Here is a 288,358-nt window from a genome sequence, read left to right on the forward strand (position 1 = left end):
ATTTGAGCATGTATATTTATCCTACGTTCTTACGGTGAAGGAAAACATCGTGATGCATCGTGTGCAACCTGCACATATCTGAGAAGAAATTCAAAGATATGTGTGAAGTCAACCATCCAGCACCTAGTCACCCCTAACTTGGGGTAGGCTCCGAGCCCCTCAGTCCCCACTATGGGTATCATTATCAGCTCTCTGTACGTGGTGAAGTATACCAGACAACTATACTTGGAAATTAAAATAAATTCCTAGTAGTAGGAAGGAGAAGGAGGAATGGTTACACGAGAAAATGTAAGAGAAAAGTTGAACAACATCTCACAGCGTTGCTTATTAAATGAATCTGCGTGACTACACTCTTACCACTATATTAGTTCATTTCAGCCTGACCTTATTCAGTTTGTCTGTTATATGGGGATCATTAGGACAACAATCCTCGCCTTAAAATATCAAGCAATTGCTACGACGCCCGTCAATCAGCTTTTAATATTATGGATAGTGGCGACGCCAATCTACAATTTAGAAAAACTATGTTTAATAACATTGACTGTCTTTTTAAGTTTGAACTACCTTACCAGATAATTTGGTACCTAGTGTTAAGTGTATTACTAACTGTACTTAGTAATTGTAGCATTGTAATTTCTGGATCACAGATAACGAAAAACTAGGACAGAGATCTATCAAGGTTTTTAATTTGTCAAAAATATATTTATGCGTTAGTATCTTATTAAAGCTGTGTGCATACGCCTTTATCTGACATTGAACTTTGTCATACTGTACGCCTTGATAAATATTATGAGTCATGCTTGGTTTACATTAGGCCAGCTCAGAAAGCCAGTAGCGCTCGAAATCCACTGAAGCCAGTATGCCAGCCAGTCCGATAACTAGTTTGGCGTTCTACTTTTCAGGCCAGATTGGCAATTCCGCCACCACTGGCTGTATAGGAACCACGTGTTGGTTATTTTAGAGAAATTATATCTGACCTGCGAATCCAGTAGAAAAATGTGGTGCGACCACCGTTCTTTCATGTTTTTGTTGTTGTTGTTGTAACTCTTTATTGCTCAAAATATAATAAACTAGTTGTCGCCCGCGACTCCGTCCGCGCGGCATTAAAAAAACTTAATAAGTAAATAAATATTAGATGAAATAAAGTAATAGTAATAGAATAGAGTAATAGAAATAGAACACAGCGCCATCTATTGGGTGTATTTGCAGCCTAGATGTCAAACAATATTGAAGAATTTTACACCGCCATCTATGAGAACTTCATAATACTAAAAAGTAAATAAACACTTGCTTAAGAAACAATTAATTGATGATACATTTTATTTCTTTATATTTACGACATAAGCGAATAATTGAGATGATAACTATCCTATCCAGTAAGTTAGACCAAAATACGGGTACATGTGAAATTTGATTGAAATCGGTTCAGTAGTTTTGGAGTTTATTGGCTACATACATCGTGTCACAAATTTTTTATGTATATAAGACATATATAAATATTACATACAGTGATTTTTAACCAATAAAAGATTTTGCCATTTTTGCGATTTTTGAATTAAAATGTATTCTGAATAAAGTTGTGGCTAAGTTAAAAATAAAGCCCTGAAGTCGGAATGCGTCTACAGCTGGAAAAAAAGCTATATTGATAAAATGGTAACAAAAATGGCTTTAATGGAGGATATAAAATGGTTTTTATTTTTTATTTACTACGTTTTAATACTACTTGAAAGTCTACGATCTCAATTTTAATTTTAACCAAGATCCTGGACCTTCCTAAATATCAGTATTTACGGTATTTACTAACTTTGACTTTAAATATTCTTTTAAATTCTTTATATTAACTTCATCAATCTTGTACTAATTGTAGTGTATGTTTATAAAGTGTTTTTCACTGTTTCCTAGACGCCATTGTCCCAGTAGTCTTTACGATTCGACGCTATAGATTGGTCTGGCATAATGTAGACAACAACGCCAAAACAGTCCATGCCAGCCGGCGCTACTGGCTTACGGAGGTTACTGGCTGACTTAATGCAAACCAGCCATTACTCATTTGTCAATTGTGCGCTCGACACCGATAAGGACGGACTAGGACTTCTCTTGTCACGCCAATATAGTTCACATTTTATTTTAAAATGAGTTTCACTGTTATTCAACGGTTTGTTGTAGCAAATATTTTAACTGTTGTATATAGTAGCTTAGTTGCAATCGTTATTTTCCTGAATTCATTAATATATCAACTTAAAAATATTGGTAAACAAAAGCCGAAATTTGTTCCTCCCGCTAGTCTTACCGATCGAAAGTATGGTGTGCATAAATATATTAAAGCTAATGTGAGTATCATTTTCACAATATTTTTATTCACATATTCTAACATCTACCTGATTATCTTATTTTTGTTATTGATTGATGGCAACGATAAGCTTAAAATTACAACCAACTCTAATGTGTTCTTTTCAGAATGTGAAATTACATTACGTGGAGAGTGGTGATCCATCTAAACCACTTTTGCTGTTCCTGCACGGATTCCCAGAGTTTTGGTATACCTGGCGGCATCAAATTGTTGAATTTAATAAAGATTATTGGTAAGTCGGATATATAAAATAGCCGTTAATGTAAATTTGTAACATACCAAAATAAAATTCTAAAATCTGACTCTCCTTTGCATGCACTCGCATTCTTACATTTTGTCCCTGTTTAACCGTGGTTTTCACGTGCGGAACCACCTGTTCTCAATTTTTATTATATTCTAATAAAATAAGTGGGATGACATTATGGTTTTTAAATGACTATTTCCGAAGTCGAAACGAACTTTTAAGATTTTATCTACAATCTTCCAACCAAAGAGTATACCAAAAGTAAGCACTTTCTTAATTCCGTGTCCGTAACAGTTGCGTGGCACTAGATATGCGTGGCTACGGAGATTCAGAAAAACCAGAAGGAATATCTTCCTATAAACTAGATATACTCGTCGAAGACGTGCGGGATTTTATAAGAAAATTGGGTGAGTGGGATTTTTTTGGTCATATTTGTTTTTTTTTAAACAAAGTTCTTTTTTTTAAAAACTGTGTCTTGGTCCGTGGCCGGCTCTAGTTTTTTTTTAAATGAAACTTATTTTAAGGTCGGAGCAAGTGCATACTTGTAAGCCACGATTGGGGTGGCATAGTGGCCAGTAAGTTTCGTGACACACATCCTGAATATTTAGATGGTATAATAATGTTCGCAAGTATAACCAGAGAATCTTGGCATCGAGAGATTTGGAGTAACCTAGAACAGCATTTTAGATCATGGTATGAATTATTATTTTATTATTTAATATTTGAATTATTTATAGCAGTAAAATAATAAGGACTGGCATGTAACTTGATATTTTTATCGTTGGTTTGTCAATAACATTACTAAATCCTAGAAAGCCATTGTATTAAACTTATAATGCCTTACCATAAAAAACTTAGACAGTGTTTCAAATACATTTATGTAAAATTTGTCATAGATATATAACATAGTTTGGAAGAACTCATAGGCTATTAATTACGTTTGATTCCGCGCGAATAGAGGCGCGGGCGACAGCTAGTATTTAACACACAACTCACGCCTGTAACCCAGAGGGGTAGGCTTAGATCACGGACCTCCATTTGGTGTGGCCAAATGAACCTCCACAATCCACTTTTCGCCTTTTCGGGTGGCGAGCAGCGTCGCGTCACCGTCTTTTTCTCCCGGGAATTCACACATATGTGCGCGTTGCATCACAATGTTTTCCTTCACCGTACAAACGTGGATAAGTCGCAAGTACATGGCGGGATTCGTACCCAGGACCTGCTGATTGCAAGTCAAGTGCTTAACCCCTGAGCCACCGACGCTCTTACTTAATAAATTATACCATTGCAAATGTCTAAGTATCTAGTATTTAAATTATATTATAAAAAAATAAAACACTAAATAAAATATAACTTATGTTTATGTCTTTACAACATGTGATATTGTATCCAAATAATGTATTTCTGATCTCATAATATTTTCAAGTCACCATTACATTATGTTAGTATATCTATCGGCAAAGATAATTAATTTAAACTAATCATGTTGATATGTGATACCATGTTGATACGTGATACGTTAATACTGTAGATTAGGTGATAAACAGTCTGAGGAAAAGTAGACCTTAAATTCTATCCATAACTACGTAATTTTGAATATCTTTGGTTCTAAACTACTGAATGCATGATTTCTGATGTAATTGTGTTATTACTTTATTCATAACACTTTTATTTCGGTACTTTATCTATTGTGATATCAAATATATCGTCATAATATTGCTATGTAGTTTCATCATCAACTCACTATACGTCCCCACTGAGGGTCTCTGAGCCTACCCCAAGTTAGGGGTGACTAGACCATAGTCAACCACGCTGGCCCAGTGCGGGTTGGTTGACTTCACACATATCATTGAATTTCTTCTCAGATATGTGCAGGTTGCATCACGATGTTTTCCTTCACCGTAAGAACGTCGGATAAATGTACATATTATGTAAATCTAAAATCGAAAAACACATGGTACATGGCGGGATTCGAACCCTGAACTGCAGGTTCTGAATTGCAAGTCAAGTGTTTAACCCCTGAGCCACCGACGATCTTAGTGTAGTTTAATACATTAAAAAAATACCAAGTGTGTACGGATATTAATAAAACATTATTGTATATTTTGTTCCTTAATAATTAATATTTCGATACTATATATTTTAGGTATACTTTCTTTTTCCTTGTGCCAAAGTTACCTGAGTGGACTCTGCAGATGGGAGGCTTAAAGGTGTTTGAAGATATGTTTAAACATGACGGCAAAAATGTCGATGAGGATACTATTCTATGCTATAAATACACATTTAGTAAACCAGGTGAGTACATTAATAGTAGGTGTTCAAATCCATTCGCTGTTTGATGCCATTTTACGTGCTTTAAAGATTTACATTGACATTCTTACTACTTATTTCTTACTATATTGTAAATAATAAATTACAGTTCCATAGAAATATTCGTGTGTACGTTATGAAGAGAAGAAGGCGGGTGCATACTATAAAAGACGGATTTTATTTGCAAATATTGCAACTTTCATCGTGAGCTCTTCAAACATTACATCTTATACCACCTTCCGTCTTTTAAACCCAGAAACGCATCTGTAGCTCCTCTGGTATGCCTCGCATTCTTATTTTGTTTTACTTTAGTTTGAATTATTATTTCAGGTTCCTTCACGGCACCTGTAAACTACTACCGAGCTGTATTCTCTTTGACATGCCCTGAAAAATATATAGATAATAATGTCCCAATGCTTGTGGCTAACGCGGAGAAAGATGTAGCGTTAGTTCCAAACTTATTGAATCGTATAAAAGAGGAATACAAGTACGTAGAAACAATACTTGTAAAGGACACCCACCATTTCTTACAAGAACAGGAACCAGAAAAAGTTAACAATATTATAAGGGAATTCCTAAATAAGCATAAGTTATAGATTCAAATCATACTTAATTGGAATAATTAGAATATATATATATTTTTTCTTTTTGTACACTTTGCATTATAATCTTAATTTGTGTTTAGCCTTTTTGATTTATTATTGATTTTATTAAATAAAATATAATACGCACTTCCACTTCTGTGTTTTTGTGACATCACAAATGGCATTTTACGGTTCTGGATACCAGGTTTATTCAGTATTACAATCCTGCTAGGAGATCGAAATTGTTATAGTCATTTCTTCAGCGTGTTAGATTCAATAAACAGTGGCTAATTTTATGTTCAAATAAATTAATTTTACACATATAATAATCAACACGCAAATTTTATCAAAATTTTGAAATAGTGTTTATTGGTATTGTACTTTGAAATCTGTAGACGCACGATCAGAATGACTCGGCTGTATTTATATTTCTTCCGCCTTTAGCTTTTTGTTGGAAACCAAAGATGACAGTGTCATAATTACTACTCAAGACTTACTATAATTATATTCGATTGTCATGCTATTATAATCGAAATTTGTTTTCGCATATTTGTTTTATCTATGTGTATTGTTTTTGATATTGGATTTTCATTTCTTAAATCACTGTTAAAAGGTTCAGATTTACAATAAAGACGTCGCTTATCTAAGAACCATTACGTAATTCTCGTCAGTCTAAAACACTTATAATCTTTCTTTACCCTAATCGTAAGTAGTTGTTATTATTGCTATAAATATAGATATTACACAATGAGATATCAATTCAGCCAGTAACACCAAAAAACACGGACGTCTGTGTACCTTTCCTAATGTACTCAACGTATTATTTTTAAAAATGGTTTTTACCGTTATTCAACGTTTTATAATTGCTAATATTTTAACTGTATTTTATAGCATTACAGTTACAATAGTATCTTTATTGATTTTCTTAAAGAATTTAATTATCAATTCTGGTAAGCAGTCGGTATTATCACCTCCGGCAAGTCTTTCCGATCCAAAGTACGGTGTGCACAAATATGTAAAGGCTAATGTGAGTATTTAATTATTTTAGTATTATTTTTTGTAATTTTTTTTTTATATACAAGTTCATTTTCAAACTAATTTATAGATATATCTAATGTACAGACATACAAAGAATAACTACTAGACATAATTAGGGTAATATAGGGTTCAATTTAATATGTCTCCTTTTTTGGTGTATAGGTAGATAAGGTTTTTGGGAAGTAATTTCTGTGAGGTCAAGCTATCTTCTCGTCGCAGACTAATCGTATATTATGTGTGGTTTTTTCTATAGTAAAGACCTTGGATGTTATAATGATTTATTACATAACTGCACAATAAATGGCGTCATACGTAAGCTCATAAATTATGATATCTAATCTTGCAAGTCATGATTACGTCAGATAAATAATAAAGAATTCTATTTATATTGATTCTATCATATTTATATCTTTAATTCTATTTAAATTTTGTAATAAAATCTGATAAAAAAATCTGTTTATTATTAGACTAGCTGTGTCCGCGACTTCGTCCGTGTGAAATACTGTCTTCGGGTAGAATTTTAATTACTTAGGCGTAGATGTATGAATGTAGAAGTGAGAGAAATGTCTCAAGACCGCGCCAAATGGAGGTCCGTGATCTCTGCCTACGCTCTTGGTTATGGGCGTGTGTTATGTTGTTGTTGTTGTATTTTACTTAAACTTATAAAACACTAGCTTTCGCCCGCGACATTGAATTGAATGTCATATTTATTTACATCAAATTAACAGATTATAAAATAACATTCAAGCTTTAATCTGTAAAAATTTCGAGACTTCCATAGAAATTTCCACCCCCACATCTGTCTGGTTAAAACACATTTTTCGTGTTAAAAAGTAGCCTATGTCCTTTCTCAGCCTCTAGACTACCTATGTATCAAATTTTATTTAAAACGGTTCAGTAGTTTTGGTGTGAAAGCGAGACACACAGACAGAGTTACTTTCGCATTTATAATTTTATATATTTAAGTAAGTAAGTAAGGATTACAAGATTTTTCGACCAACACCCAAAATTTTAATTTCTTTTATTTTAGAATGTAAAATTACATTATGTGGAAAGTGGTGATCCATCTAAACCACTCATGTTATTCCTGCACGGATTCCCGGAGTTTTGGTATTGTTGGCGACATCAAATTGTTGAATTTAATAAAAAATATTGGTAAGTACCTCCATTGAGATAAATTAGAGTATATATTCGAAATATCTCGAATATTGCTTTTAGTATTTTATTGATAATACAAAGAAAATTGCCAGTCTTTTTCAGGCACTAGACGTAAAGTAAATCTACTAAGAAACTTTTTCGAATAGTTAACCTACACTCATCAACATAGTTATTCTGTTTAATAACTAGAGAAAAAACTAACTATTAAGTATGTTACAGGTGTGTAGCGGTTGATATGCGTGGTTACGGAGATTCTGATAAGCCAGAGGGATTGAACGCCTACAAAATAGATGTATTAGTGGAAGACGTGCGTGACTTTATGCGCAAATTGGGTAAAGCAATAAATTTTACTGTTTTTTTTTTCAATTATTCTACATAAATTTATTTTACTCTCGACTTTTTAATTTTTTGCCATAATTTACCTTATATCACGAATGTGGCCAGATACTTTAGCTGCAAAGTCTATCGAAACCAAATCATTGCAACATTTGTTAAAGTTTGGTTGGACGAATGTTTGTTATCAGGTAACTCCAACACGGCTGAACGGTTCTGGATTAAATTTGGAAGAGAAATATATTAAATAGTGGCACGGGCGATATCTAGTTAGGCGTATTCTATAAGAGTATGTTATGTTTTTAGGTCGCAATAAGTGTATATTGGTGGGCCACGACTGGGGTGGCATAGTGGCAACCAAGTTCCGCGACACACACCCAGAGACATTGGACGCATTGATACTGCTCGCCAGTATATCCAGAGAATCGTGGAGTGGAGAGATTTGGGATAATCTAGAACAGAACAAGAAATCATGGTATGAACTTAGTTTATTTGCTTTTTGCATGCATTTGCCGTATACATAGTGTGTCATTTATATCATTAATGTTATTTTCACCTTCATCATCTTATACATAAAGCCCATTTTTCTACGTAGAAATAGTATAGTCAGAAAAGGAACAAAAGAACTTAGGCATGTTTAATTATTAAATACTATCTGTCGCCCGCAACCTCGTGCGCGGAATTAAAAAAAAAACATAATAACTAGACTATGTGTTCTTCCAGACTATGGTCTACATCAATGCCAAATTTCATCAAGATCTGTTGAGCCGTTCTGGAGATACCTTCAAACAAACATCCATCCATCCATCCAAACATTCGCATTTATAATATTAGTAAGAAGTAAGATAAGTAAGACATTTTCAGGTATATATTTTTCTACCGCATGCCAAAATTAGCAGAGCTGACGGAGAAATTGACAAACATGAGAATTTTCGACATTGTTTTCAATCATGGTAATAAAAAACTTGACGAGGATACTATGAAATGCTACAGATATGTATTTCCGACACCAGGTAAGCGTTATAAAATAATTTTCTTAATACGTTCGATGTCTCTTTTTGAACCCTCTATCATTCATAAAATGACCTACTTATTTGAAAAAAATATCTTTACGAAACTTGAAAATCTACTTTCAGCTTCGTTGACACCACCGATAAGTTATTACCGAGCTAACTTCCAATTGACATTCCCGAAAAAGTATATAGAAAATAATGTTCCGATGCTTGTGGCCAACGCAGAACTCGATGTGGCTTTAGCTCCAACATTATTGGACCGTATGAAAGAAGAATACAAATACATTGAAACAATGGTAGTGAAAAACAGCCACCATTTTTACCAAGAAGAAGAACCAGAGAAAGCCAACAAGATTATAAGAGATTTCCTCGCTAAGAATAATTTATAGACGTAACTTAAACAGTAGTAAAAAGCAACATGAAATGTGTCTAACGGTCAATATTTTTATGCAAAGGTTTATCGTCTAGAGTCATTGAGCGTGAGGACTTTTATAAATAAACGAGTTTTAAAAAATTTCGTTTTTGTTTTTTTTTATATCGATTTGCATGTTTTAAATATGTACATAGTCAAAGTTTGATTGCACTGGTTTTATTAAGAAATGTATTCATTACCATAAATATTTAATTAAAGGTAATAATACAAAGCTTATACACAAAGTATAACAAAGGTAGAAGACATCCTAAAGAAAAAGATAGACAAATAATTAACAACCGGAAGAGGGCTGTGTCACAAGACACGCAGATACAAGAATAGAGACAGTAAATATTTTGTTATGACCAAACATACGAGCATATAACTAATGTAAATATTTAGCTTCGGTAATAAAGGCTGAATAATATTAATAATACAAGGCTAAAATAAGTTCAACTTAGCTTAGGGGTAGCCGATAGAGATTCTAAACTACGTATAACAGATATGGTGGCACTAAAGCTAATCCTAAAACTACGTCTTGCTGATGTGAAAGCACATTATTTTACAAACAAGTGGTCACTTGGCTTACCTGAACCTAAACCTGGCTTACCCCGGTGGTCAATTCTCGGCATAATTCTATGTCAACGCCTGCATGACAGGGTGTGCAGACTACTGTAGATTTAAACAACACAAACTGTTATTTTTAAACTCACCGAAAATAACATTTTGAATTCGTCAAACTAAAAATTAGAACTTTGATTCCTTTGACTCGTAGCTTCATTGGGTTTCGACTGCCGTGACACTTGTATTAATACATATTGTTATTCCTCTCCTTCTTTTTGAAAGAATAAAGATAAAAATATATGATAATACAAGTATCACGGTACTGGAGTTTCATGGTTTTGCGCCGTATTGCGAAGTCACAATTAATGAAAAACTCACTTTAGAACATTTATACAAAATTAATTAACATTTTCATAAATTTGTTTTAAGTTTTTTAGAATTAGCAGAAGTCTATGGAATCTATGAATCTATGAATGCCTTTCAACTTTAGCATAGACAATCAAGGTCATGTCACAAATATTAATCGTGACAAGTCGAATAGTTACAACAATTTTGGAAAAACTTGACTTTCTCTTTTTCTTTACGCATAGTTTATGCACACAGAGTGGTTTTGTTTTTGAGACATTGGACTCTTTATTTTAGAATCACTTTGTGTTTATCTCAAATTCTCAAATGAGAGCTAATGGCCGCCGAACACTAATCACGAAACAGCTGATGTGCGTCGTTTGATTTATCAATTAACATTCCTGTATTCAACATTGTTTAAATGATACTTTATTCGCAAAACAGTTCTCTGTGGAATTCAGGGTTCGTATTGGTAGTGTTAGTATTACTTCTTATAGGTGAAGTGAGCGTTTTTGTACGCTGATGGTTTTTTTCAGATGTCACTGACCATTCAACAAATTATTTTGGATGCTAAAAGATTAGCGGGCCGTCTTAAAGAAAGGGAAACCGAAGCGGATGCTTTATTGACTGAGACACAATCGGCATATAGACAAATTCATACCATGAAACAGGTACGAATATTCTATGGATCCTTTGTTGGTCTAGTTGGCATGTTTAACTTTCGTATACCGTATTAGATAATAGAAGACAGCACTCTAATTTAAACAGGAAACAATTGCTCAGAATTCTTCGATTTGAGAAAAAGCAATGTTCTTAAATACATAAATTAATTATTTAATTAATTTATTCATTATTTATTACTGTTTTATATATATTTTTATAGAGAATATTTATTTAATTTTTTAAATGCTCAATTATTGACGTAAATTATACAATAATTAATATGTAAGTATATACAGTTGCAATAATTGTTTACTATAGTACAAAGAAGAAGTGGACACACTCAATGAAGCTTCAAGAGAAAGACCTCGGGGAGAACTAATTGCCAGTATTGAAAGAGAATCTCGACTAATGCGTGATGTACAAAAAGAGAACGGAGAGCTCCGAGCTGCACTAGAAGATCACAGAAGGGCTTTGGAACTTATTATGTCCAAATATCGTCAGCACACTGAGAAGAGAATATGGGAATCACGGATAGATTTTACATCTGCAATTAATGATAAACAGCAAGAGGTAGTATAGTTAGTTGTTGAGAATATTTTGTTGTACACATAGCTTATTTAATATTATCTATATTTGATTATTTTACAGTTGATTCGTCAACAAGCAGAAAGAATAAATGAGATGACCAGCGTGATGTACAAAGCTGTTACCTTGGATGAAAATTCTGATACAAGAAAAGAAGAAGAATTGTACCAAAGGCTTATTACCGAGAACAAGGTAACAATAAGATGTTATTTCTTTTGTACATTTCAGGTTAAGATTTATAATAAGAAATAAATGAATAAATCATAAATTTTTGAGAAAAATATCAGAGATGTAAAACCAATTCGGTGTAAATAAAGATTAAGTTTTTTTCAAATTGCTTGCCATTGTTGTAATTTAAAAAATTGTGTGTTGAAATTTTGCAAATGGTTGTGTAAGTCAGATTTAATACCATATGTTTTAAATAACTTCCAGGGTCTTAGGGAGATGTTGAATCTGTCGAGGCGGTATGGATCTGAGCGATCATTAGCTCCTCCCATGGAAGATAAGCATGTACAAACTGACGGACCCCCAGTTACAAGCGCGTGACGCTCCGCGGCGGACACATGCCGCCTCTAATGCGCTCATTGCGCTTCTTCTAGCGCCAAATGCGCCTCTTTATTGCGCTGAAGGTGCCTCTTACATAGGTAGATAACACTAAACCTCCTGTCGGCACATTTGCCTTTTATTTCACACTAATTATTGCACACAGATTGTGATATACTGTTTGAAACCATTCAAAAAAGTGTAAGTCTTTAACAACATTTGCATTGCTTTGTTCCTATAAAACAGCATTGCTCAGTGTGTTCCATGAAGCTCTAAGGCTCTCAGGGATCAAACAAAATATTTACCGATCATAATAAAATACTAAAACTGTACTGTACGGTTCCAAAGGAAAAATCCGTCAAAAGTTTAATAATGCGTCCCTACAAAAAGTAAGAACGCAAACTGATCTAGCGACGCGAGAAAATAATTACAAAAAATAGATGTTTTACTATTCTAGTGTAGACAAAAATCAAACCTAGAATCTAGATTTCCGTCAAATACTCCTTTTGTCTATTGACAAATCCTATTGGATTCCATAGTCAAAAAAATTTAAGCTGCTATAGAGTATCTGTTTCAAATAATTTACCTTAACGTTTTTCAAAACTTTGAGGAGTAACTTAATTTCTTCATAAAGACTGGAAACAATCTGAAAATATATTGATGTTTGTGAAGTACTTCTACTTTCATAAAACTACTTATTGTTTTAATAAAGTTTTTAATATTATTAGCTACTACATATATTGCGATCTGTGTGTGAAGTCTATCTAAACACTGAACCACAACTTACAAATTTTTAAAGTTTATTGTTAATTGTATTTCATATTCATTGATCTCTATAAATGGACAGAACATTGCTTGGAAATTTCAGCTTTTGTTTTGTTCCGATTTAAAACGCGCATTTTGAAGTTCCTGACAGTTAATTCTAGATCAAAATCCTCACTACCGCTATCAACGGCTATAGTCAGTGCCAATATGGCGAAAATCGAATAGGCACAAAATAACACGGTTTATAGCCTGTCCATGTATGGAGGTCAGTGTTTATATTTAAACATGCGTTTGATATTCTACTTGTATTGATACTTAATCTTGTATATTATACAACATTGTTTTCACTTGTGTTTATTTTATGTGCAGACAGGAAGGATATTCTTTTATAAGTCACTAATTGAGTGCCATTTTCATTTTACTGTTACCTATATATTTCCATCGTAAGTACTTTAATACCTTTAAAGTAATGAATTGCTAATAATAAATACTCTTGAATAGGTTGTGTTGTATATTATTAGTTGGTATATTTAAATTATACTGTTGCATGATAATGCATGTTTAATTTACACAAATAAAAAGCTTTGATTTGTAATGTAAAAGGAAGAAATTATGTTACTTTTTAATGAGTTAATACGAAATCTTTTGATAACATCAATGGTGGCAAGAATGAAATATAAAACTGCCATTAACAGGTGCTTATTTGTTTATGAATTGTTTAGATATTAATACAAATTTATTTCATGGTCACTTATCATGAAGCTATGATATTTTTTTTTAGAATAAATCGCTTATGATCTACTAAAATTTTGAATAAACAATATCAATATAATAGTTGATATTCGAAAGTATTAAGTAAAAGTAAAATGAAAATGCACTCTGTGACCACTGCCTGTTGAATGCTATTATAAGATTCAAACTTTATACCGGCTTGTAGTTAGCTGCGAGCGCATGTTTCGTATCAACTCACTGGCTCTTTTTATGTTCCGCTTATACCATAATTCGGGATGAAAATATATCGGATTCCAATCAAAATCCTAAACCAAAGATAAATTACAATTTATGCTAAAACTCACAAATTAAAAAAAAAAACCATTTCTAAATAACATTAGCAATCCTTATTTTACAATATCTCTACACTTTATGCCACGATTTTTACAAAATAACTAAAAGTCAAATATCAATATGGCCGCCATGTATGAAATTTGACGTTTGAATTATATTCGTAGTGTTTCGTGCCAAATTCCGAGCCGCTATAAAGTTTGAATGACACTGTATTAAAGGTGTTTTTGTTGACTCAGGATCTTCTCGTATTTCGTCTAGACTTAAATTAGATTATTTTGTGTTTGTAAGCGCAGTACTTTGTGGGACCCATTATCTGTTAACAAGTTATATTACAGAGTGATTATTGATGTGAAACATTAGTTTATTTTGAACCAAGGAGTTATTTACGTAGTAAAATGAGCACTACAAGATTTTAAAAACTTAAATGTTTAAAACAAATGAATTTTTAACATATACTTAACAAGAAATGAATAAAATTAATGGAACAATTATAAAAATTAATATCATTAGGAACTTTATTTGGACGTAGAGGCAAAATTAATGAGAACATTATAAAAAAATTGGGACATTATTTTATGCAGGTTTTTAAGAAGTGAAAACCCACAGCAATATTAAGTGTGGATTACTTAATGCAAGTTTTTTTATTTGTTTCAACATTAAGATACTGGGTACTAGTCAACATGCACTGGTCATATTTAGTACTGTGTTTACTCCTTACTCAACTTTACCCTGGTCTTCATACTTTTCTACCTTGAAATTATTGATATACTATTCAACATCGTATAAATGCTTTTGCATTGATTTGATTGTGAGAGTGTTGATGCGATAAATATTTGCAAAACATCTCTAATGTTTGTAAGTAAATAATTAATATGCAATATTTTTTGACGCGTTCGTATCTGCTTTGGATGTTAGAAGTTCTAAGTAGAATATATTGTAGCGATTCTGGTATAGAATATTTCATATTGTCATCCCGTTCTATGGGCAACAAGCAATAAATTAAGGACTGGTTCTGATAAAACATAATTCTTATTAAAAAAAATAATATTTTAAGGGGATTACAACTCTAGTGAGTAATTATGACCGTCCTCTTACAAGCTTCGGTATACTACGCGTGCACAATAACATGACCATTGTTTTAACAATTAGCGTAACTGTATAAGGCTTTAAAGGTTAGTTTGATTATTTATGACATACACAGTACATGTCTGTGACGTCATCAAGCTCATGTGTCACCGTGCGCGGGTAGTTTAGTGCTAAAACTCATAGTTTATATACCTTCTAAACACCAGTCCGACTGTATCGGCATATTTTTTTTTTTTTTTTAGTATAAAATGCGCATTATTCTGAGGCTATTTGCGGCGCGCGTATGTAGTTATTACAAATTTCCTTACCTCAATACATAGAGTGTAACCAAATAGTTTTACAATATCCTAGAATTAAATTGTGAGTTATTTTTGCTCATTCTTATATCGGATTCAAGAAGTATGTGACTTGTTTTAAAACATGTATTAAAGTAAAACGAGCGCAATGGATCAACATACAATTTTAAAGATAAAATAGAATCAATTTAGAGTGTAATCGAAGTTAAAATTATTTTTAAACGAGATTTTATACCTTACGAAAGCACAAAAATTATTGAAAAATATGAAATAGGACATTACTGTTTTGAACTATGTACCCTGATAAGTATTTTACGTTGTAGATTGTTCTGTAGTTAATATTTTACTATATTTTAGGATTCAATAACTGTTTACAGAATAATTTGAATCTTTTTATTATATAGCAGGTAGGATGTCTCCTCTGTGTGCGATAGAAAGCATTGGGAGAGAACCCGTTGTTGGATATTTAGCGATCTACAAATTAGATACTGTTATAACTGTATTTTAGTTAAATATAATTATGTCTCTAATTAATATTAACATGTGAAACACATGTTAATGTAAAAAAATATTTACCTCATAAGAATATGCTTACATGTGAGGTCTTACACTAAACTTTAAATTGTAGTAATTGAAAACTGCTGTTTCGGCTTGTACGCGTTTATAAATGGTAAGGAATTTCCGAAAAATTATATTTCTACGTTCGTACGAAAGTCTATGTGAATCTAGGATTATATGGCCCTTACCTAAATTAAATTTGTTTATCAGTTGAAATGGTTAAATCATTAGTTTCCGAGACTAAAATCTCTGTATAAAACATATTGTCATCTCTCTCATTACCTTTGACAAAACAAAGATAACAATATTTTTTTAAACGGGGGGTTTTATATTGGTCTCAGAAATTAACGATAAATAGATGTTTTTAATAAGATACTGTTTTACAAGTAGATGTTCCTTGAAATCTACATAGTTTAGTAACATTGTACCTTAGTAGATACATTGAAAGCACTGATCTAGATAAATGGATAGGCTATTGTTAAGAAATGACAGCTTTTGCTTCGTTCCAATTAAAGCGCGCCTATTGATGTTACGTGACAGGTATTCTATCTATATTATTAGTTCGAATCCACACTGCCTCTAGCTGATGTTAGAGGCGGTGTGGCAACAATGTCGAAAATCAAATAGGCACAAAATACTACGTCATAGCCAGTCCATTTATATAGGTCAGTGCTTAAAAGTGATGATATAGTATGTTTTTCTGCTGTAGTGACATGTAGAGCTAAAATATAATGTATCCTTTAAATGTATTTGACAAATAAACAACTCTAAAATACTACATAGTATGGTTTTCTTCATTATTACCTTATATTGTTACAACAGTAGTGGGCTGGAATGTGTGAAAGTAAGGAAGTGTTAAAAAATGCCAATGAAACATGTTGTTCAACAAAAATGAGAACAGGGCTGGGTTAATGTAGTAGAATACCAGCAAGCAAGGCATTTCCTCATCCTTACGCAATGTGAACACTTTGCCAAGTTGTCACTTTATGTGGGTAATGAGATGACCTTTTATTTATTTTTAGGATATTTTTCTATAAGATTCAGTCAGAGGCAAAAAGGGTAAGATTTAAAAATCAAAGTCCATTTTACACAAAGTAATATATTAGAAGATCTTGTTAAATATCTCAAAAGTCCCCAACTACACAACAAAATTTCCTTTCTCACCGTGTAATAAGAAAGGGGTAGTTCATTCATGTACATACATGAATCATACTCTAGTTTGTGTATACTCTGTGGGGAACTTGAATGAATGTTGTCCAAGGGCTTCAATGTTTGGCAAAAGACCAGCATTTGGAATGATGTTCCATGACAGAGTTAGAGTTACATTCTGATGACCCCTGAAATATAAAATTTCATATGTGTAAAAAAGATCAGTGATCACTGGTTCTAGGTTGGCACTAGGCTTTATCTGCATTTGGTAATTGTAGATACTTACTTCAAACCATTACCATCATCCCAGAAGTAGTATTTTGTGTTCATATTCTTAAAATCTAATAGTGCATTTTCTCCTCTTAAAATAATTTTATCCCATAGTACAACTTGATTGAGTTCATTGTTGGGTGTCACATATTCCGCTGTAAGGTATAAGAACAGCTGCTTCACATTCCAGTTGAAAAGGTGAGACAGGTCTGTTTTGAGATCAAATGTAAGGAATCCGAGATCATTTCTTTCTCTGGAAGCACCATAATCTGGAACATTCTTACTGCAAGAAAAATTGGACATGTTAGTAAGTTAATGTATGAAAATTACATACACATTAACATATTCAATGACAATGAGTGTGGTGGCATCGAAAGAGATGTACAACATGTTTTGAGAAACTATCTATTGATAGTATATTTACTGAAAAAGAGAAAAGTTATCAAGTTTGTTGTAATAATAGTGTGTAGTTATTTTGAAGTAGTTTTGTAGCATATTCACACCAGATTTAAAACGTGCTTATTTCAAAGATAACAATCAGTTGAGAGTATAAGTAAGATTGTAAATATATAAAATGTTACGATCGAAATTTAACCGATGGGTAATTTTCTTCTATGACAACGAAATGAAAATCTTTGTAATTATCAATTTCGGATATCTATGATTTCGTATACTTACACGACTACTTTTACAGTGTTCATTTGAGCGGCAGTTCTATAATCCACTGTTAAAGTGGATAGAAAACACAAAAATGTTAAACATGCTAACACACTTAAAGTATAGGTTAATATCGCATTTCCTCTCGTTAAAACCGAATACATGTTGAATTATATTTATAGCAAAGGTTTGCTATGAATCTTTAACACAAATAAATTGTTTTTTGTTAAATTTTGATTACTTTGTGTTGGCGATTAGATGACATTAAAGACACGTCACATTCAACTTCACTCTTGCTGTGCCAGAGGCTACAAAGTGTTTTCCATAAATTTATACCATAAGTCGTTGGAAGAAAGTTTATTTTACAAAGTTACATTGTACGAAACCGAAAACTATACACGTTTCGTATTAATGCGTTTCGTTCTACGCTCCATTTTCCTAAATTTCAATGTGTTTTTTTTGTAAATATTTACTGCAAAAAACTTAACATAGCCACAAACTGTGTAATATTAATAAAAAATAATTTTAAATAATTTAAAAAAAAACATAAAAATAATTATTAAAAAGAATTTAAATTCTATAAAAGTCAACTTTTTGAAAAAGTTTACACATTTTCCGCTAGAGGGAACACTTTACAATTCTTGCAAGACAGAATAAGAAAACAGCTCTGATTTTGAATTTGTAAATGCGAAAAATTACTTAAGTGTGGGATTTTTCACGAAGTAGCACATTATTGACTTTTACGTGATTTGTGGCTTCATTAACTATTCAAATGAATTTCAAACATTTCAAATGAAGTCATAATTTCCAGACCGCTGATTAGATTATCCTAGGTACATATTTTGTGATCAATGTTGGTTTAATAATAATTTAAGTTTCTGTACTATAGGGAGTATAGGTATTATTGGCAATTAGGCAGGCCGAATGATTGGCAGAGACTGTAAGTGTGAATTATACCTATATTTATCATTTGAAATTAACATTCTAAGGTTTAGTTAAAAATGAAAGTACTTAAGCGAATAAAATTTTATTAAAAGGAACAAGTTTAAGCTACACTTTGGCTTATAATTAAAACTATGGCTAGAATGAAGACCTGCAAGGACAAAAGTGACGTAAGTGGTGCTTCGTTGCAAGGCACGCCGCCCGGCACAGATCGACAAAAACACACTCTAGTAGCGAAACTGCCGTTCCTCTGTTGGTAGCAACCACTGGTGACAGCCGCCCCAAAAGAGTCCACCGCCCGAGTGCATAAGTAAGTTGAGTTCTCAACTGAAAACCAAAAAAAATCCTGTTTTATTGCGCCCGTCCCAGTTTTGTCGACGCTGTTATTTTATTCCGAAGCCAGTGTTGGAAATTTCTTATTTTTTTTAAATAATAAATTTTATTTTAGTAATAATGTTCATAAAAATAAAACTATATAAAAACATAACGTATTGATATTCACAGAGTTAAAATTTTGCAAAAAGTGTATAATAAATAATATATTATGCTAGGATACCATGTCCATCAAAGTAGTAGGTGTATTTCGCGCAAACGTCATTCGGTCCCAGTATACAAGAGGCATCGCGGGAGTGGTGTGTCCAGATGTACTCAACATCTGGCCATGTCCCGTCATCTGAAATATAATAATATAGTTCATATTAATGAAGATGAAAGCGAAAACTTATCCTCACATTCTGTATATGACAAGACAATTTGATACCGGAATAATTTAATTTACAAATGTGTTGCTAATATTAATGTAGAATTTACGAACGGGTAACAAAATCAAGAAAATGAAGAAAAGAAAGGACCTTAAACACATGCAAAAGTTTGTTCCATTCTCAACCATTCTTCGAGATGCCATATACCGGGACTAGATATATTGTGAGACAACCCATCCGGCTGATTCATAGATTATAAACCATTATCATACTAAGATTCTCTCGTATCATTCTCGTGTCCTCTTTATTGATTAAACCCAAAAAATGAATACTCTGTACTTACAAGAGGCAACGAGTGGCTGGGCACAGGGCACGCCGCTGGCCAGTCGTGTCGCTTCCTGACAGGTGGCGTTCAGAAATATGCTCTCATTGTTGAATTTAGGCCCGAGCCACGTGAATCGGAAACATCGGGACACCGGTATCGACTGAGACATCACAGCTACACTGCCTATATACAAGTACAAACTTGAAATAAGACGCAACGAATATAAACAGCGCAGTATTTGTTGCAAAACGTACCGTTACTTGTAAAATGTAGTTCTACGTATATCAAACAACGCACTAAATATTGTCAAACCAATCGAAGATATGTTTTATTGCAAACTTGTTAAGACTTTGTGTAGGTATATATTACTTGACCAATCAATGACAATCAAAATAGATTTATAAATTTCCCTGGATCACCTGTCCTTGTGAGGTCTTGGTATTTCCCCGCTAAAGCTTGCACTTTGTGCCACTGCAATAACGCAAGAAAAGCTGTTTTCAATTAATTATATTGTATATGTTCAAATAGTTACTCTCCTTAATCAATTGCGTATCGTAAACATATAGCTGCTAACATTAACTTAAATAAAATAATAAATACTTACTACAAACAAGTAGGACAGCTATAATAATTATTCTATTTTTATCCATTCCAAGGATCAGGTTCTGAATGTTTTACAAGAAGTTACACAAAGCAAACACTAAATATTATTGTTTAGGGGCACACAACAAATGTACGCAGAGTTTGGTAAAAACATATCTGACGGCCAACATTTATCTTGACATAACAAATACTAATTTCGTATTATAATACTTATGATCGTATCTCTACATTCATTACCTGTGCCGTAGACCGATTGGAATGATTTCATTGTTATTGATAACATTATCATTGAATTATCAATTGCTTCTCGTCACGGTCACCGTTCTATAGCAAATATTTAAATAATTAGTAATAATTAAAACAAAGAAATTAATTGTATCACTACTTTGACTAAACGAACAGAAATACTTTGATTTAATTTTAAGAGACATGAGATAAACAGATGAACCAAAGATTTTATTTTTTAAGTATCGATAAGCTATATTTTATTTGTTTATGTAATCAAGATATTTAAAACTATGAAATTCTTAAAAAAGAAGACCTCTTAAAAAGATTATATTCATATTAAGGCTTCATTACAAAAGCAGACATGTCTATCATCATTTACAGTCTATAAAAATCAATTTTCAGAATGTGATAGCCATTAGAAAAAAAATTGCGCAAAAGTGTGAGGTACAATTTAAAAATTTAATAGGAACTATTTTGTAGCTGCTCTGTCGGGCCTGGTGCATACACCAATGAAATTATTCTCCATTCGCCATCGTCGGGCGATAAGCCGATTTCGTCTAACCTCGTTCAATCAGCGAGCTCGTAGCCCGCCCAGACTCCGCGTATAGATTTATAACTCGACAGACGCGATGCCATTTTAAAATAAATGCGCTTCAAATTTAATTCCCCTATACCTCGTTTCCATGCTCATGCTTCACTTGTTTGAGAAGATTTGCAATATTTGTTGCATTAGAAATATACTGTTGACTTTCATTTTGTTCTTATTATTTGTATATTAAACCTTGTATATATATTGGTTAAAAATCGTTTCCTAGAAATATTTGTTTTTTTTTGGAGTCACCAAGTTATAACATTTTGCTATATATGGACATGTTACGAGGAGGGAAGAATCGCATGTGGCAAGGAGAACATTAAGTATGAGTGTGGAGGGGACACCGGTACAGGCAGACCAGGTACAGGATGGATTGCGTGAAAGGTGACATGACCCAGAAGGGTGTGACAATGGAGATGACGGCAGACAGATTGATTTAGAAGACGGAAACCTGGTGTACCGACCCTTTGTAAATGGGACAAGGTCATGGAGATGATGGTGATTTTGCAATACCTATATGATATTGGAACGAAGTTCCTTATCGCGCGTTGTGAAAGGGGGCTAGACGGAAAAAAATCTTACGAAAAGTTGTCCCGACACTTTTTGATATATCACCATGGCAACGACGTGACAATATATAACGAAAATTCATAGAAATAAAATGTACTTCTTGTGAAGACTTAAGTTTTTTATGCATAGAATAAACATTGGTTCCTTCACTAATTAATTGAAAGGAACTTCGTTCCATCCGGGTGTCCCCTGACACCTCTCAAGTTTTTTTTCATTATTTTTAATTTTTTCCATATTTTTTTTATAATTCAACTAACAGAAACTTTACAGAAAAAACCACAACACCATTAAAATATTTATTATGTTAAAAGCAAATAGAGGTGTTAGAACAACTAAATTTAAAAATTTTCGAGGTTAGATTTATTTTATACTCTTATTCCTATTAAACTGTTTTCGCTTATCTTTTAGCTGTGAATTCCTATTGATTCGACGACAGACATAGGCGAAGAAATTCGTTAGAACAATATCTTTCACCTATATTAATATAAGAGAAAAGACTTATTATTTATTTATTTATTTGTTTACAATACAATAAAAAAAACCTAAAATAGAACTATGTCCCACAAAATTATATAAAATAATTTGACTGTGGGATCAAGAAATTTAATTTAAATTTAAATTGTGATTGATTGTGTGTTTCTTTCTTTGTTTGCATTGAATATGCCCCTTAACTACTGAACCAATTTGAAAAATTCTCTTACTGTTGGGAATGGGAATCCACGGGTGACATAGGCTATAATTATTATTAGGTTTTTTTTTAAATTTCGCGCGGACAAAGTCAAGGACAAACGCAAGTTACGAATTTAAGAACGTGTCCTTTTTAAAAGTATTCCATTGTTTTTTCAAGTTTCGTAAAATCTTGTAATTTTCCTGTACTGCAACTAGTTTTCTTAACATGTTAAAAAGTATAAAATGTTTGTAGTTGAGAGAACTTACCTTAAGCAGTTAGATAATACACGATACCACTCTCGACGATAAGTATGCACGTAGGGGCTGTAGTGTGAATAACGTGTGCATAAAACTGCAAGTAAAGCCGCAGGTACGCGATCTAACGGGAATCGTTTCCACGATTTTGAATATATTCACGTGCTGATATTTATGTTGATTTTTTTACTGCAGATGTTTATTTTATAACTTAATTTTTGAAATAGTGTGTTTGCTTATGTAATTAGTAGCTTTTGCCCGCGACTTCATCCGCGCGTTATTAAGAAAAAACTTAACAAGTAACATACGAGTATGTATTCTTTCAGGCTATGTTCTATATTTAACCCAAATTTAATAAAGATCCGTTGAGTCGTTCTGTAGATACCTAGTAACAAACATGGATCTATCCGTCCATTTTAACATTCGCATTTGCAATATTTAAGTAGTAAGATTAGTAAGTAAGTAAGCTATAGAAAAAGGGTCTTAAATTATAATCTTTCAGGTCAATTATAGTATGAATTAAAGGTCCTTAAATAAATAAAATTTACATTTTGTTTGGGAGTAATATAAAGTCGTTTTTAAAGTTAATAAATCTACGTATATACCATTATTCTCTATAAAATTTTGCCATCTTATAGGTAGTCCATTGACCCCTTTACTAAAAAAAACAAAGGGTAAGAAGAAGAGTGGATATAATTCAGATTAAAGTGACCGGTACATATTCCAAAATAACAATTTCATATGTAAGAACCCAATATTTTATGCTATTTTTGATTCTGCAAAGTTTTCTTTCTATTGATAACTTTTATAAACTTTTTTTCATTCTTATAAAAAGAATAACAAACTTATAAACATGATTAATATAACTTTTAAATGTTGTTCTGTGTCAAGTTACATTAACGGACTCAATTTCAAAACGAGAAAAAGGAAATTTCTAAGATTAAAATTACTTATTAAGTTTACAAAACAGCTTCCATTAATCTTAGTTTCATAACTTGGAGCCTCTTTGTTTCTTTCAGCACCCCTGTTTAGTATGAAACGGCTTTAATTAAGTTATCATGGGAAATAAACCTCTCGTCTCTGTGAAATATTACTATCTCAACCAAATATAATACTTTTTAGCCTTAAAACAATTTCTTAAATGTAGGTTTATGTATCGTAGTTGTCATATTAGTTATTTTCATAGTGAAATAAAATTAAAAATTACAATTTATGATACAAAGAGATTTCCTGACTAATTCATACCGCTTAATTCGTTCCTCCCACTAATTTTGTCTTTGTTGGTCTCAATCGTATCATTTGCTGTCTTTACTTAAAAATTTAATGATCGATTATGTTTTTCGCCGTGATGTTGAAATTATGTTGTGGCAGTCTCGTGATCACAACTTGAGCCTAGCACGAATATTTGCGACAAGCGCCTTCGTATTGTCATTGTCAATTATGTCTAAATTAGTATATATTTTTGGCGTCCTTTACGCCCGCTGTGCAAATTTTAATAGACGACGATATGATGGCTATTGTCACAAATATTCGTGCTAGGCTCTGATGATTCTACGAATCTAAAACACGGTCTCGCCACAGCGCCATCTAGTACCGCATATTTTATTCAATCGATATATTCATGTGTAACTATAATTTATTCTGCTCATGTACGCCGTATGATGTAGTTTATATTATAATATATTCCGTAGAAAATAAAACAAATGTTGTTGTAAGTTTAAATTTATTTTACAAAAACCCAATGAAATAAGTAAAATATACATACATCAAAGAGAAGCATGAAACAGTTTTTTGTATCTACAATTAGAGTATCTTAAAATTTAGGTGCGGTATTTTATTTATAATATCTAATTATGTACAAAAATACAAAAAAATATAAATAGAAATATTTACAAAATATTAACTAAAAGGGCCAGTAGATTGCTGTAGAGAAACATTATAAAGGAGTACATTCAATTTAAAGGCACTTGTAGACTTTTTGGAAAATGTAACTTGAAAGTTTACTATTACGTTTCATCAAAGCTCATTTGCCTATCTACACAGTCTATATATAGTTCACGCAAACACCGATCCTTTCTTTAGGTACACCATCACAAGTCACTACATAATATTTGTCTTTACTACAAATTTATCACAACCACTTTTCACATCGAAATATTGTCCGTTCCACTCGTGTGAAAATCTTTGAAATAATTTTAACCAACGTATGGGAACGGTGCGAACGGTGCCGGGTAATATCCAGGGAATCCGGCACTCGGTTGTACGGGTATCGAAGATGTTACGTAAGACGTCACCATTGTTGGTACAACTTTAGTTGTGAACAATGTCGTGTAAACTGTCTTAGCTCCGAAAGTTAATTTCAATATTTGACTATCAGTTGCTACAACTTCTGTGTTCACAACAACCGGTGTCGAAGTAAGTGAAAATTGTTGTTGCGGGTAAAGCGGATTAATAGGTTGAATAGGCTGAAGTGGCAGGGCAGGGAGACTGCTTGTACCGATTTCATATTCTGTTTTTGTAACAGTAGCTACTGGCCTCGAAATTGTACTTAAGATCGTACTCTTGCCGTTAAAAAGTGGAATTACGTGAGATTCGTACACTGTTTCGTATTTAAGAATAGGCTTTGATGTGGTAACTACATTAGGTATTTGAGCTGCAGCAGCCGGGTTAAGTAATCTTAAGAGGGCAAGTTGTTGAGCCTGTTCAGGCGTCAATGCTACGGCAGGATTTGGTGATTCCGTTACTTGATTACTTTTATTTTGCCCATGTGCTTTCTTTAGACGCAAATGATTATCTCTATATTTATCGACGTCTGTTATATCAAAATCTGACCCAATATTTGCAAGATCTAATTCAGCAGGCAACACTCGTCGGTTAACTCCCTCTTCATCTTCGTTACTATCACCAAAATCAAGCTCTAAATGTAATTCGGACCCAGCTTCGTCAAGACGGCTGTTAAATTCTTTTAACGTTTTACTTGGAATGAATTGGAAAAAGTCCATAGGTGGCAGTGTTTTTGTTGCAGTCACAAACCTAGTTACTTGATATGTTTGTACAAATGTCAAGCTGCTTGTTAAATTAGCATCATTAACGACAGGTAAAATATGAGTTTTCAACATATTTTGTGTGGTACTAAATGTTTCAGTAACTGTTTCTAGAGGCGGCGTTTCCATATCGGAAGACAACGTTATTGCTGGCAAGGTAGCTATACTTGAATCCAAAAGGTAATGATCTTTACCATAAGGTGATGCTGTTGCTAATATATTTTCTGTCAACGGCTCATTGGGAGAATTTTGGCCATTAAAAGATATAGTTGGGTCAATGCGTTTTTCTATTGTTGTTGTAACTGTGATGATACGAGTATTTTTAACACGGCCAACCTAAAAAAATAAAAATAAATTAATAAAAAACGATTCACAGGAGCGAGTTTTTTATAATATTGAATCATTTTACCTGAAATGTGTATGGTGATTTAAGGGTTGCTATTTCGTAGTAAACGTCTCGGAAATCAGCAGGTGTGGAGATTTCTACTTTAATTGTTTCAACGGGAAGAGGTTTTTCTAAGGAATTATCTTCAGTATCGTTTTCTAGGAGAGTTCCGGGGCCACTTTGAGAACTCGACAGATCTAGGTCATTATCTGATCTTGACTGAGGAGATATATCATTGGATTGGATGTCATCGAGAAGAGGGTTAGTATTAGGTGTAGTTGGTTGTTCATCATCGCCAGTTTTTCTTATGGTGACCTTAGGTTTTGGGCTTGTCTTATACTGCCAGCGACCAGTTCCTGGCGAACGATTCAATTTAAATTTGTATATACTAGTCGAGGCAGATGCTCCTTGATCGACTGCTGTTGGCTGAATTCGAGGTTTGAAGCCACGTTTGGAGCTATCGTTATTGCTTGCTGGTGTCACAGTAGTTTTATGACCAGAGTTTCGATTGCTTTTTCTTCTGTTTGAAAAAGACGGCGCTGGAGTTTCACTGTAAACAGAGACGGTTGCCAATTGAGGAGTATTCGCAGGTCGACCAAATCGTGTACTGAAACAGAAATGCTACTTAACGATCTTAGGTAAGCTAAGAACAAATATACGTACGTGACATAGGATATATGTTTTACACAAAGATATGTTAAATTTTGACATGGTATGTAAATAATTTAAATAATTATTATACAATAATTACTCTGAATTAAAGCAAATACTAAATTTAATATAGATCAAGGATCGACGTACCTTTGAGTTCGTTGAGATTGCGAGGTATTACGATTTTTAAATTTTTTATTTTGACTTGGAGCTTCGCGATTATCATTGTCATTATTTTGTGATCTTTGACGGTTTTTAAAAGAGCTACCGTTATTTGTTTGCCTACGTGGAGTTTTGCTAGTGGCGGTTTCTTCATTGCTTATAGACGGAGTTGGTTCCAAATGATGCCGCTGATTTTTTCCTATTCCTGGTGCCACAGTTTTGAGAATTCTGTGTGTTGGACTCGGCGCAATTTTAGCTCTATGTCCTGGTGATAATATTTTTGAATTACTATTCAATACCTGAGCATATTTGCCAGATATGTATGTACCGATGACACTGGTTTCATGGATAGTGGTTGCGCCGTCTTTAACAATAGTACCTCCTAGTGTTGTGACAAGTCCTATAGGATGCTCGTCATCATCAGGCGGAGGAGTAGGTGCATGCACTCTATTTTTTAGATTTTTAGGTTTATGACCGATTGATTTAGAAGGACGTAAATTTATAACTTTATATGTCTCTTCAACAAATTCGGATGGCTGGCGTGAAAGAAAATCGTATTCGGGTTCTCCTATATTGTTATTGGTAACCAAAATCGCTGGTTCTTCATCTGATTGGCTGGACTTAATTTCTACTATACTGTTAATTTTTACTGAAGGTTGGGGACTTTGTTTGACTTCAACTTTGCTGCTTACTATGTTTGTCACACTTTTAACAGGTTGGTTTTTTGGTTTTTTACTTGGTTGTGAAGCCTGTTTGTTTGATTTTGCAGGTTGTTTCGGAGAAATACTTTCTACAATTTTTGAAGGACCTGCAACAACTTCAACTTTTGTGATAATTTGTTTTTGCTCTTTAATGACTGATTTTGGAACATTAATCTCATTTTTTGGCGGAGAAGATATAACGGATATGGCACTGGATGCAATGACAGGTATCGAAGCTTTATTAGTTTTATCTTTATCCGATGTTTTGCTAGGTTTTATGGCTTCTGGTTTTACATCTGTAATAGATGGCGGCGGAGGTTTGGTTTCTATAATATTTTCTTGCACCGGTTTTTCCGTTTTTGGCGGCTCTGAAAAAAATATCCATTAGTTAGTTTGGGGATCACTCAATTGCCACTCACTAAACTATTTTTATTTAGAATGTAACTGTACGAAAACAGAAATATGTAAAAAGAACGACCTGGCGGTGGTGCAGAATGCGGTGAAAAGATCATTACGGTATTGCCTATTGTTGTAGTGAAGTCAAGAAAGCCGTACACCGTCTGCGTAATGAAGTTTCCACTGGGCGCCTGGCTGGGTGCGATTTTGTCTGCTCCATTATAAAATGGACCTTCTGCGTGTATATTATTGTCTGTAAAATAAATTTATATTAGTATTTAAGTAAAATGTTGCTACATTCCTTTCGCTGCAATGTTTGCATTATTTTCCCCTCTTTCTTATTGTGCTTGGAGTTATTTCTGTATCATTGATTAGAATATAGCGTGAAATGGTATCTGCACATGATATAAAAAGAGGGTAAAAATATATCATTACGAAAGTGCTCGTAACTGTTTGCATTGAATAACCAATGGCATGTGATACCATAACACGTATATATACATAGTACATATATATATAGTTATATCGCTGTTTTATACGAAAAAAGGGCAAACGAGTATTAAACCTTATTTTAAGTTATCACCAAAGGATAAACACATCACCCTAGGAACTCCACATGTGGTACCAATGTAAATATAAGCAGAATTCGATAAATAAATACTAGGCCATCTAAACTGAAAAATTCTGATGGATGAAAATGGATGGATGGATGTTTGTTTGAAGGTATCTCCAGAACGGCTGCATGAACCTCGATGAAATTTGACATAGAGGTAGAGCATAGTCTGGAAGAACACATAGGCTACTTATGATGTTTTTTATAACTACGCGCGGACGGTGTCGCGGACGACAGCTAATTCCAAATAAATATGAAATAATTGCGATGAAGATAAAATATAACACGTTCTATGCTGCTTGTTTATTAGAAATACCAGCTTTATCTGTGCAAAGCAACTTATAACACATATAATTGAATTTTCAATAGTAAGTTGTGCCAAGAAAATACACGGTACATGCATTTGAAAGTTGGTAAGAAAATTGAAGCGGGACGATTTGATTCCGCACCATTTGGAGTTAAGTGCGCTGGGATAGTCCACTTTCGATACATATCAAGGCGTCGCCTTTGCCATTTCAATCTAGACGTGTTTTCGATTGCTTTGTTCTAGAATAATTATATCTGTCTCGTTCAACCTATGTTTTACATTCTAGTAGGTAAAAGATGCATTGATGCCTTGAATTCTAAATGAATAAAAATATCTAAGATACAAAACTAAGTTATATAAATTATTAAAAAAATAATTTTTATATTTGTAAGTTGCAATTATTTTTTTTAAAGTTGCAAATGGTTTTGTAGATCTATATAAGTTGTTAAAACAATAAATAAAACTGCTATTATTCTTACACAAACAGGCGGAGAACGCCAGCAGCGCAAAGAACCTGAACTCCATTGTAATAATAAATTAATTTATTTTGCGGTAGTCAAAACGATGTGAAGAGCTCTTGATGTAGTCGCATCTTAAGAGAACTATTCACAGTTTGAATCTGGACCTGGAACAAATAAAACATAGTATTAGAAACGCTAAAATTAAATGTTTGATATAAATTAAGTAGTGCAGTGTATAATAAAGTATACTCTAATAGGAAGCTTATTTGGTGTTGTTAATCAAAACGAAAATTTGCTAAACGAACTATAATAAATTAATGAATAAACAAGCAAAGGTTAAATTTGTAAACGAATAGATCTAAAATCACATCAGCCGCGATTCCCGGCGTACGAACGGGACGAACAAAATAATCAGTGGCCAGGCCGCGCGGGAGGACGCGGCGCGCCTCTCATTTCAGCGGTCGACCAAATCATTGTGCAAAACCGATATAGCTTTTAAAATAAACATGTCTATTGGAATGCTCATTGCCTGCGTAATTACTGCGGTCACTACCGTATCTTTCTATATGTATAATTATTTAATTCTATTTTATTAACTGAAATACTATCCTAGCCAATGGGGATCCGGGATTGCAAGGGACTTGATAATATTTAAACATTGAAAATTTTAACATATTGAATAGACAGAATGAGTGATCAGCTTTAGGGCTATACCCCCTGAATACTTTATTGACAAGAACATTGTGTTCACAGGAAATATGAGAAAATTGAAAATTATGTTGATTTCTACCCCTCTCTGTCCCAATTGAACTTAAAGAGGCGAGTGTGCTCCGTATTCGTAGAATCAAATAAATACGCAATGTTCCACCTCTAATAAAAACCGTAATCTAGCTTATGGTGTAGGAAGGAATACGTTTATTAATATAAAACAACTGAACCAAATTTCAATATCCAGATTCAGAATACGTAAACATTGTACTATTCTATTGTTCCCAGTTTATATTATTCACAATCCTCAATAAGCCGGTATGAATACATATTAGGTTTTCGATACAAAGAAAAAACGGTGAACGGAAAATCAATAAAATGGTATACAGAATTCATAATTCACGATGTACTAAAAGATTGGGCTTGGTAATTCACGATTCCATTGCGGCGTTTTGACATTTACGGAGTCATCTTGTACTATATTTGAGGTCTTTTAGGTTAGAAGAAGTATTTAAAGTGCATTACATTGAAAACACTGGGAATTAAAAAGATTACTCGGCAAATTACATTGTATTCCGATGCTGAAACCGAATCCATTATCGATGATTGCGCTGACTTAATTGAACGCGTTAAGCTTATCCGGCACGATGCACTCGCAATAAATATGTAATTTCAGTAACACAGTACTTTCAAATACAATTACTAGTATTATTACTATCTAACTATATTTTATTGCTCAGATATTGATAGTATCATGAATACTAGTTTCATTGTGTGCAGTTCAATGGACTCAATATTTCTTTTATATTTTAAATCCAACGATATAGAAAGTTACACAACGTAATTTCCCTAACTGTAAAGACGAGAAGTAAATTATTTTATGCATGAGTATTTATTACTTTGTACCCTATTTAGCCTGCCTTTCAATTAAATCTACATCGTAACATGAATGGAGATCAATAGAAGCAGACATGTCTATTGCTGTGTAATGCGTGTATAAGTAATTTGGTCTCCCGTCTGTCAGTGCATGAGTTAACAGTACGCCAGGACTGGAGTGCTAAGCGTAGAGGCATCCAAGCCGAATTCCCATGTAAATTGGCATCTATTGTGGCCGACGCAGTCAGGCTAACATTGCGAAGGGTATTGAAAGCGTTTGAATGCTTAGTAAGTTCCGATTGGAGACGTCGAGCGAACAAACGCGTTGTGCAATAGACGCTTACGGATCTTCATTTAGTTGATTTCTTCGAGTAATTGCTTTAAAATATGATGAATCATAATGTTAAGCAAAAATATGCTTAAAATAGGGGGAAATATTAACATAGTAGTAATAAAACACCTTTGAAAATAAGTTCTTGTTTTAGTTTGTGCGCGGAAGAGATTTCAATGCAAGGGTGCATCAAAGCCTAAGGATACGGGAAGGATTTTTTCACTTCTGCAATGTATACAGGCTTCGCGTTAGGGTAACCATTTTTATAAAGTAACATTTTATAATCATGAAGTATTAAATTGGAGAATATAATAGACTATGTGACATAGATAATAAATAGGTTTATGTACTCTTTTACTACCTCAGTCTTAAAATTATCAAAGATTAACTGAAATATTTCCATTTGCAATTTCAAAGAAAGTTAAAGTTGCACGTGCAAGTTGCACACTACCATTGTTACTAGCTTACTGTAAAAGATTATTGTAACTTTGTACTAAATATATATTAAAATAATACTGAGTTCGCCTTTTATAACTAAAATATATAATAATGAAATGTTTATAGCATCCTAAAATGCAAAGTAAAATAGTGAACGTGAACAGAAATGGCATAGAGTGGTGAACGTAGTGTTTTTAACGTAGGCTAGAACCTGTGTGCGTTTGAATGAAACTACACTCGTGGGTGTTTGCTTGGGAAATGGACGCGGTGATGGAGCGGTGTTTGTGGCGGCCCACTGTTTATGGTCTATTCATCGCTGCGAGCCATGAAACACTACGCTATGAAAGCGTCGCGCGCAAGGGGCGCCCAAAAGATGTGGAGATTACTTTTAAAAAAGGTATCAAGCGGTTTTTATTTGTTTTGTGGTTAAGGGGTGTTTTATTTAAATGTTTCCAAAGTGTGTAATTTCTGTGCTGGTAATCTGGACTATTCGTTTAAACGTGTGATTTAAAAGTAACTGGAAATCAAATTATTATTCCTGCTTCTTAAATTATCTTATCTCTAACTCGGTATATTGATAAACTATACTAAGAGACGACTTACGTGCCCCTTTAAACCATTGTGACGTCGGCAGTTTATTTGTTAAAAATGTAGTCACACAGTCACAGCAAAGTTTTCAAATAGCTATGTTGTAAATTTCCGATAGGGAGGTATGATAGGCAGACATTGCAGATTCGCCCTCTATTCAAACCAATTTAATGAGGCGTGCGCTCATCCAGGCCCTCCAACGCACGCTACTATCACTCTTATGTGTTCATATAGGAAACTCTTTTAAGGTACAAGTATAATGTTGAATAGAGTAACATTTTTATGCTATGGTAAGTAAAGGACATGCAAAAATAGTAAGAAGATCATTACGGGCAAGTTCACAACTTTCCACAAATGTAACAATTTAATTTTATTAATACAACATCACTTCATTGAAAATATATAAATAAAAAAAATCGGATACGCATCTTCATGTGTAGGTTTTAGAAATCTCTAAATTATGTAATATATCGATCAATATATGTAATTTATATTTATTTATGGGTACGCTAAAGTCGAGTAAATAACTAGGGTAATATTTTACGTATTCTTATGATATTACAAGAACGTAAACCAGGATTTTCAAGAATGTTTTATGAGATTCTCTTCAATAGCGTCAACGTAAGCCTCTTTTCAGATTTTCAGACGTCTTATAAAAGCTTTAATCCCCGCTTTGGAATTGTGCGGATGTGCGACAATACATCATTTCTTTACTCTATTTATAGAGGAGTCTTCAATCTTATTATTAGGCATCTTTCAGGGATATGAAAGAAATTATGTTTAATGTATTACGGAATATATTATTCCGAATAAAGATCGATCATGTGTTGTGAAAGCTCATCTTTTATCTACGTATTTATGCCTCTTTATATATAAGTATATACATAGGTGAAATGTAAATGAACTTTTTATAAACGCTTGTCTGTAATTTATGTTGAAAAGTATTCCAATTGCAGGACATACTTGCCTCCGAATAGTTGAATTTATCTTCAAGTTTCGATTAACTTTTAAACTTTGGATTTACGACAACACATTCCTTTCAATATATATGATTATTCAACACAAGTAAGTAAAAGTAAATAAATCTTTGCTTTCAAAAAGTAGTCGAAAACGAGAAGACCATATGTTGTAGTATAGAGACATTTTTATAAGGTACAATTTTAAACAAGGTGTAATGTTGAAATTTAGTTTGAAATTTAGTTTAGCCCTTTTGAGACGTCATAGTAATAGACGTTAAATGTATAGTCAGTACTGAGATGAAAGGCTGTTATTATACTAAAATATTTTAAAGAGACATCTACTTTGGAGTGCAATAGAATCCATATGAATCGAATATGCAATAAGAGGGAAACGAATAGATTTGTTGACCGATCACAATATTTTGTTAAATAAACTTTGTGAGACGTGCACTGATGCGGCTTGCTCTAGATGAGATTGCTTTGAATAGCGTTTTCCTATTTTATATAGACATACACAATATAAACCTATACTTAATTCAATGAAATACGAGAATATTATACACATACTACGAATTACGATTACTTCGAAAATATTTCTTTGTAAATTACATGAAAGAATGCTTTTTAATATGGAAATGGAAACGCTTAGTAAGAATCAATGATGTGCAATAAAAATATTGAAAACTATATGACCATAAAAAATGTTTTCGGACAAAAAATAACACATTGGAACGAATTGTTGACTGGCCGAGGCATGCCAGCGGTTGGCTGCATCCCAGACACGTTTTGCATTTTATTCAAAACGTTGACGTAAAGGATAGAGTTTTATTATTTTACTACTTCGACGTGATCTGACTGCAATAAGATGCATAAAAGTTACGACCGATTCTATTGAAAATTTTCGAAATTTGTCAAACAGTTAAAATATTTACTTTCATAAACTTACGGAAGTCTAACGATAAAAATGGTATTAAGTAACCACTGGTTGGGAAATTTTACTGTCTAATGTCACACTCTTAATTGAATCCTCAAAAATATCAACAAAAAATATTCATATTGGCTAGTCTAACGTGCATGCATGTCAAGTTACATATGTTCCATTTATTTAACAACGTAAAAAAAAAATCTAAAATATGCATTGAATTTTATAATTAATAATATAACATCGGAAAAATATTTAATGTGAATATTTTTTAAAACGAAAGATTTATATCTGTGCCCGTTTCAGGATTAAATACGCGAGGCGAGGCGGGCATTAAATTAATAGGTGAAACGCGATGAGCATTACGTTAATTGGTGCTCAGTAATTACTGACTGCGAGAATTATCCGTTGGCGCGCGATGACGTGTCGTGTCGTATAGGGTCGGTTCACTGAAACATATTGCGTAACACCCAATTCGGATTCAGCACCCCGTACTAGCACAAGCCTTGTAGAATTTTAAACAGTCCCAATGGAAATCCGTATCACTTCAGTTTATTTAATACATATCGTTCCATCAAAATAAACAAGTTTTAGGAGTTAAAAGTGTAATTATATTTCACAACATATTTTTTTCTCAAAGGCCGGCAATGTCCATATGCGTCGTTGATCACCTCGGTGTTCAACAAAGAAGAACTTATTGTTGCAGTTATATGGCCACAAAGAGATTTATTAACGACTTTTCAAGTAACCAGTACATCATTGTGAGTGAGGCTGTTAAGTATTATTTTCCATGATGGTTATCAATACATAGTATAAAACAAAGTCGCTTTCGCTGTATGTCCGTATGTATGCTTAGATCTTTAAAACTACGCAACGGATTTTGACGCGGTTTTTTTTAATAGATAGAGTGATTCTTAAGGAAGGTTTGTATGTATAATAAATGCATAATATAGTAGAGAAACACTGATAAATTTAAAGTTTTCTAATGTGATGTCGTAAATAAGCACGTTTTTTGCGCTTATATTGCAAACGCTGGCTGAACCCTACGAGATAGACCAAAATAATGTACTACAGTATTGTTCACCTTAAAAAGTTCAACAAAAAAGTCCGCGATGGTATATGTCTATCTCTTAGGGATAACCCAGCATAACCATTTTTATTCTTTTACGAAGTGATTTTAAACAATACAGCATTAATCCTTATCCATTTAAGTACCTTAAATAAATTGTGCATTTATTCTGTAGTAGGTATATTTTGCATTGCACCCGTGCGAAGCCGGGGCGGGTCGCTAGTAAAATATAAACAACGAATCCCAAAGGACTTCAATAAGCAGGAAGTGATTTAATGCACCTCATATAATACAATAGTCTAAGCCGGTGTTAGATAGTTATCTTTCTAAAATGTATTAATTAAACATGATAATATTAATAGAACAGCTAAATGTTTGTATGAATTTAATCTAAACATTCTAAAGGTAATAAAGTTGCTTAATCGATCCGGTGTTCTAACTTCCTCGCGTTTAGATTTGAACTGCTCCCTGGTAATTTCGTAAGTCGAGCCCATAAGGCATTCCTATCGGCAATGAGTCATTGGCCTTAGGCACGAGAGGGCGCGCCGAGCGATAAGAACAATACACCCAAGAAATGTTTAATACGGTAACGCCCATTGCTAATGCGATTTGATGGGAACTATGCTATTAACAATAGTTGAAATAAATGTGAATAGATTTCACAATATAATTATTATACATACAGAATATTTTGTACTTTACATAACCTTACATATAAAATAAGTGGTCAAGATACCAGGATAACAGAAATGTGTAGTAGGTGCAGTTATATTGTTGTCTTTTGTCACTTTTGTAAAATTGTTAAGTTACGAGTATAAATTAAACGGTTTGAAAACTTTGTTATTTAGTATTCTTAGTAATTTTCAAAGTGTAATATAATATTTCTGAAATTCTCAGTAATGCTTAAATATCAAGTTTACCATAAAACATTTAAAGAGCCAAACGCAGTTGCTAATAACAATATTATTTCCCACGTTTAAATTTGAAAACCAATGTTTCGACCTTTAAATTATAAATGTGTTAATAATTTGCCAATTCAAGTAACCTTGTTATTTTCTATTATAATATTATGTTTTATAGCTATAACAGATTTTAATGTAAGAACTGACACTGTTCCGTCGATAAATAGGGGAAATTTTCTAAAGACTCTACCTTTTGTTCTATGTAATGTCAGAAATTAATTAAGTGTTGGTACAACATGGTGTCTCTAAGTCTATGAAATTTTAAAACATTTTATGTAATATTATAGGTAAGGTTGAATAAAACGTTTTAGTTAACAATAGATATTGAATGATCGTTAAAATGCATCTCGGCTACTGACATAGTTGGCAAGCGAGAAGTAGAAAATAGTACACTTTCTGTTCTCACTTAAGCACCAACCTGAATTTTTCTATTGACCTAAATTTAACATATCTATTTCGCCGTCCCTTAAGTGATTAATGCGACGAAATATTAACAATAGTAAGAGATCGTTAAGAAACATGACAAGAGGTCCATTCTTCCTATCTCATATTTTACTATCTACTTCCCCATCTGCTAAAACGATTGCAATATTTGTAGTAGCTTGAATGATTGTGTAGCTAACGCTATATAAAATTCTAAAAGAATTAGAATGTAACAAATTGAATGTTACAAATATTCAATTCATATCGGGACAACGCAGTGGAATGGGAAGGGAGACGTTATCGTTATTGTTACGGCAAAGCCTCGTATTTATTACGGGGCCGGGAAGATAATGCATGATGCTCGTCGGTATCTCGGATGGAATCGATTAGGTGACGTACCAATCGAATTTTTATTCGAATTAGAGCATGAAATTTATTCAAATATATTTTACGGTTGATTGTCCGTGAGATTCTTAATGCCTTGCAGGTGGCTCAGGTGAAATTTGAAAGACATTTCTACAAGACATGTATTTATGTTATATATTTATATATACTAAAATAAACTCGAAATTCAAATAAATTCACTATGAATTATTTAATAACTTAGTTAATCATAATGATCCACTACTTTAAAAACGTAGAGAATCGATTTTGTTGTCTTGTTTCTTGGCAATCAATCTTTCCGTAGTTAATTTATAACGTTTATTATATGAAGGACATTACGATTCAGAAGCGGTTTTATCCCTGTTTGTTTCCTGCGAAGAAAATAACAGTATTCGCAGAGATCTCTGTATAGTTAGGAGTCGATCGATGTCCGTACACACAAAGGACAGGGGAATGTTGTTTGTCACAAAATTTATTACGATGCCAGACAGAGTGGGATGAAATGGCCAGCGAACAAATGCTATATTATTATACATACGTATTGTATAACAGATTATTATAGAACAGAGCCCCTTGCTGTATTCGTGTTTCTGTAGGGAATAAATTCAAAAGTTGTTGTGAAGAAATTATATTATTCTGTCTATTACTTTAGTTATCTTTTTGTACACACTTATCTTGTCTGAAGCATTTTTTTCATTTTGATGATTGTTTACTACAACTGTGTAAAATAAATACATCAGCATAGGTAACATAAACCCTGTAAAGCAGCCGAGCGTAAACATATTTTGCAGCTGTAGTACGAGTAGTATTTCTCTCGGCTGTCTGCGGGGTGCAATCTTTTATCAAAATGTGTGTTTCAAAGAACATAGCGCAGCGCACGTCCGCGAACGTGCAATACGTATAACAAGCAATTCATCTGATGTCTCACACCGTCCACACTTATTTAGCTGGTGTATCGCAAAATATGAAAATATGCGAACACAGTTTCAAATAAATTCGAGTTATATTTTCTCGGCCGTTCGTTTTGTTCTGAACTACTACTACGAATTTTTGCGATATGCGTTTTCGTAACGTCATCGACAAAATATGTTAGAAGATTTGTTGTTGTACTCTACGCCCGATAGGGGCGCTGTACAAATATAATACAAATTTTGTTGATGACATTACGAAAACTTTCTCATAAATCTTCATCCTAGGTCCTCTAAATTGAACTGAATGAAACTGTTCATCTGTTGTCTTCAATAAAAGGTACGAAATTGTAAAGTAAGTAAGGTATTAAATGTGTAAAAATATACCTATAGTATATAAGAATTATATTTAATATTCAGGAAATGACAATTTATAAGAGTAGGTGACAATTAAATTAGTTAAAAAAATACCCACTACGACCTATGATATTTACGATATCCTTTTCGTGTTAGTCATAAATTTTCCTAGTTCCATTCTAGCTCGATAGAGCCATGACGATGAGGTCAAAGCCGCGTGTGCAAATATACTGAGCTTATGTTGTTAACAACACGACAGCGACGTAGTAAACCTGCCGCCTCTATTATCCCATACAAAGATATAGTTCCTCGTAAAAATGGCTTACATTTTTGTGGCCACGACTCAAACTATATAGAAATAAAGTTTATAGCCGTGTACACAAATTTTCCTATCCTGTGGAACGCTTGGCTTTTTTAAGTACCCACATTCACTACTACGGTTGATGCGATGTCTAGAATAATTGCGGTGTCGTGGGAAAGACTTAAAAATAAAGCGCAGCACACAAAAGCTTGAAGCATAAATGCTGTTAGTTGACTGCTTGTTTAGTCTCTAATTAACTCCAGCTCCGTTTTACGAACTTCGTTATTTATCATTAAATAAGCTGCCCATTTAAGTCTTTCTTTTGTTTGCGAAGTGCACATTAGTCTTTTATTCTTTCTTATTTAAGCTTTTATATGTTTTGGTTCGATATTATTTATGTATTCGTAAATTGTTAGAAAAAGATTCAAAAATCTTCTGTATATTTTGCAGCAGGTTGTATTTGTACTTGCGTGTTAAAAAATGAAAGTGGCTTGTTCCATAAATTTATATTTATAATATAAACTTTTTCAGTGACAATGTCCATATTACGTGTGCAAATTATGCAATAAAATCTAAATAGTTTGTGCGGAATTTCTGAGAACAAAAATATAATTAATTTTCGTCACTCGTAAAATCTTCGTGTCTCCAACGAAGAATAGCATTCTTTTCCACGTTAGCATTTTTCGTTGAATAATTCATATGCATTTAATTGAATTACATTTAAATTCATTAGTTCTCGCCGCGTTCCATCTTATCGTAGGTTTTAATGCCGTTTACATTTCTCATTGTGATATATGTTTATTGGCTGCTTTACAATGCGTAATGATTTTCTTTGTTAATGTATTTTATAACATTCAGTTTGAATTTATTAATGCTACTCAATTCGATTGTAAATTCGAGTGGACATCATTTGTTTTCGACTTTGATAGGATATTCTTTCCACTTATCTGTTTCAACAAAATTTTGAATTTCAGATTGGAGGACACGCGCTACGCGGCGTCTCCCATTAATGGAGGAATAATATCCACTGTAATGGAATCCCTAATGTACTTCTATGTTCACATTGTTATGACATCTTAAGTGCTTTGAGACGTTTATAACTAATTTATTTACGGATATTCTCCTACGGAAAAATGTTTTTTTTTTCAACGATTTTCTTCACAAATTGTAGGGAAAGAAATCAAATAAGATGCTTAGTATAAACAGATGGAGATAGTACAAAGAAACGGGTAACATATTAAAAACATTGAATACGTTTTTAAACGTAACTAGTACCAAGGGAGGCATTAGCTTTTTCTTTAGATTTCTATCCCGGGGCGATATAAATGTCTGAGAAATGCAAAATTTACACGAGTTTGTGAGCGCGACGGCTTTCTTTTACAATAGTTATAGGGTACAATTTCGAATCCGGGTCTTGGCAGTTACTTTGTCTTGTGTCTGAATGTTGAATGCCACCGCTTCGGTCGGTAGTTGGTGCGAGGCGACGGTAAAAATGTATTTGTTTGCGCTAAAACTAAAAATCATAAATCACACTGCACGCTCTTTTTATCAGTTTAATGTTTTTTAGTTGAGGAACTTTTGGATAAATTTGAAATTTCTGTTTTAGATAAGGACGTTGAAAATATGACAAAAACTTTGACTATTTATAAAAAGGGTCGTATGAAATATATGTTATTGGTGAGGCTTGACACATCACGTCCTGTTAGAGGATGTAACGCAAATTCTGATATAATTAGCATATAACGTATCGAAACTACAATTAGACGCGTTAATCTGAAGACTGATTTAGTTAGTAGCGATTACACCATTCAAGAGACATGTATGATAAGTGCTAGTAGGTTTTTTAGTTGACTCTCTCAATAACAAGACACACATTAAACTATGACTGTTATAATAAAATGAGAACATTAAATAACTACTGTTACTACCTATGTGTGAGTTTTGTAGTTATGTAGTCTTTCGTCTAAACATCTTGGTTGTACTATTTAAATTATATTTTCTATATAAATGTTTAATACTTTACAGATATATAGAAGTAAATTGAAAACAATCAAGGTAAGTGGTGCACTTTTGTCCGGTTATCGTGTCTGTATCGGAGTAACCGATTGCAGTGGCGGTCACGTCGGGCTTTCATTTGCGGATCGGCGTTCGAGTCTCGTGCGAGACCGCCCGTTAGCCCGTTACCCTCTGTTTGCGGTCTCAATGGCCCCCATTCAAATAACCCATCCCCGCTAAGTGGACCTCATTTGCTGCTATTGTATCTTTTGTAGCTTCATAAATGTGTTCTTTTATACTCGCTCGTATGAAGCAAGTGTTCTGTTTTCTACGTTTGGTTTAACTTTTGTTTAGTTTACGAATTCTAAATGATTTCTTTTATTAATATGTTTATCCAATAACTATCATAAATACAGAGAAGTACTTTTCATTGGCAATAAGTGTCACTAAACAATGTTTAAATTTTCAAAATTCTCCAAGTACTTAGTATTATAGAAACTAAGAAAATATAAAACTAAACAATAAACAAAGATAATGTTTAAATATGTAAGCATTAAAATGAGAAACATACTTGAAAATCAATTGAATGAAAACATAAATCGAATTTCAATTATACACAGCATAATAACGCAAGAATGCGAGACCTTATTGAATATGAAATAAACGAGCTATTACGTGCCCGTAATTGCCATCCTCGATTCATTTGCTTACAAGGTCTCAAGAATAATGGACCTATCACCACACACTTGACACATATTAAGTGATTGATGGATTTAAACAGAAAAAACGGTACATATCCATCCAACTCTTATATATTAGAAGGTATTTTAGAAGGTAAACGTAACGCCTAATATAACGCTTTAAGTATTAAGTGCAGTGATGTTTACTTAACTATTCATTTTCACTTTTTAATAACTTTACAATCTCGTAATTTGGAAGTGCAGCGTTGCATGAAATGCTAGAGAATGTAGCTACAGTTTAAAATACCGTTTATATGAGTTAAAACAAGGTTGAAATAAAACGTAAATATGCTATTATTCTTCGTTTTTCTTACAGTTTTATTAGAATCCCCAGAAAAGAAGATATACAAGTATAAAAACTAGCTTTTACAAGCATTTCACTTTTGCAAACGAAGCAAAGGACACGAACAAAATACGACCGTAAAAAAAGACTGTCTGTTTCTAAAGCTGTTATTCTAATCTTTACCAATTATCTTGTTAATTGTCTAACGATGTTATTTTCGCTAATGTGAGACTTTTATACTAACTCTAATATATCTTTGTGTTTTTCACGGATAAGATATAAATATTGTGGTTATAAATGTTTTACTACAGTGGCGATTCACAGTTACAAAAGAAATGTAAGCTCGTTAAGAAGATTTGGTCGGGATTATAATCAAATGGAAAAGTAAACAAAGTTTGTCGCCACGTGACGGGCGTACGGAAAACTCGGGACAATTCTAATTTCACGGCGTGACGAAGAGGCCTCCTCATTTTCCTGACGGTTGCGGATATTTTCAATTTTCCCTACGGCGCCTCCTTTTTATTAGTTGTTTGTTTTGTCTTGAATACTAATAGATGTGAATTAACATTCACGTAACAATCTTCAGAACTTCGGACGTCCGACAATGTTCAAATAATACCGTCTAATAACTTTCTTTGTTATACTTAAATATTTCAAGTTTCTCTCTCAGAGGGAAAGCTAGATATTACTACATTACAGTACTGTCTTACATTGTTTTCTATTATGAATCCTAACTATAAATAGAATGTGCAATAGAATGAAGATGACGAATATAAGTCATCTAATATCTCCACACGGTATCTATTAATTCCTGATTATTAAATTCCTTATCAAAACGTGACATAGCGGCCATTTCTAAGTACAAATTCGGTAATTAAAATGGGCAGAGCACACACAGAGGCGGTAGAGCAGCGGTTGAATACTCGCACGGGAATATAAAGCCGACTTGAATAGAACACTGTTGTTGGCATAATTAAAGCTGAGCTTAATCTGCTGTCACCAGTGTGCACGCCGAAGCCCGCTAGGACGAACTTAATTACGTTTTTAATTAATTGTAGAGTCCGGTAATTGCGATGCGCCTGTGTTTGATCGCGTGTTTGATGTTGTGCTTTAGTTTTAACATTTTAAATTAACGTTGCACGGACAGAGATATGCCTATGTGTTATTTACGCTTCGTGACAGCATGTAAAATGTCCCTCTATTTAGTGCTAGTAGCACTTTGAAGTACATAATTAATGTAAGTGTTATTTGCACGGGCATAGCTATGAGTGTGAACGATATGCTAATAGATGGCGTTAGGTGTCGTAAAAATGGTTTTCACTAGATCCATTTCCTTTTCCTTACATTTACAATTTAATTGGATCGGACTAATTATATAAATGGTTAAAATTATTTGAATGTTATAGAGTGTATTTATATATATCAAAGTAATAGACCTTTTTTGACTTAAGTCTTATAAAATTCAACAATAGTTAGATACATATATCATATATAGAATTGTTAATTTTGTTTACTTTTTCTGAATATAATTAAATATATTCCTATGTTGTATAATTAGCATATCGAACAAGGAATAGCGCGTCATTCGACCCTGACTTCAATAATCGAAACTTCTATTAAGCATAAAACTTTTGGGTTCGTCGAGTAGGTTTTGTACAATGGGTCTCAGCTCAGATCGGCCGTGGAACGTTTCTCAGTTAACCTTTAGCTCAATATTTTGATTGAATCGACGCGATATAACAAGGTCGGGTTATTGTGGAGCCATTGTTGTGATCGGGGCAAAGGATCATTTGACGAATGTATTCAGACAGGCAATTATACCAAAGAATTTATCGGTATTTTGAAATCGATCCTCAAAAACTTTTTTAACTGACAAGCTCAATTGAAGCGATCAGTTTCATTACGGTTTACGAATTCTGAATTATAATTTTAATAAATATTCTTTCGTATATTCAAGGCATTCATCGTTGGTTTCTGAGACCGAAATATCTATATAAAACATATCGTCATCCCTGTCATTCCCTTTGACAAAATAGAGATAACAATATGTTTTAAACGGGGATTTTAGTCTCAGAAACCCACAACATAGATTTAAAACAAACGTGCATTGATGGTTTTAAGTTGACGTAGCAATATTTACAAGAAAAAGTTGATTTTCTATATAAAATTTGGAGAATATTTTTGTTAGAATATATGGTATATATTGTTTTTAAATAGTCCAGTGAGATGTAGATGAACTCTAAAATATCTTAACCTCTTGAAAAAATATTTTTTTTGTTGTGTAATTTATAATAAAGTTATTAATAAAAATGTTTTAAATATACTGCTTCCTAAAGTTTATGCGATAGTAGAGTGGCGCTGCAATCGTTAATATTCCAGCTCTAAAGAATTCAGATAAGAGTTGTTATGTACCGGGGAGGTGAATGTAGTTCCCGTGGGGACTCTCTTAGGAGGCTTATCAGTGCCCGAATAACATTTTCAGGAATGCTAAATAAATTATTTATGAACCGTTTCGTTTTAAAGTGTTGGTAGGGTTCAGGAGAAATGCATTAATTATAAACTTTGGTACATTTTCATGTCTGAAGGTATTACAAACTTGAAATGATTTTTTACACACTGTGTTGCCTCTAACTGGACAGTATACGTAAATAAACAGTTGTCAATAATCACTCGAACATTGAAGACGTATTTCAACTCTCTCCTAATGCAAAATATTTTTTGGTTAACATAAAAAGCGCAATAAAAAGTAAAAGAAAATGAGAATGTGTTGCTTGATATAAATACGGCTCGATAAAAGGCATTCTAGACTTGCCCTTTGCTATGCTATTGTTTGTTGAGTAATATAGATGGGTGGGAGTCACGAATCCAGTCATGTTTGAGTTGCAAAGGCCACCCGCCTTCAATTACTGTAAACGAACGGCGATAATAGCCTCACGCCTTGAAATTACACTTGTCAAAATTCACCTCAACTGTTGACGTTTGATCTCCGCGACTTCACGACTTGAGTGACGACCTTTCCTTCGACTTTTAGTTAAGAAGTTATGATATAATAATAATAATTAGTTTTTACCAGCTTTTAGAGAACCCAGCTATTACTCCACGCCATAAAATTTGAATTTTTGCTTTTAATTGATAAATGGTCCGTTTTGTTGGTCGATATACAAATAATAAAATTTGAATGACACATTCTTCGAAAATGAGAACATATTATAAAGACAATTTGAGATAGCTGCGATAGACTTCAAGACAAACAGACGATTTTTTTCACACATCATAATGAAAAAAAAAACAGATTTTATGGTCAAATTTCCTAAACCCTTATTATGAGTAAATAAAATACAAAGTATAAAACTATAATTGTAAAATGAGCCTAAAAACATTTTTGTAGGCGAAACCCGCGTATGTAAATCAGCCACTTTAACGTATATACGATTTTATTCGGTTATTATACTATTATTATTCATTAGTTATGCTTAGATTTGTCTTCCTCGAGTTTATATAAAATTTCGCAGCTACGTTTTATGGTAATAACCTTGATGAGTTTATTAAATTAACCAAGGTCTTAGTTACTCTATTGTTTGTTAAACTTTATGGGGGCGTCAACGCTTTTCGATATTTATTTAAAGAGATTCATCATTCAAAGACTACTAATTGTTATTTTTAAATAAATTAGCATAACTTTGAATGTGGGTGTTGCTTTACGTACGGAAAAGAATTATAATATTTTATGACTAATTGCTTCTCTCTATGGGTTTAAGCGACTTATCATCGGTTTCTGAGACCAAACGGTTTTGTCAAAGATAATGAGAGGGATGACTTTTTTTACAGAGGGTTTTGTCTTGGAAACCAATGACATGCACTTTTAAATTATCTTTAACTAAACCTTAACAAAATTTGATTTAGATAAACAAAATACAGTAAAAAGAAGCCTAGATTTCTCGCCATTAGAAGAGTTTATTATTCGTTAAAGAATATTTAAATTTACTTTAGTATTTCTTGGTTTAACAATCAAACTGTCTTGTTATTAGTGCAATAGTAATAAGAGTGTGCTCTTATTACTATTGCTAATGAATATTAAATACATTTATAAACCACAGAAATAAATTTCATAACGTTTGATTAAATATTTACAATCTTACTGTAAAATTCAATCTCCAAAGCGCCAATAAAAATAAATTAAGCTATACATTTACATCGTTCGTCTTAAGGAAATTTACCAAGAATTTTATAACTAACGATTCCCCGAATGAAAGAATTTTCGAATTAATATTTACAGGAAGGCTATCAAAGAGACCAAGTTGCGACAGTTTGCATTTTTAATGTAACTTAATAAGTATATTTTTCACTTATTTTATGCGCGAAGTAATATTCCTGCAGGCGCATTGTAAATAGAACTTCAGTGCATTCCACTTGACCGTCCTTTCCTTATCTTATTTGCGTTGCGCCTCGAAAGCTTTGCATCGTTACTATTGTATTATAACAAGATAAAGCCCTAGAGTATTTTGTATTACTACGAATAACAGTTCTAAAACTTACTATTACTAAGTAGTAAACTTAAGTAAAACACGTTTAGAAAGGAAACTGTTAACTAAAGTTCATAAATGTCAGTAATGAAGATTGTTATATCAGTAAACTGAAAATTAATTATAGATGTTAGAATATATAATCGAGGATAAAGGTAACTGGTAATCAAGTTTCTAGCATATTCATACTTCATAATTATGTCTATTGTTTTGACAAGCTTTTTGAGTTATGATGATGAAACTGTTCCCAGTAATTTATAAACAAGACATATTGTTCTGTTGACATTCTTGTTACAAGTTACAAAGACGTATATTTCTATAATTAATTAATATATTGCTACTATCACTTATATGTTTTTACGAGTATGATAAAACTTTACAATTATCTCTGTGTATATTTCTTATTTCCATTTAATTCATTATGTTTTTTATCAGTTAAATCCAATTAAGATTTACTGTTTGAAGTACGTCAAACGATATTAGTTTTATTTCTCCAGACATAGCTATAAAAAGGACAGAAACCCGTTTGCGGGTTGACCTGTAATTACTTATTGGCGCTCAGTCAAAAATACACGTCAATATTATAAAAATAATACAATGTACATTCTACTTAATAAAGCAGTTTTCTTTACGAAGAAATCAATTTTTGCTCTTAATGTTATTGGCGCAGATTTTTTTTTAATTTATCTTTCAGATAATATGTCTATGGTTTTGACATATGCTTACAAAGGGCGCTAAAGAGGGCCCTCGATTAGAACTGTCACTCACAATCGGCGCTATTTCCTAGTTTTTATCCTTTACCATTACAAATGTAAATATTATTAGTACAAGTTTTATTATTTCATGTAAGCTAGTAATATAAAGTGACCGGAAAATTTTCTTTCCGAGAAAAATAGTTTTTACAGCCTTGTTTACCGCGCGGTCTATCGTAAAATATTACCTTTTATAACTTAATCAAAAGGGAAGTTTCGACGTAACATATATTCAGATTAATTAGTTCCTTCAGTTTGAGAAGGTAGGTATGTTCTGCTTAAGTGATCAGTAATCAAAGCCGATCCGAGGACGCCTCTGAATTACATACATACCTTTGCCTATTGATCAATTAATGATTACGATACGTACGAATGTTCTTGTCAATCCACCGTGTTCTACATGAACTTCCCAATCGAATTGATTAATTTGTGATCGAATACGATCTAATATTACAATTAAGATGTAGTTTTATTATCTGATATTTTAAGAGACCATTAAATTTTACATATATTTTATTGAACAACTTTTAATTACAGTATTATCTACTATAATACGTTTTACGATCTTCTGTCAACTATATCCGTGTTTATAGTAGCTATAAGTAGACTATTTTTATTGCACATTCCTTGGTTATCTTGCAGTTGTCTTGTAAGTTGTGAATATTTAATACTATTCATTAGAAACGATATAGGAAATGATAAAAATGAATGCAGCATCTATCCGTGCCTACGTAATCGAGTGTCATCGTAACCGCCGTAACGTTACGTGACCACGGTGAAGAATTTTCTCTGTGCGGTTGGCCACTGGACTTTCTCACACCTGAGAATGCTTCCGACCGCATTGCATTATTATGACTTATATTTCTTCCTAGTACGTAAAGCTTCGGTTAATATCTATGATTATTGACGAATGAATATTAAATATTATTATTATTATTATTATTATTCATATTTATTTAAGTGCATGAGTTAGTTTAGTGAGTGCTAATTTAAGAAAGTGGACTAGAGATAAAAATAGAAAAGAAAATAAAAAAAAGTTGGTAGAAGAAGGAATAAATTCAAATGTATAAATGTGCTTTAAGAGGTGAAGAATTTGTAAAACGGTGGAAAAATATCTGATGAATTTATGTGGTGAAACGTAACTTAATGAAAAATGTAAGCATTTAGTTGCTACATAAAGAATCCATAAAGGGACTAGACGAATAATATATTAGGAGACTTAGACAATTTTCCGCAGCAGGCGAACTTCTCTCTGATGCGTTGCAGCTGCTATTTTCCACTCAAAAACTTGCCACTTTTCGTGAGCGGTTTATTATATCTGTGCGCTTGGTAAGTTGGACTTAAGCATCTTTATTGCCTGCCAGTGTTTCGTTGTTTAGTTAGAAATTTAGAATAGTAAAACAAAATTTAATTTAATTAGAAACTTTACAATAATTAAAAAAAGAATATACTAAACAGATAAATTAAATTATTTGAAATATTTTCCTTAAACTTTTTAACAAAGTACAATTTTCAGCTTAAGTTAAAGAGGTGGTTTTGGGATAACTACGGTCGAACTAAAAGTGTGTTTAAATACATTTAAACTGTGTTCATTCGCTCTTAGATATTAAATACTAGCGGTCGACTTCGTGGGTGCAGAATAAAAAATAATAGCCTATAATGCCCCCACGCATCACCTACCTTCTGGTCCAAGTCCTATCACAATCAGTTCAGCTGTTCCGGAGATTACCCGGAACAAACGCGGCCTTGCGGACAGACACACAGACAGAAAAAAAATTTAAAATATGTTTTTTTTTATCAACAACTAAAATATATCATGTGTATGAAATATTTTTTTTTTCGATATTACATACAGACACTTCAAATTAATTAATATATATTGATTAATTGTCAATGTTAATAAACATATTCGCAGCTATAATGTATTTGCCTAACGTGATAATCCTTTCATGAATTATTAATTCGTATATAGCAGTTAACCGAATGCTCTTGTTATTATGTAGGAGACGTCGAAGAGGCATTATACGGAGACACACTAAGATCTGGCGCTGGTATTTGATATCGGTAGGGAAAATATGCTAATGAATGAATCCTGTATAATGCAAAGGCTCTTTTCGGATATGCCTAATTACGGACAACGTTTTTGCCTTATAAACAAGACATATTTCTTAATAATAGTTTAGGTGTTTATGGGTACAATGAGAGGAATCAATTTTATTTGTATGAAATAATCTTGCTTCTAACTTAATATTATAAATGCGAAAATTAAGCTAAATGGATCTCGCTGAAATTTGATATTGGTGTAGAACATAGTGTGGAAGAACACATAGGCTACAAATAAAGTTTTTTTTTAAATCATGCGCGGAAGGAATCGTGGGTAAAAGCTAGTTTTACTAATATTTGATAAAAAGTTTGGATTTACGATATTTGGGACTATATGACCCTAAAACGGCGGAACGGATTCGTACAAAACTTAGAACGGAGTAGGCAATCTGGAAGCATAGGCTAAGTTTTTGTTCTCCCACGCGGTCGATGTTAGCTGCAATATGTATTAATGAAAAATTAAATTTTGCCAATGAGCGATCACTGCGAAGCTATCAAATAATTGTATAACATTGTGTCTATCATAATTGCGATGTGGTGACAGTAATTTGAGCTTGTATTCAGCGGCACGCGTGTCGAGAGTATGCCGTGATTATTCGTAGACATGCATGTTTCAAGGGACGCTTTATATAACCGCTACTTAAATGTATAATGTGGATCGCGAGTGCAGGAGAGCACTTACGCCTCGCATTTCACGTTGCCTTAGCGGCTAGCGATGTTTTAATGAGACCTGTCTGCGCACTTTTGAGGGGTAATTCAGTGTTAGTGAGAGTGTAATTTGCAATCTGACGAATGGTATTATAGTTGATTTTTTTAATCCAGTTTTTTTTCGTACGCAGTGACAAATAAATCCTGGTCAATGGCAACAAGTAACTGTTTCTTTTGAATTTAATAAGAGATTCGTACACTTCTTGTTATCAATAAAAAGCCTTTACTAAAATATTAAGATAATTTGTAAAGTAAATATATTGAATATTGTGAACAAAACAAAACCGTTGGTATAAGAGCGGTGTTCAATGAAATCTGCCGATCCGAGCAATACGAGGTACTGTTTCTATTGTTGGCTCTTTGACTTCTTCTAATAATTCTACAATATTACGCTTCAAGTATTATATTAATTAATAGACTAGAAGAAGATTTTCGTTCCTAGAATTTCATTCAGGAAAAACGTATTTCGTTGAATCTTTTAAAAGGTTCGGAATTTGTTTCAGTTAAATAAAACGTTCAGATAAATTTGTATCATTACAAGTAACCGGTGTTAAAATAAACAGGTGCGTATTTGGGAGGACAAATAAAGACAAATTAATGTGAAAAAAGTCTCTTGGCTGATACAATATATCCTGTAGGGACACTGTCGTATGTTCCCTGGTGTGAAAGCGAAACGGATAATGAAAATTGATAGAATTGCCGTAAGGATAATAAACCGTCGTACCCCGGGGCCATCAATCTTTATTGATTGGGCCCCCGTCGTTGTTCGCGCGAGCTCCGATCGAATCAATAGCAACTCTAGTTAACCTCATTAAAACCTGAATGAGAGTTTTCGTCAAAACGTCACTCGACTTGACTCGATGATTTAGCGATTCAATTCATTGTGAAGTATAGACCTCTTTAAATAACTCTACGGCACTGATGTATTTCCCCAGTTCTGTTATGAATCTCTTTAATCAATTTGAATGGTGACTTTCGTAAGTCAATATGTATACATTTTGTATTTAGATGTTATAACGAAAGTGATGGCTTTTTGTTTCATGCAATTAAATATTGTAATTTAAAATTCAATATGCATTAACTACGTCTAGGGTTTGATTTAAACCATAATTGTATCCTGTAGCCCATAGGTTATATATGTAGTGAGCGTTGTACCTTCATTTGGATGTGACAGTTTAATGCGGGCTCAAGTCGGGCCTGTGACTGGTGCCATTCACAGGCGATCCGCAACGATTAGGCACGCCCCATGTAGACGGAAAGACATCGCATGCACTCAAACTCTTGTCAGATATGTACTGGAAATTGGCTTTAATTATTTTATGATCGTGTATTATTATTAGTCGTTCAGAATTCTATTTTACTGTTCTATTGGTCTTCGGATATTCGGGAATAAGACCATAGAACATACATATACAAATATTATCCTTTTACTTCTAAATGTATTCTAGTTTTTTTGTTATGTCCCAATATCTTTGTCACAAAGTATATACATAGAATCAAAGTAAGATAATCTTGATGTGTGAATGATGCATAAAACAATACACTAGAGAGTAGAATTAGGACAAGCTGACGTGTCGTGTCATAATGGGAACGTGGTCCAGTATAATGACCGCCAAATGAAGTACACTACCCAGTAGGAGGGGCGGAGGGAGCGTCCGATGCGAATTGCGGGGCCGATGCAATTGAATCGCGGAATTAGCGCACGCAGCGGCGGCCTGCACGCGCCTAGATTTACATTTACACATCCCGACTTGAATTTGAAATTTGTACTCAAATGCACCCGGCTTAATTAAACATGCAGATTTTAGATGTACGTAAATTTTGTAGTATTTTGATCTTTATTCAAGTTTTAGACCTAATAATTGAAAGACTTGACAGTTTATTATGGTTTGTTTATGAAAAATACAAACTCTGAAATTGATTTTGAAGGAAGTTAATTTTCTTTACTTTTAAATGATTGATTTGACATGTATATTTCAATGAAAATAATTATACAATAAGTAGGTCATAAAAGTTTTCAGTAGTTTACCTAAGATTAGGGTAGGCTACTGACAAAAGAAAGATGTTTCTAGCGAACTTCGACCGTGAGACATACGAGTATACGCATGACAAATAAATTCAAGCTTTGACAAATTTCATTGAAACCAATTCTAATGTCAATACGACATTATGAAGTAATAAATATTAACTAACTGAAATATTTAATAAACTATACCCGAATATTTCTATTGAACTTATTAACCAGGTTTTATATGGTTTACTGTCGAGAAAAAAATGCCTTGCATTTAGTACTTTTCAGTACGTGAATAAACATGGTATTTAAAAAATTCATTTAATGTGTTATTAGGGAACCAAAAATATTTATATAAATCAGTTATTGAGGACATTTTCAGCAAACAAAAGACATGCAAGAGTGTCAAACTTGACTTGCACCCTGTAAGTAACAAGTTGTGGATTACGGTTTGATTCGAATCGAATGTCTTTGGGTAGAATAGAAACATGCTTCCTACGTTAATTCATCACAAAGTTAAAGTCTTAATGCGAGTTCAAATTCTCTGTTATCGCACCGTCGAAGTTTTGTTGCGTGATTCGAGGATGAGTTCCAAGTGTTGGTAGATCGAGTTTTGATTGTGTTTTCAAACATATATGCGTATCGAAATTTAGGTCGTCGTTATTCATTCGACACACGCTACTAAAGGACGCTTATTTACGTAGTCACGTCACCGAATCATCCACTTACTCTTTGCAGTTCGATTCGATAAGGTAATATTGTGCACGATGAAATTCTAGCTCGGCTTATATTAGAATTCAATTGGATATATAACTTAAAGTCAAAATTAAACAAAGCGTTATATAAATGTTAAAATTATAATATCAAAATTATTTCTAACAGTCAATTTGCATAGAAATTTATTGAATTTTCAAAGGTTTAAGTTTTATTTGCAACTATTCATACTCTCCCGATAAAAAAGTCCATTGCAAAGTTTTTGGTTATAAAATATTGTTTATACATTATATAAAATTAAGTTTGCTTGTATTATAACAATAAAGCTATAACTTTAAGTAAAATAAGAATATAAACAATGGAGTTATAATTTTGCCAGCGAGCGTTGGCTCATGAAAATGGGTCGTTGTAATTGAGTTTGCGCTGGCGTCCGTCGTGTGGCGCTAGCGCCCGCAGGATTATCGCAGCCTCATCATCCCAACTGTTTGTCTAACGCTTCAATTGACATATTGTATATTCAAATTGTTTAATGTGCATATTTATTTAAAGGCTGTTAATATTACATTATCCTAAAAAGAATCAAGATAATTATCAAGAAGAATGGCTTATATTTTATAATTGAAGACTAGAAGGATTACTTAACTCCAAACAGTAGAAATTTCGTGGCAGGGACGGAAAGATCAATTCAAATCGACTATTATGTAAGTTAAAAGGATCTTGTGTGACATTCGATATCTATTTTTGGTGACTACGTTCATAAATAAGAAAGTGTAGTAAATAATTTTAAACCTTACCCTTGTTCAATTTGTTGGTGGAATAAACAAAATAGTCCAATAAAATTAGGGAGTGGGCAAAATTTATTTTTAAGTGCGTAACTTTTCTAAGGTAGGGCGATACCTTGAAGTATTCAGAACTACCTCGATTTTAGTGCGTCGTAAATCAGGGAACAAGTCGTAAAAACTTACTACAAAACCATAACGCTGTAGGTGGTGCCTAGGAAATTTGTAAATCTAAAAAAAAAACATTTGTATAATGGAAAGCTGACAAGTACGGACTACGTTATCTTAATAGGTTTCAGTCGCTTTCGAAATTATTTCCCTAAAAACTAATTTCCGTTCATTAAAAAAAATTATTATCAAAATTGGAGCACCAGAACCAAAGTTATATATTAACACACATAAACAAACAGACGAATTGGTAACCTCCTTTTTTTAAATCTTCTAAAAATAGTGTCAACCCTCTTATTCTCTGTAAAAAAATACAGGCTGATTCTTAAATGACGGATCGAAAGCTTTGTGGATGTAACGGACATCAATGTTTATCGTTTAAGCCCAAAGTATGTTAATCATTTTCGCCCATTGTATTTATTTTACATGTATTATTTCAATAAAAACGTTTGTAATTTTGCTTTTTTGACTTCCTTTATCAATTTCAATTACATTTTTTTAAGAAAATCAAAAGCAATGCAATTTTTTCCTGGAACAATAGATATTTAGGTCTCCTGTAAGTTTCAATACAAGTATTGCGGCAGTGGGATTTCACGTTAATATACTAAACCTTTGTATTGGCCAAACTACAGTAAACAAATTGTGGTACCCTGCGGAGCAATGCATTCGCCGTGCAGAGTGTTGTGGGAACTCAATTATCCATTATGAAATTACGTAGTTTTATTCAATTTTAATGCACTCCAGTGTTTTTGATGAACAAACCGAATTACCGTGTTCACGTTGCGTGCTTTTGTTACTGAACAAATTGTTATTTGCGATACATACTATTTACTCAATTACCGGCTGCTGTTAGGAATCGGTTACTCTTTAGGTATTGTTGTATTACTGTTATATGAAAAAAAAATGAGTTTATTATTTAAATATCGTATTTTAATTACTAGCATTTCATTGTTTGCGTTAAACGGGCATCTACAGCATGATTGTTTAGCAGAGACATTTTTTATAAGAGATACGAGCGGAACACTGAGGTGATCAACAACGTCCATGGACATCCGCAACACCACAGGATCTGCAGATGTGTTGCCGGCCTTTGACAAAGAGATAAGCTAGCTTCTTGATAGACCAGTTTCATACGTTTAAAATAAATGTATGAAACTATGTATTTATCTGATTTATTTGAATCTCTTTGTATTTGAGTAATAGAATAGATAAACCAAAAATGATAAACATCACTCTTTTTACGATTACAGGATAGCACTTTTTAGTATCCGAAAAGTTAACATTTAATATTTGCGTTTAGTATAAATATTAAGTACTTAAATTAAAAAGGTTATGAAACTGTTATACTCCGTTTACACTCATTAACAAAATAAATAATAGGTATCAAATAATGATCGGAAGAAGTTATTAATTCCGTTAGCGTGTTCGGGATAAATTAAATTGAGATTAAAAGTAAATTCTAATTAGTGTTAAATCAGCCAGACTTCGAATGGAAGGTTTTATTACGTGAACAGGATTATTTTAGATACCGAATTGCTTTTATTTTATATATAAGCACATTGTTCACTTTTTAATATTACGTGAAGTACGTACGTACAATATTTTAAAGGCATCTAGATTTTATAATGCCACAATTTATTGGTTTAGCTTTCACAACTATACGACTGGTAGAAACAAACGTCATAATTTTAATATGTGCATTAGAAATAATAATAACCTTGTACTTAATAGATAGAAATAGCCATTTCCTTTCTACTTTGAATCGATTAACAAATTATTATATGGTTGTTTTTCAGTTTTCTTGTATTTCATATTGATTCAGTACATTTCTTGCTATGGAAATACGTAATGAATCAGTCTAAATAGGGCAGGATGAAGCCAAAGAAATTACTTTGAACGTTAACACCGACTTGATTGCTTTCACAGAGTAGTTTCCAGGATTCGCTTTATCAAAAGGAGCTGTAGTGTTGCCAGACGAAACATTTTCTCTAGACGCAGACGACTAAACGTGACTTAACTCGTGTTGCAACACCTAAATTATTTGAATTCACAGCTATGAATGCAGCCAATCTATTTTACTTAACCCTTGTTCAGAGTATTTTAGTTTTTAGTTCGGAACATTTTAAAACACTTTAGATTAGAGGACGTTTTACATCACTTACTTATCTATAACTTTATAGTTATTTCAAATTATCTCTAAAACGTTTTTCGTCATTCGTCATTTTCTTTCTATCATAAAGTACATTTACATTTGTATTCTGAGGAAATATAGAAATATTCCTACTTCCCACGAGATGCCTACGAGCAATACACTAGATAGGTAACATCGAAGCAATAAATGTGGTTACCTATTCTAACAGATTCCATATGCATTATATTGCGAATATTCAAAACAAATTGTTTTATCGTTACTTCTAAAGTGGATCCTCACCGGCGGCGCGCACGTAATTCTTCTCAGTCCGCATACAAACAGCCCCTAAGGAGGCGACAATCCTCACCGCAAACAATAAAAATATACATAAAAATAAATTTGATACTTCAAGCCGTCGACCGTGAGGAATATACATTATTCTGTTATTACCATAGACAACTTGGCCAATGAAATGACGAGATCCAAGTTCGCGGTCTTTTGAAAATAGAACTTGATTACATTTTTTTTCAATACGTCACTGGACGTTTCCAGCTATAGCTTTGTATTTAATTTGACATTTAACTTATGTATACTCTGTATTTTATAAAGTATTATTGCTGTTTTAGGTTATGTGTATTTTATTTGAAAGAGACTCTAAGTTTCCACCTGACGTTGGCTAAATGCACAAACCGTGCCAAAGGCAAAAATAAAAAGAAGAAGAAGAAGAGACTCTAAGTATTTATTAACCTAATTTTTTTATTCAATACATTTTATATTCAAGGTATGTTTTTTATTTGATGTATTGCTTTATTATTTATTTAAACAGTAACCCATAGATAACATTCGTGATTATTTTATGGTAATTATTACAATGGCGGTGACTGTTTTATAAAGATAATACTGGCTAAAGACGTGGGTCAAGACCATCCTAGATAAAAATGATTAATTTAACATTTTATCAAAATAACAATTAAAAGTTTTTGTGACTTTATTTATTTTACTTTTTATTGTTTAAATAACTTCAAAGTAATAAGAAATTGTATTTTAAATATTTACTTTAATATCAATGCACGTTTCACTTTAAAAATAGTACGTTTCTATGAACCTCGAAATAGTGACAAGAGTGATTCAACGTACGGACGAAATGTTGAAATATACACTTATCGCGCATAATTATCTTCAAAGTGTACGTGCTTTTTGTGTATAATACGTGTTACGCAAAAATATTGTCGTATATTGAGAACATGAGAGTACTTTGAAAACATATAGTACATCCATTCTAATATCGATATAGTGTATATGTTTGATCGACAGATGGCGTCCAATCGAAGTGTCTATAGAGATGTGTTGAAATATAACATGTGTTTTGAAACAGCGAATTGCAAATTGCATTGTATCGTGAAACAGGTATCGTCGAGATGAAATTGGATTGCACTGTCTAATTTCATATGTGATTTTCCCTGATTATGTTCGTGACGAGTTATGATCATTGTCGTATTTTGATTATATATAGAGAAATCATGATCTATTTTGTCGACGGTCAATAATGTGGTTTTAAAAAATTCTAGACATAAAAATTTGTCTATATCATTTTACAATTTGTTATGTTGTCTGTACAAGTTTTAAACAACATAATTTACATACAATGAGACATACGAATGTTGTTTGAGTGAATTTATTCGATGTAATACTATATTACATAATGCTGTTAAAATTGCAATTACATGTTAAGTTTTGTCATTTCCTATTATAACATATGTAAGCTTAACAGTTTGAACTAGCCACATATTGAAATCAAACTGGTGAGATACGTGATAATTAGTGAGGTAGAACAAATAAATAAATAATAAAGTACTGAACGAAATCATAGAACGCTATGATAATAAAAAAATACTAAGCATATCAATATATATATATTGGTACTTCCAAACCATATATATGTATGTAAAGTGATTAATACCCAATTATTGACGGAATTCGTTTACAACAATTCATTGTATTCACACATACATATTGTTTGTCAACGTATGATTATAACAGATGTTCGAAATTAAAGGTTAATTAAATTGAAACTGTTTCTATTTGCAATGGTTTTGCATATTCATTAGGATTTGTTTAAAAGCATCCTTAATGTACCCCTGAGCTTCAAATAAGATTACAATGAACGAGTGCATTAACAATTAAATGTTACGTAATGTTTGTCACTGTGGGTTACGACAACAGTGACGCTTAAGACTTACTATTGTATCTGTTTTTTCCGAGTCTTTAAGGGGTGATAATATCTAATATATAAAATTCTCGTATCACAGTTTTCGTCACCGTACTCCTCCGAAACGGTTTGACCGATTCTCATGAAATTTTGTGAGCATATTCAGTAGGTCTGAGTATCGGCCAACATCTATTTTTCATAACCCCCCCCCCCATTTTTTAACTGCGCGCGGACGGAGTAGCGGGCGGCAGCTAGTATCTTAATATAAGTGTCGCTGGAAAGGAGTTCTAAGGTTATTTGATCTAGAATCAGTGACGTAACACCCTGTAACATTAATTAGCATAAGAGTATTTGCTATGATTTAGGTTTGCTTCCACTTTCCGCTTTGCTGCTGTCTGCTCGTGGTATTTCACCAGTTGAGTCGGCAAATTCGTGCAACAGACATTGTTGCTAGCTCTAACACTGTAACCGTTAAATAAAGAGACAATAGAAGTAATTAATAGAATGTAAATACATCATGAACATGTCAGCTATATGTCGCTCACTTTAGGGCGTAGGCCTTCACCACAGATCACTACGATAGGTCCGTTCTGAAGGTAGAATAGTAAAATCTAATCCTTTTTCCATTAACCTTTAATAAAAAACAACGACAAAAATTTCGTAATTCCTAGTATTAACTTGTCTATATAAAAAGATTTGGTAATAAAATGCACAATACAAAAAGTATATTATTTTAATAAATTGTAGATAATAGAGTAATTAACTAAGTAACTAGAGCATTGTAACAATATTCAAATTAAATAAACTAGTATGTATTACGTTAGTGTTGTAAAAACATGCTATGAAAGAAGGTCAATTTATAATTTGTTTAGGATTTAGGCACGATATGCGTTGGCCTTTGACGATCTTCCGTTTATTTTGTAATTTTTGAGCAAACAAAAAAACTAACCTTTCTTTTAACAATTCTGATCGGGGATTTTTAAAATAGAATGTAAATTAATACAGTTATCTATAGTGTAGTTTAGAAGAAAGACAAAAGCAAGAAAATGTTCTTGTACGAGTATAAAGATGCAGTTGCAAAATTGTCGGCGCAACACAGTCGCTGTCCTTACTTCTAAAAGGGACGTTAAAATATAACACACATCTAGTTGAAATCCAGCAATGTCTTAAGATGTTACGAACCTCTGAGTAAATCTCTAATTGCAAGGCGCAAGCGTTAACGAGTAATTATTACTTGGCGGCATTACGTGGGAAGCTCCCACGGCAGACATCGCGGCTGATCGAGTGCACTCCTCAGCGATAACGAACTCCTCTTGCGCATTACAAAATCAACGAGCTGTCGCATTGTTTCATTTAGTTTACCGCTTCACACCTACCTTCGTTCTATTTTACTCTAATCAACACACAATGTACTAAAAACAAATCTTAAGACTCGCTTCAGCAGCACGAACGCTTGCGACATCTATTAGGCAAATGCCCTGCAAAAATCACCTTTCTCAAGGCGAATTCTCTTTCGTGTAATGCCGTGAGGAGATTCGCTTTGTGATTATTTACAATTAAAAGTGTTTATCTGCCTAATTTCCTTCAGGTAATGCGGTTTTTAAGCAAATTTTCTGGTACTTGTCGGGATGTACGTAATCGCCATTAGTATGTAAACATCGTTCAAGGTAATAGATATTTAATGAAGTTTAGTAAAGTTTTTGCAATTAATGCTTCTTTGTAGCAAAAAAATAACTTTGGAATTAATTACTTACTCAGATGTTATCAAAACAATAGTACTTTTTAAGATACTGATGAAATCTTTTAATTCAAATATTTATGCAACATTTAAAAATGGTTTGAGAAATTATTTTCTATATTAATGTCATAGAATTGTAGTTTGCTGTCGTTGTCTTACTGAAAACCCGTGAAGTGGTATATGCAAATCTTGTTAGAACAATGTCTATTATTTTATTAAATTAAGCAAAATCTTTTAAATTATTGATATTTAAATAACTGTGAATCTTGTGCTTTTTTTTATATAATTTTAACCAAATTTACACAAAGGTCTGTTTTTCAATCTCGACTTGGGTACGACAAGAATTTAAAATAGTATACTTTTTAAGAATTCAAGTCATTCGCAATGACTGTGGTTTGGGAGACATAAAATGTATTATTTAAAATTAGAACACAAATAAACATTTAATACTCAAATGTGAAAAAGAGTCGTATTTTTTAAAAGATTTATTTACGTATGTATAAGTTCTGTTATCATCACTTATTTTAGAATTTTTAAATACCATTTTAGAACATGATCAAATTTTTGCTTTGTTTAATTTTGTCATGGCTATGTGTCTGCATATTATGTGTTTGTATTTGATATTTTTTGGAACGAAGTTCCTTATCGCGCGTTGTGAAAGGGGGCTAGACGGAAAAAATTCTTACGAAAAGTTGTCACGACACTTTTTTGCTATAGTAAGTATGTTAACGACGAATGAGCACTACTTCACCATGGCAACGACGTGACAATATATAACGAAAATTCATAGAAATAAAATGTACTTCTTGTGAAGACTTAAGTTTTTTATTCATAGAATAAACATTGGTTCCTTCACTAATTAATAGAAAGGAACTTCGTTCCATCCGGGTGTCCCTTGACACCTCTCAAGTTTTTTTTATATTAATGACGTCATGTTTGAAGTACGTAGCATTCTTGTTTTGTACATTCATACTTTTGAGAAGGTCTACGGTAAAGAACATATATATTTATAAAAATACTACAAAGCTTACAGCAATAATCACTTCTAGAAATAGCTTTGGGTGCTCACAAATCTGTACATACGTATAAATATTTGAATAACAATGTCACACTGTAATAAAATGAGTAGCAAGATCCTTAGTCACAGTATTTTGTAAGCCAAGGATACTTTGTTATTCGTCATGTACATCATTGTCATGTCTGTTTTCACAACCGTCCTCGCCTCTTTTAGCAAATGCCGAACGCACCCGAACATAATTCTGAACAATAAACAATAGATGATTGCAACACTGCATGGCTCAGGAGGAATTTGCGATAGGTTTTGTACTCGGGCTTAAGAAGGGATATGGATATGTCTAATTATTTCATTTTAGTAATAATCATATCTTTTTTTTGTGGAATTCGATAGATATGAAATGCAAAGGTAAGCGCACCTGGATAAGCGAGAGTCCGATTACTGGATAATTCAAGGGACCCCAATATCTTTCTCACTTCATATAGTTTTCTCTCTAATTAGAGTTTCTCGCTTATGGAGATTGTACCTTAAAGAAATTTCTTGCTTATCCAGTACTTGATTATCCAGTTTCGACTGTATTAAAAAAAAAATGGTATTGGATTAGGTATTTTATTATTTTTCAGTTCCAATTTTTATTACAATATGTATTATTATTTAATCCACCTTTTAATTATTTTACATATTTCTTTTACAAATCTTAATTCGAATAATTATAAATATAAAAAATCCTAACGTCCTAACTTTTAATATACATCAAATGCAGTTTTTAAAAAAACATTTTTACAAATAAGAAAATAATTTTACTCCAAGTTTGTTGAAGAAAGAAACAAATCTACGTTTCTTCAACAAGGTTGTTTGAATAAATTCTTTTATATTAAGTTTGAAAGCAGTTTTCAATCTTGTAAACTAGCATTAACTCCCATCTACTAGATGTAGTATAATGGAAACGTTAAAGTGCTGTGGAAATAAAGTGCACATTAAGAAGTTTAAGTAATTCCACAAGCATTTTCTTGATAAAAACAATATGTATGAATATTAAATTAATGAAGCGCCTGTGTAATTATGTTGACTTTGATTTAAGAAGAGAAATGTGTGGTATATTGTATTGTATGTGCGTGATTTAATATGGTATTTATAACGTAGTAAATCTCACTAATATTATAAATGTGAATTTTTGGATGGATGTATGTTTGTTTAAAGGTATCTGCAGAACGGCTTAACGGATCTTCATGAAATTTCTCATAGATGTAGATCATAGTCTTAAAAAAACACATAGGCTACTAATAAAGTTTTTTTTTATTCCACGCGGACAGAGTCGCGGGCGACAGTTAGTACAATATAAATGCCTGGAACACGAACGTTTGTACTGTTATTTTTAATATTTTAACTTGCAGCGATTCCTGGCAAAAACAAAAACGAATAGTTTCTACGAAGTAATTCAAATTACTTTGAGTAGAATTGTACAAACGAGGTGCAAGCTTCGATTTATTTCAAAAGGTGGTAAAATTGCAAAGATAAAAAAATCAATTCCTTTTAATTTTGCCCTATATTAAATCTTATATACGATAGAGAATAAAGAAGTACTGTTAAAATGTCAGGTTTTACATTTTAGGTAATTTTCAGTAATTAAATTGATGAAATGTTAAACACTTTCATAATTTATTACCTTATTCGTGTGATTCATTCTGTAAGAAGGTCTCATGTTAAGGATTGTCAGTAAGAATATTAATGGTACATAATAACGGAAAGTGAAACCTATGTAAATATAATTTATTTCTGTCATGAAGTGGATGTACGATGTGAATTTGAAAATATGATTTGATAATGAATACGTGATGAAAGACAAGCGAAATTTCTCTTGCCAGTACAATTTCATACATGTATTTTTGATATCATTCTTTAGGCATAATTAAATTAATTAATACAAAGATATATAATTTTTAAATGGATAGAGAAATATAATAAGTGTTTTGTTTACTAGAAAACAAACTAGCCGTCGTCCGCGACTTCGTCGGCGCAGAACTCAGCGTCAGAGATGATACAAAAGAATGCAGAGTTCATTAGTTAACATTCCGTCAATATTCCGCTAAAATCAGTCTAGACGTTCCGGAGATTACCCGGAACAAAATTGGGTTTATGTCATCAGCAAACGAAACGCGTTTTTTTCTCGATTTACATATAGACAGTCCAATTTTTTAATATATACAGATACTGATTATTGCTGTAGAAATTAATTGCTAGTTATTTGTACACTAATAAGTTTTGATATTACATATTATAAAGCGAATGATATTTAAAATAATAAAATGCGATATTATTCAATGAATAGTGCAGTTAATCCGTCCTCATTACGGAACTCATTATGAAAATTGGAGGTATCGTAATGGATGAACAATTTAAATCATGGACTCTATTAATTTGCAAAATGAGTTCTTTAAGTACATTGATATGGAAAATGGAAACTGAATTGACAGTTACAGTAAATTCTTTACTTAAATATAAACTAATAATTATTGTATTTTATTAAGTAAAGAAGATAGCAGACCTCACACTACCTATATAATTGATAATTAATTCTTAGTTTTTAAACAATGATGTTAAGAAATAGAATGGAATATCTTATTTTCTTTTAAAAATGTTTACTTCTATTTCAGATCTAACTTAGTGTTTTGCAAAAGCTCTTTGTGTAGACTAAAAAAAAGGTTTCTAAAAGTACAGTCGTTCTAATTAGAAATAGAAAATAAGTATGTTCATTATTCTGCAATTAGAAGGCTTTGGGTTTAAATGATTATCAATAGCTGTTCCTTTTTAATTAACAGTGTAACATTTTAACGAACGCGGTATTTCGTACGTTGTAAATCTCGAGGATTTTGTAAACATTGTAAAGACGTGAGCATTTAAACGAAGACCTTCTTGAAACAAAGTAAAGAGACAAAGATATAAAATTACATGAGCCTCATTAGAAATTCTCGTTACATACGATCCGAGCACGCCTAACCTCATTCCGTTTATTTGAAGGGTGAAACAAAGGCTATTTCACAAATAATTGTACTCACATAAGGTCCACGGTCCACCAAAGTAGAATTAATATTATAAATTTTATCTCTGTCAAAGAAGCGAAAGATACCAAAATATAAATTTAAAACGCCTTTAAAGTTTAAATTGGGAAAACGATTTAATATTCATAATGATTTTATTACCGCCTTTACAATTTACACTTCGTTACGATTTGTATCAATTCCTTTAATACTTCGTTCTCAATGGAATTTTCTTTGAACATGTAATTTGTCACGATAAGATTTTGATTGTTTAATTTCGTTTTAATTTATTGATAGATGAATTTTATAATACAAAAATATAATTTAGCCTACATATGCTAGATACAGTTAAGATTAAATATGTTCCCACATACCAAAAATATTAATTAAACGACGTATATGTTTAGTGGCAGCGACATGACACCAGTCGGTAGCGTTCGCGTCAAATGGAGTCTGAATAATGACGTCGGGTGACATTTAATTTCGGGTACAAAAGGCTCTTTATGCTGTTTACCCTAATCCATTTATCGTACATCCCTCCCGCACCGCCCCCGGATAATATTGACAGGAGACCATTCAACTTTGCGCCGCTTAATTACATTAACGGGATTTACCATCAGGGCCCTTTGGTTTGATTTACGAATTAGCATTTTTTCAAAAGACACAGTTTTTTTATTTTTAATATTTTATTCTTATTTTTTCTTTTTAATGTTTTTTGTTAACAAATAAATAAATTTTATTTCACTTTTAAAGTTTTTATGTTTATTTAAAACTAGCTATTGCCCGCGACTCCATCCGCGTGGAATGAAAAAAAAAACATAAAAAGTAGCCTACGTGTTCTTCCATAATTATTATGACAGTATAATTAGTAAGACGTAATATTTGAATACTAAAAAACTACTTTTTAAAAACAAAATAATGCAACTGTATTGTATTTAACGTAGCAAAAAACACACAGAACGAAACTGTTTTTGTTTCCTAATAATCTACTTATAATAAAATACACTATCGCTAACTAGAAAATAATTTGGCATATATTCAAGATTTTGTTTGTTTAAGAAAAGAAAAATTAGTATTGAGATTAAAATTAACGAAACGGCCACGTAACATTTTATCTGCACCCATTGTTCTGGCATTTGGAAGGGTTTACTTTTAAGCTTTGCGCTGATTTACAACACAATAGATAATCGATTAGGCAACAGCAATTTGTCGCATTATAAAATTCAAGTTTTTCTTATACCTATATTAAATTACTTAATTATTTGCTACGTTTTTCTACTATATTGATTTAATTTGTTTTTGTAAAACAACTCTAATGTTTAACTTTTTAATTGATCTGTTTGCAAAATGATGTTGAGTAAATGTTAACAAAGTCGTGAACTATAATAACATAATTTTCAAAATTGTACATAATAATATGATAATATACCTATACATATATTCGTAGCTCAGTTAAATGTCAAATTATGTAAACCTGTTTGTATGCAGTTTTGTATTTATGTATGCAATTGTCATAAATTGCATTTGAGTGCAATGGTGGATATTAAACATGCCCTATGTTTATTTTTCTTTCTGAAAACTACTCGTATTAATAGCCTTTTCGTTGGAATTATGCTTTTGACGTAAAATTAACTCACGTTTCTTGAAGAGTGCTCCAGTTCAACCGTGGACTGCTTTCACGAACGCTCAAGATCTGCAAAAGAATGTTATATTTTCTTTTAATATGTTATTCAATTTATTTCTTTCTCTTTTATATTTATGAAAAGAATATTTTATTTGCTAAATTATATCTTTGAGTGAAAATTCATATGCCTTTAACATTGTTGAGTGTGGCTCGTGCAAAATTATTTTGTTATTCTCGGGTACGCGTGTGGAGAGAGGGTCACGCTACAATATAAATACATGGGATGTTTATTCAAACCAATTTGCGTGCGAAGATTATTTATTTTTTAATCTAGAAAAAGCACCGATAATAAGCTTTATACGTAAGTGATGTTGATAGTCATAAAGTGAAATAACAAATTTATTATTTTAACAGTTATTTATTCGGAAAAAAGAGTTTTTTTTAACCTCCAGAAATCTATCCTAAGTTTTTGTCGACTGTAATAACAACACAAAACATTCAACTTAAAGAACCCGTGACAGAAGCGCCCTAATTTTCCGAGTCATTTTATTTAGACGTATTTTTTGTTATATTAGACACCGACACCGGACAAATGTACGTGAATGTTTTAGCTGTTTTCTATAGTAGTTAATATTGGATTTGATTTATCAGAATAGATCTATTAGAAGCCACAACTAGCAAATATATCAGCGAATTAAGGAGACCTGTCTCCTGAATCTCAAGTGTTCAATTAACAGAGAACGAAACAGTCCCATCCATGATCGTCTATCTATTTTCGGTACCAGTTTCAGACTATTTTCAGTGACATCAGTGAATGAGGATAGTGAAGCTTGGATTAAATATCGCTTCTTTGCATCGAACTGAGTATTGGTACTTCAAGAGTTTTTATTTCATTTCATAGAATAAAACCATAATATAAAGTCTATTGAGGGAAAGAAAAGAAAATATTCTTTTTCTCTCAGCTTTTTACTTCGCTTATATGTCAGTGACAATATGTAAACCTATTTTTCTTTAAGCAACAAAGCTTTATAAATATTAATGATTTCTCTTAGTGTTCAAACACTTGTGTTTACGATCAAAAGCTACAAATGGAGTAGTAACATAAAATATTACTTCTAGAATGTGTCTAGTCTCGTCTTATGTTACATATTTTGTTGTCAATTCCTTTTTCTTAGACATTCTCGCATGTTTTAAAAATGTGTGTTATTTCGTTGAACAGACATGTTCATTCCTTTGGTGACATATAAAGATACAAATTATATGGAAATTGTTTTCGTCAGGATTAGAATTCTGTGAAGAATACTTAACAGATACGTGTTTGAAATAAAAAAAGGTATGAATTTGTTTGGAGTAAACTTCAAAGAAAGATGAGATCATCAATAAATACTTGATTATAATTGGGAATGAAATTGAACTTAACATATGTAGGAGATGTATAAAATTAAAAATAAATGTATTGATTCCATTCTTTTTGAGTTAAAATATAACATTTTTCTGTCGAACTCATACTTAACAAAATTCATGAAATTCATTTAATTTTGTACTGATCGCGTTTGAAAACAAATTTTATACAAAATATAACAGGTCAATACAAAAGTACATTCATTCGTTGGTTCAATAAAATGTCTTTTAGAGATATAATCTAGGTTAAATTGAGTCGAGGCGTTAAATTATTGCATTCAGGTCTGTAGTTATTTGAGATAAATTTATACGTGTCGCTTTGATTCATTATTATATTATTCTTTGCGCGACTTATTACGTATTTTATTTTACTTTTTTATTATTATAAAATAAATAGAATTAAATTTAATAAATAAGTGAAATAGATACGTTAATTTTTCATTTTATAACTTAACAATGATGACGATAAGAATAATTGTTGAAAATGTATGTACTTTGGGGGCTTAGGGACTTGAATTGCAAACTGCAGGTTCTGGGTTCTGTAATGTGTTTTTCGATTTACATATGAACATTTATCCGACAACCTTACGGTGAAGGAAACAAATGCACATTTCTGAGAAAAAATTCAAAGATATGTGTGAAGTCAACCAACCCGCACTGGGCCAGCGTGGTTGGCGATAGCTTAGTCACCCCTAACTTAGGGTAGGTTCCGAGCCTCTCAGTGGGGACTTATACTAAGCTGATGATGATGAACTACGTTTAATCTTTAAAAACCCACCACAAAAGTTATTGATTTCTAAATATATAAATATCAATTAACACTATCACTAATATTAAATACTTTCCGCTAAGAATAGACAGTAAATTAACCATTTTTATTATATAATAAGTTTGATAACTCAAAATGTAAGCTTTAATAAAAAAAGTGAATTATGTCATGTACCGACATGATATGTGGGATCGTTGTAGATGACAAACTGTACAGTGAAGGGAATTCCCTCATGTATTACAAATATATGACGGCCATGAAATTCTGACCATCCATTTTTTTAAGAAAGTAATTGGAACATTATGCTTGGCTCACAATAAGTTAGATTTTCTACGTTAATATTTTATATTTGTTAAAATAAATTTATATATTGTATGCTAATAAAGTTGACATGAATTTATCAAATTGACTTGTAATATTTGGTTCTAAGTTAATGATCCATAACTCAATGGTAAATTTGTTGAAATTAGCTCACTTATACTTGATTTGGTGAACGTACTTATTGTAAGGACATTAATCGTAATAACCTAATAACAAATTGCATACCTTAAGTCATATTTTTAAACGTAATTCAAAAATCATCATTAAAATAATAAAAAATTTACTTAATTTTTTTTCAAAATGAGTTTCATTTGTTTTTAGGTAAGAGTTTACATATTTTAATAGTCTTAAAATCTTTGAGGTTTGTGTTACAATTACTTTGTACTTATCTTTCGCAACTTACATTAGGAAATATCTTATAAAAGTTAATTTTACATTAAATTTGGACGTTTAAAAGAGTTAGATCGTAGATATAATTAAATTACAAGTCCCAACGATTGGAAGCGAGAGTGATGGGTCCGGTGGAGCCTCAGGTCGCCTCTCGTACAGCTCTGTCACAACTCAAATCCAGAATTATTCATGAGAGAGGGCGGATTCAAGAGGTGTTACAAGAAGTTTTGAAAGACAACCTAGATTATCGATCTATTATGATGCAACTACGTTGCTGTTTGTCAGCAGAGCGAACATTGAACTTTGATTAAAGGTTATTTGTATATAGGTCGTTCTTTTCAAGGTCAGTTCACGGTTTTTTGTTTTATGTAATTTAAAATAAATTCTTCGCCGATTGCAACTATTCTTGTAAACTAAATAGATTATGATAAATGTGTACAAAGTAACCGAGTTATTAAAAATCATGGCGAAAATCGCAATGTTGATTATTTTTTCTCGAATGAAAATTTAATATTCATGTTGTAAATTTGGTTTGTATATAATCGCAATGAAAAGTAACAATTGAATAAAATCAATCTACCTGGGCGCCATTTTCCTTACTTTTATCGCTTCGCCGGTTTGGTAATTGAAAATGGGTGAAAATTTATCGACAGCCTTAATAAATGGACTATGAAAACGGAAATTAACGTTGGATCGGGCGCTGTTAAAATAGATGCTGTTATTATTTTTTAAATGGGTTAGCCAGAACTGATGTGGGCGAAGTGGAGTACATTTTTAATTTTTATTTCCAAGAAAAATAATTATAGTACATTTTGCAGTGCCAGTAGTTTTATGACGTACATAATTTTGTCACTTGTTCTGTTGTTTATTTTTGAACGTTTTAAAATGGTGAAAGGTATGTAAACCTCGAATTATTTATACTTCTTAAATATACCAGTAATTAGTCTGAAAGTAGTACCTGCAGTCATGGTCAATTCGAGCAGCCGACCGAAAGAAAATCGATGCTTTTGAAATGTGGTGTTGGCGGAGAATGTTGCGCATACCATGGACAGCAAAAAGAACCAACAAATCCATTCTCCGTCAACTAAAGATTAGCACTCGCCTATCCACTACCTGCTACCGGCGAGTCCTCAGTTACTTTGGTCATATTGCCCGGAGACAACCAGACAATCTGGACAAACTGGTTGTGGTAGGGAAAGTCGAGGGTAAAAGAGCAAGGGGACGATCGCCTATCCGTTGGTCTGACCAAGTCCAGACAATTTTGGGGCTCAACATTCCGACCGCCATGAGACAAGCCGCGGACAGAGCGGTGTGGAAGCAGCTCGTCGACACATCAGTGAAGGCACTTCAAGATGAGCACGACCTTCAGTAATGAAGAGTACGAATAAGAAGAAGAAAGAAGTACCTGCAGTAGAAAAATTGAGAAGTAAATGGTTAGCGTGGTATGGGCATGTTATGAGGAGGGAAGAATCGCATGTGGCAAAGAGAACGTTAAGTATGAGTGTGTAGGAAGAGCTAGATGGATTGCGTGAAAGGAGAAATGATCAAGAAGGGGGTGACAATGGAGATGACAGCAGACAGATTGATTTGGAGGACAGAAACCTGGTGCACCGACCCTACGTACGTGGGACAAGGTCAAGGAGATGATGAAATATTAATTACTTAGACTCTCAATGTAATAAAAATATTTCAAAGTATACAAAGGCTTTGTAAAACGACCATTAGCAAGTCAGTTAACAGTTTCGTGGCCTTAGTAATTCGCGCAAAATATGCTGTTTAAATATTTAAACGAATAGTCACTACGCGTAAAATTTTCTAGGTTTCATAAACATTTTTAATTGCCATTTAAATGGACAGTTACAGTTAAAGTGACCTAGATTTTTTGATAACTAAAGTTTGAAAACTAAAAGTAATTACAAATTTCTTCATCGAATCGTTTATAATTACTTTTTTCTCTAACCTTGTTAGACCAGTAAGTGTCCTGTATATTGCATTGTGCCTGAAATTTAATTATATTACCAAATACTTCTATTCCATCGTTTGTCGTTCACTCGTGAGCTCGTTCATTACACGTTAATATATCAAGTTAATCGGTCGGAACGTATTGCCAATTCTGGATGTTAATTATAAGACATTATGCTTTGACAAAAACCTTATTAACGTTAGTCTTTGGTATAACAGTTTTGATAAACAAGAATTTCCGTGTTTATAAATATGTTATATTATCCGTCTTGTTTACATCTTACTATTATTATAAACTAGCTTTTATTCCCGCGACTTCGTCCGCGCGGAATAAAAAAAATGCACACAAGATAAAAAAGTTTCTATGTCCGTCTCCTAGTTCTAAGCCCCATCAATTTTCAGGTAAATCAGTTCGACCGATCTTGAGTTATAAATAGTGTAACTAACACGACTTTCTTTTATATATATAGATGCGAATGTTTAGACGGATGGAAAAGTTAACGGATCTCGATGCAATTTGGCATATGTAGATGTAGAACATAGTCTGGAAGAACATATAGGCTACTAATTAGGTTTTTTTTCAATTAATTCCTCGCAAACGCTGTCGCGGGCACAGCTAGTTTAATATAAATAAAATTATGACATTAATTTTTGTTACGATATTATTACTTTTTATACCTTTAATGTTTTTATCCCGGACATTTTGAACTCTATTATAAATTTTTAAAGTTAGTAGTATTTTATGGAACTCTGGTTAATTTATATTAGAAAAAGTTACGATCCTATTATGTGGTTGGACATTTTATTGATAGTAGATATATGAAAATTAAGCTGTGTTTATATTTAAACGATGATTAAATCACATTGAGCTGTCAGTAAGGAGAGTGTGACTCACGCACTATGCTTGGGCGGTAATAATTTATTGTTCAATAGTACAATTATGGAATATGTACGCATTGAATTACTATTGATTATAATATGACCTTTGTTTTCGTGTTATGTGTTGTTCGTGTCTTATAATGATCCGCCCCATACAGTAACATAGTATATTTAATGACACTATATAATAATAACCATTTACAAGAATGTATTATAAAGACAACTAAGATATATGTATATTAGGTCCTTACATATGAAATTGGCGTTTTTCGTACTGGCCACTTTAATCACGAATTTCTCCTCTTTGGTAAGGAATTCCAAATTCAAATTTGTACAGCTATAGACTCATGTATTTGTGGTTCGATGACCGTCATTCATTTGTTTTTTTTCTTCTGTTTTTTTCTGTTTGCGTCACTCATTTTACAAAAAGGAAAACTTAAAATATCGCATTATTTACGAGTACGAGTTCCGCCGTGGCACTAGTGCTGCGGAAACGACTCGAAGGGTGAATGATGTGTATGGCGGTCGTGTTGCAAAAGAAAACACAGTTCGTATTTGGTTCCAACGTTTTCGTTCTGGAAATTTCGATCTGCAGAACAAGCCCCGTGGACGGCCTGAGACTCAAGTTGATAATGAAGAGTTGAAGGCTATTGTGGAAGCGGATCCATCGCAAACGACGTCCGAGTTAGCTGCAGGCTGCGATGTTAGTCATAAAACTGTTTTAATTCACTTGAAGCAAATTGGGAAGATTAAAAAGCTTGAAAGGTGGGTACCTCACGAATTGACTGAAGCAAACCGGCAAACGCGCGTCGACTGTTGCGTTACATTACTAAACCGGCACAATAATGAAGGTATTTTAAACCGAATCATTACCTGTGATGAAAAATGGGTTCTTTACGATAATCGGAAGCGCTCAGCGCAATGGTTGGATCCTGGCCAGCCAGCCAAATCCTGCCCCAAGCGAAAATTAACCCCAAAAAAGTTACTTGTAAGCGTTTGGTGGACTAGTGCCGGTATTGTTCATTACAGTTTTCTCAAATCTGGCCAGACTATTACGGCTGATGTCTATTGTCAGCAATTGCAAACCATGATGGAAAAGCTAGCGGCTAAACAACCTAGGCTGGTCAATCGCTCCACGCCACTGCTGCTTCACGACAACGCTAGACCACACACTGCGCAACAGACGGCTACTAAATTAGAAGAGCTTCAATTGAAAAGTCTAAGACATCCTCCGTACTCCCCGGACCTTGCTCCAACAGATTACCATTTTTTTCGAAATTTGGATAACTTCTTGCAAGGGAAAAAACTCAACTCCGATGGGGCAGTCCAAATCGCCTTCAAAGATTTTATTGATTCCCGTCCGACTGGTTTTTTTAGTAAAGGCATCAATGAACTACCTATGAGATGGCAAAAGTCCATAGAAAATAATGGTTCATACTTTGATTAATTAAATATATTATATTAAAAAATATTCGACTTTTTGTTCCTCCCATACAAAACGCCAATTTCATATGTAAGGACCTAATATTTACGTATATGGAACTGTTTGTGAAAAACTTCTGTAAAATACAGAAGCTTGAAGTCGATTTTAAATGTTTATTTTAAAGCTTTTTAGAACATCATTTAATTCTCATAAAATCTTCATTTAATATAATTTAGGTACAATAGTTTTACCAAAAAATAAATTATGAGTTGTAAAGTTTCCCCTTATCCTTGTGTGTAAAAGTTTGAAATCTTTTTTAAGTCACACGGTTAAGTAATGCTTTGTGTTAACTTCACTTACATTTGGACATATCCTGCGCTGATTGTCACTAATTGCATAAAGGTGTTCTATGGATGTGTATGTTCTTAAAAAAAAGTCATGTCTCGAGATATCTTGATACATCTAAAAATGTAAGAGTGAGTTTACATCCTGCTAAAATATATTCTTAGAAGTTCAATTCTCTCAATCGTAGTTTTGGATCCGTACCTGACTACATTTTTATATTTTAATACCAAGTCTGAAGTTGATGTTTACAAATGACAAACTACAATAATATAAACCCAATTAAAGGTTTAACCTTAAGATATTAATACAATCAAATTGAACCTTACAGGGAAACGAACCTCGTCGAATTCCCGCTTCAATCGAGTAAAACAAATGAATATTGACAATCCTTACACGACGCAGATGAAAATATCGCTCCCATTATATTTTCCCATTTCCTTCTTCAGAATTACATTCATTAAGATACCTTATTTAAATCCTAATCCGTTTCTGCTGCTAATATATTTTCTGCAAAATGATGTCGATATTTTTATTGGAAAATATACTGATTCAAATTCTTTGATTTTATTACAGGATGTATCAGATTCCATCTAGAGAAAAGAATAGACCATGATGGTACATTTGCAATTTTAATTTGTACTCTATAATTGGTGAACGGTGGTTAAAGTTTACTAAACTAAATTAATTTAGAAGGTAAGTGTTTGCCCGCCTCTTTCTATTACAATCGAAGGTTCAAGTCGTAAGTGGTCCCATTAATAATAGTGTAATTAAATTTCAACAATACTAACCGCAGAATGTCAAGTGGTCGGTTCAATAAACAGAAAACGAACCTTCTCTTATTGTCAAGGTAATGTCAAATGTCACACGATATAGTTAAAGCGGCGGCTTTTATGCGGTTAATATTCAAAATTTTATTCATTAGGTAAGTGGTAAGTCACTATTAATAGAATGGAATGGAATTGTAGACTAGCTGTCGGCCGCGAATCCGTCCGCGTGGAATTGAAAAAAAAAAGTAATAAGTAGCCTATGTGTTCTTCCAGACTATGTTGTAGAGATCCGTCGACCCGTTCCGGAGTACCTTCAAACAAACATCCATCCATCCATCCATCTGTTCTATTCTATTTTGGTAAGATAGGATTTTACAAAGATTGACGAGAAGAGAGACTACACATGAAGTGCAGAGCTGGAATTAAGAATTTTTATTTATAAACACAATTGGTAATTAAGAAGTTAATTATTTAAAGGTAGGGCTAGAATTAATTACAATAATGTGTCACATTTATTTCATTAGACAGATTTAACCTTCGCTGAACCGAAACTGAGTAATATCTTAAAATTACGTTAGTCGTGTTTAGACGTCAAGCAATTAATTAGCATTAAGATTGAGGGCCTGTCTCCGTAGCTTTAACAAAGGCCAATAATCAAACGTTGCTATCGAAATTGACGACAAGACTCCGCTACCGTTGCCATTGCATTAGAAAATTATCATTTTATGTCGTGACAAACTGTTTACTAAAACCATGTTCCTTATCCTTTGTTATTGCTGACGGTCAATATCAAGATATGTTAAGTCATAACCTAAATACCATTCAAATCTAAGGCCAGTTTTTGACAATGAACCCAAAATGTTCAATGGCTACGAGCATTGTCTTATTGAAAATAACAGGTTACACCTTTTGTTTCAATATGAAAAAAGATTTAATTCATTGATGCATAATGCTGTCAAAAGCGAATCCCAAGAGCGATAATGAATTTCAAGGCGAGCGTTTAAATCTTTTCTAAAGAATTATTCAATTTAAATGTATAAAGCTCAATACACTATGCAATGTCGAGATCATTATCGGACAATACTGCAAATCAATAGGATAGCTGATCGAGAATTGAAGTGTTATGTGTAGGTATTTTTAAAACGCGTTTAGAGCGAATGGATTTTGTAGGTGGTCGCAAAGCATCGACGTGCTTGCAGAGTCACGATCTCCGGCGGCAGTCATTGTGAAAAATTTATGCAACGTGCAGCTGAGCATTTTTCAAGCTATTTTAGGAATTGAATATGCCACTTGGAGGTTGATACCGAAAAGCTTTTTAGCGTTCTCACTGAAATACTAATGCTCCTAGTATTGCTGATAAAATGTTGATCGGTAGAAACAGTTTTATTTATTGAATACCGAAAATTTAAACGATATATGTATCGGCAAACATGAAATAGGCAATAGTGACAATTTTGTTTTTCTTCTAAGCTTCATCTGCAATTAAACTAAAAAAAAAAAGCAGATGTGAGTTACGAGTAATTTTTCATAATTATTTCCCCATCAAGAAACTTCTTCCTTCAAACATACAGTAATAGATATTATTTGTTACATAGATAGTGACCCCTTTAAGTCTCAATGACGATTAAATTAGACAGAAGAAAAATTGTGAAGAATAAACAAAACAGAAGAGTAAAAGATGAGAAGAGGCAAGTACAAATAACTACTTCAGATCTAGAACTGTATACAATCCATGTTACCATAAATTACAGGCAAAAATAAAAAAGAACGATGTAAAAATGAATGCTGCAATTTGTTTATTTTTATAGACAGTATCAAAAGTTTGTTGTTCTGCTGTCCGGTTACTGACAAAGATATCCGACAACAATGCGGGCAGTCGTTGAGTATCAATTATAGAGGCGAAATGTTGTATTATGTAACGAGACCTTGAAGCTTGACCGTAGTCGTGAGACGCCGCTATTGACCGAGTGTGGTACAAGTACAAGATGTAGCGGATTCATTTACAATAATTATGTTATTCAAGCATTTTCATCATCATCATCGGCTAATAGCTATATTTTGTTGGCCAAAAAACAGTCGTAAAGTTCAGTATTTTGCAAAACGCATACAGAAAACAACTAATTGGACCGTATTGGTTCTATATATTAAATGATAATTCGCACAAAATATATGTAAATTGGTTACAAATAACTTACAAGAATTACTTTTTCAAAAATAACTGAAAAAAACTGTTTTGATAATTTTGTAATATTACGTTTTTGTTACTTTTAAATTTAGTGACTCACGTTTCTTAAAGTTCAAAATAACATTGTAATGATGTAATGATACATGCAAATTGTTTTATTATTTAACCACACAGAACACAACAGTCGTATCAATTTACTAACAAAGTTCATGAGAGGTTACATGACTAGTGTAACCTTCAACTATAAATTACAGTCTAACACAAATATTATTACATTCTAACTTTGGTTTCGTAGCGATAATATTTTGCTTCATAATTCAATTAAATTATTCATTTAGGTGTGGCTGCAATATGTGAAAAAAATATATGCAATGGAAACAATTAGGTATGTTCCATTACGGAACTCTTTGACCTTGAAATAAGAAAGGCACACATTAACCTTTTTCGTTAAATGTAACAAAAATTATTACGAGTAAGTTAAACAACTTACCGTTGGTTTCTAAGATCAAAATCTCTGTACAAAACATGTTGTCATCCCTATTTATTATCTTTGACAGAACAAAGATAACAATATGTTTTATATGAATATTTTGGTCTCAGAAACCCACGGTTAAATTTAAACGTTGATTTTTAAGTGGACATACGTAAGTCATATACTAAGTATGTTCTACTTTGTATACACTAATTAATAAATATTTAATTGTACAAATATGAATGATAATTAAGAAAAATAAAATATAATGTAATTAAACAATTTATAAAATACATTAATTATAACTCTACCATACAGTATTTTTGTGAGTGGTATAATTTGGATTGATATATCAAATAAATTTCAATTTGTAATATTTTAACTATAATTGTTTTTCTGATATATCTTATCAATTAGACCGCATTCTGAACTTGGAAGTGTTCGTGAGGGCCGCGTGCTTTGAGTCATATTGTGTCCATATTTACGATCTCATTTAGAAAGATACCGCAACAGGCTGTAACTGTCATGAAACAACTAATGGGCTTCAGTCCACACCCGTAATTTCTAAGACTGACAAATGATCATGCTTAAGGGAAATACATACATATTTAACTTAAGTGATACCGGTAACATGGGTAACAGAGATAAACGGCCCTAAATTTTCTAAAGCAAATACGAAGGTACTCTTCGCAAGTTATATTTGTTAGGCAGTTTGAAGTGTGCAATATATTTGTTATTTGGTTTCCGTATTGTAAGATAAGTAATGGGAATAGTAACGTATAATTTTTTTAAAGAATTTTAAATTACTAATGGATTTCCCTATTGATATAACACGACGTATCACGATGTGTTACAATATAAGTAAATTTTTTTATTAATTTTTAACCTAAACAGCTATGAAAGAAAAATAATCCATTTGAATTGTTAACTAAATTAATTTGCTTTAAGATACGTGACATTTTATAAGCGGATAAGGAACTGCGTTTATAACAATTGATAAAAATGTAATTCAATTTAAAAATTAAACGAACCATGAAATAGTATTATATATTATAGAAAAATATATTTAACTGCATGAATTGCACTTTTAAGTTCACTAAAAAAGTTTTTATTTCCAACAGCCTTCGCTTCCGCTTACACTTTAATTTTCTGTTCTTAATATTTTTGAAATTAATAATCTGTGGCGATCTAATTTTAAAAATTCTTGATTTTAGTGTTGATTTAAATATATCTTGTTTTATTCTTCTACTATATGTACATTTATAAAATACCGCGTATATAAATAACAGCTTTATTAGAAAGTGACTCTTATTATTATTAACTACTCATGCCCTTCTAAGAAAATAATATAACAGGACATCATAGTATCACATGCATAGTTTGATGAGAGGATAGATTCTGTTAAATTGTAACTCTGGCAATGAATGTTGCGTTTGTATTGTACAACATCGACCCTACAATCTCCAATGATCTAGATTGTTGTAATGGCGTTAAGAAATACAACTGGCTTGTGAACTTCTGAAATATAGAAATCATAAAACATGGTCATGTCAATAATAATTTGATTTCACGCCTATTAATCGTTTCATTTTATTTTGCAATTCTATCCGTTCATTTATATTTTAACCTTAAATTTTCTCTAAGTTTCACTATATTTTGAAATGGTATTAGTTAAAATTTGATTACTCAATTAATAAAAAGAATATTGTAATACACATTTTTTTTTGTTTCTGGTATTCTTCTATCAAACGATCTTTCTATCAAGCGGATTTGACGGATTATTAAATTGTCGCATTTTTTAAAATTATTCTTATGTTCGATAATTAAAAAAAAGCATTTATTATATTTTGAAATACCGTAAAACGGAGATTTTCATGTAAATCATTATAAGTTATCTTACATATTTGAAAAAAAAATTAAATACCAATTAAGATCTAAAAGCCGTAATTAATCTGTTTCATTAAAAAAAACAAATCCATAGTAAAAGACTTATGGTGACATGAAATTCTTTATGGTAACCGTTTGTCAAGAGAGTTTCTAATCTGAGTAACTGATTACAAAAGGTTGCGATTGTTCGAATTTTTAGTAATCCAAGTAATTTATTACGATATCAAATCGATGCAAGCAATTCTTTTCGGTCGAATTATACATTTTTATGTAGAAATTATCAGGTCAATTTTTGCAGTCGATGAACTTAGTGGGTCTTAGAATTTTATGGTTGTTTATTATTCATAGATTCGTATACTAAAAGCAAGAATTGAAAAGCCACTTTTACTTTTACTTTATCACAAATAGGATATGAAAGAGACTTAGTTTTTATTTGTTGTTTTGCGACGTTTATGGATAGATTTAAATAAAAACATTCATTGAAATCTTGATGGATGTTTGAAGGTATCTCCAGAACGACTTAACGGATCTCCATCAAATTTGGCATAAATATAGAACATAATCTGGAAGAAAACATAGGCTACTTATTAAGTTTATCTTTTTTTGTCGCTGGCGTCAGATAGTGTAAAAAAGTTAACAATTAAAATCTAATAAATTTCATAAAGTAACTATTTCATGGAATACATTTTTAATTATTGTTAAATGGTATCCCATCCTTCCTTTAAGGCTGTCTATATTTATTTTTCGTATTTTCATAACATATTTTACGTTTCTGATTCACTAAGTGACGGAAATAGCATTGGATTTTTGTTATCACATTTACTATTGACTTGAATTGTATTGTGGAAGTATTTACACTAGATATTGGCTCATAAATTACACCGAGTTCATATAGATGTGACTGACCTTACTTCCGTATATTGAATTGGTGTTAATTAAGACTCGGAAGTTGCGCGCACTTAAGTATTTTTTAAAATAAGAAGTTATATTAGACTATTTATATATTTTAACTGATTTTTTAAACTTTCAATTTGTAAGGGTTCTTACTAAGAAAACGAATAAGAAATAAAGTCATCGTTGTTGGTGTTCTGTTTAAATTATTATTATTTTTTTAAATATAATTATCTCAAAAGAAATTAGAAGCGGAAACTATAGTTGAATTTAAAAGTAATAGTGTTTTCTATTACTTTCGTTATTATTTAACAGTAACAGTATTCGAAAATAGATACAAAAAAATCTATAAAGTATTTACGATATCCGTGCGAGCAATCTTTTTAAGATGCCGTTATATAAGCAGTTAACACATTTCTCGGATTAAAAAAACTTGTTAAGAATTTCAAGTAATGCAAGAGAAAAACTTATACTTCAAGAACGAGTGAAATAATTACAGAAGTGTTTATGAAGGAATTAGGTCGTCGTTAACCGCATTGTAGCGTGCACCTTGCTTAATTTCCTCAAATTATAAAGTTAAAATTGTTTCACTATACGTTTTTAAATTATGCTAAAAGTACACACAACCGTTAACTAGTAGTTACTTATTTACTTTTGAGGTAATTACAGACTTCTGCATTTATACATCTACGAATTTTTCTTTGGTCGATTTCAGATATTCTTGATATCACCGCTTCTAATATGATTGACCGAAGCATCGATTCACTAATATAGTATATCTAAAAAAAGCAGATATAAACCCACTGAAAGTTTATTTATCCTAGAAACAGTTTCCTATCAGATTTTTCTTTATTTAATGCTGTACAAATTTGTTTAGAAATTAATTGCTTAATATTTTTAAATTAAATATGATTTGATCCCATTTGATTCCTTAGTTGCCCGAAGTGTGTTTTGTTTATTTTTTGTGTTGAATTAAGCTTCGTGTATGCAATGACCTACACGGTATACTATGAATACCATCCGTCATTTAAAAAGCACTTACATAAATATTTATAAGACAAAATCATAATGGCGTCCATGACTTTGGTAGTCACGCTTTGATGTTGATACGGAATGCTTATGATTCGGTATTCAAGAAAAGATCGTTAAGAAAAAACTACGCGAGATCATGTCTGTTAGTTCACTGAATCGTTATTAATTGGATGTTAATTTTTAATGTACAATTGTTTTTTTTAATTAAGTGCTCAAGTGTGTTTATGATAGATTATAGAAGTAGATTTAAGTGTGAATAGATTCCGTGTTTTGATCTTGAGAATTAATGATGCATTTTCTAAGAGAATAGGTTTTGGGGATTTAGAACGTAGACTTAGAGGTTTGTTATCAAATTATCGTTACTAAATAAACAGAATACAACAGGATTACGTTGCTACATAGATATCAACAATAATAGTACTCCTACGTGGAGAATCGCGCGATTCGTCTTATGTATGTCATTGTGAAACAACATTTAAATTTATAAAAGAAACACAACCATTATTATCGATATTTATGCGTCGAGTGAAAGCTGTTCATGTGAAAATTATAAAAGAAAGTATCCAAAACCAACAACTTTTATTTGTAAACATTATCTTGACCGCTTAGAATTGTCGTCGTATCGCGGTTAATTATGTGGGCTTAGGCTTATTACGTTTGTAGAGCGTTGGCTTGGCCGTGACTCGGAATGCATCGGAAAGTTATTGACTTTTGATAATGAAACCAGTTTGCGGACTGACCGAGAGCCCACGGCCTCGTTCAATACCAGTCGAGCGTACCGAGGAATTGTGTCTATTGTAATTATTTTCACTATCGCAACATACATTGCGAATTTACTTCATGCCGGTTATCGATGCTGACCCACGGAGAGTAATGAAGGAGAAATGGACAGCGTCAAACCGATAGTTTCGTTCACTTATCGTTAGTTTACTTGTAAATTGATTTAGAACCGGCTTATCGTCAACGACAGCTTATGTACTAATGTTGTCGAGATATATCGCTTAGTTTTTTTTTTGCTTGAACTAGAATTTCACTTACGAAGCTATTAAACGAAAACCGCTTCAGAATGGTCGTTTAAGATATGATTACAATCGGTCGTAACATTTAGTGTCTTTTGACAATATAATTTAATTCTATATACAGCAGTGCCCATAAAGACTTATCTTTCGGTCCGTTGTTAGTTATAGGTACTGTTGTAACATAAAACAATTAGGCGGTCTTGTAATAAAACTACTCGACACGAAAAATCTGTGGTTCTACAATCACGAAGCGTTTCGCAAAGCTGTCGCTTGTTTTTGGCAACCGATCAAAGTTTTGAAAGACGTTTAGAAATTGATTTAGAAATTAATTTATTGTTGATTTTTATTATTAAAGTCATTTTAAACTTACACGTGCTTATTGTCATACACACTTATGTTCTGTCAAGTGGGAAAATACATAAACATTGAATTATTCATTTTTCTTCGGAAACAATATATGTTAGTTTGATACGTCACAGGAAACTTGTTCTGAGGCTCAAAAGGCGTCCGCCCGAATTTTGGGGACACATTCTATATGCAAAAGACACTTCCAATTTACATAATATTACGTAAAGTGGACAAATGTCCACTTTTATTGTCACCGACTTGGAAACAAGTTACTATTGAATAAAATATGCTGTCATAATTCTCAAAGGGTTATTCCCAATTGTAGGTACCACGAAAACTTTATCTGTTTCCTTGTTTTATGAATGTTTAGGTAGATGTATTAAAAAGGTTTGTTTTTAAATATTTTTTTATAGTAAAAACTAATATTTAGACAGTTTTCAAAGGTGGTAAGGTACTAAAATAAAGTTGTAACTACTATTTCTAGCTACAAGTTATTAATTGATGTTACCGATTAATTGTTGATAAATTGTCTGAAACCAAAATGTTTAACAAAACAAAAGTTATGTTTTAAATGCTTATTTTGATGTCAAAAATTAACGATTAAAGGCTGACTTCTCAAGTTGTATAATAGTAACATTTGCCTTGATTATTTTGTGACTTTTACTGCCGTTATACGCAACACGAAATATCGTATTTGTTAATCTGTAAATCGAACTAGATGCAACAAAAAGTTCCAATCTCCTTCTCTAACATTAAGTAAATAATCATTACAACGGAAATCCTGGTAGTTGGCAGATTAAATGTATATTTAAAGGGCAATTAGCGTTGTGTTGTGACATGATTCTAACACAAGTAACATTAAGTTCACTGAGAGGTAAAACATCGTTATTGATTTGTTTGATTTAGAACCTAATAATGTACTTGTGGACGTTTTGAAACTTGCATGTTAATTTGAGCTACAAATCATCAGATATACGACACTAGTTTTTAATTTCAGTAAAATTTATAGTTAGGAAAAGTTTTAGTTTTAATTGGTTGTTAAATAAACTTTGTAAATTGTACTTTATCAATTGTATAGTGGACATACTTTAAATGTTGATTTGCTATTTTATATGAACATACTTTGACTACATATGCTATATAACATTTTCATAATAATAATAAAATTTATCTTTTAGAATCTAAAAGTCAGTCCACCTTAGCTTGTAATTTACTACTACAAAACAAAATGAAAACTGTCTAGATAGGTTGAAAAGAAAATTTCTCTTTGGACGGTCTCCTCGTTTGCAATAAAGCGTTACTTGTTTAACGTCCGGGAAATGAGATGGGGGAGACCTTAGTTTTCTTTAAGTTAGTCGGCGACGTGCATTAATGGAGACGTACCTTTAGGCGAGCAATCTCGGACAAGCCTGCGATCTCTTGAGCTGTTAGTCCCTTAATTACTTCTAAGATTATATATAGGCTACACTATTTCTACCTCGGATTACCATATACGAGGAAGTTACAATTTTTCCTTTGAATTTGAATATGATTCTAAACTGTTGAGAACATGACGTACCTGTTAGTACTGCTGATGTGCAGTTGAATTGATATCTGATATTTAATTATTTGCGAATCTGACAAGAGATATGTTATATTTAGTCTACATGATGTATTTACATTTTGGATTACGAAAACTCAATTTTGAACCCAAAAAAAATTGATTGTTCGTCTATATATCTGTCAAGGCCACGTTTGGTGCTGGTTATCTTTGGGACAATTTAAACGATATTGATGGGATATTGACAGGGAGTTGATGCACGCGGGCATATTATAGTCTAATTTAATTCTGCACAGACCAAGTTGCATGCGACCACTAGTTAAAAAAAATGCACTAGAAGAAGAATAATATTGAATTGCTTTATTTAATCACAACAAGTTGATATGTAGTAATAATAGTTTTATATTTAAAAAAACTTACTTAAGTTGTACAAAGCTTTTACATCCTTAACCTTATTATCTTAAACGATGTAAATATTTACGTACATTATGTTACATTTTATTTACCTTCTATTATATCTGCGTAACAATTAAAGTGAAGGTTTATAAAAAAATTATGCTTGACCTCTCAAGACGATAAAACTCAGTGGCATTTAAGGTCACTGCATTGTAGTCACTAACTCATTAAAATATTAATTACATTTTAAATTGTTACTGCCATCGTTTCTTTTAAAATAAAACTGGGTCAGAAATATTATAACGAATATGTATAACTAATTAACTAATATCATTCAAAGCTTGCTTGCATTGAAACGCTACACAAAAAATATTCTGGTATGCTCAGAAATTTGTCGGAACTTTATTTTTATTTTCGATATAGACTTTTTTTTAGAAAAAGAACAAAGTTTTTTGCACAATGAACCGATTTAATATTCACCTCGTTTACCATTAAAAGTGCCTACGCGTAATATTATATTTTGTCGGTTCTGATTGGAAGTTGGGGCTGGAAATTCTGAAAGGACGAAGATATGAAAAGGAAATTGAAAAGCGATTATGAATGCTCGTCTTGGAACATTTTTATATTACTCAATATACTTCTTACTTATATCATGTTAATACTAAATTGTCGAAAACCTTCGACAATTTTTACATCAATTTCCAAAACGGACCAATGAGGCATCTATTCGAAGAAAAATAGCCAACTATGCTGAGTCCAACGAGGGCACAACAGTGTGTTCCAACAATAGCACACTCTACTGTTTTGCTTGATCGTAATTCGCTGATGACGGAATTATTTGCACAAGCTACATACAAAACAGTTTTTTTTTTACGAAATTTTATAGCTAACATAAAATCACTAGAGTGTAGTACCGTGGTTTCATGTGTACATGGCATTGACTTTTGTTCTGTTTTCTCTATTTTGTAACTTTTTAATGTTTAAAGACCAACTAGGTGTGAGCAATTAAGTTAGAAGTCACCGATGCATGAAACAAGGAGCGTGCCACAGCTTGAGGAATAAATGTAGTAATATTTTGATGTTGATAGTTTGAAACTATGCCGATAAATATTTCGAGCTGAGAACGTGTTCGTAAGTACCGTAAACAATTGGAACATGACACTAATACTGATTATATTTGTTTTAATTAATGAAAAAGTAATAAAAAACATTTATATATAGAACATAAAACACATACAAGGTACAAAATTGATAGAAAAGTGTGACAAAAGAAAGCCAGCTCAGCGAGGTAGGGAACTGGAATTCCTATTTATAAATTTATTCTGCCTCTTGAAAAAAGGATATAATTGTTTTTAATATAACATCATCATTGGTTATCCTTGAGTAAAACAGCAGAGGAGCTCGGATTTCTTACTTTAAATCAAGCATAAGAACAGTCAAAGTCCCCTAGGGCCACTTTCGATGCAGTTTTCCTGAACAAAAATCGCCTTTACTTTTTCGGCATTTTCTATTTTATTTAATAATTCAGTTACGGTTATCGCCGTTCATGTTTTAGTGTTTTTAAAGGTTATCCTATCTATAAACTTTGTTAAAGTAATGAAATTTACATTTGTATATTTTAAATTAGATTGAGGTAGGTTAAGGTGAATTTATAAAGTCAACGAATTGAATATCCAGTCCAATTGACTTACAATATTGACATAAAATTATAATATTATTTGAAATGTAACATGATTAACATAAACGCCTACATGATTTAAAATATTTTTTGTTTCATTACATTAGTAAATGGAAATAAAGTTAGTATTTGCATTCTTATTTTAATCCAATGTAGCCAATTTAGATTAAAAAATAAGATGACACATTACCTTATTACATATGTCAAAGTCCATTGCTTGAATCTTTATCCTAGTATACAGACTACGTTGCAACTTTGGCGTTTAAACTATGTGTCAAAATAAACGTTGAAAGATATTTAAAAAAGGTTCAGTAAGCTTTTCAATTTGTAGTGTACATAGTATTTTTTTCCATGCAAAAAATGGTTATATTTATTTAGGAAACTATAATATCAAACTGGTAAGAAATATAACGTTGTTTTTAATTATAGTAATTAATATGAAACTAGTAATCTGACGCCTTGAGCGAAGCTAACCTACAATTTCCATCGTCACTTCCCTTTCCTGCGAAGTAATCATTGCTAGATTCAAACAGAACGATTTAAATTATTGTTTAGTGACCGTGAAGGTCAACTTTTCTATTTCTTAAGGTTTGAATGCAATAAATCTTTTCGATTTACATTACCCTGTACTGAAATTATCCAATCACTTGTGTTATAATTAATAACACAAATTATATACACACCTGTGACAAGAAATAATTATACCTGACCTATTAATGGTTGCCAAATTATAGTTATTTGATAATAAATTTATTGAACCGGGGAAATTATGGACTTAATTTTTTTCATTTTATTCCATAATTTAGATAATAATAAAACTATATGGATAGTTGCTAAACAATTTTAATTTATGTGGGTGTTCTATTTGCCTGAAATAAAAACTTTCCTATCAATAAATAGCGTAACTTTACTATGGCAATATTATTCTTGTAAAAACATCCACATTTATTCTACGTATTACAATTTTAATTTATGCAAGTTTGTACTTGTTTAATATTAACTCAAATTAGTCCATGCATTTAGAACAATTTTTGAATATAAAATTAACGTTGAGCGTGAAATGTCTATCCTTGTTATAGAATAAACTAGCTTTTACCCGCGACTCCGTCCGCGCGGAATAAAAAATAGAAAACGGGATAAAAATTATCCTATGTCCGTTTCCTGGTTCTAAGCTACCTGCCCACCAATTTTCAGTCAAATCGATTCAGCCGTTCTTGAGTTATAAATGGTGTAACTAACACAACTTTCTTTTATATATATAGATATTGTAAAGAGTCTATAAGATGTTACATCGTTACCTTATTTCTTTTCAACCTGTCGTGTATCTGTAATAAGAATTTGACAAGGGTTTCATATATTATACATCAAAAACTTCACCTCATAGAATACAAATTTGTCTACATTTAAATTTATTATAGATTATATCACTCAATATGAGCATGCGTTTTACATTTCGCGAGTAAATTCTAAGGACCATAAAAAACTTAGACAGTGTTTCAAAAACATTTTAGCTTTAACATACATCAACCGTTTTATACCGCGACGCTAGCGCTTGACGCGGATATTTGACAAATCATGGTTATTGAAACATTATTATATTTAGGATTGTGAAATGCGATCTTTATCAAACATAATGTAGTACTTACAGAGAATGAATTGTGGTGATACATATAACCACGTTGAGGTCAATAATATCAATCAGCGGCGGTTAAGGGGTTGAACCACGTGTTTAACTAAACAGTTTCTAACAGTATTTTTGTAGTAATACAGTAAAGGTCTTCACGTGTCTAACGACGTAAAAATGACAGGTTTCGTAAGTGACACTTTTACTTCTAACGATTATAATGTTCGAACGCCGGATGCCTTCGAGAGAAAGTGTCCGGAGCTTTTTGTTTGATGTCATGTCACATTTCACGCTCCGCCGACAAACATAACGTGTATTTAAAGTCTATGTTAAATTGTCACATTGGTATGAAGCGGTAATGATGGCTCTGATGTCTTCCATTCGTCAAACGACTCCGCCAAATTGTCAGACATTATTCTATTATTATTGACCTTAATTCCTTCTGACGTTTTGCGCATTGTGTTAATAGTTCTTTATTTGTGACGGATTCAGCACTGACAATATGTGCTTTGCTGTTATGCAATGACGTTTGATGCTTGCGTCATTTGTTTGCGAATGCAAGTGGTCTAGCTTATCCAGTAGTATAATGATATTATTTTAAACAGTTGTTCAATTGTTTCTTTGTCGAGTTTATCATATTGACCGTGACATTCGGAAACTAGTAAGATACACAAAGTATTAAAACGTGTGTTCAAAAAAAATTGCAGCTCTTGCTTTCAATTGGAAACAAATTATGTATAACACATAACTCGTAATTTATAGTTAGTGAGTAGTGTAGTGGTACTTTTTAATCAAATATTTCGATAAAAAGCGAGTTATTATTAAACTATAATAGAAATACAATAAAGTTTTTTCATTGCATAAAAACATCAATTTTCACCCATCAAAGCCGGAGTTTGAAGGCTCGTTAATGGATTTTTTTCAAAACATTATAAAAAAAATGGGCCACCTTGTTACAGAGGGTAGTGAAACAAACCACTACCAGGGCTGTGGGGCACTACAAAAGCGTTTGACGATATTAAAAGAACAAAAACCGACGGCTTTAAGCGTCAACTTGGTAGCGGAGCGCGCTGAAAAACTTTTTCCTGACTACTATAAAAGCGCAACCATTATGACGGTATGTTGCAAAGAGCCCTTTAAACTATGAAAATATTGCGACAATATTTTCAGCTTGTTTCAATAATTTCTTTTTTTAATTAGACAAGTTGCCTCGGTAACGTTATTTTCTGAATTTAAATTAATCTTTAGATAAACTCTCAGTGTTTAATAGATTGTGTAAATTAAAAGATTTAAGTTGTTACCAGTTCTACCTAAATAAAAAAAATCATGTTCTTTTTACAAACAGCACAATGCTAAACAAATATGCATACACTAAATTCAAGGAAAGACACGACCGCTAAAGTTATTGAAAACTATGACTTCATTAAACAACTTTTAATCTATTTATTTTTGCAAAAAAACCTGTCGGAGCGTAAAAACTGCTTGAATTAAATTTTTGTATTATCTATACCTATTCGTTTAAATCGCATAGATTTGTTAAATCCCAAGATGTTTTCAAATATTCTAAATTATATCGTAACTAAATTGCTATCAGAAATCTTGACGTCCACTCGAGGGATATCATTGCCTATTACGAAAATTTTAAAACCTTGGCATTATATCCATTTTTTTCATTTTTATTTATATTTTAATTTTCACAATAAGTAAACAGTACCTGAGTATATTCATAAATGAAGATTAAAGGTGCAGATGTTGAGGTTTAAACCATGTTACTACGGGTTCCCTTTATCGCTGTTTTTTTCGACATATTTCGGCAGTGGAAACTTACGATAATGAATACAACATTGGAACTTTTAATGGGAAAACTGTATTTTTAAAGAAAAACATGATAAAACAATACAAGAAACAATGTAAATTATTAAAAACTAGCTTTTACCCGCGACTCCGTCCGCGCGGAATAAAAAATAGAAAACGGGGTAAAAATTATCCTATGTCCTTTTCCTGGTTCTAAGCTACCTGCCCACCAATTTTCAGTCAAATCGATTCAGAGGTTCTTGAGTTATAAATGGTGTAACTAACACAACTTTCTTTTATATATATAAGATATCGCACTTAAATGTATAATTAATAAAAAGATTTAACAACTATATTCAATCTTGTTAGTCAAATTAGGGTGACATACCTCCAAATTAGAATGTTTTAAACAGAATTCATATCCGTGCGTACCTTTAACATCACTCGATGAAATAGACGCTTACACGTCAAATAGACGATATGTTTTGGCCTGTCTCTTAGATGCATAATCTTTGGCGAAAAGTGAGTATTTATTTCCATAATAAATCCAATTAATATTCAAAGAAAAAAACAGTTCACTTTAATTAAACTTACGCCTTGTACTTTGCTCGCATTTTACTTGTTATTTCTCTTTGCTTTACAGCAAATAAACAGTTCTAACAAACGACAAATGAAAAAAGACATCGAAATATAATTCAAAGAGCGATAAAGTTTAAAAAAAAATATGGTTAACATCATTTAACTTTCTATCAGCTACGGTTAAGGAAAGTTAACAAAATAAAAAAGCATTTCATTCGATTTGCGTCGAATTTTAAGTTGTCTTTTACGAACTTAACACCGTTGTAATTGGAATGGCTGAATTTTGAATATAGAAACTGTTACATAACATATCTAACGTAATTCTAAAAAAAAGATTTGGAGAAATTGAAAAATGTGAAAGAGGCGAATTGAAAACTAATTTGGTACTTTTTTATTAACACTTACTTTTACATATGGTGTTATCCAAGTAACATAGAATTAATTTGTAAAAAACATTATTTAATTATTGAAAAATATATTTAAAATCTGAGTAAGTACTTTAATAATAATAACCTCATACCTTTGACTATAATATATATTACTAATATTATAAATGCGAATATTTAGATGGCTGGATGGATGGATGTTTGTTAGAAGGTATCTCCGGAATGGCTTAACGGATCTTGATGAAATTGACACAAATGTAGAAAATAGTCTGGAAGGATACTACTACTAAGGCTACTAATTAAGTTTTTTTTTTAGTTCCGCGCGGACGGAGTCGAGGGCGAAAGCTAGTGATCTATAAATAAACTTCTTTAGTAATATAATCAAGTATCAAATTATTGGAATAAATTTGGCATACAATAAATGACGTAGTAAATATATCAAATACGTTGCCAGCATCCATATTGATTATTGTTAAGAGATAGCTCGAAGTCTCTGGAGACCTTTCTAGGGCACTGATAGCGTTTTCGTATGCTGCTAGCGGGTGCAATAAAAATGATAAACGCTTCAAGTTAACCGAACGCCCCTCGCGTCGCACCGACACATTTCATTTGTTGATGTTTCTAATGCACGGATAATATAGAATAACGCAACAAGAAAATTTTATTCAATTTTACTTAAATAACTTACTTACTTAATTTATGCGATGTTAAAGGAAACTTTATCATTACGCTTCTTAACATTTCTTAACTCTATGTTTGTTATGGAATTACAAAACACAAATAAAAATCTGCGTAAAGATATTTCCGTATTACAAATTGTATGTTTAACACCAAGGTTACGTGCATCAGTACAATGATATTTAACATTTGAACTTTTATAAAGACAAAAGAATTAGATTTTAATAAAAAATAAAGCAATGTTGCCATTAATGTTTTATGAATAAAAATAATGTTTAAATCGTGCGTATTTTGTTAAAACTTTACGCATAAATGCAATTTCACGGATCATTCAGTTCGCATATTTTTAATAATGTATTAAAAATTTATATTTTTATTTTAACATCTGGACAAGCGACAATAGTTTTGCAATTTATACGTTGTAGATAAAATTATCTTAAAAGAGAAAAATTCATTGGAGTAATAACGTTTTTTATCTGTTAATAACGCAAATAATATCAAATTACACAAATAATATAAAATGTAGTTAACCCTTTATTAAGAATGCGAATGGCTAGTAAACTAATCAATATTATATAAGTGTTTAGTAGGTTTTGGCAATTTTATAAATCATTATATCGACCTATACGTTTAAATCTTACGTTTAAGGTCAAAATCCTTGAAAGGCCATTATCGTGTTAGTGTTAACATGTCGTGAACACTATTCAAACAATCGTTAAATGCTTTTAACTTTTATTAATAAATAAAATCGACCTGTTAGCATGTCGCTCATTTTGACCTTATAATGTAACTTCTGGATACAAAGATAAATCTAACATATGTTATCAATAAATTAATTTTATGTGGTTTAAAACATTCATTTAACATAATCTCACGCCATTTCAACATTGATAAACATAAACTATAAAATATTTTTAATGAATTTAAATTTTTTTTTTCAAATAAAACTTATTGATTATTTTAAATTTTTATGGTTTTAAATTAACAAAGCAAATCTGTTTTTGTTATGGTAGTGATACTAAATAGTTCTTATATTGAACGTTATTTATTCATTTCGCGAGTCGGGGGATATTTATCATTACCAGCCCTATTCGGAGGCATGACACGTAGCCTGTCGTAACAAAATCAATTGTCTTGTAATTGTGTAAGTCAGTGAAAGCGTTTAAAGGTCCTCGAGATATAAAAAAGTGTTTCGAATGAGTCCCTTTACGTTACCTAAGACGTCCAAAGACATCGAGACGTGGTCAGTGTCTGTATCTAGTTTCTTAATTTCCCGAGGGAGCACGCCTTGTGTCCGACAAATCGAAATGCTTCTGTATCATGTCATAGCGCCGCGACGTCGCCGGGATCGCGTTACTTCTGTAAACAACATTAATACGGGAGCGGCTGTGACATTGCTGACGTCATCAAATACGAACATGTTTGCTATCGCGAATATAACGAGATACCGAGAAAATATTCGCGTCTTATGTTTGTTGCACAGATTTGGCTTGGATTTAGATAAATAAATAAGATGTTAACCTCGTTCTCAATGACGATTTATGTTCGGCAATAGCTTTCTCCAACTTTTGTTCGTAAACAGAGCAATAATGCTATCAGATAATGTAAATAAAAGGATCACAGTCAATGCGGAGTAAGCTCTACGACGATTGTCACTTGGAAAAACAAGATTATATATTTACATTTACATATTTGTTGTATTACATAAGGAAGTTTTTAATAGTGTGTATATTTTAAATCTTTTAATTGAACTTATATAAGAAAAAAAAACTTGAGAGGTGTCAAGGGACACCCGAATGGAACGAAGTTTACATATACAGTACATTTTATTTCTATGAATTTTCGTTGTATATTGTCACGTCGTTGCCATGGTGAAGTAGCGCTCATTCGTCGTTAACATACTTACTATAGCAAAAAGTGTCGTGACAACTTTTCGTAAGATTTTTTTCCGTCTAGCCCCCTTTCATAACGCACGATAAGGAACTTCGTTCCAAAATGTATATAATTATGAAATGAAAAATATAAGTTATCTTTACATACACTAAATGTTTTTTAAAACAATATAAAAGCTCATACAGTACATTAAACGAGACTATATTTCGTACAATGTTTAAATATGGTCATGAAATTTGAATACGAATGGAGTTTCTGATATCACCGGAGGAGAAATTTAATAAAGGTTTCGTATTGGATGAGTTTAAATTCGAGTTAGTTACTGCCACTTGTACATGAACACGTGTCGTGTTGAGCCGAAACCCGTTATCGGGAACGACTCTCAAAGGATTTAATTTCCTGTCGGTGAAATGAGAATCGATTAGTTTGATTTCCGATGACGCCGGCGACGAGGGGTCGATAGTTTCCGATGGCTGAAGTCGAATTTAATAAGACATGTGAGTTAATTTCACCGGCATTCGATTTTCTTTTCATAAGTTTATTAAAATCACAAATTTAGATAGGTAACTTTTACCGTCAGGTAAGTCGTTATATATTTCTGACCGATTTTTATTAAAGGAGGTGGTAGCTGTCGCCCGCGACTCCGTCAGCGCGGCATTAAAAAAAGATTGTTAAGTAATCTGTGTGTTCTTCCAGACTATGTACTACATACGTGCCAAATTTCATCAAGATTCGTTGAGCCGGAGATATCTTCAAACAAACATCTATCCATCCATCTATTAGTATACTATTAGGTTACGTGAATATGGCGCGGGCGCAGACGTCGCATCGCGCTGCGCTTAATTAAACCGTTTAAATAGTCAAACTCAAACAATCTATAAATAAACCGTACAGTGTAGCTCAATACTCTCAGTGCGACTTGTGTTATTGTGGTTTGTGATGAAAACGGCAAGAAATCAGTTTATTCCCAATTAAAGGCGCTTCACTTAACTGCAGCAAAATCCGATTTCAAACGTAATAATAAACATCAGAAAAACAGTAATTCAGTGCGTTTATTTGCCGAACCTAACGTTTGTAAGGAGATAGCTACAGGACTGGTGTGGTGAAAAATAGTTAATCTCTTGTGCTCCGGCGTGAATTTTGTGGGTGTAACTTAAAACGTTTACTTCAAATTTGCAAGTCACGTCGTCGAGGAACAACTTCTGCCAACCTTATTTGTAATTCGACGTATCGCTCAGTACAGTCGTGGCTCAACGGCAGTAACATCACTGCCGTAACTTAGTACGCGGCGGCGAGTGCGGCGGTTCGCGTCCGGGAAGCAGCTATCTTTTTGTTTGCTTTTTTTTTGTTTTTTTTTTGTGTGTTTTGGTTTAAACTAACTTGAGCTATTATTTTTGTATGTTGTATTTTTTTTTTCCCTTCTAAATTGTAACTGATAATATTTATTACTAGTTTAGTTTATTAATTTTTTTGCTAGAATTGATACATACATTTCAATGTTCCCATTAACTTATATTGTTTTTCGTACCACTTAAGTGTAGCCTAGCCTATAATTAGTTTAATTAAATCCACTGTATTTAAACTGTAGTAATTTCGTTATGGCAAAGTGCGGAGGATGTGGCAAGTTCTTACCAACTACGGGGACAGACATAATTGTCTGCAGTGAATGCGATTCTCAATATCATCGTGAATGTGTGCGCTTGGCACGTTCAAATAAAGCACCCCGCGAATGGGTATGCCCGGCGTGCTCGTCCAAAAAGTCACGCACCCCACAAACTGTCACTGACGAGAATACAAGCTCGGCACAAACATCACCTATTGCCACCGATATCTTACAAGCAATCGAATCTACTGTGTCTCGACAGTTTGAGAAATTCGAAAAGAAATTCGCGGATTTGACGAAAGACCTTGCTTATCTTCGCGAAATCGGGGAGAGAGTGGCAGCTATAAGTAGTGTGTGTGACGTCCTTCAAACTGAAATAAACTTGAGCAAAGATCACTATTCGAAGTTAGAGGACGAAAACAGAGTATTGCGGTCGACAATTCAGGATTTATCGTCGAGACTCGCCCACGTAGAACAGCAATCACGACAAAATAATATTGAAATAACGGGATTGCCGGAGAACCGTTCCGAGAATCTGATCACCACTGTCGTTCAATTGAAGAACATCGTGTCGTCAAGTATCAAAGAAAACGATATTTTGTCTGTTGTACGCACCAGGAAGGCAGACAAGAACAGCAATCGACCTCGAGCGGTTGTTGTCAAGCTAAGCAGCATTAAAGCCAGAGACGACTTGTTGGCATCAGTAAGTAAATTTAATAAAGCTAACAAAGACGGTAAACTAAGTTCTCAGCATCTCGGTTACGGAGGTACGGTTAGTCCTGTCTTCGTATCAGAGCATTTGTCACCGGTCAACAAAAGTCTTCACGCTGAAACGCGGAAAGTCACTCGAGAGAAGGGATATAAATTCGTTTGGGTGCGTGACGGAAAAATCCTCGTGCGCAAACACGAAGGGGCTCCTGCAAAACAAATTAGGAACTTGGATTCGTTGAAACTGCTTTAACCTTAATTTAATAGAAGTTTTGATGACATTAAAATACGATAAGCATCCACAAAATCAATGTGTCGATAACAGTTCTTCGCACGATGTTTTTACAGTATACTATCAGAACTTTAGAGGTATGCGAACTAAGTTACGAGATATAAATTTGTCAGCATCAACGAAATCCTATAATGTAATAGCAGCCACGGAGACATGGCTCAATTCGGGAGTGGGTGACAGTGAAATTTTTGATTCTCAATATTGCATATACCGGAGAGACAGAAGTACGTCTACGCTAGTAGGTAAAGAGGGCGGTGGTGTACTTCTTGCGGTATCTTCAAACATAAACTCAGTGAGAATGACTAAATGGGAAAGCGAGGTGGAAGATTTGTGGATCCGTCTAAGCTTCTGTCATAATAAGGAATTCAGAAATATTAATATTGGAGTTGTCTACTTGCCTCCTCCCATGCTTCAGTTAACTTTAGACAACTTTCTACGCAAAGTCTCAAGTATTATGGAAGAAACAGCCAATCCTACAATTATCATTGGTGACTTCAATTTAGGGTTTATAGAGTGGAGGAATGATTCGTGTACTGCGATGAATGGTCTGTCGCCCTATAATTACCAAAACAACCTAGGTTATGCCTTTATGGATTTTTTTTCCTTAAATGGTCTCAAACAATTTAATAGCATTACTAACTGTAATAACAAAATATTAGATTTAGTCTTATGCAGCAGTAATGTAGGTGGCTGTATCGTGAGAAAATGTCTAGATCCTATCTCCAAAGTTGATGAATATCATCCGCCTGTCGAAATTGCTTTTCAATCCATTAAATACTCTACATTAAAGCCTAAGAGTACCTCTAAGTTTAACTTTTTTAAAGCTGATTACGATAAAGTCATTGAAGAATTGAAAGCAATTGACTGGTTAGATATTTTTAAATCTTGTGGCTCAGATGTAAATCTCATGCTTTCTTTGTTTTATGTTAAATTAAATTCAATAATAGATTCAACAGTTCCCACTCGTAATCCTCGTAATACTAAATACCCTCCTTGGTTCACTAAATCTGTTATAAGAACGATAAAAGAAAAAGAGAAACTCAGACGCCGTCTACAGACGTACAAAAACCCGCGGGATGAGTCTGAATTTAGGCTATTAAGTAAAAGGGTACATTCCCTCGTTCAAAGGTGCTACAAAAATTATATATCACAATTAGAACAAAACATCCGTGTTAATCCCAAGTGCTTTTGGTCTTATTTGAAGTCATGTAAGTCTACTACATCTGTCTTACCCTCTGAAATGGAGCTGAACAATGTCACTGCGTCCTCGGGATTTGATATCTGTGAATTATTTGCTCAACATTTCTCTTCTAACTTTACACCATCAACCGATAGCCCAATTCAAGATTTTTCATTAAGCGAATGTGTATTTCCACAAAACACACTAACTCACTTGGAATTTGTAATATATTGTGTTAAATGTAGGTAGGTTAGTATAACCTACCGTCTGTATGATTTAAAATAAATCAGTCCCAAACCAACCGCCGTTTAATTAATACCGATACAGTACAACTGGCGACGAGGATGTTTTCAATTGCGTAAAAAGTATGGTGGACGCGTGGAAAGGCGAAGATAGTGGGCGAACAAGTGGACGCGTATGTTTATTACTCGCGAAAATAATTTTGCACAGCGTAATGTTAGTTTGCGGAACCTAAGTGCGTGCGATCATAATATGTCGGCGGAGAAGGCGGTGGCGTTGGTGTTCGCGGTAGAGGAAGACAGTCCGGAGAGGGCAGCGGCCAGGGAGCGACGCCGGCGCAGGTTGGGACTCAAGCAGGCAGGGCCGGTCGGCTGCAGTGGGCGAGGTGCCTGCGCAATGGCAGCAGCGGGCGGCGGCGCTTGCCTGTGCGGCGGAAAAGTGTGGCCGCAAGCTACGGTATGGTGTGGGAAGTACATTCGTGCGCGAGGCACGTGTGTCCGGAAGATGGGCAGGGCCAGGGCCGGTCGGCTGCAGTTGGCGAGGGGCCTGTGCAGTAGCAGCGGCGGGGGGCGGCGCCTGCGTGTGCGGCGGAGAAGTGTGGCCGCAGTCTACGTTTGTGGTGATGGAAGCACACGGGTGTTTGGGGCATGTGTGTCCGGAGGAAAGGCAGCGCCAGGGTTGGTTGCAGTGGGCAAGGGGCCCGCACAGAGGCGGCGGCAGAGGTACCTGTGGAAGCTGCGGGGAAGAGTGTTTCGCAGGCTTCGTGTATTAAGTGCGTGCGTTAAGTGTTAAACGAAGCTAGTTATGTTAATGACTGTAAGACTGTATTAAGTATTTTGTATCGTAATGTTTTTGTAGTTTTTATTTTATTGAAATCGGTAAAGGGTAGCCGATGTGTTTCAGTTTTTTTTTTGTATAAATTTGGTATAAAACAATTCGAAGTTGGTGTAAATTGTGACAAAGATTTTTAATATTTCTACGTCCATTTTGTAATTTTTCAAATCATGACAAAGCATAATGCAATTAGATGCAGCGCGAGTGCGAGTGAGACAGCTACACCGCTGTTGCCGCTAGTGGGAGCGGGACAGGCGCGTCGCTGTTTTGCTAGGATGACGTGTCTAGTAACGTATCTTACAAAATGTAATAAAATGGAATTGTATTGTGCAAAGTAAAATTATTATTCAGTGTTGTTTAATTGTAGAATAATTGAAGATGAGTTTTATTGAATTTAATTTTGTACGAAAATATCGCACATTAATTTTAGTATAAAGTTCGAATGTTGCAGTTAGTATGTGAATTAGGCCAATGTTAATTTCAAGTCACAAGCGGATAACTTGATTAGTTTGTATTGTAACGTAGGATGTGTTCCTTACATAATTATTATTTAAGCCATTTAGGGATAATGGTAATGGTTGTTGTGTTGTGGAGAAGATTCGCGTCCGCTCATTAGTTGGGAGTTGTCGTCATCGTTCGTCGCGAGCGTGGTGGCGGGCGGAGCGGACAGCGGGACATGCGGGGCTGCGGCGGCGTGAGCGCAGGCAGTTGCGGCACGCGGGTTGTCATCGGTATCGCGATATTGCAGGAGCCGCATTGGTGGTGCACGTGGAAGCGTGCGTGGTGTCACTGCCGAAGAGGAGGTAGGACACGGTGCTACTGCCGAGGAGTAGGCGGAGCACACTGGCCGGGCGCACTGGCTGGTCACTTGTACTGTTAAGGTGCGGGCAAGTGGCTGGTGGCCTGGGCGTACTGGCGTAGCCGTATTGGTGCACGTGGAAGCGTGCGTGGTGTCACTGCCGAAGAGGAGGTAGGACACAGTGCTACTGCTGAGGAGTAGGCGGAGCACATTGGCCGGGCGCACTGACTGGTCACTTGTACTGTTAAAGTGCGGACAAGTGGCTGGTGGTCTGGGCGTACTGGCGTGGTTTTGTTACGTGTGGAGTGTGCGGGATGTCACTGCCGAGGAGGAGGTAGGACACGGTGCTACTGCCGAGGAGTAGGCGGAGCACATTGGCCGGGCGCACTGACTGGTCGCTTGTACTGTTAAAGTGCGGACAAGTGGCTGGTGGTCTGGGCGTACTGGCGTGGTTTTGTTACGTGTGGAGTGTGCGGGATGTCACTGCCGAGGAGAAGGCGAGTGTACGGTGTGACTGCCGAGGACAAGGCGGAGCACATTGTCATTCCCGTCGTAGGGTGGACGAGTGACTGGAGGCCCTGCTGTGTTGTAGGGAGGTTACTAGGGGTCCGACGCAGGTGTAATTACATGTTGTGTAATAGGAAGGACAGGTGTCTGGAAGTCCGGGCACACTGGCGTGGTCGTTTGTGTCGTCAGAGGGCACACATGTGACTGGGGGTTCAGGCGCACTGGTGCGGTCGCTTATAGTGTTGACAAGGTCTGACTCAGGCTTCGTTGTCGAAATTTTTTGGTAAAACTATTAGAATGTTGCTAGTTAAAATTTTGTATTTTTGTACTTGATGACAGTTTAATTAATTTAAGTTTATAATTTGAGGTAACGTATTAGTTTTTGGTTGATGGATTTACCGGGAGTTTTATAGTGAAGTTAGGAAAATTTATCAGAATGTCAATTTTTATTATTTAACTGTAACATTGTGATCGTGGTGCATTGTAGTGACTGGGTCGTGTACTACAATGTGAATTAATTTAATTTCAAATTGATAAGGGATATGGAGTTCGGTTAAAAAAAATAATATTAATGTGTAACCGCCATTTATTAGTTGCAGTGTAAAAAAAAAATGTTTCATTTGTTTAGTGTTCTGGAGTTAATGTTGGGTGTATTTAAATCTGAAGTTACTGTTTGTTTTAGAATTACAAAAAAAAAATTGTAAATTCGTTGTATTTGAAAAAGTTAAAAGTCTTTGGTACGAAAACATGTTTAAATTATATTTAGAAAAAAAGTGTTAAAATGTTTCGGTTTGTTTGTTCATAAGTTGACCCCATAATTTGTTGTTCATTCAAGGATAATGTTATTTTGTTAATGATGATTGTGATTGAAGTTAGTTTTCTTTAAATTGCAATGGCTTAGTTTTTTTTAATATGGGTTCATTGATCATCTGCATTGTTTTGGTCGAAAATGTAAAACATGTATGTGTATGTCAACATCTGTCATGTATGCTATGTGTTGTTGAAAACGAAATTTGTTGTAAAGTAGGTACTGTAATGTGTATTGTATATTTTTTTGAAGAAGGGAAGTGTTGGTTTTGAAAACTGTGTATTTGTTGTAATTCTTTTAAGGGAGAGATTGTAATATATTGTGTTAAATGTAGGTAGGTTAGTATAACCTACCGTCTGTATGATTTAAAATAAATCAGTCCCAAACCAACCGCCGTTTAATTAATACCGATACAGTACAGAATTAACAGAAGCAGACATCATAAAAGCTATGAAAAAACTTAACATTAATAAAGCATGCGGACCCGATGGGATACCGCCTTTTTTCATTATAAGATGTGCTCAATACCTTGCCCTTCCGTTAAAAATTATATTCAATGCATCTTTATCCTCTGGCACCTTTCCCGAACTTTGGAAAGTTGCGAATATTGTTCCTATATTTAAAAAAGGGGATCGAAAAAATATAAAAGACTATCGTCCTGTGTCATTACTCTGTACATTGGCTAAACTCTTTGAATCTTTAGTAACTCCGGTTCTCTCATCGCACTTGAACGTTGTATTAAAACACCAACAACATGGCTTTAGTAGAAAGAAATCGACTATAACCAATCTGGTATCATACGTTAATGATATATCTACGTCCATAGACTCTAAATTACAAGTAGATGCAATCTATACTGACTTCAGCAGCGCATTTGACAAGGTGGACCACAATATTTTAGCAAAGAAGTTATCTAGCTATGGTGTGCATGGGGTGATCTTAAATTGGTTTCATTCTTACCTTAGTAATAGGAGACAGTATGTAGTCACAGGTGGGTTTAAATCAGAGGCCTTTGTTGTTGCATCTGGCGTGCCTCAAGGTTCACACTTAGGTCCTATATTATTTTTAGCCTTTGTAAATGACATCGTTAATGTTATAAAGAATAGCAACTGCTCAATGTTTGCTGATGACATTAAAATTTATAAATGTGTACAAAGTTTAGCTGACGCTCAATTATTGCAGGACGACATAAACGCTATTGAGAGATGGTGCGAATCAAACAGGATGGTTTTAAACGTCAAAAAATGCTTTCATATAAAATTCACGAAAAAAACTCGGCCTCTTCCTACATCCTATTCGGTAAATAATGTGGTAATGCATGAAGTTTCCAGTATACGCGACCTGGGCGTTCATTTAGATTCTAAGCTCTCATTTATAGACCATATCGACAACATGGTCGGTAAAGCAAACAGAACTCTAGGATTTATTAAAAGGTGCTGCAGGGACTTCAAAACTATTTTGCCTCTAAAAATACTCTATAACGCGTATGTAAGGAGCGTGCTCGAATACGCCTCTCCTGTTTGGAATCCAATGTATCAGTGTCACATTGATAGAATAGAACGAGTCCAAAAAAGTTTCACGAGGTATTTAGTCTATAAAGATAAGACCTGCTCGCGCGAGCTCGATTATGTAAACAGATTAAATCGTTTTAAAATGACGTCTTTAAATCATCGTAGGACTGTAACAGATATATTATTATTATATAAAATTATAAATGGTATGGCTATAGCTCCAGATTTAATCAGCAAGATTGAGTTGCTAGTCCCTCGACATGCGTCTAAAAGATATAGTAGAAAAAGAGATATGTTGATGATTCGCCGTTATCGCTCGAATGTAGGCAGGAATGCACCTATCAATAGAATTTCACGTGAATTTAATGAAACGATTAATAAGTTATCGGATATAGACATTTTCTTTGATTCAGTGTCATCTTTTCTTAAAAAACTTAATGCAACTGTTTCCTTAAAACCGGATAAGTAATATATACATTTTATTCTGTTTGCTTATATTTCATTACATGTTACTAAATTTTTATTTTTTTTCTGATTGTCATTGCACTTTGTTTTGGATCTCTTTAGATGTGTATAAGTATGATGTTATTTATAGTTTTGTTTTTGTGGTACTCTCTTTGATTATATGAATGCTGTGTTTGCCTGTAATTGAAATATGTTTAAGATTACGCTAAGATGAAACTTATGTTTTAAATTATGTATAACTGTGTGTAACATATTTTGTTGGCAACCCTAAATAAATAAAAAATAAAAAAATAGTAAATGGAAATTATGACAGTAGTCAAATAAAACTTTTTGTATCGCGTCGATCTTACCATCGTGAGTCAATAGAATAATGAAGTAGTATAAAAAAAATAAGTTGCGTATTTGTTTACCGAAATTACTTCTTTAGAGTAAAATAACAGGCAATATAAATGTTGAACATGCAACAATTGTCAGTGACCTTTTTGATAGTATCTTATTTGCGTACGTGAAGAAATAGGTTGAAATAGTACAACATTATTCTTAAGTGTATTTACTAAGAAACAAGTTGCTTTTTTAAATAAGATCCAGGAAAAGATAAGTATAATGTGTAAAAAAAAGAAATAACAACTGCTCCCAAAGAAGGAAAAGTCATGTAATGTGAACCAGAAGCTAGTTATATAACCCAGTATGTGGGACCGGTTCCTTTGATCCATACAAGTACTTGACCAAGTTGACCTGTCGCCATGATAAGACTAGAAAGTGGTTGAGTAGGTATTTCTACTATAACTGTCATTGTATAACGAATACATCTATAATAACTTTAATAGGAACACTTCCTATTATATTTACTTTTATAATTAACATAAGAAGGAATTATTTTATATTTTTTTAGTGTTGACAATTGATGCGCATTTGTCGTTTGAAAGAATTAGTAATTAATGTAGGATATGAAGTTTTATACTGAAGTAGTATTTTTTTAAAAATTAAGAGGAAAATTGAAGTAAATAATTAGTCGAAAACTAATTTAATTTACTCAGAAACATTGAGTATATAAGTTGTTAAGAAATCATTAGCATAAAATAAAATATCTCAAAATGAAAATGTTGACTTACCAAATGGCAGGGCCTCGATTTTCCTGCAAACAACAAAAGGTGAAAACTTTTAATTAAAATCTTTGAATAAGTTTAGTTTTCATTAGAGAGAAGGAAAGTCTCAGTGTCTTTGTGATAAATTTTGTTTAGATATTTGGCTTGAAAACGACATTATATTGTTTTTTTTTTGTTCTGCATTTCAAACTTGCCATAAATGTATTCTTTCTCAAATCTTACTAACCTTAATATTAATTTGCATATGCGAAATTTTAGAACGCCGTTAAAAACTTTAAGGGAGTTTCGAGGGTATGCAAAAGGTTAATAATTAAATAGATCCGGACCAAAAGGTGTGAACTGATAAGGAAGTTCGTGTTTTTGAATAACTTATAGGTGATTTGAATGATTTATGGCTTTGTTGTAAACTTTAGTACTTGACACTTTGATGGGGGTATTTTTTTAATTGAACACCTAGGTTTTTACCTAGGTTTTTTTTTTAGGTAAATATCTATTTTCCTATCGGCATATTTGTTAATGTTATTTCAGTATATCCGCCTTGAAGGATCATGTGAAAGATTTCTTTTTTTTCGGAAAAAATTTTATCTCTAAGAAGTTTTTTTAAAAAAACACGAATTAATTTAAACAAAGAAATCCTACTGAAAAACCGATTTGAATCTTCATTCATTCTGCGTCAAGTATTACGCTGGTTTACTATATAGGAATAGTAGAATTTTATATAATAAGCGTTAAAGTCACTTTTGCGTCCACAGTTTTGAAACCTATTAACCAACACAATGAATATTTTATTCATAATTGTTATTAAAGTTGCAATTCGATGAGAAACTTACATAAGCCGATGTCAAAAATTTATGCGCCGAGTCAGAGGTTACGGAGAGAGTGGTTTACGGTCACAGCGACCGCTTTTGTCATGTTAAGAGGTTGTCGGATAAGAGATTTGTTTTTTTAAAAAAAAAAACATTTACGTAGATCTTAACAAATGAAGACTACGATTTTTTACAATTAGGAAAATAGGGGCTTTCGTTTTTAACGTTGATTTGGTGTTCCATACATTAAATCAAGTATGTGGTTTACGTAAGTACTATCTTACATTTTCTTAATATATAGCGATTATTTAAATTGGAAACAAGCTTTGGTGGGAAATGATTCGGGTGGTCCATGTTTGGAGAAATAAAGGCCTTCGTAGATAAGGCAATGTAAAATTTCGTTGCTAAGCGAACTACGCAATCTAATATCATAGAGCTTCGTACACAGGCACGCTTAGCTGAGATTTTCTTTTCGTCGCCCAAGCCAGTCGCTCGCAACCTTTTTGTTAATATTAGATCCTTACATATGAAATTGGCGTTTTGTATGGGAGGAACAAAATGTCGAATATTTTTTAATATAATATATTTAATTAATCAAAGTATGAACCATTATTTTCTATGCACTTTTGTCATCTCATAGGTAGTTCATTGATCCCTTTACTAAAAAAAACAGTCGGACGGGAATCAATAAAATCTTTGAAGGCGATTTGGACTGCCCCATCGGAGTTGAATTTTTTCCCTTGCAAGAAGTTATCCAAATTTCGAAAAAAATGGTAATCTGTTGGAGCAAGGTCCGGGGAGTACGGAGGATGTCTTAGACTTTCCAATTGAAGCTCTTCTAATTTAGTAGCCGTCTGTTGCGCAGTGTGTGTGTGTGTGGTCTAGCGTTGTCGTGAAGCAGCAGTGGCGTAGAGCGATTGACCAGCCTAGGTTGTTTAGCCGCTAGCTTTTCCATCATGGTTTGCAATTGCTGACAATAGACATCAGCCGTAATAGTCTGGCCAGATTTGAGAAAACTGTAATGAACAATACCGGCACTAGTCCACCAAACGCTTACAAGTAACTTTTTTGGGGTTAATTTTCGCTTGGGGCAGGATTTGGCTGGCTGGCCAGGATCCAACCATTGCGCTGAGCGCTTCCGATTATCGTAAAGAATCCATTTGTCATCACAGGTAATGATTCGGTTTAAAATACCTTCATTATTGTGCCGGTTTAGTAATGTAACGCAACAGTCGACGCGCGTTTGCCGGTTTGCTTCAGTCAATTTGTGAGGTACCCACCTTTCAAGCTTTTTAATCTTCCCAATTTGCTTCAAGTGAATTAAAACAGTTTTATCACTAACATCGCAGCCTGCAGCTAACTCGGACGTGGTTTGCGATGGATCCGCTTCCACAATAGCCTTCAACTCTTCATTATCAACTTGAGTCTCAGGCCGTCCACGGGGCTTGTTCTGCAGATCGAAATTTCCAGAACGAAAACGTTAGAACCAAAAACGAACTGTGTTTTCTTTTGCAACACGACCGCCATACACATCATTCACCCTTCGAGTCGTTTCCGCAGCACTAGTGCCACGGCGGAACTCGTACTCGTAAATAATGCGATATTTTAAGTTTTCCATTTTGTAAAATGAGTGACGCAAACAGAAAAAAACAGAAGAAAAAAAACAAATGAATGACGGTCATCGAACCACAAATACATGAGTCTATAGCTGTACAAATTTGAATTTGGAATTCCTCACCAAAGAGGAGAAATTCGTGATTAAAGTGGCCAGTACGAAAAACGCCAATTTCATATGTAAGGACCTAATATTACCGCGTTGAAGTTGCCGTGATTTTCATGATAGCGGAGCAAATCTATACAGTTGACATGTAGTCGCTATGATTATACGAATAGACGACTCGCGTCCACGATTCAACGTTGCTTTTATGGAGCTCGAGCAAGGATACAGTATTAATTTCCAAGAATTACGTTTTGTACAACAGACTTAACAGTTGACTACGATAAATGCTGTATACTTCAAATTTAAAAGGAGTTTTGAGGTCTTCTATGATAACGGAAACGTCAACTAATTTAAAAAGATACTAAATCAAAACAAAAGAATAACTATTGACATAATTTTGACAGCTGTGTATTTTAATTTGAGAGTTCATAGCGATATCCAACTTTGGGATGCTAATTAAACTTGTTTCATTCAGTGAATCCGAGAATGAGTTTTGAAAATTAATCAGCTCGGTTTATTCAAGAAAAACGAAACTTCTAAACGAAGGACTTCGTTGAAATTAAATTCGATTCTGTTTGATAAGTCAGTCAGTTTGATTAGCATATTACAAGGCGGGATGAAAACGAACTTCTCACCTGGCGTCAGCAGATCAGTGAATAGAAAATTTGCAACTTTTGCTGATTGGAAACTGAGTCAGCAGTTTTGTTATTATAAAGTTATTCTGACGAACTTGAATCAATAAAATCTCTTAACTTTAATTTACTTACTAAATCTCTAACTATCAAAATGTTTGAAGTGTAATCCTAGTCATTATTATAATATGTATACGTATGTTGAAAGCAAATAAGAGTCATGTCGTGACATATCGCAAGCTTTTCGTCGTAGCACACCATGCAACAAAAAAGTTTTGCAACTTTTACGACCGATAAAGCAAATGGAGAGAAAATTATAAAGCTTTTTTATGCAATAAATTCGGTGGTCTTAAATCCAACATGTCATGCGGGCGTTAAAATGCTTTGTTACTACTTATTCTTTTGTTTCATCGGATAATCGGACGAATAGTAATAATAATAAGTAATAATAAGATACTGTTAATAGATGCAAGTATACTGTTATTCTAATCAAGTATACGGCATCAACGGATACAATTGTTTATTTAAATCTATGGTTAAATTGAGCATAGATTTGCACCCTTCAAACCAAAGTATATTATTATGTTACCAGCCCCGCCATTCGCCCACCATCAAAATTAACAAATGAACTTTCTATTCAAATGTTCGTTATTTTATTAACCGCCCCCCTAAGAAATTAGTACCATTTCTCATTTAATTAATTCCGGGAGTTGAAATTTTATATTCAATCCGTTATTGTCAAAGTAATTCGTTGAAAACTTTAGATTTAGTTTCAAAAGGCAGAATTGAATAGAGTATTGAAGGAATAGGAATTCACTTTGGAGATTTTAATGAGAAATTCGTATCCAATGCTTTGCTAATATTGAGAGAGGATAACGATCGGCGTCAATCTATTCTACGTCTGAAAGTTTAAACGGTTTAAACGTAATTCTCCCGGCAACAACTTATTTATCTGTGTGTCGGGCCAAAATTAAAGCGTAATGTCTCCAAGTTCGGCCATTTTGAAGTTCGGACGGTGCTGCAGATTGAAATTATTACCTGGTCGCCAGCTTTTGGACGGACTCCTACCTAAACATTAAAACTCTACGATTTATTTTGGCGACCGGCTGTCGCTGGTAATTATCGTGGTAAATTTGCTTTTTCGTAAGCTTAGAACTGTAACAAATATTCGTTAGGTAATTTTTAAATACTTATAATTTAGCTGTTATAATTTGTACATATATTTTATAATAAAGACACTACCGCGGAAGACATTTATCACTTTGCTATTTTTTTTTAATCCAGTAACGTCAAAAGACCTTCCTATATTACATTCATAAACAGGTTGTTCTGATGTCATTTTAAAGATCAAGACGAGGAAGCTTGGCAGTGTGTCACGACTGTTAAAATAAAGATATTAACTTAACGGAGCGTGCTAGTCTGCGTGACGCGAACTCACGCCGCGTATGCTTTATGACAAGCTTTTTGTATGTTTTAATAAATAACTTTGACATCTACCGGTCAAGTAATAAGCGCTTAAGTAATATTGGTAACTAACGTAAGTTTTCCTTGTATAGATCAAGGGTATTGCACATTTCAGTTAAACGTAAGACACGACATTAATACTATTTTTTTAAGAAAAAAAACCTGTAATGTCATTAATTTCAAAAAATTTACTTAGTTTTTTTATGTGTTTTGTCAATGTAGTAATAATAGTAGAAAGTAAGTTTAAAATAATATTAACCCAAAAAATCGCTTTTTATTTCTCAAATATAAGAACAGAATATCTTTTAGTTTTTATTTAATTATGATTAATGTATGTTATCTTGACATGTCATAAATGCATATATGACTATGTCATTATGTAACTTTATCAGTAGTAGAAGCTTATTTCTTAGCTAATTTAGTTACATAGTATAACAGATAAGGAAATTAATACTATATTGGATGCTTACGTCTTCTCAAATGACTTTTTGATTAGATCGAAAAAAATACAAGTATACATTTCATAGGTAACTAGCTGTCGCCCGCGACTCCATGCACGCGGTATTAATAAAAAACGAGATTTGTTCCGCTGTTCTGGAGATACCATCTAACAAACATCCATCTATCAATCCATACAACAGACATACAGACATAAAATAAACTATAGTTTTCTTTACTTGTAGTATAATTGTATAAATATTTATATTATACACGCAGTTTGTTAGATGAACCATGTTAGTACTCTTAAATGTGAGTTTTTTATACTTCTAACTATCGTTGTAAAACCAAATAATTTTTTGCCTAGTAACAGATTATACAATAATTTTCTAAAAACTAATTTAACTATTCTAATGCATTTATTGACTATTATTAAGTAACTTAAAAAAAAAATTGTACTAGTTAAAATAATACACTAATCGTAGAATTTGACTACTTTGTCTACTGTTTTAATATAAGGTATAAAATGAAAGGGTCATCCCTTTCATATATAGTTATTAAACTAAGTCTCAACGCATCGAAGATTTACAATAATATAGTGACACTTATCTATTTACTTAATGAACAAGACATGTATCATTCACATCATGATATGTGCCAGGAAACATGATTGAGATGAATGTTAACTTCATCTAAACCACACGACACGGCACACGCACCACAATGACTCGCGAAAGCGGACTGACTTGTTCAGGCGCAACGCGAGAGAGCGTGCCGACAAGAAAATTATGAAGTAAAATTCTAATGGTTTTTGTTGAATAATTATTATTTATGAGGATTGTAATTTGAAATTGAAGCTTGCAATAATAGTTGACTGTGGAAAAGTTTGACGGGGAAAGTCAGACCACACACAACATGGGGATAAAGTGGTGCTTGAATATAGTAATGTCGGAAGCAGATCACTGTAACATCACTAAAACTTTGATCTAAGATAATCTGAACCTATATTATAAAGAGTTTTTTTGCACTGAATGGGCTCCGAAATTAATGACCTGATTTGAAAAAATCTTAAATTTAAAATATTAAGTAAACTCCATGTGCTTGTTCACACTGAATACGCGGGAGCGGGCGCGGGAGCAGGCGCGGTCGATACCTTGTATTCACATCGTAATTACTCGAATGTACAAGAGCCTACGCCCATTTACATACAGTGACGTCGAGAAATTTCAAACATTTGCGAGTGTTCACATTGAATGCGCGGGTACTGGCGCGGGTATGAGGAATTAATGACAGTCGCGTGCGGTGCGCGAGCGACAATTTCAAACATATTATGTTTTATGGGATTGTTTACGTAGAACTAGCGGCGGAGCGCGTGATTCGCTCACGGCGTCAAGTAAGTTTAACAAGGTTGGTCGAATGCGCCAACGCTTGACGGCCAATATGAACTCTTACCCGCGATTTACGTATTTAGGACATAGAAATTATAATATGTTGCTTAATAATATGTTATTGGTTTGTATGTTCTATCCAATTTATTATTATTAATAATTTTTGAATCTTAGAGTTTTAGTGATACTACAATGATCTGCTTACGACAATGTTTTATTTGACAAATATACGAGTATGTACGTGTCCACATCAAAAATGACCAAAAACATGAATATAATTAGGCATAAACGCGTTATGATTTATAAAGTTCGTTCATACGTAGGAATTAGGCACTAAACATTTAATTTTATTTTTTGTTTAGTGTATGTATTTGAAGCCTTTCGGTCATATTTTTTACATTTTATACATGTCAGCTTGAATTTCAAAATAACATTTTTATAGGACATTAAACTTGGGGATATAAAACTTTTTAATGTGTCGTGCAAATGTATCCATATATTTCGGTATTTTAAACAGTAATATTTCTTTTCGTATGTTTAAAGAAAAATATATTCCGAAAGATGTAAACTGCAAATTTCGCTTGAGACTTTGATTATGGCCATAAAACGCAAGCAATTTTCTTTATTATAATGAACTTTGAATGATATATCAAATAAAAAACTTTTTTATTGTCGAGCTTCATTTATTATTTAACGGGTATTTAAAAGAAAGTTTACTGTTTTTAACATAATACTAGAATACCATTACAATTAAAATAATAATTAATTGACTTACAATATTGTAATGAAAGGAATGAGGTAACTTATAAATTAAAAGAAAAAAGTTGAACATCAAAACCAAGCGCGTGCGCAACAATCATCGCGCGTTGAACTCTAATGTAGCGAGCAAAAGCAAGATCAAGATTGCTATTTCATGTAAAAGGGTTTTACGTGATAATACTTGTTATCATATTTTATAAATATTTTGTGAACTTGTAGAAATTTAAAGGGTAAAAGTATTTATGAGTATTTTAAGTTCACAATTCCTTATTACTTCATTCGTAATCAAATAAAATTAATTTGATGTAGTTAAGTTTCTTTATGTAGTGTACAATAAATGCTACAAGTAATTGCCGTAACTTAAGATTATTTTTATTAAAACTTATTGCATAAAATAATCGTTTCTATTATTGGTTTTAATAAATTTAAGTGTTTCATTAAAATTAAGAGATAAAATTTAACTTTTATTACAAAACGTATTCGTAAAATAAAACATAAAATGTGATATAATAGAGAAACTCTACGCATTTTATATTAAAACTTATTATCAATATACGTAATTATTAACAAGTGAATTAAATAATTCTTTATTTTGAGAAAGTGTTGTTAATTTAAAAGACAATGGATTATCGATTAAACTTTTTATAGCTTTATTATTGATGAGGTCAACAGTTTTTTAAGATGGCAATTCAACGGAAAATTGTGAATTATAGTTGCGTAAGTGTCAAAGTGATTTGCATCACAATTAAGTCGATATCGTAATAAATTTATATAACACCTCGGAAAAATTACGGATTTTAATATAAATGGATTTCTTTATGCGGCTGTAAAGCCATTAAGTTTATTATAAAATAGCTGTAACGGTTCGGTTTGGCAGAGTTAATCATCGTTAAAAATATTTCATCTTAGTGTCAACACTCCTGTTAAAAACATTATGTAATTGAATATAATTCTCACTAATATGTATGGATGTTTGTTACTATGAACTAACGGTCGTACTGTTATGGATGAAACTTTAAACAGTGAAAGATTACAATCTGAAACTTCCACACTAACTAAGGCGAGCATCAACTAGCATTCATATTATTATAGATTTGACTATAAATATGATGGATTCGTAACATAAGAAATTACGTCAGTATCGGTTTGCAAATAAAATTTTAATATAGAAATTATTACAATTGTAAAAGGCTTAATATTTTAACTTTAAAAAACTTAATTAAAACGATACTTACTAAGGATGAGTTGTGTTTAAAGACACCGCTAATGCTTCAGAACTTGTATATGAGCATCTTGTATGAGATAAGGAGAGGTTTGTTGAAATAAGTAGCTTGTTTGCGTTGTGTTCCCTGTTTTAATCAAGTCGGTTAGGCAGCGTATGCAGTGGAGGGTTCGTATGGACGTCGAGTGTACTTTAAACTTGCTTGATTAATTCCCAAGATACGACTAACTCGGACATCGCAATTCCCAACTTGCTTTTGTTATTTACGTTGAGATATGTTTCCTTTTAATTTATGTCTTGTTGACTTTTGAAATCTAAGAAAAATCTGTTTAAATATTTTGATACAATTATGATTGTGAAATGTGACCCAAATGGAAAATCTACAAATTAAAAATGCGCTGTTCATATTTAATCGAACCATTTAATTAAAAAAAAAAAAATACATTTAAATTGTTATTTTTTACAATTCAATCGTTTCATTGTTAAGATTTTATTGCGTTTATTTTTAATACATTTTCCTTGTTCTAATAACATTTACATTTTTTACATTCTTGGATACTTTATAAATAAAATACGTTTTTATTATAGATAATCATAGATTTAGTACTATAATGCATTCTTCCTTTATAGGTATAACTGACCTAGACAAATGTAGGTCAGTGATATAAGTCACTCAAGGTGTTTGATGGCAGGATATATTAATAACATGTTAAATTATACTTGACACACTATTTTTATGGAAAAAGAAAATACTAATGACATTCCCTAAAAATGCACTTTAAAAACATTTTCACGTATGTTAAAAAAAAACTTATAAAGATCGCTACTGCCGTTCAATTTTGACTGATCTCTCGAACTGTTCAGAACAACTGTTCACTCAAATTGGAACGTCTGTAGCTGGCTTAAGAAATATTTTTCACTGATAGAGCAAGTAAATTCGAGTTTATCAAAATATTTTTTTATCATATTAACTTGCTGGTTAAATATAACTTTTTATAACAGATTAACTTATTTTATTAAACTTGTAACAATATTCTTCTATGGTATAAGTTACCATATAATAAGAATTTTTATTTTGTCTTAGTACTTGTTTACAATTTTTTTTTCGACTAATAAATTGCTAATAAAATTCTTGTGTTAACAAGATTTGGTATACAATCAAAACTTAATATAGGCGCGTAAGATATTTAATATTCATTATAAAAGGCGAAGGGTCTCCTTTTATTTTAGAGGAAACCTATAAGTTTCAAAGCAATTATTTACTGGGCGGCCTTCAAGTCGCCTTGTTATTAAAATTAGAGCAAATTGAATATTAAACCTTGGTTAAATGCAATACGAGTTGGCGGATCGCGAAAATTCTTACAACAAATTATTATTTCAACAAAAGAAATAATTGCAGTTGGATCGGTGCAAGATGTTAATTTGGGTCTAAAGAAAGAATTCACAAACTTAAACACTTATTACAGAAGAATAGCTAAAGGTCTGTTATTAAAATGCATTTAGGCCGTGACAATCGCATCTTATGACCACAGATTTTAATAAATTATATCATTTAAATAAAATCATCAATATTGTTAACAACACGAGATCTTGATGCCGTAACATGTTTCCGCATAATCTTCAGTGCTTATGTAAAATTATATTAACATGAAAATGTACATAAGAGAGGAAAGTTAATTAAAAATCGCAACTTTGTTTTTAATATGAGCATTTAGATTCTTAACGCATAATAAGTTATTCAACCTTACGGAAAAAATAAGATGTGAAATAAAATATGAACATGCATACTTATAGTAATATTTTGCAAACTGTTAACACGATGCATGACCTCCTGAGGGCTTAGCACGAATATTCGTGAGAATGTTTTTGTAACGTCACCGACAAAACTTGCATTAAAGCATCCCATGCTTAAAGTGCACCAACAAATATCATACAATTTTTGACATAATTTGTAGATGTATCGCAGTCGCGTCTCGCAAATATTAATGCTAAGCCATCAGTTATAGTTCTGTTGATATAAGGAACCTTAAAGACAAAAGTTTAGTATATCAAATTATAAAATCCTTTGAGATAAAAATACATAATGTTCGAAATTTTTTACTAATTAAATTAAAAAATAAATGCAATTATATTTTTACAATGTGAATTCTAAAAATATCTTAATAACTATAAAATAAGCGATACTAGGTATATAAAGTCCTTAAATTATCAATTTACTGTAATGGATTTTAATCGAGAAATAGAATATTATGAAATAATACCGTAAAAGCTATGTTGTCGTGCGTCGCTTTCATTGGAAAGTCTCGGCCGGAACTGGTGGCCGACAGACTGCTGCGAGTCGCGGTCATAATTCACGGCTCTCCAGTTTTTACGACAAAATTGCACGTTCCACTCGTTTCTTCTTACAATAGTTTGAAGACGCTACAATAACTGACCTTATTATAATTGAATAAGGTATATTTTAAATTTAAATTACTAATTGTCTATTGTTTAACATACATAGTAAGTATAAACTTTTTGTTCGCTATGTGATTACTGATTACATGTTTCTCTTGATAAAAAAGAAACATGTTCGTAATAAGTGATGGTTACGTACTTAGATATTTGGGAAATGTTAATTGGTGTCTTAAATATTATGACGCTTTGAGTTGAAGTCCCAATTGCTAATGAATTTCTTTTCTTTAATATTTTGCGTAAGACAATGACTCTCAGTTTTAGATTTATATTTTTAACTGAATTTGGAAAACTAATAGTATTTTGTTTGTTCATCTTTGTCTACTCAAGGTTTTCCAAGTTTTAGAGCTTTTATTACATTCATTGCATTTACGATGCAATATAGTGCTTTATAGCTTGACTCGCTGCTGATGTGTTGGCACTTTATTTGAATATCAATAGATTTTTACGACCACCTCGCGCTGCATTTTAATGATCAATGAAACTTGAACTATAGAGTTAAGCATCCCGAAACAAATGCTATCAACTTTATTACCTCTTGCATTTTATTTAAACTTAAATTGTACATTTTTTTCATTTCATTTTTTATCTTAAGCCGTAGTTAATATAGCTGAAGTTCAAAAGTGAAATAAGCTCATCTCATGTTTATACAAAACATATGAAACTTGCCGATTTTTTCTTTAAAGATTCTATTATACTACTGAATGTAGGCTCAGACCTAGACCTAATTTTAATTTATACTTTATTTTAATTGAATTTAGTTGTGGTCTATTGTTAACCTGTAATTAGAAAAATTGTCAGTCTTGTGAGTACAAAAGTAGTATAATAATACTACTTTTGTGAATATTGGACTTATCTGTTGGGTGTACTCGTATAAATAAATCATTTACTGAAAAAAATAAGTTTATTGTTTTGCTAGCTGGATACTAACCTTACAAATTACAATTAATAATCTGTGCTAATTGATATCTGAAGTATTGATAGCTTAATGCATTAATCCTTGTAATTATTGAAAAGCTTGTATAAAATTAACAGTTAATCTTGTTAAAAAGTTATGGCCGAGATGCCTCGTGCTTTCCGAACTAAAAACAAAAGTGCACGCCGTCCAAGCTGAACTCCGTAAGCTATGTCCGTAAGTAATGGAATGGATGGGAAGAACCGACGCGGTACAGCACTGAAGTAAACCGAACTAAGATTAAGTCTCCAACTTAGAGTATCGACTGTTCCAAGTGCATTATTTTGTATTCTCAACTTCCTATCGCTTCACAACTTTACGGCTTAGTAAACTTATTTTTGTAAAACAACGATGGAGTGTCGTTCTAATTTGTGACTCTTTAAGAGGTTTTATAAAGTTTTATAAATAACATGGTAAAGAAGCTTGGTTCAATTTTTTTTTATTAAGTAGTAGAAAATAACCTAAGACGAAAACGGCTTTATATAATTTGTAAAACGAAAAATTTCCTTAATTGTTTTTTTTTGTATAAAATATATCTTAAATACAAGTGGGATAAAGTCAGGGAAATTTATTAGTGTCATCTAAAAGTGTTAATCTAAAATGATATTTGAGTATAGTTAGAGTCTTCAGAGATTTTCATTACATTTTCTTTCACAAATGAAGACATGCTAAGCGTAGTTTTATTTTTAAATGCTTAACTATATGGCGTCAATTGAAGTAATTTGTTTTATAGACTTTAATGAAAGCGATTCGACAAGCAATATTACAATGTTACCATTTTAAATTAAATGTTAGTTGCGAGTACAAAACGATAAAGTAAATTTGAAACTACTATCGAAGCAGTTCAAATTATTTATGTATTGCTATATAAATAAATATAATTCTTAAATAAATCTGAACAACCGGTGTTACTGGTTTTGGTGTATACGAATACCGTAGGATCTTTGTTAAAGACGTTCTGATGTTTTCAGGCTTTTTTTTTATACGAGTGCATTTTTGTGGGTCAGTGACGTTTGGCGGTAGATAAACATTGTGAGTAACAAACTTGTTTGTAGATTCCTTGATCTTGACATAGATTTAGCATAAATAAATCCTTCTGTATAAAACTTGTTTCGAGCTCGTACATTTGCAATTAAGTATACATATGGACGTTTAAGGTACTAGTTACATGTATGAAATATGCAAAGTTGCTATGAATATTATAAAGATACTACTTTTGTCCGCGACTTCGTCTGCACAGAATTTAAAAAAGGTGTGAAAAATATCTCTCACTCAAGACTATATTCTATATCTGTGCTTTTCAATAAGATGTGTTGAATAGTTGCGAAGTTATCGAGTAAATAAGTAGATCGAACGTATCCCACGGGAATCGTACACATTTCCGGGATCATAGGTTATGTGTTCTTCCAGACTGTGTTACCAAACCCTACTTCATACAGATCCATGCAGCCGTTCTAAAGATATATCCTATCAAACATCCATCCATTCATTCATACATCCAAATATTCGCATTTATAATGTTACTAAGAATTAAGATAAGACAAATATGTGCATGTTGAGATGTCATATACTTGTGCTAGTGGCCTAGTTGTTTCAAATTCAAGATTTTCAAGCCAGAATAAATATTATTTATGCTTAACAATATGCATACGCCTCGAGTACGTATTTATGCGAGTTTTTAAGAGGTCAACATAAGTAATTATTTTGTTTCTTTTATTTACATGTACATGTCATGTAATATTAAAAAAAACGTTCTTTCAAATAATCAGGGTGAGAGAAGAGAACCATATACTATTTAACAATGTTTAACGATTTGTGGTACACTATACTAAGAATTGTGTTTTGTCACAGTAATTTTAATTTATTTATAATTGAATCGGTCATTTCAAAAACCACTTAAGTCAACATTTTTTCCAACATGCTTTTTTTACAGAAAATGGTTTTTCAAAGGTAGTTTATCAGTATTTTCCCATACGTGGTCACTCCTTCTTACCAAATGACCGTGATTTTGGAGTCATAAAAAAAAAAGTTCGGAAGCATGATCGTATCTACGTCCCAAGAGAATACATTGATTTGGTTTCGAACTCCAGCTCAACATTCACAGTTATAGAGCTAAAAACTGAAGATGTTTTAGAATATAAGAAATGGTGGCCAAATTTGTACAAAAAAAATGTTTGTCAACTGAATCTTATGGAAAAAAAGTCCCAAAGGACCAGAAAAAGTCTTTTGCACCTTCGACATACATGAGTTTTTCATATGATTCAGATCGAAAAGGAACTATCATAGCCGAGGAATATATTGATGGATTGATTGAACATTCATTCTCATTATTGAAGAAAATAACAACTTCTGTTTCACTTCCATCAACGAAAGCCTATAATTTGAAAGTGCCCATCAATAAAAATAAAATAGACGATTTAAAACTAGTTCAAGATAGCATTCCGGAAGAGCATATGCCATTTTATAACAACATTTTTAGCTGGCCAACTGCAAATGTTGAAGATAATCCAGATGAGAATGATGGAGAATATGACTATGTACCATAAAGATATTAAAACATGACAAATTAATACATGTGAAATATTAATAAGATTATTTTTAAGTGTAATTCTTAATTACAAGCAATAAAAAATATGATTACTACAATTTTTTTGGTTAAATTATATACCACTAAACCTATTTCTCGCTAAAACAACATAAGTCAAGAACTGTTTATCAGGTTTTTTTCATTATTTCTATTAATAAAGCGAAAAGATTATACGCTATTTTAATTTTTTACCCCTCGAATACTAAATTAACCATAAAGAAGCTCTTCAAAACTCATTTGTTTGTGTATGAAACAGTTTTTATTGATTTCTGAAAAATTATAATTTTGTGACTTATGAGGTTTTTGAAATGACCGATTCAATTGTGTTATCTATCGTAAAAATTAAATTTTATAGAAGATTTTAATTCAATAGATTTAATTGTATTACTGATGCCATCTGTTTGAAATATTTAAAACTAATAATACATGTATAATACCTATTTAAAAAAAATATAAACAAAGAAGAATTTCATCATTATTATCATCAACGTACCAACTGAGGTACTCAGAGCCTACTCTAAGTGATATAATTTTTCTTAATCATATTTTACAAATGATTACTAAGTAGTAAGCTTCATGAGCTCTACTAAAGTACCGCTTTTTGCTGGTATTAATTGAAGTTCCGTATATTTGAAGATACTTTGTTGACCAAATGTAAATAAAGAATAAAGTAAGGCTTAAAGTTAAAAATCAGTAGGTAAAAATTATTTAAATGTATCTCTTAAGATAAATTTAGATATACTTACTAGGGATCATCAATCAAATTTTATCGAATATTTACTTTAACGAAATTTAAGTGCCAGAGGCGTCTCCTCCTTCGTCGATTGAGGGTAGGCAACTAATCTGCAATTGCGAATGTCTATGGGCAGCGGTCGCTTCGTCAGTTCGGCGAATTCATGTGGCCGCTTGCTCGTTTGCCACCTTGTAATATAAAAAAAACTATTTGATTTGTGCATAATTTTTTGCATATGATGAAATCCTTGAAGTATGACGACATATTTGCACGAATGATGTATTGGAAACAGGTGTTGTTAAATAATTACATAGTTATATTAGTCAATATTTAAATACACACTCATGGTAATAACTAAGATCGTTTGCCTGCGAGCGGAAATTAACTGGTACAAAACTATGTAAAGTTTCAAACTAAAACTAGGTAACTTAATGATTCCTCACTAAGCATATCAGTGTTCTACTAGTAGTAGGTAGGCCTACGCTCGGCAGTGGGCGATTTAAGGTTGTTTAGAAGTAGTAAAGTGGCAACTTAAGTCTGATAAATATAGAAGTATAATTTGTAGCCCACTTACCCTTGATTTCTCAGATCAAAATCTCTATATAAAACATATCGTAACCCCTCTCATTACCTTGACAAAATAGAAATAACATCTTTTAAACGGAGATTTTGGTCTCAGAAACCAACCATTTCCCGATTGTCAAATATTTTCCACCAAAATTTTGTTTGTTTTTTAATGTTACTAATATTATAAATGCGAATAGAAGAATAAACGGAATGAATGTTTAGTAATCGACGGATAATTTAAACGCCCTTGTATATAATCACTGCGAATAAAAAATTAGAGAATTATGTTACGAGGCTAACAAAAATGTTGTATAGAGTACTTATAATTATTTAGAACTACCTTATAATAGGTAAAATAATTAAAAATAATGGATAAAAGCTAAAAATATGCAGAGATATCATCTGAAATGAATGTTAGTGTTTTGCTATTCAAGGTTTTGCCAACAACGTAATGTCAAGACAGGTAGAGAGATATATCCGTTAACTTGACCGATTTAAAACCAAGTTTCTTCTTGAAGTCCGTACAAAGCATAGCTTACAGCTTTAATAGAGAAAAATATGTCCGGTATCTTGTTTATCTAACTCTTTATGGGCAAATGAAGTCATATTTTGCGGACGGTATGGGTTTTATAGGATTAAAATTTCCACACCTTTAATGGTCGATTTTTATGTGTGTTGTAAGTAATTATAATTAAATCGTGTGCACTTATTCGTTCTAATAGTTAAATAACGATAACTTAGTGATTGGGAATTATTTGATTGCTGCCAAATATCTCTGAATTCACTTTTGCTTATATTATACCCATACTAGCTGCCATCCGCGATTTCGTCCGCGCAGGATTTAAAAAAAAACCTTAATTAGTAGCCTATGTGTTCTTTCAGACTATGTTCTACCTCCATCCCAAATTTATTCAAGATCCGTTGAGCCGTTCTCTAGATACCTAATAACAAACATCCACCCATCGAAACATTTTATGTATATAAAAGAAAGTCGTGTTAGTTACACTATTTATAACTCAAGAACGGCTGAATCGATTTGACTGAAAATTGGTGAGCAGGTAGCTTAGAACCAGGAAACGGACATAGGATAATTTTTACCCTGTTTTCTATTTTTTATTCCACGCGGACGAACTCGCGGGTAAAAGCTAGTTAATGATATAAGTAAGATGTACACAAAGTTTCCGTGTATTTTGTAGAACAAAATGTTTTTTCTCTGTGCAATCTTAAATATTTGCTTGGAAATTTCTTCTTCAAATTCTTTTGTACAGTACTCATAAGGTTAGCATTCAGTACAGGTTAAGAATGTCTCGGGAGGAGCGCTGAACCTTGTTATGGGGGCATTGACTCTTCACCGAGCGGTCACTTTCGACTACATTCGAAGTTTTGAGAATTGTAAGTGATTACTTGTTTGTTTAAGACCTTTTTCCTCATTGAAAGATTATCCAACTTCTATAAATTAGCTAAGAATTCCTTTACATTTTCATTGACACTTAACTGAGTCATATGTTGCGGTCGTTTGTATAAAAAGGAATAAAAAATTAGCTTTGAAGTTGTGTTTAATTTCAATAAGATTCTGTTTTAGAAACAACCTTAATACAAAAAACTTTTGCATACGTTTTTTGTTTTTTGGGCGCAATTTAATTGACCATCAACTATTAGGTTCAGTTTCTAGCAGGACATTAATAATAACCGATCAACCATTTCTTAATGTTTTTTTAGCAATTATGAAGTCTAGGAAATAATACGGATTACATTACGTTTTGAAATCGCTAGCAATAATAGCACGGATTTTGTATTTTGGATCTAATGCTTTATCCCTTTCAAATCGTGGATAAATTTTCTCAACTTATAATTGTACAAAAAAGTTTTTAATAAATTAAATATAATGTTTGTTCTTATCATTTTGTTCATAAATCTAGCAAAAAGGCAGTTATTTATGTTTACTGTCGGAGCATAAAAAGACAAGAGAAATGTCGGAATGCAGAACGAATGAGACAATTTTTTATGTAGCCTCGAGTTTTATTCACTGTATGTGATCTCCTTTACATAACTAGAATTACATGCATTAGTCATTCGATGCACATGAACCAACGGAATTAATGAGATATAAACAATTCGTATGAATAGTAAATAACCGGATGCAATCACATAACACATCTATAAGTAACAATGTACTCATATTTTATAATTACTATGTTTTTTTTATTATTATAGGTGCGTCGTATTATTGTGCGTCGGTGGCGCAGTTGTTAAGCACTTGACCGGACTGGATCCAGGTGTGGAGTCCAGGTTTGAATCCCGCCATGTACTAATGTTTTTCAATTTTAGAATTTCATATGTATCCGACGTTATTACGGTGAAGGAAAACATCACGATGCAACTTGACAACAATCTGACAAGAAATTCAAAGATATGGGTGAAGTCAACCAAGCCGCATTGGGCCAGTATGGCTGGTTAAGGCCTAGTCACGTCAAAGTTGGGTAGATTCCTAACCCTTCTGTGGGGACGTGTATGAGATGACGGTTATATTACAAGGGGTATAAGTTATGTGTGCAGTAATTGATGTCCATAAGTATTTGACTGCGACTAAAAATGGACCCAATTAGTGCTTTTAAGTGAATGTTTTACAACCAATTAAAAAAAATAAGTTGGCAGTTTCACATATGTTTAGGAGAATACTGACGAGTATACTAGTTATACTAGATGTCGCCCGCGACTCCGTCCACGCGGTGTTAAAAAAAACGTAATAAGTAGCCTATGTGTTCTTCCAGACTATGTTCTAAATCTGTGCCAAATTTCATCAAGATCCGTTGAGCTGTTCATATCCGGAGATACCTTCAAACAAACATCCATCAATCCAACCTTTTAAACATTCGCATTTTTAATACAAGTAAGATTGTTACACTTTTAATAATCTAGCTATAGCTTATTTTAACAGGTGTAAATATTAGCTGCCAACAAAACAAATAGAAACAGATCGTGCTTGTAAGATAATACCAGATTTGTTAATTTCTCAGTTGAATAAACGTTTGCGATAATAATTATTGAATAAATAGTAGACACTTGCCTATCGAAGCGAAAACTTGATTTGTTTTGTTGACATTTCAATATTTTCCAGTTAACTTGAATGTTAATTGCAAAGGATTTATTGATATCTTATGTTATTGTATATTTCATTTGTTAATTAACTTTCTGGGCAGTAAACGATATACTTTATATGAACAGAGGTAAAATTTATTATTTTAGATCACCAATTTTTTTTTTTAAATCCTACATTGTAATGTGTTATGTTTTTAGTAAATTGACCGAAAATTAAAAAAAAAAAAATTTGAAATTATAAAGGTTTTATTTAAACTGTTGTAATTAAGTAACAATGAGTACGTTGACCGATTTATTACGCATTTTAGCAAGCTAGTTAAGGATCGGTTACGACACTGCAGTTATCAGAAATTCCACGGGGCCATCCGTAGTTAATCTCTTTTGTCGGGCATAACGACGAAACGAGTTGGTATTACGTGTGACTTTCGCTTCGCACAACGATCACAACACAGATCCATTCGGTCGATTCGGATCTATTGAGGAGTTGTGTATAATTAGTTGCGTCAGAGTACCGCTACGTGCGGCTTGTGCCTTACCGGGTATGTGGCGTCGCGTCGCGTGCTCCGAATATCTTATAACGAGTCGCTTTCACGTCTATTCATATAATACCCTCCACACTTTATGGTTCCTCACAATTGCATACAAGATGCTGTGCATACCACTATTTTAGGTACCAATAAGACCAGCAGCTAACCACAAGTTACCGTGAAGTTTGAATCTTTTAATACTTTGTAGCGTCGCGCTTTTGTTTTGTAGCTGTAACTAATGTTGAAGAATGCATTTGTTCGTGCTGGTTATGTTTTATTTTATTTATTTTTTCTGGCAATCAGTTTTGTTGTACGGGTTGTAGATAATGTGTAAATTTTACGATAGTTAAGAGAGTCCTCTGTTGAAAGAGAGCAAGAAATTATTTTAGTTACTTAGCCAAAGTTAAAGATTACTTAACATATCTTCGATCATTCATAATAAAGTTGTAAATGTTAAACTTTATAAAAAAAACCTTGATGAAAACAAAATATTCCGTGGGAGAAAAAAATGCATAACTATAAATGTAAGTACGATTCAAAATAAATTCTCCGATATAACTATGAAGTATAATATGTAGTTTGCAAAATTTAATTTTAACGAAGGAGAACAATAAAATTTGCAAACGTATGTTTTCGCTATATAAATCCGATCAGAAACGTATGTTTATAATACAGTCGAATAGTTTCCAATGCATTTATAATGATAGTTAATTTTAATTGGACATTGTTAAATTTGATAGAGTTAAAATATATGCAATTGAATTTTAACTATTGTTTATAAATAACTCTGTAGTTGTTTGGATTGTATTTTTTTTAACAATTACTACCACATAGTAGGTACCAACTTCCGAGACATTAATACAAAAAATTATTAATATTGGAAGTTTAGTTATTAATGAATACAAAAACAATCTTGCATTTTTATTTATTTATGAGTCCGTTGTACGAAAATATAAAACTGACATCATATGGTGTTTTTGCTTAAGTTTTTGTTAACTTTAGTAGAGGATCTCAAAGGGCGTTACATAAGATGTATCATTCGTTAAATCCAATTAAAAACCCGCTTATCCGCTGCGTCTATTAGATCACAGCGTATTTATAAAAATGATAACATTGTAACAAAAACTTAAATATGTACACTGTTTTTTTGTTTACAGTTCTACGATAATTATCTTTAACGTAAGATTAAGTTTCCTCGCGTTTGCTTGCGCAATATATCTTAAGTTTTTGCTTCCGACTGTACCATTCAGTGAGAGTAATTCTCAATTTTCTAGGTCACGTTGATCGCACCTCCGAGTTCAACCGTCGTGAGATATTTTTGTTGTATTCGAGAGAAAACTACGACCGACTTGCCATTATGTTTCGTTTAAAATTTGCAACGGTCACGCGTGGTGATCATTATAGGAATAAAACAATTTACGCGTTAATTGTTTCTAATTTATTTTTAAGTTAAGAAAAATGGGAAAGTATTAAAGAATAAGATTTAAAAAAAAACTTGGATCTAACGATTATAAGATAATTACTAATTCTGAATTATGTTATTTTTGCTCAAAAAAACGATTGCTGGAACTATGTACCGAAATATTATTTCACGCGAAAATTACAGCCTTAAAATGTTTTAAGAATTGTATATTTTTCACTAGAATATTGTCAATTAAATTTGTTAAATTCAAACAGTTTTTCATCAAGTTTTAAAGATTCTAGCGATTTTTGAAGCATTATTAAATAGTTAACGAAGTTACGAAGTGATAATAGGTTTCCGACCGGTATGGCCTAACGATGTTACATATTTTTCGCGGTCCGTGTCGGGGTTTCGAAATCGAAGGCAAAAAAATTCATCGACCACCAATTGTTACAAGCTCATGCTAATTTGAATGCAACTCCATACTTGTGAAACGGTACGGTTTAGGTACCTGACATTGTCTTGCGAAACATCATCTTGATTGGCTTTTAGTGTTTTTGTATCGACGATTTCGAAAAAATAAATGCAACGATTGCTACAAAGATCTAAGCCTGTGTGAAATTTTTAATAAAAATTACAAATTCTATTTCCAAAGACTTTACAAAGAAATAAAACACAAGTATTTTTTTAATGACATTTGAATTTAAATAATGTACTCTGAATAAAATAATATTCAATTATTTTTAATATTATCAATAAATTAATGAAATTATACTTTACGAAATTATTGGAAAAATAACTTTTTATTTTTAAACAGTTAAATAAACAGTTTCAGGTTGATATATTTTTATTTTTTAAGATAAAAAATAGGAACATTTGAATTTGTTTGTATACGTATTTTAACATGGAAACAAGACGGTAATAAAATATTTCAAATTCTTGGTACTACTATAATGTTCAAAGAGGTACTTTAAGAGAAAATAACATTCCATTACCCTTCATTATTTGAAATTATTTATACCATAAAAGCTCTTAAATCTAATTTTTCTTTTACTTTGCTAAAGCTACTGATCTTTTATTAATAACATCCATAAATTTACATGTCAAAGAGATGTTTCATCTTGAAATTACTCACCTGTTTTAAAAAGATAACAACACAATCACAATATAGTTAGTCAAAGTTTGGTTCACAGTTCACAAGTAGAGCACGGTTCGTCGCCGCCGCGTATCGTTTGACGGAGGTTCTAAGTTCGTTGTCGGCCAGTGTCGTTCTTACACTGAGCGAATCGACGGAAGACTTGTGCGTGCTTGCGCTCGCGCACGCTCACCTAAAAGTAAAACCGAAACCGTTTGCCCCGTAAATCGAACAGATATTTACACCCTACACAATACTGCACTTTATTAAGGTTAAGGATAAAAGTGCGGTAATATTAGAGATAGTTTTTTTTAAATCGATTAGACATAGCGTGCGTTTGTTGCGTATGGAAACGTTAATTAAGTCTTTGGTAAGCAACAATTGGAGCGTGTGAGTATCCTGTAGGTGGTAAAATAATTAACATGTTTTATGTTAACGTTTCTATGCATGTGAACACGTCTTCTTTGATTATGTGAGATGGAGTAAGTGTATCACAAAATTATCTACTTTTTAATAGAAATTTTAAATAATAAATAAAAATACAATTTTGTAAATTTGAAATATATTTATTAATATACAGCGAATTTAAAAGTTTGAAATTTATAATCTGCACCTGAAATAAATAATAACATAAAAAAAGGAAAAAAACCTATAACGATAATACGTTTTGAAATAGTCCTAAGCTTTTTATTTCTTTTCCTTGACACATAATTCGATGGAAAATTAAACAATGCTATCCTAGTATTGTTATTGCTGTTACGTGTTTCTTACTGTAAGTTGAGTAATACACAAGAAATGAGCATTACACACTGTCTTGGGAAACGACACATTATAATATATCACCGACTTTATTATTATTAAGTGCTTTGCAGAAATACTACTCCATGGCAGTAAAAAGTTACTACATTCGTATTACAATTTTGCGTAAATTGTGAACCATTAACGTAATTTAGTTAATGTAAAAAATATTAAATTAAACAGTTACAATTTATATATTTTTTTTTCTTTCCTAAGATACGTCTTAACAGTACAGAGTGAAATAAGAACTAAGTACTTAGTTTTTGTAACTTGTATTTAGTTTGCAGATGAACTGAGATGTGTTTGTAGCGACAACAAAGGTTATTGTGGAATGTTTAGTGAATACAGTCTTATTAAATACTAACTTCAAGGAATACGGGGCCTTTGTAAGGTCTTGCGGGTGTCACGGTGAATGTTAATAATACCTATGTGAGGAGGAAGTTTTGCGTACGTACAAAATGAATTATGTATTTACTTGTCGATCGAGATTTTATTTATTTATACGTAGAAATGTGTATTTTAATATGCGATAGTAAATGTATTCTGAGGAACATTTTAATGTTGTTTTTTTCTAATATCTTTCGATATTGCCTCGATGAGGCTTACCACTTATCAAGTGTCAAAATAATCTCAGATAAAAAATGGTTTTAGACAGAACTTTTAGCCCTGTTGTTTTGTTTTATTTACGATTGTGTAGGTTTTGTATTTTTTTATTTATTGAAAATTACCATGAATCAAAGTTGCATTATGGTAATAGGGTTTAAGATTTTTTGGTTTTGTTTTTTTTAAACCCATTTGTTATCAATAACCCTTAGGAACAACATATATTTAGAAATGTCTGAGACTGAATTGTTTTAAGTAAAAAAACATCATTTTTTATAAATGCTTTTAAACTTGAACTTAAAGCTTCACAAACCTTTAAAACTAAATACACCGATCCCCGTGTCTCTTAAATATTGCGGTGTAGTACAAAATATTTGGACGAAAAATTAAAATGCATGAAGAATTTAGAATATTTTATACATTTTGGCACTGACCGTGATGTCAATGGATCGTTGGTTCCAGGTTCGATTGCCAACATGGAAGATGAAATATCTTTTGTACGCTTGTAATTTAAACAAAATCATTGATTTGTGATTAAAATCCATTTTTTATTCGTTTGCTGATTTCGCGTAATGGGAATGTGATCGAATTAATAAACATCATGTATACTTATATCTTCTGCTGTGTAATGTGTAATATTAAGGAAATGGTGGTCGTTTCCACAGTTTGATATCAAAGAAATCAAATTAACAAAACGTATCACATTTTTTTATCACAATCTAACCAAAGATATGAAACACATGTAAATTTATCGGCTTCTTTGTTTCTTTTAATGAAAAAGATGATCAAATAATGCAAACCTTTTCCCATTAACCCATACTCATTTTTTGGTTTCTAAATGAAGAAAGTTAGACAGTTGATGTACCGTGATCGTTTCGCGTGTTATCAAACTGTTTCATGTCAACGTTGTTGTCACCTAACAGTTAATGCCAAGTGGAATAAAGTTCGCGAAACATTTTAGGTGGGAGCGAACTTTGTTCACGCAAATGAACTTTAACTGATACACCCTTCACTTGTTCCAAGTTCTACTTTTCGTAACAAAATGAGGCACATTTATTATACAGGGGGAGTCGGATTAGAGTATTTTAGATGTTATTAGAACCCACTTCACACGTAACGACGAACTGTCTCCGTCATTATGATTCAAATCAGTAAGTAAAGATAAAAAACAGTAGTATATAAATGTGAGAGCGTAATTAATTAATTAATAAACGGCTTAACTCACGTTTTGATCGTCCGGTGGCGGCACCGACTAGTTTCGCAGTGCGAGACGCGACGCGACCGCGAAGTCCTCGAATTAAACACTCGCCCTAAAGATGGACCCCCGATGGGTCCGAAACTAGTCGGTGCCGCCACCGGGCGATCAAAACGTGAGTTAAGCCGTTTCTTAATTATTTAATTATGATGTCTCACGAAAGTTTAAACAATTTAAGTGAGAGCGTAATTATTTAAAATGTTACTAACTGGAAATTTGAGAAAGTAATATTTACACTGTACCAGACTAAACTATTATCAGTATAATGTAAGGATATAATTTGTTAGAAAAGAGAATTGTTAGTGACAAATCTACGTTTATCTTGTTCGATTAAACAGATTGAGATTATTTATCGTAGGTGACCTACTTTTGCTATAGCTGTGAAATAAGTAATAAAGTAATAAGCATTGACAATTGTATAGATACTCTGATACGATAATTTGTGGTTTATCGAGCTGAATGTGCAGTTTAAAATATATCAGACCACAGACTTAGTTAAGTTATTCTTTGTTAAGTTTCTATACTTCAAGTATCTGAGTGTCTAAAGACGTGCAACTTTGTCAATTTCAAGTTACAACTTAAGCTTGGAACATTGTTCATGTATCATTAACTTGCAACTATGTCCACGAGATATTACAAGATGGTTGTCATATTTTATGCATTCGGGTAGGATCGAAGTGACGTTCTACTAGGTCTAGTCATACTTACATGCTGCACGATTGCGCCCGACCCCAATATGACTAAGAGTATATTTAATCGCAGTTTAACTGCCACGCTTAAAATACTTTAAGGGCCTCCTTAGTGTAGATTCCTATGGTAAATCTTAGAATGAAAGGAAATGACTGAATGTGGCAGTAAGATAAATTTAATAATAGAACAAAGCTTTTAGATGGTCACCATTGTTGCAACTTCCTCAATAATAAGTATTGAGACAACCACTGTTGAGATTTCTTATTAAAAAGAACATATCTGCTCTTCTTTCATTAAAAACATATTAAATGTGAATAAAACAATGGAAATTATTGAGGTATAGTTGAAAATTTATTAAAGAATAATAGAATTAAAGTTATTAAATAATAGAATTTAAGTATCGATAGTGTCAGTCCATGACTTTCAGAGTAATAAATGTATTCTCAGAAAGTCCTTTGATGTTGATCGAAGCAGTCCAAGTAAAATATAGTAGTAAGGTTCACGATCCAGTAGTGACCGACATAACTCTCTATCAACGACAAGCAAAACGACTGACCTGAGTTACTTCGCAAACGATTTATTGTCTCAAACGGTCACATTGACTTAAGTAATGGATTTTGCATTAACTCCAAATAGTAGCTGGAATCTAGAGTCGGGACATTGAAATGTTGCTTACTATGTGTTTACTCAATAAATTATATAGAATTTTAGATAAAAACACTGACAATATTCAATTAAGTGAGCCATAGTTGATAAAATTTATAACTTCTGATATTTTAATAAGATTTCACTTAACTTGATCTGTTTACATTTCAGATCAAAACTATTGATTAAAACTACGCCCATTTTTTCGAAGATAAATTAATATGAAATTTGATACAATACGGTTATTAAGTAAAAACCATTTCACGTTTAAACATTAATAAAGGGTTTATTTTAACTAATTACACACAACAGAACATTAAAAAACTAAAAATACAGAACTATAAATTAGCTTCTTAAAAGGTGTCACATTTTTGGTTTCGCGATACAAAAAGATTTAGATTATCTCTACTAAGCATTACGTAATTTAGAGATGTACCTAAATAACGTAGTCATGTATAAACGTGTAGTATTGAACTCATTATTAAAACGTTATGACGATCTATTATTGTACACTGTACAGATGATGCGGTCATGGTAATCAGGTTCTTATGGTTCATAATATCAACCTTCTATTTACCTTTACCTTCAACTTCCTTTACTTGAATTAATAATAAGTATTGTAATAGATTTATAAACTTCTAGAATGGTAAGACTTAACAAAAAGTTTTTTTTTTTAAATAATGAACCTTTAAATCACTTTCATAAGTACGTCTAACCTTACTCAGAGTTATTAAGTGGTCTCATTTGCAACAATTTGTATTGAATCCGATATCTAGATAAATATTTTCTTAAAAATCACACATTTTTTTTGGCTTTTATAGGTAAAAGTTACCTTACAAAAATGTAAGTTTAAATTTTTTATTGTAATAGTTTTTTTTCGTGGTGAACGACAAATTTAATGTTACTTATACGCAAAGATGTCAAACTTTTCATTCATTTGGTCTGTAGATAAACATATCTACAGAACAAACAAGCAGAGACTTATTTCATATATTTAATAGAATTTAATGATCCATCGTCAAGGAAAATTTAAATTATAGTCACCTGGACCTGTATTAGTAATCCTTAAGTCATAATAATACCAGGTACTTGTACTATGCGGCCAGTTATAACTTTAAAAATGTCTTATTATAAAGAAAAAAATTTTAGAAGTATTTCTTTTTATTCTAACGATTTATGTGAAATTTTGATAATAAGAACTGTGTAGAAAGTGCTTTAGAACACAAACTACATCATTGTCTAAACTCCAAGGTATAAAGAGATGTTATAAACTTTAGACTAACTAACTCTATCTAATCCTTAACTCTGCAGGTAAATGTTAAAAGTTTTACCATTAAGAAGTAATAAGCATCGTGTATTAAAAATATACATAGTAAATACATATGTGGATTTATTTAAACCCAGAGAGATTAGATGTGTTCATAAATATGTGCAGATAAAAAATCTTTTGGGACTTCATTCATTAAATCAAAGAAGTGTAATACTTTTTACTCTATAGGGTATTCGAAGGACATTTAGTTGGTGATTTCCAGGTTTATTTCTAATCTAAAAGAATCCTTTGTACCATTACACGACTGATGTTTGGCTTCTGAGACCAAAATTTCTATAAAAAACATACCGTCATACCTGTCATTATCTTTAATAAAACAAAGATAAACAAAATGATATATTTTAAATGGGGATTTGGTCTCAGAAACGTACAGTAATTGTGACATTAATAGTCAAACATAACTTTCATTTATTGGATATTGAATAGTCGCTTAGTATAGATCTAATCATTTAACTAGTCTGATTATTTTTATTTAAACAACTTGCTTTTGCACGCGACTCCGTCCGCTTGAAATTTAAAAAAAACTTAGTATAGCCTATGTGTTCTTCCAGACTATATGTTCTATATCTGTGCCAAATTTCATCAAGATCCGTACAGTTCTTCCGGATATACCTTCAAAAAACATCCATCCCTCCGTCCATCCAAACATTCACATTTATAATATTAGTAAGATTATTAAGTTTCTGTGGAATTTAATTTTGAAATAAATTGCTATTTTTTTCCATTTTCCTTTAGATATCGACACAGTAACAGCCACAGGGTCAATAAGTCGTTTGTATATGTTGCAATCGTGGTACGTGACGTGTTTAACAGTAATAAGATCCGTCTACGTACATGATATGCATTCGAATTTTGTGAGGTTGACAAAGAACTTTAAATGTTGCGTAAGTTCAAGACTGGTCATTCTCATCAAAGATTATTTTGTTTTACAATATTAGTGATACAATATTACAGTATTTTCATATGCTAATTTTCTTTTGCATTCTCTCATAAACTCAGTAACCGAATATTTTTTTCTTTATTCACCATGTCACAAACATTATTTATATGAGTATGAAGGTATGTGTTATGAGATAAGGGATTGAGAACGCTGCAAGTTTGCCGTTTGTCTACCTAAATTCTAAAAGGTCTGCAATATTAAATGTATTCTTTCACAATATGCACAAAAATGAGATATATCAATGGCTCCTATGAATAAGGGCAAATGTGCAAATTGACAACTTTTCAGGAGAGGCTCTCAAAGTTTCAACCATATAGGAAAAGATACCGCATAGGCCCTTTTACTTCAGCAAAAAACACGTTTACACCTGTAAATGTATATTTGTGTTTAGTGCATATTGTTAACTAGACTAAGACGTAGCTTTTAACATAAAAAAGAAAAATCATCAATTTGTCACTTTAACCCTTATACTCATAGGACCCTTGGATAATATGCTTCATTCGTAAAACGATTAATTAAGCGTTCTTTTAACTTGTTTTAAACAAACATAACTAAAAGCAAAACTAAAGTTTTTAAACAAATTAAAAAATATTTACAGATTTATAAACATGCTTGTTTGGTTGAACCACCCTCATTCGTATTTGTGAGCTACGAGTAAAACATTGCCAATTTATAACTGCACTCCTGATGTTCCTATTGTTTGTACAATATTTGATTAATATTTGCCCTTTATGAACGTATATTGTAACTGCATTGCGGTTTGTTATTCTACATTAGTTACGTTGCGCTTATTTGGAAATACCGTTGTTCGCTATTCGGTTTAGAATTTTATGTTTTAAATTTAAGATTTAATTCTTTTACCTTTTTTTGCAATGTTTTTATGTATATCATATTGATCCTAGAATTTAATTCGTATTTGTATTTCTTTATAAGCTAATACACGCTCAATAAAAAGCTATTTGGTACCTATAGTAGAGGTATCAAAGAGTATTGTCAAAAACCGCACACCAAAAAGACTACAAAACAAAATTTGTCTCTTGTGTGTCTCAAAACAATGTTTGTGTCTTTGTTTAGTCATTTTTAACTATTGATTATCAATAAACAGTATTTCTACTTCTTTTATTAAAACGAATCGCAGTATAAATAATAATATATTTATTATTTAATTAAGATAGGAATATTATCGTGTATAGATATCCGCTTTTGGCCAATTAAAACAATTCGCTTCAATAAGCGTGCTTCCTTTCGTACTGTGGCAATATCAATATGTAGCAATTTTGTTCTTCGTGTTTTCGATAATATTACTTCTTTTTATTCCAACATTACAGAAATCAGTTTTAAGGCCAGTTTGTATTCCAAAATCATAGTCCAAATAGGTTTATTACCATTTCGACTAAGTAATTATACCTTATATAATTTTTAATTTTTGCAATAAAATGATACTGCGTGTCTGAAAAATATCACTGAAGGAATTTGTAGTTAAAAATCTGTCAAAATATTCCATTGTCTACATATTTTATTCGGAAGTAAGTATTATAATGAAAAATCGTAAGATGACATTGTAAATAAACGAAAGGTTAGTTACATATTTAAACAAGGTTGCTAACAATGCTTTTGGATTGCAAAAATAGTTTAATAATTATATGGAAGTGTAACAATTTGAAATCGTTTACCTTTTCATTGAATAAACAAACACAATTTCTATTATGTGCACAGCCACCATACAAATACACAATCGATTATGAGATGGAAAAAGCTTGTCAATCTAAAAACTTTATGAAATCGATACGCTAGTTACAATCTTACTAATATAAAAGCGAATGTTTGGATGTATGGATGGATAGATGGATGCTTGTTAGAAGGTATCTCCAGAATGGCTGCATAGATCTCGATGATATTTAGTATAGGTTTAAAACACACTCTGGAAGAACACATAGTCATATGATTCCTGTAATGTGTACGGTTTCCGTGGTATACGTTTGATTGACATATTTAATCAAACACTCCCTGACAGTACAACACATCTTATTCAAATTGGGTACAAATAAGATACTTGTTACCCTATTTTTTTAAATCTGAGGAGACAAAGAAGCGGGTATTAGCCATTAAAAATATAAATAGATATGTTACAATTACGATAGAGCAGTTATCAATTTATGGAAGGTTTCTTAACGTATGAAATTATGCAAAAAGCGTTACGATTTCTCTTGTCTTGTATTTTACTTACGTCTTTCACAATGTAACCTTGTTCTCATGACTGGCCTATACGCTCATAGAACAATATTTTACGTTTTTGGAGTCATAAAAAGTTAAGAATGTGGTTTTTTACTAACCTGTGTGTTATTTGTATTTTTACAAAGTATGTCATAGAAACTCTTATCTTTAGTTCTTATTTTTTGAGTCATTTTATAAATATTTTACTAAGACATCTCGGATCCTTGCAATGGAAAATTTTTAAAAGTAGAATCTATATGATAATATATAAACACTAGCTGTAGCTTGCAACACCGTCCGCGCGGAATTAAAAAAAAATTATAAGTAGCCTATTTTTTCTTCCAGACTATGTTCTACATCTGTGCCAAATATCATCAAGATCCGTCGAGCCGTTCCGGAGATACCTTCAAACAAACATCCATCCATCCATTTAAACATTCGCATTTATAATATTAGTATGATGATGCCAGTACTTGTATAAGATCTTTCCAAATATAGTTTCAATATTTTTAATTTTAATGAATGTACTTATTCATTATTCATCTTCATTAATTTCTAGTTCAGTGGAACGGACTAGCTTTTAACATATAGGGATATATACATATGTTTTAGTTTAACGAACCTATTAACATCTAATTTAGGATCCATCAGGCAACGAAATATATATTTTGTAACATGCGTAAATGAATAAGTAAATATGTTCGAAAATTAGTTTGTTCATCAAATTAGTTATGCAATTAAAAATGACGATTAACTGTGAGTCTGACGAATAATATTAGCAATATTTACATTTTATTTATATATATATATTACTTGCTATTGGTTTTCTATTTTGTAGGTCTAGTAAACATTTAATTTTAATTGATAATTATTTCATGATTGAGCTGAAATTTATTAAAAAATATTTGTCACGAAAATACTTTTTTATTTTACAACATAGTAATTACATTACAAAAATACGTTTTTCTACTTTTTTTTTTTCATATTACAATTTGGCAAACGAGCAAGCGGCCACATGAATTCACCTTAATGGCGAAGCGACCTCTGCTCAGACTGCACAGACATCTGAAATTGCAGATTCGTTGCCTACCTTTATTCGACGGAGGAGGATACGTACAAAAAGAGAATATTTCCCCTTCCTACGCATCTCCTCTTCAATCTTATCCACTTCCCCCTCTTTCAGTATAAGAAATGTGTGTGAAAACACCGCACCAAACTCATCAGACGAAGCGCGGAATTACTTTCACGTTACGCCTGTCTTCTATGTGGTTTTCACCGGGCGAGACGGCTCATCTTTGCAACAGATGATATTGCTGGCGTCTACCACCGCTATTATTTGTTTTCCAAAACCTATAACGATGATAAATTTATTTAACTTAAACAAATAAAATAGATACATGTTCTAGAAATTTTTATTTGGATCTACATAGAGTTGTTTTGGATATTGCCTTGCTTATCACAGCGTGATATTGGAAATTTGATAGGATCTAACTACCTGCGCCTCTCTTGTAATAAATCAGTTATCAATTCAATTTATTTTTAGGGTTTATGATAGTAAATTCTACTATGATAAAATATTTATAATATTGAAATATATTTTTTACATTTTGTGGGCGTGTTACGAAGAGGGAAGAAGCGCATGTGACAAGGAGAATTTTAATTATGAGTGTGGACACCACTAGAGGTAGGTCTTGGAAGAGATAGATGGATTGCGTGAAATGTGACATAATCAACGGATTGATGACTGAGATAACGGAAGATAGATCGATTAGGATGACAAAAACCTAGTGCGGTGGTGATGATGATTTTAAACCCAAAAAAAATCGTATCTGCTTTTACAAAATATTTAACATTTTGCATTGCTACATTTAACTATTTGATCACTAAAATATAATCACTATCAATTTGTACTTTGTTTTAATGGAAATGCGATTCAGTGTATATAGAGTACGCAGAGTTCGATTTACAGGTATATTAGATGCAATAAAATATTTTTTTAATAGATAATTTTTCAAGAAAAATTGTAAATACTTGTTTTTATTCTTTGAACGTAACTCTTTATTTAATTCTTGTATTCCTTCATAATAAAATAAATAACATGTATTATATTGTAGTTATAAAACTTTAGAATTCAAAAACATTTTTAATTTCTTAATACGTTTTAATTTTTTGTAAATTTGAAAAGAAACAACAGAGTTATTTATCGTGACTTAAATATAAACTTGAATTATTCACGGATTATTATTTCATTTAAATTTTTAAATATTTAATTGATCGGACTTCAACAATCAACATAGAATAGCATTCTGATAATGGTTCGGGTTAATTAACATTTTATGGGACAGGCGATTGTAGGGGAGTTTATTTTTATTAAAATTTGTCGCAATTATCGCAATGTGACTACTAAATATCATTGAAAGCAGAGTTGTAACAAATCTCTAAAGAAACACGCTTTACTTTTGTTTAAAGTTTTTTATATGAAATATTGAACTGATTTTCATTTTTTTTTATTATCGAGAAGCGATAAAACTGACCAATATAATATTGTGACATATGCAAATTTACAAAATACAAAGAGCCAAAATTATATTTAAAAATACAATTTAAAACCCAAACCCTATTATAAATTCTCTTATTCATATCTAAATTACTGTTTCGTGATAACTCTGAGCTTATAAAGAAATATGTTATCAAAATATGAATAAACAGGCTAAAAGCTACCCGAATTAAGTCATGGTTATTTTGTGTCACGACAAGGTGACGGGATCACACGAACGACTCCGGCCCATTCAAACCACAATATTACCATAAGTTTCGCATCGCTATTGCGAGAATATTCAAATTTAGCTTTTTCTTTGACACATTTTGGGATACCTTTAATGATTTATGTTAAAGTTATTCCAGACACAATTTACTAAAAGGCACTCATAATTTAATAATCTTTATGGTTATAAAACACTTATTTGTATTAATTTGGTGTACCTGCTTACTACGAAATCGATCCATTAGTCCTTTTGGTGCAACTTATCATTCCCAGTACGTCGGGCTTAGGAGGTAACATAATAGGTAACATATAATGTTATTATTGATTTTAATTGTACCATCAAATTATATTACACGCATTATAAATATATTTACAATACAAAGGTTTATTACATTGATATCGTTAACCCAGTCAACTTCAACCTCTTTAGACGCCAGGAACGATAATGTCTGTGACACGAATTGACCGGATCGGCTGTTGCGATACAACGACCACACAGAATATACGCGTGAAGTGGAAGCAATTCCGCGTTTCTCTTTTCCTTCCCACCCTTTTCTTATAAGGAAAGGTTAGAAAGGGTCGATTAGAAGGAGGAGGGGATGCATTTTAAGGTGGAATGTTCTCTGTGCGTTGCCTCCTCCTTCAATTAAAGGTAGGCAAAGCATCTGCAATTACGGACGCCTATGGGCAGCGGTTGGCTATTTCGGCGAATTCAGGTGACTGCTGGCTCGTTTGCCACCTTATATAAAAAAAAGATAAAGCATTGTTTTTGAACACACGTTTTGACAATGACAACTCCAATGCAAAACCGCCCACATATAACAATTATGACATAACTGATTGAATCATTGCAATTATCAGTAAATCTTCCAAAGAACGTTGGCCTTAACCTACCACGATATCGAAATAATGCGGAAGGACATCGTTATAATTCGCCACACAAAATGTCGGTTGAATCTCGTCGGTGATCTATTCAAACATTTTATTTTTTCTTTTATACGAACGTTATTCAATAGATAAAACGGTCACTCGACATTGAGTCTTGCAAATCAATAATTGACGTTTGATTATGAATACTACTGATCCCCCATTGGTCGAAATTCGACCATAATTCACAATCAAAGATTGTTTGTTTTGGGTGTTTTCCTTTGAGCCGATCGGCCTACCGATAAATCGGCTCGATGGGATTTTTTTTTATGGAATCCCCTATTGGAAATGGATCACATTTTTTGGATACGATGGACTCAATCGGCCCAATGGGATAAAAATTATCATTGAGCCGAATGAGCGGTAGACCAATCGGCCCAAAAGGAATCACATTTTTGTTTGTTTTTGATTTAAAATAGTCTTTTCCATATTAACTTAAACTATGTCAAATTTTACGTTCATCGGTTTGCACAATATCCTTAAAGTGAGGGCTGACTTTTGTTGTCGGAGGCCAAGTCCCACTTCGGGTCACTGCGCCACCCTAGTTAATTAGAGGGATTATACAGTTTTCTCTTCACTTATTAATAAATTATAATTATTTAAAAATAATCAATAAACGATTAGCTAGTTAAATATGCTCTTACCAATAAATCGTAATATAGCTGCAAGACAAAAAAATGACACTTTCTACTGTGTGTTCGTGTTCACGCACGACTCTTCAATGCTTGCTATTATAATAGCTTGTAATACAGGAAAAGTATTTAAATTACTTCTAATATAGTTTTTATCACAAATTTGAAAAATTAAAATTCGCTTAAGCCATGTTATCTATTCATAATTATCGTAGGCTATAATTTTTAAAGGTATTTAAGAGGTGACTTCAGAAGTATTTTGAGGACAGCTTAGAAATGGATCAATATAAGTTTATACTTGTGATTCTTTTTTCTCTTGCCGTAACAGGTACGTTTTTATAAAAGCGAAAAAAAAGTCGTAATGCCCCGCCATTGATCTGATAGTAAGAGAAAAGATTATTTTTATATGGAACAAGCCAATGATCACGACGTTAAGTAATGATGTGGTCGAAAGATGGTACACTCTACTTTAGTAAACGTCTATTCCCGCTACTCTTGAAGGCCTCCACGTCATAATTGGATGAAAAAACTGACACTGACAATTTGTTTCAATACTTTGCAAAATGTATCGTTGACCCATTTTATTTGCCAGAAATGTACGGTAAGCACACTCGCAGAGGTCACTCGTCAAAAGGTAATCGAGTGGTTGGCGGCAGCGAAGTGCCGATACAAGACTACCCGTATCTAGTGCATTTGCTGCTGGCAAAGCCCGACTCGCATCAAACCAATGCGTACACCGTCTGCGGAGGAACAATTGCTAATGAGAAATGTGTTATCACCGCAGCACATTGTCTCACAGGGTATGTGCGCATTGAACAATTTGAAAAATAATTTTAGCGTTGATTTCCACTGAAAGCAATAAAAAATATGAATCAATGAAAAAATTTCGTCAAATCCAACGAAGAGAGATCACAGTTAAAAAAATGGTACAAGCGATTAACGTTATTTTGTTTAACGTTTAATGTTTTTTTTACAGATCAGTTGAAGCGCATATAAGGGCTGGCAGCAAAGACTTTACGAATGGTGGAACTGAATATAATTCTAAAACTCTTATACAACATCCAGAGTACAATAGTAAGACGTTAGATTACGATATTGGCGTAGTGAAGCTGTCGAACCCAATTGCACTTAATGGTGATACTGTTTCGAAAATTAAGTTCCCGGATGACAATTGCAGCGTGTCTCCTGGTACTAACCTAACTACTCTCGGATGGGGCGCTACCAATGTAAGCTTTACAGTTACACACTACTAAGAAAAAACATTTTAACAAAAAAAAAACGACTTCAAAAGAAATTATTCTCAAACAAAATGCACTAAAAAGAAACAAAATGCACTAAAAAGCAACAAAATGTAGAATCACGAATACCATTGAAAGACAGAAAACTCTTCTTGTGTTATGTTTTTCGAATAAAAAAATGATTATGTAAATCGGACATCCAGGAACGGAGTTACGTACCAAAGTACCAAAAAAAGTAAAAAAAAAACAGACGAATTGAAAACCACCTCCTTTTTGAAGTCGGTTAAAATTACTGCATTTCTACTACGCACTAGTTTTTAATCACTAACAACTAGTAGGTATGATGATACTACCCAAGGCTTTTTATCTCGCCTTCTGATATAAAAAAAATCATATAAAAAACTTTTTCAGACTTTTCTGCACCTAAAAATATTTCTTGTGTAATGTTAACTCTTGTGGTTGTATTTAGAAAAGGGGACATGTAGTGAGGTTTACATTTTTTTAGCCACATGGGGGCCCCCTTAGCCAAAACTTAAAAGCAGTAACTTTATCAGCGGTATCAGATGCCGATTGTAAGAAGATTTACTCGTATATCAGCCCTCAAATGATGTGCGCAGGAGTATCTGAAGACGGTAAAGGTTCCTGTGGGGTATGTAAATGTATTCTAATAGTATTTAGTAAGATTCTCAGGCAGGAGTTTGTTCGAGGTTCCGCCCTCTTTGGCACCTTTGAATCGGAATGCTAAAAATGTATTGACAGTCCAAGCCGAGGTCTCATCATCATCATCTCGAAGTTCCATGAGCCTAGCTACTCCATGGAAAATCCATCGAAGCGATCTAAGGACCTCGGTGGCCTCCAAATTCGGTAATAATAATGAAGTAACGGCCCGAGCCGAGGTTCCTGAGGCTGCCTTTGAACTAATTTACTCTTAAATCTAGGTTAAGGCTAAGCACCATCCGAGTTTGTTAAGAGTACGTATACTTGTATGTTGTACCCGCTGTAGAATAATCTCCAAAAATCTTATACCATGAAATAGGTGAAATAATAGTGGTATAAAGAATACTCGAAACCGATGCGCATGTGTGCGTAGATGTAGGAATGTGGAAATGGGAGAGAAGTCTGTCAGAACCGCATCAAATGAAAGTCTGGTTTCTGCCTAACCCTCTGAGTTATTGGTGTTGTTTGTATAAACGTCGTTTAGTTTAAAATTATTTCATTATTTAATGCTACTTTTTACGCAGGGTGACTCCGGTGGTCCAATAATTGTGACGGAAACTAAAGAGCAAGTGGGCATCGTGTCGTTTGGTTTTACTTGTGCTAAAGCGAACGTTCCTGGCGTTTACACCTATCTTTGCGATCCCAGCAATCAGAAATGGTTGAAGGAAATGGGATGCGCCTAAGCAATTTTTTCGTGTTTATTTGTTGCGTGAAAAGTTAAAAAAATATTGGAAATGTTTGGTTATTTTTTTGAGTCGAAAAAATAGAGGCTAATGATCCTAAATAAAATAATATACGCAACGAAGAATTACGAGTTCATTTTTTCTTTTTTGTTATCGATTGTTATTTAATAATATTTTTTTTGTTGTAAAATAGACACTGTTTACCAATAAAAATACTTATAATGTGTGAATTAAATTATTTTCCTCTTTTTATTTTTACCTAATAAAACGTAGCATATACACAAGGAAATTGCCATCTATTTATGATATATCAACTGTTCTACATTTTCCATCACTTAGTCATCATCATTATCATCATATCCCTAGCCTTTTCCCACTCATGTGGGGTCGGCACGAAAGGTTTTATAAACCTTAAAGTTTTGGCTTCATTTTTTACAGCAGGCCGCCTGCGTGTCGACAATCCTACTTGGGAGGACAATTTCTTAAAATTAAATGTAACATAAACTAAATAATTCAAAAGTACTTCTAAAAACACATCAAAAATAAAAATGAGCGAGAAAACATTATTAACATATTATAATAAACAACAAAAATAGGCTCTTGTTTCCTTTTGTCCCAAATATATTTTATTTAAAGCAAAATATCCTCAAAACATGATATATTTTTAAACGCATTTATTCTTTGTAAGTTTTGGAAATTAAATATATGTATTTGGCTCGTGAAATGTATAAAAGAATAATTAATTAACCAAAGATATCTTATAATATCTTATAAATATATGGATGAAACTGCTAAATAAAAAACTTTTGAATGAATTAAATTAAATGAATTAAAACTTTTTTTATATATAACAAGATGGCAAACGAGCAAGCGACCAAAGACATCCGCAATTCCAGATGCCTGCCTTTAGTCAACGGAGAAGGGGATACACAGAAAGATAATATTTTCCCTTACTATGCGTTCCCTCCTCCGACAATTACCCATCCCTTTCCTATCCTTTCCATAACAAGAAAAGGATGGCAAGGGGAAGAATACTAAAATTAGGTCTTATATGTGACAAATTTTGTTAGTTTTACCGCGAAAAGATTTATTATCAGAAAGCGGAGACTACATACACTAAAAACAATAGACAATTTGCAATTATTAGAAAAGTAAAAGAGGCACTTTGTCATTAAAATGAGATAAAGACGGCTAAAAATGTTGATAATCTGGTGGTTTACAGGAAGATTTCTTGATGCTGTTGATGACTTATGTACATATAGGTCTTTGTACTTTTAACTTCTGACTGAGAAATTATGTAGAAAAATTACATTTTTATTATTATCAAACAACTAGTTATTTTGAAGTTAATGATATGGATAGATAACTTGATTGTAGAAGAATTATTGTTAAGGGTAATATCAATGTAATATTTGAATAACCCAGAAATAATTGTTATCATGTCTAAGCCTACTATTGAGATTTAAACCTTATATTCTTACTGAGGTCACATCATGTCGGTTTATACAAACAAGGACTTTATTGGACTGTGATATACATAGTAGAGAGGTTGTTGTTATCTGTGCTAGCATCTAAAATTTATAATCATAGACAATTATAGAGTATAAAAAAGTTGATAAGGCCATTCGTACACAAGGCATCGTAAATCGTCGAAACTACTATTGTATGGTATCTTCGCTAGAATAGCATTGCGCGATCCGTACATTAAACTTTGAATCGTCGACGCGAGTTCTCTATTTAGACATTAGAGGCAATGTATAGATTTGCTACGTAATTGCAGCGACTTTTCTCACGACGATCTTGACAACTTGTCGGCGACACGCGCTGTGTACGAACAACTATGGCTTTATATTTCGAAAGTTAGCTTAGCGAAGATTTCCATTGCCTTCTGTACGAAGGGCCTAACGCAACCTATTAAAGTCTGAAGATACTACATGTGTTCATTGGAAACTAAAATAAAACAAGAAAAATTCTAGATTTTGGTATTCTACAGATTGTTTCTTCTTGTCTCCGTTTATTATCAGGACAATGTTTCCAGTTCCTTTTCTAGAAAATGAACGTTTTTTGATATATCATGGTATATTCAATGACACGTCACAAACATGTTTTTGTAACATAAATATTTTTTGTTATTTCTGACATAATTAAACAGGACAATAATAAATATCCCAAGAAAATTAAAAAAAACTACAGAAAATAACCGGAAGAACTATCTTTATTTTTAAACGCCCTTCTTATCAGTTCCACCTACAATTTTCAAAGATTAGAAATCGTTTAAGAAACGTTATCTTGTTCATAATTATCTCAAGCAATGGTTATAGAAAAGGTACGGTATATAAAGAAAAACATCCATATGAGAAATAGACTTCGACCATGAAGACAGAAATGGATCGACTTAATTTTTTCTTTGTCGTTCTCTTTTGTGTAGCTATCTCAGGTGCGTAAAAATAATCAAAACATTGTATGAAAATTCTCGTTTTAGTTAGAGTCGGCGTAAGCATATTTTGCATGAACTGTCAGCAAATGAACCAAACGATCCATTCACAATTTGTCGTGTAGTTTTCGACAGTATATAAATCTCACATTTTTACTTAAAATGTCTTTTTTTTTCAGGTGTGTATTGCAAGCATCCTCGTAAGGTTCACAGGACTAATGATGGTAGGATAGTTGGAGGCAGTGAGGTCTCCATACAAAACTACCCTTATCAAGTATATTTATTGCTGAAGCAAGCCTTCACAGGCGATTACTACCAATGCGGAGGGTCTATTGTCACGTCGCGATGCGTTCTCACTGCGGCCCATTGCATTTCTGGGTAAGTACTAATTTATTTTAAAAAAGTAGTCTAACTCACTATACCTCTGTAACTTGGCATGGAAGACTACGTGACATTTCAAACTTTGAAATTTGTCTTACCGTGAAGGCAAGTGGTAACAATACCCTTTGGAATTCTGGAACACATAAAACACGCGTAGTTAACACAAATTACTCAAAATTTTACAACAAACTAAAGATGTATATTTGTATTCTAGCATGGAATCTGTGAACATAAGAGTGGGTAGTACAGACGCTTCGAGTGGTGGTACTACTTATGACTCCAGAACATTAATAATGCATCCTCAATACAACGCTGGGAATAGCGATTATGATATAGCTGTTATTAGATTGTTGAGGCGTATCGCTATAGACGGTACTAACACTGCAACAGTCACCTTGCCATCTGGGAACTGCACCGTACCTGCGGGAACTAACTTAACTGTCACTGGATGGGGTGATACTAGCGTAAGTAAAAATACACCTTGTATTAATTATTTAAACAACTTTTGCAATTGTAACAATAGAAACCTTTCTCACTCGTTTTCCTTTTACGGTTACAAACCTTCCCAATTCTTTGAAGTTAACAATACGATATAAGTCCTCGTTTCTCGTAAAAAAATTTGCAAAGGATAGTACTTTTTTACATTATACACACAATTTCAGAAGTGTTTAGTCAACGGAAGGGAAGACGCACAGATAGGGAATATTTCCCCATCCTATGCATCCCCTCCTCCATCAAGTCAATTTCCTCTTCTCATCCTTTTCTTATAAGAAATGGGTGGGAAGAGAAAGAGGGTTAATATCGTAGTCATATGTAAAATCTCATTATCTTTGTGATAATGAACGTTAACACAATTTGTTTTTTCTTTAGGAAAATGGAATGAGTAGTGAAACTTTAATGGCTGTGTCGGTTAACGCGGTGGCTTACGATAATTGCAAGAAGAGCTATTCGAACTTAACTCCTCGGATGATATGTGCCGGTGTGCCCGAGGGCGGTCGAGATTCATGTCAGGTATGGGCCAATTCACTTGAAATCAATGAGTATAAATAAAAACTAGTACACTAAACAAATAAGCTGCAAATATTTTAAGAAAAGAAAATATTTATTACGTAATATATTCAAATTTCGAAAGACCTGGTAAAGTGCATTTAAGTGCTCATATTATCAGATTCTCACTAGTGCAATTTAAGTCTAGTAACAACGTCGTAGTTAAGTTTATAAAATTTGTTTTGCCAACCATACAAAGTCAGAAGCTACAAGTGAGAGCTAAAAAATAATTTTCTTCTCTCTTTTTGCAGGGTGATTCCGGTGGTCCATTAGTAAAAACTGGTACCAAACAGCAAGTGGGTGTGGTATCTTTTGGTACAGGTTGTGCAAGGCCTAATACACCAGGTGTATATAGTAATTTGTGTAATCCAAATATTCAAAGATGGATTAGAATGATGGGTTGCGCGTAAATTGTTTATTGATTGGTGTACTTATTTGTTGTGTAAATCAAAATGTAAATTTATAACGACTAAGCTGTATGCAAAAAAAATCAACACGAGCATACAGACATATTTTTTTTTAAATTGTAGTTACACAGCAAAAGAGTTCATATTACTAATGTTTTATCTACTGACGGTAATTGTGCCAACTATTTATTTGACATACACATGTTTATATAAGACACTGTTTACTATTAAATAACTAAAACAATTACTTAGTTTTCTTCTTTCCAGATATTTCCTTTTTATGGTTACGGGGCAAGTTATTTTATATTACGAGTATAATTAAAAAATTTATACTTTTCAACAACAATTTTTGGTGTATAATTAAATAGTAATTATTAACAAAACAAAAAGAATTGTTGAATGAATAATTTGCTCGTAACTACAATATGACTGCACTTATATGGAACTAAAATTGAAGGCTCTACATGTAATGATTGTTAAAAGTTACTGCTTGTGTTTTGAATTGTGAGGAGGCGAGATAATTTTTTTAGGAGGGGTTTCTTGGTAACTGTGCTATGACTTATTATGATTGACAATTTTAAACTATGGTATAGTTAGACAAGTATAACATATCTGCACAGGCTCAGATAATTTTCCAATTTTTCCGTTGCCAAAGTTAGTTCGATGGGGACTTTTTAGGGTTCACAAATATAATTATGTTCCAAACAATCATTCCAATTTTCAGCTCTATGCGAATTGTTGTATTTTAACTACCTTAAGTTTGCTTAATTTGAATGGGATATTGGTTCCAAATTAAAACCAATATTGGTTCAGTTAACCCGACGCGTATTTTTTTAAAGTTCACATATTTTCAATTTTTATTAAGATTCATGATATATAGAATATTCACACTGACTAAAAAAATAAGAATTTACCGGTTACATATAAGGTAATTGTTATAATATGGCCGTGGTTACAAATACTCTGACGAGGACATAGTAATTATAAGTATTTTCATATATTTTTTTGAATTATTAGAGAAATGATAATTATTAGAAGTAATAGTATTCTTATCACATGAGGGTACAATTGTTAACAATTAAGAACCATTTACTACCTTATTGTAGGTCGCTATTAGCGCATTTTATAATTATAGCAAGTATTGTATTTAAAAGGGTATCATTGATCGAAGTGACATATTCATCAGGCGCAAAGAAATGGAACAGTACTCTTTGATTCTATGGGCTTTTCTCTGTTTAGCCACCACAGGTATGTTATAATACTTTATAGTGCTAACATACATAATTGCCATTCTAACTTTGTTAAATTTCCAACTCACGTTTTTAATAATTATTGGAAGAAAATGTAGCTTTATTGTGGATCTTATTTGAATTTTAGTTACTGAAGAACTCATTAAAATTACAATATTTTCCCCATGAAACATTGGTACGTTAAAATTAATCGTCCTATTTTTATGTTTTTTTATTATATTTTGTTTTGTTTTATATTGATCAGGTTCTATTGGAGGACATTCACCTCGTAGAGTTTATAAAAAAAATGACGGTAAAATAGTAGGTGGTACTGAAACAACTATACAAAATTACCCCTACCAAGTGTATCTGGTGCTCAAACAAGCTGGCTTAGAAGATTACTACGAGTGCGGAGGGTCTATTGCGACCCAGAGATGTGTTCTCACAGCGGCACATTGTATCACCGGGTGAGTAAATAAGGACATTCACATTTATATCAATAGACTGGACAAATCTAACCAAGACTTGACAATATGTTACCACTAGGAAACATGTGTAGGACACGCCTACATGTAAATAGGCATTTGTTTGCCATTGATGATAATGATTAAAGTACTTGTAGGGAAATATTTCTTACGTCCGCTCTATAACGGATTTATTTAATTATCTTTATTAAAACTATACTAAAAGTATACAATAACATGACATCTTAATACTATGAGTAAAAAATAATATGAATTACTAATTTCTTTACCATGTATTTAAAAAAATACTTTCTTGCAATGAAGTATCTTAGATTTAATTTCAACTTACATTTGAAACGTTCAAGCTGTTATTAATTGCTTTTATTTTTGCTTCAAACATTATTAATCTATTTTAACAAGACAAATTAATAGTGATATAAATTACTATTAGGAGACTAGCAATCACATTAATACGACACTGACATTGACAAATTAATTTAGGCGCATGCGCGAGGTCGTTGAAAATTATTATAGTACTAGCTGTCGCACGCGAGACCGTCCGCGTGCAATTAAAAAAATCCGTTGAGCCGTTCTGGAGATACCTTCAAACAAACATTCATCCATCCAACCATCCATCCATCTAAACAATCGCATTTATAATATGAGTAAGATTAAGATAAGTAAGAAGTAAGATTAGTAAGATTTAAGAAGTAAGATAAGATTATTTTCTCATAAATTAGAGTATGTAAATATTTGTCCATTCACTACTATATAATGGTAGTCATTTATTTAGGTATTTATATCTACACCAGAAACAAATTAATTTCCATAGGGAATTGATTAATTCAAACAACAAAAGGTATGCAGTTGGTAATTTTGATACCGTTATTATATTTAAATGACATCGAATGTAAATAGAAATTAAGTTATGAAAATAAGAAGAAATAAGTATGGTCTATTTAATTATCTCAAGTCATACAAATTTATAGCTTGCTTTTGAAGATAAGTAGAGGACGTTAAGAATACTTCACATCCATTTTATAGCACATATAAGATGTCCAAAGTTAGGTCAGGATAACGGTTTCTTATTTTTTTAATTTAATTTATTACAGCAAAGAGTCAGTAACGATAAGGGTTGGCAGTACAAATACAACAAGTGGAGGCACTACCTACAAATCAAGGATGCTTTTTATGCATCCTTTCTACAATTCTACAACATTTGATTACGATATCGCCGTGATTAGATTGTTGAGACGAATTACGATTGATGGTACTAATAGCTCACTCGTCGACTTGCCTACAAGTAATTGCACCGTGCCCGTAGGTACCAATCTTACTGTAACTGGATGGGGAGATACAAGTGTAAGTATAGCTTTATAACCTGACTGATAAGACGGTTACTATGATCGTCAATTCTATCGTAACCTTCTATAACCAGAAAGTGACATTTAAACCTCATCAATAAATGACAGAAAGAAGATTACTACAAGAATTACCGTATATGAGACAATTATAACTCTAAGGTAGGTTAATAAGGTACATTTTATTTATCATTCTACACAATAATACACCACATAATGTAAGAAATACAATAAGAAAATCTTTGTGCAGGTTGCGCTGAATTCTAATGTTCTAGGTTTCTATTCTAGCTAACCCTTCGAAAAGAAGATGCTGTCTAGTTATTATCTGCAGTTTTTAGTAGTGAAAACATATAGACCAAGTGAGAAGCGTCTTTTTGGACTTTCTTTGTAGTATGGATAACACCGTAGCGAATTTTACATATCATGTAGTAGAATTTGTATTTTTTTTAGGAAAATGGTGAAGACAGCACAACTTTAAGAGCGGTTACTATTAATGCCGTGTCTTACGATGAGTGCAAAAAGACGTATTCATACTTAACTCCTCGAATGACGTGCGCTGGTGTGCCTGAAGGTGGTAAGGATACTTGTCAGGTAATAAATTAATTTTCTACAATAATTTTAAACTACCTCACTTTATTTATACTGCAAGTGTTTTCAAGTTTCTTTTCACTGTGCTTTTAAATCTCACACGAGAGCAAAACAGCTTGCAGTACTGAACCATGATCTAACATCATAAAACAATAAACATAAACTTTACATCTACAGGGTGATTCTGGTGGTCCATTAGCTATAACTGGAACGAAATCACAAGTGGGAATTGTGTCCCACGGATATGGATGCGCTCGGCCAAACACACCTGGTGTTTATACCAACTTGTGCAACCCTGATATACAGAATTGGCTGAGGTTAATGAGATGTCTTTAAAATATCTTTCTATAACTGACTTAGATGTGTTATGTCTAAGTTAATGTAGAATCAGTTTGTTTTATTGGTTCTTGAGATCGCTACCGTCGTTCTAATAAAGATACCTGTTCTAATAAAGTAATGTTGGTTTTATGAAGAAGTACTTTTAGTTTCTTGAACTCAAAGGTAAATTTACGAACTACAAACGATTTTATGAAGATATTGTTTGGTAATAAATATTTTTGCAATATAAATAACTTTATTTTTTAATATAACAATGAAAACCCCTATTGGTGAAAGGTAAGGTTAATGTTTATAGGTTATTAGGGCTAATATACTTTAAATTATACTTGAACTATAAATATAAGACTATAAACAAAAAAAAATTACCAAGACTTTAAACTTTACACACAACATAAACCCTGTAACATCCTCAACAAATCGACAGACAGAGAACAAAAATTGCTGCGATTGACAAAATTCCGGTCAAATTCTGAAAGGGATCTCTTAGCATTTAAATAAATGGTATCTGCGAACTTCTCTTGTACGTTGAAACTTTTTTAATTTCGTCGAAAAGAGCCAGGTGCTCCCGTCGACTTCAATTCTACGGACAGTCTCCGACAGGATCTGAGAGCTGCGATAACACCTCACTTACATTATAAAAGTACCACAATCATTTCGAAAGATTCCGTTGATTAGCGAATCCCGTAATTTATTACCTTCTAAATCTTTTTTATTGCACAGTATACGACTGGAGTTTTTAATTCACAGTTTTCATGATTGTTTAATAATAATAGGTAACATTTCTTTATTTTAAACTAGCTTTTACCCGCGACTCCGTCCGCGCGGAATAAAAAAAATGCACACAAGATAAAAAAGTCCCTATGTCCGTCTCCTAGTTCTAAGCTACCTCCCCATCAATTTTCAGCTAAATCAGTTCGACCGATCTTGAGTTATAAATAGTGTAACTAACACGACTTTCTTTTATATATATAGACTAGCTTTTACCCGCGACTCAGCCCGCGCGGAATAAAAAATAGAAAACGGGGTAAAAATTATCCTATGTCCGTTTCCTGGTTCTAAGCTACCTGCCCACCAATTTTCAGTCAAATCGATTCAGCCGTTCTTGAGTTATTAATAGCGTAACTAACACGACTTTCTTTTATATATATATAGATTATTATCTTATTAAGAGCATACTCAGTAATCACCGAAATACTTTAAAGTATATTTGTGATAGGATGTGATGTGATATGATGACATATCTTATCGCTTTAAAGATGAAATATTTAAAAAAAACATTCTAAGGTCTAGTCCATCACAAAGGTACAGTTTGTAATTTAGTATAAAATGTATCTTGTCATATATCTCTTTAGCAAAGCATAACATAAAGCAAACATAAACATTAGAAGATTTAGGAAACGAACGATAAATGAAAACGTAATTAAGCAAGGGATAACTTTAAGGCAAAGTTAAAAGTTTGTTAGCTTCAATTATATTATTTGCTTCCTTTCTCAGGATTATCTTGTTGTTCGTCTGCTTGTTTTGAATAATTAAAGATTAATGTAAATCTTGATGGCTGAGTAATGGATTAAATGAGAAAGACGTTGACAAATAAATTGAATTTATTTAATTCTTTATAATGTCATTTTTATTTTAGATGTTACAAAGAATAATTAAGGAGAGAAGTCATTTATTCTCTTTATAAACCAAAATTGTGATTTTTTTCGTTAATTCACATTTTTTTTGTTTTACAATACATGTTTATTGTACCGGGTGCCTATCTTTATACTTAACTATAGGCAAACAACACTTTATGCAAAAACTCGAAACTGCCTTTACTTCATTTTCTACTTTTGATGAAAACGAATGATAAGAGTTCTTGACTAAAGTAATTAATAAGTGATTCTTTTATCTTAATTTGATTGGGTTCTTTAAATGGCCTTCCGGAAACGAAGATAATTTAAATAATAATGCAACTTTAATTTATTAAATAGTTATGATAAGTTAACTTTTTAAGGTTAAAATTTATTGCTGTAGGTATTTCTGCAAGATGTTTTGTTTTTAATAAAATGAACAACAGTTTTCCACGTCAAAGTACCGATATGAAAAAGCCGAGGAGATTGTATCTCGGCGTTGAGATAAGGTATTTAATTTCCTTTCCTAGACAGACTGATGACGTAAAAGACGGCTTCTTTCATTTAAAATTAAAACAGATATTTCTTTCACTCTACAATTTTTTCTCGTGATCAACGAAATGAATTTACCGCCATCTTTTGTTTCAAAAATTGAATAACGTTGAACTCTTTTTGATTTTTTATACACTTAAAAATTTCCTTTTTTGTATAATAAATTAAAAATTCCGATTAATTCTACTGCCACTGCCAAAGAGTCAGCGCCAAATTTAAAAAAAAATGCTTAAGTTACGCCCGCATACATAAGCTACCTTTCAGTACAAGTTCCTTCACAATCGATTCAGTCGTTGCGAAGGGGTTGCGTTGGGAACAAGCGCGGATTAACGGACAAACAGACAGACAAGAAATTAAAAAAATTGGATTGTTGTTAAAAGCAAGGCAAATACATTATGTTCTAGAAAAATTGTACTCAATTTTTTTTAATTGTGTAGATTCGAGAAAAATGTTGCAATTATAATGCGGGTAGATTAACTAATCATTGCAAAACCTCCATAATATCGTTACTAAAGTTAAAAGAGATTTATGATTGACGATGTGCCACAATTACGATAATCGATTACGCACAGAACATGTTTTTAAGTTATTTCAAATATCAAGGAAATGCTTTGTTTTGTTTCAGAACATCGATCATATTATGTAGCGCTGTATAGTTAGAAATTGTTGTAGGTGGACATTTGACATTGAATGAATGTTATAGAATACTATGTTACTAACTAAATAAAATTTTTGTTATAATTTTTATGAAAAATATCTGTGCAATATGTTCTTTGCCGCCAACTTCCAATTGGATAAAGTTGGTCAGTTCAGTCTGAACACTGAAAAAAAAGAAGACAATTAGTAAAATTAAATCATACTGACATAGAATATGTCACGTTTTAAAACCTCTGTATATTCTACAGGCGAAAATCAAATATAACCTCTTTAGAAATTGTTTTAAAAGTAGGAGGTTTCCCGCGACTTCGTCCGCGCGTTATTGAAATAATATAGTAATGAATGTAGTAGTGTCCGAACTAACTCAGGGATTTAACCCAAAAAATCAACCCTATTTAGTACAAACAAACAAATAAATCTATATATAAAGATATATAAAACACTTTGTTTATCAGTATCAAGTTTGAAGATAAACTGTATCATGTGAAATAACGAAATAGACTATTTCGTTTTATCTCGATCCATTAACTTGGATGACAGGAACGGAGAATTGGGCTAGTACAGCGAGTCCGGCTACATCCGCTCTGTGAAAGGTAATCATAAAATCTTCGATATTGCAGCGTTGCTGCACTTGCAAGGAATTGTTATTATAAAGTTTTCGCCGAAAGACATTTTTTCCTATAAACGCAATGTGGTGCCAAAGTTATTTCGTAAGGGATATGAGAATAATAAATTTGAAATAAATTTAAAATACTATATTATAAAACTGTATTACAGTATCAGAGAAAATTATACATAGTATTACAGTAAAAGAAGAAGTATAGATTTTCCATAAACATTATCATTTGAAATTGTCCAATTTGTTTGTAAAAATATATGTAGCAATTGAGAATTGTGTGTATGTGAATTTCTAACTATAAAATTGTATTAACGAAAATGCTCTAGCAATCTCAGAAAGGTTATTGAAAAGGGGACAAAGAGCCGGGCACTGCAGAGACGTCGCTATAAATGTGAACTGAAGGGCTTTGTCAGTAAGTTGAACGTACCTCTTCACTGGCAGTTGCAATTTGCATTACAATAAATTTATATTGAAGGTCTCAAAGTAGAGTTCCGTGATCGCTTTAAAAGCTTTATTCAGAAACCGATTACTTTTCTAAATGCCGACTAAATTATTTCAAAAATCACGTTTTCATATCACGTACACTCTGGGCTGATAAAGTAGGTTTTCTATAGCCGCGGTATATTTGAGTTCAGTGTACATTTTGCTTGTGGTTTCCAAAGATTATATTAAAATATTGCATACGTGTTAAATCTAAATGTATGAATATTTTAATTGACTACAGTTATTTTTTATGCACAGTGTATTTAAGTTGCATTTTTCTTATGAATCTATGTTATTTACACGAAAGTCCATGAATAAATAAATTGACTGTTCTATAATTGTATAATCTATGACGCGTAAGTTAAGAAAATCTTGGCTGTAACGATGAGTAAAAGTCACATTACGAATGAAAAACCGCGGGATTGTGGTAATTGAAAATTCTCTGTGTAATATACGACTTGCAATTTCAGGGCGGGGCAATTCGGAGCGGTCCTACAGGGCGGACTCATTTTTCTTTACGTTTAACGATATTATTTAACGCCACAAATTTTGCCATTTTTCTTATGGCCTCCAGACCTGCGGGCAATTTCATTATGGTAATCGCACATTATTTTACTTTTAGCTTACGGAGCGTCGGTAGTTGGTTTAATGAAAAAATTCGGTTGGAGTGGCGTGATACTATAAAAAACTCTAATACTTCTGTACAATTGTTATTTCTTTAGTTACAGAATGTATAATTGTTCTTAGACAGTTTAGTCCAGTGGCTAAGTTTAGTGCCTCCTTTTTTTTACTATATCGATGTAAACTTTCTAGTGTTAAATACAATGCAACAGAAAATAAAAATTGTCAATCTCTTAACATAAATACATTGGTAACAGAAAAACTAAAACAGTTATTTGCAGCTAGCTAGCTATTACAAAATAGTTGAAACATTTACACTTTTCTTCAAACAGTTCAAGAAGATGGTAAATGAGGATCGAACATTACAGGATTCTTGTGAAGGATTAGTGAGAGTTGAATTTTAATTAAAATGCGAGTCATCGATGGACCGGATTAAGCGCTTTCAATGAGAAACAGCGAGTAGCTGGAGCGTTCTCAACTATTTTTAGAATTATTCATTTCTTTGGTGTAGTTTCAATCTTGATAGCGTTAGCTCGACGGAATATTTTAAATCCCACGCCTTATAAAAGCGGATTCCTTTAAAAATAACTATTAATTTATTTAATGTTCAAAGAAATGAAACTTTTAATCAAATGTTTGTAATTTTCAATACAATAAATATTTTAAACACATGGATAAGGAAATAAATAAATATGCATTATAATAAAATTATACGAGTAAACATGTTTTTAGTGATATAAATGTGAATATTTTCGGAACAGTTGAATGGAAAATGAGATAGACATTGTAGAAGGTTGCTCAGATCTAAACAGAATAATGTGAAAAGAAATACATAGAAAACTATGAAATATTATTATAAAAGTAATAGAGAAAGTAAAAGAGAGGAGCGTCGGTGGCTCAGAGGTTAAGCACTTGACTTGCAATCTGCAGGTCCTGGGTTCGAATCCCGCCATGTACCAGTGTGTTTTTCAAGTTTGAATTTACATATATACATTTATCTGACTGATGGAAAACATCGTGATGCAACCTACACATATCTGAGAAGAAATTCTATGATATGTGTGAAGTCAACCAACCCGCACTGGGCCAGAGTGGTTGACTATGGCCTAGTCACCTCTAAGTTAGGGTAGGCTCCGAGCCTCTCGATGGAAACGTATAGTGACCTGATGATGAATAAATGGAGAAAGCAGATTACAATTTTTAAGTTCGCAATGTAGTTTTTATTACTAAATAAAAGTCTTGATAATACGAAAACTTGATTTAATACATGACAATCGTTTCCGTGTTTTTTTTACAGTACGTTAAAACTTTTAATACTAAAAGATGCCCGGAGGCATTACAGAGTTGGTGAAATAGAAGTGCAAATGCACGGAAAAGATACCTAGTGTATCGTAAAACGTTGCTTGAATTAACTTAATGGATCTTAGGATTGTACTTTTTATCCTCATGGCAACTGTTCTACTAAACTTTCCTTAATTATCCAGCAGATAGTTAACTTGCGAGGAATTTCTTTGCCCGTGTTAATGAAATCTTTTATTAGAGAACCGGAATCTTTAATTTCCTTTTTTGTTTTAAAATTTATGAATTAATATAGAAGAAGCGAGAGATATTTGGCAGGACCGCGCCAAAAGGAGGTCCGTGGTCTTAACCTACCGCTATGGGTTACGGGCGAGAGTTATGTTGTTATTGTTACCTAAAAAAAAATTCAAGCAACTTACAATTTATTGAAGAATTTTTTGAATTCCAAATTTTACTTTCTTGTTCTTGTTCTTGTGGCGCATCTCCTAACAGCAAAGGTCGGCGGTATGCTCTACATATTAAACTCTTTCACTTGAGAGGCGAAACAGTTGGGTTGCACTCGCACTTCTTGTCCACTCACGGATGTTTCGATTTCTTCCTAATTTTGTAAAAGCTTGTTTAAAATTTCTAACGTTAGCAAAATATTTTTAATTAAGGTACAAAAAATTATTTTTAATTTGTAATTAATGACACCCGATGTAAAGTTAGGTTGTTTATTACAATAAATGTAAAAAGTGACCTTTTTTACATTATTTTTTACCTGATTGATCAAATATGGGCATGATTCAACACGAATAGAAAATCGTGATTGAGCAATAAGAGACGGGTATTTCCACAAAAAAAGTGTTTATCATTTCGAATTCGTTAGTTCAGGGTCATAGCAAAATCTTAGGAGAAAAAAAGTAGGAAAGGTTAATGACAGATTATTTGTTCATCATCATCATCATCATCAGCTCACTATACGTCCCCACCGAGGGGCTCGGAGCCTACCCCAAGTTAGGGGTGACTAGGCCATAGTCAACCACGCTGGCCAAGTGCGGGTTGGTTGACTTCACACATATCATTGAATTTCTTCTCAGATATGTGCAGGTTGCATCACGATGTTTTCCTTCACCGTAAGAACGTCGGATAAATGTACATATGTAAATCGAAAATCGAAAAACACATTGGTACATGGCGGGATTCGAACCCAGGACCTGCAGATTGCAAGTCAAGTGCTTAACCCCTGAGCCACCGACGCTCGATTATTTGTTCGATGTTATGTAATCATTACAGGTTTTATTAAACGTTTAAAGCAATCAATGGAAATATTATCGCTTCCTTTATATTTTTTGTTTGTTTTTAGTTGGTATATTCATGCATAATAATTTTTATAGTCACGATTTTCGAAATTAATATTTTATAGCTTATTTTAAGACAGAATTAATATGAATATTTATCATTTTAATTTTAAAAACTTTTTATAAAATGTACCTTAACCTTTAACCCTTTTAAAAGAAAAGAAAATTCATAATTAACGCGCGGGATGTCAGAAAAATAGGCTACGTTTTTAATTTTAACAATTTCGCTGTGTAGAATAAAGCGCTGGTTGAATATAAAGGACTCTAATTATCTTTGTTTTTATTAAGTCTCAAGAACATCATATTTTTCTTCCAAATCTTACTCTATCTATCAATGCAGTATATTTTAATTAATTGTAGCACAAAATATCTAAAAAAAAATATGTTTATAAAGTATTCTTAAGTCATACATTTATTTTTAGTTTTCAAATCTTCTTTCTAATCTTCAAGACATTTTGTGAATAAAACCATTTAATCTTAAATATTAATTCCTCTCTCTAAAAAGTAACATAGGCCTTTCATTTCTTTATATCACCAATTCCAATTTATTCGTACTTAGACGCCACCTTTTCCTTGTCTTTTCAAATCGGTATACTTCGCTTTAACCCCTTTCAAAAGTTCCTCCTTCATAATATGCACGGAGGTCGCTTAACTTAAGCCTTTTATTGAGATTCACCTTTGAAGGCAATTTCGCCCGCTCTGCTTTATTACTTTTTTACTATAAGAAATTGTTCATCGGTGTTGAAGGATCTTTACTCTCAAAGACGATAAAGGATCTCTTAATCTTGCAGTTCTCTAAATTTGTTGGATGCTTAACTTGAAAATTATTCAATGGGTATCTTGAATCATTCATGTACGAAATATTTTACAGAGTTATTAATAAAAGCAATAATTATAATATACAGTCAACACTTTCTCATAATATTTTCAACAAACATTTTTATTTATTATTATAGATTTTCGTCTATAAACTGCAGACCTAAGTTTATTAATCATTAAAAGTAAACTAAAAAATGAACGCGGAATAATAATATCTCTGGGTCACTAGTACGCTATCATTCTTTGCACAATCATTAATAATATATTTTTTTATATCTCAAGGCAGCACATAACGGAATACATTTATTATTCTGGTGACAGTAATCGCCAATCAAATTATTCGCTTACCTATAAATTATAAATCAAAATATCATAATAGCTTTGAAAAAACATAGACCAAGACCCCGTCGCGTCGTCGATAGACTTACGTCATTTCACCCAGGCTTTTTCAGCAGCCCTAATGGAGTCAAGTATGAAATTTAGGCTACGGATGTTATCAAGATCTTAAAGTTGTGAAAAATAGAACTTTTCTCACGTCACTAGAAATCTAGACGTAGACTATGTTCTACATTAATGCCGAATTTCACCGAGACCCGTTAAGCCGTTCTGGAGTTACCTGTTAACAAGCATCCAACCATCTAAACGTTCGCATTTATAATATTTGTAAGTTAGTAAGATTTTGCTCCTAATAGGCTTTATTTTTTGTATTGATCCAGGCATTCGCCTGTCTTCACATAATCCTTTTACTAGCCTTGTTATATTTCACTGTTATTTCTTAAAACAAAACCGCTGAAATTGCATTACCATTAATTGAAGGTTTATAGTTTTTTTTTTTTTTTCAAACAATAAAACATAGATTTCACACACGTTAACAGAGTTATGATTCTCTGTATCAGTCATGGTGATAAACTATTCGCTTCGGTGTGTAAGTTACACCTGTTTGAAGGCAGGGGAAACTTTACGAGGGTCAGTTTGCGAAACAATCGCACTAAATATTAAACCGCAGCGAACAATGCGCGATCTCGCTGTCGCAGAGCAAAAACTGATCTAATTTATGGTGTAAAGTTTTATAAAGCGGTATTATTGGGATGCCCTAAGCCAATTTACGCCTTTTGTTTGAAACCGTTTTAATAGGCAGCATCTGTTATTATTTGAAAGAAGATTGAATCATTTTTTTTGTACAATAGCATTATATGTATGGAATATAAAAAAATGCTTGTTTCCTCACATTTAGTAGATAAATATATTATGAATCCTATCCGTACACTTAATATGAAGAATTTTTTCAAATTTTAACGACTCCTAATACTTGTGATTAATTGATTATTAAAGTGAAACACCCTGTATTTTAATATGTTTTTAAAAGACTACTAGAATTGACTAATTTTATATGAGTTCTGATGATTTATTACTCTTTACCTTTGCCATTGTTAACATAACAGATGTAATATTAAATTATATATTTGCCGAGTAATCAATGGCGAATAGAAAATTGCTCAGTGATTATACGGAACAAGAAAAATACGCGTACAAAGTCAATGTACTATTAATATACGTTAATGTATGCTTTACGAGGTGTTAGCGACAAGGTTATTGTCATTACGTATTAATGTTAGGTTGAAACGTGTTATTCTTGGCGTGCTTACATTGCGATAATCAATTGCATTTGGTTGGATTTGATTTATTACTTAAGCAATACTTATAACTATTCCATATTATATAGTAATAAATAACAAAGTTTTTATTTTATTCGACTGATAAGAGATAAATTCTATGTTTTTATTGGTGTAGTTTGTATGGACTTCAATTTCATTGTCACCTCTTTTAATGTACGACTGAAACGATTTTTATAAATGCGGGGGAAAGAAGCACTTATGACAATTGTAACAAGGATATTCAGTACTTCAGATTTTTTTCAGTTACCAACTACTTAGTCACCTTGATAGTGATAGCTTTTACGCTACCCTTGTTAATTGCCTTGGATACATTCTTAGATTACATATCGATAGAATTCTTATTAAAATAAAACTGGCTGAGTAATCACACTTTATTCGACCTGCGATTTATTAAGCTATAAATAAACTTTTCGTATCGTAAGCAAAACTAAACGTATAATTTTAAAATCCAATTTTGTGTTGCAGTAACTCTTGGCTCTTATTCAACTCAACATTGTTGTTCTATACCGCATCGTTGACGTATACAACTATAATCCCTAAGGTTCTTGTGATATCTAACTATTCCTAAACTTATATTATTTTCGCGGTTTCACAGCGAGCGGTTTACACAAAGTTTTAAGTACAAAGATGGTTGAGTGTAGATGGATGTTGTGAATAATGCAAACGGTTCATCTGCGTTACCTGACGAGACGAACTTAACTTTGCCCGGTACCGTATTCATAAATAAATTAAAATAATATTGAGGAGGCGTCCTACGGCGACGCTAAGTCGCGCTTTACTTTAGTGAATTGTCGCTTTAATTTAATTTTAACATTCTCGAAGATACTTTCATCTATTTGAATAATATTATTATATTTCATTTAGTAAATTGTTTGCTACGATCAAGTCATGGAAATAATGAATCAAGAGGATTTGAGCAATGGTTTTCGCGCGTAGCTTTAGTGGTTAAATTTTACTTAGTCACTTAATTTTTTTTTTATCAGTCAAAAGTGAGAATAAATGAACTTAGTAGAAAAGCTAAATTTAATTTTATTACGCTGTCATAAACTCTCATGAACTTTTCGTTGCAAGAAATAATGGGTAAATTACATCAAATGGTAAAAAGTTTTATCGGTATTTACTAAGCCGTTTTCATTACTCGTTTTGTACGTAAAAAAGGTAAAACAATCGGTTTTAAATTATGTGTGAATTCTATTTGTATTTAAACAACGAGACGTGAAGTATTGATTTGTTTGGCCTAATGAATAGAAACAATTGCGAATTGATATGTTTGGGAAACAAAAATCTATTGAACTTTGAATTGTTTTGAAGGTGTTTTTATTACATTGTAGCTACGTAGTTAGATAGTAATTTATTTCAACGACCTTACAACTAGTTTTGGGTTTAAACAAATATATCTAATAATCATATGAAATCATATTTTTAAAGATTTAAAGATAACAATAGCATTCTCTATTAGTTTTTAATGGATCTTGAACCATCATTAACCTTTGTAAGTAGTCCACTGCTAGTCAAATGCCGTTCACTTATACTCATATATGCTTCAAAACCTAATAATCAACATTTGTTTATACTAGTACTTTCTGTCTTTAATGAATATTAAAAACGTCAACATTCCGTAGCTTTGACTATCCTAAAGTTTCATAACTGTAGTGAAAAGGAACATATAAGTTGCGAATGAAACTCTCGTTTGGTAAACTCAAGACGAAGGAACTCGCTTCATTCAGTTTTGGGAGCAAAGATATAAAGACTCTTGCGTTAGATATTGCGAGTTCATATCATGTGCCGCAATGTCTCTGAAAAGGGAAAAGTTATTAATTCAGTTTTATTCTCTTTGTTTGTATACATAGAACTGAGAACTGTTTAAATGTGGTAAATGTGAAAGCTTACTTATTGTGTTTATCACCTAAAAACCTTTGTTAAATTTAAATAACCTAGTTAACTTGAATACCAAACGTAGCAATATCTTAAGTAGAGTCTGACATGGTTAGTAAATATATTCTTACTAAAATAGCTTTCTGGTAATCAATTTAGTTTTAGTTTGAATGACCTATTTATTTCTCTTCTCGAAAATAAATTTTGCGCAAAGGAAATTGCTTTAACATTGATTTTAGAGTAATTTGGAGTTTAACGGTTTGCAGTACTCGAATATGGTAAGCATTGTTCGAATTGTTGTTGTTAAAGTTAAGTTTGGAACAAATCTATGACCTCGGGTGCCGGCGACCACTCTGCACAACCGTCTGTCAGAACTTAGCCTGAAACAAACTACAGTTCAAATAACATAATCCATTAAAATGTTTGAAAATTCCTATATGTAATTAAATTAGGAATAGTTATATAATGTTATCTTACACTCAATTTTTAGTACACATTAAGATGTCTAGACTCTCCAACATTATTCATTTCACAGCCGGAACAAATAATCGATCCTCGAGATCTATCCGAAGTTTATTTTAGTTACTTTGTACTCATACAATGCCTCTCAAGGCAGTACAAAAATAAATACAACACAATAAGTACGTACCACGTTTTGTTACGAACTGTCAATGAACTTTTCCAACTAGAATAATATTTTAGTAAGTTTATCTTGCGGAAACATAACAGAATTCGTTTTACAAAATTCAATTACGAGTCAAGCATGGCTTACCGTCGGAGTTATAATTTATCACACGCGATATATACGTTACCACAATTTTAGAAGCTATCAAACTTTGTCTTTAGACAATCGAATCACGGCGCGAGTATAACCGTCAACTTCCACTACGGTTCATATCACCATCCTGCTCACTCTCGTCAAAAAAAGTAGAGACTATAATATGTTTTTATAAAGATATTACGGTTGTGAAAACTTATGTTTAAAATTGTATAAACTCTGTATTTCCCTTTGGCCTTCAGCCTAACGGGAAACACGATATAAACTAAATCTTTAGGCCACACGTGTGAAGTGTAATTCGATGTTCTTCAACATGACTACCTCATATAAAATAATAAAATAACAGAATCACTGCCAATTAAACTTCAAAATCACGATAAAAATTTAAAAACAAATAGTAAAAGTAAAACTGCTTCAATATTGCATTGTAAATACTTCCTTTACTGTGGCCATGAAAATTGACTGCCTCAATAAAAGAAGTAAGTGCAGTTGACTAGCAAACCCTACTTTATTGAGTGACTACGGTAGTACTGCTACTATAAACATTCATCGCATTTGCACGAACTATCGTAAAATATAAAATGAGTCCCGAGTACCCAATGCTTATTCAGATCACCCCATTCAAGATTATAGCTTTGCACCTATAATATAAAGTATATTTCGGGTTGTATTTAAAATAAGGAAGACACTTTGTTGCGATAATTTTTAGCATTGATTAGTTTTTAAAATGCATTTAAACTACGTACAAAACTTTAAGAACAAATACAATTTAAATAAAAACTAAACCGGAAGCTCTACTTTTCATTCACTTCTTGCTTATTACTACTTTTGACTTGGTGTGAGATTTATTATTTATTTATTTAATATTAATCAATAATAACATCTTTACGATAATATTTTACGGAGGAATTTAAAAGCAAAGTAATACACTTCTAGCCTAATTTATTTAATACTATTACCCGCTTTATGAGCTTTAAAATCATGAGAAATATTATACTTTTACTTAAAAAAATATTTTTGTATGTGCAATTTATTATATTTTCTTTAACGTTTGATTTATTAAAGAGTAATAGAGAGAATATTGCGTACCATCTAGAATACATTATTTCATTACTTGTTGTAAAAGAAAGTTCTAGATTTCCTTAGGGACTTAAGAAGTTTTATTGCTTCACCATTTTACGGATGCTCGAGTCCATCACGAAAACTTACAAAATGTTTTCTATTCACTTTTCAATTTGCCTACTACGTTGCTACTTAAAATAAAGACAAATACAAACCTTACTATAGTCAATACACTTTTAATTTAATTTAGTACAGCATTTTATAAAAAAATAACAGTAAAAAATTAAACATTTAATGTTTGTGGTATACTATTTTTTTTACATTTTTTGATGTAAATAGCTAAATTTTGCTTCTTGCTCTATGGTATTATTTTTGACTAGTGTGATTAAAAAGTTAAGTAATAATGAATTAAACACAGTAAAAGTATAATACATTTAGTACAATACATTATCGGTTGCTACGCCTAAATTAAGTAAGTCCCCTCCTAAACTGACCTTATCTTATGATTGATTGTGACAAATTTAACCCACGCTTATAAAGTACCTTTCCCTCTTTCCACTTTTATAGATTGTGTTCCAGATTAACAAAGATTAATTGCAGATCGGTTCTTTACGTGTATGCAATTTAATTTTACAATGATTTAATTTTTTTTTTAATTTTATCACGTAGTCTACAATGATTTACAAACTAATTAAAGAATTGCGATATTTTAATTTTGTACTCGTTCAAATTAATAAAATATTCATGGAAAATGGATTTCTATGATGGGAGAATATCGCAATGTAATGTGTAAAAAAGGTTCAAAACTATAAGAGTATGATTAATTGTTGGTAAAACGTTATTTACAAAAAAATAATAATGAAGCACATGTTTTTTGTTTAAAAATCTCGTTAAAAGCAAATTTTACGAAAATTTATTTGGTGCTCAGATTTTCCTTAAATTTATGTCCATTCCCAACAAAACTTCTACGCTACAAATACAGTAAAATTGTAGTAACAAGTTTGCTTTGCAAAACGTTTACTTTCGTTAAAGGAACTGAAGGAAATTTTCAACAAGTTGGAGTAAGTTTCGCTGAGAACTGACGCAGTAACTTCATTTCGAGTCTGAGCGAAGATATCACAACTTATACACCGACTTCTGCTAAATATTAGGAGCGCGAAAACATACTTGTTTGTCACTAAACAAACATGAAACTCATCCTGTCAGCGTTTATTGTGAACGAAACTTTAAATACGCATTTGTTTAATAAATCTGCAACGTGAGATGAGAAAAGACAAGACTCACTAAACGGATCTTTAGCTGATTTAACAAATTTATTTGGGTAATCTATGAAATCTTGTAATATGGAGAACTGATCGACAACCTTCTCTAGTCGGAGGGGTATCTCAAGAAGAAGAAGATGGAATCTTGTGCGCACGCCAATATTCTAACCTCTCATAGTTTCTTCTACGTTTTTCTATTCTTAGTTTGATGTGAACTAGAAATTTTTTGGAGAAAAACGATATATGTAAGAATATATTTTCAAATATCTATTTCATATGAAAGTGAAAACTTTACAATGCTCTTTTCGTTCTGATTTAATCTTAGAAGTGTGGGTTCGAAAACTTTAATTGTCCGTTAAGCTACGCTCCCTCGATTTACCGGCAGACGGAGTTCAAAGGAGGCACCTCCTATCATGCTATTGCATCTAAAGGTAAATTTTTAGACTCTAAGTCCCAATACATAAGCGAAATTTAATCATTAAAATTTGATATCTGTATTTTTTTAATACATTTTATTGCACTTTCCTTACTTTTATGATAATGATGGATTGTATATTAGAAAATGGATTTATAATTTTAAAAGAAAATTATCCCAAATGCATTATTTTATAGAAGAAAAACAATAAATATAATATACTAGCTGTCACCCGCAACTCCGTCCGCATGGAAGTTATAAAAGCTTAGTAGTAACCTATGTGTTCTTCCAGACTGTCTCCTACATCTATATAAAATTTTATCGAGATTCATGCAGCCGTTTTGAAGACTAAACATTCGCATTTATAATATTAGTAAGGTGGTCATAATTGTACCTAATTTTTGAGACATTGTTCTCTGTACCATAGTTTATTAGGTTTTTTATTTCGCTAACCTGTTGTAACTCAGGCTGTATGCAATGTAATCTGCAAGCTCTGAACTGTACGGTAACAAAGAAGTCAGCGAACTTTCTCATCGTTTGAAATTTTGCAGTACTCTGGATTACCTGGTATCGAATGCTAGGACTTCCCGAGTTATCGACATTTAAGATGTTAAACAAATTCTACTGGTAAAGTCTAATAAGAAATTTAAAGTATATGAAAGAAACTTTGTGTTTCAACGGTAAAAAGTTATGAAATATTTTGTCGAATTAAATAATCGCAATAGAAAAGAAAATAGTTTCTTTTATTTTACATGCCTATGTAGTAAAGTAATTACTAAAAACTTGAATATATTCCGATATCATATAATAACTACTATAATTCAGAGGTGTGGAAAAGTGATCCAACACAAAATTTCAAAATTTACAGCTCAGAATAGAGATAGTAAGTTGATAAATACAATTAAGATATGACTTAAATTATTATTTAGCATAAAATAAGTTTTAACGCATATTTTTTTTTTTCTAACTTTCTTTCTCGATTCTCATGACTCGATTATATCTTGATAGTTAAAAAAAAACTTTTAAATACAGCATACATAACATGTATTTTGGACAAGCTTATTTATTTTTCATTAAGTATATATACTTAATATTCTGACATTAAAGTGGCCTGCCAAAGACGTCCCTTTTGTTAAAGAATGCAATTAAATGCAATATTTTCATCGAAAATTGCGGTAACAAATATTGCAGTTAGTCCTATGTCGGAAGAGCAACTGTTTGCTACGCACGCTTGATAAAAGTGATCTTAATTTAAATTGTCCAGCATACGTGCTACATATGAACAACTTGCCTTTGTGCCGTGTCGGGTCACTGTACACACGGGGTGGTGTTGACATCGCTGTTTACATTGCAAGCTTGGATACATTGAATTACATATGCTACAGGGTGTAATAGTTAATAACAGCTCCACATTAATAAAGCTATTGTCAACGTAATAAGTTATTTAACTAGCAAAACTTCTACATATTAAATATTTTCTATTGAATTGCTTCAATTGTAATTATCGTTCAAATTGTTTGTACCAACATCCTGTACAATATACTGATAAGGGCGCAGTTTCATTAGTCGATAGGTTGTTCGTCATAATACATGCATGGTTCGAATTTTTTTTTTATTCTCGCATGCATGCCACAGCACTCGCACACGAGAACCGTTGTTATTAGTCGTTAGCAAGCGTTGGGCGATAGTTCTTACTTTTCCTTACCGTGCATTGTACTCGTAAAACTGTCTCCGATGTGTGCTACATTGACCGCTCATTTTCGATAGTCTTTAGCCCGTATGCGAGGACTACCTGCATGCTGTATGACGATCGTGTTATCGACTAATGAAACTGCGCCTTAACGTATAATAGGCAGTATTTTCGTACAAAAACGTATTGACTTAAGTGTACTAAAAAGGAAAACACCTGCGCTCCGTCAAGGCCCACTTTTATCGGTGTTTTTCTCTGAGATATATTGTGACAAATTGTCCTCGGACCCAAGTCACGCTCGAGCTTGCTACGTTTAAAGGCCAAGTTGATATTAACTGTTATTTCATAACGTTTTCACGACCATTATCTTGTGGTTACGAATGTAGCAATTTCAGATATTGTAGCTATCATTATCATCAAGAAAGAATAGGTTATTGATAGCTACAATACGTCTATTATTTAAAACGTTATAACCAAATTGGGAATAAATTTTTAATAATACGTTTGGGTTTAATACGAATCAAATTTTCACAATCAAGTTTACCTATACAACATGAGAAAGCGTAAATGTAGAATAAGTCACAATTTTATGAAGGCAGTAAAAACTTTTCATCTTAATCTACCAATTCACAAGTTACGAGGTCAGTTTTTAACTTGTAATCCGTGAAGTAATATTTGAAATTGATTGCGGGTCATAAGTATTCGACGCCAGGTTATCAGATACTTTGAAAAATATTGCTCCACGTAAAAGTTAGCTTGGATCTATAACGGTGTATTGACCTTGATACTCTTTTATCGTCGGTTAAATTGATTAAGTAAAAAAAGATTTTATAATAGTTATTTTCCATAACCTGGAAAAACTTCGAAAGATTATCCAAGGTAAAGCAGTATAGAATAAATATGTACCAGTAATTTTACTGGTAACTTGGGTTTAAATATTATTTACTATCTCATTTTAATATGATGACATTAATTAGATTTTACTTTATCACTGACACATCTATAGATAGCGCCGTCGCGTCGTAAGATTCGATAACTTGAAATGTCAGTGTATAATAAATTTTGTAGTATTTTAGTGGGCACTGATACGAGTATATGTTTTGCCTACGATAAATCTTAATCACCTATCAATAGGCATATTATAGTGTCATCAAACTTTACGACGGATAGGTACTTTACACCGGTAGGAATAGGCCTTGGAAGATATGGATGGATTACATAATTAAGAAGGGTGTGACTGAAATGACAGAATATAGATCTGGAGGACCAAAACTTGGTATACAGCCTTCAAAATGAGACAAGAAAAATAATGTGATAATGGGAATATAGCTGAAATAGTTCACTTAACATAATCTTATGTATTGAATGTAAAAGTATGCGACGATGAAGTATGTACGTTTGTGCGCTTTTCTTCAGTCATAGTGGATGAACTTATCACTCTCTTTCGCAGATATGGTCTCGCAGGTAAATACGAGCCTCTAATAATTTTGAATGTTATAATACACTATGTAATCGTGCCGTTAATATTTTACTGTCGTGTTTAGAATGTGATGCGCGGTACGATGTCCAATTTATGGCTATCACGAACTGTTTACATTACATTCTGTAAAGTTCATTGATATCTACGCCTATTTATACGTTAATTAATTATTTACAAGGCTAATTATGTATTTATATAGTTTGCTGTTTGTTAAAAAACCTTTATCAGTCGACACAAGTTTTTGTTTTATATCAGACTAGCTGTCGCCCGCGACTCTGTCCGCGCGCAGGAAAAAAATCTTAATAGCGGTATGAATTTTTTCTCGCCTTTTAAACCTTCCCTAGACCTCCACGAACATTTCAAGACTAAGATAAGATAAATCCGTTAAGCCGTTCTCGAGTTTTAATGAGACTAACGAACAGCAATTAATTTTTATATATATAGGTTATTATTTGTTTAATTATATGAGGTTGGAATAGTAGAAGATCTTATGACTAATGTTATTTCGACGAAATTTCAACCTACGATCACTTGATCGGTTATCCGCACCTCTTACCACTGTGCTATTGGCGCTTCGGCAACTACGTATGATTTTAAATAGGTTCGCCATTCTAAAATTCAATCAATAGCAATAAAAAACAATAAGCACTAAAATAGACTAAGTTTTAATGTGAGCAATTGTTTCAAGTGATTTATTGTGACAAATTGAACCCAAGAACGTAAATAGATTTTAATTTGTGGTTTAAACGATAACGATTAAGATAGAATGCATTATTTTTTGTGACTTTAACAGGTACATAATTATAAATACAGCTGCCGTTGTCCTAATTGCAATATAAAGGTTATTGTAAGTTACCAAAGAACTAGTAACTATAATAGAAATCTTTTAATTCATTGGTTAAAACGAAATATTGTAGACCCCTTCAGAACGTTACACTAACTGATTTATAAACAAAGATTCGGGTGTATTTCTTTGAGCCGATCGACCTTTGGACTCAATCGAACCAATGGGGGAAAAACCCCGTTTGGTATTTGTTAAAGGCCGATCAGCCCAACGGGAAACTCTTAACAAAATATCAACGATTACGACTAAATATTGTCAATTATTTTCATGTCGTTTTAAATGGTGTTTACTGTTTCCTTTGATGGAATCGTCACCTTGGCAACTTAGAAATTATAAACACATAATATAAAGCAGTACTAAGAAAGTTCCTAGATTTTTAAACAACATTCTTAGGTATGCGTAGTTTCCTTTTTCTAGAGAACACGTTAATCATAGATAGCTAAGTAATACCCATTTAGTTATCTTCGTATGTGAAAAGGAAGACATAACTTATCTCATTCAAGAACTTCTACATGTAACAATTCTCAAAGTTATCAAATTTCGACCGACTTCAATTCACCGTAGAGCGTTTTGCATACAAAATTTCTCTATGGAATGCCCGTGGGACAAACTTTTCAAGCAATTCGATAAATCAGCCTTCAAACATAATTGCTCTTACTATTAGTTCAAATCGGAGACATTTCTAAGGTTTTTGATATAAAACATTATTCCAGAAACGTCTTTGTATAAAAATATTATAAGAAATTTCATTGAAGGACCTCTCCATACATTTATTAAGATTAATATCTATACTAATATTATAAATAGGTAAGATTTATATCTTTGTACGTAACAAATAAACTCAAAAACTACTGGACCGATTACAAAAATTCTTTATCTTGAGAAAACTATATTAGCACTGAGTAACATAGGCTATATAATTATTACTAGAATTTCTTAATTTAATGGACAGAATATCGGATGAAGTCTCGGGCAAAAAAACATTATAATTTGGAATGAGTACTGGAAAACTACCTTGAAATTTTTAAAATGAATTTGTACGCAAGTGAAATAGAATTATTTCAACAATGGGTAAAGAATACACATTTCCCGCTAAATCTTATAAATATTAGTCTTGCTAATTTATATATCTAGTAAAAAAATATATTTAAAAATAATAATTTATTTATGAAATATCTTGTTTGTTTTTGAACACAGTCTTTTATACTGAGTAAGTAAAAGTAAACTATAACTTCTAACATTGTCGCTAACTTGGTGGTAACATTGTATTATTGTCGTAAATTCATACTGCCAATGAAATGTATGGGAAATCCGGTAACAAAGTATAAGATTAGAAATCGTAAAGAGGGAACATGAACTGGTCGATAAATAATTTATTAAATTTTTACTCTGTGAACTCACTGTTTATGTCAATTTATTAAATACATATTTTCTTAACACAAAAAATGTTGTACAAAGTAATCACAACATAAAAAGCCGTAGTTAAATATGTTTTGTAAAAAAATATTATTTTATATCTAATTTACTAATATTCTAAAAGCGAATATTTAAGATGTTTGGATGTATGTTTGGCATATCCAAAACGGCCCATCGATGAAATTTGGCATAAATATAGAACATAGTTAGGAAGAACACATAGGGTACTTATTATTTAATTTTAAATCTACGCGGACGGAGCCGTGGGCAATAGCAAGTATTCTATACATTTTGCACGGTACATGGTAATATTGCAAAAAAATAATATTCCAGATTTGTAATTCGTTGCTTTATATTTAAATCGAAGTGGACATGAGCTCTATACTTATTCAATTATATACAAACAACTTCATTATATAAAATTTAACTATCTAATACTAGCATGTTATTTAAACTGCAGTGACATTGTTTTCTAGTTAATTAGAAGGAAGTTTAGTGCAAAGGCCATTCCGTACGCCGGAGATGTCAGAATGTGTAATGGCAAAGTTGTTGTGGACGTAAACTGCTTTTGACGGCTTTGTGTTGCTTTGTTCGTCTGCACACGATGAAACAGCTGGACACGATATATTAAATTTTTTTTATTCCGTAGTAAATGAAATATTGTAAACATTATTTAGCAATAAGTGAAAATAGAATAGCTCAAAACTTAAATATACATCATCTTACTTATAAATGCGAAAGTTTAGATCGATGGATGGATGTTTGTTTAAAGGTATCTCCGGAACAGCTCAACGGATCTTGATGAAATTTAGCACAGACGTAGAACATATAACACATACTTATTAAGTTTTTATTCCGCGCGGACGGAGTTTATTTCAACTCGGTTTGACAAAATTGATGTTAAAATGTTATTACTTGTAAAACAAGAATTGCGTTTGTTACATGGCGTTTATGAGCGAGCTTAATTTAAGAACGACGCCCATTTGCCACACACACAACTTTGTATTGTTTGAAAGCTTTTACACAAAATGCAGTTATTTTCATGCGATGTTGTTAAATTTATTAAAACTAGTGTTATTATTTTATAGTTCAGTCTCGCAACAGTTAAGTAATATAACGGGATGAATAATGTTTATAACATTTTATTATTATGATTCGGGCTGTTATACAATAGTTCGACATTAATTAAATTACTAACCGTGGGTATCTGAGACCGAAATCGCCTTTAAAAACATATTGTTATCTCTGTTTTGTCAGACATAATGATAGGGGTGACGATATGTTTTATACAGAAATGTTGGTCTCAGAAACCAAATGTAAAACATACCAAGAATTATGTGTACTTAATGGTAGAAGTAGTGATTACTAATTTAGTCAAAAATTAGTAATAGTTACAATGATATTTATCTTTGTCCTGGTAAATGTTCTGTGCTTGAAAAAAAAACTCTCCATTAAAAACTACAGTAAAGTTTTCTTAGAAACATCCAACAATATATGGTTTATGATTTTTTTACGAGTTCATATGAAGTTAAGCCGCAACAGTCGAACTCGTGGTAACATTCTATTTAGTAACGTCGAGAAACTTACAAGAAAGCATTTTTCAAGAAAGTTATTGAAAACATTTTTAAAATCACCGAGATACTTTCAAAGCAAAATCGACTTCTTTTATCGGTGAATTTTTAAATCGAATCGTAAAGTTTAAAAATACAGGGCCTAAATAAATAAAAATTTCATTTTTATTATTTTAAATTGGCATTGGGTTCCTATTCAATTAAAATGATAAATATTTTAAAGAAGATACTAAGTACATAATTTGTAAACTTAAATATATTTCATATGTTCCTAGATTTCAATTTAACTTAATAGTAATTGTAATAATTTTATTGCCCAGAAAAATTAAGAGCAGTTACATTTTTTAAAAATCTCCGTCCTATTATAACGTTTATTATATGTATTCATCTTTTGAATATAAAGTGAATAATATTTTTTCAGATTAAATATATCGAAGCTAGGTACTATGGTAATAGGTCCGTAGAGAATATAAGCTCACAAATCCATAAGGATGAGTGTTTGATTCACAATCACGTATTTCAAAATTGGACATTTAAAATTTTAATCTAAAATCTTTTGTGGATTTCCAATTTAATTTCCAGATCACTCGCATAGAACATTGCACCCAAAATGTCCGATTTATTTGTTAAAGTTACTATCTATTAAAGAGAAATCCCTTGACATATGAAGTTATTTATTCGGTACAATACCACATAATTCTAGTTTATAGCACGTGCATTTTCTAGTACAGATTTTCGATGTTTTCTTTTTCTTTTACTTCATTTATGATTTTCCACATACATTTTCTTTTTGCCACATTTTTTTTCTTCAGATATGACGGCTGATAAAGATGCATTGTATAGTAGTACTTACTATGCCGACCCTCCGTAAATAGCCAATCCTAGTACGGACCAGGTTAATAGTGATGATTATAAATAGATATAAAAAAAATATGCAAACTGTGAAATATTTAGCTTTTCCTTCAGATTCGACGTCATAATTGATTGATAAACATTTAATTTACAATTTTCTCTGGAGTTCAAACGATTTTAAAATCACGAAGTTTTGAAAATGTATTAGTATGAGTACGATTGAATAAACTTGTTGTCGGATAATTAAGAATAGCAAAGCAATCAAATCACCAATGTAAAAGAGCTTCTTTAGGCAAGAAATTTGTGTTTTCTTCATATCTGAAGTCTTTTATCGGGGACAAAATTTTCTAAAGAATAAGTATCTAGTGAGATAATTTATCTCGAATAATATAGACGTAAAGAAAAGCTAAAATAATGGATTTATTTTTAAAGGTATCAAGCAAAAAACTACAAGAAGTATATCAAAGTTAGTTACACTGAAATAGAATTATGAAAAGTTATAAAAGTCAGAAACTATTACGGAAAGCAACGAGCAACTCTGCAGTCTAGTCCAATCATTTTCAGCCAACGCCGCTTTACTCTGTTAGTTTAGTTGTTTCATGCTTACAGGGAGAAGCTAAGCGGATTTCATTTTCCATAAACGTAAAGATAATCAACAAGTTTTGATTGTGAAAACATTATTTACAATTAATTAAAAAAATATCGTATAGTAATCCGAGTATCTAAGCTATATAACAATACAGAATTTTGAAAAAAAAAAATATTTTTCTTTATCTCCGTTTGAACACAAAATTGTGTGCAATAAACAATTTTTTACAACTCTATGCCTTATCATTTGTGTCTTAATCCTGTCTTACATATTTCATGCTGATGTTTTGTTACAATTTACAATTTGCATGCAGATTCCTATCCATTATTCAATAATAAATATATTTATTAGATATTAAAGTTCATTTGATATTAATTTTTCCGAAATATCGCAATGCCTCTGGCTATATTCAAAAGATTAAAGTGGAATACTCGCGATGCCAGTATGACCCATATTACTGCAAAAGTTCGTAAGTTTTCGTATTGCACAAAACCTAATAGCCTTTACAGAGCCGGCTACGAGCTTACGACAGTTCGGCTGGAACACAATCAAAGTGAAGTTCGCTTGCCGCCTGTGCCCGGCATCAAGCTGGTTCAGATATTAACTGTTGGCCCAACTTAGACCAACTTAAGATGCCTTAACCATATTATGTTTTCGAAACTACCAAACTTTAGATTGGTGCTCGATATAACCAATAACGAATTTTCGGAGCTCTAAATAAATACAGGAAAAGAAAGTAAAAAGAAGGTAAAATAATCTTCTTCCCGACATTTCTTTGCTTTCATGTTTTGTTGATTGTTAATATCCAAGATTGTTTGTTATCAGAAAATGTTTTTTTTTTTATGTAAGAAAAATTTTCTAGGATGTTGTTATGCTTCAGTGATCGTAAAATTGGTTGCCATTGGTAACTATCTGCCACGGTTGATTAAAATAGGTATGATTTCTTATTTAACTTTGTCCTTCGCTTTTAATAAACGCTAGCCCCTGAGCGAATTCCTGCTATAACAGGAAAGGGTGCGGCGTAAAATAAACGCTTTACTTGTCTTGCACTGTGTACGTTAGATATTGTCAAGCAAGAAAATGAACTGCCCTTTTACTATTCCCCTTGAACACTTAAAAAACTTGAAATTTTAACATTACAAATAAGTTCACATTGATCTAAAAATTTTCCGAGCGTCGAATTTTTTTTTGTCGTTTGTTCGTTCATATTAACCATTTTTAGGGCACAATAGTAGACACGGATTAGATTTAGTACAATATTATGTACTCGATAAGGGGCCAACTGTGAACAAAGATAAATTATTTATTAGTATACTTGCTGATAATAAACCGAAAACGTGTTTTGTCGTAGTATTAACAATTATCAATTTTGTTACAAGAACTAATGGAGCTCGTTACGCGAGCAATGCACTAATAAAATTAAATATATTTGACAGCCAATGCCCAAAGCGCGTAAGAAAAAGTGCTTTATTAATAACATTAATTAAGTAACTGCAACTAAAACATGTTAGATATATACATTGATAATTTAATTGTCATTTGTAATAAATGGCACGGATATGTAATGAAATAAAACTGTCTGCTTTGTTTTTTGTACATAAAGCATACATACATAAGCAATAAGCATAGCATGTCGCCCGCGGCCGCGACTGTTCGGCATTAAAAAAATCTTACATTTTACATCTGTGCCAAATTTCATCAAGATCCATTGAGTCGTTTCGAAGATACCTTCAAACAAACATCCATCCATCTAAACATTCGCATTTATAATATTAGTGAGATCAATTAAGTTGACAGACCTCCAGGTCTAGACAATATAACATTCGAGTATTGCTATCGCTAATAGAATCTACAAAATGCGTCAAAATGTGTAGGAAAAATACGTGACATGCGCGTGACATATCGAAAGTTTTCGTCACTTCTATGTTTTTTTTACTTTTCGATTAGCGACGATGAAATTTGACACATATGTAGAACATATTCTGGAAGAACATACATAGGTATAGGCTATTTATTCAGTTTTTTTTATTCCGCGTGTACAGCTAGTATATCATAAGTCAATACAATACATCAAAAAATGCATTCAGAAAATAAACAACGAATAAGCACTCACATAAAACTAAATTTTTTAAAATACAATGAAATAATAGAAACTTTTTGACGTTGTGCATGTACAAAGCATTGAGTTCATACTCGTAGTAATTGAAATAAAAGTTTGTCGTGCAAACAGGCATATAATAATTAAACTAGTTTTTTGTTGTTAATTCAATTAGACTCGCATGTTAGTCAATGCGTTCACAGTGAAGCGTAATACGTTCATACAAAAACTCACAGGTATGGAAATCGCTTCTGTCTGCATTGAACCGCGTAAATGCAATATATTAAAATAGTTCAATTCCGAAAAACAATATTGGGGAAAAAGAAATTTGATTCTGCATTTCGTGAACATAGAATAATGATGAGCATTCAGTACGTTCGGATTTTATTTGCTAAAATTAAAGGCTTAAATTATTCTAACAGACATTTCGTTAGGTTCTGAGACCAAAATCCTTACATAAAAACATATCGTCATCCCTCTCGTTATCTTTGACAAAACAGAGATAACAATATGTTTTAAATGGGGATTTTTGTTTCAGAAACCAACGGCTAGTCGTATATTGTTTTTTAACTAAAACATCTAATACATCGTTTAATACCTTCATTATCAGAATTACTAAGTACTGCAACCTATGCATAGTGTCTCGTTTTTTGAACGTAGAAGACTTTGATATCAACTTCTTTGGAAGTTCGAGAGTCTGGTCGATGCGTAAAACATTTTTACTTTTTTTCTTGTAATAAGTCATGATATTTCTATTGAAATTGCAATAAACAAAAATGTCAATATTTTTAAATAAAATTTGTAAGATATAAAAAGTCAACAAAATCAATCATTTCTAATAAATGTGCCTTCATATTTAATTGTTTTTAGAGGTTTTAAAATGTAGTAAAACGCCATCAATTATTACAAATTCGTGGAGTACTGAATAACATTAAAGGCTTTACATAAAACCAATTATATATGGTACGGAATTAACTGGTTTAATCTTTTATTATCAAAGGTAACCTAAATTTCGTTAATAATTTAATTATATATTTGCTATGTAATTTACACTTAAGCTCTTTGCCTTGTAATAAAAACATGAAGGGAATTTAATCAATTATTTGAATTAAAACTCTGAAAGCCGATTTGCGGTTTTGTGTTTAACTTTAGGAATTCAAATTAAATTTTTTCTTAAATTCGAAAAGAGCAACAAAAAGTATAGTTAATATCCTAGAATTGTATTATTTTCGTGCACCTCTCTACTTCTCATAATTTGTTCATTCATTTTCATCATCTAAGACATGCCACGTACTACAGGGCATAGGCATCTTATACTACGATGATGGGTCCTGAGCCGCCTTCATTCAGGATAATCCCGCAATATTGATATTGACCAAATCAATTTTCCACCTTACGCCTACCCACGCTGTATCGATCTGTCCGTGGTCGCCATTCCAGGACTTTTCGGCCACATCTGTCGTCCGTTCCGCGGGCAATATGGATGACCCATCGCCACGTAATGCCCAATTAGCAATTCTTTGGGTAATATCAGTTACATTGGTTCTGCTGCGGATTACATCATTTCTGGCTTGATTTTATTACAGAAATTTTAATCATGAGATTTTGAATAAAATTATTTTATACCTAGGAACATTACTTCTATGATATTTCATTAATTAACACGTCACATGAAGTGGTTATTCAAAAAATCCTTTTTTTGTATTACAAAAAATGCGTAGGATCCGTACTTTTTATCTTATATTTCCGTAGCGCATTTGTTTCTAATTTTGTAAGAAACAGCTGACAGTGAGCTATTTAGTGCTCCGTCGACATTAACCTCCACCGGTCGTGCTCCCACAGTCGAACGTTTCGCAATTATCATTGCGCTTTGGAATAGAGCCCAATACGGGTACGCGCAGGATTTCCTATTATACAATAATATCCATTAAATTAGATAGGAAACCACCACTTGTTTGATATTGACAATCACTTATAGGACAGCTTTTACTTCAACTGATTTTAGAATTTGATTATTACAAGGTTGAAAGGTGGCACAGGTGTCGTGTTTTACGCATTTACGAATATTATAATGTCTCGAAAATTAATAATTGATTCAGATTTAAATTTATGCATTTATTTTATAATAACAACGAATTCATTATCTACTAGAACATAACATATTATTATTTAACTGGTACTAAACAAAACCAAAGCATAGTCTCCTAAAATCCTAAATGTAATTTTTTATTTTTTATTAAATACCTCTCTTTTTTAGGATAAGTTTATGTTGATGGATAGAAAAATCACGTGTTAAAATATTTAAGTTGTCTGATTTGATAATAACTTGAACACATTTTTTGTTTATATTTGAAAAACGAAGGTTTTTAAAAATGAATTCCGATGTGAATGATATTTTTGAATAAAATAGATTTTATGTCTATTCATAAAATCCGCGTGATTTATAACATTTGCATTCAGATTTGATTCTGGTATGAGTTTTCAATGCTGACCGATCAGTAATCAAACCGTAAATCTGCCGCCGGCTGCAATGAATTGTCAAAAAGTTAAATCGCTGTCAGAAAAGTCGACTAAGCTAAGTTTTGATATAACCATTTGGTGTTTTTGCAAATTATTTTTAATTCAAACACATTTAAATTACACTAAAATTTAATATCTAGGTGATCCTTGCAAAGATTTCTACACGACACATGATCACTACTTGAAATGATTTCTTTACTTTAAATCACATATATTATGATTGCTAGCAATGCCACCTATTGGCGGAGTTTTTTTTTTTTCATTTTATTGAAATTTTGTGTTTTTATTTAATAAATATATATCACATCAAGAATAAAATTAAAATATATATGGTTGTATGATAGTCAAATTAATTAATTATAAAGTAAAATTGTAATTGAATTAATTCAATTGAACAACAATTCCTGCCGGCACCTGTTTGAATGAATTGCGTAAATCTTCTTGAGCTTATGCCGCAACAAATGTATCTAGCTTTGTTTAATTAAATTAATTAACAATTAAAGAATATCGAATTGATGGTCATAAAGATGAACATTTTTCGTTATAACTTTCCAAGATATTATTTATTTATTTTTTTATATTATAAGGTGGCAAACGAGCAAACGGCCACCTGGATTCGCCGCAATAGCGAGGTGACCGTTGCCCGTAGACATCCGCAAATGCAGATGCGTTGCCTACCTTTAATTAACGGAGAAGGGGACGCACAGAAAGAGGATATTTCTCCTTCCCATGCGTCCCCTCTTCCGCTAAATCCACTTCCCCTTCCCATCCTTTCCTATAAAGAAAAGGATGGGAAGGGAAATAGGACAAAAATTAGGCCTCCGGTACCACACTCATCAGACGAAACGCGAAATTACTTCCACTTCACGCCTGTCTTCTGTGTGGTCGTGGTATTGCACCGGTCCATACGGCCAATTCGTGCACCCAACAAATATTGTTGTTGCGGGATCTACCACTTTTAAATATGTATTCTAAATATATTTTCTATATGTCTAATGCTAATGGTGATTTACAAATATAATACGTATCATCATCGTATCACACAATATGAGTGATCACTGACTAGATAATCGGAGTCGTAACAAGACCAAAATAGGTACATGAATGTTGTCTTGAAATGTGACATTTAAGGCAACAAGTTCATAACAGAAGGGAGTCGAATGCCAGTCAAGCGCCTGCGCCGCTTTAAAGCGAAATTCCTTTTGCACCCGCTTATTACTCGATCAAACATTATCATTGTCATAATAGACAACACACAAGTCCTAAATAATTTGTACTTTGACTTTAGAAACTGGAACAAATGCGTATTGCGCAAACCTGCTAGCTATTAGGGTACAGTACCTGTTCAACCTTGAAGGAACGCCTGTTACTTAATTATTATGCCAGCCGAATTTGATACAGTTATATATTTTTGTTACTAGATTCCGAATAGTTGGGCTTTAAGGTCTAAGTAATTTATTTCAAGCATAACGACTATTGAGTTGTTAAATTCCACCAGCACTTTAGGAGTTATTACGCATAATTAGGACTAATTTGCTATAGATTATAACTATTTCGTGCAAACAGATAAATGAACCAATAAAAGATTATGTTTGTGATAGAGGAGAAGAAATATAATCACATTGTTTTTTTCCACCTTATTTATCCACACCTCTCCAATCTTGCTGTGTGTTCTTAGTATCGCCTGTCGTTTCAGTATTTAAATTGTATACTATCAATTCAATTCCCTACGTATGTGTAATTTAATAACTGCAGTCAGCAAGTGAGAAGACGAACTCTCCCGTGATTTAATAATTTTTAATATGATGATTTAATGATGATTTAATAATTCCTATGACTATTGTTACTGCAATAAGTAGTTAATGTGACGATATGTTTTTTGTATTTTTTTTACATATTATATTAAACTGAGTTTGACTAACTGCCTTTACGAAATCCAATTAAAAAGTTTTACGTAAATTCTTGCTATACAAAATACCAGCTACCGAATTTTCCGATTCGCTTAATCTGAGGATCGGAAAGCGACGTCCAGTTTTATTTTAAAGCTTATCCGATGACGGATCACGTGCCGTCGAGATTAACCGACAAATCCCTAGAGGCGACTTCTATTTTAATTTTTTTGACGTGATATGAAGCTACAGAGTCATTGGCTGTATCGTTCTTTGTAATACCGCCGTTTAATTGGTTGTGATATCCTTTTCTGTGAATAATTTGAATAGTTCAGCGGTTCCTTTTGAGTTTGTTTGACTTCCGTGTATGTCAAGGATAAAGATCACAATAGTTGAACATTTACTATCGTATTATGATACTGTAGTAGCTACTTTATGTATTTTTTGTTACGCTATTCAACTGTCTTAATAGCTATGTCAAAATGACATACCTTTTAGGACAGTTGAACAATTGGATATTTATACGAAAGGCGCGGCGTGTACTTATGCGATATTTATTGAAGTGTTTAATTACAAAAACAATAAGATTATAAACACTATTGACCGGATGTTGTTGTAATAAAAAAAATGAAGTCACACAACAGAATATTTTGTAAGTAACTATGTCCCAAATTTGGATGAGTCGAACAATGAAACAAAACGAATTCAAACGACACCAATAACAACAACAGAACGCAAGACAAACACCGAACACTGAAGCTATATGCGATCTGCTGAAAGTACATATTTGTGACAGGACATGACTCTAATCATCACGATTCAATCAATGTCTCCTCATAGCTCCATCTTTTAGGGCGCGGCAAAATAATTTAACAAAATTAAAACTTTATATATTTTTAATAAAACGTTCGTAAACATCGCACACGAAGTTAAGACAAAACAGCAGATAACAAAGTTTAAACGCAAACATCATGCGAGATTCTATTTTGCATGCACTCGAGCGTAAGAACGGGTTGTCGCTAACAAAGCAAATACAAATACGTCTTCAAATTCGTGATGGGAACCATGAATATATCGCGAGGTAAATGCACAGTTCGTGTCGGATTGTATCAAGGGAGCCATATTCCGTACGTCGATAGTGCACTAAGGAATATTAATGTGAAGACAGAAGCCAAGACACATTATAATCTCTTCAAAATTTTAACCGCACAATACACTGTGATAAAGTAGCTTAGTAAGAAGTGATCTAATCATTGTTTTTAAATCAATGATTTGCATTTTGTTATTTTCCGTACTGAACTTTACTTAACTCACTACGCATTTAAGCCATTTCCTCTGGGTTGTAGTCGGTTATTCAATTAGGCATGCTTATGTTTAGTTTCAAATGAATAATAACGTAAGGCTTTTGTTTATTCATCATAAATTATTCATGTTCAGCGTGTAACAAATATGTTAGACATAAAAAGGCTTTCAAGAATAAAATGAGATTTATAAGCTAAGTAATTTTTTAGAATATAATAACTGGAACTGAAAACAAAAGATACGTGATATTTACGAAATAATATCCTAGAGAATTATGATACATCAAATTAATGGATTTCAACATTAGATTCTAACGCAATATTATGGTTAAACTTTAACAGTTCTGAGATTTTTCACACGAACGATAATCTTAAGATCATAAAGTGATAGTGAGAATATTTTGTAATTCGTGTTAACAAGCAAATAATTTTTTTGCTTCCAATGAATGCCCAAGATTTGTATAACTATTATTATTTCGCGTCTGTCCAACGCGTGATAATTACCTAAATGTTAACGTTAAAAAATCCTAAAATTAAAACTGAATATCAGTGACTGGAAATCACTAGAATAACTAAGACGTTAAGTGTTACATTTTCTAACTATAATTTAGAATTAAGACTAGGTTATAGACAATTGATGACGATCACATCGAGATTTGAACTCTCAATTCATGCATAGCAAGTACTCAACGAGATCGCAATGTGGAGCCTGCGTAGTGACATTCTACAGTACCTCGTTAATAATTTTAAATAAGAATTATTTATATAGTACCAACTTGTATTATTTATATAGTACTAGCAGTTGCCCGCTACTATGTCCGCGAGGAATTGAAAAAAAAATCTTTAGATATTTACTATATGAACTTCCATCTTATGTTCTATATCTATGCCAATTATTACCTAGCTCCGTTATTTATGCCGTTCTAGACATAAGTAGTAACAAACATTCATCCATTTGTCCATCCATTCCAACTTACACATTTATTATAATTAATAAGAAAGATAGTAAAAGTTGGAAAACGTGGTTGCAAAAGGTGTGCTGTGATGGTCGTTATGTTGCACTAATCAAGCGAGCCATTCGTGAAGTTACAGACTCTATCACTGACAAAACTACAAACACAAACTACACTCAAATACCTATAAAGTTATGTTCATGTATGTAATACTAACTGCAAAGCTTAGGGTGGTTGGTGACAGGCGTCATTTGTAGTGAAGGTACTCGAAGCGAGCGCGTCTCTAACTTATGAATATTTAAAGACTCATCAATGTTCCCGCTCAAGATATCGGATTTTCCGTTCGAACAGTAATATTAGGGCTCAGTCTATCCAATACTTACTTTGTATGTATCTTGGAATGACTTGATTGGTATCATGAAACGTTGAATGTACTTCTTGTAATTTTTCCATTATATCACAACGAGTATTAGATGCTTAATAATAGTGCGATAAACATATCTTTCCGAGAGTGGCTCTGTTCCCGCTTAGTTAGTGAGGATATTTTTTATAAGTGTGTAATATTTCGCGACCTCTAAATATAAGTAAGCAAAGCTCAGCTGTTAAAGTTGGCGTTAAGTTTAAAAGGATCGTTTTCACCCCTTTAGGCTTAGGTATACATAATCTAAGTTGAGTATCGATCTTTGTTCAGTAACGAGGGATGTTGTATTACTTAAAATAATGAATATTTACTTAAATTATAAGTTGAAGGTGATTAAAGTCTCTTTTACATTTTAATATATAAATTATCATTTTGAAATGAATATTGCTTAAGCCGGCAATACACCTTCAGTTTTAATTGCATAATTTTAACTGAACAGTCGAACTGCACTATTAAAGCTAAAGGTGTGTGTCGTGCTTAATGTAATAATAATGTTTTTGTAATTTTGCTTCCGCGCTTTCACGTAAAATTCAAAAGGAAATCTTTAAAAGTATATTAAAAGTATCTTAAACTTTACGAAGTCATCAAAGGAACAATTATATTAGGTCCTTACATATGAAATTGGCGTTTTGTATGGGAGGAACAAAAAGTCGAATATTTTTTAATATAATATATTTAATTAATCAAAGTATGAACCATTATTTTCTATGCACTTTTGCCATCTCATAGGTAGTTCATTGATCCCTTTACTAAAAAAACCAGTCGGACGGGAATCAATAAAATCTTTGAAGGCGATTTGGACTGCCCCATCGGAGTTGAATTTTTTCCCTTGCAAGAAGTTATCCAAATTTCGAAAAAAATGGTAATCTGTTGGAGCAAGATCCGGGGAGTACGGAGGATGTCTTAGACTTTCCAATTGAAGCTCTTCTAATTTAGTAGCCGTCTGTTACGCAGTGTGTGGTCTAGCGTTGTCGTGAAGCAGCAGTGGCGTGGAGCGATTGACCAGCCTAGGTTGTTTATCCGCTAGCTTTTCCATCATGGTTTGCAATTGCTGACAATAGACATCAGCCGTAATAGTCTGGCCAGATTTGAGAAAACTGTAATGAACAATACCGGCACTAGTCCACCAAACGCTTACAAGTAACTTTTTTGCGGTTAATTTTCGCTTGAGGCAGGATTTGGCTGGCTGGCCAGGATCCAACCATTGCGCTGAGCGCTTCCGATTATCGTAAAGAACCCATTTTTCATCACAGGTAATGATTCGGTTTAAAATACCTTCATTATTGTGCTGGTTTAGTAATGTAACGCAACAGTCGACGCGCGTTTGCCGGTTTGCTTCAGTCAATTCGTGAGGTACCCACCTTTCAAGCTTTTTAATCTTCCCAATTTGCTTCAAGTGAATTAAAAAAGTTTTATCACTAACATCGCAGCCTGCAGCTAACTCGGACGTGGTTTGCGATGGATCCGCTTCCACAATAGCCTTCAACTCTTCATTATCAACTTGAGTCTCAGGCCGTCCACGGGGCTTGTTCTGCAGATCGAAATTTCCAGAACGAAAACATTGGAACCAAAAACGAACTGTGTTTTCTTTTGCAACACGACCGCCTTACACATCATTCACCCTTCGAGTCGTTTCCGCAGCACTAGTGCCACGGCGGAACTCGTACTCGTAAATAATGCGATATTTTAAGTTTTCCATTTTGTAAAATGAGTGACGCAAACAGAAAAAAACAGAAGAAAAAAAACAAATGAATGACGGTCATCGAACCACAAATACATGAGTCTATAGCTGTACAAATTTGAATTTGGAATTCCTTACCAAAGAGGAGAAATTCGTGATTAAAGTGGCCAGTACGAAAAACGCCAATTTCATATGTAAGGACCTAATATATAACAACAACAAATATTACAAAACTTACAAAAATTATAAAATAACTTTTGAACAATGTAGTTTGTTTCAATTATTTATACATTGCTATTCACACTAATGGTGTAGTGTGGTAATTAAGTCTTTTAGATAAATTTAAGTACTAACATAATACATAAAAAAAAAAACATAATTAAGTGATTTATTCCTTTGTGAGTTAAAATCATATATTCTTAAGGAAAATCGTTTAATACAGACTAAACTGGGAATTTTTAATAACAGATAATTATATTCTAAACTCAAATAATGCAACGATGTTCAGTTACTAACGAACACATAGGACAACATCGGTACAGTCAAGGACGTTTATTTCCTACCCATTTGGGATTACACGGTAACACATAGCTAGTGTAAAAGTTTTCTGTATTCGATCCAAAATGGGAAGTAAATTAAATTCATTGACTGTACTAATTCATAGTTCGATTAATTATAAATTCAAAATATGATTGGAGGCTTAGTAATTGAACGTTGGTTAATTTTGGAATTCCATAGAACGCTCTACTTGTATGAATTTACTGGGCTTTCAAAATCACCATGTTAACCCGTTTAACGTAAACAAGCGAGTAGGTAGCGAAGATAATTACATTATCTATTGGAGATGAAAGCCCACGCAGCCGGTTTTAATGGAATTCCAAATAGAAACGTGAATAACCTTGAGTTTCATGAAACTATTAATTACCCACGCAGTGACAGTCGTATGAAACATATTTTAAATTAGATTACATGACCAGGGAAATATATTTTCTAAGTATATTTTTCCTTTGTGCAATCTCAATAGTAAATAGAAATGTCAATGGTTACCATGTAATAAGTATTATCCTCCAATAGTGGAATTCTGAGTACGAAATCCCTGTTTAATACAGATTGCCATCTCTGATTTTTTAAGTTGTTTATGACTTAATGACATATACCGCAAACATGCTGAAAAATCAGTATATTGTATTGTAAGTAATAAAGTAATTGTACGAAATAGCGAGACGACCGTTGCCCATAGACATCCGCAAATGCAGATGCGTTGCCTACCTTTTATCAACGGAGAAGGGGACGCACAAAAGAGGATATTTCTCCTTTCTATGAGTCCCCTTTTTCGCCAAATCCACTTCCCCTTCCCATCCTTTCTTAATAAGAAAAGAGTGGGAAAGAAAAGAGGACTAAAATTAGGCCTCCGGCACCACACTCATCAGACGAAACGCGGAATTGCTTTCACTTCACGCCTGTCTTCTGTGTGGTCGTGGTATTACACCGGTCGACCCGGTCAATTCGTGCACCCAACAAATATTGTTGTTGCGGGATCTACCACTGTTAATACATGTTAATAGATGGCGTGAGAAATAAAACAAAATTCACTGTACCAAAGCAGAAATATGAAAGAGTATTCACATCTTAAGTGTACCACAAAACTGTAAGAATTGTGGGATAGTTTAATGCTCTCTTCTCTCGCTCTGATTAAGAATATCAAGTTAACACAAATGTTTTATTTCTACAATGAAAAGCTTTTACAAAGTGTCTTCTGTTCTGACTACACTCAGTATTGAAAAGTACTTTATTAAAGAACTTCATAAAGTTTACAGACAATGACTTAAAATCTGAGTCTGGAATGCAATTAAGCGCTAACTTGAATCTGCAAGAGAGACAAAGAAGAACTAAGTACGGCATCTTAATACTTTGATATATTATTATTCCAATAATTTAGTTGTAATAGATATAACTTAGATAAAATAACGCAGATTGCTTACACATTTGTGTTATAATAAAACATTGAAAAGTACGTAAAATATTGCATATTATTATAATCGTAACATTATCGTCGTATAATAATTTCCTACATTAAAAACTTCCAGTTTCCACTGTAGGAGAACTTGTACATCAACATTTTTATAGGTGAAGATAGGAAAAGACTTGTCACATATTGTTAAAAGTTACTATTACCCTAAAACGTCTTAAATAATTAAAAGTTACTGTGACTTTTCTATTTTCTTCCGCTTTTAAAAAACACAGATACATATATTATATTTTTGTGCAAGTGGATAGACAGGAAAAACCCGGTAATACGGAGATTTGTCAACAGATTTGTTATATTTTCGACTACTGACAAAATAGCTTAACGGGCAATAAAATTATTTTAACCGTTGGTCGAACCAGTGCTGTACCAGATAACGAGCATATGATTAATATTGAAAAGCAACAGCTTTGTGCTGACGGTGATTAACGACAGCAATCAATGGATTGCCAGTGTTGCTTTATAGCGGATATCACGGGTATGTTTTGAACCCAAATCACTATTTCGATTATAAAGAATGAATTAACGGCCAGTGTTTTTGATATCCGCTTACCTATTAATTTTGCCACTTTTTTTATAACTGATAGTATCGTTAAACGCTTTACGTAAAAAATTCTACCTACGATTCTATATTTATTTTACGTAAAAATTTTAACCAAGCTTTGAGAATTAAATATTTGATGATATGTTACGAAAATTAAGGAAATAGCAAATTGATTAGAACCTTCTTTTTATATGTCTCCATATACTTCATTTTACTGACATAAGTTTTCATATCTTACCAACGATGTATTCATTTCGCTGCACTTGTCAAGCCGGTGGGTCGTTAGAGCGAGCTCTGTTCGAGAGGCAATATAGTGGGATTCCGCGGTGTTTACTCACCTGTAATATTGCATATTTACCCGCATGTGCAAAGTTGCGGGTATTTGCACAAGACGACCGTATATTTTCCGAAGAGCTGCAGTTATTTGAGCTTTGCGATTTTAACGTGTATGAACTCTACGTTATTATTATTAATTCTTGTTATCCGATTTTATCAATTTTGAAAAGTTATTACGATTTAATGTTTCAAATAAATACATCATTTATTTTAAAGAAAGAAAAAACATTTATTACTGCACAGAGAGATGAATAAACAGACATAGCCTAGACTAACAACAACTAAAAGATAAATATGGAAATAGGAGCCAGCATAGATAGTTGAAGTACCGAGAAACCTTGATCTTTAATATTGCTTATACGGACATAGTTTAATTGAGAGTTCACCGAAGTTCAAATTACAGATAATTTTCAAGCTAAAAGATAGAAAAAAACGTTGACATAATGTACAAAAACATTTTGCTGTGGACATGTTACAGTTCGCTACCGATGCGTAGATAACGATAACGAGTTTGTGATAAATGTACGAGAGTAATACTGCATTGGCGGTGATTAACGACAAGCTATCAATGTATCGAATACGACAGCTTTAATCGAAGCCAAATTTTATTATAATACTAGTCAAAGTCATATTATAATAATCAGAGCACGATAATATTTCATGGCAACTGAACTGACAAAGTAACTTTGCTATTGATGTTTGTAACGATCTGTGAATGTCTAAACGGTAAGTTTAACTACCGTAATACCTTTATAATAAACCTATTTATATCCCTCTCATTAAAACAAAAACACAAAGAACAATAATAATATAATTATACAGTTCTGTTGACATTTAAAAACAGTTATAATAAGTAATAAGTAAATTTAAAACACGAACAAAACTGTAGATGCAGATTTGAATCCGACCTGAAGGATCCTTGTCATTTTTATTAATTTCAAAATGTTAACGCGTATTAGGTGTCCCAAAAATATTTTACCGTAAATACTTTCCCTTGATAATCTTCCACAAAAGGTTTAACGATTTAAATGTTATCTTATTATTTTTTTATTACTTTGAATTATCGGTTATAATTGTTGATTTTGTTAATATATTGTCCTATTTTGATCAACTATGTGTAAATCTTAGTCAACGAAAGAGCTCAATTTTTTTAATTAATAATATTAATTTCAATAATGTTCCAAAATATTTTAAAGTTTGAAGTTAATACTAGGTAATAAATAGTATTTAACTTGTTATTGTCTGAACGATGCGACGGAGGAGGAATAAATAACTTAATCCTAATATTGATTTATATTAACAAAGAATTTTTTCTCATAAACTTTAATTGAAATTAATATTTGTTTTGTGTGACTTAATTTATTTATTTGCGATATAATTATTTTAAATGTAAGTTATTTTTAGAATAGTCCTAAGTATTTAAAATTGATCAAGAAGCTTGTCGATTCAATGGGCATTATTAATGCTTTAAAAGGTCTCGACCAACTCATTCAGTATTTAATTGATCTTAAAATGTTCTAATTGCCGAAATAAATTTTAATGGTGCTTGTAAAAATTTGTAACGATTTAATTAAAAATCAATGGAATGTTTAGATTGTTGTTTTTCTATAGTTAGAATTTTTTATATAAATAATTGTGATAACTAACGTTCGGAATTACAACCTATAGAAAAAACATCGAGCAAGTTACGGTAGATAGCTCCAGTATATCGTACCAAAAAGGATTCGACCAAACACGTTATCGTCTTAATTTTACTATTCTGATAGTTTCAAATATAAAACTGTAGTCACTCTAATAAACTCGTATTGAAAAGAAGCATTCATACTTTAGTTGAATAGAACTGAACAATCAGTTTTTCTTATAACGTACATAATAAAACTCATATTCACTCCGCAACAGTTACATTCAGTCGGGCGCCGTGGTCTACCTAAAGCCCTCCATTGAAGGGCTCTACAGCTTGCCCCGGCATGGCAGCCTCGAGCATCGCCTGTAAAAATCTGTAGATTTAATTGGATTGCCTTTTATTAGCGTAATAAAATTGGATTTACTCAGTCGAGACTGGACTCGTTTCGTTCTGTTTCGTTATTCCCGAACGGCATAGCGGAATTGATAAATGCACGTACGTTTCAATTTCCAGGTTTCTATTATTATTTTGTTAAAAGCGTACATTGGAGTTGCCGACTCTATGAAAAGATTTCCATTTAATGTTGCGCGTAAGTACTAAATAATTTTACTAATATTATAAATGCGAAAGTTTAGATGGATGGATGGATGGAGGTTAGTTAGAAGGGAACTCCAACAGATCTCGTTGATATTTCTCGTAGATGTAGAGCATAGTTTGGAAGAATTGATAGGTTGCTAATTAAGTTTATTGTTTATTCCGCGCGGAAGGAGAAGCGGGAGACAGCCAGTATAATAATATAGAAAGGTTATGTGAATAAAAATATCAATATAAAATTACATTATATATTATATTTATTATATATTTATTACAGTAGGTTTAAAAAATCATTCTGTCACTCATTAGTTTCAATAATTAAATTTCCAGTCTGTATACCCATTTTCGTTCCCTCACTTCTGTGGATTGTATACCTAAGCAAAGCAAATAATAAAAACAAATCACAATTGAAATATATGTTCTATTTATACGTGTGCGGACGACAAAGAGCAATATAAAAGAGCAGATAAAATCAACGAAGCGTTGGCCGGCGCTCGAAACGAATATGTTCCATGGTTAGTACAACTCTGTCTATTTGGTGGAAAAAAATATAATTGGATTGTTCCTGACGAGAGAAATTGGAGGCTTGGCGTACCTTTTGCTGTGTTCGGATCAGACTGTATTGTTTTGTAACAGTTCATAAACTTAAATAAAACTAGCTTTGTTATGAAACAAGTATAAGTGCGTATGTCAAATTGAATTAAAAAAATCTTTGTATTGTGAAATCATATTTTTGATATTCAATAATCGGAAAGCATAAATTTTATTCATTCTATTCTTTTTTAAATTTCCTAGTGGTAGAAATTATAACATAATTATTAACCATTGTTAATTTATTCGACCTACTTTGCTTTGTGGATAGTAAGATAATTTTGTTAAATTTTCTATGCACGTTTCCTTTGAGAATTGCTCACATTAATAGCAATAGAGCGGAACTTCCATTAAACGTGTTTAATATTAGTCAGAATACTACAATAATATGAAAATGAGTATAGTTCCCCTTAAGTAGCAACCCGTAAGGATACAGGGGATTACGCGTCGCTTGAGGCGTGTAATACACTAATGCAGCTCACACACGCTAGATTTTTCATGTAAACGGTTCTAACCTTGCAGGCAAAACCGTGAGGCATAACCAAGTTTCATAGTACACAAAACGTTAGTTAGTACACAGTTAGAGTTTCCCTGTATGTTATGCACGTGAGGTGGAAACCGTCATGCAAAACCCAACTTGTGTGGCTGGCTTAAGTATTCGATGTACCGTCTCAATGTGCGACGCTACGCTTGAACTTTAAATTGGCAAATACTTCATACAATACTGCAACTTTGACTTTAACTGCACTAATTTACAACATTTGAACCTTCTTTAGCACACATATATAAAGTATTTATATAAAGAAAGTGTCATTGGAATAGAAATTTTGCATGAATATATAGTGTAGTATTGAAGCGTGGACAGGCCTCCCGCAAGATGGACCGATGATCTGGTCAAGATTGCATGAGTATCCTGGATGCGGGTTGCACAGGACCGATCATTGTGACGATCTTTGAGAGAGTTTATGCCCAGCAGTGGTCGTTACGAGGCTGAATGGATGGATATAGTAATTAAATTTCAATCAAAAGTCAAGATTCTTTCAAATAAGACTTAGGTTGTCCTCCAACACTAAGCGATGTGGCCTATTGTTCGGGATTTCATTGAATAGAGTTGTGAAAGGGTTGATTTTTGTGGCGCTTCATTTGTTGCCGTGGCTAGATCTGACAGTGAAACCATTAATTTATGATAAAAAGTCCTATGTAAAGATTAGTGATTAAATTGGGTAATAACTTAAATATTCAATTTACTTAATATGTTAAATGTTTGAATATACTCGTATCTTCAAAAATGGCACTGGGGTTTAATTTCGTTGAAGTTATGAATAATTAAATGGTGATAATAAAATAATGGTGAATGATATCTATGATGACTATTTTGCGTTTACTATATCGAATGAAGGTTAACCATATTACTCCAAAAATTACAGTCAGACACTGCTTTAACCCTTTGACCGCCGCTGATTTATAATATATATATATATATATATATATATATATATATATATATATATATATATATATATATATATATATATATATATATATCAACAATACTATAAGTATTTTGTTATTTATGTGTCAAAATCGTATTTCGCTAGCCTACATATATTAATGTTTTGAATAATCAAATTTTGGTTTAGTTTTTTTTTTATATCAAAAGGATTCAAATGAACAAACGGCCACCTGAATTCACCGAAATAGCGAGGCGACCTTTACCCATAGACATCCGCAAATGCAGATGTGTTGCATACCTTTAATCAACGGAGAAGGGGACACACAGAAAGGGGATATTTGCTCTTCTTACGCCAAATCCCCTTCCCATCCTTTCTTAATAAGAAAAAGGGAAAAGGGAAAGAGGACCAAAGTAGAATCTAAACTTTAAACACAAATATCTCAGACATAATATTATGAGATTAACTTAATCCTTATTATTAATTTATTTTTTTAAATATTAAGTTCGATGATTAGGCTATTAAGAAGGAATGAAGAAAATAGAAAAATAAAATGTAGTGCCCGTATTACAAAGAAACCACAAGATAGTGTTTTTTCTACGACAGTCTGAGGAATATTATCTTAGGGGTGCTACAAGATTAATGATAATGGGTTCACAAGGTACGAGGTGACGCTGCCGACGCCCACCGCGAAGCGAAAATATTAATTCTGGCTCGGAGGAATTAACTTGCAACTGAATTATGTTCACTTAAATATTTAATATCGACAAAGACTTTCGTACAAAGTCACCTCATTATTGTCTAAATAAGCTTATGTCGTTGTTGTTAAACATTCAGATAAATGTATTGTATTTTAATACATCCTATTATATTATTATAAGTATCCTATTTTTAAAACTTAAGATAGATGGATTGATGTTTGTTAGAAGGTACCTCAAGAGCGGCGGAACGGATATCTATGAATTGATAACGGATCCAAACACGGATGGAAGTAGAACTTAGTCTTTAAGAAAGCATAGCCTGCTAATTAAGTTGTTTTTTTAATTCCGATAGCTAGTATTTTTGCACAAATTAAAAACGATGTATAAAAGAGTAGATCATGTTCCACTAAGTAACTGAAGGTTGCAATAACATTTTCAGCAACTAAGATATTAAAAAAATCATGTTTGAAAAAAAATGAACAGCCTTTAAAATATTTACTCGACACAAAGAAAGATATTATGGAACTAATTACAGTGTTCTATTGCGGAATTGATTGCAATACCGAAGGCGGAAAACTAGATTGAAGTGAAAGAAAAAAGAAGGCTTCGACTTGGCGAGGTTAACAGGATGCGACTTGAGAACTGGCGAGGACTCGCTAAGTACGTAAATGGTCAGAACAGGTATAAGTGAATGCATAATGCCTAATCATTGGGTCATGTCACGAACGAATGATTTTGCACTATGATTGTGACAGGTTTATTTATATTTACTCTATAAAAGAAAACGTTAAGAATTTATTCAATAGAAGCAGCGCTAAGAATACATAGACTGAACAAAAACTTGACATTCATTTTATGTCCCGTTATATGTTTACTATTTGCTAATACAAAATTTTAAAACCATGGTATAATATTTTTTTCACTAGTCATTAAACATGTTGTGTTTTAGTTGATATTTGGAATCGGTTTCTATACAAATAAATCATACGGTTGAGACATATTTTATACATATTAATTTGAATTTATGCACATGACAGAAACGGCGGAATAATTAATAACTGGAGTAGGTACTCAAAAACTAAATTGCATACGAAAGTGGGATGTGCCCACGTTTAAAAGGTTCACACTCTCTAAAGAATTAAGTAAACATTTTTGCCACGCATTCATGGTGCACTGACCTTTACGTGGTGTTAAAATAAATATTTGTTAATAGTGATAAATTGACGGTGACTTATAAACAAAAGTTTAAATACAAAACAAAAATTAAGTTTAGCTGAATTGCTTTAGTTTATTTTTTCACCTCACGTGGTTTCCTTTGCCTTCATCCCTTTCAACTAAGTAAATGCTGTAAAAAAAAAAAGTAACCACTAAAGCATAATTAAAATATGAAATTTCGTTCAAGCTAACGAAGGAAAATTTCCAAACTTAATTATGTAGATGAGAGATAGCAGCAATTTCAATTGCATTAGCTAATGCGCGTAAAATATGCATACACGAGCGCAGCTCATGTCACGGCTTCAGGTTAATCTGACGAAGTCCAATTTAGAAAAAAAATTCCTTAAAGCAGCCTAATTAAAAAAATCGCCGCTCCGCGATTCTTTTTAACAGCCACTAGTGGGCTCTATATTTCCTGCTATTTATGATATTTCTGGTATTTTCAATGTTGTAACCAAAGTCTAACTTTTCTTTTCAAGATTTGTTTTAAGATATTCTTTTAAATGTTTTCTCTATATTTTTTTAAACTGCTACTTATCCGTAGCTATTTCCTTTTTACTCACAGTGGTTAAATTATTTAACTATACGTATATGGTTAAATATATGCTTGAATGTTTTTCAATTTATCTCTTGATTAATGTGAGCGTCCGTGGCTCAGGGGTTAAGCACTTTACTTGCAATCTGCAGGTCCTAGGTTCGAATTCCGCCATGTACCAATGTGTTTTTCGATTTTCGATAAACATATTCTATATACGTTCTATATACGGTGAAAGAAATATAGTGCAACCTTCACATATATGGAAAGAAATTCAATGATATGTGTGAAGTCTACCAACCCGCACTTGGCCAGCTTGGTTGACTATGGCCTAGTCAACCCTAACTTTGAGCAGGCTCCGAGGCCCTCGGTGGGGACATATAGTGAGATGATGAATGTGAAAATAATTTATTAGGTCCTTACATATGAAATTGGCGTTTTGTATGGGAGGAACAAAAAGTCGAATATTTTTTAATATAATATATTTAATTAATCAAAGTATGAACCATTATTTTCTATGCACTTTTGCCATCTCATAGGTAGTTCATTGATCCCTTTACTAAAAAAACCAGTCGGACGGGAATCAATAAAATCTTTGAAGGCGATTTGGACTGCCCCATCGGAGTTGAATTTTTTCCCTTGCAAGAAGTTATCCAAATTTCGAAAAAAATGGTAATCTGTTGGAGCAAGGTCCGGGGAGTACGGAGGATGTCTTAGACTTTCCAATTGAAGCTCTTCTAATTTAGTAGCCATCTGTTGCGCAGTGTGTGGTCTAGCGTTGTCGTGAAGCAGCAGTGGCGTGGAGCGATTGACCAGCCTAGGTTGTTTAGCCGCTAGCTTTTCCATCATGGTTTGCAATTGCTGACAATAGACATCAGCCGTAATAGTCTGGCCAGATTTGAGAAAACTGTAATGAACAATACCGGCACTAGTCCACCAAACGCTTACAAGTAACTTTTTTGGGGTTAATTTTCGCTTGGGGCAGGATTTGGCTGGCTGGCCAGGATCCAACCATTGCGCTGAGCGCTTCCGATTATCGTAAAGAACCCATTTTTCATCACAGGTAATGATTCGGTTTAAAATACCTTCATTATTGTGCCGGTTTAGTAATGTAACGCAACAGTCGACGCGCGTTTGCCGGTTTGCTTCAGTCAATTCGTGAGGTACCCACCTTTCAAGCTTTTTAATCATCCCAATTTGCTTCAAGTGAATTAAAACAGTTTTATCACTAACATCGCAGCCTGCAGCTAACTCGGACGTGGTTTGCGATGGATCCGCTTCCACAATAGCCTTCAACTCTTCATTATCAACTTGAGTCTCAGGCCGTCCACGGGGCTTGTTCTGCAGATCGAAATTTCCAGAACGAAAACGTTGGAACCAAAAACGAACTGTGTTTTCTTTTGCAACACGACCGCCATACACATCATTCACCCTTCGAGTCGTTTCCGCAGCACTAGTGCCACGGCGGAACTCGTACTCGTAAATAATGCGATATTTTAAGTTTTCCATTTTGTAAAATGAGTGACGCAAACAGAAAAAAAAAGAAGAAAAAAAACAAATGAATGACGGTCATCGAACCACAAATACATGAGTCTATAGCTGTACAAATTTGAATTTGGAATTCCTTACCAAAGAGGAGAATTCGTGATTAAAGTGGCCAGTACGAAAAACGCCAATTTCATATGTAAGGACCTAATATTTTGAATTGTAACATGTTAATATAAGAAACTTTACCACATAAAGGATAAATTCTGTGAAAAGTTGTCTAATTAAATTTATTGCATTCCTAATGAAACTGCTGCTAGAATTATTTGATCATTAAAAATGTGTTTTAATTTTTACCAAGAAGTTATTAAAAAATCGGTAAAAAAAGCTCATAAAATATTGCCATAAAGATAACGGTTTCACTTATAAATGTAGTCAGGAGATTAAATAAAAGTGTCTAAATGTAAAAACGTGCAGAAGCAAAGAGGGATGCGCGCTCATTCAAAACGCTTCCGCTCACTAATGAGGGAAAGGGGAGTGAAAATTTTACCTTTTTAAAGGAAAACCTCACCACACTTATCTTTTCTGTTAAAGTGTACAATATTTTACAACACAACTAAATAAAGAAATGGAAACTTAATGAGCGCCTGCCTGGTTGTGTTACATTTCTTTTACTTACAAAATTTAGGTGCTTATGTCAATGAAAATGGGTAGTCTGACCAGTAAATTAAATCCGGATAGAAATGTCTCGTATTCTTGTCAAATCGAAATACTCCGATTCGAATTCGATTCTGTTACGTCTGGACTGCCACCATCACCTACGGTGAAGAAGTACAGATGATAAAAAAGAATACCAAAAGTCGTCTCGAGGCAGTCGAAATGTGATATTGGAGGCAGAAGATCAGAAAAGAGACGGTGCGCTAGCGAGTAACTATGATCCAGAAATTCATGCAGATCATAGACAGCGTAAAGTGGAATGCCTGGACCCAGTGCTCCGGCATGATAGGTATAAGTTACTTCAGTTTATAATAATGGGAAAGATCGAAGGCAACGGACGCGTTGGACTTAGGAAAATGTCGTGGCTACGCAATATTAAAGAATGGACGGGGATTAATTCAGCGGAGGCGTTTTCACCTCGCAGTTGACTGGAATACATTTTTCAAGTCAGAGGCCAACCTTAAAGACTGAAAAGGCACTGGAAGAAGAAGTTACAATCCAAAACAAATCTGTGTAAATAAAAAGTGTACCTAACACATCACTTTCGTGTATGTAGAAATTTCTAATACTAAATCTAGGTTCTAGCTTCCTAAAACACCGTTTTAGTTAAAGACATAACAAACACTGCAAACTAGTAAAATATTTTTTGGAAATAAATTATCTTAGTGGTCGTTATTTACTAGGTGATATTGTTGCAATATCGTTTGTTCTTTGAGGGCTGCAGAAACGATTATAATAGATATTAAAATAACCATATCAATATAAAAACATTATGTCGAGTTAACAGTCAAAACTATATCGAGATCGCTTAGCACGTTTTGTTTCAATAATTCCCAATTTGATACGGCATTACGCTGCCTGCATTGAGACAATGGAGGCGTTCGACAGTGACACTGGAAGGGCTAAATTTCGTTAAAATAAAAGCTTAGAGTGTACGTAAGATATAGCGCGTACGTGGTCGCCGTGAGATCCCGGAGCACCTACAATGGAGAATTGGAAAAAGCTTTTATAATCCGGCGCGTGACGCACATACGAAAATGTTTCTACCATCGCCCACACTCCACGCTCGTAATTCTGCCCTCGAATGTATTGTAACGTGATGAAAGTTTGTATCAGCGCCATCTATTTTATGATGAATCTTAGATATTGACATTCGTTTGGATAAAATTCCTAAGGAAATAAAATGATAGAAATTTAATTAATACATTATGAGAGTTGGTCTCTTTCAATCTTCTCAATAAATAATAAAAATGTATTTCATCATTAACTAAAATCTAAATAAGCTTAACATTTTTATTTATTTTAAAGTTTAACCGCGTATCCTATCGTAGAGAGTGTTGGTGGCTCAGGGGTAAGCTAAGCACTTGACTAGCAGTTTGCTCGTCCTGAGTTCGAATCCCGCCACGTACCAACCTGATTTTCGATCTACACACTTACATTTATTTTTAAATTGGTGTAGATGGATTAATGAATAGTTTTTTGTTTGAAGGTATATCCGTTACGGCTTAACGGATCTTGATGAAATTTGACACAGATGAGAACCATAGTCTGGAAGAACACGTAAGCTGTCTATTAAGTTTTATTTAATGCCATGCGGACAGAATCGCGGGCGACAGCTAGTAAATAAATACAACGCTGAGAAAACAAAGCCTGGGATACATACTATATTGTCCTGTTAAAGTTTGCTAAATAGAAACAGTATATTTAAAATTATAACAAATTTTACACATACGAGTATTGTAAGTTGGAACACGTACAAAATTATCACAATTAGATTTGAGTGCACAAAATACGTTGGCCGATACGATTTGTTAACACAATTGCTGCGCGGGGTCGCTAATGTGCGGCCGTTGTCATCGACGCATCTGCTAATGTTATTTGTATAATTATCAACCTAATAGCGGCTTTATATTATATCAATGAAATTTAAGTGAATATTCCCTACTAAAATTATTTCAACAAACGATTTATTTATGTTAATTTACCGTTGATATTGTCTAGGCTTTTATACAAGTGCCATCCGCTATTTGCGTTCTATGTATCACGAAAAATAAGAACGAAATATGTATTACTAGCTTTTACCCGCAACTTCGTCTGCGCGGAATAAAAAAAAAGCAGACAAGATAAAAACGTTTCTATGGCCGTCTCCTAGTTCTAAGCTACCTCCCCATCAATTTTCAGATAAATCAGTTCGACCGATCTTGAGTTATAAATAGTGTAACTAACACGACTTTCTTTTATATATATAGATATAACACAGTATTAATTTAATATTTCCTATAACCTTAAAATTTCATAATATCTATTTACGAATAATCCATATCACACAATTATAAAATAATAATGTTCTTAACAAAACGCATGTAAACGTTTTGCGTCGATGGTAAATGCTTTTTCGCAACGTATCATTACGGTTGAAACGTGATAGGGTTGAACCCTCAGCCGTGAACTGGTAGCCTTTGCGATTATTGCGCTCTGTAAAGTATCGATACTTACATGCATCATTTAAATTGCTACACGTTACAGGTCCACTTATTATATTAATATCACAGTTGAATTGTGTCTTCTCAAGAAAATGTTATCAAGTATTGAGAGTTTAGAGAATTTCAAGGAGACTGAAATTTTTTTCTTAAAACATACAATAATTTATAAAGTAACAGTATCGGAGATATTGATTTATTTTTTCACACTTTTTAATTATTAATGTCACAAGACATCAATTAATTGGCTTTGTCAAAGCAGTTTGATTACAGGTGTTGTGAAATTAATGGTAATGTATTTTTTCAAACATTATTTTGTAAAAAAACAAGCGCCAAAATAAAACAATTTTTCCTCTTATTCTAGTTAGACGAAACTAGGTCAGAACACAAAGAAAAAACTTTACTCGGTAAAAATCTAGTGTACAATCCCATAGATTAAAGTAACTACTCTGAATTTGTTGCAGTCTTGATTCCAAAATCAACATAAAAAGGAGTTTTCTATGTAAATCCTAAAAATAATATCCGAACAAAAAAAATGTGTCACAGGAGCACAAATAAAGCAATAAAGTTGTTCACACAAATAATAATAACCATTATAACGCCGAGGACCAACAATAGGACGTCGCCTGGTTTGTCCCCGATTGTACGAATCCGGAAAAATAAAACAGTTATTAGACCCTTTTTCCACCAAGCAAAGGTTACGCGGTACAACCTCGCTTTATTTGAGTCGAGTTTATGTGATTCGCCTTTATGTATAGTCCTATTTACCTAGGTATGGCTGTAACTCGTTCCTTTTCTTCTAGTTCTAGAACCCTTTAGAAGCTTGATCAAGAAATTTTTCCTATTTCGGACAAAGTCTGGCTACAGTTGCGGCAGATTGCCTAGTGAAAAAGGGTTTTACGGATGCCCCCGGCGGCCCGGCTTTCCTACTCGCACATTAGTGTTCCCGAAAATGTCCATTCTTATTCAAATATTTCCGGCAATTTGTTTGTTCTATCGTTCGGGGTCGAAAAGAAAACAGGTATTTATATGTTTAATTCTAGCGCAAACAATCTATTTGTTCCAGTATGAAAAATAACTGTAATAAAATTTGAAGATGAAAACAACCCTGAATATATTTTGTGTATAAAATTATATTGTGAAATTCCGATTAAGTAACGAAGGAAAAGAGATAGTGAGGTTACTCGTAATAACAATTGTTCTGTCAAAGTTAATAGACAAACAAAACTCACATAGAACTTTGTCCTTACAATAATAATGCGGCTATTATTATTATAAGAATTAAGTTTCTTGCATATTCAAATAAGCATTCCAAACATTTCATATTAAAATGAAGTAAACGCTTCTTACCGAGTTGGAGGAAGTTCGCTGCCAAAAAACTTCTGGAGTATATTAATGCATTTTCACTGAATTAGTTTCGCCAAAATGATTCTTTTGTTCAGGACTTCTGCTTTCGAAAGGAAATGCAGCGGTAAATTCTGTACTAATCTTGTTGTTTACGAGCACACGTAGTTTCACGATGTTGTAACTTGGTTAAGTTATAATTTTTTTTTAAATTGGCAAGTGGTGCAGAAACTGGAAATTTAAGTTGGCAAAAGATTTCTTCTATGTTTTATTTGCAAACCTACTTAGGTATTAAATTATTTTCATTAATTTTCAAACTAAATAATGTGTAACTTCAGATAGAATGATAAAAAGAAAAAAACCAGTCAAAACTAACATAAAGATAATCTCATTGCGCTCTACATATTATAAATAAATAAGTTTATTTAGTACTTAAGTAGTTAACTTCTAAGTTAGTATTTTAATATTTAAAAGACAAAATGTTGGATTAATAACTCTCAACATTATTAAGTAGTAAAGTATGTTCATGCTCAATATCGAATTCATAAAGCGTGCGTTCTTCGATGAGTGAAAAATATTGAAATAACAATTTGCACATACGCTGCATTCTCATAGCGCCGAGTGTCGAGCCGTGGGGGGGAACGCCGATGGGTCCACCTCTTAATAGAATGCTTTATTATCGCCCCGGCTTTTACAACACTGGATAGATAGAATTCCATAGTAAATGCTTGAAATTTTCCTTGTATTACTCACGCTATTTGTTTATATCATTGCATTCGTAAAGCTAATGAATAAATCTATATATCCGAAATAGTGAAACGACCGCTGCCCATAAATATCCGCAATTGCAGATGCATTGCCTACCTTTAGTCGACGGAGGTGGAGATGCATAGACAGGATATTTTCCCTTCCTCTCCTCCATAAAATCCACTTCATCTTCCTATCTTTTCCTTATAGGAAAAGGGTGGGAAGAGAGAGGAGTCAAATTAAACCTTAGACACGCATACTCATCAGACGAAACGTGGAATTGCTTTCACTTAACGCCAGTTTTCTGTGTGGTCGTGGTATTTCATCGATCGAACCAGCCCATTCGTGTAGCAGATGTTGTTGATACTGGCGTCTACCACCGTAAATTAATTGGGAAAACCATTTTTATTAATAGACAATTTCTATAAATGGTATAGAAAATATAATAAAGGTAGAGTCAGTAAGTAACCACTACTGCTTGACAAATTGGGTTCGATAAAATACGATAAATACGAATTATAATAAATAAGTTTATAGTCTATCGTTAATAAAAGTGTGATTATTTTGTATTTTTAAATCTTTCTTGCGGATTAAAGAAAATCCTTTATACTTTATTGGTGACAATTAGCAGTAAAATTTAATGTTACAGTTTTTATAAATTATCTTATTATGATTTTAGTTCACACAAAATCGGTTTTAATAAGAAGCTGGAAAATTGGAGCTTCCAAGTAATTATTAAATATGTTAATGATAGAAAATAATGTAAGTTTATGAAATTTTCATTTTCATATTCAGATTGCATTCACTGATCTATATAAATGGCTAGGTCATTGCTTGGAAATGACAGCTTTTCCTTCGCTCTGATATACAGAAAGCAGTTAATCCTATCTTTATTATTAGTTCAAAGTTTCACCGTCCCTACCAACCGCTACAGTCAGCGCTAAAATGGCGAAATTTAAAAAGGCACAAAATAACGCTTTTTATAACCCGTCTATTTATGGGCGTCAGTATTAGCTGATGATAGAATGATAAGTTATATTACTCTGTATCGTAGAATACATTACAGAATCTAACTCTCGTTTACGGTTCTCAGTAATTGTAAGTTACACGTCCTTCGTGTATACGGGGTCTATCAGGATTTACGTTGAAGGAGTCTAGGCTTCAACGATTTATCTGACAGTATTTAAATGGTATGTTCAACTCAAAACAGTACTTAATTGAACCTTTTCTGGAACGTAGACTTAAACAAATATTGTGATTGTTTTTTTTAAACGAAAGACAGATTAACATTTTGTTTTCTATTAAGACTACAGTATAATTTCACATTATCAAGGTGAACATGTCCTATAAAATATAATAATATCGGCGAATTATAATTTATAATGGGTACAAATTTGTGAGGCGTTAATAACACATAGAAATGCGACCCATAAAGGGTCACATACAGAATTACTATCTATCAATTTATGCTAACGACACTTGGACCGTATTCGAGAGGTTTACTTAACATCATGACGTAATAGAAACCTACATAGTAATTACAGAAAATTGACGAGTTGGAATTATTTCGATAATTTTATTTACATAATAAGATCGAACTTTTTAATGAATTTTAAATATGAGAGGAGTTTAAGTCTTTAAAAGGTGATGTCATCGCTTGAATACTCTAATACTCGAGTGGTTAGTTCGTTGAATATTTATTTTCGGCTTAATTTGAAAAGATAGCATTTAGCTACGTGGATAGCTCTTTTTAAAACAAAAAAAAAACTAACAAAATTAAAGCGACTTGTTTTTTTAATAAAAATAATATAAACACTTTTGTACATCCACACCTTTACTAAATAGAAGTTCTTGTCCTAATTGAGGTATATACTTGTTTATTGTATTGTTTGGTTCAGCTTTATATTCAGTAGAGAGGGCAGCAATAGGTACAAATTGAGAATCGGACGGAACGTAGGGTGTTTACGTTCCGAGTGTTCGGTAGTCGATATGCGTCGCGTTACGCTTGGCGATGGCGATCGGAGAGTTAGTAATTCTCAAGTGTGTGTCGACTTCGAAATTACCTTTGTGTCGACATAAAGGCAGTCATCTGCCTTATTTTAACATTAAGAGATGAAAGCTGAGCTTAATATTTTCTTTCATTTCAACCTAATAAGGCTAGAATGAGATAAACGATTAAGTTATGCTTTCATTTGGTATTTTTTTATCATAAAATGGCAAACGAGCAAGCGGTTACCTGAATCCGCCTAAATATCGAAGTGACCCCTGTGCCCACAGCCAACCGCAATTGCAGATGCGTTGCCCACCTTAATTGACAGAGGAGGGAACGCACATAAAAAGAAAAAGAGGATATATTCTATTCCTGTGCGTCCCCTTCTCCGTCAAATCCATTTCCCCTTCCCATCCTTTCCTTATAAGAAAAGGGTGGGAAAGAAACGTGAACTAAAATTAGGCCTCCGGCACCATACTCACCAGGCGAAACGCGGAATTGCTTCTACTTAACGCCTGTCTTCTGTGTGCGCCATTTGTGCACCCAATAAAAATTGTTATTAGGGGATCTACCATTGTGAGAAGTACCAGTATACAAATGTCGAAAGAAAAAAGGAAATAAATAAAAATCATTTAACAGCTGTACGATTAACAATGTTCAGCACAAAACATAAGTTTAAATTGTGCAAAATTAATCCATCTAAGTTTAAGAACAATCTATTATCCCAACAAGTTTGGTGACGTCACTTGCATGTTAGGTAATGAATACTAAATATTTCGTAATGTTGGAAACCATTTAAATGGACATAAATAGAAATGAACATGTGAGCATGATTTAATAAAGATTTCTACGAACTTATATGAATAATGGATATCCATGACATGTAATACATTTGTAGTATAGCAGGGTCAGAATATTTAAATGTTACCTTAAAATACGTGCTGGTCTTGAAGATAAAAAATAAGATACTACTACGAGCTGACTCATAGATACTGCATTTGTGTCACTAACGTTACTAAACCTTTGACAACACACCGACCAAGTCCGGATTTTTTGACTTCACACATTTGAATACGTCCACAGTTTTCACTCACTGTAAAAACCTTAATTTTTAAAACATTAGGCAATACGAGCAGCGGGAACACCGAGGTGATCATCGACGCCCATGGACGTCTGAAATACCAGAGGAATTGCTGACGCGTTGCCACCTTTGAGAAGGTAATACGTCCGCTTCTTAAAGGACCCTAAGTCGTAGCGGTTTGGATGTACCGCTAAGGACAAACCATTCCACAACGCGAGGTAGAAAGCGAAAACCTCACAGTTTTAGATTACCATCGAAATGTTATGGATGGAAACTGGTGGTCTATCGTGTTGTGCGATGACGGAACTCGGCGGCAGGAATTGTTCCAAACCTCTGATCTAAAATCAAAAAACTCATCAGGATCAAAGCGGGTGATTAAACTCAGAGTTAGATTAAGTCCAGTGCTTAACCTCTGCCTGCTCTTACTGTATTTAGCTAGGAGTAAATTTGGCCGTCAAATGATCAGAGGAGAAATGTTTATTATTCGCCTCGAAGGGAGAATTTACGAAGTTGCGATTGGAACACTGTCGGTGTTGGATTTATAATCCTCTGGAGCCGAATACAGGCTAGACAAATTAGCTGTCTCAAGCGTGACAAATGAATGTATCGTGCGGAAGTTACATACTTTGAGCTTTAATTACATAAGTGGACCAATTTTATCATTTAGTTTAATTATAAATATAACGTACTATATGATTTATAAAAAATTTTATATTAAAATCGCATCATTTTATAAAAATCCTCTATTAGACTAGCAATTAAACGTCTCCAATGATTGCTAAAAAAATCCACTGAAATTCTGCAACTTTAACATCTGATAAACTCTATAATAAATATATGTTGTACAGAAAATAAAACTTATTCTGGTTAGTGATTTTTTTTTATTTCAATTTTCATAATTATTATTATTTTGCAAATGTTTTATACAAACTCACCATCAGTCAAGGTTTTCTTAGAGTTAGAACTTTAATGGTACAGTATGTAATAACAACATTTGTTATCGAATACAGTTGATGACATGTATCTTTCAACAAGTATATAGATTATAAGATTAAATCTGCGATTAGAATAAGATTCGTGAACAAAACACAAATTAACGGTTTTGATTCATAAATAATTGCTTAAAAAGGTCAACATTTACTAGCGCATTGTAAATTAAAAAAAGACAGATGTTTTATTGTTGGATGTGATTTCGCGAAATTAATAAGATTTAATGCTTAAGATTAGACAACAAAATATTTTATTTGTTTTGATTACTTTATTTTACTTTAATACTTCGGTATTTAGGGTGAATGGTGTTGTTTTTTATAGTATTGTATTTTTTTTTCGATAGATCTGAAAAGTCCTAGCATTGTGACCACGAAAATAGTATTAATTCTAACTTAATTTTAGCCACTAAAACTATTGCGGTTTATAGTTTTAATTGTTGACCAAGATTTAAACTTAACATTTTGCTAAGCGGAATTTATCTGAAAGGGACCTAACGATTACTGATAAATGAATAAGACAAATTGTAAGTTTTCGATAGTAACAATAATGTGATTTATACGACATGCTTTTATTTATTTCAAACAATGTTACAAATAAAACTTACAAATTATATTCTAAGATAGAACTTACTTAAGGAAATAGAACTCCAGGGTCGTACTTAAGTGCCTGTTTAGCCTTTAAACGACTTTTATGTACTCTCTGAGGTAAAGAACAATTTTAATATTTCATCTTAGTTCAGCTTGACACAAAATTAACCGACGGCATATCAATTAGTTGTAGTTCTTAATATATAAGTTGATAAATTAAAAATAACCTGAAAAAAATAAAATAAAACTAATTTTTATTTAAACTCACAAGTTAATGTTAAGGTTAACGTTAAATTTTAAGGCATTATTTTAATTAAATATCTTAATAAAGTTAACACGTTCAATATTTAAATTAATCTAAGTTATGAAATAAATTGTGGAATAGATACAAATTAATGTTTAAGACATTGATCTCAGTATAGAATTGTGGTTGTTGATAAATCTTTAATTATATTGTTCAACAAATTGAACAATAACTCAAATGTTAATTCAGTTTGCGAGAATTGTTATAAAATGTTCCAAGTCGATTGTTTAAAGATTAAAATACAATTTCATTTAATTTAATTTCATCGTAGTATTTGAAATTATAGTTAATAAATATTTTTGGAATTGTCATAAGTGTTTCGCTTCTTGAAACACATATTTTAAAAAAACCTCGAATCGTTAGTGATTTTGGTCTCAAAAACCCTAGGTCAATAAATGCGCCTTTTTTATATCAACATGTGGCAAACGAGCAAAGGGCCACCTGAATTCGCCGAAATAGCGAGGCGACCGTTGCCCATAGACATCTGCAAATGCAGATGCGTTGCCTACCTTTAATCAACGGAGAAGCACACGCACAGAAAGAGGATGGTCCTTCCTATGCGTCCCCTCTTCCGCCAAATCCACTTCCCTTCCCATCCTTTCCTAATAAGAAAAGGGTGGGAAGGGAAAGAGGACTCCGGCACTCATCAAACGAAATACGGAATTGCTTCCACTTCACGCCTGTATTCTGTGTGGTCGTGGTATTTCATCGGTCGATCCGGCTCATACGTGCACCCAACAAATATTGTTGTTGCGGGATCGAACTTAATGTCGAACTCATACAACTTTATAAGTAATATAAAGATTGTTAATATCATTAACTAGCTTTTACACGCGACTCCGTCCGCGCGGAATAAAAAATAGAAAACGGGGTAAAATTATCCTATGTCCGTTTCCTGGTTCTAAGCTACCTGCCCACCAATTTTCAGTCAAATCGATTCAGCCGTTCTTGAGTTATAAATAGTGTAACTAACACGACTTTCTTTTATATACGAGTATATAGGTGTATGTATTCAAGGTAAAGTTCACTAAAGAAAAAATATCACTCCTAAAAATAATTATTTCAATATAATAAACATTTTCCCAAGAAGTATAAAAGTTTAGGTAAATAAACCACAATGAAATTATTTTCCCGTAGGGTCGAGCTCGGCCTAAAGTGATGTAGGTAGTTGAGTTATGCGACTTCGGTGGGTACAACGAGAAAAAGTATGATATGTGAGGGTGATGGCGGAAACGAATTGCCGGTCGACGTTTTGTGTAAGTACAAATAGTAAGCCAGTTACATATGTGATAAAGTTTTTTTCGCTTCCGCTTCCGGAGGAATGTTGTTTAGGCAGGTATAACATTAATTCTCCCTGTTATTTAATGCTTAGGGATATTTTATGCCCCTTTCTAAGGAATTTCAGTTTTTAATGGAGGATGTATAATAGGTTATTCATTTTATTAAATATACAAATGTATAATTAAGACCACTAGTACGCTTTTCTAATCGTTACAATCATACTAATATTATAAATGCGAACGTTTAGATGGATGGATGGATATTTATTTATTATTTATTTATTTATTTATTTACAATACAATGATAACCTAAAATAGAACTATGTCCCACAAAATTATATAAAATAATTTGACTGTGGTATTTTGAAGGTATTTCCAAAACACCTCACGGATCTCGACTAAATTCGGCATACATGTAAAACATAGTCTGGAAGAACATATAGGCTACTTAATAAGTTTGTTTACCGCGCGGACGGAGTCGCGGGCGACAGCTAGTAGTCATATATGTTCAACGTTATTAGTGTTTATGTATTTTTGCAGCTTTCTAAACGCACAATAAATTATATAATTCAAGATTCTCTTATACAGATATGATGAATACAAAGCTATCTTATAGCAATGACATACAATTGATATTATCTTTAATATCAATTGTATGTCATATAAAAGACAAAAAATGCAATTTGCTACCGGTGTCATTCAAATTGATAATCGAAGTCAAAGGCCGATTGATATTAACCTTGAGGGCATGAAGAGACAATCACTGCATAGCTCGACGCACCTAACTCTAACAATGTGAATTATCGCAGGAGCGCTGGAAGGAAGGTCGACTCGTCACGTCTTAGGTTAAGGACAGTAGGGCCCGAGTGTAGGGAGATATATGCTTCTGTCAATGCTACCGTGACTAATCCCCCGTTACTATCCCACGCTCTATTTGCATAGCAATCGATTGTTAGCTATTTGTATCTTTCATATATCATAGCTTACAAGGCCTTTACCTATGATGCCGTTTTGTATGAAAAAAATTAAACAAATTTTGTTTTGACGCTTACGTCAAACGCTGCTGCTAATTCAGCCGTAGATTGTGTATCATCAGCTTCCACAATCGCCTTTAATTCGTCATTGTCGACCAAAGTCTTTGGACGATCACGAGGTTCATTTTTGAGGTCGAAATTTCTAGAACGGAAGTGAGCAAACCAATTACCGGTGGTGAGTTGGTTTGTATTAGCTCTGTAAATATCGTTGATGTTGAGTGCCGCTTGTGCCGCGTTGCTGCTACAACAGTACTCATATTCCGTAATTACACGATTTTTAACGTATTCATGATGACGAAATGCGATGAAAATGTAACACTAATCAATAAACAAATGACTACTTTTGGAAAAAGAATATCGTGTTTTTAAAATAAAATTAATCTGAAATTCTTAGCCAAACAAAAAATTTGATTTGAAATGGCCAGTACTGCAGAACGGCAATTAGTTAGGTAAAGACATTTTATATAGTGGACCTGAAATATAGAAGGAAAAATTACCACAGCATACGTAATGGAAAAATTAAAATATGAAATAATAGAGTATCTCACGTACCACATAAAGTCTGATAATGAAGACCATGTTAGGTAACGGATTTGAAGATTAAACTTAAAATGCACTTAAAAGTTTCCCGAGTCATTGTAAAAGCTCTAATCTAACTGATGATGATGATCTTGATTATGAAAATGATGCTAAAAATAAATTAACAATTGACATCTTTATTTTTTATCTGGACTTACGTTTAATTACTTTTATACTTAACACATTTTTTACTTTCTAATTACAAGTAATTACTGCCGAGTTACAAAATGGCGTCGAAGAGGCACATTCTTTACGTGCGTAATCGTTGAAGTATGCGTCTTGGAGGGCGTTCGTTAGGAAAATGAGTGGAGTTACTGACTCGGAAAACCCTCTTGTAATTTATAATATGACCTTCGAGAATTACTTGGCAAGCCGACAGTAGATTTTCGTAATGGAATGAGAAATTAATTTATTTTTTTCATCCTTTCAGTGCCTACCGATTACTATTGAAAAATGAAGACGGAGAAATCAGAAGTTAATTTCATCAAGATCCGTTGAGCCTTTCCAGATATATTCCGTCCATCTAAACTTTCGCATTTATAATATTAGTAAGATTAATTACTTAGCTACAAAAAATAACCATTAATTAGTATTCCAATAGGCGAAGTTGTTTCCAAGAATAATGAAACATGTTTTAATTTAGTTATATTATGCATTGAAATAATTAGATAATAGTAGCTCGTATGCAAAATGATGTTAAATTAATTCTAAGATTTAAATCCTTTAACTCTCCTAAATTTTATGCGTTTTATAAACAAATTAATTAGAAACAGCGCTCATTTAAATATCATAAGTTCTTATCTTGAACACGCAGCAAATATAATTTCACATCAAACTAACAAATTGCCTTTGATAAAACTAAAAGTTTATGACAACTAGTATGTTTGCAATTTATTTCAAATTTATCCTGATGTCTTCATATGATATGCGTAATTTAATCATTCATATAGTTTATTTATTATTCTTGTATTAAGGCTATATTTGTGTTTTTAGTTCAATGAAATTTATTAAATGTTTTTGCTAGTAGTCGGAATTAAAAAAATACAAACAAATTATTCAAAAACGCTACGACTCGATTATATATTACCGTAGAAAATTTTAATCTCGTTTTTTTATTTTACTTACCGATTTAAATTTTACATCTTTGGGGAAGGCCTTTGCCCAACAGTGGGCATCACATTGTTGAATTTTACAACTATTCAATCAATTATTTTACAACTCAAAGATTATTTATTACATTTTTTCCTATTTAATTATTGGTTAAGATTTTTTTTTTTTAACTAAATAGATAATTAAACGTGTCTCATTTTCCCCGTACTTGTTTTAAAATACGAATAAATTATACTTAGTTATCTAATTAACATTACCAAGAGTAGGTCATTATGGACGCCTATATAAATAAATCCATTCCCATAGCAGCGTTGTAAATCTAACTGAAGTTGCAATAATACTGGATGTAAATACACAACAGCGAGAGCATACGCAATATATTCAGGCAATATTCGCACTTCCCCGTCAAATTGGAAACCATCGCGTCTGTAAATACGACGTGAATTATTTGTCGGGCAGTTGACTTACAGCTATACGTGATCTCGCTGTCATATTCCTATAGTGATTAAGTTATTAGTATAAAGTAGCACAGTAAAGTAGGAGTATCTTCTAGTTTTGAACCATTATTTTTTTATGTAAAACAATGAAAGAACCGTAGTCATTACCTGTTAGCGAAAGTGATCGTCGGCAAACAATTACTACAATTCAGACAGGATAAGGGAGAAGAGTTAGGGACTACTTCGCGTAGATATGTCTTATGTATTAAACACCGTAAACGTAATAGATTACTAAATATTTATACAGTCTACCAAATAGGAATAATTAGTCCTAATTTCTTAAAGCTTGTTATTTTATTCACGAAAACTAATATATGACTGAAAATAAAAATATGGAAATTTTTAGGAATTGTCATTTTGTAAGAGAGCCGCGTACGGATCCTGGCCCCAGCAAATGCGAGAAAGTGATAAATTTGTCAGGTAACAGTGCGTGATCAGAATTTGCGACAGTGCAAATCATCTGAAATATTGTAGGAGATTGAATTGTGGCTCCACTGGAAATTATTCTCTATGCTATTCGCGTAAAGGTCGACATGTATTATGACTTTCGGTTCAATTTTTTTACGACATGATCTTTACGAGCCATTCCATTTTATATGCAAACCTGAAAGGAAATGGAACATCAACTCTAGACGTTTTGAACCTATTAAGCAGTATTTAGCGATATGTGAACTACGGCATTTCTTCTCGCTGAGAATGCGAGCATTGCCCTTTGACTCTACATTGCCCTTTGAGCGACATCAAGCCCATTTTCACTCTCCATAACAATTCCGAAATCATCATTTCTAACAAAACATACTTTCGTTTAAAAACATTTATCAACAAAGCCGTAAACATATTAACGCAATCTGCTACAACTCGAATTTATACAAGTTTTAATTAAATTCAATGAAGCCCAGCTCGATTATGTAATTTAGGGGTTGGTTCAGTTTAGCGGCAGACAACATTGCATTTGGTACTGAGTGTTGAATGAACATAAATAGTTCTGCGTAATTCCCCGTACAAATTCGGTTGATACAATTAAAGGAAACAAGGCTATTTTTGGACAGAGGGCGATAAATTTTGCACTCCCTAGCAATACATTTTGTTCTTTGAATGAATAAATTATTAGTTTGATAAAAAACATTGTCTGACGTTTATTTTAATGATGTGACAAATGTTTCCTTGTTTGCTATTTGTAAGTACTTGTACTATTCAAGATAAGATATAAAGTTGGATGGAAAATCATATTTGGTTCACTATATTGACTGTAAGCAAGACAGAAGGTACTCACTATAAAAGTATGTAGTTGGTGATTTGATTCTGAATCGACCATCGTAACGTTTTAGCCATGTTTTTACAGTAGACAAATTTATAAAATGCTTATTTCACTTATCATTTCCTTCAGGCAGCTTGAAATCCAACAAAGACAAAAGTAAAACATTTTTAAAAATAAATTCCATTCTCAAATTCTACAATTCCATGAAATGGGTTTGAAATTGATAAAAATAAAATATAACTTGTAGTCGAGAAAACCTCCAGAGATTGAAACAAATGATATGCACTCCCGTTTCGGGCATGAACACAATGTAAGTTTGAAATGAGATTGCATTTGGCCATTGCGTTTGGCAGCGCTGGCGGGCGCTCGCTGACCGCCGCGGCATGCATAACAAACTATACCGCAAACTGTTCGCCGACACACAATAAATATACGCCCGTCGATACCTTAAGATACCGACTGAATACGCAATATATGGAATAAAAATGTTACACTAAATTTTTTGTCTAGATCTAGACATTTGGAACAAAATAATTTTGTTTCAAACACCAAAGATCCACAACTACGTAATTTATAAAAGCGCCATCTATTTTGTCAATTTGTTAATTTTTTTGAGACTCACTTTCGGTGCTTATTGTAGTGAAAATTGGGTTAGTTCGTAAAAGGAAATTGTTCTATAGTGCGTTAATGAAATTGCATCGAATGAGGAACGTATTTGTGTCGTCTGAATAATGAAATATGTAGTGAGAAACGCGGGCATTGCTTCTCACGAACATAACTTCATTGTATCAGTCACCATGAGTGATAAGTATATTGAGTTTGTTCCGAGCGGAACAAAGTTACGTGACAAACAAGGCTCTGCACCGAGTTGAGTGCAGTTCGCATTCTCGGCATATGAGCTTCAGACAGTTTTATATTCCCTGTATATTCGTCTGACGAGAAATATTCCGAGAATATAAAATTGTCATGTCGACAAGCATTCACTTTTCTAATAGCCTTTATGTTAAATTTAATGAAGTAGTTTTATATTTGTTAAAGCAAAAAGAATTACCTGCCTATTATTTTAATGAAATGTAATCACTGATCTCTGTAAATGGATAGATTGTTTGGAATAGACAGCTTTTCGTTCTCTCCAACATAAATGCGTCGGTAGATGTAACTGACTTAATTGTCATCATCATCGTATCGGCTTTATCCCGTTCACGTGAGATCGGCGCATAAGGTTTTAAAACCGGCCGGCTGTGAAAACTGAATGTTTTACAGCCGGCCGCTTGTCGCCAACCCTACTTAAGAGGTTACAGACAGCTTATTCTATTTATATTAATATTTTGAATTCTCACCAAAACTATAAACCGCTATCAGCGCATAAAATAGGCACAAAATACTACGTCTTATAACCAGTCCATTTACAGAGGTCATTACATTAGAGAAACAATTTTTTTGAAAAGAGTTAAAATTTAGATGCCATGTTGACAATGTCAAGCGAAATTTTATAACACGTCAAAATATTTTCGAATTTAAATTTTCAAGATTACTTAGTTGATGTTTTTCGATAAATTAAAATGTTACTTTTAAGAGAACCGGAACATATCTGTTCTTTTTACGTAATTTATTTTGCATTAGCAATGCTCGTTATATTGTATTTACTTAAATTTGTAAATCGCGTCAAGAACGATAATATGCTTTTCGGTAGGGGAAGTGAAAATTTTAGTGTGCGCAGTTTGAGAGATACGTCCTGCAGTTCGAGTGCTCACAGCCTTTCCAATTGGTCCCCGGCACGACCGAAAAAAGGAGATAAGAGATCTCGAAAAAAAATAAAACGAAAATACGATCCGACAATTACAAAGGAATGGTTACCTAACATAGATGTAAACGTTGATCAGGAAATTTACAAATAATGTTAATAGAAGCAGTCAGAAAATATTTATTATATACGATCGCCGCTTATTCTAGTATACAGTTTTTGTTTTCAAAAGAAATTCTATCTCAAATATTATCAATTGAGTTTAGAGTAAGCAATTAAAAGTTCGACAAAAGGAAAAGGCAACTTTTACAAATTGTTGAAGAGTCCAAAAGTGAACAAGTGTTGAAGAAAATTCTTTTGACAAGTTTCTTTTTAATAACTTGATCGGTTTTATACTTTTTCCTTCCTTACAAATATTCTTTAACTTTTTTCATACGGTGTATCGAATTGTCTCGTTTTGTTGTTTTGTTTTTGGAATTTTGTTGATACATAAATAATAAATTTTGTCAACAGAACTTTTTAATGAAATATTAATCAATATTATATACCTACCTAAACTAATTTTTAAGAGATCTTAGAGTACCAGACCTTGCTTCTTTTTCCTCGGTCACATCTTAGTTAAAATATAAAAAAGTAATGTAATCTAGTTTTTAATTGGCACTTGAAGATCTAAGAACTCCAAGCAAGGAAAACGTACATAGGAATGATTTTCAATGTACCCAAGAGTTTGCTTTGGTTTCCGTTCTCACATTCACATCTTTGTCGAGGCTAATTATCCTGAGTCACTAACTGCAAAATACTATGCCTAGATTATTAACGCCCTGTTTTCTTTGACTGCATGTTACGATCACTTTTTGCTTTGGAATCATAAACAAGGGACATAGAATTTTTTGCTATAGAAATATTGCAAATCTTGCTTTCTTATAAAATACTTGCTTTTAGTTTTTAAAACTGAAACAGATTAGAGGAAACTTCAAACTCAATCAAGACGTTAAGTTACAGCTTGTATTAAAGTACGAGAAAATACCCTTAGATTTAGTTAATTCCGTGTAGCTTTTCAACGAGCAATTTAAATTATTTGTATCATATTTCCTATTTTGCTTCTAGGCTTTTAGTAATTTATATAAATCGGTCTCAATAAAATCGACAACATAAAAGGGACAAATTCATTTCTTATTAAGATTAATAATTCTAAATGCGTTTACAATTCAGTTGCCAACGATGTCGGGTCTGCAGCTGACCGTCTCACAGACACGTCAAACTCAAGAAATTGCGGTCGTCGAGATAAAACCGCAACGGACACAACGACCCTGCTGTATACATTGCGTAACTAGCATTGATTAAACCAAACGCTATAATTATTTTGCGGTATTGAACAAAATTTAACGAGTTAGTATAAGTCACCTTATGGTGCAGTTTGAGTAACTATTGAATTGTCTTGTAGACTTTTATAAGTTAAATTACTTTAAATAATGATTTAGTAGGGTAGACAGAGATCACGGACCTCCATTTGGTGTGGCCAAATGAACCTACGCAATCCACTTTACATCATTTCGGGAGACGGAACGTGATGGGTCGTGAGCTGCGTCGCCGTCTTTTTCTCCAGGGAATTCACATATGTGCGGGTTGCATCATGATATTTTCCTTCACCGTACGAACGTCGGATAAATGTACATATGTAAATCGAAAATCGAAGACACATTGGTACATGGCAGGATTCGAACCCAGGACTTGCAGATTCCAAGTCAAGTGCTTAACCCCTGAGCCACCGACGCTCTATTATTCTATTATATTCTATTACTGTATCTATTATATAATTTATCATTGTTAATTTTAAAGTAAAAATATGAGACATTTTAAATTTTAATTTATATAATCTGTGCGCCAACAATCTTGAATAAACAAAACAACAATCATATCTTAAAATACATCTCGAATTACTGGCAATGACTTAATCCACAACTGTTATAACTAAGATATGCAAATAGGGTTTATTGTAGGTATGGCCCAACCACACGCATTCGCTTTGTACAATCACACAGTTTGCTAATTTGATTTTCTTATATAGGTAAGATGTCATTTCTGTCAATATTAACATTATAGTTAGAAAATATTTGCATGGTACATTCTTAACGAATTTCTGTTAAATTCGATTTACTAAAATTACGTTGGTTTAGTTTATTAAATTGACATAGTTTTGCTAAGGCCATTAAAATACAGCATCAATATTTTGCCCTCTATTCGTTTGTAATCAGAATAGATTACAAAGAAATTTTGTTCGGAACTTCTGGAGATACCAGAGAGGGATTGAGTTCTAAAAAATCTCAAGATTACATAATTTATATTGTATTTATACATTTTGTATATGAAAACATATATTTTGTTTTTAATGGAACTTATTGCTTACACCTTTACATCTCTTAACATTATTTTGGTTATTTAGACATTTGACGATATTCTGAGCAGATTGAAAGTAATATCAATGTAAACATAGTTAAGTAAACAGTTTATTTATGTATATTACGTTAACTAGCATTAAAAGAACGGTCAGTCACGAGTCAAGCTCAAGGCTCAAAGATATGACTCTGTTGTCCACCACTCCTATAAAACATAGCTCAGAGCTATTAATCAAATACAGTCATGATTTTTTAGACATTTTTTTACAATCACAAACTACTGATTACTGTTTCTACTACTTTGGTAATAATTGGTAATATTTGATATTAAAAATTACGTGACGTTCCTCTATAAAAAAATCTAAATAAAAATTACTCATTTGACTGGATAGCAAATTCGACCATTGAACACTTATAAAGCGATAGTTATATTTTATTGATCATAATTTTAACAAATAAGCATGAATTTAATGTTATTTTAATTGATTTTCAGAAACTATTTATTCACTAACAAAATGTATTATAAAATTTATTACAATCAACTTAAAAACACCGCTCGTTATTGAGCTAAGCACGGAATCGTGCGACCTCTCGTACGTTCACCGCACACCATGCAACCGACAAGCTTAAGTCATGAAATATACATAATACATGACAAACATCTCCTGTACCTAATATGAAAAAAATACTGATGGTAGTAGGTACTTATGATCGTCATTGGCAAGGATGTCGGAGGCTCAGGGTTTAAGCACTTGATTTGTAATCTGCAGGTCCTAGGTCCGTATCCCGCCATGTACCAATGTGTTTTTTGATTTTCGAATTACATATGTTCATTTACTCGACATTCTTACAGTGAAGGAAAACACCGTGAAGTAACCTGCACATATCTATGGAGAAATTCAAAGATATATGTGAAGTCAAGCAACCCGCACTGGGCCAGCTTGGTTTTAACTATGGCCTAGTCACCCCTAACTTAGGGTAGGCTTCCAACCAGATGATGACGAGAATCATCTTTGCTTGTCTCTAAATAAGTCTAAGATTTTTGTCATCATTTTCTAACATTAGAATCCGAACATTTTATTAACGATATATTTAAGAAATTAAACCCACTCAATTATAAATTATTCATATGTGAATTATAATACGTGTGACATAGTCAATACAATAGGCGATGTTGATTGACGTCCAATGTGTTAAGTCATTGTTTGCAGGAAGATTGCGGCAGGTGTGAAAAAAAATATTTGATTAATTCAAATGTCATTTCCTTATTGGTGGTAAAAGATTTTTTATTTTGGAATTACATCATCGTCGTGAAGTTGTCATGCAAAATACATCTCATCTCGTTTTGTTGAAGTTTGTGTTTGCTTAGAAAACAAAGAATAGGTATGTATTGTTTATACAAGTTTGATAAATATTACCCGTTTCTTGTTTTAGGATTTTTATAAGAAGATCTTAGCAGTTTTTTTATATTCAGTTCATATTTATTATTATAATTTAATGTATGTTATTCAGCACGGGTAATAAAAACATTTTGATTGGCACGTTTTGTCGTGCGATAACTGATGTTTTATAAGATCATGTCGCCGACAAATTTTGAACTTGATCTGTTTATAATTGACTAGACGTATTATAAGGTGTCAGAGTAAAGTCGATTACTCGAGGGTTTATAGATCATAGAAGTGAAATTGTAAACTGAATTTTTTCATACATAGTTAAGTAGAGATTAAAGTTGGAAAATGCCATGCCGTGACCATATGTCAACACAAATTGCCACACGACAAGTCCACTTCTAAATTGGCAAAAATCACAGTCGGTTAGCGACATGCACACATTATGAAGAAAACGAGCTTTTGAATAACAATAGAACAATTCTTTTAGTAATGAGACATGAACTAGCTTGTTTGTCCCTTGGATTAAGCTTCCGCATTCAATACGAATATGAGTGGGTACTCATGTACTTGATAAAATAATTAACCCTAGATAGATAAGAAAGGAATTTTACAACCAATTTCTAATGTAAATCGCAGCGATCCTACAGAAGATTTAATAGTGGTAGAGACCGCAGCAGCATTATTTGCTGCACGAATGGCTCGCTCGAACGGTGCAAAATCACGACCACGCCGAAAACAAGCGTGAAGCGTAAATAATTCCGTGTTTCGTTTGATAACGTGAGTGCCGGAGGTCAAATTCTAGTCCATTTTCCCTTCCCACCCTTTCCTTTTAAGGAAAGGACAGAAAGGGGATTAAGACTTAGCGAACGAGGGGCCTTAGTGAAGGAAGGGGTTCTCTTTCAGCCCCTGTCCACTTTAATTAGGCAACGGATCAACAAATTGTGACGAACAATTGAAGATATCTATCGGCAGACTGGCCGCTAAACTGTGTGCTACCTTATGCTTTAAAACATCGATTCCTGTCCTTCAACGATGTAAGTTTCTACGACGTATCATTGCGTTACTTACCCTAGGTTTCTGAGATTGAAATCTCTGTTTAAAACATATTGCTATGTCTGTTTTGTCAAAGATAATGTTAGGGATGACAACATGTTTTGTACATAGATTTTGGAGTCAGAAACCAACGGTTAGCCTTCTATTAAATAACATGATAGTATAGTATCTACTTAACCCTTTTGCTTGTTACCTTAGGAACCAACAGGTTAATTACGGATAGATAATTTATCATTAAGGATGAGGAATGCATTCTATGAAAAGTTGTTTTAGACAATTGTACAGCATCACTATGGTGTTAGTTATTCAATTAATTAGGTTAATGCATGTATAAAACCTTAAACGATTAACTTTTATATAGTTAATTACATTTTTATTAGTATTTAATGCTAATTATAACTTTAATCAGTGACATGGTGAGTAGTTTTTACTGGGTTTTTTATGTATTTTTTCCTATGCAATAAAATTAGGTTAAGTTAACGGCTCCGACCTTAAGATTGAGACGAACAAGTAAACAAGTCAATTACAAATATTTTGTACAAAACTTTTTTTCTTGTATAAAACATGATTTGCGAAAATTTATTTTACCTGAATTAACTCTTCCAGAAATATTCCTCTACTTTTGAAATATATATACAAAATCATATCATCGTTCCTCTAACTCTCCTAGAAAAGCAAAGATGACTACATACAATCGAACCTGGATAACCAAGGGTCCAAGGGAAAGTTTTCGGATATTCAGGTTTGACTGTATTTGTATAGATGATACTGCAACAGTATCTGTTAAAGTAATACTTAATTTTAACTTCGAGTGTAGCGTGAAACTTATATTTATGTTTTGTGAAATTCGTAATAGACATTTTGCTTTACATTCCTCAAGAGGAAATAATTTTCTGTTTCTATGAGTGAATGTGTGAATCTTGCTATTCGAGATGTTTAGATGTAATTCACTGTGGTAATGATTGCTCTTTGACATCATTGTTTATTTTTTTATTTTAATAGTTTTTTCAACACTGAATTGACTTGATAAACAACTAATCAGGATCTTCTTAGGAACGAATTTGAACCTGTAAATTAAAAAATAAGCACTGCGCCATCGAAATTATTAGGTCGCCAACGAAGCCAAATCGTGTTAAAATTTTTGATAGATACAATAGTGAGCAGTTAAAATTTGTATCCGAATACATGAATCAAAATTTTTATTTCACAGTTAAAAATCATCAAATCATATGCAGAAGCGTTATAAATATAATTTTACTTGTCGCCAATATCCATTGAATTAAGTATTTTTTTTATTATTCTCACATGTATTAAGAGTAAGTAATTGTACATATCTATAAAAATATTTTGTCATAGTCAAACTTCTTTAAATTAATAGTTGTATGATATTTAAGGCTTTGTTTTAGGTGTGGCCACTGCAATTAGTTCAAATTAATGACTTACAGTGGTGTAAGATCCGTACGGAAAGTTCGTGGCTTTATCATGATATATTAAGTCACATTTTTTGTAACATATAATTAAGGAAGTATATTAATATACAGTGTTATAATAAACGGTCAAGCGTACGTAGCACTTTACGAGTGACCTTTTAACGACTTGTTAATGATCGTTTTGTTTTAATTAGAATTTTTACAAAACGTTCAATCATGGGAGATATGATCTAATGTCAAGTTCTAGTTTCAATGTATATATGGTAAGGCATAAAAACAAATATAAACTTTAAATATGGTATACATTTTTTTCAAAAAGCTTGGCGGCTCTTGACTTTGCGTCAGTCGCAGAAGACAATTTTAAGTATTGCGGGGCGTAGCAGGGTGTTGGGGAGAGCACTATGCAGCACGTCGATGACCTTGGACCGCCAGGATATTTGAAAAGAAGTATACTTACTTTAAAGTTAAAATTACAGATATTTCGCAGATCAAAAAAACATAAGTTTACCTATTAGAGATTAAATCATTTAGTTTTAGATCTAATTATGTTTTAATCTGCAATTAATGTGTCGAATTGATTGCGTATAAGATTAGTATTACTCACACACTAATGATTTATTGACATACTTTTATATAAGTTAAGATTTTTTCTTTACTTTGAGATAGGCTAATGAAATATTGTGTCCATGATGCATTAGGCCATCCACAATAGGTGTAACACAAAAATATAACAACGAAAAGTGTTGCGGTCTAGCAATTAAAGCGTTTGATATCTTTAGCCAACACGTTCAAGGAAAGCTACCCACTGTTTCTAGATGCCGCTGTAACCGCAACATGATCTGAACCCTGCGTAATTACTACCAAGATGTTCATGACAGCTTATTATAGTACTTGAAGTTTACTTATTATAGTTTTTATTATAATTGATTTATTATTGTCTTAATAACAGACTAGAAATTAAAACATCAAGGAAATGGAATATCCAAGTTTATTAATATTCGAATTACATTCCATAATTGACGTTCTGTCCATTTTATTCGGCCTTTGTTTTTTTTTTTCATATCACCTACGTATTTTTATAACGTTGTGTTTTCATTACTCAGAATGTCGTGGTTCTTGCTTAAAAATTTTCGAATTGAAAAAAGTCAATATAATAAATTAGAAAGCAGATCCGTTTGTCTGAAGTTACGTACAGTAAAAGTATTAGATATTTTTTTCTATATAGGTACATCCTCTTCTCTGCTAAATCCACTTCCTCTTCCAATCATTACCCTGTTAGAAAACGGTGAGAAGAATTTTAAGATTGACCCCGGCGGGATACAAATTAAAAGCAAACAGTAATTTGTGTATAAATTTTGTCGTACATTGGTATTCAATAGGATTCCACAGTCTAAACAACAATGGCAAAGCATCATTTGGAAAGTAAACACGCACGTATGCAGTAAATCTGTCATCACAGCGCAGCGCGGCTCGGCGTGGCTCGGAGCTAGCGCACTCTGTACACGTTGATTTACGACAAACGTGCAATTCACATTGCAACTTTCTAAAAGAAATTGAAAATTCGTACAAGCATATAACGAAAGTTACAAAATTGTGTAGCTTATATTTCGTACACTATTGTAAAGAGCCTAAACATGACGCTTTTAAAAAAAATCTTTCTTTCCTTCAAGTTAATCCACAAAGTGGTCTAGATCGACACTTGTGAGGTCTACGGAAGACCCAGCAGGGATGCACGACGTCAGAAAATATGGTTGTGTTGAGAGTTCACAAGTTACTAGACCAAAGAACCAAGAACTTCAAAGTATAAAATTTCTACATGTTTTTTCTCCTGATTAATACTATAGTGGGTTATTATAGATATATAGGTAGATGTGTAAGATAGGAATGTGTAAGTGTTGCCACCCACGTGGCCGCTCACAGCTGGCCATGAACCAGTGGCCGTGACACGACACAGCTAAGAAGCGCTAATGGAAGTCATTGTTGGTGCATTATACAATATTTTGCAATTATTACAATATTAAATAGCTTCTACATTGTCCATGGGTTTTGATTTTACATGTAACGGCCATTTAATCAAATTTAAGTTAATTTTTTAGATAGATTATAATTTTATTATTGAATAAAAGGTAACATGACCGTAAAGTAGTTACGAAACTCATAGACTACGAACCAATTTCTGAAACAAACAACGTAATTATCGCATATTGTTGTTGCTTTGTTGTATTTATAAATTATTGATACAAATGTTGTAACAAGATCACAGTTTTTTTGTGCAGATAAAGAGATTTATTTTAATCTATTTTATGCTCTTCCGTCACAATATGAGTGATTTATTGCATTATAAAAGTCGTGAAACATGAAATAAATGCAGCATAATGATGATTTTTTTAATAAGTAATAAAACAAACTTGCTTTTTAAATAAAAACGAACGGTGTTATAGCTAGGATAGTCTTACCTCTTACACCTATTGCATTGCAAATTTCAAGATCTCATCTTAAACTTGTTAGTTACTTAAGAGCTGAAACATAAACACTCTAATAATACCTCTGTTTTGATTAATTTATATCAGGTAGCCGCTGGCTCATTTTCCAACTTATAATATTTAAAAAAAACTGTTATTATTTTACACAAGAACCTAATTCAGATTGAAAATTGATTGTGCATGATTTTAATTAGACCACTTCATTTGTGTTTGAAACATTGACTTTATGTTGAGATTCACTGAGGGCTTCGAGTAACTTGACACTTTTATTTACACACATTGTCATCCCTCACAAAATATTTGAACGTGACACTCGAAGCCCGCAATAACGAAAAATCTGCATGATTTAATTTTGAAAAATTATAAAGAAAATTCACAAATTATGCTTACACCGCGCTCCTTTCGATGGAGTCTGCACTTTCGTCAGGAGTTTTATGGAGCAATAAAAGTTTGCCGACTCAAAATGTTGGCAGTCTTTATACGTTATTACTTTATAGAACGAGTCGTAGATCAAATTTTCGACGCTATATTCAGCTGACTTTGGGATTTATCGTTCTTCTTTTTAAAATTTTCTATTCTATTTAGTCAACATATGTAAATATGAATATCACTTCAAATGTCAACAGTGAAGATTAGCACTTCTAGATAACCCCATATGTAGTAGACGAGCTAAGCGATGGTAACACTTGTTTAACACGATAGATAGAGGACCAGTCTAGTCTTTTATATTGTAAGGTGGCAAACGGGCAAGCAGGCACCTGAAGTCGTCGAAATAGCAAAGCGAACACAACCCATAGACATCCGCGATAGCAGATGCGTCGCCTACCTTTAATCGACCGAGAAGGAGATACGTATAAAGAGAATATTTCCCATTCTTATGCGTCCTCTACTCCGCAATATCAAGTTACCCTTCCCATCATTTGCTTATAAGGGTTAGGGGAAAAGGAGTAAAATTACGCAAACTCATCAGACGAAACGCGCAATTGCTTCCAATTCACTCCTGTTATTTGTGTGATCGTGGTATTTCACTGGTCGAGCCGAACATTTCGTGCAACAGATGTTGTTGTTGGTGGCTGGTTTGTATTGCTGTTTTTTTGAATAATTGAAAACTTTTAATAAAAACCACATATAAAATTACTTTCATTATTTTATTTATTTACTTAACACTCTTGATAAAATATTTACATTGGTAGCGTTGTATGAATTATAGATGTTATAATGTCTTAAATACTTATGTTTAAAATTGACATGTTTTTAAACGGTACAAATACATAATAGGATACATCAAGACACATTTCAATATCTCGATTTAGTTGGTTTTAATTATATAATTAATAGCTAAAGTAAAAAAAATCTTTGTTTTCAGCCTAAATTTAGCACCAAAACTCTTTAGCAACCAAATATAATACACTCGTACCAATTAGAATTAGGCAATGGCAACAAAGTCTGCAACCCAACCAGTTCCACCGTTATTCAAAGTTGTTGTAAATATAATTTTAACGTAATTATCTACGCTTGTATAATCTGCGGGGGTTTCGGAACAAAAAGTAAATATCGTGTTCCCGTCTCTATTTACTAGTTGAAGATAGTTTTGATCACATACAACACCCAGATCGAATACTACAAAATGAACCATCACACGAGTTCCATGTGGAGTTTCCAACTCCCATTCACATGTACTTTTCTGTCGGTAAACTTCAGGATATAGAGGGCTCATTACTCTCCCTACCACATTATTCAGCTTGCCACCGCACCCGCGGCCTTTGTCAGTAGCAACATAATTCGAATCGAAAGTTAACATTCGTTTGTTATCTCCACCATGATTATGTAATAATAAGCTCTTGCCCGTTGAAAAAACTGCAGAGTACCGTACGGCTTCCTTTGCGAATCTAACTAAAAGTGGACTTGTTGTACTATTGCCATCAAATATATCAAGATATACGTTTTCATTATCATATTCAGGAGTAATAAACAAAAAGTAAAGAGCAACTGTGTGATGTTCAGGAGCCGTGATGAGCGTATAGCAATCTGTAGAATCTTCTGGCGTTGGATACCTAGACTTTATCCTGCCTTGTGAATCGGTGTAGTTTCTTCCACAGAAACCGGAATTAATAAATTCTATTTCAAACCCTCTATAACTTCTGCTTGATTCTGACGTTGTTTTTAAATATATTAAAATTTCACCGTATACGTATAAATCAATTGATTTTTTTATTCCACAAAACACGGAACTACTAGGTAAAGTTTGTTCATAAAAAAAAGAAACATGAAAAAAGGAATTAATTCGTGAATTCATAATAAATTCCCTTCCTATCGATGTATTTTTAAAGGGGTAAGGGTTGCTTGTTATTAACAAATAATCGTTATTACATTCATTTGTATCCGTAGAACCCGATTGCAAATCTAAATTCTTTATTGATAAACGTACAATATTGTAGCTTTCAGCGCTTAAACGATACGAGCAATATAAGTCACGTGGAACAAAACCAGAATCGTAACGTGGTGATTTCAAAGTTTGAACGTTATTTGTAACTGTAAATACACTTTGGCCACAAAGCGATTCTTTTGCTGATAATACAGCTTCAAAACCTGAACTAGCAAGTTCTCCGTCTGTGGCAAGACGAACGGACATATATTCGTAAGTTGAATGTATTTGTGGTGGTAAAGTATGACCACAATACGTGCCTATAATTATACTGTTTGGGTTTATACCGTCCCTGAACTCAACGAAATCACAGTTACACGTGCTGATTCCTAGAGCCGTCTGATTAACATTATAGCAGGAAGATACGTGGAAAGATATAAATTCAACATTAACGACATAATCATGCGGAGCTTTTATATTCCATGTACAATCTAAATAATTTTCATATACAAAACTGTTTCCTATAAGAGGTGATTTTAAGGTATGACTCGATGTAGGATTTAAATCAATTTGCCCCCCACACCCAACAGATTCCGAGTAACTGAAAATAATTTCAACTTGAAAGCCTGTATATGCAGCGCTGATGTCAGTTACCAATTGCAAAAGAGCTTCATTTCCGCTGCTATTAATTGTTGTACTCGAGTTAACATATCCACACATCAATGCAAGTCTTTGATTGTTATCGATACTCAATCCGTTATAAACTGCAATGTATTCGCTGTAGCAGTCGGAGTTACTCTCTACACCTATGTAATCAAATCTCAATACGACAATTTTATTAACCGGTGCTTGGATAATCCATGTACAATTTAAATCTCGTTCATATTTGTCAAATTTAATAACATGACTATTATTAACTTTGCCTCCACATGTATAAATAGAATAAGACAATTTAAATCCCTTTCTACTGCTATATCTATCAGTACTCAAAACCATTTGGACTTCGTCAACATTTTTTAAGGGAGGCGGAAGTTCTTGTCCACAGTATACCTGGTCAATATAGTCGTACTTACTGTGCGCTGTCAAAGTAACGTTGTCATATTCACATAGTGGATACGTACCTTCGATATCAAATGTCAAAAATTTCAATTCAATCCTATTGCCTGTTGCTGAAAATCGGTATTCGCATCTCAAGGAAGGCAAGTATCCGTTATTATAGTCTGGACTGTAGAGTATTTGTTCCTTTTCGGTGGCTTCATAAATACCGCCACAAATAGAAGACCAGCGAGCTCTAAATCCATCCAGATTTATCTCAGAGTCGGTACGGAACACAACTTTCATTTGATTGTAAGTCGAGTTATACGCCGGTGGTAATCGCCGGCCACAAAGTTTTGCAACTTCAGTATACATGTTATCCTTCCAGTCATATATAATTAACGCATCCTTAGTACAATTTGGTGTATCTTCAATTACGAAACGTTCAATAAACTGAAGAGATACTCTATTACCGATTTCTGCTTTTATTTCCCAGATGCACTCTTGATTTTTCATATAATTTTTAGGAAAGTTCGGCGATGAAAATTGACGTTCATGTTTTGTCAGTATTCCTCCACATTGACTTGTAGCAGTTTTCACAATTAATTTTAATTTAGTGTTATTCTTAGCACTTGAATGATATTCCACAAATGTATACTTATAAGATGTAATTAAAGGATTTTGTGGAAATCTATCTTTACAATAATCACCAATTATTGTTGTCAACTGCCCAGTACCTTGGCTTATTTGTATAAATTCGTTGGAGCATTCCAATTGAAATTCACCCTCTAATTTAATTTCAATCTTACTATTTGTAGGTGCGACAAGCACCCATGCACAATCTATCGAAACGTTATTATTACTTGTTAAATTCAATACATTCATAATTTCTTCGCTCACGTAGACGACACCGCCACATGGTTGTAACTTCCATTTAAGATGAAAATTCAAGTCTTTGTCCTTATTACTCACAGCTGTAAGATCCATAATGTTTGACGGAAGTCTATAAGTTTCTTCTTTATTTTCTCCACAAATAGTTCGAGTGATTGAGAGGTTTTCCATAATAATGGATTTTATAGTTAAGCGAGGATCTGAAATGCGGCAACTTTTTTTAATAGATGGAGTATTAACATTAGCTTGAATAACCATGGTATTATATTGAGAATTCAAGTTATTTTCAACATCTTCGTTACTGTAATGCCACGAACATAAGTACGAACGTTGAAGATCGGGATCTAACAATTCTCCCGTGCTACCAGTTAATTTACCTCCACACATTGCTTCATCATTTGAAGTAAATTGAGCTTGGAATCGGTGAGTTTTTGTTCCCAACGGCTTTAACCACACATAGATTCCTAAAGTACTTCCAGATGATTCGAAAACTTTATCTGCTACAGAATAATTTTTACTAGGTATTTTTTCAATCAAAGTTTGGAATTGCACATCGTTATATATTCCTATGCGATGATTCTCCAAATCAAAGTCTAAGAGTTCTAGACGTACACGTCTGTTAGAATTAGGCAGTTTAATTTTCCATTGACAAAACCTCAATGTTGTTAGTCTGGGGTAGCCTGGTGTAGTTAGGAATCCTTCTGATGTCGTAACAGTGCCACCGCAAGTGGGCCTCCAGGAACTAAACGTCAGTTTAAATCCCCTGTTATCAGAAATTTGATCCCAATCATTAGGCTTACCAATAGATAATGCGACTATTACTTGATTAGTAAAAGATTCAATAGTTGTTGAATATTCTTCTATGTCGTCGTTACAATATTCTTTTAATATAGTAACAGTATTATTAACTGGAATAGAATTTTCGCTAATGGTGAGTTTTGTAGCACAAGGTTCTATAGAGTCAGGAATATTAAAATCTTTCAGTTGAAGTTTTAAACTAAATACCGAAGGCCCAATAATATTCCATTTACAAATTGTACCATACGGTAATACAGGCATGTGTGGGTAACCCGGTGACACCAAAGTACCTTCGCTTGCCACAATGGTACCACCGCAGACATCTATAGAAATATTAGCTTTAAATCCATTTCTGGGTTCTGATAATTGCGTTGAATACTTAATATACATTATATTGTTACTCGTTTTTATTGTTCCAGGCTTATCACCACAATATCTACCTTTCACTGGAGAAATTCTTGTAGAACCCTCACGAATCTCTACAAATTCTGAAGCACAAGAATCTGATTTTTCTAAGTCAAATCTTTCAATAAAGTCTATACGTAGAATTTCACCCGGACTACCAATGAATACCCAAATACACTCTGTATAAGATGGAGGTACGGAAGGGTAATTTGGTGAAGATATGACTTCCCATTGATGATCAATATCCAATGAAGATGTAACACCACACACATTATTTAATTCTTCAAAACGTATCTTGAAATTTTTAAAAGTCCCAAAGGAATCCCTAGAAACGTGTATTACGGAACTTATAAATATGGCATTAGTAGATGAAGTTAGTTCACTCAATTTTTCATGTGCATAACCGCAATATCTTCCATCACCTAATAAAGGTGAATCTTTTGTTTCGCCATTATGTATAATAACATATGAAGAGCAATCAGAACTTGTGATATTGAAATGTTCAAATACAATTTTAACATTTCGACCAGGTCGCACTTTCAGCTTCCATTCACATCGCATCATATTCGAAAATATGTTTTGCATATCAAACCAAGTAGGTTCTATCACCCCAGAATTTAAAAGTTCACCTCCACACAATGATGAAACCTTAGCTGAAAAACCTTTTTGTGTAACAGAAGAATCTGTTTTAAATTGAACCTTCAGATAAGTGGATGCTTTTATCGACACCTTTATTACTTCATTTTCACAAACATTTTCTTTTAAAGGTGTCCACTGATCTAAAGAATTCGAAGAAAATATGTTTATTTTGTCCGAAAAACAATTTGATGTCTCTTCTAAAGAGAAATCTTGAAAGGATAATAGTAAATGACGTCCGGCTGTTGATTTGAAAACCCACACGCAATGTAAATCATTATCGTAGGGTAGAGGATAATTAGGCGAGGTGAAAGTGACACTACGTCCTGGGGCTACAATTTCAGTATGATTAAATCCACAATTAGGTTTATCACCCATTTCAATTCCTTCATCTTTATCAGCTTGCTCCCAGTGTAAATGGAAAAGAGAACCGATATTTGATTCTTCCAAATGCAATTTAATGTAAACCATACCTGAAATTGTTTTGAGAGACTTAATTTGGTTTGTGATTATTCCACACATCTCTTCTAGAAGCGGAGCTTCTTCATTATAACCATCATAAAAAGCTAAGTAATTTTGACACGTTGTCCCCTGGTTATGAATTTCCAACTTGTCAATCTGTAAAGCGATAGTTGAGGGGTTTTTTACAGTTATACGCCATGTATATTCAGCACGGCCCTCGTATATATTGGGATACAATGGTGATGTTATTTCACCTCTTGTCAATCCAAATATATTATTTCCATGTAAAAATCCATAGTGAATTAGGAAGCCGCGACTTGAATCTTTACTATCACTATGAAATTTGATATATAGTTTACTTGCAGATGTTGTGTTTGTTGGTAAAACATTTCCACAGAAAACTCCTATTAGTCTGCCGCCACCATTATCTTCACGTACTTCTAAATAATCTTCATTGCATCCTTCCGAATATTCTAAGTTGAGTTCTTCAAACGTTATGTATACTTTATTACCAGGTGATGTGCTTAAAATCCATTCACAATCAGATTCAGGAGGATATGATAGGGGATAATTTGGCGAAGCGATAGTACCTTCTTCCGAGGTTAATATTCCTCCACAAGCCGAGGATAAAGTCGTATAGTGGGCTGAAAATTTTCCTGCAATTTTACCGACGTAACTTCCAAGTTGTATGGTCATTGCACTACCATGACTTACAATCATTGGAGGGACTTTACTTCCACAGTATTCGTCGATCAAAGGCGAATCCTCACCGTCACCGTCGAGTATTCTCAGAAATGATGCTGGACACGACCTACTTGTATTTGTACCATCTAATGTATATTTAGGAATCGACATATGTGTTATAGTTAGTTTAATTTTCAAACTGGGTGTAGGAGCTAGCATGGTCCATGTACAAGTTTCATTAGATTCTTGTAAAAAATTATTATTAATTACTCCGTCAGAAGCGGCTTTAATACGAGCACCACATATCATCTCAAAAGATGCCTTGAATCCTTTCGCAGTGCCATAATCATTTGTAAGAAATTGAAGGCTAAGTTCGTTGGATTGCGATACAATTTCCGATATATTCGTCTTGGGGCAAACATGATAAGTATAATTGGAGTTCAAAATATTACTTGTTTCGTATATATTAATCTTGTCTCCACAAGATGACGAATCTTCATTGTCTTCTGAATATAAATCAAATTCTAGCATATTTAATTTTATTCGGTGGTTCTTGGGTACTATTAGCGACCAAATACAATCTAAATTATCATCATAATTTTTCGGGTAATTCTTTGAGTAAATCATACCGGAGTGTGCTATTATTTTACCACCGCACCCAGATCTAAAAGAATCAAAATGAGATCTAAAAAATACATTCCTTAGAGAAGAATTTTTAATAAATCTTACTAAAAGAACGTTAGAACTTCCTTCAACTTGTCCCAAATATCGATGGCAAATTTTTGTTATGAGAGGCGCATCGACACTCTGTCCATTGTATACCTCAATCGCGTCCACTGTGCAATTTTTATTATCGTACATATACAAGTCTGTGAAAGTTATTGTAGCGCTTGTACCTAGAGGAGTTTCTATTATCCATTCGCAGTTTATTTCAGTTTCAGCAACAGTCATTCTCTTATCCAATGACAAGGAACCAAATAGCTTTTGAATATGACCACCGCATCCATCTTTTACCCACTCCAGGCGGAAACCACTTCTAGTGAAATAACCGCCTGATTTAAATTTTATATTAAGAATATTATTTTGAACACTTATTTGTTTAGGCAAAGTAGACCCACAAAGCTTTTCTGTAACGGACGTACCATCTGTTTCGCTTATTTGTACAAAATCTGTATCGCATGTATCTACATGTGTACGAACTACATAAAAGTCTAGCCTCCTCCAGGCAAAATTTCGGTTCGTTTTAAATATGTCAAAGTGCGTAAACGTCACGTTAATTTTATTTCCTCTTGGAACTGTGATAGTCCATAGACAATTGGCATAATGAGGATAATTACTGGGATAGCCTGGACTTTCAATGACGCCGAAATTACCTGTAAGGTTACATTGACAGATAGTATTATAGTTTAGCAAAAAGCCCTTGCTACTTATATAAAAATCTGATCGAAATTTAATATAAGCATAGTTACCAGACGTTTCAATATTCCTTAAAGCTTTAGACATTTCACAGTGTTTACCTAAACTTACGGCACTTGTATCTCTACCATCGAATATTTCTACGTAGTCGTCCGTGCAATGCCGAGTCGTCTCCAAATCTAATTCAGTGAAGGAAATTCGGATTCGAGATCCGGCACTTGTGACTATTCTGTAAAAACATTCTGCATTTTCGTTGTAATTATTAGGATAATTAGGTGAAGAAATAGATCCGTTAACACTCGTGAGTGTGCCTCCGCAACCTGTTATGGTGCCATCCCATTCAATTTTAAATCCACGACCTGTTAAATAAAAATCAGAATGGAAATGCAAATACAAACTATTCGCGGCCGATATAATACGTTTTGATTTGAATTTACCACAATATTTGCCTATTAAAGGAGTTTTTTCTGTCGCTCCATTTCTTATTTCTAAGTAATCTCCAAGATCACACTTATCACGTATGGGACGTTCTAAGTCAAACTGGGATATATTTAGCTTAATTTGCTGCCCAACAGGCACAGTAATTGTCCAAATACAGTCGCGATTAGGCTCGTATACATGTGGCCATCCGGGAGAGTATATGTAGCCATGAGACTTTACTAAGAATGCACCACAGTGCGATCTTTCGTCTACAAAGGAATATGATAAAGCAAAACCACTTTCCTTGATGCTATTGTCTGATTCAAATTTTATCATGAGTCTATTAGTAGAAGAAATGAGGGCGGGTGGTATTGTATTACCACAATAACGACCAAGTAAACTGCGCTGATTGTCATCATCTACTTCATATAATTCTACAAAGTCACTGGTGCACGATGGTCTAATTTGATTTTCTAATCTGAATCTATCCCACGTAAGCTTAATATGCATTCCTTCAGGCGCAATTACCATCCAAGTACAAGATTGATCATTTTTGTAAGTCGTGTCTGCATCCGATGGGTGACTTATTACCCCTGTAGTATCTCTGTGAATTCCGCCACATTCAGTATCTATTGTTGTATAGTTAGCATAAAAACCGATACCTGTTATGCTCATATCGGACTTAAATCGTATATACATAATGTTAAATGTTGAAGTTTGAACTGGAGGTAAGTGTTCCGACCCACAAAATCTGCCAAGTAATGTAGAGTTGATGTCAGGCCCGTCTCTAATTTCAACATTATCGTATTGGCAATCAGAGTAACTGTTATTTTCTATATTGAAATCTTGGAATGTTAACTGTATTGCTTTCCCTGGTACAGCATTAATTATATATTCACAAACTTTATTTTCCGGGTAACTGAATGGATATCCCGGCGACTTTATGATGCCACTATCTCCATATAATTGTTTGTGACAAATAGATTCATAAGTTATTTTGAAACCTTCTGAAGTCATTGTATGATCAGATTTAAATATAATAAATAACGTATTTGATGATGAGGTATATGATTTCGGATGTGATGTACCACAAAATTTACCAACGAAACGAGAATCACTAGACGGTCCATCATAAATCTTAACATAATCATACTTGCAGCGAAACGAATTCTCTAGCGAAAAAGAAACAAAATTAATACGAATTTTTGTGTCTTCACTGATTTTAATTTTGTATTCACATTTTAAATTACTGATATATTTACCGTTGTAAGTAGGTGACGTTATCTCACCTCTGTCCCCAGTAAAATATCCACCACAGCCTGGTATACCTTCAACTGGGGCGTAAGCAATTTGGAAACCGAAACCAGAATTATAAGCATCAGAATGGAAATGTATTAAAAGTTCTGAACCAGCTGATTGCAGTGGAGCAGGTTGAGTTGAGTTACAATATTTTTCTAAAAGGGGATCTCTGATGTGCCCGCCGTCATATATGGCTAGAAAGTCAAAACTGCAGTTAACATGTGATTCAATATCTAGAGCGAAAAAATGTAATTGTATTCTTTTCCCAATCGCAGTAGTTAGATGCCAGTAGCAATCTCTATTCGGTGGATATTTACCTGGTGAACCCGGTGAGCTAATATGACCATGGGTACTGGCATCGATTTCACCCCCGCATACTGGGTTTACACTGGTCCAATGTAAAGCAAAACCTTCCTTAGCAATACTTTGGTCTGAACGAAACCAGAAATATAAATTATTATGACTAGATACGATAGTTCCTCCTTTAGGGAATTGACTACCACAAAATCTCCCAATTAACTGACTAGCTGAGCTTCTACCATCATGTATTTGTAAGAAGTCATAAAGACAATCGGGACTCGATTCTAAATTAAATTTACTAAATGTTACATTTATAACTTTTTCTGGTATGGTATGAATAACCCATGCACATCGAGCATTATGACTGTAGGTAGCATTACTTAGGGGATATATAATGCTACCTTCTTCGTGATTCAATACACCACCACAAAGAGTTGCGTGTGACTGGCACAAGTCTCCAGAATATAAAGCGGTACACTCACACCTGAAACCCCCAGGTGAATTTTCGTCTAAGCGGCAGCTACCTCCATTTTGACAAGGATTACTTTGACATAAATTTTCCGGATTTTCACAGTGCACGCCGTTGAAACCTTTTTGGCATATGCATGTATAGCCAGTTCTAATTGAATGACAGTACCCATGCTCACCACACGGATTGTCTTTACATTGTAGAGTTATATTACCTGAGTTTGGAACGTAGCAGCCATGAACACCGATACCATCTCCATACATTCCATCCGGACAGACGCAGTGTCCCATCGTCCCAGTGAAACTGAACTGGCTTTCGACACAACGCGCAGACGGATGGCATCCACCATTATTTATACTACAGGAACCTCTCCAGGTGCAAGTAACGCCATCACCCTGGTATCCCATTGGACAGGGACCACAAATTCTTGATCCAATTGTATTATGACAAGTGACGAAAGGAGTAATACTGCAACCCCCATTAGGTAAAGTGAGGCACTCGTCGATGTCGTAGCAGACATACCCATTACCTTCAAAACCTGGTGGACAAGTACCGCATCGAAAAGAACCTGGAAGGTTTATGCATTCGACCCTGGGATTTACAGAACACCGGGCACCTTGTTCACATTCATTAACATCTGTAAGGCAAGCAATTCCTGTCCCATTCGTCGTCCAACCTTGATCACAGATGCACTTGATGCCATCTCCGGAGTTTACAGTTAAACAAGTACCATGCCCACACATCTCGAAATCACCGCCGGAGCAATCTTTAGCTTTCCTCGTACAATGAAGACCAAACCATCCTGTTCTACAAAGACATTCGTAAGATCCTGGTCTATTAATACAAGTTGCACCATTCTGGCAGCCCAAGTCTGTACCGGCGAAGTTGCGGCATTCATTCACATCGTCTTCGCATTTTGGTCCCTCCCAATTTGATGGACAAAGACAATGATAACCTGTTACCAAGTTTAGACAAGTTCCACCGTGTCTACATGGATTAGATTCACAATTGTTAACCCTTCTACTCATTTGTGTCCTGAGTAAGGAAACTCTATTATTAAGTCGATTTATTTTTTTTGAAAGTAACGTTATGTTAACAAGTAAGTCGGCTGACAACGGAGTATTTTGATTTTCAAGTCTGTGCAAGCGTTCAGATATGCGATTTATATCTTGAAGATCATTTTCGAATTCACTGCCGGCTGCTTGTTGATATGGTTCTGGAGCAGAAGTAGTATTAATATTAAGGACATTCAAGCCACCTAAGTATACTGTGGACTTGGGTCCGTTGCGTCGTAAATATATGTTTTTATTGTATGCTGGTTCTAAAATTAGATCACCATTAGATGTTTTTATTTTAGGTCTTTCTTGATGAACTTCACATTGTATAAGCACATTGCAAAAACTTATTATAAACAAGAAGCATATCACTATCCACAACATGTTCCCCGCGCGTACCACTCCCAACAAGAGTTTCTACTGACTGTCGCCTGCAAATGTCAGTACATTATGAGTAAATTTAACAAAGGGGGGCGTTATTTTTGTTAAACGCCCCTATCTTATATTACAAGTATTAAATAAAAAATCATATTTCGTAAACCAGATGTTCTACATTAACTTATCGTGTGTAATTAAATTACACGTATATAATCTTATTTTTATTACTTATAGACATATATATGAAGCTTGTGAATATTACAAGAAGAAATATGACCATTGTGAATTCTTCAGTCTACCTAAATTGTAATTATCAACAAATGTTTGTTTTTTTTTAAGACCTGTCTTATTGTACGGATCTGAATGTTGGGCCACCAAGGTTTCGGATGAAAGAAGATTGCATGTAGCTGAGATACGTATGCTAAGATGGATGTGTGGTGTGACAAGAAAAGATAAAGTTAAGAATGTGCATATCAGAGGAAGTTTGAAAGTAGCGCCAGTTATCGAGAAATTGAGGAGCAGAAGGTTAGCGTGGTTTGGACATGTTATGCGGAGGGTTGATAATCATATAAACAAAAAAGTAATGAGATTGAATGTGGATGGCTATAAAGGTAGAGGAAGACCAAAGAAAGTATGGATGGATTGTGTGAAAGAGGATATGCGTAAGAAGGGGATAAATTCATATATGACGGCTGATAGAGATGTATGGAGGAGTAGTACATACTATGCCGACCCTCCATAGGGATGAGGACAGGTTGATGATGATGATGTTTGTTTTTTTTAACTGTCAAGAAAAATCTAAAAATCTGACTACGCCCCTTTGTTAGTTTACATTTGACAGATATCTGCAACAAACTTTCCCAGTAGTATTTTATTTCGCACGTTATCTGACGCCGTATGGGTATGACACTCACACATAATGAGAGAGAGACACTCAGAGAGTATTAGTTCAACTATTAACCGTGGGTTCCTGATACCAAAATATCAGTTTAAAACATCTACTATTTTGTCAAAGGACTTAGGTTCCTTCAAGAAGCGAGCGTATCACCATCTAAAAGGCCGGCAACGCATCCGCGATTCCTCTGGTATTGCAGATGTCCATGGGCGTCGATGAACACCTTGTTGTTCCCGCTGCTCGTTTGCCGCCTTCACTTATAAAAAATAAATAAATAAAAGGTAATAACAGGGCCGACGGTAAGTTTTACACAGAGGTTTTTGATTATTTGCGATGAGCGCATTCGTAACGTCATCGTCAAAATATGTCTTTGTATGAGAATAATCGGGTGTACTTTATCAATGACGTTAAAAAAACGTTTACACCAGTATTCGGGCTAGGTCCTCTGATAGTTCCTGATTTCGACTTCTACCAAGCAATAGAGTTAATTTTTTGTTTAAAATAATGAGTATAAAATAATGATTTCCAATCTATAACAATCCCAATTATGTAACAAAATTCCCCTACTTGATAATTCTTTACTGTCATTAGTAACGATATACCTATTTGTATAATGAATTTTTTAAAAAATTTTACAGTTATTAAACTAAATTTCATTAATAACATCGACACTTGACAAACTGCACTGATTCTTGTTCGTTACAATATGCTTTCATGTATGCATGCATATAATGTGCTTTCTTGTTAATCTTGCCTTTTCATCTAATCGAAATTGTTCAGTGCAGAACACAAACATTCTGCCAGAGAGGTGGCATACTAGCCACGAACACCTTTGCCATTTTTTGTAAAGTAAAAATGTAAGTAGTAACAGTGAATCGCACCGGAGTAGTGAACAACGGGATGTTGTAGTTATTATAGTTTGATGCATTTTGTAATGTAAATTTCTAAATATTATTGTTATAAGTATTTAACAACGGAATAAAGTATTTTCAGTATGGGTTCTTAATTGTATTACAGATACTAAAGGCTAATCTTAGAAAGTCATTAATTCCAAAAAGCTTGTCTATGGAATTAATTTTGAAGTTTTAAAAAGTTCTTGGAGAAAAAGTCTCTAATTTAGAAACAAACATTCCAGGACGGATATTTTTGAAGCTACATAAATCAAAGGTATTTTAGAAGCAAGCTCTTTATTATTATCAGCATTGAAGTCAAGTCGAGACAACAGCCATAGTAGTTTTCTGGGCAAGTTGCACGGGGGCGAAGATTTATTGCATGACAAGCGTTTTATTTATTGCATATTTAAATGAATATTGGGGATGTCGCCGTGGCGCATTATATGACACATTATATTGTAAGACTTGTTTTGTGCTTCTCTTTATATGAAGTTTAGTTAGGGTCATCGACACAATTGTTTTTTGTACGTTTGGGCAGACAGAAGGTTCATCATTAGCATCAGCCCACTATACGTCCCCACTGAAGGGTTCGGAGCCTACCTTCGCAAATATGTATGTACAGGTTGCATCACGATGTTTTCAATCACCGTAAGAAAGTCGCACAGATGTGATGTAAATCTAAATTCGAAAAACACATTGGTACATGGCGGGATTCGGACCCAGGACCTGCAGATTACAAGTCAAATGTTTAACCCTTGAGCCACGGACTCTCTATACGCGACTGAAAGTAAAATAACCAAAATCGTTTTTAATTACATTGTAAATGCTTATATTTGTCAATGGGGCGTAACCTTACGCTTATAAAATACATCTATCTTTATAGAGTTGTTACTTCCTGCTTTAAAGTGAGAACACATGTTACAAAATAATACAATACAGCCTACGCAGATTATGTCAATGTCTTCATGCTAAGAACACATTGCCTTGTAGAGTTGTCCAACTAGATATTTAAATGTCAATTGCATCAGAATGTGACACTCGAAAAATACTTGGTCTTCCGTTGTTTACCCCCTTACATGTCAGTAAGATAAAAACTTCTATTAAAAGATTCAGAAAATAACAATAGCAGAAAGATATTACACTCCTACAATAAAATTGTTAGCAAATATGAATAGCTGTAAATTGCGGAAAGAATTTAATTACTATAAAATTAATAACTTTTTAAAAATTTGTTATTATAGCTCCGCGTTCAAATCACGCTACCTCTCGGATTGGACGCGCTCCGGGGACGTCCCGACTCCCGACAATCCGCCCGACTGCGCGCCCGTCTCAATTCCCCGCACCGGCAGTGACCCACGAGCCATAAAACGAGTAACACGCGCGTACGCATCCTGACGGGACGCCGCCGAAGCCTAACTACATAGATGGTGTAAGATATTTTAACGCAGAAAGCAAAGAACAGCGTGTTTATAGGCCTTTGTCCAGATGCTAACAAATCAAAATTGACTTTACACATTGAGCCTAATATTTTTGAATGTATGACCGTCATCAAAAACTGTCAGAAGATTCGGTGTTACAATAATTAAACTGCGCAAGCACTCCTGCAACCTTGGCCGTGCAATCTCGGAATAGATGTATTATTTCTACAGCTTAAGCATATCACTAAGGATACAGGATACTTATCATGTATCACTTACCAAGCAGTAGCTTCGTATGGCATAATAGCTGAGAGGAACGGACGGCAAAGGGATCGAGTATTCTAAGTGGACAGGGGATTAAGTTGACGTGTTCCACTAACAACGGACCTCTTTGCTGTTAATTGGTAAGACGACTACCTACATGCTCGATAAACTCCATCAACTTATTGCTAATATAATTCAATAGGGCCTAAGATTTGTTTTGCGATTATTATTATTTTTTTTCACCATAACTACATAACCCATTAAATCTTACTAATATTATAAATGCGAATGTTTAGATGGATGGATGATTGTTTGATCTACGGAACGGCTAAACGGATCTTGATGACTATTGGCTACTTGTTATGTGTCCCCCAAAGATTGCCACGATGTTCCCCCAAAGATCGCCACGATGATCGGTCCTGTGCCACCCGCATCCATGATACATGATAGTTCAGACATAAAAATAAAGAAAAATATTTTCCATTCTTATGCGTCCCCTACTCCGCAATATCAACTTCCCCTTCCCATCATTTGCTTATAAAGGTCGTAGCACACTTACACGACTCTGCTCCCACCCGGCAAAAAGAGTATAAATCAAATATGGGCTGAGTCGTTTAAGTGTGCTACGACCTTAAGGGTTAGGGAAAGAGGAGTAAAATTAGGCCAGTGGTACGCACTCTCATGAGACGAAACGCGAAATGCTTCCACTTCACGCCTGTTATTTGTGTGATCGTGGTATATCACTGGTCGAACTCGACATTTCGTGCAACAGATGTTGGTGTTGATGGTTGGTTGTTTTACTGTTTTTAAATGATTGAAAACTTTAAATTAAAACCACATATAAAATTACATTCATTATTTTATTTATTTACTTAACACTCTTGATAAAATATTTACATTGTTAGTGTTGTATGAATTATAGAAGTTATAATGTCTTAAATACTTATGTTTTAAATTGACATGTTTTTAAACGGTACAAATACATAATATGATACATCAAGACACACATTTCAATATTTCGATTTCATTGGTTTTTATTATATAATTAATAGCTAAAGTAAAAAAAAACTTACTACTACCTATTATTATAAAACTACTTATAAGTAAGAAAATTAGGTTGAAAACTTTAGCAACTAGATATAATATGCCAATTAGAATTAGGCAATGGCAACAAAGTCTGCAACCCAACCAGTTCCACCGTTATTCATAGTTGTTGTAAATATAATTTTAACGTAATTATCTACGCTTGTATAATCTGCGGGGGTTTCAGAACAAAAAGTAGATATCGTGTTCCCGTCTCTATTTACTAGTTGAAGATAGTTTTGATCGCATACAACACCCAGATCGAATACTTCAAAATGGACCATCACACGAGTTCCATGTGGAGTTTCCAACTCCCATTCACATGTACTTTTCTGTCGGTAAACTTCCGGATATAAAGGGCTCATAACTATCCCTACCACATTATTCAGCTTGCCACCGCACCCGCGGCCTTTGTCAGTAGCAACATAGTTCGAATCGAATGTTAACATTCTATTGTTATCTCCGCCGTGATTATGTAATAATAAGCTCCTGCCCGTTGAAAAAACTGCAGAGTTACCTACGACTTCCTTTGCGAACCTAATTAAAAGTGGACTAGTTGTACTATTGCCATCAAATATATCAAGATATACCTTTTCATTATCATAGTCCGGAGAAATAAAGAAAAAGTAAAGAGCAACTGTGTGATGTTCAGGAGCCGTGATGAGCGTATAGCAATCTTTAGACTCCTCTGTCGTTGGATACGTAGACTTTATCCTGCCTTGTGAATCGGTGTAATTTCTTCCACAGAAACCGGAATTAATAAATTCTATTTCAAACCCTCTATAACTTCTGCTTGATTCCGATGTTGTTTTTAAATATATTAAAATTTCACCGTTTACATATAAATCAATGGATTTTTTTACTCCACAAAATACCGAACTACTAGGAAAAGTTTGTTCATAAAAACTTGAAACATCAAAAAAGGAATTAACTTGTGGACTCAGAATAAATTCCCTTCCTATAGATGTATTATTAAAGGGGTAAGGGTTGCTTGTTATTAACAAATAATCGTTATTACATTCATTTGTATCCGTAGAACCCGATTGCAAATCTAAATTCTTTATTGATAGACGTACTGTAGTGTATCTTTCAGCGCTTAAACGATACGAGCAATGTAAGTCACGTGGAACAAAACCAGAATCGTAACGTGGTGATTTCAACGTTTGAACGTTATTTGTAACTGTAAATACACTTTGGCCACAAAGCGATTCTTTTGCTGATAATACAGCTTCAAAACCTGAACTAGCAAGTTCTCCGTCTGTGGCAAGACGAACAGACATATATTCGTAAGTTGAATGTATTTGTGGTGGTAAAGTATGACCACAATACGTGCCTATAATTATACTGTTTGGGTTTATTCCGTCCCTGAACTCAACGAAATCACAGTTACACGTGCTGATTCCTAGAGCCGTCTGATTAACATTATAGCAGGAAGATACGTGGAAAGATATAAATTCCACATTAACGACATAATCATGCGGAGCTTTTATATTCCATGTACAATCTAAATAATTTTCATATACAAAACTGTTTCCTATAAGAGGTGATTTTAAGGTATGACTTGATGTAGGATTTAAATCAATTTGCCCCCCACACCCAGCAGATTCCGAGTAACTGAAAATAATTTCAACTTGAAAGCCTGTATATGTAACGCTGCTGTCGGTTACGAATTGTAAAAGAACTTCATTTCCGCTGCTCTTAATTATTGTACTCGAGTTAACATGTCCACATATCAATGCAAGTCGTTTATTGTTATCGATACTCAATCCGTTATAAACTGCAATGTAATCGTTGTAGCAATCGGGATTACTCTCTAGATCGATGTAATCAAATCTTAATACGACAATTTTATTAACAGGAGCTTGGATAATCCATGTACAATTTAAATCTTGTTCATATTTGTCAAATTTAATAACATGACTATTATTACTAACTTTGCCTCCACAAGTAAAAATAGAATAAGACAATTTAAATCCCTTTCTACTGCTATATCTATCAGTACTCAAAACCATTTGGACTTCGTCAACATTTTTTAAGGGAGGCGGAAGTTCTTGTCCACAGTATACCTGGTAAACATAGTCGTACTTACTGTGCGCTGTCAAAGTAACGTTGTCATATTCACATAGTGGATACGTACCTTCGATATCAAATGTTAAAAATTTCAATTCAATCCTATTGCCTGTTGCTGAAAATCGGTATTCGCATCTCAAAGAAGGCAAGTATCCGTTATTATAGCCTGGACTGTAGAGTATTTGTTCCTTTTCGGTGGCTTCATAAAGACCGCCACAAATAGAAGACCAGTGAGCTCTAAATCCATCCAGATTTATCTCAGAATCGGTACGGAACACAACTTTCATTTGATTGTAAGTCGAGTTATACGCCGGTGGTAATCGCCGGCCACAAAGTTTTGTAACTTCAGTATACATGTTATCCTTCCAGTCATATATAATTAACGCATCCTTCGTACAATTTGGTGTATCTTCAATTACAAAACGTTCAATAAACTGAAGAGATACTCTATTACCAATTTCTGCTTTTATTTCCCAGATGCACTCTTGATTTTTCATATAATTTTTAGGAAAGTTCGGCGATGAAAATTGACGTTCATGTTTTGTCAGTATTCCTCCACATTGACTTGTAGCAGTTTTCACAATTAATTTTAATTTAGTGTTATTCTTAGCACTTGAATGATATTCCACAAATGTATACTTATAAGCTGTAACTAAAGGATTTTGTGGAATCCTATCTTTACAATAGTCACCAATTATTGTTGTCAACTGCCCAGTACCTTGGCTGATTTGTATAAATTCGTTGGAGCATTCCAATTGAAATTCACCCTCTAATTTAATTTCAATCTTACTATTTGTAGGTGCGACAAGTACCCATGCACAATCTATCGAAACGTTATAATTACTTGTTAAATTCAATACATTTATTATTTCTTCGCTCACGTAGACGACACCGCCACAAGGTTGTAACTTCCATTTCAGATGAAAATTCAAGTCTTTGTCCTTATTTCTCACAGCTGTAATATCCATGATGTTTGACGGAAGTCTATAAGTTTCTTCTTTATTTCCTCCACAAATAGTTCGAGTGAGTGAGAGGTTTTCCATAATAATAGATTTTATAGTTAAACGAGGCTCGGAAAAGCGGCAACTTTTTTTAATTGATGGATTATTAACAATAGCTTGAATAACCATGGTATTATATTGAGAATTCAAGTTATTTTCAACATCTTCGTAACTGTAATGCCACGAGCATAAGTACGAACGTTGAAGATCGGGATCCAACAATTCTCCCGTGCTACCAGTTAATTTACCTCCACACATTGCTTCATCATTTGAAGTAAATTGAGCTTTGAATCGGTGAGTTTTTGTTCCCAACGGCTTTAACCACACATAGATTCCTAAAGTACTTCCAGATGATTCGAAAACTTTATCTGCTACAGAATAATTTTTACTAGGTATTTTTTCAATCAGAGTTTGGAATTGCACATCATTATATATTCCTATGCGATGATTCTCCAAATCGAAATCTAAGAGTTCTAGACGTACACGTCTGTTAGAATTAGGCAGTTTAATTTTCCATTGACAAAACCTCAATGTTGTTAGTCTGGGGTAGCCTGGTGTAGTTAGGAATCCTTCTGATGTCGTAACAGTGCCACCGCAAGTGGGCCTCCAGGAACTAAACGTCAGTTTAAATCCCCTGTTATCAGAAATTTGATCCCAATCATTAGGCTTACCAATAGATAATGCAACTATAACTTGATTAGTAAAAGATTCAATAGGTGTTGAATATTCTTCTATGTCGTCGTTACAATATTCTTTTAATATAGTAACAGTATTATTAACTGGAATAGAATTTTCGCTAATGGTAAGTTTTGTAGCACAAGGTTCTACAGAGTCAGGGACATTAAAATCTTTCAGTTGAAGTTTTAAACTAAATACCGAAGGCCCAATGATGTTCCATTTACAAATTGTACCATACGGTAATACAGGCATGTGTGGGTAACCCGGTGACACCAAAGTACCTTCGCTTGCCACAATGGTACCACCGCAGACATCTATAGAAATATTAGCTTTAAATCCATTTCTGGGTTCTGATAATTGCGTTGAATACTTAATATACATTATATTGTTACTCGTTTTTATTGTTCCAGGCTTATCACCACAATATCTACCTTTCACTGGAGAAATTCTTGTAGAACCCTCACGAATCTCTATGTATTCTGAAGCACAAGAATCTGATTTTTCTAAGTCAAATCTTTCAATAAAGTCGATACGTAGAATTTCACCCGGAGGACCAATGAATACCCAAATACACTCTGTATAAGATGGAGGTACGGAAGGGTAATTTGGTGAAGATATGACTTCCCATTGATGATCAATATCCAACGAAGATGTAACACCACACACAACATTTAATTCTTCAAAACGTATCTTAAAATTTTTAAAAGTCCCAAAGGAATCCCTAGAAACGTGTATTACGGAACTTATAAATATGGCATTACTAGATGAAGTCATGTCACTCAATTTTTCATGTGCATAACCGCAATATCTTCCATCACCTAATAAAGGCGAATCTTTTGTTTCGCCATTATGTATAATAACATATGAAGAGCAATCGGAACTTGTGATATTAAAATTTTCAAATACAATTTTTATATTTCGCCCAGGTCGCACTTTCAGCTTCCATTCACATTGTATCATATGCGAAAATATGTTTTGCATATCAATCCAAGTCGGCTCTATCACCCCAGAATTTAAAAGTTCACCTCCACACATTGATGAAACCTTAGCTGAAAAACCTTTTTGAGTAACCGAAGAATCTGTTTTAAATTGAACCTTCAGATAAGTGGATGCTTTCATCGACACCTTTATTACTTCATTTTCACAAACATTTTCTTTTAAAGGAGTCCATTGATCAAGAGAATTTGAAGAAAATATGTTTACTTTGTCTGCAAAACAATTTGGTGACTCTTCTAAAGAGAAATCATGAAAGGATAATGATAAGTGACGTCCGACTGTTGATTTGAAAACCCACACGCAATGTAAATCATTATCGTAGGGTAGAGGATAATTAGGCGAGGTGAAAGTGACACTACGTCCTGGGGCTACAATTTCAGTATGATTAAATCCACAATTAGGTTTATCACCCATTTCAATTCCTTCATCTTTATCAGCTTGCTCCCAGTGTAAATGGAAAAGAGAACCGATATTTGATTCTTCCAAATGCAATTTAATGTAAACCATACCTGAAATTGTTTTGAGAGACTTAATTTGGTTTGTGATTATTCCACATATCTCTTCTAGAAGCGGAGCTTCTTCATTATAACCATCATAAAAAGCTAAGTAATTTTGACACGTTGTCCCCTGGTTATGAATTTCCAACTTGTCAATCTGTAAAGCGATAGTTGAAGGGTTTTTTACCGTTATACGCCATGTATATTCAGCACGGCCCTCGTATATATTGGGATACAAGGGTGATGTTATTTCACCTCTTGTCAATCCAAATATATTATTTCCATGTAAAAATCCATAGTGAATTAGGAAGCCGCGACTTGAATCTTTACTATCACTATGAAATTTGATATATAGTTTGCTTGCAGATGTTGTGTTTGTTGGTAAAACATTTCCACAGAAAACTCCTATTAGTCTGCCGCCACCATTATCTTCACGTACTTCTAAATAATCTTCATTGCATCCTACCGAATATTCTAAGTTGAGCTCTTCAAACGTTATGTATACTTTATTACCAGGTGATGTGCTTAAAATCCATTCACAATCAGAATCAGGAGGATATGATAGGGGATAATTTGGCGAAGCGATAGTACCTTCCTCCGAGGTTAATATTCCTCCACAAGCCGAGGATAAAGTCGTATAGTGGGCTGAAAATTTTCCTGCAATTTTACCGACGTAACTTCCAAGTTGTATGGTCATTGCACTACCATGACTTACAATCATTGGAGGGACTTTATTTCCACAGTATTCATCGATCAAAGGCGAATCCTCACCGTCACCATCGAGTATTCTCAGAAATGATGCTGGACACGACCTACTTGTATTTGTACCATCTAATGTATATTTAGGAATCGACATATGTGTTATAGTTAGTTTAATTTTCAAACTGGGTGTAGGAGCTAGCAAGGTCCATGTACAAGTTTCATTAGATTCTTGTAAAAAATTATTATTAATTACTCCGTCAGAAGCGGCTTTAATACGAGCACCACATATCATCTCAAAAGATGCCTTGAATCCTTTCGCAGTGCCATAATCATTTGTAAGAAATTGAAGGCTAAGTTCGTTGGATTGCGATACAATTTCCGATATGTTCGTCTTGGGGCAAACATGATAAGTATAATTGGAGTTCAAAATATTACTTGTTTCGTATATATTAATCTTGTCTCCACAAGATGACGAATCTTCATTGTCTTCTGAATATAAATCAAATTCTAGCATATTTAATTTTATTCGGTGGTTCTTGGGTACTATTAGCGACCAAATACAATCTAAATTATCATCATAATTTTTGGGGTAATTCTTTGAGTAAATCATACCGGAGTGTGCTATTATTTTACCACCGCACCCAGATCTAAAAGAATCAAAATGAGATCTAAAAAATACATTCCTTAGAGAAGAATTTTTAATAAATCTTACTAAAAGAACGTTAGAACTTCCTTCAACTTGTCCCAAATATCGATGGCAAATTTTTGTTATGAGAGGCGCATCGACACTCTGTCCATTGTATACCTCAATCGCGTCCACTGTGCAATTTTTATTATCGTACATATACAAGTCTGTGAAAGTTATTGTAGCGCTTGTACCTAGAGGAGTTTCTATTATCCATTCGCAGTTTATTTCAGTTTCAGCAACAGTCATTCTCTTATCCAATGACAAGGAACCAAATAGCTTTTGAATATGACCACCGCATCCATCTTTTACCCACTCCAGGCGGAAACCACTTCTAGTGAAATAACCGCCTGATTTAAATTTTATATTAAGAATATTATTTTGAACATTTATTTGTTTAGGCAATGTAGACCCACAAAGCTTTTCTGTGACGGACGTACCATCTGTTTCGCTTATTTGTACAAAATCTGTATCGCATGTATCTACATGTGTACGAACTACATAAAAGTCTAGCCTCCTCCAGGCAAAATTTCGGTTCGTTTTAAATATGTCAAAGTGCGTAAACGTCACGTTAATTTTATTTCCTCTTGGAACTGTGATAGTCCATAGACAATTGGCATAATGAGGATAATTACTGGGATAGCCTGGACTTTCAATGACGCCGAAATTACCTGTAAGGTTACATTGACAGATAGTATTATAGTTTAGCAAAAAGCCCTTGCTACTTATATAAAAATCTGATCGAAATTTAATATAAGCATAGTTACCAGACGTTTCAATATTCCTTAAAGCTTTAGACATTTCACAGTGTTTACCTAAACTTACGGCACTTGTATCTCTACCATCGAATATTTCTACGTAGTCGTCCGTGCATTGCCGAGTCGTCTCCAAATCTAATTCAGTGAAGGAAATTCGGATTCGAGATCCGGCACTTGTGACTATTCTGTAAAAACATTCTGCATTTTCGTTGTAATTATTAGGATAATTAGGTGAAGAAATAGATCCGTTAACACTCGTGAGTGTGCCTCCGCAACCTGTTATGGTGCCATCCCATTCAATTTTAAAGCCACGACCTGTTAAATAAAAATCAGAATGGAAATGCAAATACAAACTATTCGCGGCCGATATAATACGTTTTGATTTGAATTTACCACAATATTTGCCTATTAAAGGAGTTTTTTCTGTCGCTCCATTTCTTATTTCTAAGTAATCTCCAAGATCACACTTATCACGTATGGGACGTTCTAAGTCAAACTGGGATATATTTAGCTTAATTTGCTGCCCAACAGGCACAGTAATTGTCCAAATACAGTCGCGATTAGGCTCGTATACATGTGGCCATCCGGGAGAGTATATGTAGCCATGAGACTTTACTAAGAATGCACCACAGTGCGATCTTTCGTCTACAAAGGAATATGATAAAGCAAAACCACTTTCCTTGATGCTATTGTCTGATTCAAATTTTATCATGAGTCTATTAGTAGAAGAAATGAGGGCGGGTGGTATTGTATTACCACAATAACGACCAAGTAAACTGCGCTGATTGTCATCATCTACTTCATATAATTCTACAAAGTCACTGGTGCACGATGGTCTAATTTGATTTTCTAATCTGAATCTATCCCACGTAAGCTTAATATGCATTCCTTCAGGCGCAATTACCATCCAAGTACAAGATTGATCATTTTTGTATGTCGTGTCTGCATCCGATGGGTGACTTATTACCCCTGTAGTATCTCTGTGAATTCCGCCACATTCAGTATCTATTGTTGTGTAGTTAGCATAAAAACCAATACCTGTTATGCTCATATCGGACTTAAATCGTATATACATAATGTTAAATGTTGAAGTTTGAACTGGAGGTAAGTGTTCCGACCCACAAAATCTGCCAAGTAATGTAGAGTTGATGTCAGGCCCGTCTCTAATTTCAACATTATCGTATTGGCAATCAGAGTAACTGTTATTTTCTATATTGAAATCTTGGAATGTTAACTGTATTGCTTTTCCTGGTACAGCATTTATTATATATTCACAAACTTTATTTTCCGGATAACTGAATGGATATCCCGGCGACTTTATGATGCCACTATCTCCATATAATTGTTTGTGACAAATAGATTCATAAGTTATTTTGAAACCTTCTGAAGTCATTGTATGATCAGATTTAAATATAATAAATAACGTATTTGATGATGAGGTATATGATTTCGGATGTGATGTACCACAAAATTTACCAACGAAACGAGAATCACTAGACGGTCCATCATAAATCTTAACATAATCATACTTGCAGCGAAACGAATTCTCTAGCGAAAAAGTAACAAAATTAATACGAATTTTTGTGTCTTCACTGATTTTAATTTTGTATTCACATTTTAAATTACTGATATATTTACCGTTGTAAGTAGGTGACGTTATCTCACCTCTGTCCCCAGTAAAATATCCACCACAGCCTGGTATACCTTCAACTGGGGCGTAAGCAATTTGGAAACCGAAACCAGAATTATAAGCATCAGAATGGAAATGAATTAAAAGTTCTGAACCAGCTGATTGCAGTGGAGCAGGTTGAGTTGAGTTACAATATTTTTCTAAAAGGGGATCTCTGATGTGCCCGCCGTCATATATGGCTAGAAAGTCAAAACTGCAGTTAACATGTGATTCAATATCTAGAGCGAAAAAATGTAATTGTATTCTTTTCCCAATCGCAGTGGTTAGATGCCAGTAGCAATCTCTATTCGGTGGATATTTACCGGGTGAACCCGGTGAGCTAATATGACCATGGGTACTGGCATCGATTTCACCCCCACATACTGGGTTTACACTAGTCCAATGTAAAGCAAAACCTTCCTTAGCAATACTTTGGTCTGAACGAAACCAGAAATATAAATTATTATGACTAGATACGATAGTTCCTCCTTTAGGGAATTGACTACCACAAAATCTCCCAATTAACTGACTAGCTGAGCTTCTACCATCATGTATTTGTAAGAAGTCATAAAGACAATCGGGACTAGATTCTAAATTAAATTTACTAAATGTTACATTTATAACTTTTTCTGGTATGGTATGAATAACCCATGCACATCGAGCATTATGACTGTAGGTAGCATTACTTAGGGGATATATAATGCTACCTTCTTCGTGATTCAATACACCACCACAAAGAGTTGCATGTGACTGGCACAAATCTCCAGAATATAAAGCGGTACACTCACACCTGAAACCCCCAGGTGAATTTTCGTCTAAGCGGCAGCTACCTCCATTTTGACAAGGATTACTTTGACATAAATTTTCCGGATTTTCACAGTGCACGCCGTTGAAACCTTTTTGGCATATGCATGTATAGCCAGTTCTAACTGAATGACAGTACCCATGCTCACCACACGGATTGTCTTTACATTGTAAAGTTATATTACCTGAGTTTGGAACGTAGCAGCCATGAACACCGATACCATCTCCATACATTCCATCCGGACAGACGCAGTGTCCCATCGTCCCAGTGAAACTGAACCGGCTTTCGACACAACGCGCAGACGGATGGCAACCACCATTATTTATATTACAGGAACCTCTCCAGGTGCAAGTAACGCCATCACCCTGGTATCCCATTGGACAGGGACCACAAATTCTTGATCCAATTGTATTATGACAAGTGACGAAAGGAGTAATACTGCAACCCCCATTAGGTAAAGTGAGGCACTCGTCGATGTCGTAGCAGACATATCCATTACCTTCAAAACCTGGTGGACAACTACCGCATCGAAAAGAACCTGGAAGGTTTATGCATTCGACTCTGGGATTTACAGAACACCGGGCACCTTGTTCACATTCATTAACATCTGTAAGGCAAGCAATTCCTGTCCCATTCGTCGTCCAACCTTGATCACAGATGCACTTGATGCCATCTCCGGAGGTTACAGTTAAACAAGTACCATGCCCACACATCTCGAAATCACCGCCGGAGCAATCTTTAGCTTTCCTCGTACAATGAAGACCAAACCATCCTGTTCTACAAAGACATTCGTAAGATCCTGGTCTATTAATACAAGTTGCACCATTCTGGCAGCCCAAGTCTGTACCGGCGAAGCTGCGGCATTCATTCACATCGTCTTCGCATTTTGGTCCCTCCCAATTTGATGGACAAAGACAATGATAACCTGTTACCAAGTTTAGACAAGTTCCACCGTGTCGACATGGATTAGACTCACAATTGTTAACCCTTCTACTCATTTGTGTCCTGAGTAAGGAAACTCTATTATTAAGTCGATTTATTTTTCTTGAAAGTAACGTTATGTTAATAAGCAAGTCGGCTGACAACGGCGTATTTTGATTTTCGAGTCTGTGTAAGCGTTCAGATATGCCATTTATATCTTGAAGATCATTTTCGAATTCACTGCCGGATGCTTGTTGATATGATCCTGGAGCAGAAGTAGTATTAATATTAAGGACATTCAAGCCACCTAAGTATACTGAGGACTTGGGTCCATTGCGTCGTAAATATATGTTTTTGTTGAATGCTGGTTCTAAAATTAGATCACCATTAGATGTTTTTATTTTAGGTCTTTCTTGATGAACTTCACATTGTATAAGCACATTGTAAAAACTTATTATAAACAAGAACCGTATCACTATCCACAACATGTTCCTCGCGCGTACCACTCCCAATAAGAGTTTCTACTGACTGTGGTCTGCGAATAATGTGATATTATGAGTAAATTTAACAAAGGGGGCGTTATTTTTGTTAAACGCCCCTATCTCATATTACAATATAAACCAGATGTTCTTCATTAACTTATCGTGTGTAGTTAAATTACACGTTATATTTAATCGTATGTTTATTACTTATAGACACAAATATATAGGTATATATGGCTGAAGCTTGTCAATAACATAAGAAGAAATATTACCTTCGCGAGTTCTTCAGTCTATCTAAAATGTAATTATCAACAAATGTCTGTCTTTTGTAACTCTAAAGAAAAATCTAAATGAGTACGCCCCTTTCTCAGTTTACATTTGACAGATGTCCACAGCAAACTCCCAGTAGTATTTTATTTCGAACGTTATCTGACGCCGCCGTATGCGGCCATCGACACTCACACATAATGCTTGGGGAGTATAACGATTACGAGTAGTTCAACTTCTTACCGTGGGCTTCTGATACCAAAATCTCGGTTTAAAACATCGTCTATTTTGTCAAAAGTAATAACAGGGCCGACGATAGTTTTTGCACAGAGGTTTTTGATTATTTGCGACAAGCGCCTTCGTAACGTTATCTTCAAAATATGTCTTTGTATTTGAATAGTCGGGTGTACTTTATCAATGACGTTGAGAAAACCTTTACACCAATATTCGGGCTAGGTCCTCTGATAGTTCCTGATTTCGACTTCTACCTAGCAATAGAGTTAATTTTTTGTATAAAATAATGATTACCAATTTATATCAATTCCAATTCTGTAACAAAATTCCTCGACTTGATAATTCTTTACTTTCATTAGTAACGACGTATTTGTATAATGAATTTTTCGCAAATTTTTTTTACAGTTATTATACTGATTTTGATAACATCGACACTTGACAAACTGTACTGATTCTTGTTAGTTACCTCAGAAATAACTGCGAAAACAAGATTACAGTTGGATTATTTAAATGTAATACACTTGGTTTAGATTTGCTTGAAGCAAACTAGCAGATATGTAACGGTGGTCAACTAGTCTCGGCTTGTAAATTAATAGTATCATATTTCAGAGATGTCTTCAGTTAGAGTGAGCTTTCTTGTTGTCTTTTCGTTATTCATTGTCTTTTCATTTATTCGAAATGTTCATTGGAGAATTAAACATGCTGCAAAAGAGGTGGCATACTGGCCACGAAGACCTTTGCCTTTTTTTTGTGAAATCATCATCATCATCAACCTGCCCTTATCCCTATGGAGGGTCGGCACAGTATGTACTACTCCTCCATACATCTCTATCAGCCGTCATATCTGAATTTACCCCCTTCTTACGCATATCCTCTTTCACACAATCCATCCATACTTTCTTTTGTAAAATAAAAATATAAAATAAACTTTGTGTTTTGTTTCTATGAAATTCCAGTATGGGTACTTTATTGTATTGCAAACACTAGTCTATGCATATGTCTATGTCAAAAGCTAGTCTACGAAATAAATTTTGAAGTTTTAAAAAGTTCTTGGAGAAAAAGTCTGTAATTTAAAAAAAATCCAGGGCGGATATTTTTGAAGCTACATAAATCATAGGTATTTTAGAAGCAAGATCTTTATTATTATCAGCATTGAAGCCAAGTCGAGACAACAGCCATAGTAGTTTTCTGGGCAAGTTGCCCGGGGGCGGAGATTTAATGCATGACAAGCGTTTTATTTATTGCATATTTAAAGGAATATATTATATTGGGGATGTCGCCGTGGCGCATTATATGACACATTATATTGTTAGACTTGTTTTCGTGCTTCTCTTTATATGAAGACATTGTATATTCACTTTAATTTTTAGTATAATTGTTTAGTTAAGGGCACCAACACAATTTATTTTGGTACGTTTGTGGAGACAGAAGGTTCATCATCATCATCAGCCCACTATACGTCCCCATTGAAGAGCTCGGAGCCTACCACCGTAAGTTAGGGGTGACTAGACCATAGTCAACCACACTGGCCCAGTGCGGATTGGTTGACTTCATACATATCCACTACCATTCATGTACTTCTTTGCATATACATTCTTTTCCTTCACCGTAAGAACGTCGGATAGATGTACTTATTTAAATCGAAAAACACATTGGTACATGGTGGGTTTCGGACCCAGGACCTGCAGATTACAAGTTAAATGTTTAACCCTTGAACCACGGACGCTCCATTTGCGACCGAAAGTTACATAAACAAAATGATTTTGGATTTCTTTGTTAATGCTTATATTTGTCAATGGGGCGTAACCTTACGCTTATAAAATATATCTATCTTTATAGAGTTGTTACTTCCTGCTTTAAAGTGATAACACATGTTACAAAATAATACAATACAGCCTACGCAGATTATGTCAATGTCTTCATGCTAAGAACACATTGCCTTGTAAAGTTGTCCAACTAGATATTTAAATGTCAATTGCATCGGAATGTGACACTCGAAAAATACTTGGTCTTCCGTTGTTTACCCCCTTGCATGTCAGTAAGATAAAAACTTCTATTATAAGATTCAGAAAATGACAATAGCAGAAAGATATTACACTCCTACAATAAAATTGTTAGCAAATATGAATAACTGTAAATTGCGGAAAGAATTTTATTACTATAAAATTAATAACTTTAAACTACTATGATAATTTAATTCTACAAATCATTCAAAGATTTTCTATAATGTAACACTTACCAAGCATTAGCTTCGTATAGCATAATAGCTGAGAGGAACGGACGGCAAAGGGATCGAGTATTATAAGTGGACAGGGGATTAAGTCGACGTGTTCCACTAACAACGGACCTCTTTGCTTTTAATTGGTAAGACGACTACCTACATGCTCGATAATCTCCATCAACTTATTGCTAATATAATTCAACAATGGTTAAGATTTCTGACATAAAAAAACACTAATATCGTACATTTTAAGGATTATAAGATGTAAGATAGTATGTTCAAGAGTAAATATCTATTTTGTCGCTATTTCAACAAAAAATTGCTTATGGAAAGAAAAAAAAACTATTTTATAAAAAGAACTTGTAAATATTCTTAGACTCTACTCTTTTTAAGAGGTGCCTTTACCTCAGGTACCTTTACCTCAAGGTTCTCTACGAGATAAAAAAAATCAATATTACCGGGGTTATAAAATTTCTCAATTGTAGTCAAGAGCTTAAATTTTAGTATTGTTCGTTATAATATTCGAGTTCCAACTTAAATTAGCCCACATTAAATTTTTACGTGTCTGAAGTAAAATACGTTTGTGGAATACAAGTGTAGAAGCTCACTTTTATTATTTGACTTCTTAATTTAATGTAATTAAGATGAAAATTATCTTTATTAAAAGCACGCCACAGTAAAATTTGTTCAACGCAATTCAAGGAATTTTATATTTTCAAAGCTTTAGGAAAACGTATAACTGTCTAGACATGGATCAAACATTAATTAATTTAACTTTTTGGTACAAAATAAATTATGTAGCGAAATATTATTAAAATAATATGTTAAAAGCCACCATCATCAACTTTTTTTTCGTAAATAAATTTAATTATTCATGCAATCAGAGTATTTTTCGTTAAAAAATCCATTTATTTTGCAAATTAAAAGACAAAATCGCATCGACATTAGTGGCCACAAACAAGCGATTTTATGATTAAAATGTAATTTATAGTTTAAAATGCTTCTTCTTCAATGACTTTACGATTAAAGAATAAATCTAGAAAAGTAAGAAAGGTCTTTCGCCTTTATTGCATATCCCTCGATTTAAATATTCAAATAAAACACAGTTAGACATTTATAAAGATTGGTGGTGTTCCATTGCTGGAATTTAAATAAGGTGGTTCATTGATATCTGTACAATGTATTTTAAGATTTTTTTCTAATTATGTCACCGAACAGTTATTTAGTCCAAGGATAGAAAAAAGCGTTAGTCAAAAAGCGTCATATTTGAGTTATTACGAAAACTAGCTGTCGCCCGCGCCTCCGTCCTCACGGAATTAAAAAAAGTAATAAGTGGCCAGTGTGTTCTTTCAGATTATGTTCTATATCTGTGCCATATTTCTTTGAGCCTTTCCGGAGATACTATCCTACAAACATCCATCAAAATTTTCGCATTTATAATATATAACTATATAACTAAATGACAAACGAGGATATTTCGTTTCATTATTTTACACATTTATGATCATTATACTAGAAATAATTTTATCAAAAGATTAATGTTATGTGCTGTGCATTTATTGGGCTGTGTCAATTTTTTTTTCCACAGCCGAAATATCTGCGCAAAGAGAATAAAAAAGTAATCATAAATTTTTGCACATATCTTTCGACACTAGAAACCTATTTGCAAAGAACATTTATTGAGTTTAATTAAACAAAACCCAGAAGATAATGAAAGAAAGCCTCATATTCTCACGTATAGGCCTCCTTTTGATTGTCACACGTATAAAATAAATGAGAGCTAATTTCGAAGGAGCTTTTAGACGACAATGTTTAAACGAATAATGAATAAAGCTAGATATGAGAAACTTTTGTATTAAAACCTTGCAGACATGTAATTTAAAAACTTTGATAATTTTATATAGTTGTTTTTTTGTTTTTTGTTAATGAAAGAAACATTTTAAGGTCTCTTAACTATTTATATGAAATTTCATTCCACGAAAATGCTTTAAAAATTTCATTTAAGTTCATCGCCATTTGATAAAGTGTGTTTTTATTATGCTAGCTTTTATAATACACTATTTACTTAGATAGCATTTAGCTGTCGCCCGCAACTCCGTCGGCACGGAATTGAAAAAAAAATCTCATGTGTTCTTTCAGACAATTTCATCATGAGATACCTTCAAACAAATATACATCCAACCGTCCATCCAAACATTCGCATCTATAATATTAGTAAAACTACTAATCTGAAGTACATAATCCTCTTTACATATTGTTGAATGGATAACAGAATTAATAATAAGAATTTAAGATTGTGCGTCGAATATCCTCTCATTCAATCCGTTCAAAAAAAATTTGGCCTTCCTCTACCTTTGGAATCACACTTTGGGATTATTAACCTTTAACTATGGACGCGCGGTCTGACAGACCGCTCTCGTTTCTGAAATTTGTATTTACCCTACTTCCCCTCACTCCTCGCTCTTGTGACGTTTAGTAGCTTCGACTTTAGTGGCGAAACGACTGTGAAGAGGAGAAGTTGCATCGCTGGCTGCAATTTGGCTGAGAAATTTTGTTTTAAATTTCGCCTGCGGTCTGTGAGACCGCGAGTCCACGTTTTCAATACAAACATTTATTGACTGCGATTATATTTTTTATAGGTTATAAGCAAAAAAAATATCAAAAAACATAAAACCGAGTACTTCTGCGGCTAAACTAACTTCAAGGTCAAAGTGGGACGGCCCAACAGATGTCAAAAAAAAAAAATACGCGTTGACGATCCTTCATTTGAAGATGAAATTAATCAAATGCTTTTCGAGTCAGATCAATCTGAAGATGAAAATAACGTTGCCGTTTGTTTAGCATTTGCTGTAGACATCAAACCTGAAATTATTCACTACTATAACTCCACTAAAGGAGGAGTAGACGAGACTGACAAGAAATGTTCTATATATAGTAGTAGCCGTAGAACAACAAGGTGGCCTATGGTCATTTTCTATAGGATACTGGACTTGTGTGCAGTGAATGCTCACATTCTACATAATCAGCATCAGCGCAAAGCAATAGAAAGAGGGAATTTTCTTAAGAAATTAGCCTCCTTGGTCGTACCATATATGCAAAGATGTGTAATCCATTTAAACCTTAAATTTGCCAAAGGAATTGCATATGACATTGAAGCGCGTTTTAGGAGCAGATCTGCCTATTGCGGAGCCCCCTACTTTAGAAATCGAGTGTTCGAAACGAAAGACCTACCGAATCTGTCCACCTAAACTAAAGAGGAAGACTAACTACACTTGTGTTGGCTGTAAAAAAGCTATATGCCTTCAGAGTTTTAAGCCTTTGTACAATGACTGTCAATAATTTTACTGATATTGGACCTTTGTCAGAATTTTTATGTTTCAAGTTTAGAAGTTGATTTTTTGTTTTTTATGTTTGGTATAGTATATACTTAACAGATTAATATGGTTTTTTTTTCAAGAAGTTATTTTTTTTTAAGTTGTAGTCTTTAATTTGATCTAAAGCAATTTAAGACTTAAAAGTGCCCTAAATGTGATTTACATCATTATTAAGAAAATAAATGAATATAAGCTAAATTAAATATTATAATCTTTTAATTTGATAATCTCTAGGTACGTCAAAAATAAAAAATCAAATAAAATGGCAGTTTTCTTAAAAATATTACTTGAAGTTATAGCGGTCCGTGAGACCTCGCGTCCATGGTAGTGTTACAATATTTTGATGTCCACAGTTAAAGGTTAAGATAACAGATTTCAACAAATTGTGTCGATTAATAATCGATTTAATATGCAGAATTGTATGCAACGAGGTTAATAATGGATATTATGGCAGAGTAATGTATACACATTGGCACCTGAGATTATGTTTACGTGCATCTATTTAGAACACGTTAATTGTGCAATTCTAATATGATTGGTCTATTGCCGTAAACGTTTCGGTGGCTTATTTGGATTATGGATATTAGAAGCAATAGATTACCCGTAACTAGATAAGCTGTCGCGACAATTCAAGTAATAATGTTTATAAATAACAATAGACTAATAAAACAGTTAAGTTTACTATATAATATATTTTAATGTACATACTTTTTCAGATCTCTCAAGTTAGGTTTTGCATGATGGTTTTGACAATGTATAACTTATGTACATACAAACTCATGCATGTATGTAACATAACTGCAGTTACGTAAACTACTAGCTTTCGCCTGCGACTCTGTCCGCGCTGTATTAAAAAATCTTTATAAGTAACCTATGTGTTCTTTCAGACTATGTTCTACAACCGTACCAAATTTCATCAAGATACGTTGAGCCGTTCTGAAGATACCTTCAAACAAACATGCAACCATCCATCCATCTACCTAAACATTCGCATTTATCATAATATAAGTTAGATAGTAAGAATAAGCTCGGCTTTCCTCGAAAGTTATCCATGAAAACCTAATTTGTCTGGCTTGTATTGGATATGCGATGGCGTTATGGTGTAGTATCAGAATAATTTCAAATTCTGGTTACCTATCCATCCATCCATAAATTCAGCCTCGTTACGCCCACCGCTGGGCATAGGCCTCCCTCAAAGATCGCCACAATGGTTACCTATGCGTAATAAAAACAACAGAAACTATTAGTATGCTAACATAATTTTCAACAGAAGTTCGTGTTTGCCATCGCTTAGAGCGGTATTTTTAGAGATTTCAACTGACACGTAAAGCAGATTTAGAGCATGCACTTGATAAATGATGTGCTTCCGAACGCATTACAAGTGAGTTATAGGCGCTGTGAACAAATTTTGTTCAAAAGAACTGATTTCGGTATTACCAACTGCTGCTAAAATAGTGATGTCTTTAAACTAGGTACCAAAGTATCGAGCCATCAAGTATGGTTTTAATTTCCAGTTAATTTAATTTAATTAATGTTATAATTTTACCCCTTTAAAAGTATAATAGCAAAAGAACATGTATGCAACTTCACAATAAATTTATTCTTTCCTACTTAAAATTATTTGTTGATATCAAAAATCACGATAACATTAATGACAGCATTTATTATTATGTGGTGTTAAAACAAAATGAATCACAATAGTTAACAATCTTAGTACAATCCTTGGTTAGTGAAAACATTGTGTTCTCTTTAATTTATTAAGGTAATACGAATAAATTAAAAGGCGTCTCTATAGTATGTAATGGCCTTTGTTTTATAGTCAGGCGAATTCTGTACTTTGAAGACATTATCTAGGTTGTGTCATCTTACAGTATAGTTAAGTTAGAAGGGTTCACTACTTAAGAGGGTGATAACTGATCGCTATCTATTTCATTTTAGTGCAACGGTTAAGGGTCGATTGTAGTACGTGATGTTATGATAGGACCTTTTATCATATTAAGTCCCAAAAACGTCATCAAGTGTACATGAAAATTAGGTTCAATAAAAAAAATTAAACAGTTTTGGATTGTTCGTATGCATTTATATATTGAAGACCTTGAACATTTTTTTCCTTTTTGTTCTGCATAAAAATGCCTTTTACAAACACTAAACAAAGCGTGAAGTACGAGAAAAGGCTTTTGTTTACTACAAAAGCTAGAAACTTATGGCCTAAAAGCTAAGCTCGTCAAACAAGCACTGCCCTGTATTTTATCTTAAAATCCCATATGGTTGAAAAAATAAATTGGGCATAGTTATTTAGTATTATCAAATAACTAAAGTATATTGTTGTAAAAGTAAAGGAAACTTTCTACATAGAACCTCATTAGATAGATGGAAAAAATTGGTTAAGGCTTAAAATTGTTAATTTTCTTTCCAATAAAAATAAAGTATTCTTTGAAAGGTAAATTGTTGTAGAAACAAACGGAATTCAAACGTTTAGGTTTAGTTAAAACATTTCCAACACAGCGCTGTTAACCGCAGTACGTCTGTTACGTTTAGTACAAATTACAAGTTTATGGCATGGTGCTGCATTTAAAGCTTCCTTAATGGTCTTTAATGAGATCGTAGAAGAGATTTACCGGTTACTAAATTTCAATTATACATCGTTAAACTTGATACTTAGTGCAAAATCAATATAGTAATAACAATAGCGGATGTAATATTGACTTGTTTAATAAAAACTGCCTGTGTCACTAAGTTTCTTTATTAAGAGTACAATAACTGCAGCTGCATTGATTAAAGAAAAGTGGTCTACAATCGTAGAAAAAACTTGGACACCGCGTGATCGTCGCAGCGTGATAGTGCTGGGCAGGTCTAATGAACTAAAAATTTTACTCGTATATCATACTACTCTATTATAAAAAAAGCTTGTCATAATACATTTATACCTAATAATGTTTGTAAATTTAATTGCTTTGATTTATTAATACATTGAAAATTTAATAGAAATAATCTGGCTTTGTTATTTTGTAAATGGCCACTCATCACTGCAATAGGTCACTAGCGCCCCTGTCAATGTCAAAAAAAGACACAAGATCTTTGTCAAACAGTATCTGTGTTGTGTTATTTGTCATTTTCTCAAAAAAAATAAGTTTAACAGTAATTCTGATAAAACTAATCCGAGATAACAGTTCCAGATATGTTTGTTTGACTATAATTTAATGACTTGCAAATGGCGTAGGTTTCTAGCTTCGTTTGAAAGCGGATTAGATAGAAGGGATGGTAAAGCCTACGTCTATCTCTATACGCTTAAGTTCTCCAAACGCGTGCAATGATTTACCTTAGTTGAAATAAGGCTTTACTATGTACCATGTATTACCATGTATTGTAACGTCACTATAAAATTATAACTAGAATGACAAAGAAACCAACGAGTTTTGTTCTTATTATACTCGTATACTAGCTGTCGCCCGCGAGCCTGTCCGCGCGGTATTAAAAAAAACGTAATAAAATATTCTATGTGTTCTTCCAGACTATGTTCGTTCTATCCGTTATGCCGCTCCGGAGATACCTTTATACAAACATCCATTCTTCCATCTAAACATTCGCATTTATAGTATTAGTAAGTTTTAATCAAACTTGAGTTAAGTTAAAGAAGTTAAATACTTAAAATAATTGCAGATATTTAATACTGAATAGAGTTGCTTCGACGAAGGAAATGTGGTTAATTGCGGCTTGTATTTTACGGTATGTGAATTAGAATAATTGACTTTAGTTGAGAATTGAAAACTGGGGCATGCTAGGGTACGATACATTTGTACGCTTTCAATATTAGTGAGGCGTTTTTAACTGTTTCATTTTACTGCTGTAATGCGTGGATTAAAGCATAGTGTTGCTAAACACACAATCTTACTTACTCGTGGAGTATACTGAAAATAACTAATCCAAAAGCGTCCGACAATAGTGATTAAAGTTGCTCTATATAAAGTTCTCTTTTGATCGACTTGGATAAGAAACTATTCTTGGTATACAAAGTGCAGCCTCAAATCAGATTAAGGGAAGCAGAAATAGACGAATAGACCTTTGATGTATGAGCTAGAGAGAGTAGTAAATGTTCAGTTTGACGTTTTAAAAAATAGTTCTAGGGTTATATGGGTGCTTACCTGTGAACATAATGATAGACAAATAGAATAAGTGTATTTTTTTAATATATGTTTCATAGATGGCGCTGTTGTTACAAAGGTTGGTAAAAAGGTCTCTTCAGCTCTTTCACAGAAATCATTACTCATGAGCAATCATTTTGTTCAATCAATCGAAAAAGTTTGTATGTACATACCAATGTAATATTACCGGCATATGTAATTATTAAATAACATTCGAATACCAATCTGTATTCATTATTGTTGTTAATTACAGCCAGGTGCGTGTTAATGAATCCATCAATATCGTAGCGGCACATAATCATAAATTACTTAATACGCTGTCAAATATGGACCTAAAATATAGCAATATAATAAATATCCTACTTTCTTATGATGAAGGAGAACATCGTAATGTAACCTGCACACTATGTGTGAAGTCAACTATAGCCTAGTCACCATTAACTTAGGGTTGGCTCCGAGGCCCTTCAATAGAGACCTTTAATGAGCTGATAATAATGATTAAAATATACCATATACTTTTAAAACCATTTAAAGGAATCAAAGACCAAGTCGAAACACAAGATGTAAATAAACAAAAATAGTTATGAAATGAATAGTAATAATAAAAAAATAATTTCACAATCATAAAGGCGTCCATCTTCTTAATAAACATTTTAGTTTCCATTTTCATTATTGAAATATCTTTCGGTCGTTGCGAAACTATAATAAAATAATATTATTCTTGTTATAACATATTATGGCAGACTTAGATTAATATTCCGACGTTTTATACTTGGTATGAAAACATTGCCCAGACATTAGATCCAGTGTCTGTCCAACAGAATATTGCTATAATAAATCTTGGAAAGATACTGCTTTGAAGAAAACATGAATATATTGTAGATGTTTTCATATTTTCCAAGAGAATCTCAGTTTAATAGAATCGTTGTCTCCACATGTTATAGTTCAAGCCAATATTGTTTAACGATTTTATTACCAACTAGCTGTCGCCCTTGAATCCGTCCGCGCGGAGTTAATAAAAAAACCTCATTAATGCCTAGACTATGTTCTACATATGTTTCAAATTTCATCAACATCCATACAACCATTCTGGAGATACCTCCGAACAAACACCCATCCATCCACATTAATATTCGCATTTAAAATATTAGTAACATTGAGTTAAAGATTTTTTATTTTATGGATTTCATAGTGGTTAATTTTGCAGTTTAGGTATAGGAAGTGATTATAAATGTAAAATTTATGTATTTTTCGTGAATGATCAGCCTGTCATGTTTATCATTAAATGGTCACTAAGGAACTACTAAATATTGATTAAGAATTAAAAATTCTACACTAAAGTAGAGCTTAAGTAAGCTTCAAAGGTGTCTGAGTATGAAAGTTAGATATAAGAACTGTCGATTTTGTACTTTCAAAGGAACAATAGCATTTATAGTTACCTTAGAAATGTTACTAAATTGTAGACAGAGTACGAAGTGCGGCAATAATTCACAAAGCAGTTTCGCTTCCATTACTGCGTGAGGTCGACCTACGCATAATTTGGGCTTCCACCTGATCCATCCTTCAATTTAACAAGCAGGTAATTGTAAAGGGTAGTACTTGAGTATATGGTAATTTACATTGACAGGGAATCAAATATTTTTGGAAAAGGTTTAAGAAATTGTTTACGTTTCTACATTTTAGAGAAATCGGTTTGGATTTCTCAGAAAAGGTTAAGTGCTTGGCATTATTTATTTATGTAGGCTTACTAAGTAAATGTAAGATTATACACTGGTAACGTCACGTAAACTTAATTTTAGAATTGCTACTTCTAAAAGATAATAATACAATAACAATTTTCGACTACTTTATTATATACCAGCTTCTACTTGCAACTTCGTTTCATTTATAGTTCGATTATAAATTGGTAATCTGCTTGATTCAGCAACAAATATTATTTTGTCCATTCACGTATTAAAACATAATGGTTAATTATGATATCAATGCATTAAAATTGATTCGCTTCATGGTGACCGCGGACACGGTCTCGTATGGGTTTAATTGTGCTCTTTACCACAAAGTACGTTTATCGTTAAACTACATTATAACTACTGTATGAAACAATTGACCAATCTTTTGGTAAAATTTAATGAATTAAGCATCTACACGGGTGTTTGTTTTTATTACAAGGCGGCAAACAAACAAGCGGCCAATTGATTTCGCTGAAATGGCGAAGCGACCGTTGGTTAAAGACATCCGTAAGTGCAGATGCTTTACCCTCAATCGACGGAGGAGGAGATGCACAAAAAGAGAATATTTCCCCTTCCAATGCATCTCCTCCTCCATCGAATCCACCTCCCCTTCCCATACTTTCTTTATAAGAAAAGGGTGGGGAGGGATAGAGGCCTAAAATTAGGCCTTTTCGTTCGCTAAAAAGCGTTCAAATGGAACGAGTGTATTTTCATGTAACTGTAAATGTTACGCGTTTTATCGCACAGTATTGCATTTTGAGCACTGGACGAACGGAAAAAAGTGATTTTAAACGTTCTTCGCTCGAGAATCACCAACGTCGAGTTTTAACGGGGCGTTAAAAAAGCGCCCGTGCGATTGGGGGGGGGGCGTAATATTAATGGACCTAAACTAGATGGAAAGAATAGACAGTGCAGAAATAAAGCCTTATCAAATTAGGTATATAGTTTAGCTGAAATTCTAAAATTTTCTTCGATATAAAAAGTGAATGTTTATTATTATGAAGTCCTTTTTAACTCAATCGGCTACATTTTTTTTGAAGGGATGACATTTTCGAACATTTAGCAAAACGACAAGTTGAATAGTTAACTTCTTTCAGCATTTAGTAAAATTTATCTGAAAATAAAAACAATTTTTCCAAAAGGGAGAAAGGTATAAAAATGCATAGCCGGTACTTACGGACACTTTATACGCGAAAGCTGGGGGCCGGTAAACGCACTTCATAAGTAAAGTGGAAGTTTGAAATAAAACGTTTTCTTTGTTTGCTTAAATTACTTTTATAACACGAATTACATGGATGTTTTGTATTCGTCGAGTCTTCATCCTCCTCGCATTTTATGCTTTTTTGTTTTTGTTAAACGTGATTTTTTTTCTTCACCAATTGTATACCTTAGTCTATTATATTACAATTTCTAGATTTGACAAAAATGTTGTATATCTAAGTATAAAACATTTAACGCTGATTTAAACAATACAAAAAATTGACTTGAACTAGTCTTTGATAAATACTGTATTTAATTTCAGAATATCTGTCTAAAACAAACACGTACTTACATAGCTACTAGTTGTCGCCCGCGACTCCACCCCCGCGAAATAAAAAAAAAACGTAAAAAGCAGCCAATGTATTCTTCATCCATCCATCTAAACGTTCGCAGTTATAATATTAGTAAGATGTATAAACGATGATTGTATGTAAATTTAGATATTTGGTGAATTCAAGTGTAAATGCAGTAGAACTATAAATTATTTGCAAATGTATTTGAGACTGCAATGAAGCGAAACGGCTTTGTGGATGATGCTTGTTATGGTAGTCATAAATTTCCAAATATTGCACATAGTCAATGACAATTATTACGTTTAAATGCCATTAGAGAGCCGGCAGAATACTCTTGCGTCAATGATGTTGTTGACAAATTGATTTACTTTTTTATTTGTATCATTTGTAAAAACAATTTTGTTATAATACTAGCTGTGGCCCGTGACTCCATCTGCGACGTATTAAAAAAAAACTTAATATGTAACCTATGTCTTCTTCCAGACTATGTTCTATATATCTGCCAAATTTCATCAAGATCCGTTCAGCCGTTCCGAAGATACCTTCAAACAAATATCCATCCATCCATCTAAACATTCGCATTTATAATATTAGTAAAATATAGCATAACAGTCAGTTTACATTAAACCATATATATTTCGTTTGAGAAGTTGTAGAGGAAATGTTTTATTTGCAAATAACTTATAGGCGAGTTATGGACAGTGCAAACGATACGGGCGTAGACTTGCAAACGGGACATTTTATTCGGAACACGAACCCTATTCCCCAATTTACAATTTTCCAATTCGAACGTTGGCACTTTCACATATAACAACACGTTTCACGTATACCGCTTCACAAAGTACAAATTGAATAACACACTAGATTTTTCGTATTTACTGAAAAAAGGTCCATTATTATAATAAAGTCCATATCATTTTCATAAACGAAAATTCTGAGAAGTTAATTCTACTCAGTAACAATAATTAATTTGATCTTAAAAATGTCTAACTGTGGATTTCTGAAACCAAAATCTCAGTTTACAACATATTTACAACATATGTCTATTTTGTCAAAGATACTGACAGGGACGACGAAATATTTTTTACAGACATTAAGGTCTCAGAAACCCACGGTACATCATTATTTTGATCGATAATTGTTCATTAAAGGCTTACTATCTGCCCATTTATGGCGGATTTTACAGATATAATAGTACAACATAAAATATTTTACATCCACTGTTTCTATTTTGAAATACCAATGCCACCGTCAGTATTTCAGAGTTGTTTTAGAGCTTTTATGTGCTTTTACGTAAACTTCAATTAAAATATAAAATTGACAAAGATATATAGATTTAAGTTTATCATGCTGTACAATAGATTACAATAATCAAACGGAAACTTAATAATATAGTCAGCCTGATTAATTGATTTAGCAATATGAGGTCTTAGCATTGAACCTGTCACATCGGATGCTCGCATATTTAGTAAGATTATAATTAACAGAGGCGCACATTTAGCGTTTAGTCACGTATATTATTAAGGAGAAGCCACCTACAAATTTCGTGATCTCATCTTGACAGAACATTCAATTAAGCTTCCCTAAATGTGCCATCTGTTACAAAGGGAAAATTAATTACTTTTCTAATGTGTCTACATTGTGTGATAATGACCTACTGCCGACCCCAAACTATACAAGACATATTTCAGTGATTAATAGATATTTTCGTGTATACAGAATATATGTAACAACTTATATATTTGTAAATTTCTAGCATTGGCTCCTTTAATTACAGCAATTATAGTATACTAGCTTTTGCCCACGAATTCGTTCGCGCGAAATTAAAAAAAAAAACTTCATAAGTAGCCTATGTGTTCTTCCAGACTATGTTCTACATCTGTGCCAAAATTCATTAATATCCGCTTAGCCGTTTCGGATATACCTACAAACATCTATCCATCCGTCAATCTTAGGTTTCTAATTCATAATATTAGTAACATTTGTAAAACCTAAGTAGTAAGAATTATTTTTGCATTTTAATTTGTTTGAATAATGCTTCCTATAACGAAAAAAACACCAATAACACTAAAGAAATAACCGTAATTGTTTATTTAACGTACATGACTCCATTTCCCATAAAAAACAATATCTACTCGTACTATACTGAAAACCCTTTCGTTGTCGAATGTGTATTTGTACATTCAAACGGCCCATTGAACAAAGAAGATTATTTTTATTGCACTGTGAAATATGCAATGGACCGAAAACGTGCGGAATTGAGAGTAAAATCGATACGGTTTGTATTTAAAATATCTAAATATACATACTATAGACCATTGAAGTGAAACAAACAGTATAATACTAAGACAGGTAGACAAAAATATTATTTATCTGTATTTTTGTCTACCTGTCTGTTTTTTTTTTCGGATACCCGAAACAAACCGAATTTGGCTGTGAACTCCAAAGGCGGCAGCCCCGCCAACACCCTAGAGCACAGTGGGCTAATCACCTGCTTGCTCGAACTTTATTGATTAAAGAAACGAAGACAGTAGAAAACCGGACCGCACAAAAGAGCAAGCTATAGGCGCACTGAGGACGCCCTCTGCCCCACTAGTTACGTTAGTATTTTACTAAGTTCAGTTAGTATTTTTGTCTTAAATACACTTTACTAAATTGACAAACATGTAGTAGGATATAGTTCAGTCAGTAGTTGAATGACGAAATTCCATTCCATAGAAACACATGGGATGGTATTCCTTTGAATTACACATGCAAAAAAGCAATCATGAAACTACTGGATTTAAATTATTATCGGGATACGATTACCTTTAGTTTTTAGTCATAGGATGAGAGGGAGAAAGATGATTATAATAACATAAGGTACCTTTTTTCTTTTCATCTTCCATTCTTTAAAAAAAAAAGATATGAAAGAAACCATACTTTTATAACTAGAACAATTAACAATACTTCTTAATGCAAAACGCATTCGTTGTTTGAAAAACTCATCTGTTTTTATAAGCACTTAAAGGTAGATATAAAGAGAAAGTTTTCTTATTTACATTCAGAAACAAAGGAAATTTCTTCTAAGATTCAAATCTTGGCCATTAGTACGTTGAGTTAGCATTCATTTTAATATCACGCGACAGCTGTAGCAGTTAAAAAATCTTTTGCAAAATATAAAAGCAACTTTTTATCTTGCCCCGCTTTTTATCTGCAGTTTCAATGGGCCGCCCACGGACCGACGAGACAGATCAAATGTATTTAAAATTTGTGAAGTGAAAATATAAATATAAAAATAACCTAACCTTAGGTTTAAAAATCAAAAAACTCGACTGCCACAGGCTCTAATGGATGAAGTAGTGCCATCTACTTCCTGCATTTTAAAACAAAGATTTTAAAATGTTAACAAAAACTTAATTAACTGTAATTAACCTTCTATGTATGTCAGTCGGGTAATAAAACAAACATACGAGCGAAAAAATGATTTGGGTAATTACTCTCTTTATTAGTTGGGTAAGTAAGTATTTTCATTATAAAATATCATTGATTTACGAATGTGAATCTTAATCTAAAGTTAAAATACGCACACTTATAAGTACCTCATTCATCGTCACCAGACTATACGTCCGCACTGAGGGGCACGGAGTTTACCCTATGTTAGGGGCGACTAGGCTATAGTCATCCAGGCTAACCCAGTGCGGGTTTGTAGACTTCACATAATATATATCCTTTAATTTTTTTGAAGTTATGCTTTCTTTCATCGTATAAACGTCGGATAAATGAATGTATGTAAATCGAGAATCAAAAACACAATAGAACAAGGCGGGATTCGAACCCAGGACTTTCAGATTACAAGTGATCAGAGAATATTAGGACTAAATTCACAAGAAGTTATCCTGATGCAATAAATTTATGAAATAGAATAATAAGTAGAGGTGTTGTACTAAACTTAAAATGTTGTAAATATCTTCCATTCCTTTCACAAAATAGAAGAAATAAAACATATATTAAATTGAAACTAGCTGAATCATAAAGTGCATGACATCCTTGACAGTGACCATTTCTGTAACATTAATTTGGATAATAGCGTCGGTCTTCGTACCCGAGACTTGTCGGTTGTACAAAAGCAGATCGTAGCCATTACAAAGCGCTTATCGTACAAAGGACTCACGCTACGTTCACGTGATCGTCAAAGGAAATTAATTTCGTAAACTAATAGACTCCGCACTGCACTCGGGTAAGTTCTACCTATTTTAAATCCTTAACATGCGAGTTAATTGTTATGAAACTGTCATTTATAATCTACTTAGGTAACTGAAGAAATTAAATATTATTACTAAATAAAAGTTAAAGGTAAAAATTTCTTACCATTGTAAATTTTTTACCTTTACCTTCACATAGGACACGTAAAAATTAAGCACAGTAAAAAAATTGTTGAACCACACCAATACAATTTTAGGGTATAAATCCATTTCTGGCTGAATACTTTACTAAACATTATAGTCATATAGAAAAAGAATATAACGTACCAATGTTTAAAAATAAACTAAAAAGCTTGCTTTGGCGGCCTTTGTTTAACACTGTAGTGTTCGTGTGCTCTCACAGTTTGCGTTTAATTAAAATTTCCGACATTTCCACTTTGTTCAGACTTGTCACATTCGTCGACTTTTAACGTTAGCTCGTACGTACTCGAGATAACGTAAATCTTTTAAACTAATATTGTATCACAACACTGAATCGTCGACGCGAGTCGTTTATGTTTATACGGCCCTCTATGACATTGCAGTGCGTAAGTCTCTTAGCGATTAAAATCGCTGGGTCTCGAAGATTTACGTGTTGTGTACTAAGGGTCTAACTATTCCCAACTACTTACTCTTGCAACTTTTTCACCTCCACAAAAGCTGAACTGTTACCGTGAGTTCTCGTTGTCTAAACATATTGTCGTCCCTCTCATTTCCTTTCAAGAAATAGAGAAATAATATGTTCAGGAACAGATTAGGCAGTGGAAAGTCAAGTAAAGTTTGTTGTGTTCAAAACATAGTCTTTACATCTTTCGCTTATCTCAATATTTTAAACTGTGGCTATTTATTATTCTTATGTAACGACAGTTCCAAACATCTTATATCGCTATCAAACTTTTAAAATATAACTTTACACGAAAGAGATTAGTTCCACTTTTAGTAGTTGTTAGATGATAGAGTTAGAAGATAGATAAGTATTTACTAGAGTCCCTATTTCTTTACACTGCAAAGAGATATGATATTTAAAATTAGATAAATCTATTTTTTGGCAGTGGAAATCTGTTATTGTAGCACTTTAGTATTACTTTATTTTTGTTAAAGACAAATAAAGTTGTTTTTATATCAACATGTTCGGTTCAACGAACTCGTTACATTAAAATGAAAACATTTTTCTTCGTTCAATGGTCCGTTCAAACGCGAGACATATACGATAACAGTGAGGGTCTGTAAACAACAAATATTATTTTAGCCCAAAATAATAGTCATTAGGCACGCGCATTTGAAACGATAATTAGATTCGTTAAATATAACACTAACCCGTGTAACGAGAACGCACGCGAATACGAAATTAACTGTACGCTTATTATGTTACATTTAAAAAATTAATAGAAATAAATCTCAGCACTTGTTTTATAAATGTCAATATTTAGGTGGATGGATGGATGGATGTTTGTATGAAGGCATCTCCGGAACGGCTCGACGGATCTTGATGAAATTTGGCACAGATATAGAACATAATCGAGAAGAACACATAGGCTACTTATTACGTATTAATTTTTTTTTTCAATTCCGCGCGGACAGAGTCGCGGGCGACGGCTAGTTTTACTATAACTATTGTGATTTTGCATTGTATTTTTATGTAGGTTCATTTATTTTCAGTTGGATATTGAATAGTGTCTAAAATTCTTAAAAGAAGAAGAACTCTACTTTAAAATTGTATTATTAAATAAGAAATACGAAAAAAAAAATCATCCGAACATTTAAATTGATGAATAAATTAGACGGAAAATTATTAAAATTATTTTAACATGTTTTTAACTAGCCATATTATGTATATTAATTATAATATAATAACAGTGATATGTTTTACACGTAGCGCCTGATTATAATTACGTATGAATGGTAAAACAGTGTTTAATTTTAGATCGACTCCGAACAATGAATACTTAATTGAGCGCTAAACAGTTATTGACCGCGATACGGTTGCCGAAATCAAATTAAAATGGGAGTCAAGAGTAATGAAGTGACTGTCATTCCGATTATAATTTACTGTGATAAATAATTAATGTTTATAAGCCATACATAAAACAAAAACAGTGGTAGACGCCAGCAACAACTACATCCGTTGCACGAATTGGCCTCGCTCGATGAAATACCACTACCAGATGACAGGCGTGAAGTGAAAGTAATTCCGCGTTTCGTCTGATGAGTGTGGTGCCGGAGGCTTAATTTTATTCCTCTTTCTTTCCCTCCCTTTTCTTATAAGAAAAGAATGGGAAGGGGAGGTGTATTTGATGGGAGAGGCGATACATAGGAAAGATAAATATTCTCTTTTTGTGCGTCTCCTCCTTCGTCGATTGGGGGTAGACAACGCATCTGCAATTGCGAATGTCTATGGGCAGCGGTCTCTTCGCCATTTCGGCGAATTCATGTGGCCGCTTGCTCGTTTGCCATCTTATGATATAAAAAAAATCGCCGAAAAATATTGGAAACACGAAAAAAAAAACTATTAAACTGTAAACTTTTATAATTTAATGAGCAAAACTAGTGGTTACACAACATATTAGATAAAGTGACAATCTGACTAAAACATAATGTATACTCATCCCTCCATTATCATCATCAGCTCACTATACATAAGCCTACTGAGGGACTCGGAGCCTACGAAATCACGTTCGTACGAAATCGAAAAACACATTGGTACACGGCAGGATTTGAACCCAGGACCCTCAGATTACAAGTCAAATGTTTAACCACTGAGCCAAGACGCTCATCCTAGTATAGCGTCAGTCAATTAATGTCTTAACATATTTGAAGTGAAAAACTGACTTAAGGAATATTTATTCCAGTCCAATGCTACGCTATGAACAAACGATGTCTAATATCGATAATTGAATTTGTATTTGGTTTCCACTGTACAAAAATATTTATTAAATGTGGTAACCACGTAAATAAAACTTAGGGAAAATTGTAAGAAGGAAGTAAGAAACAAGATATGTAATTTTTACATTTTCAATTTAATGAAACCTTGTATTTATAATTTCAATTAAACTTTTTTTCCTTTTTACTGAGGAATATTATTTTATTCACTTCTTCTTTGAATGTCTTCCAATTGCGTTTTGCGGTTTACTTTATTATTAAATGAAATGATACAATGAAATTGTGTAGTTCTATTCTGTTTAATTTTGTCTTAATTAATAATAAACTCTGTTGTGAAGCAATTCTTACAACTGTAATTATATTTGATGCCTATTTTCACAACTTAATTTTGTTCAAGATTCTTAATAGATTTTTAGATCAAAATGTGAATTTATTAAAATTGATTATAATACTAAAATATATTTGTAGGAATTAAATAAAAACCATTATTGTCTCTAAAATTAGATAAGCAGAAAGAATAAGTATTAAATTATAAATATGAAGCGATTTTTAGTCTAAAGATTTTCCATAATTAATTTTTGTTCAATGAATTAATTACCAGTGGTTAACAAAATATGTTTATTACGTCGTACAATTTGTATTTCATAGTGTTCGCTCTATGTCCAATGCCTACAAGTAACAGTTCTACGATGATGGAATATTAATACGGAAATGAATGCGCAATCAAGCGCGAAGCGAAAATTTGTCGCAATACAAGCGCTGGAATTAAATTTGGTTTGTATCCACGATTCATTCGGCAATGTTGATTCTCTCTTTATGGATATTTTACGAATAATATGTGGATTATATTGATGCCTTTAGTATCAAGTGTTTTCAAAATAAGAAAAGGACGTTCAACGTTAAAAAAACATACAAAAGGACTGGGTTCCATGACTGGGGTACACAAAATTAATACAAGATCTTTAGAGTGTAAAACTGTCACTCACTAAATAAATAAGTAGATAATTAAATTAAATATTTAAATGAAACTTAACATACTTAAATTTATTACTTATTTATTAATACACATTGTAAATTTTAGAATTAAAACAGAGTGCCACAAAACTATATAAAATAATTTGACTGCAGGATCGAAAAAGAATCATAAATCTTACTATTATTTTCGTATAACTTTTAAGAGTATAAAGAACATTAAAATTAAATTATTTGTGTAAAGTGTTGACGTTTAAATATCTCAATTTGAAATTTCTCCTATATTAAACTTTATCAAGCTTGTGGCAAATTTTGAAGACACGTTTATCTAGACTATTAAAGAAAATGCAAACACGCTTTCAAAAATTATGGTCCAATGTTAATTACCACTTGCGTCACTTTAAAGGGTATTTTTTGTTGTGGTGACCCTAAATTTTATTATTTCTGCTTTATAGTTACTTAAACTTTAATATATTTTATGACTTTCTCTACACTCGGTACAAAGGAAGAAGTTTTGTTGTTTGTCACTTTTTATCAAAGGAGGCCATATTATGAAACTTGCTGCGAAGAAAGAAATTAAATATGGCGTTATTGCAATTTTCTATTAAATTTCCAAGACGATGCAATGTAGAAGAGCAATGAAATTGCAGCTTTCCTTTAAAATGTGATTTTAGATGCATAACTCTTAAGTATACGTTTGACTATAGTATTATAACTTATATATTATAATTTCTATTAACGTCACACTTGTTGATCATTTTATATAATTAAGCCTTCTTCATAATTATAAAACGATAGCTGATTATTATATGATGAAATCAAAAGTTCTTGTCCTATTAGATACTAGCGGACGCCCGCGACTTCGAAAACACGTACTTAAATAAGTACTCTATAATATGATCGTGCATATCAGCTACCTTCCAGTGAAAGCCTTGTGGATAGACAGACAAACCATTATGGACATTAATTTTGTGAAATATCAATACAATTTATTCTTTTGAGACTGGCAACATTCTAAAATAACCTTTGTGGAAATTCTCAAACAAAATTTTAAAATTAGAACGGCGCTAACAAAAAAAAAATATAACATGAATATTAAAGTGGAAAATCGCTGGACTGGTTGTAAGTTCCATTCAGACAACAAACGCTTTTCACTAACAGCGCATTGCGAACGTGTTTTAATCAAAGCTGCAATATAACCTTGCTGGCTCGTTTTAATTTTAAAAACGTATTTGAATTTATTTTATAAACATACAGGAAGTTTTTTTTTCGATCGTTTCTTTGGCCTTGTTAATTCTTTGTTCGCAGCATTTTTTAAGAATTCATTAATTCTTTTTAATAGCTATAATTATTTATTAATTTCATATTAAATTAAAGTTACACACAAACTGATTACAAAGAAGTAGACAGTCGTTATAATATAGTTAAAAATTATAATAAGATAACATTATTCATTCCCGTAACCCAGAGGGGTAAGTGGAGACCGCGGACATCCATTTGACACGCTCCTGACACATCACTCTTGTTCTACATACTTGATGGTTTCGAGTTAAAAATTGTGTCAGCATGCGTGTTTTATATTTTAGATAATAAAATACCTTTATTTTAGGTAATTTTCTATAATTTGCTAAGGATTAATTAAAATACTGTTAATTTTGTCGGTTATAGATCCCGCAATAACAATTTTTAATGGGTGCATGTATGGGCCGGGTCGACCGGTGGAATACCACGACCACACCGACTTAAGGCGTGAAGTGGAAGCAATTCATCTCATTTTAGTTCTCTTTCCCTTCCCACCCTTTTCTTGAAAAGGATGGGAATGGAAAGTGAAGTGAAGCGGTCCTTTCGCTATTTAGGCGGATTCAGGTGATCGCTTGCTCGTTTGCCACCTTATAGTTTAAAAAAAAAATTATTTTCTAAGTCAAAGTTGCAATAAGGTTTTGTAATTAGCTATTGTGTCATTTTCTGCTCAAGAAGGCTCTGTAATGAAAATGTCTACTACAGAAGAAATTAAACGTGAGCTATATTGCAATTTTGATTAAAACTAGACGACGCACCGCAACAGACTTTATTATATACGTTCCAACTCTTTTGTTAGGAAAATAATAGTTTTTATCGTATGATTTTAAATAAATCCAGACGTTTTATTATTACATTCGTTTTAAAACAACACGCACACTTTCGACTTTTATAGAAACAAAGCTAATAAAATTTGATAAAATTTGATAATTCTTTACCGTTTTTGTTCTTCTGCCAGAAAGGTTTATTGCCACAGTGACAATAATGAATGTTAGTGAAATAATGTGTGATTTTTACTACAAAAAAATAATACATTTACCAACAAAACCAACTGTAATTCGAAAAGAAAAAGTAATGGTAAAATAAGAAAAGTTTGAATTAAACTATTACTATTATACTATTTTTCATTATATAAATATGCGTTTAAATCTGTGTACATACTTTAATTTGATATAAAAATTCCGTGCCGCGTTTTTGCAAAAATGTGAAACGGGTAAGCCGCGGTAAGTGCAATTTGCTTAGCACTAACCTTTTTACCGTCCCACCAACTGGCGAGAAAGTGTAAAATTCCTCCAAGAATTTTCTCATTTCATGCTCAATTTAAAAATTCTCACTAACCCAGCCAAATATCTATGAACTAATGCCTCAAATAATTTTAACATTGAAACATGCCAAGAGGATTAGCAATTTCAAAATTTAAATGGAAAATATCCTTCTTTTTGTATGTAATTTTAGAGTATACAGGAAATGTCAACATATGTAAATAATACAAAGAAATGAAATAAATATCTCAATTTAAATGTAAACTTAAATTATGAAAACAAGAGTTGGATTTTAATACAGTGTAGTCAATTTCTATTTTGACCCAATTATATAAACTGTAGATTTAAATTAAATAGAGATTAAACTTAAACGTGTAAATAGCAGTCATCAGCTCACATGGTATGTCACCTCCTCGGTTGCTAAGACCTTACATCATATGATCATTTCTATAAGTTCCTCATAAGACTTATGGAATAGATCGCAGTGGTAAAAATATTTTTACGTATTTATTTTATTACTTTTTTTCGACCTTTTCATGAAAATTATAACATGATATTTTTTCATATTTACGGTTTGCTTCACTATTTCTGTCTCCTTACGCTTAAGTAAGACGGAAAGAACAAATTTCCCCCAGGACGTCCCCGTTGTGAGTCTAGAATCAATTACTTACTTAGTTTTCTTATTAACATTATTTTCTTCGAAGTGATATTTATATTTTAAGTATTAAAATATCAAAAAGTTATTTCATAAGTGTTTTATAAAACTTTTTGTTAAAAGTTGTCTATCTAAATAACAATGAATATTTGGCTCAAAATGTCTAACCGTGACGTGTAACTCATAGTGTATTGCTCGTTTACAATAAAACGTTCAGTTCAGCCCACAGCTCGGCTTACCATTAAGGTGAATGAACCATTTGCCTAAATTTTCAATTTCGAACGACACTAAAAGCAAACGCTGCCCACTCCATACCGAGAGCACGGACGTTCATTTTATTTCATTTATACAAAGTTATAGGAATACTATACCTGATTTTAAATTCAAACACGATTTTATTGTGGCATTATCCTTTAAGTAGAAATTTTTTGATTACTTTTCAATTTATTACAGTTAAAAATTGAATTGAAATCCAATTTTAAATAATACAGATGGTTTCAAACAGTTTTTACACTAAAAATAATGTATTTTGTAATATTTTTTTCCGTTTTAGAATCCTGAAACATACAGATTATATAGAACTAGCTTTTACCCGCGACTCCGTCCGCGCGGAATAAAAAATAGATAACGGGGTAAAAATTATCCTATGTCCTTTTCCTGGTTCTAAGCTACCTGCCCACCAATTTTCAGTCAAATCGATTCAGCCGTTCTTGAGTTATTAATAGTGTAACTAACACGACTTTCTTTTATATATATAGACTAGCTATTACCCGCGACTCCGTCCGCACGGAATAAAAAAAAAAATAGAAAACGGGGTAAAAATTATCCTATGTCCGTTTCCTGGTTCTAAGCTACCTGCCCACAAATTTTCAGTCAAATCGATTCAGCCGATCTTGAGTTATAAATGGTGTAACTAACACAACTTTCTTTTATATATATATATAGATATACACTAGAACATAGTAATACAAATGCATTGCTCTACTTTAATACACAAAAAAGAAAACTGTGGCAAATATCTGTATACCTTATCATCAGTACAGTATTGTCCGGTCAAGTGCTTAACAACTTTGCTACCGATTCTCTTTCCTTTTTTTGAATTTAAGTAATTTTTCAACGCCTCGTTCTCGCATTTTATACAAGTATAGTCCGAACTATATGAATAATGATGCACTTGTCGCGGAGAGGATTTCTGTGATGCTTTATAAAGAATTCATTTACACATTGTAACACTAGAACTTTAAGCAGACTGTAACGTCTATATAACTATTGGCTTTGCATTTATCATAAAACCGGGACGTAAGTTTAGTTAGTTATAAAATCATGGGAAGTTTCCACGGTACTTGTTGTTCTCCACAACAATTTATTCATCTGGCCAGTCGCAAAATAAGTTACTTGGAGCTTTTTGGAGCGTACTAATACAGATTCACGCACCGTGGAATCGCAACATTATAATATTTAGAAGTCGATATTTTATCAGTCGATTATTATCATAAAAACTTAGACAATGTTTCAAATACTTTTTAGCTTCAACATATGGCAACCCTTTTATATACCATTTTTTTTTTTTTTTTTTTTTTTATACAAGGAGGAATGCTTAATGCATACTCCGTGCCTCGGGGAAGACACGCGAGTTATGTGAGATTCTCTCCCCGAATGGGAGCATACCCACTAAACCTCCTTGTTCCCTCATGGCCATACTGTGGGGCGCCACGGGATCGCGTGAGCTTGCCACCGCGACGCCCCACTGACCGCCCCGGGAGGGGCCCTCTCTGCGCCCTTAGGCGCTCCTCAAGACGACACCGTGCAATGCAGGTTCGGAATCCCCGCCTCCCCCGCTGGTGCCGCCAGGGTTTATAGAGACCCACCTCTTGGCCCCCGTCTTGATCAAGACAGGGGCCCGCGGTCCCGGTGATGGCCACCGGGATTACGCGATGGGACGCAGGATCACACGCCATCGCATAACAGCTCTGCAAGCAGAGTGCTACCGAGGTCGTGCTCCCACGTCCCGACCGACGGCCGCGACCCTAGTGGGCCGCGCCACCCACCACGCTCAAGGCTCACCCTCACCTTTCGCTGCCCTGAAAAGGGCAGTTACTCAGCTCGGGTTCGCCGCCCTCTCATGTACGGACCCACAAGTGGGCCCGCACCCTAACCTACCTTAACTAACTTAACCTAGCCTACTCTAAACTAACCCTAAAAGGCGCTCGCCTTGCGGCGAGACGCCGCCCTCTCTTGTACGGACCCACAAGTGGGCCCGCACCCTAACCTAACTTACATAACTAATTAATCTAATAGACGCTCGCCTTACGGCGAGCGCCGCCCTCTTTTCTGCGGGCTCACAAGGGGCCCGCAGCCTAACCTAATGTGCGGGCTCGCATGGGGCCCGCCTAACCTAACTTAACCTAATAGACGCTCGCCTTGTGGCGAGCGCCGCCCTCTCTTCTGCGGGCCCACAAGGGACCCGCAGCCTAACCTACTTAACCTACTTAACCTAGCTTACCCTAGCTAACCTACCAGTGTTTGGTTCGCGGGGCCGAAGCCCTACCCCGGCAGAAGGCCGGGGCGTTCCCCTATCCACCACCCGGGGACGCGCCACGTCGGAGTTCACCTCTCCGCCCACTCGGACAACCGAGCAGGTCCGTGGAACCCTTTTATATACCATGACTCTAGCAGATCCCAGTGCGGATTTTTGCTAAATCATGGTTATTGAAACATATCATATACATATGCTTGCGAAATGCGATCTTTATCAATAAATAATGAAATATTTATACCAAAAGCATTGTGGTGATATATATTTATGGTAAATCATATCTCCACGCTGACGTCAATAATATCAATCAGCAGCGGTCAAAGGGTTAAAACACATATGTAACTAAACAGTGTCTAATAGTATTTTTGGGGTAATACAGCTTGTACCTTTTGAGCATTTAAATAATTCATAACTGACTTTAGCTATTTTAAATTGTTATATTAGACTTGTTTTTTAAAATTTCTTTTAAAACAATTTTTACAGCTCGTCGTTTCGTTAAAATAAATACAAGCAGACCAATGTAAATACAAACTATCCTTGTGCACTGAAAATAGAGGTTTTATTTTGATCGACTCAAAAGTTAATATCCGATACTTTTGTTTACTTATACCATTCACATGGTCGAGTATTTACTTTACGAAGGTAATGTATAAATTTTATATTTCATAGAATTCAAAATATCATCAAAACTCTAAATAATCAAAAAGAAAAATGCTTTAATAGTTATATATAGTAAACTAGCTTTTACCCGCGACTCCGTCTGCGCGGAATAAAAAATAGAAAAATTATCCTATGTCCGTTTCCTGGTTCTAAGCTACCTGCCCACCAATTTTCAGTCAAATCGATTCAGCCGTTCTTGAGTTATAAATAGTGTAACTAACACGACTTTCTTTTATATATATAGATAAGTTAATACTATGGAAAATATTTAACCAAAAATTTATCATATTCTGTCTAGTGGCGCATATTTGTCAAGCATACAAACCTAGATTTTTATATCGTTGAGAGAAAAGTTACTGCGATTTTCAAGATGGCGGAGCAAATACAGTTGACATGTAGTCGCTAGTTTTGACAATTTACGTTGCTTTGTGTACGAACGGTCTAAGTCTTAGTCATGCTCACTGGCCCAATACTAATTATCATCAAAAACATCTTTGAATTTCTTTGCAGAATTTTTTGTGTGATAATAGAAAATTATGATGTGTTCATAGAATTGCGTCGTTAAGCTGTTATATCAAGGCTGACTTGCGAAATCACATTCATTTTGATTTACGACGTCAGCACAAATAACAAAGATTCGTATTGATATATTATACCTTTATCCCGATTCTCCCTTTTCGCTATTTACGAGAGCTTTCCCCATCCTTATAACTTTCACCGTTATTTCTAAGCCGTAACTTCTCCAGTCGACCCTCAGTATTGGAGAGAAATTGATAGTTATTCAGTAATATAAATTTATGGGAATGTTGAATATTATCTTTTGCATTCTATTTCATCGGCGTAAAGAGTTTTAACACCTACTACACGATATTTTATTTATCACTTTACGTTACTTGTAATAAACACATCATCTTTAAGATAAATCTGAAAACGAATATGTTCTTTAGAAAATAATATTCGTAGTTACCAAGTATTAAATCCCAAAAATCTTCTAGACTTCTTCGAGATTATGGAAACAGTTACCAACTAAAAATACTAACAACTCAAATGTTTTGCGACAATTTTAAGCAGTTTAACTGTCGCAGTCAGTCATTAAATGGTTACTGGAGACGATTAGCATAGAATTACTGAATAAAATCTACACTAAGTTAAGTGACATTTAAAGGTTTCTGAGTACAATAAATGTTATAACTTGTTGAATCTGTGGTCATACTGTTGTTGTTAACTTACAGTTCCTAACTGCGGTGTCCATGCTCGTTCTGTTAATGACTTTTTAATTGCTGTTCTCCTCTGCAGTTCGCAAGTCATCGAGTTCTATTTGAACCGGAATCTGGGGTGTAGTTGTCGAAAGTTTACTTGGTTTATTCTAAAATTAACTAAAGTTAGTTCTTAAAGTAATATAGTTAATACGTTTATAAGTAACAAATGTTGTGAAAATGAGTAGCATTGGTATGCGTCGTCCTAAACGATCTTACGCTAGTCAAGTATTACGAGCACATACTGACAAGTATGCCTGCGGAGATGTATGTGGGACAACCGTGCCAAATAGAAGATGTCTCTGTCTATCCCTCTGAGTCACAGTCTTGAATTATTTGTGGAAAAATTCAACATTACCTTAATAACAAAGTAAACTTATACTCAGTTATAAGAATATTATATGCGGAATTGATTTATGGATGGAATGAATAATACAAGAGCAATGTGCGTGCTTAAGTGCGACTGATGAATTTTGTGTCTAGACAACTTCAAAGTAACCATTCCAAGTTAGACGCTATAAATACTTTGGTTCAGTAACAGCATATTGTTCTGTTAACAAATCATAATACTGATTGCAAAGAAAGTCTTTCTGTTAAAATTGGTGGGAAAGCTTGTATTTTGAGTGCGGGAGTTCACCGACATATTAGCAGCCATAATTTAAGGATAATGTCGGTGTAATTTCGGGCGGGCGACCTGCGAAATCTATGGCCTTTAATAAAGGCAAACGAAGTCTATGGAAGCAATTATTTAAGGAAATTACTGTTTTACATGATACCCCTAATGAAATTACAAACAATGCCACAGCAGGAGGGGTTTGACATTTTAATTAATTGTTGCACTAAAGTACATGCTACTCGTATGTTATTAAAATGTTAATGTTTAGTATATTTAATATAAATACATATATATCAGTACATTTCCGAAAAATAGATCTTTAATTACTTATTTTTTTTTATTCTTCTTTTCGTGTTAAGAATATTTAAGTACATTAAATGTTTGTTTCTTAATTTAAAACGTACAATAACTTTAATGAAAGCGCCAATAGCTTGATGGTTAAGTGTAATGACATGGGATCAAGTGGTCGGAATTTCGAATCCTGCCATTTGACTATTGTCGTATCCCAATTCAAGTATTGAGCTTTGTTAAAATGGTTACAAAAAATATTTTGTAAATCTGATTTACGCGATTTCTTGACAACTCAGTCCTCGGTTTGGCTAACAAGATTAAGGTACAATTAGATTATGACATAACTGTCCAAGATTAATGTCTGTACTGTTTACGAACTAGTATGTACGGATTTTTACGCAGCGGCTGATGCGATAATTTTATAATAATTAATGCGGTTTTGCAATCAGACACTTGCGTTCACACAAAGACATTCGAAACATACACTGAGAGTATTGTACAGTGACGTAGTCTAATCCTACCTTTATATACATTACCATGAAAGAGCTCACCGTTGCGGTGTTTAGACGAATCTCGCCGCTCTATATCTGGATTTGCTTAACCACACGAACTGTGTTCAAATTATTCTGACGTCCCGAAAGCTTAGGTTAACACACATCGTAATTCTACAGCTCATTATGTGCCAGATTTCATTTAATATTTTTTCATATTGTGTACCTAAAACTTATTTAAGAAGTTAACATTGCTTCATATTTAATTTTTGTCTTTATTGTCTGTTGAAATTTTATATTGAATTTGTAATATTTTTCACTGATAGAAGAAGCGAAATCTACGTACGCTTTCTTTCACTGCGTATATGTGTATAACCTTAACAAATTAATTGATTTTTTTTATAATATTTTACTTATGGATGTTTTGGTAACTTTGCCTTGAATTGATTGATTAATCTTACTAATATTATAAATGCGAATGTTTAAATGGATGGATGGATGGGCATTTGTTCGATTGTATGGCCAAAACGGCTCAACGGATCTCGATGAAATTTGGCATAGATGTAGAGCCATAGTCTGGAAGAACACATAAGCTAATAATTTCCAAACCAGTACGACTTAGGGTCCTTCAAGAAGCGAGCGTATCACCATCTCAAAGGCCGGCAACGCATTTGCGATTCCTCTGGTATTGCAGATGTCCATGGGCGTCGATGAACACCTTGGTGTTCCCGCTGCTCGTTTGCCCCGTTATCTAATAAAAAAATAAAAATAAAGTTTTTTTTAATTCCGCGCGCACTGATTTGCGGGCAGACAACTAGTTCTTTTATATGTGTGCGTATAAGTTTAAGGTTCTTATACATGAATATGTCTTCCTTTTATTATTCTTTGTTTACGTATATAAAACATTATTAGGTCATAGTAACACATGAGTACACAATTATTTATCGTCAAAGTAATGTCTTTCTTTTCATAAGCACATTATCTATATGTTCCCATTTACGTGCACATTAACGACTTTCATGGCTGTTGGCACTCGCTATCAATATAATTTATGTCACTGTTAAGACGACTTTTGCTCTTCATTTTGTCTGTCCTTGATTTTTTTTTGACTTCGCATTGTATAATTAATCTTTAAGGTGACTTTCAGGATTTCATAGACATATAGAAAAATTCAAAGGCACTGTTACGAACTTTTTTAAAACAAAAAAAAAAAAAAGAACTCGTAGTAGATTAAATTGTGAAATCATCATGAACACTCTCAAATTTTATATTGGGATAAAAATTGACAAACACGCTTATTAAAACCACTTCGTAAATGTAAATACAGACTATAAATTTTATTTAAAAATTGTAACCAAAACTGTTTCATGTTCTATTTAATTCTTTATTTATCTTGTGTTTTCGAACACTGAACAACATTTAGGGCTTTGCGAATGGCGATTTATTACTTTGCGAACATGTATACTCGTACGCTCGGACGTTTTATTTAGTGTTACGAAATTTACATGTCCAGAACTATATAGTTAATTTTCTGTTTTAGTTATTTTATTTTTTAAATTTAAATACATTTCATTTGCTTACAACAAAGCTAAGTGACTCGATTTCAAAAAACAAAGAAAGTATATTTCACTATATTTTGCTATCCAAAGAAAAAAAAAATTCTATTAAAAAATAATTAATTTTCTAAGGATAATTTGCCTGTTTTATTATGTATGAGCTTCAAAGTAATTAATTGTTAATAAAAATATGTTTAATACTGTTTTCAATCGTTTTAAATCATGGAAAAATTTAATAATCATTTTCAGAGTAAAGTTAACATGAACTTCTTTTTTATATACGTAAAATGATAACGTCTTTGGACTTTTTCTTACGAAACACGGCGAGCTTTATTTGGTCTTCGAAACAACGCACAAATCATTGTGCAAACCTCGTTTAGGTATATTTATGTTCTTTTAATGGCTTTGCGCATTAACCTTAACGCATTCAACAGAAGGAACGCGTAACAATTTACAACCTAAGTTAACATTTTATATACTGATTCCTAACTGAATCTTTCCTGATTCGGATTATTTTTCTGTGAATTAAAGCATTAAGAAAATCAATCATGAAATTACTGAAATTCAATATCTAAAAGTATACACATCTGCAGCTTTTCAACTTAATTCCAATAATGATAAGGGTGTTTTAAAAACATCAAGTGACCATTGCCTCGATTGATTTTATTATTATAAAAAAGAACTCTTTGTCAACAAAACGTTAGTATAATAAATTAAAAATTAAAACCAGCACTTCTAATAATTCTAGGTAGCTTTAATTACATATATAACATGTAATTAAAATGTAAAAAACCTAGCCTGGGGGCGCTTCTATCGCCTTGATAACTTTCTTATGTAACAAAGGAATTACTTCCATACTTGTACGCAATACAGCGAGAGGTTTTATATTCATTATTTTAAATTAGATTTACTTTTTAATTTTTAATAATCATTTTTTAATTATATATAATTTTCGATTTCATATATTTTTAATTAGAGGTTTTATATTCTGGTCATGGTATAATACCTTCAATATATTATTTCAGTTTATTTTGCTTGTATGCGTCCGAGTTCCAATTAACAAACAATCAGCAGCTGTTCAGTCCCTGCGGATGCCATAATTTACAGCGGACGTCACACGAAGTATTTAGTCTGAGTTTAGCCAGCCCATTAATATATTGCTGTGCGATATATTCACACTAATCTGTCAACATGAAGTACGGACAGTTCGAAATGTAATTTACATTACTACTAGCTGTCGCCCGCGACTCCGTCCGCGCGCAGTTAATAAGCTTATATGACACGTTCGTAGATTTACCATAGCAGCGCCATCTATTGATTACTTACTCAAGCCAGTCGAAAGGATCGATATCTGTTAGAATCATTTGGAGTTAACAGATAATTGTGACTGTCAAATAATAACAGACAAATAATTAGCAATAAATTAAAATTGCGACTATAATTTGAGATTTAAACTATCCTATCTCTCAAGTTGGATCGAACTGCAGATGGTGTGCGAATTTTATTATAATCGGTTAAGTGGTTTAGGAGTCCATTGAGGACAAACATTGTGACACGAGATTTATACATATTAAGAAGATGTTTGATTCTTGTATGCATAGAAAAATAATAGAAATGAATATGCTTGGAATCGTAAGTGCGGTTCCTTGTCGATTTTGTTCTGCGAAGATTTTCTTACCCTAATCAGGTTTTTTTCTAGTCACTCGCATACTCTAGTAGGGGTGAAACAAAAGATAAAAAAGTAGCTATATTAACAAATCAAATAATGTAATTTATTAAGATTAGGTAACAAGTTTTGAAACTAGTTAAGGTAGACCAAAGTTTAAAATTTGTGTTCAAAGAAATAGATAATCTTGAGAGGTAATAGGCCTAGATAACATCTTCGAGGACGTCCTAAATGACTTGGCATTTGAAATTATTGAATCGTGAAATTAAACCAGCTCCGAAACCATGTCTGTTACAATTTATATTCGCTCTAGTTCTTCAATGGCTTTAATTCGAAGCAAATACTAGATATCAGCATTCATTAATTTAAGTTATGATTATTCTAAGCGTCTATTGATAATTAATACTACTATCTTCACTGACCACTTAACATGGACAGGCTGTAAACCGTGGTATTTTGTGCTTATTTGATGCACGCCATTTTGTCGTAGACGGTTGTAGTTGGTAACAGTGTTGAGGGTTCGAACCAATCATAGAGATAGAATTAACTGTCAGGAACTACAACAGGCGCGTTTAAAACGATACGAAGCAAAAGCCGTCATTTTCAAGCAATGACCTATTCATTTATATGTGACTGTATTCTAAATGTTTACATTTTATAACATACTATCTGCGTCCGCGCGGAATTAAAAAAAAAACTTAATAAGTATCCTATGTGTTCTTCCAGCCTATGTTCTACATCAGTGCAAATTTCATCAAAATCCATTAAGCCGTTATGGATATACCTACAAACAGTTATCCATCCATCCATCTAAACATTCGCATTTATAATATTAGTAAGATAGTTCACTTATTTATCTTCAATAGATAATTGATTGTGAAAATCTCTGAGCACTAGATGACATAGTCACTACAGTAGTCATAAAAGTTAACTGTCAATATGTCAATATGTCAATATAACGAGTCAACAAAAATTAAAAATACATTTTCAAAACCAAACACAACGATACAGTTTTCTATACTTCAAGTTAAATAGAAGATGTACTGCTAGTTACATTACAACAGGAAAATCGTTAAGAAATACATCCGCTGAGCAACATAAGAAAAAATAATATAGGTAGCTTCGAAGATAGGCCTCGTATTATGTTTGTAAACATCCTCATCTAATTGGTAATAAAATATAGCCGATTGTCACATTCGTTTCCGATGTTTGCGAATTCTTTTCGTAAAATTTTGGTTCATTAAATGAATAGAATTTATTTGTTATGTAGTAATTTTATTGTTATGTAATAATTTTATGCGAATTTTTATTAGATTCGACATCAAACATTGCGTGAATATTTATTGACCTTAAAAAAATGTCTATTAAAAATAATACTGTATTTTTCTGTCACAGTTATTTTAACTTCTAAATTATGCTATCATAATGCAAATGACTTTAGATTTATTGCGGACAAGACAATAACTTCTTCGCAGTTTTACCTTAGACATTGGAAAAACTAATCAAGTAACTGTCAGAAAGTTCCATTAACCTTTGCAAAATAGCAATTTTCACAACACTGACGCACCATTTAATTGAAGTGTCGATTGTTGTTAAATGTTCTTTCAGCTTTATTTTAAGTATTTTTTGTTGATTATGTTAACAAAATACATCATACTTTCCCAGATTATTGTATTATACATTACTAGCTTTTACCCGCGACTCCGTCCGCGCGGAATAAAAAATAGAAAACGGGGTAAAAATTATCCTATGTCCTTTTCCTGGTTCTAAGCTACCTGCCCACCAATTTTCAGTCAAATCGATTCAGCCGTTCTTGAGTTATAAATAGTGTAACTAACACGACTTTCTTTTATATATATAGATGTATGAATAATTATCCATTATAATTATTTTAAAAAAATTAACAAATTGTTAGTTATTTCTTTTATATGATATCTAGATGGAAATAACTCTGTGATGAAATCTGCTTCAAAGTTACACAGTAGTAATAAAATGTAAATAAAAGAGAACGCAAACTAAAGTATCTTTATCATAAAACCAAAGGCTAATAAAAGATATACGTAAATAACAACTCATCATATTTCTATTGAGGTTTCATTGAAGTTCAAGTCCATTATTTCTCTTACCTTTTGACGTCATTTTCAAAGGACATAGGAAATAAAATATCTCGTTCAAAGACTGTTTAATTAAAGTGTCGATTCTTGATACTTTTTTGTACTGAAATGACTAAAGCTTTATAAATTAGTTTACTCAATACTACCTGTCGCCTGCTACTTCGTTTGTGGATTTTAAAAAATTTACCTTGCGCTTTTCAAGAATGTTATGTTTATAGTTACGTTATAAAAAACCTCTATAAATACATCAATTTATACATATACCTACAAGCTTTAACATATATAATATTAGTAAAAAGCAACTTATTAGTAGGTAGAGTAAGGTTTTAAAAATTAAGAAAAGTTAAATATTATTAAAAAAATAACAAATACGTATTTTTAACAATACGTACGTATTTTTTCAAATTCTATTAACTTAAGCCTAGCTTTAGCTTGCCTTAGCTTTAGCTTTTCTTCCAGACTATGTTCTACATCTATGACAAATTTCAGCGAAATCCGTTGAGCCGTTCTGTAGGTATGTACATTCTAACAAACATCCATCCGAACATCTAAACTTTTCCGTTTATACTAGTTAGATACATAAGCTACCTACATATTTATTATGTACTTTTATTGAAGAAATAGAAAAATAAGATCGTTTAATTATACAGTGGCTTTAAGTCACTTAACTAAAATATGTCGAATATTAAACGTTGCGGTTGCGTGTCACATTTACATTATTTTTGAAACGATATCTTTGTACTTTTTTTAATTCTGCTAAACGTATTTACCTCAACAACTATGTTCTTGATAGTATCAGTGTTATACTTACGTTTTTATTTTACACTCATACATTTTCGAAGAAATTGTGAATTTACTCGTGTAAGTTTATAGTAAACCTTTCTTAAACTTTAAGCGATAATTTTTAGGTAATTTATAACCTATTTTTGAATAGAAAAATCATATCAAAGTAAATTCTTTATAAATAATTATGGCTTCATATAACCATGACTTTTCTATCTATGGTATCTATGTTAGCCTCTCCAGTCCCACTGTTGCCTGTAAAAGATCGCTTTAGCGACAAGGCCGCCCTTGCTCACCTATCAATGTAAATCCTAGTTGTAGTCAGCAATAAAGAGTTAAAAAATACATAAATAAAAGCATCGCTCTATATTTATAGATATAAAAGTAAGTAAATAATAATTTCCGTACGCAGATGTCATTCAAATCAATGTTATCAAAATTCACATTTTTAAACAAAATTAAATCAATGATATTTTCTTAAAATATTTGTCAACGTTGGTATTTCTAATATCAAAATTAATATAGATATAAAAAGGACTAACGTCCACTCATTTTTCCGCCAGTGACTAGATTCTAGCCCTTCGGTTGCCCTTCTTCAGGGTACGTGAAAATGGTAAAGCGTGAGTGTTAGCCGTTTTTATATTTAGTTTATAATAATGTCTCACGAACGTTTACCATTTAAAATGAACATATTAATTTATTATTATAATTAAAAATAAACTTTGTTAATTAGCTGAGGCAATAATGATATTAAAAAATAAAATTTGAGGCGTACTTTTGATATATCGCGTGTGACACGTAAGTTTTAAATGTCGTGTTAGCAGTAGAATCCACTATAAATACACCTGTGAAAGTCATTATATTATGCTAGTTAAAATTGTAAAATACATTTTAATAACTTTTTTGTATAATAGTTATATTTTGAAGAACATATAATTTCAGTAACTTAATAAGTCTATTTCAGTGATAAGGAAATTTAGTTTATATATTTTATTTTGTTTAGTTTTAATTGTTTTGTTGTTCGGTTACATTACTAAACATTTGTATGAATATAATAATAATAGTAAAAAACGGGTAAAATTGGTATGCACAAGACCTATTCGTCGTCGGAAGCGTATGAATTCAAGAGCACTTCGCTAGATGTCAGGACAATCCTCTCATTTCATTTGTCACGAGAGAGGTGGTCGATGTCCGGCGACAAAGCTGACAATGCGCCATCTGTCAGTTTTTCGAGAAAATACGCGATGAAAAGATCAAAAGCAATCGTACTCTACTGCTTCTATGGTTGTTGCTCTGATCTGTAGATATGTTTGATCTGGTTCATCATTCTATTTCTTAAATTAATAAACATTACATATAGAAAAGAGGTAAACAATAAAAAGCTCTGTAATGTCGAAAATTGTTAAAATTTTAAGTTTGTTTAAATCGTAAACCCGTTTTTCCGAATTATTCATTAGTATTTAATTAAACAATAATTCAAACACTCATAGTTCAAGTTATTTTATAAAATTATTGAATCTGAAAACCAAGATATGTCTTTTACCTACAATAAAATTTTCACCAACAATAAAATTTTTACCGGAAATTATTTCCTTTGACTAAATTACAATTTCACTTAGATACGTAATGAATCAAGAAGCAAACCTTTACTGACTACGTTGATATGAATAAAATATTCAATTACTTATACAAGCAGTAGTAACCATATTAATTAAATAGCGGGAACTAGATGAAGCTGTAGAACTCTGCATACAAAGTTGTGCAGAAATATTAATGCAACACAAGGCGAAGTGAACCGACTAATAAGATTAGCATAACTGTACCGCTCACAGCACGAAACCTCGTAGCTTTTAATAATTACCAGCCATTTGTTTGAAGTGCCTTTTATGTAAGAACCCAACACCTCGTGTGTAGGGTTTCCTGTTTAATAAAACTTTGTAAGAGCGAATATTTTAACTGCGACTTTTGACACTTCTGAAAATCACTGAAAATCCTTACGAATATGATTCTTTATCCCTTTCTTTCTCTTTGCAGTAATAGAGATAGCGATATATTTTAGTACATATGTTTCGACAGGAAACTCACAGTAAGCCTGTCTTATACGACTGTCGTAAAGTCACTTTGAGTTGTTTGCGTGATTAAATTAATAGCTAAAGTTTTTGTTTCAAGAACATCTTTTAGAATTATTGCTTTTTGAATTTAATAAAAGTGGTAAATATAATATATTATAATCAGAATAGGTAAGTAATTATTTTATTAATATTACTAATATTTTAAATGCGATTGTTTATTTAGATGGATGGATGCATATTTGTTAGAAGATATCTCCAGAATGGCTGCATGGATATATATGAAATTTGGCATATATGTAGAACATCGTTTAGAAGAACACATAGATAACTATTTTTTTTAATTCCGTGTGGACGTAGTATAAAAAACGTTACAGTAAAATTTAAAAACCCTAGTGAAAACCTTTCAGCGAATGTGAACAAAGTTATATGTGACTATATTTTGAAATGGAATGAACTTCTATCGCTGTACTCGAAATGGCAATTTTAACAAAACTGACGCTCACTAATGGGAAAAAGAATGTCTCCATCAAAGGTACAGTCGTTTAATTGAAGTGTCAATTCTGGGTATGCTCTTTTATTTTGCATTGCAATATCAAGCGAGTACTGCTTGCTAACAGGAAATGTTTGTTATGACTACGTACAATCAATACAAGTTAGATTAGAATGTATTTACTAGAATTACAATACTATACAATAACTTAAAGTATAAAAATTAATGAAAAAATGTTCTTTTTTCTTTTTTTTTTCAATTTATTATGAAAGTCACTTGAATTTAATGAAAGGGACTGATGATAACATTAGCTCAGCACAGAACAGTTTGGTTAACTCAGTCGTAAAACTAAACGGGCCGTGAAACTCTCTGTCACGTTTTATGTTTGCACTAGATTATAAGGGTTTCTGACATCCAGGTATCCGGGCGGCCACCCTTATAAATTGCTATTATATCGAAGATTAAAATAGGCCTTTTCATAAAATTTATTAATTCTATTAAAAATTAGGCGTTCCAATCAATGGTCATAACTTTTTTTTTATCCAAAAATATATTCCAATTTTATACAGATACTTAAACTGTAAAAAACATTAGTGTATATTTAAGGCTACATGAGTAAGCACTCCCAACTTCACTGTGCCTGATTTAGTGAGTTAATTTTTTTTTTCAATTTAGAAAAAAATCGTTTTTTCATCCGCCACAATATCATTAAGAGGAACTATGTAACTTTTAATTATTCCAAAAACACTTCGAATCACTTCGAAAACTCCAGGAAATGATACTAATAATATCGTTAATTCAATGAAGTAATTAAATATAATGTATAATACAAGTCAAAAAATAGTGGAAAAACTTCTACAATTTATTTGTCATTGTCTCATTCCATGGACGCAAAAGTTTGTTTACTTTCATTCTCCGGTTAACTTTTATTGTTAACGTTATCGTAGCAATCATGGAATTGAATAGACGTACGGGA

At 33.0% G+C, this 288,358-nt stretch overlaps 8 protein-coding genes across 9 annotated transcripts; 5 read left to right on the forward strand and 3 right to left on the reverse strand.

Annotated features, from left to right (window-relative positions):
• The first annotated feature begins 2,033 nt into the window (after positions 1 to 2,033).
• Positions 2,034 to 5,533, forward strand: LOC106707435 (epoxide hydrolase 4). Its single transcript, XM_045678037.1, has 6 exons — positions 2,034 to 2,330; positions 2,458 to 2,582; positions 2,889 to 3,001; positions 3,119 to 3,287; positions 4,741 to 4,889; positions 5,235 to 5,533. Exons 1-6 carry the CDS (start codon positions 2,133 to 2,135, stop codon positions 5,498 to 5,500), a joined length of 1,020 nt encoding a protein of 339 aa, XP_045533993.1. The 5' UTR covers positions 2,034 to 2,132; the 3' UTR covers positions 5,501 to 5,533.
• Positions 5,534 to 6,194: 661 nt separating this feature from the next.
• LOC106713528 (epoxide hydrolase 1-like) lies at positions 6,195 to 9,500 on the forward strand. Its single transcript, XM_014506342.2, has 6 exons — positions 6,195 to 6,515; positions 7,557 to 7,681; positions 7,904 to 8,016; positions 8,324 to 8,492; positions 8,882 to 9,030; positions 9,154 to 9,500. The coding sequence occupies exons 1-6, from the start codon at positions 6,321 to 6,323 to the stop codon at positions 9,417 to 9,419; spliced, it is 1,017 nt and encodes a 338-aa protein (XP_014361828.2). The 5' UTR covers positions 6,195 to 6,320; the 3' UTR covers positions 9,420 to 9,500.
• A 1,005-nt stretch (positions 9,501 to 10,505) lies between these two features.
• Positions 10,506 to 12,667, forward strand: LOC106713522 (FGFR1 oncogene partner 2 homolog). Its single transcript, XM_014506335.2, has 5 exons — positions 10,506 to 10,813; positions 10,888 to 11,022; positions 11,333 to 11,584; positions 11,663 to 11,791; positions 12,032 to 12,667. The coding sequence occupies exons 2-5, from the start codon at positions 10,888 to 10,890 to the stop codon at positions 12,143 to 12,145; spliced, it is 630 nt and encodes a 209-aa protein (XP_014361821.2). The 5' UTR covers positions 10,506 to 10,813; the 3' UTR covers positions 12,146 to 12,667.
• Positions 12,668 to 17,022: 4,355 nt separating this feature from the next.
• Positions 17,023 to 20,842, reverse strand: LOC106713526 (signal peptidase complex subunit 3). The gene is given in 7 exon segments (XM_045677960.1): positions 17,023 to 17,249; positions 17,348 to 17,614; positions 18,010 to 18,188; positions 19,157 to 19,257; positions 19,487 to 19,603; positions 19,975 to 20,139; positions 20,797 to 20,842. Coding segments are annotated over 7 exon segments (1,005 nt in total). The 3' UTR covers positions 17,023 to 17,119.
• A 3,920-nt stretch (positions 20,843 to 24,762) lies between these two features.
• On the reverse strand, positions 24,763 to 124,148 carry LOC106713542 (probable serine/threonine-protein kinase nek3). 2 transcript variants are annotated; one of them, XM_014506359.2, is made up of 8 exons: positions 123,951 to 124,148; positions 102,069 to 102,091; positions 65,364 to 65,419; positions 29,612 to 29,757; positions 28,295 to 28,465; positions 27,104 to 28,184; positions 26,327 to 26,852; positions 24,763 to 26,253 (listed from the first exon to the last, which is right to left on the reverse strand). In XM_014506359.2, the coding sequence occupies exons 4-8, from the start codon at positions 29,655 to 29,657 to the stop codon at positions 25,069 to 25,071; spliced, it is 3,009 nt and encodes a 1,002-aa protein (XP_014361845.2). In that variant the 5' UTR covers positions 29,658 to 29,757; positions 65,364 to 65,419; positions 102,069 to 102,091; positions 123,951 to 124,148; the 3' UTR covers positions 24,763 to 25,068. The 2 variants fall into 2 exon arrangements, with proteins under 2 accessions (XP_014361845.2, XP_014361844.2); XM_014506358.2 differs by having other exon boundaries at positions 26,327 to 26,909.
• A 12,872-nt stretch (positions 124,149 to 137,020) lies between these two features.
• On the forward strand, positions 137,021 to 143,732 carry LOC106713483 (vitamin K-dependent protein C). The gene is made up of 10 exons (XM_045678045.1): positions 137,021 to 137,076; positions 137,341 to 137,548; positions 137,725 to 137,974; positions 138,492 to 138,635; positions 139,228 to 139,380; positions 141,708 to 141,717; positions 142,000 to 142,198; positions 142,416 to 142,665; positions 143,072 to 143,212; positions 143,500 to 143,732. The coding sequence occupies exons 1-10, from the start codon at positions 137,025 to 137,027 to the stop codon at positions 143,656 to 143,658; spliced, it is 1,566 nt and encodes a 521-aa protein (XP_045534001.1). The 5' UTR covers positions 137,021 to 137,024; the 3' UTR covers positions 143,659 to 143,732.
• A 1,119-nt stretch (positions 143,733 to 144,851) lies between these two features.
• LOC106713482 (trypsin 5G1-like) lies at positions 144,852 to 147,633 on the forward strand. Its single transcript, XM_045678046.1, has 5 exons — positions 144,852 to 144,903; positions 145,150 to 145,351; positions 146,461 to 146,710; positions 147,160 to 147,300; positions 147,475 to 147,633. Exons 1-5 carry the CDS (start codon positions 144,852 to 144,854, stop codon positions 147,631 to 147,633), a joined length of 804 nt encoding a protein of 267 aa, XP_045534002.1.
• A 73,278-nt stretch (positions 147,634 to 220,911) lies between these two features.
• On the reverse strand, positions 220,912 to 248,084 carry LOC106710616. Its single transcript, XM_045678047.1, has 2 exons — positions 236,865 to 248,084; positions 220,912 to 232,261 (listed from the first exon to the last, which is right to left on the reverse strand). The coding sequence occupies exons 1-2, from the start codon at positions 248,043 to 248,045 to the stop codon at positions 221,036 to 221,038; spliced, it is 22,407 nt and encodes a 7,468-aa protein (XP_045534003.1). The 5' UTR covers positions 248,046 to 248,084; the 3' UTR covers positions 220,912 to 221,035.
• Positions 248,085 to 288,358: the final 40,274 nt, after the last annotated feature.

This window comes from Papilio machaon, chromosome 5 (assembly GCF_912999745.1).
Source record: "Papilio machaon chromosome 5, ilPapMach1.1, whole genome shotgun sequence".
Lineage (NCBI taxonomy): Eukaryota > Metazoa > Arthropoda > Insecta > Lepidoptera > Papilionidae > Papilio > Papilio machaon.

Excerpts from the sequence above, each read along its gene's own strand:
- LOC106707435 (XM_045678037.1), top strand. The coding sequence starts at position 2,133 with ATGAGTTTCACTGTTATTCAACGGTTTGTTGTAGCAAATATTTTAACT. Across the intron at positions 2,331-2,457 it reads ATAAATATATTAAAGCTAAT|AATGTGAAATTACATTACGT; the intron begins GTGAGTATCATT and ends TGTTCTTTTCAG. Across the intron at positions 2,583-2,888 it reads GAATTTAATAAAGATTATTG|TTGCGTGGCACTAGATATGC; the intron begins GTAAGTCGGATA and ends TGTCCGTAACAG.
- LOC106713528 (XM_014506342.2), top strand. The coding sequence starts at position 6,321 with ATGGTTTTTACCGTTATTCAACGTTTTATAATTGCTAATATTTTAACT. Across the intron at positions 7,682-7,903 it reads GAATTTAATAAAAAATATTG|GTGTGTAGCGGTTGATATGC; the intron begins GTAAGTACCTCC and ends AGTATGTTACAG. Across the intron at positions 9,031-9,153 it reads ATATGTATTTCCGACACCAG|CTTCGTTGACACCACCGATA; the intron begins GTAAGCGTTATA and ends ATCTACTTTCAG.
- LOC106713522 (XM_014506335.2), top strand. The coding sequence starts at position 10,888 with ATGTCACTGACCATTCAACAAATTATTTTGGATGCTAAAAGATTAGCG. Across the intron at positions 11,023-11,332 it reads AAATTCATACCATGAAACAG|TACAAAGAAGAAGTGGACAC; the intron begins GTACGAATATTC and ends TGTTTACTATAG. Across the intron at positions 11,585-11,662 it reads TTAATGATAAACAGCAAGAG|TTGATTCGTCAACAAGCAGA; the intron begins GTAGTATAGTTA and ends ATTATTTTACAG.
- LOC106713542 (XM_014506358.2), bottom strand. The coding sequence starts at position 29,657 with ATGGAGTTCAGGTTCTTTGCGCTGCTGGCGTTCTCCGCCTGTTTGT. Across the intron at positions 28,185-28,294 it reads GCATTCTGCACCACCGCCAG|AGCCGCCAAAAACGGAAAAA; the intron begins GTCGTTCTTTTT and ends TATTTTTTTCAG. Across the intron at positions 26,254-26,326 it reads AATCACCATACACATTTCAG|GTTGGCCGTGTTAAAAATAC; the intron begins GTAAAATGATTC and ends TTATTTTTTTAG.
- LOC106713483 (XM_045678045.1), top strand. The coding sequence starts at position 137,025 with ATGGATCAATATAAGTTTATACTTGTGATTCTTTTTTCTCTTGCCGTA. Across the intron at positions 137,077-137,340 it reads TTTTTCTCTTGCCGTAACAG|AAATGTACGGTAAGCACACT; the intron begins GTACGTTTTTAT and ends TTTATTTGCCAG. Across the intron at positions 137,549-137,724 it reads GCAGCACATTGTCTCACAGG|ATCAGTTGAAGCGCATATAA; the intron begins GTATGTGCGCAT and ends TTTTTTTTACAG.
- LOC106713482 (XM_045678046.1), top strand. The coding sequence starts at position 144,852 with ATGGAACAGTACTCTTTGATTCTATGGGCTTTTCTCTGTTTAGCCACC. Across the intron at positions 144,904-145,149 it reads TCTCTGTTTAGCCACCACAG|GTTCTATTGGAGGACATTCA; the intron begins GTATGTTATAAT and ends TATATTGATCAG. Across the intron at positions 147,301-147,474 it reads GTGGTAAGGATACTTGTCAG|GGTGATTCTGGTGGTCCATT; the intron begins GTAATAAATTAA and ends TTACATCTACAG.
- LOC106710616 (XM_045678047.1), bottom strand. The coding sequence starts at position 248,045 with ATGTTGTGGATAGTGATACGGTTCTTGTTTATAATAAGTTTTTACAAT. Across the intron at positions 232,262-236,864 it reads CTGGTTGGGTTGCAGACTTT|AAACTCTTGTTGGGAGTGGT; the intron begins GTTGCCATTGCC and ends GACAGTCAGTAG.